Source organism: Oncorhynchus masou, chromosome 10, assembly GCF_036934945.1.
Source record: "Oncorhynchus masou masou isolate Uvic2021 chromosome 10, UVic_Omas_1.1, whole genome shotgun sequence".
Lineage (NCBI taxonomy): Eukaryota > Metazoa > Chordata > Actinopteri > Salmoniformes > Salmonidae > Oncorhynchus > Oncorhynchus masou.
The window spans coordinates 39000762-39289119 of NC_088221.1; the positions used below are offsets into that span (position 1 = coordinate 39000762).

At 42.9% G+C, this 288358-nt stretch overlaps 16 protein-coding genes and 1 pseudogene across 16 annotated transcripts; 9 read left to right on the top strand and 8 right to left on the bottom strand.

Annotated features, from left to right (window-relative positions):
* Positions 1 to 6202: 6202 nt before the first annotated feature.
* Positions 6203 to 154827, bottom strand: LOC135547601 (diacylglycerol kinase beta-like). The gene is made up of 26 exons (XM_064976749.1): positions 154579 to 154827; positions 131143 to 131472; positions 120816 to 120892; positions 110683 to 110833; positions 107822 to 107884; positions 105561 to 105824; positions 96887 to 97012; positions 94457 to 94506; positions 92808 to 92882; positions 92514 to 92633; positions 92046 to 92163; positions 83258 to 83346; positions 80857 to 80973; positions 79909 to 80007; positions 79465 to 79572; positions 79258 to 79331; positions 76627 to 76728; positions 67867 to 67952; positions 67533 to 67622; positions 64485 to 64645; positions 54033 to 54097; positions 31638 to 31728; positions 27987 to 28188; positions 13612 to 13732; positions 12165 to 12225; positions 6203 to 11707 (listed from the first exon to the last, which is right to left on the bottom strand). Exons 2-26 carry the CDS (start codon positions 131216 to 131218, stop codon positions 11609 to 11611), a joined length of 2685 nt encoding a protein of 894 aa, XP_064832821.1. The 5' UTR covers positions 131219 to 131472; positions 154579 to 154827; the 3' UTR covers positions 6203 to 11608.
* Positions 154828 to 191957: 37130 nt separating this feature from the next.
* Positions 191958 to 196810, bottom strand: LOC135546990 (gamma-crystallin M2-like; annotated as a pseudogene).
* Positions 196811 to 204817: 8007 nt separating this feature from the next.
* On the bottom strand, positions 204818 to 206271 carry LOC135546856 (gamma-crystallin M2-like). Its single transcript, XM_064975427.1, has 3 exons — positions 206263 to 206271; positions 205800 to 206042; positions 204818 to 205174 (listed from the first exon to the last, which is right to left on the bottom strand). Exons 1-3 carry the CDS (start codon positions 206269 to 206271, stop codon positions 204818 to 204820), a joined length of 609 nt encoding a protein of 202 aa, XP_064831499.1.
* Positions 206272 to 212328: 6057 nt separating this feature from the next.
* Positions 212329 to 213962, top strand: LOC135546857 (gamma-crystallin M3-like). Its single transcript, XM_064975428.1, has 3 exons — positions 212329 to 212461; positions 212746 to 212984; positions 213705 to 213962. Exons 1-3 carry the CDS (start codon positions 212329 to 212331, stop codon positions 213960 to 213962), a joined length of 630 nt encoding a protein of 209 aa, XP_064831500.1.
* A 1407-nt stretch (positions 213963 to 215369) lies between these two features.
* Positions 215370 to 216151, bottom strand: LOC135546991 (gamma-crystallin M3-like). Its single transcript, XM_064975549.1, has 3 exons — positions 216137 to 216151; positions 215773 to 216021; positions 215370 to 215666 (listed from the first exon to the last, which is right to left on the bottom strand). Exons 1-3 carry the CDS (start codon positions 216149 to 216151, stop codon positions 215370 to 215372), a joined length of 561 nt encoding a protein of 186 aa, XP_064831621.1.
* Positions 216152 to 218780: 2629 nt separating this feature from the next.
* On the top strand, positions 218781 to 219610 carry LOC135546992 (gamma-crystallin M3-like). Its single transcript, XM_064975551.1, has 3 exons — positions 218781 to 218789; positions 218984 to 219232; positions 219329 to 219610. The coding sequence occupies exons 1-3, from the start codon at positions 218781 to 218783 to the stop codon at positions 219608 to 219610; spliced, it is 540 nt and encodes a 179-aa protein (XP_064831623.1).
* Positions 219611 to 225420: 5810 nt separating this feature from the next.
* LOC135547602 (gamma-crystallin M3-like) lies at positions 225421 to 226311 on the top strand. The gene is made up of 3 exons (XM_064976750.1): positions 225421 to 225432; positions 225630 to 225872; positions 226006 to 226311. The coding sequence occupies exons 1-3, from the start codon at positions 225421 to 225423 to the stop codon at positions 226309 to 226311; spliced, it is 561 nt and encodes a 186-aa protein (XP_064832822.1).
* Positions 226312 to 229809: 3498 nt separating this feature from the next.
* On the top strand, positions 229810 to 230637 carry LOC135547603 (gamma-crystallin M3-like). Its single transcript, XM_064976751.1, has 3 exons — positions 229810 to 229821; positions 229966 to 230208; positions 230332 to 230637. Exons 1-3 carry the CDS (start codon positions 229810 to 229812, stop codon positions 230635 to 230637), a joined length of 561 nt encoding a protein of 186 aa, XP_064832823.1.
* A 5441-nt stretch (positions 230638 to 236078) lies between these two features.
* On the bottom strand, positions 236079 to 236998 carry LOC135547606 (gamma-crystallin M3-like). The gene is made up of 3 exons (XM_064976754.1): positions 236969 to 236998; positions 236506 to 236748; positions 236079 to 236384 (listed from the first exon to the last, which is right to left on the bottom strand). Exons 1-3 carry the CDS (start codon positions 236996 to 236998, stop codon positions 236079 to 236081), a joined length of 579 nt encoding a protein of 192 aa, XP_064832826.1.
* A 3219-nt stretch (positions 236999 to 240217) lies between these two features.
* Positions 240218 to 241115, top strand: LOC135547604 (gamma-crystallin M3-like). The gene is made up of 3 exons (XM_064976752.1): positions 240218 to 240247; positions 240468 to 240710; positions 240840 to 241115. The coding sequence occupies exons 1-3, from the start codon at positions 240218 to 240220 to the stop codon at positions 241113 to 241115; spliced, it is 549 nt and encodes a 182-aa protein (XP_064832824.1).
* A 6520-nt stretch (positions 241116 to 247635) lies between these two features.
* On the top strand, positions 247636 to 248467 carry LOC135547605 (gamma-crystallin M3-like). The gene is made up of 3 exons (XM_064976753.1): positions 247636 to 247674; positions 247821 to 248063; positions 248192 to 248467. Exons 1-3 carry the CDS (start codon positions 247645 to 247647, stop codon positions 248465 to 248467), a joined length of 549 nt encoding a protein of 182 aa, XP_064832825.1. The 5' UTR covers positions 247636 to 247644.
* A 7087-nt stretch (positions 248468 to 255554) lies between these two features.
* Positions 255555 to 256559, top strand: LOC135546993 (gamma-crystallin M3-like). Its single transcript, XM_064975552.1, has 3 exons — positions 255555 to 255613; positions 255929 to 256171; positions 256259 to 256559. The coding sequence occupies exons 1-3, from the start codon at positions 255602 to 255604 to the stop codon at positions 256535 to 256537; spliced, it is 534 nt and encodes a 177-aa protein (XP_064831624.1). The 5' UTR covers positions 255555 to 255601; the 3' UTR covers positions 256538 to 256559.
* Positions 256560 to 260743: 4184 nt separating this feature from the next.
* Positions 260744 to 261533, top strand: LOC135546994 (gamma-crystallin M3-like). Its single transcript, XM_064975553.1, has 3 exons — positions 260744 to 260758; positions 260894 to 261133; positions 261243 to 261533. The coding sequence occupies exons 1-3, from the start codon at positions 260744 to 260746 to the stop codon at positions 261531 to 261533; spliced, it is 546 nt and encodes a 181-aa protein (XP_064831625.1).
* Positions 261534 to 265392: 3859 nt separating this feature from the next.
* LOC135546995 (gamma-crystallin S-1-like) lies at positions 265393 to 266527 on the top strand. The gene is made up of 3 exons (XM_064975554.1): positions 265393 to 265401; positions 265861 to 266103; positions 266249 to 266527. Exons 1-3 carry the CDS (start codon positions 265393 to 265395, stop codon positions 266525 to 266527), a joined length of 531 nt encoding a protein of 176 aa, XP_064831626.1.
* Positions 266528 to 269875: 3348 nt separating this feature from the next.
* On the bottom strand, positions 269876 to 270710 carry LOC135547609 (gamma-crystallin M1-like). Its single transcript, XM_064976755.1, has 3 exons — positions 270702 to 270710; positions 270274 to 270525; positions 269876 to 270154 (listed from the first exon to the last, which is right to left on the bottom strand). Exons 1-3 carry the CDS (start codon positions 270708 to 270710, stop codon positions 269876 to 269878), a joined length of 540 nt encoding a protein of 179 aa, XP_064832827.1.
* A 2656-nt stretch (positions 270711 to 273366) lies between these two features.
* Positions 273367 to 274319, bottom strand: LOC135546996 (gamma-crystallin M2-like). Its single transcript, XM_064975555.1, has 3 exons — positions 274311 to 274319; positions 273913 to 274155; positions 273367 to 273639 (listed from the first exon to the last, which is right to left on the bottom strand). Exons 1-3 carry the CDS (start codon positions 274317 to 274319, stop codon positions 273367 to 273369), a joined length of 525 nt encoding a protein of 174 aa, XP_064831627.1.
* Positions 274320 to 278368: 4049 nt separating this feature from the next.
* LOC135546997 (gamma-crystallin M2-like) lies at positions 278369 to 279836 on the bottom strand. The gene is made up of 3 exons (XM_064975556.1): positions 279822 to 279836; positions 279362 to 279604; positions 278369 to 278644 (listed from the first exon to the last, which is right to left on the bottom strand). The coding sequence occupies exons 1-3, from the start codon at positions 279834 to 279836 to the stop codon at positions 278369 to 278371; spliced, it is 534 nt and encodes a 177-aa protein (XP_064831628.1).
* Positions 279837 to 288358: the final 8522 nt, after the last annotated feature.

A 288358-nucleotide genomic window follows, 5' to 3' on the forward strand; every position in this document is an offset into this window, starting at 1 on the left:
GAATGTGATGAAAGACATAAAAGCTGAAATAAATCATTCTCTCTACTATTATTCTGGCATTTCACATTTTTTAAATAAAGTGGTGATCCTAACTGACCTAAACCAGGGAATTTTTACTTGGATTAAATGTCAGGAATTATGGAAAAAAATAGTTTAAATGTATTTGGCTAAGGTGTATGTAAACTTCCGACTTCAACTGTATATGAAGGTGTGTATAGACATTATGGACAGTATATGAATAGGTGTAGTAGTTATATAGGATGAGCCTTGACTACAGTATGGACATATGAAATAGGTCAAATCAGTAAAAACATTTTTAAAGTGACCAGTGTTCAAAGTTCAGTGCCTTTGGAAAGTATTCAGACACCTTGACTTTTTCCACATTTTGTTACGTTACAGCCTTATTCTAAAATTGATTTATTTTAATTTTATCCCTCATCAATCTACACACAATACCACATAACGACAAAGCCAAAACAGGTTTTTAGAAATTTTTGCAAGTGTATATATTTTTTACTCAAATAAAATTTTATTTGTCACATACACATGGTTAGCAGATGTTAATGCGAGTGTAGCTAAATGCTTGTGCTTCTAGTTCTGACAATGCAGGGGAGTCAGGGTAGCCTAGTGGTTAGAGTGTTGGACTAATAACCGGAAGGTTGCAAGTTCAAACACCCGAACTGCCCCTGAACAGACAGTTAACCCATGTTCCTAGGCTGTCATTGAAAATAAGAATTTGTACTTAACTGACTTGCCTAGTTTAAAAACATTTAAAAAATAACCGTTGAGAAATCTAACCTAACAATTCCACAACCACTACACAAGTTTAAAGGGATAAATAATATGTACATAACGATTTATGAATGAGTGGTGGTACAGCATAGGCAAGATGCAGTAGATGGTATCAAGTACAGTATATACATATGAGATGGGGTATGTAAACAAAGTGGCATAGTTTAAAGTGGCTAGTGATACATGTATTACATAAAGATGCAGTAGATTATATAATATACAGTATGTCAAAGTGAGTACACCCCTTATATTTTTGTAAATATTTGAGTATATATTTTCATGTGACAACACTGAAGAAATTACACTTTGCTACAATGTAAAGTAGTGAGTGTACAGCTTGTACATTTGCTGTCCCCTCAAAATAATTCAACACACAGCCATTAATGTCTAAACTGCTGACAACAAAAATGAGTACACCCCTAAGTGAAAATGTCCAAATTAGGCCCAATTAGCCATTTTCCCTCCCCGGTGTCATGTGTCTCGTTAGTGTTACAAGGTCTCAGGTGTGAATGGGGAGCAGGTGTGTTAAATTTGGTGTCATCGCTCTCACACTCCCTCATAATGACTGGTCACTGGAAGTTCAACATGGCAAAGAACTCTCTGAGGATCTGAAAAAAGAATGGTTGCTCTACATAAAGATGGCCTGGGCGATAAGAAGATTGCCAAGACCCTGAAACTGAGCTGCAGCACGGTGGCCAAGACCATACAGCGGTTTAACTGGACAGGTTCCACTCAGAACAGGCCTTGCCATGGTCGACCAAAGAAGTTGAGTGCACGTGCTCAGCGTCATATCCAGAGGTTGTCTTTGGGAAATAGACGTATGAGTGCTGCCAGCATTGCTGCAGAGGTTGAAGGGGTGGGGTGTCAGCCTGTCAGTGCTCAGATCATACGCGGTACACTGCATCAAATTGTCTGCATGGCTTTCGTCCCAGAAGGAAGCCTCTTCTAAAGATGATGCACAAGAAAGCCCGCAAACAGTTTGCTGAAGACAAGCAGACTAAGGACATGGATTGCTGGAACCATGTCCTGTGGTCAGATGAGACCAAGAAAATCCTATTTGGTTCAGATGGTGTCAAGCGTGTGTGGCGGCAACCAGGTGAGGAGTACAAAGACAAGTGTGTCTTGCCTACAGTCAAGCATGGGGGTGGGAGTGTTATGGTCTGGGGTTGCATGAGTGCTGCTGGCACTGGGGAGCTACAGTTTATTGAGGGAACCATGAATGCCAACATGTACTGTGACATACTGAAGCAGAGCATGATTCCCTCCCTTCGGAGACTGGGCCGCAGGGCAGTATTCCAACATGTTAATGACCCCTAACACACCTCCAAGACGACCACTGCCTTGCTAAAGAAGCTGAGGGTAAAGGTGATGGACTGGCCAAGCATGTCTCCAGACCTAAACCCTATTGAGCATCTGTGGGGCATCCTCGAACGGAAGGTGGAGGAGTGCAAGGTCTCTAACATCCACCAGCTCCGTGATGTTGTCATGGAGGAGTGGAAGAAGACTCCAATGGCAACCTGTGAAGCTCTGGAACTCCATGCCCAAGAGGGTTAAGGCAGTGCTGGAAAATGATGGTGGCCACACAAGATATTGACACTTTGGGCCCAATTTGGACATTTTCACTTAGGGGTGTACTCACTTTTGTTGCCAGCGGTTTAGACATTAATGGCTGTGTGTTGAGTTATTTTGAGGGGACAGCAAATTTACACTGTTATACACGCTGTACACTCACTACTTTACATTGTAGCAAAGTGTCATTTCTTCAGTGTTGTCACATGAAAAGATATACTCATATTTACAAAAATGTGAGGGGTGTACATATACATATGAGATGAGTAATGTAGGGTATGTAAACATTAAATTAAGTGGCATTGTTTAAAGTGGCTAGTGATACATTTTTTTACATCAATTTATGCATCAACTCAGACCCTTTACCCAGTACTTTGTGCACCTTTGGCAGCGATTACAGCATTGAGTATTCTTGGGTATGAGCTTGGCACACCAGTATTTTGGGAGTTTCTTCCATTCTTCTCTGCAGATCCTCTCAAGCTCCGTCAGGTTTGATGGGGAGCGTTGCTCCACAGCTATTGTCAGGTGTCTCCAGAGATATTCGATCGGGTTCAAGTCCGGACTCTGGCTGGGCCACTCAAGGACATGAGACTTGTCCCGAATCAAAGCAGGCTGTCGTGTGCCTTTTTTTGAGGAGGTGCTTCCGTCTGAATACTCTACCATAAAGGCCTGATCGCTGGAGGGCTGCAGAGATGGTTGTCCTTCTGTCAGAGTGACCATCAAGTTCTTTGTCACCTCCCTGACCAAGGCCCTTCTCCCCCAAATGCTCAATTTGGCCGGGCGGCCAGTTCTAGGAAGAGTCTTGGTGGTTCCAAACTTCTTTCATTTAAGAATGGTGGAGTCCACTGTGTTCTTGGGGACCTTCAATGCTACAGAATTTTTTTGGTACCCTTCCACAGATCTGTGCCTTGACACAATCCTATCTCGGCGCAACTTCTTTGAACTCATGGCTTGGTTTTTGCTCTGACATGCACTGGCAACTGTGGGACCTTATATAGACAGGTGTGTGCCTTTCCACATCATGTCCAATCAATTGAATTTACCACCAGTGGACTCCAAGTTGTAGAAACATCTCAAGGATGGTCAATGGAAACAGGATTCACCTGAGCTCAATTTCATAGCAAAGGGTTTGAATACTCATGGAAATAAGGTATTTCTGTTTTTTTTATACATTTGCAAAATTTTCAAAAAACCTGTTTTCGCTTTGTCATTATGGGGTATTGTGTGAAGATTGTTGTGTTAAAAAAAATATATATATTTTTAGAATAACGCTGTAACATAAAATGTGGTAAAAGTCAAGGGGTCTGAATACTGTATTTTCCGAAGGGACTGGATATAGGGCAGCAGTCTCTGAGGTGCAGGGTTGAGTACCGTGTGGTAGACGGCTCGTAACAGTGACTGAAGTTCAGGGCAGGGTACTTGGCGAAGGCCGGCTAGTGGTGACTATTTAACAGTAATGGCCTGGAGATAAAAGCTGTTTTTCAGTACTTTGGTCCCAGCTTTGTTGCATCTGTACTGTGTCAACTATCTAGATTGTGGCAGGGTGAAAAGGCTGTGTTTCGGATGGCTGAGGTCCTTGATGATATGCTTGGCCTTCTTGTGACACGGGGTGTTATAGATGTACTGGAGGGCTTGCAGTGTGCCCCCAGTGATTCGTTGGGCTGACCAGGCAGTGATACATCCCGACATAATGCTCTCAATGGTACATATGTCGAAGTTTGTGAGGGTCTTAGGGGCCAAGCCAAATTTCTTCAGCATCCTGATGTTGATATACTGACGTTTTGCCTGTGTGATCGCCTTACGGAGGGCATAGCTGAACTGTTTGTACTTGTCCATGTTCCCAGTCACCTTGCCATAGTTACATGTGATGGTTAGCACTTTCAGTTTTGGGTGAATGCTGTCATCTATCCACGGTTTCTAATCGTCACAATGGGAAAAAGATCCTCTATGTACTTCCTGATATACTCAGCCACCGAATCAATGTATGATGTGTTCGTGTGACCAAAATGTTTTGGTCACACGGACTGGGACAATCTTGAAGCATAGATTTCTGAATTTTCAGAGTCCTTACCAAGGGTAACATCACAGGTAATACCATGGGTAACACCACAGGCACTTACAGGTAACTGGGCTCTGGTCAAAAGTAGTGCAATATACTGGGAATAGGGTGCCATTTAGGACACAACCAGAGAGCTCTTCTCTCCCTTTCTGCTCAAACCCCTGTCTCAGTGTCTCTGTAGGAGCCTGTAAATAAGCAATTACACACCGGAGAGAGGAGAGGGCTCTCCATATGTTCATGCATACACTCCTCATGACAAAGACATAGCCCAGCGTTCTTTGCATTAGATTTTATTAGATAGTTTGGGGTTCTCAGTGCAAGTGCCTGTATTTTAGGGATTGACTGAAGGTGTGAGCACAGTATGGAGTTGCTTAGGAATAAACATAAAGTTTTCATAACTCTTTCGAAGGGTGTAAGTGGAAAGTAAACATGTTAAGTTTGGCTCTAGGCCTCATATCTCAGGCATAGGCAAAACAAAGCTGAATTTTATGGTGGGCTGGGATAACCTTTGCGTGCGTGTGTGTGGGCCCAAAGACCTGAGGGTAAGGAGCATGGCTACAGGGGGTGGGAAGCACCTGAGTATAAGGAGTACGGCTAGAGGGGGTGGGTGGGAAGGACCTGAGGGTAAGGAGCATGGCTACAGGGGGTGGGTGGGAAGGACCTGAGGGTAAGGAGTATGGCTAGAGGGGGTGGGTGGGAAGGACCTGAGGGTAAGGAGCATGGCTACAGGGGGTGGGTGGGAAGAAGTAGTGTGTCATGGGTGCGGGGGACATGGACCTTCTGTTGTTTGTTCATTCAATCCTATTAAAGTGACATCCTTCTCTCTTCACTCCATCTGACTGAGACAGTGCTATGGGTGTGTTCGTTAGTGTGTCTGCAGCCTATGCATTTCCCACTGTATCTATGTTTCAATATAGATAAAGTAATTTTAGTAGTACCTCTGCTTCACAACTGAAGCAAGTTCTTAGAGTTTGACATTGCATGGTTCACAATAAAGATACAGAATAATATTGGTCTCTGTGATCATGATAAGTGCCCTGTGTTGAAACCTCATTCCTCCTGCCACTCCTTATCATCAACATTTAGTAGTTGTATTTAACCTTCATTTAACTAGGCAAGTCAATTAAGAACAACTTCTTCATTTACAATGACAGTCTACCCCGGCCAAACCCTCCCCTAACCACACTGGGCCAATTGTGCACCGCCCTATGGGACTCCCGATCAAAGCCAGTTGTGATACAGCCCAAGATTGAACCAGGGTCTGTAAGGGAAATGCAGGATACCTAGTCAGTTGTACAACTGAATGCATTTAACTGAAATGTGTCAAGGGCATTTAACCCAACCCCTCTGAATCAGAGAGGTGCAGGGGGCTGCCTTAATTGACATCCACATCTTCGGCGTTAACAGATTTATACCTTGTCAGCTCGGGGATTCGATCCAGCAACCGAAAGGTCCAACACTCCTCCCCGCCAGGCTACCTGCTGCTACCTGCCGACGGTAGTGATGCCTCAAGCACTGAGATGCAGTGCCTTAGACCGCTGGGCCACTGAGCTTTTATGTTTTTTAATTATTAACAAAAAAGCTAAACGATGTCTGATTCAATTTAGCTCCGAACAATTTAAGTAGAAGACAGAACCAGATGTGTGTGTGTGTGCTGTGTGTGTGGCGATGTTGTGGAGAACAGAACTAGCTGGCGCCATTGGCGTCGGCTAATGAAGATGCTAATAAATAAATCAAAGAACAAACATCTCATTGGACCATATCACCAAATATAACCCAACAGAGTGCATAGCATATTCATCCTCTTTGTTTATTTGATTATTCTTTTGTCCAACATACAGCTAACAAACACAACGGCGAGGGCAACAAACAGACGATAAACCCAGCTAGGGCAGACGATGAGAATATATGAGAATATCTTATTTTTGTCCAATCACAGGGTCTAATGTCACAGTCTGCCCCTGACCCTCGCCGGGCACTACAGGCATATGGACAGCTACATGCATACATACACACACACACATACACACATACATACATACATACATACACACACACACACACACACACACACACACACACACACACACACACACACACACACACACACACACACACACACACACACACACACACACACACACACACACACACACACACACATACATACATACATACATACATACATACATACATACATACATACATACATACATACATACATACATACATACATACATACATACATACATACATACATACATACACACACACACACACATACATACATACATACATACATACATACATACATGATGATGCCATAATGAGTGGACTGGCAGCCATTTTGAGTGTACCCATGAGTTTACCAATCATATTGCTATGCTATTTCTATGGTAAACACAACAGGCCCATGGGTTTAAACATACATGTAGAACATCACACTCGGGAATGATATAGACTGTATGCATGGCTCTAGCTCTACTGCATCTGTCCCGGCCACTAGTGTCACTCAATACTGTTAGTTCATCTGTCCAGGCCTAAGAATAGGACGACACCAACAACAGTGACAGCACGATAAACCTCACTGCCTCTGTGAGTCTCTAAAGGTCGACAAGACCAAGGTCAGGAGGGACAGTGGAGACAAGGGGACAATAGTTTCACATGGGGAGGATGGTGATGAGGACCATCTTTGGCTCCATTTCAATGATCCAAACTGGTATACTGCATAAAATGCAGCAATGTATTGGCCATATTCTAAATGACATGCTTGGAGCCCTTTCATGCATCTGGTTGTCTCAATTCAGTGGAAGAGTGTGGATATGTAATGGTGGAAAATGAAACAATCCTAATTGTAATTGTGACTGTGTATACTATCATCATTATTAGTTTCTTTGATATAGCCCTCCTCTAGGTCACCTCAGAGGCAGAGGCACATCATGATCACCATGTACATGGACACAGACACACACTTATGGCTATAACAGTGGCTGAGGTGCAGTACATAGAAATCCCTGCTGCAACATGGAGGGCGACTCAAATGGCACCCTATTCCCTATAGTCCACTACTTTTGACCAGGGCCCACAAAGTGCTCCGGTCAAAAGTAGTGCACTTAATTGGGAATAGGATGCCATTTAGGATGCAACCACTGTCTGTCAACATGATAATGGCTGGCCTCAGTCCATTCCTCCCTGGTGTTTCTATGATGGTCAGAGGCCACATTCAACAGTGGTTGTTGACAACCTGGGCTAAACCAAATCCTCTTAGATGTGGGTGGAGGGGAACCCATCCCGATAGGCAGTTATGGTTATGGATCGGGCAGCTGGTTAGTGATGGCAGTGGGTTATTGCAACAGAGACAGAGAGTTCATTATCATTGTTCTTTTTACTAACTTCTTCTTCGTCAGTGTCCCGTTGTTGTTGTGTCCTGGCAGAAAATGCACTAGAGACACCTTGTGTGTGTTTGTTTGTTAGTTAAGGCTATTGATCATTTTCTGATGACCGGATTGGAGATGAGTGGTGACTGAGTGACACAAACATTGAGGATTAATAGTCTGATAGGTTAGAGTTCTGAGTTCCGTGTCCGCGTCCCCCTTCCATCTTCTGACGATAAGTCACAAAATGTCAGCCATAGTGGACATGTCTCCTGGGAAGTCTCTCTCCTTTTGACCTAAGACAAACCAACACTGTCCTGTTCTAGCACAGAATTACCAATATGCTATGCTAGCTACCAATGGGGAAACACAACAAATAAACACACAAGGTCATGGGTTTTTAAACAATGGATAAGTTGGGGGGTTGAACAGCTAATGTGACCCGACAGCAGGACAGGTCCTAGCTTGAAGGAGGGGGTTGCAACAATCAGCGTGGTGTCTCCTCAAGCAGACAGACATTCCTTTGTCTCCTTTGTTTCAGCAGGCATGCGGTGGTGTAACTTCAGATAAAATATAAACAAATATCTATATACACATAATTATAACAGTTAAAATTGAAAATAATTTCCCATAAATGAAAAGTGATATGTAAACATGCACACGTCTCATTGAGTCGCCTCAATCCAGGCTCCATAAAGACTAAAATGAGCCCAGATATCCAATGACCATTGGCCGACAATTCTATGTTATGATAGTAGAGGTGATGTGGTCATTGAAATGTTGCCTGTATGTACTGGTTAGAGGTGTTGCAGGGTCAGACAGACCCTGTGGTCCATAGAGATAAAGTCTCAAATGGCACCCTATTCCTATATAGTGCAATACTTTTGATAGGGTTCTGGTCCAAAGTAGTGCACTATATAAGGACTAGGGTGCCATTTGGGACTTTTTACTTCTACTCCATGGTCATTGGACATGTGGCTCTGTTTTAGTGGGTCCTGGACGTGATAGTCCCGGCTCAGTGTGGTTTTAAAGGGATCTAGGGCCAAAGACATCAAAGCCTCGCCCCGTAAGTGGAGCTCAGGGTCAGTCCTAATGGCACCCTATTCCCTATTCAGTGCACTACTTTTGACCAGAGCCCTATGGGGTCAATGAATGCGGCCTGCGAGGGAGATTGGCAGCGTGGACAATGGCGAAATGTCTTGTTTAGTAAGTCCTAGTAGTGTTTTGAAGTTGAACCTGAGCCATTGTAGCTGATGGTCATTTTCATCCCGAGGTAGGTGAAGTGGCCCTTGGTCATTTTAAAGGGAATTCCATCAAAATTGCACTACATACTGTGTCATTCACTTGTTCAGGTTTGGCTTGAAACCAGAGATCTTGCCGAATTCATATCCCATGTATCTATAACCGTGGGGACTGTACTGTGAGGGTTCGAAATAAACAACAGATGTTCACCCGCATACAATGACAGTTTGTGATTTACGCCGGTCAAAAGTAGTGCACTGAATAGGGAATAGGGTGGCATTTGGGACAAACATTCAGTGTTGAATGCTGGCTCACTTCACTCTCACCCCCCTGTGCCATGCACCCTAACCCTTACATCCTACATAGGGTGGTGCACAATTGGTCCAGTGTTTGGCTGGGGTAGGCCGTCATTGTAAATAAGAATTTGTTCTTAACTGACTTGCCTAGTTTAAATAAAGGTTAAATAAAAAGTCAAATAAAATAAATCCTAGGGTACGAGGGTGCTATGATGCCAGAGGGGATGTTTTGTGTATCAGCCCCAGACTGAGTCATTGAAGTGACCTACTAAAGAACACTGATCTATATGTGCTCTTCTATAGTCTCAAACTCTACACTAATAATATATCATTGAAAAACACATTCATGTGCACCACACCTATTTCCACAATATACAAATACTGTGTCTGCACATATATAGTTGGCTACTATTGTTGGGACAGTACTATAAGGGTATATCGTAGTAGCTGCCACGCTATCTCTGCCTCACTGGTGTCTTGCCTGTTCAGCTCTTGCCATTCGGTTTGATTTTAAGAGTGATTTTCAGTTCAGCACATTTTAATTGATAACATATCTTCCTGTTGCCTGGATGGTACGGTCCAGCAACAAACATGAATGGAATTACACCCACCATTTTCAGTCAGGCCCCTGGGTTTTGCACTCTTGGACAGCGAGCTGATGTTTTCACACCGTAATTAGGAATAGTGCTTCACAGTGTAGATCCTCCTGAAATAGCAGGTTAAATTTAGGTCCAGTCCAAGCTATGGTAAATCAGACCCCTCAGGGCTGGGGCAGTCAGGCTGTTATTCTATCTCTAGCTAGCTGGATCCATTTCAATCTCTAACCCTCTAAAAGTGTCCTCTGGGACATCTGTTGCTGGGTGAGGCTTGTTGATTCAATCTATAGCTGTCCTAACACATTACAGTAAGGACCTAACATACCTCCTTCAGTCTCCTCTCCCTCTACACTGGGCTCTGTTCCTAATGCTGTCCTACTGGGCTTTTCTGATCGGGACACAGGGCTCATCTCTGCTCTCAGTGATCTCAGTCTCTACAGTAATAGGGAAGTCAGGTCCCCTCTACCCTGTCTCCCCTCTACACTGAGTTCTGTTCCACGAGTCCGTCTGGACAGAACAATGGCCCTGAGTAACTTAGTGAAGATGGTGAGATAAAAACACTTTGACTTCCCTTTCCCCCAAGGCCTGATGCCATTGATATTCTTCAAATTATAGTCTAAATATGCTTGTTGTGGGCCAAGATGATGGGGGGGAAATCCCTACATGTTATTTTGAGTTTCCCATGCTTCCCAGGCCACTGTTGCTGTGGATTCTGCCCTGCTGTCACCGTCAAGCATAAACAAAGCAGTCAATTATAGAGGCCCTCTTTCTGTTTCATGTCTCAGGCAGTGTGCAGTGTTCTGGCGTCGTGGAAAGACACTGGAGTGAATACTCTACAAGCTCTGATTCATTATTCAACGGGTTCCTCAAAGAGAGGGGAGCACTTACACACACACACGCACACACGCACACACGCGCACACACACGCGCACACACACACACACACACACACACACACACACACACACACACACACACACACACACACACACACACACACACACACACACACACACACACACACACACACACACACACACACACACACACACACACACACACACACACCTTACTTTCATCTGTTGTATCGATCATCCCATCCCTCACTCCTTCTCTTCTACTCTTTTCTTCCTGTCTGTCTCCCCTTCTACCCTACTTCTGTTTCTCTCTCTCTCTTTATGTGTTTCTTTATCCCTCCATCTCTCTATCCCTCCCTTTGAGGATCATGGCAGTATCCCTAAATGAACCTATATGTTCGTTGGGACTGTGTTTTGCCAAGGCAGTATGTCAGTACTGGTGGGTTTGGGCTGAAGCTGGGTCTGGAGCCTGGGTTAACTGAGCTAGTGGGCCAGTGGCAGGGTCAGAGTTCAAAGTCAACAGGAAGTTCTAGAAGCTAGAACATGGACACACAGGAAGTGGTCATTACACTGAGAAAAAGTTGGTTCATTCTGAAGTGGTGCCAAAGGTCCAAGGGGAAATGTCTATTGAGTTGTTCTCCTTTTTTAAGAATATCCTCTCCTTCTCCAAATGATCCCCTCCACACCTCCTCTCATCCTCTCCTCTCCCAAGGTCCAGTTCCTCCATGGGGAACAGTTCACCAGTCCAGTCATCAGTTGGTGTTGGAGGGGCCGAGGGGTTGTGTTTGTGTGAAGATGGGGGAGTATGAAGTGTCCTCCTCACTCAGTCCCGACTCCTGCTGCGTCTCTTGAAGAACAAGAAGGGGGTCTTCTGAGGAGGGCCCAGTAGCATGGGAACCTGGTTCTTATGTGTGATCTTGATCTGTAAGGGGAGGAGGGACAAAATAAAAAGATATTCAGCAGTGGAACTTTGCTTTAGAATATCCATGTTTTATCATCAAAACCACCACATTTCATGTGTAGGAGGACATGCCAAGTGTCCAGAAGTCTGCACTTTCTTTTCTACTTCTAAACACTTGACATATTTACCAGATACATAGAGTTATTTCACTATTTCACTGTCCTGCTTAAGAAATAGCAAGGTTTTAATGCTACCCAGCAGATTGAAGTGGCACTTTTCAGAGCAAGTATCTGACCTTGAAATCCAAATAACCAATAAAGGACAGTGCACAGAACACAGTGCCTCAGCTCAGTATCACCCCCCAGGTCCTACTGCGTATAGGAGGATGAGGCGCTGAGATTGAGAAGGCATAGGAAGCAGGAAGAGAGGAAGGTGGAGGTGTAGCGTGAGGTTAGTTTGTGTGGTGGGTCTCTCTCACCGTACATGGGGGCTGCATCCAAGGTTCCCCATCGATCTGCATGGGCAGCAGCCTGGACGTCCTGTGGAGAGAGAGCGCAAGAGACACAGAGAGGAGAGAGACAGAGAGAGAGAGAGAGAGAAAGAGAGAGGGGTAGGGGATAGAGTATAGAGATAGAGTGTCAAGAATCAGATCACACACACCTCGGAGGTACAGATCACACACAGTCCATCCCATCCCTCCCAATCCAGGACCAGAGATTCCCATACACACTGTTCATCCCATCCCTCCCAACCCAGGACCAGAGATTCCCATAACACTGTCCATCCCATTCCAGGACCAGAGATTCCCATAACACTGTCCATCCCATCCCTCCCAACCCAGGACCAGAGATTCCCATACACACTGTCCATCCCATTCCAGGACCAGAGATTCCCATACACACTGTCCATCCCATCCCTCCCACCCCAGGACAAGAGATTCCCATACACACTGTCCATCTCATTCCTCCCACCCCAGGACAAGAGATTCCCATACACACTGTCCATCTCACCCCTCCCACCCCAGGACCAGATATTCCCATACACACTGTCCATCTCACCCCTCCCACAGCAGGACAAGAGATTCCCATACACACTGTCCATCCCATCCCTCCCACAGCAGGACCATAGCCAAACACTGATGTCTTTGTTCCCACGAGTCCTGTTCCCAGACAGGCCCTCTCAGGACCCCAGTCTCTAAACTAACTCTCTCTTTCACACACACACACACACACACACACACACACACACACACACACACACACACACACACACACACACACACACACACACACACACACACACACACACACACACACACACACACACACACACACACAAAGTTAGTTTAAGCCTTTCATGCATACCTCACCGGGAAACTCAGTATGGGAGAATGACTATGATGAATGCTCTTTTAATTCTGGTTTTGGAAAATATTAAGGGTAGGGTGAAACAAGTGAGGGGATAGCTTTGACTGCATCCCCTGTAAACGGTACTGTAACTGGGCTTACTGTGGATGTTTAATGGAGCGAGTCTTGCTAGAGCAACAAAAACATGGGAACTAATTCCACTTTTCTAAAACAGATTGGTTGGTTGGCATATCCAAATTGGCCTTTGACTGTGCATTCAGACCTGTGAGAAAGCTAATTTGTCAGCCGATGATTGCCAGTCTATCTGTGGCTGTAATGAATGAGTGTGTCAGCTGGCCAAAGGTCTGGTTTACTGGACACAGTCAGTGGCTCATGGAGTGAGGAAGAGAAGGGATCAGGAGACACCTCTGTCTACAGGACTCAACTCTGGTTTTGGTGACATAGACAGAAAGGAATGGGTGGTGGAGGGAGGGATGGTTGGATGAATGGTTGGAGGGATGGATGAATGAATGAAGGAATGAACGGAGGGACAGAGGGGATAGCAGTAAGGACCCTGACCTGACGGTAACGTTAGCACATTGTGCCAGTCTGCGACCTGCACTCTTCAGGCCTGAGTAGATCTTCCCCATCTCCATGGCGCCCTCCAGACCCACCACCTCAAGCAACTGGTCACTCAGGTCTGTAGAGAGAGAGCGAAAGTCATCAGTTAATACGGTCTCAGCAGAGAAAGAACAGCGCATTGACGAGTTTTGAAGAGATTTAGTAGAGCGCTAGAACAGCTAAAGACCGGACACACCGTAGAACATTTTGATTGTGGCAATTATTTTTATTCATCCTCTGGTTTACTGCGTACGTATACTCTTCACTACATCACTGTAAAGAACTCAGGAAATTGAATGTCCACATACAATTTAAATTGATTTTTCAACCATTCAGACATATTTTCTTCCTCTACTTTGCACCCTCCAAAATCTTCTCTCTCTCTCGAATGCATTTCCCCAAACATTATAAAAAATAAGAGAGATTTACTGAGAGATTTACTATGGATCGCGGCTGTGAATGATCTCAGAGAAAAGAGTGATTCAAATACTCCTTTTTGTTGAGCAGTGAATGCTGTTTTGACTGGCTCTCAATCCCTCGCCTGTTTGGGGAAAATATAGCATGACACAAAGGTTTTGTCTTTATCAATGGCTCACTTACTGTTTTCTCTCTGTCTCTCTCTCTCTCTCTCTCTCTCTCTCTCTGTCTCTCTTTGTCTCTCTCCTTGTCTCTCTCTGTCTCTCTCTCTCTCTCTCTCTTGTCTCTCTCTCTCCTTCTCTCTCTCTCTCTCTCTCTCTCTCTCTCTCGGAATGACGTAACAATGTACATATTTACAATATGAATTTATTAACCATACATTGAACAATAACAATAAGCATACAATAGAGTACATGTTCCTCAACTTATGGCAGGCAGAAATGTAGTGCGCTGCCAACCTACAGCTCTCTGCGTCCTCCCCCAACAGAACGGGTAGCTTACTCTCATCAGAATGGTCTTTGAAACCTTTAATAAGGGTTTCAAATTTGGGGAAATGACACTCTCTAATTGTTTTATATTTTTCACATTTTGTCAGGAAATGCATCTCTCTCTCTCTCTCTCTCTCATCCCCGGCTAATCAGATATGTCAGTGTGAGCCGCTCTGAGGTGCTGCTCAGCTGGTTAAGAGGTAGGGACCACCTGGCATAATGGCTAAGGTGTTGACTTGACAGTTGCTGGACCCAGGTTTGAGTACTGGTGGGGCCACCCACTGAGGCGGAAAGGTTGCGTGGCTGCTTTGTTTCTGACTTGGCTTGCCAAGGGATCTGTTTTAAACTGTCTGTATGTTTGTGGTGAGCACTTAGTTATGTACCCAACACAGGAGGTTGGTGGCACCTTAATTGGGGAGGACGTGCTCATGGTAATGGCTGGAGCGCAATAGGTGGGCCATCCTCCCCTCAGCAGCTTCCATTGACACACAAAGGAAATTAGATGACTGGTTTTCTTTTAGTACAGCAAAAAGTTCCACTAAAGTCCCTGAAATGTCTGTGAGAGATTAAAGTGACTAAAATCTACAAACCACAATGGCTACATATCTCTCCTTAATGTTTTCTCTTTCCAAAATCTCTTGGGCTACCACATGTGTGTGACCTTCCCTTTTCAAACTATTTTTGTTGTTGTTAGAATTCAATCAAATATGATTTTACATAATTTTTTCACCATGACCCTTCGTCTACTCTCCTAGGAATGGGTCTCAAACTTGTAAAGCACATAATACAAAATAACAAAAACACACGACCCGGTACAGGAGAAGTGACATCCTTGATGTTCTGGGTCAATTTGACCCGCAATTTGATCTTGACCTTGGTCTATATAGCTTTTGAATGGTGTGTCCTAGAAACAAGCTGCGTTCTGCACAGGGATGGTGAAACCATGATGATCACATATATGATGTCCCTGTGAGGCTCAGAGGCTGAGCAACACTGATCTGAAGTCAATTTGACCCGCAATTTGACTCTTGAACTTGATCTTTTCTAACTCTTAAACGGAATGTCCTAGAAACAAGCTGCTTTCTACACAGGAATGATGTGACCATGCCAATCACATAGCTATTAGATATATAGTATTTCCTCGTGACGCTCAGGGGCTGAGCAACACTGAACACTGGTCTGAAGTTGAGCTACAACTGAGTTTTGACAAATTATAATTTACAACATTGGATCACAAACAATCGGACAGATATATTACTTTTTGGCTATCAACCCAGGGAAAAGAACAACTGAAAGAAGACATTCTCTTTTAATTACTGTGCTTTCTGTGTTTGTTGTACTAACTGTACCGGGTCAAACAGACCCGTAACATAACAGGTGTATAGCCGAATAGAACATAAAAGACGGGAATTAAAGAATGTTTTCATTTTATGCTTCACGCTCGATGCTGTTAAAGTTTATACAGAGATAAGTTAGTCAGTGAGTCACTCAAACTCTAAGATTTTAGTTGACAATTTTACAGCAAATGTCAGATGAGTGATGGGGAAAACATTCAAAATCACTAAGGGTAATGCACAGTAAGGGAATATACTGGCTCCACAGCCTGACACACTACATATGGGGAGAAAGCAAAATAGCAGTAGAGTATCATTCAGATACTGTATACTGTACATACACAAAGTGTAAGCTTACAGCGAAATGTGATTCTTAATGTACTTCTGCTTCAACTTTAGTTTTGAGAGTGAGTCATCCTGAATACATATTGTAGACTTAGTTCTTTCTACACATCTAAAATGACGTGTGGGCTGAGACACAAGTATCTGACATAGAGAATAACTGATTGAGAATAGAGGTGCTGCCATGGGGACAAATGGGAACAAATAGCCCTGTAGCCACTCCCCTTTCCCCCCTGTGCCGCTGTGCCCAGGATATATGCCCAGGACCACTGATCAGTCAAGAACACACAGTCCATAATCAGCCAGATCAGGGGAACCATCCTAAATCAACTGGAGCAGGGGAACCAATTTTAAATCTATCGCATCAGGGGGAACCATCCTAAACCAGTCAGAGAATAGGAAACCTTCCGAAATACAAAAACCCCTCCCTCTGCCTGTTTCCCTGGTCCGTGGCTGTCATCTCAGCCCAGGGCGTCCCAGTGGCGGTGTTACATTTGTCAGCCAGTGCCTCGTCCTTTCACCCACCCAGGTGACTAGACTGGAGCACCACGGACGCGTCCTAACTAAACTCTCGGACTATATGGACAGCCCTCTCTTCTCTCCGGTGTGTAACCTGGTTCCAACCCCATCAATTACATGTTGTGTATTTAACCCTCTGTTCCCCCTCATGTCCTGGTCGGTGATTCTGTAAGGGGTGCGTACTGGCGGCAGAGAAGTCAGACGCAGGAGAGCAAAAACTGTGTTTCTAAACGGCGCAGTTTAATAACAAAAAACCCAAAGGAAAACAGAACAATCTAATAATGGGTACATAACCCGACTCACACCAGGACAGACGTGCACAAGCACTACAATAAACAATCACCGACATGGACATGAGGGGGAACAGAGGGTTAAATACACAACATGTAATTGATGGGGTTGGAACCAGGTGTGATGGAAGACAAGACAAAACCAATGGAAAATGAAAAGAGGATCAGCGATGGCTAGAAGGTTGGTGACTTTGACCGCAGAACGTTGCCTGAACAAGGAGACGGACCAACTTTGGTGGAAGTTGTGACATTTGCAGGCTCCTACTGTGAAGGTGTTGGTGAATGGAGAAAGGTAGAGTCTGACAGTTTACTCAAAAATGAAGAATAATATTCCAACACGGAAAACACAAAACTCCAAAGCACAAGAACACGAACCCACATGACAAACAATAACGCACAAAACAGAGAGGGAAGCCAGAGGGTTAAATAAGGAACATAATTAATGTAATAGAAATCAGGTGTGTATAATGAAGACAAAACCAAATAAAAATGAAACATGGATCGGTAGCGACTAGAAAGCCGGTGACGTCAACCACCGAACGAACAAGGAGAGGGACCAACTTCGGAGGAAGTCGTGACACCTACAGAGACACAGAGACCGGTATATGAGCAGAAAGGGGGAGAAGAGCTCTCTCTGGGTGTGTCCCAAATGGCACCCTATTCCCTATATAGTGCACTACTTTTGACCAGGGCCCATAGGGAATAGTAGTGCACTACGTAGGGAATAGGGCCTCATAGGTATCCTCTGCCCCATAGGGATCCTCTGCCTCTAACAATATAGTTTTTCACAGAAAGAATAATAGGATTGAGATCCATTAAGAGCAAACTGGGCATGAAGAGCCCTGGATTAGTGGCGACTAGTGACACTATAACACCATGACTAGTGACACTATAACACTGTGACAAGTGGCACTATAACACCGTGACTAATGACACTATGATTAATTGTGAGATTGGGCTCATAGTAATGGCTGAAATGGAATAAATCAAATCAAACTGTATTTGTCACATGCACCGAATACAAGTGTAGACCTTAACATTAAATGCTTATTTACAAGCCCTTAACCAACAGTGCAGTTCAAGAACAGTTAAGAAAATATTTGCCAAATAGACTAAAGTAAAAAATAATAAAAAGTAACACAATAACATGTTTGAAAATGTTATACAAATGTAAAACATATTGATATGTATTATGTAACTTTATGTATTATGTAACTTTAGACCACAGCTCCCTATAGTCCCTGAGAAATGTATGACAGAAAGAGAAAGAGAGAGAGAGAGAGAGAGATGTCCACCCAGTATCACTAACAGGTGAGCAGATCAGCCTCTTACATAACACAGACACCCAGTGCATTGTGGGATGGTTGGCGGGTAGCTGGCCAAACTGGATTGGCTCTCCTGCCGTGTCATGGGCTGTCACACAAACACGACGGGTATAGCAGTCATACAAAATAATGTTTGATGTTTGTAGTCAGTCCTTGGCAACCAGTCCTGCTATTCTCCCATACCAGTTCAATAGTTTTCTAAATGAATCTTTTTGATACACAACTGCACTTTGATCAGCTGATGTACGAAGGGCTATATAAATAAATTTGATTTGATTTGATTTGATTTGATTTGATACACAACTGCTTTGATAGTACTGCCCCCTACAGTAGCCCTACCTACTGTATGTGTTCCAATAATTGCTCTGTTATGTATTTATAATCCAGGGTGTGTTTCCTTCCTCCATCCCCTAGCTCCTGACACAGTCCGACAGTCAATGTTTCAGGGTGGCCGGAGTGGAAACTGGAATGGAGCCCGGAGAGGAGGCTGGAGAGGGGGCTGGAGTGGAGGCCGCAGAGGAGGCCAGAGAGGAGATCGGAGTGGAGGCTGGAGAGGAGGCCAGAGTGGAGGCTGGAGAGGAGGCCAGAGTGGAGGCTGGAGAGGAGGCCAGAGTGGAGGTAGTAGAGGAGGCCAGAGTGGAGGTCGTAGAGGAGGCCAGAGTGGAGGTCGTAGAGGAGGCCAGAGTGGAGGTCGTAGAGGAGGCCAGAGTGGAGGTCGTAGAGGAGGCCAGAGAGGAGGTCGGAGTGGAGACCCGGAGAGGAGGCCAGAGTGGAGGCCAGAATGGAGGCCGGAGAGGAGGCCGGAGAGGAAGCTGGAGTGGAGTCCGGAGAGGAGGCCGGAGTGGAGGCCAGAATGGAGGCCGGAGAGGAGGCCGGAGAGGAAGCAGGAGTGGAGTCCGGAGAGGAGGCCGGGGTGGAGGTCAGAATGGAGGCTGGAGAGGAGGCCGGAGTGGAGGCCAGAATGGAGGCCGGAGAGGAGGCCGGAGAGGGAGCTGGAGTGGAGTCCGGAGAGGAGGCCGGAGAGGAAGCTGGAGTGGAGTCCGGAGAGGAGGCCGGAGTGGAGGCCAGAATGGAGGCCGGAGAGGAGGCCGGAGAGGAAGCTGGAGTGGAGTCCGGAGAGGAGGCCGGAGTAAGGACAGATGGTTAAGAGGAACCAGATGACACTGTGTAACTGTTACTGCAGTAAAGGGAAGGTGAGTGGATGGTAAAGGTGTGTGGGCGGGTGTGGCCTGCTTGGCCCACTGACAGTGTACAGAGGAATATTACCATGGAGACAGATACATAATCATTATTAACTCCTCTCTGTCCTGTCTCACATACAGTATATTTAGACAGTTTGTGTTCACGTAACACATGCTTTTTAACATAAGAATATTCACACTCTCTAACGCTTTATGCAGAGCTTGTCAAAATGCTCAGAATTTTTGTTCTTGTGCTATTCAGAAACAACACTTTCATTTCTCATGACAGTTCTCATGGGAAAAAAACCTGGTTGACCATCCAACTCTTCAGATATAAGGGACACTTACAATGTTTCTTATATACTCCCATAAAGATTGGCTTATTGAACCAGACGTTCTTGACAGTTGAAAGTATGTGCCAGGATGCCATAGCTCTTCCCACAATCCTCGCTGGGTGACTGATTTTATTATAGTTTAGTCTATTTCTGTCATCGCAAACAACACAGGGGGAAATAAAAAATAAACCATTTTGTTTTAGCTGTGTGAGAGTAAAAACAATGACCTGTTCCTGGATGGCAGTGCCCTGAAATAGCCCACACTACGGCCAGGGTGTGACTCTAACCAGAATGTGTTAAGGGGGAGGGAGGGTGGAGAGAACTCCTGAAGGGAGAGGTTGTTGGAACCTGGCCCGGCTTTAACCTGCAATGGTACAGCTCTACAACACACACACACAGAGAGAGAGGGCAATAGCTGTATATATATATATATATATAGAGATATATATATATAGAGAGAGATATATATATATAGAGAGAGAGATATATATATATATATAGAGAGAGAGAGAGAGAGAGAGAGAGAGAGAGAGAGAGAGAGAGAGAGAGAGAGAGAGAGAGAGAGAGAGAGAGAGAGAGAGAGAGTGAGTTGGGGGGAGGGTGGTAACAGGGGTGCTTTCTACCCCTGTCCCGGTCACTAAAGGACCCTTCAGTACCTCCCCTCCTCTGACCATCTGACCAGTATCAGTTTCCTCATCATCAACAATAGCAGTAACTAACCCCTGACTACAGACTGAGACAGTATTTTACATTGTCACCACTATCCTTCCTTGCTTTGTTACTTGAGCTGGCTTGACTCTTAGAAAAAAAGGTGTTATCTGGAACAAGAAAGAATGGTCCACCACCCAAAGGACATCCAGCCAACTTGACACAATTGAGTCAACATGGGCCAGTGTCCCTGTGGAATGCTTTCACATTTACATTTACATTTAGGTCATTTAGCAGACGCTCTTTCAACACCTTGTAGAGTCCATGCCCCAATGAACTGAGGCTGTTCGTTGGGGGTGCAACTCAATATTAGGAAGGTGTTCCTATTGTGTTGTACACTCAGTGTAGTTTACTGAACTGAAGTTACTTTGAAAACTACATCCAAACTACTTTTTGAAAAATGATCTAAATCACAAATGTCATAGATTACAAATTGAATGAACTCTGGAGTGATGATGTGTAATTTAGACCATTGATAGGGCAAAATGTAGATTTCTGCCTGACTAGACATACCCAAACTTAACTCATTTTCATGAAATGGCCATAAACAATAACTAGTAATGTTGCATAGTTTTAGAAAGTTCTGGAACTCACATTTCTGGTAATTTAAAAAAAGAAAAAATTGCTGAGGTGTTCTCACTTTTGAGGACACAAGGTGAAGTACAGTGTACAAATATTATGTAAATATGAAAAATAATATAGAATTTTGTGAGTTATTCAACAAAAGTGGGGCAATAGGGCTTGAAATGACTGAAATGCTTTCTGAATACAGCAATAATCAAATTATAAATTACTTGCTATAACATTTCACGTCTAATAACTGTAAAATAAATATGATCAATCTTGTGACAGTACTATATCGGCACTATTTCATATAACTGACAACAGAAACACCATTCAAATACAGTACGTTTAGACTTGTGACAACTTCAGCTTTAAGCATGAAATTATTTAGCCTTTTTGTAGTCTTCTTTCAATTCTATGACATTATTTTGTATTTTTTTAATGTTGAGAGCTCTAAATCAGGCTGAGAATATCACAGTGAGATGAAACCACAACGGCTGGACTCACTAGACTGTCACCGTTCATATGACGTCACTCACTCAGAGGAAGAGGAAATAGATTATTTGTCTGGATGGACCAGAAAATGTGACACATCACTCTCTCTCTGCTGAGAAAGTGGCAACAGAGAGCAGACAGATGGGTCTTTGTGGCATTATAAGGCACAGGACCTTACAGTGTTTTACAGAGCGCTTTGTACATCAACATGTTAGTCGGAACCGGTCCAGAACCGCTCAAAGTCCATAAACCATGTTTCACGTAGGCAGGTCTGATGCCGAAAAATACAGGAAATTCTTGCCTACTTTACCCATATTTTATTTTTCACACACACACACACACACACACACACACACACACACACACACACACACACACACACACACACACACACACACACACACACACACACACACACACACACACACACACACACACACACACACACACACACACACACACACATTCATGCAAAATAAATTCAAACAAACACAGTGCTGCAGAGTAAATCGCAATATCCATAAATTGCGTATACCCAGAAAACATTGAAAATGCAAACTCCCCACACCCACATCCTCACACACACAAACAGACGCTCATGCAAAACAATTAGGCATAAACACACAAGGCTGTGAGCGTGAAGCAAATAGCAAGCAAGGCAGATCCTTTAAAGGTACATCATGACTGGACAGCTTAAAAGCACTGTTAATCAGTGTGCCAGAGGCAAACAAACACTGCTTGACATTTAATGATATTGATCTTTCAGAGACCAGAAAAAGGCCAAGGATGCCAGATGGTGGTTAGGCTACTATAAGGAGCCATGGCTGTGTTCACTGTTGCAGTGTTCAGGAGTCAAAATGCAGGTGGGACACCAATGATAAGATGTTATGGATGAAATACAACTCCAATGGCATACTTCACAAGTCACAACACAAACAAGGCAACAGTAAACATGTCGCCTCACCTTGGACCAATTGAGATATCTAACACATGTCAGTTAATTACTATAAGCTCCTGCCTTGGGCCATTCAGTGTAGTTTTGTAAATGACGGACCTTGATGGCAAGTTTTGTGAAAATTGGGCCAGTGCTGTGCGATTAACGTACAGACGTTAGGCCAGAGACACATCCAGTCCCCTCCCCAATTTCATCGTGGGGGACAATAAAATACACAAGAATGGAGCTATATTTATTTGTATGTATTTAACCTTTATTTAACGAGGCAAGGTCAGTTAAGAACAAATTCTTATATGATGGCCTCCACCGGTCACACCCTAACAGAGAGTAGCAGATCAGTGTGCAGGGGTATGAGGTACTGTATATGAGGTAGGTATATACATTAAAGAAGAGTAAAGTGACTAGGTATCAGATTAGATAATAATAAGGTATTTGAGGTAGATATGTACATGAAGGCAGGGTAAAGTGACTAGGCATCAGATTAGATAATAATAAGGTATTTTAGGTAGATATGCACATGAAGGCAGGGTAAAGTGACTAGGCATCAGATTAGATAATAATAAGGTATTTGAGGTAGATATGCACATGAAGGCAGGGTAAAGTGACTAGGCATCAGGATAGATAATAATAAGGTATTTGAGGTAGATATGTACATGAAGGCAGGGTAAAGTGACTAGGCATCAGGATAGATAATAATGAGGTATTTGAGGTAGATATGCACATGAAGGCAGGGTAAAGTGACTAGGCATCAGATTAGATAATAATAAGGTATTTGAGGTAGATATGCACATGAAGGCAGGGTAAAGTGACTAGGCATCAGGATAGATAATAATAAGGTATTTGAGGTAGATATGTACATGAATGCAGGGTAAAGTGACTAGGCATCAGATTAGATAATAATAAGGTATTTGAGGTAGATATGTACATGAATGCATGGTAAAGTGACTAGGCATCAGATTAGATAATAATAAGGTATTTGAGGTAGATATGCACATGAAGGCAGGATAAAGTGACTAGGCATCAGGATAGATAATAATAAGGTATTTGAGGTAGATATGTACATGAATGCAGGGTAAAGTGACTAGGCATCAGATTAGATAATAATAAGGTATTTGAGGTAGATATGTACATGAATGCAGGGTAAAGTGACTAGGCATCAAGATAGATAATAATAAGAGCAAAGAAAGGCAAAGTAAACATGTAGTCCCCCACAAATGATGCAGTGCCACCCTTGGGCCAATCAGTGCAATTTTGAAAATGACAGATCTCTATTCACACAAGTTGTGTCAAAATCACTCAGGTGGTGTCTGAGACACCTCGTGGGTTAGCTAGACCCATATCCCTGAACGCGTGTGCAAAGTTATAAATGGTGGAAAATCCATCATGACAGACCTGAGGCAAATTTGTTCCTTGTGAGGAGAGCAACCTATGTACCAAATTTCATGACTTTAGGTCAAACAGGGTGAGGGGCGTGACCATTCAAAGTTTGCATTTTCAATCTCTTGTTATAACGCCACCATCTGGCCAATCAGTGTCATATTGTAAATGCCGGATCTCTATGGCAAGACACATCATTCACCCAAGTGTCGTGATGTATGAGATATCGCATGTGACTAACGTACGTAACGAACAAACTTACAGACGGACAGAGGCAGATCCACAGTCCCCTTCCCGATTTCATCGTGGGGGACAACTATCTGAGAAGGAAATGTTGTGCGGAAATGTCTTCACGTCAATTACCAAAGTTGCACACCATAGTCCCCACAACAACAACAAAAGCTACTGTGCTCACGGTCACCATGGCATTGTGTGAGATGCATTCATATACACTGTTTATGTGAGTGTGTCTGCATGCACCTGAGAAGGGACAGGGGGGACAGGGTTGTCACTCTGTACCCTCTTGAGCATATGTGTGTACATGAGTGTCAGTGGTGGTCGGTGCCGTTTAAGGCGAGGGAATATTAGGACCTTCTTTGATGAGCATGGTCTTGTTTCTATATAACAGCATATTGGATGACTGTCATTCATATTCCATTGACCCAGCATAATGGAACATCGAAAAGTTTAGGCTTCCAAATGATACTCGAATCTTCCCTCTCCCCATCATGAGGTTGCTAGAACCTAGCTATGAATGAAAGTTTATAACGTACTGTAGGTGTACAGGTCGAGAGAATTTAGAGTAATCAAGGTAACAGTGACACATTCAATACCGACTCGCACACTCTTGCCTGCATCTAGCTGATGTAGGGTGTAAGCATTAGTCCAACAGTTTCAATATAGGTATGTTTATCCCTGTTTTGCTCCTTTTTCTTCCGTTTAAGAAACTTTTATCAACAGAATCAGTGGAATCAATACACCCCTGATAACACACAAACAGTTCACTGTCATAGCAGCCACAGAAAAACAGCATGACCACTTTGCTGGTTGTATATTTCATTTAATTCCTTCAACCTTCAACTCTTCCTCTCACCTATTCCATTTGCTTGTGGACTTCAGTGCACAACACATCAGCTGTCTGTGACCAGGCAAAAAAACTTTTCCAAGCCAAACCTCCACATCAGGACCGCTAACCGCTACACACAGCCTACATGTTGTCTTAGTCATAGTCAACATGGCTAGTAAAACTAACGCGTTAGTAAACCCGCTACAATCATGCAGTACAGCGTACAGTCAGAAAGCAGTTTAGCAGTTACACCGGTGGGTCCCGGTGTCAGAAATTAATTGACTGGGTGGACAACATATCAGTTCATGCTGCAAGTGTTTTGATAGGTTGGAGGACATCCTCTGAAAGTTGTCATAATTACTGTGTAAGTCAATGGAAGAAGGTGAGAACTATGAGCCTCCTAAGTCAATGTAGCCAAAGGACAGAAGCTAGTTGTCCTCTGGCTACACCATGGTGCTAGCCTACAGAGTTTTGGTGAGACTACTACTGTAGACCTTCGGGGCTCTCAAGTGGCGCATCGGTCTAAGACACTGCATCTCAGTGCTAAAGGTGTCACTACAGACACTGGCTCGATTCCAGGCTGTATCACAACCAGCTGTGATTGGGTGTCTAATAGGGCGGTGCTCAATTGGCCCAGTGTCGGCCGGGTTAGGGTTTGGCCTGGGAAGGCCATCATTGTAAATTCAAATTTGTTCTTAACTGACTTTCCTAAAAAAAAAAAAAATACCTTAATTGCAAAACAGTGTGTTTTAAACAATTATTTGGTGACGTGAATATATTTAGTACAGTTTTATCTAAAAAGGATAACTTTTTAAACGTTTCACTATTTGGACTTTTATGAAATGAACTGAGGAGGATGGTCCTACCCTTCCTCTTCTGAGGAGCCTCCACTGATGTGTATGTGTGTGTGTGTTAGTGGATAAATGTCTCCTCTCCTCTGTTTTCTCAGGGTATAAATACTACAGGCAGCATATAGACAGAATGTCCTCTTGTTGGAGAACCTTTGGACTAGAAGATGTTAGAACAAGTTGCTGTTCCAGGACAGGGGCTGGGCGTTGGCCTCAGACAGGACAGACAGTGTTGATGGTTGGTGAAGCGGTCTGGTGAGGGGCTGGGTGGGAGGGTGACAACGTCAGAGTGTACAGTACTATACAGTATGTTACAATACGGTAGTGCTGAAGGGCAGAGAACAGCGAAGGCTGCCTGGAGGGCAGTTGAAGATAAAAATCTGTTCTGCCTCTGAACAAGGCAGTTAACCTACTGTTCCTAGGCCGTCATTGTAAATAAGAATTCTTCTTAACTGACTTGCCCAGTTAAATAAAGGTTAAATAAATACAAATATGATGAGTCACACAGCTGGCAGCAGCCTCTTTTTCTTTTTTTCTTGCTTGTTCAGTGGAGACAGAGGGTCTCCATGGAAACAGGATTCCAACTAGTTCAGTCGAATGAGAAGCACAGAGGCAGGGTGGTTAAGGAATAAAGAGAGAGGATGGATGAAAGAGAGGGAGACAGATGAGGAAGAGCTGCAGTGTCACAGACAGGAAGAATGTAACGAAGAGACGACACGGAATCTGGGTTGTCGCTAGTTACCACAGCCACAAAGTCATAATTTTGGCTAAACCCCACCTATTTCTGCAATTTCTCTACATAAAATCGGATTTTATAACCTTAACCAACCACACTGCTAACCTTATGCCTAACCCTAAATTAAGACCAACAGTTGTTTTTTTAATCGTGCATTTTTATGATAGACAATATTGACTTTGTTGCTCTGGTAACAAGTGACAACCAGGAATCTACCTTTTCTTCTTCATCATCATCCTCACCCTCACCACCATCATTATCATCATCATGTTCACTGTAGGCCCTAGTTATGTCTGTTACACACAGAGCAGGTTTTGGGACAGTAATAAAGAGACCACAGAAGCTGCAGGCACTTGGAAGGGAGCCGGGGGGTGAAACAGACCTGCTAGCCCAGCAGCATTCAGCAGTCCAGCATCTGAGTCTGTTTTAGTGCTCAATGTTCAGTTTTGGAGGTTAATTCATAGCAACCAAAAACAGCTGCTCGTCACCGACCTCGGCCAGCGGGCACCGGTCCTGCAAGTGCAGCTCGTCCCCAGTGTGCGTGTGTGTGTAACTCGGCCACAATGTCCTTTGAGAGAGAGAGGATGCTCACAAATCATTGAGGGTTACAGCGTCACCCGTGCGACACCACAGAGAGCTGACATTCTTCTTGCCGCTGGCTGGTGGGGGACATTGTTGCAGTATGAAACACTTACAATATGGCCCTAGGACTGTTTAGTCAGTGATATGGCACTAGGACTGTTTAGTAAGTGATATGGCACTAGGACTGTTTAATAAGTGATATGGCACTAGGACTGTTTAGTAAGTGATATGGCACTAGGACTGTTTAGTAAGTGATATGGCACTAGGACTGTTTAGTAAGTGATATGGCACTAGGACTGTTTAGTAAGTGATATGGCACTAGGACTGTTTAGTAAGTCTCTCACAGCCAAGCTTCAACAGAAAATGTAGGCTAACTTGTTCCATATGACAAGTCTGAGCTAGGGAGCAGAGGGAAGGGAACACAAGACTTCCTTAAGTGTGCAAATGACATAATGTTTGGCATAGAACACAGGAACTTACTCGATATGGTCAAGAAATGGCAGACCAATCAGACACAATGGATCCTTTGACACCCATAGAAAAACATTACCCCAAATCCTAATGTCTGAAATCAGGGATGGAAATAATAATTAAAGTTATATAGTGGTGACATATTGGCGAGGCCAGAACGGGTCCCACTTCACACCTTAGGGCTTTCCCACTACTGAGCCAAACCAATCCAAGCGGAGCCAAACCAAGCTGTACTGAACTGGCCTGGTTACGCATCCACCATAGTTAATGGAACTGTGTTGAAAAGGATAAGGGACTCACCCTGAACACAGAACTTGAGCTCCTTTATATCGATGATGGTACTGTTGGGCATCCTATCCGGAACCTTCCTGCTCATGCGGTTGTAGTTCCGCCTTTTCTTGGTCTCTCCCCACAGGTTGGAGCCGCCGTGCATGCTGGGTATGTTGAGGACGGCGATGCCTTCCAATGACGTGCTACTGAGGTCCAGGATGATACCGTCACACTTGGGGGACGGAGAGACAGAGATAAAGAGAGAGGTAGAGAACGAGAGGTAGAAAGCGAGACAGGGAGAGAGAGAGGGGTATAGAGAGAGAGAGAGAGTAGAGAGAGAGAGACTACGTACGAAGACTTGAGACAATGGCTGAGAGAGAGAACTGAGACAGAGAACTGAGACAGAGAACTGAGACAGAGAACTGAGACAGAGAACTGGGACAGAGAACTGGGACAGAGAACTGGGACAGAGAACTGAGACAGAGAACTGGGACAGAGAACTGAGACAGAGAACTGCGACAGAGAACTGAGACAGAGAACTGAGACTGAGAACTGAGACAGAGAACTGGGACAGAGAACTGGGACAGAGAACTGCGACAGAGAACTGGGACAGAGAACTGAGACTGAGAACTGAGACTGAGAACTGAGACAGAGAACTGAGACAGAGAACTGAGACTGAGAACTGAGACAGAGAACTGGGACAGAGAACTGAGACAGAGAACTGAGACTGAGAACTGAGACAGAGAACTGGGACAGAGAACTGAGACAGAACTGAGACAGAGAACTCTATGGCTGAAGTATCTTCAAGGAGGCTTCACAGCGCTGGTCCTTTTGATCATTAGAGTGTCACAAGGGCTCCTCTTCAAAAGGTACTTAGTGATCATTGTCTATTTTGCACTTACTTACAAGGAAAAAAACTATAAAGATTACGACCTTGTGTTTTCATTTAACCTATGCTATTTTAAATGTATTTTTATGTATTTAACCTTTATTTAACTAGGCAAGTCAGTTAAGAACAAGTTCTTATTTACAATGACGGCCTACCAAGGCACAAAAGGCCTCCTGTGGGGACGGGGGCCTGGGATAAATAAAGAATACAAATAAATACTATATAAATATAGGACAAAACACACACCACAACAAGAGAGACAACCCAACACTACATAAAGAGAGACCTAAGACAACAACATAGCAAGGAAGCAACACATGACAACACAGCATGGTAGCAACACAACATGGTAGCAGCACAAATCATGGTACAAACATTATTGGGCACAGACAACAGACATCTAATGATGGTGTCTTATGACAGTATGTTTTATGTGAACCACATACACTGACTATACCAAACATTAGGAACACCTTCCTAATATTGAGTTACACCCCTCCGTTTGCCCTCAGTACAGCCTCAATCCATTGGGGCATGGAAAGCGTTCCACAGGGATTCTGGCCCTGTTCACTCCAATGCTTCCCACAGTTGTGTCAAGTTGGCCAAATGTTCTTTGGGTGGTGGACCATTCTTGATACACACCGGAAACTGTTGAGCATGACACAAACTGGTTTGCCTGGCACCTACTACTGGCAACGGCACTTAAATATATTGTCTTGCCTATTCACCCTCTGAATGGCATATATACACAATTCATGTCTCAATTGTCTCAAGGCTTAAAGATCCTTCTCTATCCTGTCTCCTCCACTTCATCTACACGGATTAAAGTAGATTTAACAAGTGACATGGATTGAAGTAGATTTAACAAGGGAACATGGCTTTCACCTCGATTCACCTGGTCAGTCTGTGTTGAGGAAAGAGCAGGTGTTCTTAATGTTTTGTACTCTCGGTGTATAAGGCTATCTGATACAGCCTGAAAAGAGCATTACAAGAATATGGAAAACTGCTTATAACTGTGTCCATTTGGGGATGTTATTGGGAGAGGCACCCGTAGACATTACAGTAGCATTGAATAATATTTACAGTAGCATCAAAGTACATGTTTTCATCAATAGATTACATAATGTTGCCTTGAGTGCGAAGAAATTCACAGGAAAATATGTTCTCATGTCCCAGCGAGTGATTAACTACAAAATATAAGTATTTTGTACCATCAAGTGGCTGTTTTTTTGTCTCAGTTTAGATTTTGCACTAAAATAACTTACTTTAACACTTTCGGTCCATGTGTGCACTTTTCCATATGTTTAAATACAGTCCTAATTCGACAAATGTGTTCAAATAAGCCACGTAGAAGCAGAAAAAGAAAACATATTCACAAAATGTGAAGCGACCACCTCGTTGAAAGCAAATGATGTTGGAATGTACCACATCAAGTACAGCCCTCCAGTGCTGTCAGAGCAAAGACATATTTATGACATCAGAGGTTTTAGTGCCCATGAAAAACAGTTTCAGGAACACCCCCCACACACACACACACACACACACACACACACACACACACACACACACACACACACACACACACACACACACACACACACACACACACACACACACACACACACACACATACACACATACACACATACACACACACACACACACACACACACACCTTTCTCTCTCTGTCTGGAAGTTTACTCTGTGGAGCTTTTAATAGCCCAGTTTAATTACATCTTGCAGGGCGATATAACTTTAGAGGTGGATCCTGTTACGCCACATTTCATCACCCATCACTCTGCCCTCTGCTCCAAGGCAAAACACCGGAGATTTGACTGCTCGGCACACCGTGTGTGTGTGTGTTACACACTGAGAATAACATGTGTGGGGACTTGAAGTAACACCTTGCTAAGCTTTTCCAAAAACCTGACGACTACTAGCCAGCCAAGGGAGCTGCTGGATAATGTGAGGTTTGCAGTTTGGTTTAATAGTAATGATTAAAAACATTATCGCGTTAATCCCAGGCTAGGTTAATAGACTAGGGTCATTTGTGTCTGTGAATCACTTTCTAAGGTCTGAAAAATGTGACATAATGCGGTATATTACCCAGACTATGGAGGTGTCCCAAATGCACTCGGTTTCCTATATAGTGCATTACTTTCCATAGGGCTCTCGTCAAAAGCAGTGCACTATGTAGAGAATATGGTGCATTTTACACACACATTATCACTGCTACTTTATATCAAACACAGACTAAATTGGTGTGTTTGTCTATTCCTGTTGTGTGTGTGTATATATGTGTGCGTGTGTATGTGTGTGTGCATGCGACGTGTCCTCTCTCAGCAGTACAGAGACAGTTACCTGACATGCTGGCTTGATGAAGCATTCGCTGAGAGATAAGAATAGCTAGCTGCCCCATGGGAGTTAAATACTTTGGTTTAATATCTTTGATGTCTTTCAAGAGATGTTTTAAAAGTTTGCAGGTAAAAGCCTGTCAAATAATTCTGCAACAGCGATGAACTGATTAAACTTCCTCATCTCAAGTTTCATGTCTATAAGACGTGTTGATACAAAATGGGAATCATGAGATGAACTCATCTCCAGCCAATGTTTTAAATACCTTTTGATGGGGATAGAGAGAGACAGAGAGGAGAGATGACATTTTGGGTTTGTCAAATAATCTTAAAATTAATAAACTAACTGTAAGTCCCTCTGGATAAGAGTGTCTGCTAAATGACTCAAATGTCAAATGTAAATGTAATCTCCAGCCGAAGAGTATAGCGTTGACTCACCTCGACTTCGATACACTCATTGAGTTTCTTGCACGTGGCAGAGATGGTCTCAGTGGTGCCAAACTCAAAGTACCACAACTTGTTCTTCATTCTGTAAACCAAACAGGAAGGAGCAGGAAGATGAGCAGAGAAAGTGTCATCAGGGGTCCTCCTGCAGTGGGGGACCCCTGGTGAGATGGAGGTGTAATGTATTTCTATTATTCAGTGATGGCAGAATCTGTCAAGCCTATGGCACGTGGAATGTGAAATGTACGCACATATTGTAGTTGTCCTAGACTCTATGAGTCATACCTGGTGGGAAATTGAAAACAACAACTTTTGACAGGTATCTGTCACATTTGCTGTCATGTGGCAGCAGGTAGCCTAGTGGTGGCAGGTAGCTTAGTGGTGGCAGGTAGCCTAGTGGTGGCAGGTAGCCTAGTGGTGGCAGGTAGCCTAGTGGTGGCAGGTAGCCTAGTGGTGGCAGGTAGCCTAGTGGTGGCAGGTAGCCTAGTGGTGGCAGGTAGCTTAGTGGTGGCAGGTAGCCTAGTGGTGGCAGGTAGCCTAGTGGTGGCAGGTAGCTTAGTGGTGGCAGGTAGCTTAGTGGTGGCAGGTAGCCTAGTGGTGGCAGGTAGCCTAGTGGTGGCAGGTAGCCTAGTGGTGGCAGGTAGCTTAGTGGTGGCAGGTAGCCTAGTGGTGGCAGGTAGCTTAGTGGTGGCAGGTAGCCTAGTGGTGGCAGGTAGCCTAGTGGTGGCAGGTAGCTTAGTGGTGGCAGGTAGCCTAGTGATGGCAGGTAGCCTAGTGGTGGCAGGTAGCCTAGTGGTGGCAGGTAGCCTAGTAGTGGCAGGTAGCCTAGTGGTGGCAGGTAGCCTAGTGGTGGCAGGTAGCCTAGTGGTGGCAGGTAGCCTAGTAGTGGCAGGTAGCCTAGTGGTGGCAGGTAGTCTAGTGGTGGCAGGTAGTCTAGTGGTGGCAGGTAGTTTAGTGGTGGCAGGTAGTCTAGTGGTGGCAGGTAGTCTAGTGGTGGCAGATAGCCTAGTGGTGGCAGGTAGTCTAGTGGTGGCAGGTAGCCTAGTGGTGGCAGGTAGCCTAGTGGTGGCAGGTAGCCTAGTGGTGGCAGGTAGCCTAGTGGTGGCAGGTAGTCTAGTGGTGGCAGGTAGTCTAGTGGTGGTGGCAGGTAGCCTAGTGGTGGCAGGTAGCCTAGTGGTGGCAGGTAGCCTAGTGGTGGCAAGTAGCCTAGTGGTGGCAGGTAGTCTAGTGGTGGCAGGTAGCCTAGTGGTGGCAGGTAGTTTAGTGGTGGCAGGTAGTCTAGTGGTGGCAGGTAGTCTAGTGGTGGCAGGTAGCCTAGTGGTGGCAGGTAGCCTAGTGGTGGCAGGTAGTCTAGTGGTGGCAGGTAGCCTAGTGGTGGCAGGTAGTCTAGTGGTGGCAGGTAGCCTAGTGGTGGCAGGTAGTCTAGTGGTGGCAGGTAGCCTAGTGGTGGCAGGTAGCCTAGTGGTGGCAGGTAGTCTAGTGGTGGCAGGTAGCCTAGTGGTGGCAGGTAGTCTAGTGGTGGCAGGTAGCCTAGTGGTGGCAGGTAGCCTAGTGGTGGCAGGTAGCCTAGTGGTGGCAGGTAGCCTAGTGGTGGCAAGTAGCCTAGTGGTGGCAGGTAGTCTAGTGGTGGCAGGTAGCCTAGTGGTGGCAAGTAGCCTAGTGGTGGCAGGTAGTCTAGTGGTGGCAGGTAGCCTAGTGGTGGCAGGTAGCCTAGTGGTGGCAGGTAGTCTAGTGGTGGCAGGTAGTCTAGTGGTGGCAGGTAGTCTAGTGGTGGCAGGTAGCCTAGTGGTGGCAGGTAGCCTAGTGGTTAGAGTGTTGGACTAATAACTGGAAGCTTACAAGATCAAATCCCTGAGCTGACAAGGTAAAAATCTATTGTTCTGACCCTGAACAAGGCACTGTTCCTAGCCTGTCATTGAAAACAAGAATTTGTTCTTAACTGACTTACCTGGTAAAATAAAAATGTGAGGATCAACGAAGTGCTGCTAATCCAGCCCAAAGCCTAAACTCAACTAGGGGACAGTATTTCATTTTCAGAGCAATGAAGCACAAAGGACAACAACATGCCCAGTCACTTTAGTGCTGCTTTGACATTGCGACAATAAACACATTTTCGCTTCAGTACCCCTATGCCAAGGCTGGCATGACAACAATGACTTTGGGTGTGGAACAGCGCCCGAGGCTACCATAAGATCATGTTTAATGTTTTTCCCCCCTGATTCAAAAACATGCCAACAACCTTGAGCCTAACAAAGTGGAAGTTCATGTTCAGTTCTGCCCTGGAGTTTGGTTTGTCAGAGGTGAACTGCTTGGCATTTTTAAAACGTAGATGTATCACTTTTTCTGTGATTTACACTAGTAACAAAGACACATACAAAGGGGATGTGAACAACCCAAACACACCAACCTTCAGAAAAACCTGTTCTGGGCAAAACAAACTGTAGCTAAAGAAATAAAAGGCCTGTCCACAGTCCAATGCTTCTCTACAGTGATGTATTTCTGTCCACAGTCCAATGCTTCTCTACAGTGATGTATTTCTGCCCACAGTCCAATGCTTCTCTACAGTGATGTATTTCTGCCCACAGTCCAATGCTTCTCTACAGTGATGTATTTCTGCCCACAGTCCAATGCTTCTCTACAGTGATGTATTTCTGCCCACAGTCCAATGCTTCTCTACAGTGATGTATTTCTGCCCACAGTCCAATGCTTCTCTACAGTGATGTATTTCTGCCCACAGTCCAATGCTTCTCTACAGTGATGTATTTCTGCCCACAGTCCAATGCTTCTCTACAGTGATGTATTTCTGCCCACAGTCCAATGCTTCTCTACAGTGATGTATTTCTGCCCACAGTCCAATGCTTCTCTACAGTGATGTATTTCTGCCCACAGTCCAATGCTTCTCTACAGTGATGTATTTCTGCCCACAGTCCAATGCTTCTCTACAGTGATGTATTTCTGCCCACAGTCCAATGCTTCTCTACAGTGATGTATTTCTGCCCACAGTCCAATGCTTCTCTACAGTGATGTATTTCTGCCCACAGTCCAATGCTTCTCTACAGTGATGTATTTCTGCCCACAGTCCAATGCTTCTCTACAGTGATGTATTTCTGTCCACAGTCCACTGCTTCTCTACAGTGATGTATTTCTGCCCACAGTCCAATGCTTCTCTACAGTGATGTATTTCTGCCCACAGTCCAATGCTTCTCTACAGTGATGTATTTCTGCCCACAGTCCAATGCTTCTCTACAGTGATGTATTTCTGCCCACAGTCCAATGCTTCTCTACAGTGATGTATTTCTGCCCACAGTCCAATGCTTCTCTACAGTGATGTATTTCTGCCCACAGTCCAATGCTTCTCTACAGTGATGTATTTCTGCCCACAGTCCAATGCTTCTCTACAGTGATGTATTTCTGCCCACAGTCCAATGCTTCTCTACAGTGATGTATTTCTGCCCACAGTCCAATGCTTCTCTACAGTGATGTATTTCTGCCCACAGTCCAATGCTTCTCTACAGTGATGTATTTCTGCCCACAGTCCAATGCTTCTCTACAGTGATGTATTTCTGTCCACAGTCCAATGCTTCTCTACAGTGATGTATTTCTGCCCACAGTCCAATGCTTCTCTACAATGATGTATTTCTGCCCACAGTCCAATGCTTCTCTACAGTGATGTATTTCTGCCCACAGTCCAATGCTTCTCTACAGTGATGTATTTCTGCCCACAGTCCAATGCTTCTCTACAGTGATGTATTTCTGCCCACAGTCCAATGCTTCTCTACAGTGATGTATTTCTGCCCACAGTCCACTGCTTCTCTACAGTGATGCATTTCTGCCCACAGTCCACTGCTTCTCTACAGTGATGTATTTCTGCCCACAGTCCACTGCTTCTCTACAGTGATGCATTTCTGCCCACAGTCCACTGCTTCTCTACAGTGATGTATTTCTGCCCACAGTCCACTGCTTCTCTACAGTGATGTATTTCTGCCCACAGTCCACTGCTTCTCTACAGTGATGCATTTCTGCCCACAGTCCACTGCTTCTCTACAGTGATGTATTTCTGCCCACAGTCCACTGCTTCTCTACAGTGATGTATTTCTGCCCACAGTCCAATGCTTCTCTACAGTGATGCATTTCTGCCCACAGTCCAATGCTTCTCTACAGTGATGTATTTCTGCCCACAGTCCAATGCTTCTCTACAGTGATGCATTTCTGCCCACAGTCCAATGCTTCTCTACAGTGATGTATTTCTGCCCACAGTCCAATGCTTCTCTACAATGATGTATTTCTGCCCACAGTCCAATGCTTCTCTACAGTGATGTATTTCTGCCCGCAGTCCAATGCTTCTCTACAGTGATGTATTTCTGCCCACAGTCCAATGCTTCTCTACAGTGATGTATTTCTGCCCGCAGTCCAATGCTTCTCTACAGTGATGTATTTCTGCCCACAGTCCAATGCTTCTCTACAGTGATGTATTTCTGCCCACAGTCAAATGCTTCTCTACATTTACATTTACATTTAAGTCATTTAGCAGATGCTCTTATCCAGAGCGACTTACAAATTGGTGAATTCACCTTCTGACATCAGTGGAACAGCCACTTTACAATACATCACTCTACATCACTGTAGAGAAGCATTGGACTGTGGGTAGAAATACATCACTGTAGAGAAGTCACTATTGTACAGTGATGTATTTCTGCCCACAGTCCAATGCTTCTCTACAGTGATGTATTTCTGCCCACAGTCCAATGCTTCTCTACAGTGATGTATTTCTGCCCACAGTCCAATGCTTCTCTACAGTGATGTATTTCTGCCCACAGTCCAATGCTTCTCTACAGTGATGTATTTCTGCCCACAGTCCAATGCTTCTCTACAGTGATGTATTTCTGCCCACAGTCCAATGCTTCTCTACAGTGATGTATTTCTGCCCGCAGTCCAATGCTTCTCTACAGTGATGTATTTCTGCCCACAGTCCAATGCTTCTCTCCAGTGTTTTATTTCTGCACTCAACAAAGATACATGTAAAAGAAGACAAAGGACCCAGGCTCCTGGCTGTCAACACAGCCTCGGTTCAATAGAGAGAGAGAGAGTTAAACTAAACATTATGGAAATGAACTGAACTGCAATTACATTGAACTAGATTTAATCATTGTTATTTCCTCCACTCTCTGATCAGTTTACAATATCCTTGTCCCCAGGGGAAAGAACTGCCTATCTAAGTGGGTCTGTATTGTAAAGACTTTGGACATACTGTCTTACTGACCCCTGCTCTTCAATCAGTCCTGGTGAAAGAGTGAAGGTCCAGAAAAAGCTCAGTGAGACAGACAGAGGGCAGAGTGTCTGAGGCTTTTCGCTCCTTCCTTGTACTTCATTGATGAATTAACGGCACTGATTAGTAAGGAACTCCCCCCAGCTGGTTGTCTAGGGCTTCATTGAAAGGAAAAAACCAAATCCTGCAGACACTAGGCCCTCCATGGAATGAGTTGGACACCCTGCCCTAGTGTGAGTGTGTGTGCGCGAGAGAGACAGACATAGATAAAGGAGGACACACACCCAGACTCATTGGGCCCTATTGTTCCACCAGAATGTCGACCTATCTTGTGATTTGCCTGTACTGTTTGATCACCACCCTGGACTCACAGACAGACAGACAGACAGACAGACAGAGTCTTGATACTAATCAGCCAGACAGACAGACAGACAGACAGACAGACAGACAGACAGACAGACAGACAGACAGACAGACAGAGTCTTGATACTGATCAGACAGACAGACAGACAGACAGACAGAGTCGACAGAGTCTTGATACTGATCAGCCAGACAGTCAGTCCGACAGACAGACAGACAGACAGAGTCTTGATACTGATCAGACAGACAGACAGACAGACAGACAGACAGACAGACAGACAGACAGACAGACAGACAGACAGACAGACAGACAGAGTCTTGATACTGATCAGACAGACAGACAGACAGACAGACAGACAGACAGACAGACAGACAGACAGACAGACAGAGTCTTGATACTGATCAGACAGACAGACAGACAGACAGACAGACAGACAGACAGACAGCGTCTTGATACTGATCAGCCAGACAGACAGACAGACAGACAGACAGACAGACAGACAGACAGACAGACAGAGTCTTGATACTGATCAGCCAGCCAGACAGACAGACAGACAGACGGACAGACAAGGCTATAAATCTCAGACTGCCAGAATCAGCCTTCAACCATTAACTGCATGGTCTTACAGAATATGTGCACCTCTTCCTGTACAAGCCCAGGCCAATGAAAGATCACTGCTCCTCTGGAAATGTGTTCTACTCACCAACGACAGTAAAAGACACAATTCTCTCACAGGTCAGTCTGGTCAAAACAAACAGTAATTTGTGTGTCCTTCTATGCTGCTGGTGGCTAACCAAAAATCATGGCCGTTTCACACTGTGTTCCAGAAACATGGGGTTGCCTTGCTAATGCTGACAACATGGTTATTGGCAAAACAAGCTCTGTTGCCATGTGGGCATAGCAACCCTTCATGTAAGGCAGGAGCAGAGCAGGGCTCTCTAGACAGAAGACATCTATGGATACACATATTTCAGTAGAATAGGAATAAAGAAACAAACAATACGATGTGTCAATACCTTAAGTGAGAGATCTGCTAGGTACTTTCAGTAGGCCTATATATCCCACCAGTCGTCAACTGTAAATATCATTCATTTGAGTTGATACCTGCGCACTGTCCCTGGCTGCCCTATAATACTCCACTGTTACTTTAAGACCTTGTTCAATGTTCAGTCTTCCTCACACTCACCTCACTGTTCACTAGAAACCTTTGCTCTGTCAAATTAAAGGATTATGAGCATATTAAAGAACACAATTAGGCATGGTTTCAATTCTCAATGAGCCGAACTGCCTAACCTCATTAGCTAGTTTCCATTTGAGAAGCCCTGTAAAAATAGGATTAACTCAAAGGTTTTTTTCTCTCGTGTGGACAGAGGAGTGTGACAGGGAGACAAAGCTACTGTACCACTACCACAATCCCTGCTTGTATCCCACTGAGCCTGGCTAAGAGCGGAGAAAAATCTTCAGAAATCTACAGAATAAAGCAGCATTGACCAAGGCTCACAGCCTACTGGCACTACCCAGCTAGGACATTCAGTTGCTTGGAACATGTGGGAGCTTGTTTTTGGTTTCCCATTGGTTCTGGGAACAAAGCTATACGATTCCTGACTGGTAAAATTAACAACAACAAAAAATGTAAGTTGCAGGGAGGTTTTGAGAATGTTTTACTATGGTTCCCTGAAGGTTTTCCTGAGAGGTTTTATTATTCATTTCCTTAGGTATTAATCATGCAAACATTTTTATTGTGGCACAGCATCAGTGAGAATTGAACCTATGATCTTTTCCCTGTCTATGGAATTAGTTCACTGTGCCACCAGGATGGAGCTAACATGACATGTTTTTTTAACTGATACAAAGCTGTTAATTTTAATCTATTCAAACAGACCCCCTTTCAAAGGAAACAAGCATTCATTAAGATCAGGTGTTGCCATTTAGTGTGTGGCCAACACACCTGAACACTAGTGGCTAGAGAGAGTTTTGTTGACGCTGAGAACGGAATTTATGTTTTTATATAGCATTCTTAGAATGTTCTTCGAACGTTACTAGTGTTTTCTTGTTTTTTTTTTAGAACGTTTTCTTAATGTGCTGAGAACATGACTTTAAATAGAACCATGAAGAAACCTTCAGAAAACGTTATGTAGCAGTACTGAAATTCCCACAGAAGTACGTTGTTTTTTAACGTTCTCTGAACGTTCTGAGAACATTACTTTAAATAGAACCATGAGGAAACCTGTAGAAAATGTTATGCTGAAGTCCTGAAATTACCACCTAAGAATCATATGGTTCTCAGAACGTTCTGTGCTAGCTGGGTATCATGCACCATTCCCAGAACATTGTGGGATGGTTGTATACAAAATAAGCATAGGACAACCAAGCTCTCACCAAGTTCTAAGATATATTGTTCCAGAACATTATGTGCTAGCTGGGTAGTGGATAGGGCCCTTTTTTGTGTGCAGCCTGATAAGAAAAGGTTTTTCATTTATATGCTTGAGAGTTGGGGCGGCAGGGTAGCCTAGTGGTTAGAGCGTTGGACAAGTAACCGGAAAGTTGCAAGTTCAAACCCCCAAGCTGACAAGGTACAAATCTGTCGTTCTGCCCCTGAACAGGCAGTTAACCCAGGCTGTCATTGAAAATAAGAATTTGTTCTTAACTGACCTGCCTAGTTAAATAAAGGAACAATAAAAAGCTCAATATGCAAGGCTGTGCTTGTCTGTCTGTAAAGCCTGGGGCTGGTGAATTCAGGGCTATGAGTTCATCGGTTCAAACTGTGTACCCTCAGGAAGCAAATACTGATCAGTCTTCCTGATCATAGCCCAGCCAAACACATTACCAACCAACCACAGAGGGAGGAGAATGTAGCCGCATGGGAGAGGAGAAAAAACCTAGATGTAGAATACAGGTTTTATGTGGTTAAAAGAGTGGCTTCAAATTCAGAAAAGGCCTGGGGGCAAGCACTCATCCATCTGCCCACGCCCTCCCCCGCCTCTACCCTTCATGCCCCTAACAGGGCTGTGTCCCCCGACCCTCCCTCCTCCCTTCCCATTACCCTCGCATCTGGCCCACCCCCTCAGAGTGATAACAATCTCTCCTAATCCCCTGTGAGAGTAGTGACCCACTGACCTCCCCCTGCCCCCTCCTCCCTCCCCTCCCTGTATCTCCGGTACAGATCAGTCAAAGCTCACCACATGCATGGGCAGCAACATCAGCTTTAACACGCACAATCCTGACTGAGATACACTGACAGACAAACAGACAGGAGGAGACTATGTGTGTATGGCTGCACCGTGGCTTGTTCTGCAACACCTAGAGATAGGAGGGGATGGGGGACGGGAGAGGGGGGTGCTGATAAATGAAGGTTAAATAAATAAAAATCTCAGTTTCAGATCATTGTCTTACACTGTCCTGATTGGTTGGGAGGTTAGGTTATTCAGGGAAGCCATTAATAACAATTTAAATGTTGTGTTGACACATTCCTTGTTAGGGTAAATCCCTGCCCAAGGGGTGATGCCATGCACCCATGGTTTTATAACCTTTGACCCTGGCTCCTTGCCGTAGACTACACTAACAGGTTCAGCCAATGACAGACAAGGTAGTTTTCAGCAGCAGACAGAGGGTCTGTAGGGGGAGAGGAGAGGAGACGGTCTGTGGGGGTGAATTGTTAGATACTACTGCACTGTTGGAGCTAGGAACACAAGTATTTCTCTACACCCGCAATAACATCTGCTAAATATGTGTATGCGACCAATAAAATGTGATTGGATTTAGAGGGAGAAGAGAGGACAAGGTCTGTGGGGGATTGGAGGTCTGTGGGATGAGAGGAGAAGGTCTGTGGGGAGAGGAGGTCTGTGGGATGAGAGGAGAAGGTCTGTGGGGGAGAGGAGGTCTGTGGGATGAGAAGAGAAGGTCTGTGGGGGAGAGGAGGTCTGTGGGATGAGAGGAGAAGGTCTGTGGGGAGAGGAGGTCTGCGGGATGAGAGGAGAAGGTCTGTGGGGGAGAGGAGGTCTGTGGAATGAGAGGAGAAGGTCTGTGGGGGAGAGGAGGTCTGTGGGATGAGAGGAGAAGGTCTGTGGGGGAGAGGAGGTCTGCGGGATGAGAGGAGAAGGTCTGTGGGGGATTGGAGGTCTGTGGGATGAGAGGAGAAGGTCTGTGGGGGAGAGGAGGTCTGTGGGATGAGAGGAGAAGGTCTGTGGGGGAGAGGAGGTCTGTGGGATGAGAGGAGAAGGTCTGTGGGGGAGAGGAGGTCTGTGGGATGAGAGGAGAAGGTCTGTGGGGGAGAGGAGGTCTGCGGGATGAGAGGAGAAGGTCTGTGGGGGATTGGAGGTCTGTGGGATGAGAGGAGAAGGTCTGCGGGTGAAGAGGAGAGGACAGTCCTTTACACTGATCTGAGACTAGGTAACACACAGTGATCTGACACACATACTGTATAAAGGGATGCAGATGCACACACACACACACACACACACACACACACACACACACACACACACACACACACACACACACACACACACACACACACACACTAAGAGATCTAACACAGAAACATTAGCTATAAAGACAGTGTATGATCTCAGAGTCCTAAAAATAATTACGCCATATGATTTGAGCTGGCTTGTCAGAGATGAGAGCTACTGTCTGGCAGGGAGTCAGCACCAGCCAACAGAGAGGACTGTGGGTATATTTATCTTTTGCACCACAGGAACACAACAGCAGGACATGACAGGTTCAAACGGATCAAACAACCACTAACACACAGTTAGACTCACTCACATACAGTAGACGCACACACCTACTGTCGACGCACACACTTACTGTAGACGCACACACTTACAACATGCACAGAGAGCAGGAGCACTACCATGAGAGGCAGACAGTCTCCCTTTCTGCTCATCTCACATAGCCAGGCAGATTACATTGATTGAACTTAATTAATCAATGTGAAAATAACGAAGCAAAGCCCCGATTAGCTTGAGAAGAATTCATATTGACAGCAGCTTGAACTGCAGCACAGATCCAGATCTGGGTCAGTGCTCTCCGCTCAGATGTTGAATGCTCTTGGAATGGTCCACTTATTATTTTTTTTTATTTTACCTTTATTTAACCAGGCAAGTCAGTTAAGAACAAATTCTTATTTTCAATGACGGCCTGGGAACAGTGGGTTAACTGCCTGTTCAGGGGCAGAACGACAGATTTGTACCTTGTCAGCTCGGGGGTTTGAACTCGCAACCTTCCGGTTACTAGTCCAACGCTCTAACCACTAGGCTACCCTGCCTCCCCACTAGCCATCTAGTCTACTACATTTGAACAATACAGTATATAACATTTCCATTGGTAAGAAAACTCTACTTCACTACCAGTCCAATGATTGGAGATGCCAAGAGAGGAGATGGGGGAAGTACGGTTTTACAAATGAGGGATGATCAAAGGAGATCCCATCCCCTAGAGAAGGAGGAGCCCCATTAGCCCATTCTGGCAAGGAGAGTTCCATTCTCACACTTGGGTGGGTGTCTCTCACCTCTCCTGTCAAAGCCCCCCTCCTCTTTCTGTGGTGGCTGAATTGAAAGAGTGAACATATGTAACCTTTATTTAACTAGGCAAGTCAGTTAAGAACAAATTCCTATTTACAATGACGGCCTACCCCGGCCAAACCCGGACGAAGCTGGGCAAATTGTGCGCCGCCATATGGGACTCCCAATCATTGCCGGATGTGATACAGCCTGGATAAAATAATATCAAAAGTGAGACTCGGTCTTTCATTACACTCCTGGTTAAATGCAACCTAGCTGGCCTACCTGCCTCTCCTCTTATCTGCGTTGATACCTCTGGGAAACCATCGGGCTTGAACCAAGACACTGCATTGTCATTGGAATCAAACCAACAAAAACATCTAGAAATTATTTCATGTTTCTTACAGGGCAATCCAACACTTCCAAATCTACAACTTCCTCTCTCCACATGCACACTGGTAAAACTGGTAATGCTGGTACTGCTTGTGCTACTGGTAATACTGGTACTGCTGGTGATACCAGTAACAATGGTACTGCTTGTGCTACTGGTACTACTGGTACTATCGGTAATACTGGTGCTATTGGTAATACTGGTACTACTGGTACTATCGGTAATACTGCTACTACTGGTAATACTGGTGCTACTGGTACTATTGGTGCTACAGGTAATACTGGTACTACTGGTGCTATTGGTAATACTGGTACTACAGGTAATACTGGTAATAATGGTGCTACCGGTGCTACTGGAGCTACTGGTGCTACTGGTACTACTGGTGCTACTGGTAATACTGGTACTAATGGTAATACTGGTGCTATTGGTAATACTGGTGCTACTGGTATAACTGTTGCTACTGAAACTACTGGGTCTTTTGGTGCTACTGGTGCTACTGATACTACTGGGTCTTTTGTTGCTCCTGGTACTACTGGTAATACTGGTGCTACTGGTGTTACTGGTAATACTGGTACTACTGGTGCTACTGGTAATGCTGGTGCTACTGCTACTACTGGTAATACTGGTGCTACTGGTAATACTGGTGCTACTGGTAATACTGGTGCTACTGGAAAACTGGTAATACTGATACTACTGGTGCTACTGGTACTACTGGTATTACTGGTAATACTGGTGCTACTGGTAATACTGGTGCTACTGTTACTACTGGTAACACTGGCGCTACTGGTATTACTGGTAATACTGGTGCTATTGGTAATACTGGTGCTATTGGTAATACTGGTGCTACCGGTGCTACTGGTGCTACTGGTATTACTGGTAATATTGGTGCTACTGGTGCTACTGGTAATACTGGTGCTACTGGTAATACTGGTGCTACCGGTATTACTGGTAATACTGGTGCTACTGGTAATACTGGTGCTACTGGTAATACTGGTGCTACCGGTATTACTGCTAATACTGGTGCTACTGGTGTTACTGGTAATACTGGTGCTACTGGTACTACTGGTGTTACTGGTTCCCGAGTGGCACAGCGGTCCCTGGTTTGAATCCTGGCTGTATCACAACCGGCCATGATCGGGAGTCCCATAGGGCGGTGCACAAATGGCCCAGCGTCGTCCGGGTGTGGCCCGGGTAGGCCGTCATTTTAAATAAGAATTAGTTCTTAACTGACTTGCCTAGTTAAATAAATAAATACTGGTAATACTGGTACTACTGGGAATCATGCCTGCTGATGGCTGCTCCACTGAGTGTCAAATCTCACACGTTCCTCGCCTCCCAAAAAGTCCCACAAGGGGGAGGTGGGCAGTGTGTGGAAATGTGTGTGTGACAGAGAGAACAAAACACTCAGGGAAGAGGGACCCCTTATGCCACTCACTCTGAATTCAGCCATGTCAAAGATCACTCATTGAGACCAAAGTGCCTAGTCTCTGATGAACTGTAGATCGAGAGCAACTGTCCTGTACCAATCAACATTTAATAAGGTAACAATTACGTTATATGAAGTATTAAAAACCAAAGGGTTGTTCACAGAGTATTGCTTTGACACTGAAATTGATGTCAAATTGAATAGTTGCAGCCTTGATGTAAACGTCCTTAGCCAGGCCAGTGCTACATTATTTTCTCTGTCTGGAATGCTAGCCTAATGGCACAGACAACCAGCCAGCCAGTCAGACAACCAGGCAGACAACCAGCCAGCCAGTCAGCCAGCCAGTCAGACAACCAGCCAGCCAGTCAGACAACCAGCCAGCCAGTCAGACAGCCAGCCAGCCAGTCAGACAACCAGCCAGCCAGTCAGACAACCAGCCAGCCAGTCAGACAGCCAGCCAGTCAGACAACCAGCCAGCCAGTCAGACAACCAGCCAGCCAGCCAGTCAGACAACCAGCCAGCCAGCCAGCCAGCCAGACAACCAGCCAGCCAGTCAGACAGCCAGCCAGCCAGTCAGACAACCAGCCAGCCAGTCAGACAACCAGCCAGCCAGCCAGTCAGACAGCCAGCCAGTCAGACAACCAGCCAGCCAGTCAGACAACCAGCCAGCCAGCCAGTCAGACAACCAGCCAGTCAGACAGCCAGCCAGTCAGACAACCAGCCAGCCAGTCAGACAGCCAGCCAGTCAGACAACCAGCCAGCCAGTCAGACAACCAGCCAGCCAGCCAGCCAGTCAGACAACCAGCCAGCCAGCCAGACAACCAGCCAGCCAGTCAGACAACCAGCCAGCCAGCCAGTCAGACAACCAGCCAGCCAGTCAGACAGCCAGCCAGTCAGACAACCAGCCAGCCAGTCAGACAACCAGCCAGCCTGCCAGTCAGACAACCAGCCAGCCAATCAGACAGCCAGCCAGTCAGACAATCAGTGACAGAGTCAACAGCATCACAGCATTGGTCTTTTTTGGAATACTTTTGGAATGTGTTGTGTTCCAAATGGCACCCTGTTCTCTGGGCAGGGCCCATAGAAAACCAGCCCAGTCACGGACCAGGATGTCTTGCTCCCAGGCAGACTAAATAACTTTTTTGCCCGCTTTGAGGACAATACAGTGCCACTGACAAGGCCTGCAACGAAAACATGCGGACTCTCCTTCACTGCAGCCGAAGTGAGTAAAACATTTAAACGTGTTAACCCTCGCAAGGCTGCAGGCCCAGATGGCATCCCCAGCCGAGCCCTCAGAGCATGCGCAGACCAGCTGGTTGGTGTGTTTACGGACATATTCAATCATTCCCTATCTCAGTCTGCTGTTCCCATATGCTTCAAGAGGGCCACCATTGTTCCTGTTCCCAAGAAAGCTAAGGTAACTGAGCTAAACGACTACCGCCCCGTAGCACTCACTTCCGTCATCATGAAGTGCTTTGAGAGACTAATCAAGGACCATATCACCTCCACCCTACCTGACACCCTAGACACACTCCAATTTGCTTACTGCCCAAATAGGTCCACAGACGATGCAATCTCAACCACACTGCACACTGCCCTAACCCATCTGGACAAGAGGAATACCTATGTGAGAAAACTGTTCATCGACTACAGCTCTGCATTTAACCACATAGTACCCTCCAAGCTCGTCATCAAGCTCGAGACCCTGGGTCTCGACCCCGCCCTGTGCAACTGGGTACTGGACTTCCTGACGGGCCGCCCCAGGTGGTGAGGGTAGGCAACAACATCTCCACCCCGCTGATCCTCAACACTGGGGCCCCACAAGGGTGCATTCTGAGCCCTCTCCTGTACTCCCTGTTCACCCACGACTGCGTGGCCACGCACGCCTCCAACTCAATCATCAAGTTTGCGGACGACACAACAGTGGTAGGCTTGATTACCAACAACGACGAGACGGCCTACAGGGAGGAGGTGAGGGCCCTCGGAGTGTGGTGTCAGGAAAATAACCTCACACTCAACGTCAACAAAACTAAGGAGATGATTGTGGACTTCAGGAAACAGCAGAGGGAACACCCCCTATCCACATCGATGGAACAGTAGTGGAGAGGGTAGTAAGTTTTAAGTTCCTCGGCATACACATCACAGACAAACTGAATTGGTCCACCCACACAGACAGCATCGTGAAGAAGGCGCAGCAGCGCCTCTTCAACCTCAGGAGGCTGAAGAAATTCGGCTTGTCACCAAAAGCTCTCACAAACTTCTACAGATGCACAATCGAGAGCATCCTGGCGGGCTGTATCACCGCCTGGTACGGCAACTGCTCCGCCCACAACCGTAAGGCTCTCCAGAGGGTAGTGAGGTCTGCACAACGCATCACCGGGGTTAAACTACCTGCCCTCCAGGACACCTACACCACCCGATGTTACAGGAAGGCCATAAAGATCATCAAGGACAACAACCACCCGAGCCACTGCCTGTTCACCCCGCTATCATCCAGAAGGCGAGGTCAGTACAGGTGCATCAAAGGTGGGACCGAGAGACTGAAAAACAGCTTCTATCTCAAGGCCATCAGACTGTTAAACAGCAACCACTAACATTGAGTGGCTGCTGCCAACACACTGACTCAACTCCAGCCACTTTAATAATGGGAATTGATGGGAAATGATGTAAAATATATCACTAGCCACTTTAAACAATGCTACCTAATATAATGTTTACATACCCTACATTATTCATCTCATATGTATACGTATATACTGTACTCTATATCATCCACTGCATCTTTATGTAATACATGTATCACTGGCCACTTTAACTATGCCACTTTGTTTACATACTCATCTCATATGTATATACTGTACTCGATACCATCTACTGTATCTTGCCTATGCTGCTCTGTACCATCACTCATTCATATATCTTTATGTACATGTTCTTTATCCCCTTATACTTGTGTATAAGACAGTAGTTTTGGAATTGTTAGTTAGATTACTTGTTGGTTATTACTGCATTGTCAGAACTAGAAGCACAAGCATCACGCTACACTCGCATTAACATCTGCTAACCATGTGTATGTGACAAATACAATTTGATTTGATTTGATTTGATAGGGCTATGGTCAAAAGTAGTGCACTAAATCAGGAATATGGTGTCATTTTAAAGCCAAAACAGTGTCTATTTTATGTGACAAAATAACAATTGTGATAATCAGCCATTCAGCAGCAGGCTAACCCCTATCTCTCTCTCGCTCTCTCCATAATGTTTCAGTCAACCCAGTGCCTGAAATTGTTACAATAATCAGAGCAAAATCCTGATGCAGAAATAGCTTTTATTTGACTTCTAAAATTAGAATTAAAAAAGATAAAGATTAGGATGTGTCCTGCTAATCTCAAACTCTTGGTTTCAGTGTGTTAGCCAGCATTAGACTATGGCAGTAAATCACCACTGTCTCAGTGTTAGATTAATATTATTTATTAAATATTCATGCATGCTGCTCCATTTCAACCTCCCATATGGCCTCTGTTGTCCCTTCCTATACCCCCTGGCGCACGGGCTCACACGCACACATGCATGTGCACGCGCACACACACACGCACGCACGCACGCACACACGCACACGCACGCACGCACGCACGCACGCACGCACACACACACACACACACACACACACACACACACACACACACACACACACACACACACACACACACACACACACACACACACACACACACACACACACACACACACACACACACACACACAGACCTCAAGGGCGACTGCAATCAAAGAGGACAGACAGGCAACACTCTTCCTAAGCCCATACTGCTTTGGGCAATGTTATGTGCGCTTTTTACTGTGCATCTCAATGGAAAACATCAGTGAGCAGAGCAGGCATCAGGGGGGGATAAAGTCAAGCAAAGTCTGGAAATGAAAGAGATTAACATCAAAGGAGTTACGATGCACCGTAAAAGACCACTGGGGTGGTGTGTGTGTGTGTGTGTGTGTGTGTGTGTGTGTGTGTGTGTGTGTGTGTGTGTGTGTGTGTGTGCGTGCGTGCGTGCGTGCGTGCGTGTGTGTGCGCGTGTGTGTGTGTGACAGGGGGTGGGAGCTGCGAGATTTAATTGTATTTTATTTTTTAAATTTTTTCCCACACAGTATTTAGTACATACATCATGACATGACATCACTGTTTGCTGCCCATTAAGCTTGTCAACCTCCCAAATGATGTTCCTCTTTCCCTCAATTTCTGCAATTTGAAGACAGAATGAGACATGACTGAATTGAGACCAATGTTCCCTCTAATTATTTTTGGCACTGAACAAATTTCAGGTCTGCTGAGAGCAAACTTGAAAATTGTGAAAATTCTGTGCAACTTTCAGCATGTGTTTACTGTGGCTGTACCTGTTTTAAGTTACAGTTAACAGTGGCCATGTAGGCTATTGTGGATATTTCATGCTAATGTAGCACTACAGTACCAGAGTGGCCTACCATTTAAAACAATTGAGAAAATGCATCCCACAACATTTTTACATTCAGCCTACAGTAGTAGCCAATGTGTGGTGCTCAATGTAGGCCTACATTCCATGAGACTTTTGGAAAAAAAACATGCAGGGCTCGACATTAACCTGTTTATCCACTTGTCCTTCAGACAAGGTGACTGAAAATGTTGTGTTGTTTGATGCAAGAAACCACTTTACAAAATAAAATGCATTATTATTGCATACCATTATTACAGAGAATCATGCTACCCTCTGTCTATTGGATACTTAGCTAAGTCAAGGCTGTCTCAAAATACAACACTGCTCCTTTAAGACAAAAAAAAAACCTCTTTACCTGACTTGCTTTTTAGAGATGCTTAGAAATTAACAAGTTTATTCTTGTAGGAAGCAATCCCTCCCCTATTGCTGACTGCAAATTATCTATAACTGGGCTGGGAACTCACTAACTACCAAAGGATATGAACAAAATGTGCACACCTGGCAGCTGCCACTTTGATCTCAAAACAAGTGCATCTACTCACAACTGCTCATGCTGTAAACACAGTCCAGTTCAAAGTAAATGGTATTTATCCATATATGGCAATGATCTATTTGCATATAGGCCTACTGCAGCTCTGATTGTTTATGCCTCACCGGTCTATGTAAAGTATGGGCTTAGTAATGCATGTCAATGCAATAGAATTCTACTCCGATACATTCTGCCTACAACAAAATCTCTTGATTAGTTCACATAGTTTCGGTATGTTGCATTAAAAGTGGATAATATTGCATTGATTCGATCACAATTGCCACAGTAAAGAGAAACGTTGATAGTGTTAACAGGGAAAATCTAAAACAGTGGTCACCGAACTTGTCTGAGTCAAGATCACTTTGAGTCAAAATTCAAGCCTACCTCTACAGCTCAGATTTGTTTTTAACATGACTTAAAAAATGTAAGCCTATGCAACATTAACCAATTAAAAACAGTACTGTAGCAATGACGATTTTGCAGTAAGCTATAGGCCCAATACATTATTATTGTATATTGTCTTTGCTTGAATTCTTCTGCCAATAAATTGGTGGTGCAGTGGTCTAAGACACTATATCTCAGTGCTAGAGGCATCACTACAGACACCATGGTTCAAATCCAAGCTGTATCACAATTGGCTGTGTTTCCGAGTCCCATGGGGCGGTGCTCAATTGGCCCAGCATGGTTAGGGTTTGGCCTGGGTAGGCCGTCATTGTAAGTACAAATTTGTTCTTAACTGACTTGCCTAGTTAAGTAAATTGATTGTTGTTTGGGACATTAATTACATTTATATTTCAACATTTTAGGTAGGCTATATGATCCCACTGATAATAGATCCATTGTTGTATTATTTGTTAAGCACAGCTGAGTGAGGATACATTTCAATAATTTGATTTTTATTTTGACTTTACTGGGCTGATGGTGCCTGCATCTAATAGTCAGACTCAGCGGATGGAGAGAGCAGCAGATTGAGGGTCCGCCTCAGCATCCCTCCACTCTCCCTTTCCTCCACTGACACTGACCAAAAAGGGACACTGTCTTCCAGCTGTTGGCAAAACTTGTGTTGCACATCATTATTTCTGTCTCATGCACAACCTTATGTTGTTACTCTTATGAACAGAGAAAGTTAAATATTCCTTAATATTAAAAAAGACCCATGCCCCTAATAATGACAACAAAGCCAGCCTATAGATACAGTTTTCTACTCATTCATTACAGCTGCAGTGCTTGTTGTAGCGGAAATAGGAAGAACGCGTATTTTATGGCTTATAAAAGTTTTGAATACAAAGTGTTGACAGTGCTGAGTAACAACTTAAACATTAACTCACTCATAAAAACAGCAGCTCTTTGCTGTATCCGTTGACAGTCTCTCTCTAGTCATGGTTTTAAACGTTTTGAAATCTCACAGTATCAACTTTGCTGTAGCTTTCTTTTATGCCTGCTTACGTTACTGCAAACACTGTCATCTGAGCCATCCGATTGGCCAGCGATAGACATTATTCTATCATAGTCTTCAGCTGAAAAACACGTGTTATGGCTTTACACACCCTGATATATTGTAGAGAAAGAGTTACATGTCTATCAGAACACAAAGGGTGTTCTTTAATGGAAGCCTCTCCAACATAATCCAGGTAGAATCAGTTATTCCCCAGGTCAGCTGTTTAGGCCCCTTACATTTTCAGTTTTTACTAACAACTCGCCACTGGCTTTGAGTACAGCAGCTTAAAGGGAACATTGATTGTGACATAATGAGACACAATGAGACATGATTGAATTGAGACATAATGAGGCACAATGAGACATGATTGAGAACTATGATTTGTTCTTTACACTTTGGTTTCTCTTGCCTTAAGCAGAGATGACAGATTCACATTCAGACAGTCAGGGAGAGACAAACCCTTACATGATATTTCATTAAGAGCTTTTATTCATTCTCTTGCTGCATTTAGTCATACTGTCTGTCTGTCTGTCTGTCTGTCTGTCTGTCTGTCTGTCTGTCTGTCTGTCTGTCTGTCTGTCTGTCTGTCTGTCTGTCTGTCTGTCTGTCTGTCTGTCTGTCTGTCTGTCTGTCTGTCTGTCTGTCTGTCTGTCTGTCTGTCTGTCTGTCTGTCTGTCAACACTAACCCTTCTATTCAATTGGTTTAAATGTGATGTAATAAAAAAATATTTATGCAAGGGAAGTTGAAGGCAAGGAATGGATCCAAAGTACTTAAAGATTAATTTCATTCATTTGACTGGTAGAAAGAGTTGCATGGACTCCTGCTGCTTCTAATATGAGCTTTTGTATCAAAGAATCTCCTACTCTTACACTAGGACTGACTGGCAATGAATTCAAATGGACATTCTTACATAATTAAACATGCATGTGTACAAATTGGTGTGTATAACCCCTTCCATAATTGTTTGACCCATGTACAAAATGTCACAGCCATTGCATCAGAAGGCATAGAATGTGTCTTGTAGCAGAACAATAAACGGTAGTGATCACATGACTTCAGGGTCGGCCAGTTAGAACAGACACTGTACCGCCCAAATAGGTCCACAGACGACGCAATCTCAGCCACACTGCACACTGCCCTAACCCATCTGGACAAGAGGAATACCTATGTGAGAATGCTGTTCATCGACTACAGCTCGGCATTTAACACCATAGTACCCTCCAAGCTCGTCATCAAGCTCGATACCCTGGGTCTCGACCCGCCCTGTGCAACTGGGTACTGGACTTCCTGACGGGCCGCCCCCAGGTGGTGAGGGTAGGCAACAACATCTCCACCCCACTGATCCTCAACACTGGGGCCCCACAAGGGTGCGTTCTGAGCCCTCTCCTGTACTCCCTGTTCACCCACGACTGCGCGGCAACGCACGCCTCCAACTCAATCATCAAGTTTGCGGACGACACAACAGTGGTAGGTTTGATTACCAACAACGACGAGACGGCCTACAGGGAGGAGGTGAAGGCCCTCGGAGTGTGGTGTCAAGACAATAACCTCACACTCAACGTCAACAAAACTAAGGAGATGATTGTGGACTTCAGGAAACAGCAGAGGGAACACCCCCCTATCCACATCGATAGAACAGTAGTGGAGAGGGTAGTAAGTTTTAAGTTCCTCGGCATACACATCACAGACAAACTGAATTGGTCCACTCACACAGACAGCATCGTGAAGAAGGCGCAGCAGCGCCTCTTCAACCTCAGGAGGCTGAAGAAATTCGGCTTGTCACCAAAAGCACTCACAAACTTCTACAGATGCACAATCGAGAGCATCCTGGCAGGCTGTATCACCGCCTGGTACGGCAACTGCTCCGCCCACAACCGTAAGGCTCTCCAGAGGGTAGTGAGGTCTGCACAACGTATCAACGGGGGCAAACTACCTGCCCTCCAGGACAGCTACACCACCCGATGTCACAGGAAGGCCACAAAGATCATCAAGGACAACACCCACCCGAGCCACTGCCTGTTCACCCCGCTATCATCCAGAAGGCGAGGTCAGTACAGGTGCATCAAAGGTGGGACCGAGAGACTGAAAAACAGCTTCTATCTCAAGGCCATCAGACTGTTAAACAGCAACCACTAACATTGAGTGGCTGCTGCCAACACACTGACTCAACTCCAGCCACTTCAATAATGGGAATTGATGGGAAAGGATGTAAAATATATCACTAGCCACTTTAAACAATGCTACCTAATATAATGTTTACATACCCTACATTATTCATCTCATATGTATACGTATATACTGTACTCTATCATCTACTGCATCCTTATGTAATACATGTATCACTAGCCACTTTAACTATGCCACGTTGTTTACATACTCATCTCATATGTATATACTGTACTCGATACCATCTACTGTATCTTGCCTATGCTGCTCTGCACCATCACTCATTCATATCTTTATGTACATATTCTTTATCCCATTACACTGTGTATAAGAAATTAGTTTTGGAATTGTTAGTTAGATTACTTGTTGGTTATTACTGCATTGTTGGAACTGGAAGCACAAGCATTTCGCTACACTCGCATTAACATCTGCTAACCATGTGTATGTGACAAATAAAATTTGATTTGATTTGATTTGACTTTGGTCGCATGGATTCCTTCTTAGGAACCCTCAAATCCCTCATATCAGTTAGTTACCATTAACATCACAGACAGAAGCCAGACAACGCCAATTTATTGGCTGTCACTAAGCAGGCAGGATGTGTCCTGCCTTATTATTGATTTCTGACCACTGAGGCCGAATATGCTCTAGTATTTTTCAGAGCACAGAGAGGGACTGGATCTAGTTGTGGTAGTAATTGATGCAGTTGGGAGCAGCTAATGAGTAATAATGACCATTCACTCTGTCCAAATAAGCAGTATGAGACAACATAGGGATACCAGTACACATGAGCTTAAGTGGAATGAAGTCTGTATCAATCTCTCACCTGCTGTTGAATTTCTCTGGGTGCTTTTCTCTCATCAAGTGGAAGCGGTGAGCAATGGAGGCGTCCTATAGGGGGAGACATAGAGCTGTATTAGGCTATTACTGAGGCATTACCTTCCACTTTTGTGATTGTGGTCCTGGGTCTGTGTGATCCTGGGTCTGTGTGATCCTGGGTCTGTGTGATCCTGGGTCTGTGTGATCCTGGGTCTGTGTGATCCTGGGTCTGTGTGATCCTGGGTCTGTGTGATCCTGGGTCTGTGTGATCCTGGGTCTGTGTGATCCTGGGTCTGTGTGATCCTGGGTCTGTGTGATCCTGGGTCTGTGTGATCCTGGGTCTGTGTGATCCTGGGTCTGTGTGATCCTGGGTCTGTGTGATCCTGGGTCTGTGTGATCCTGGGACTGCACTAGGCCTGATAACAGGCTCATAATGTCACCACCTCAAATCAAATGTTATTTGTCACATGCGCCGAATACAATTTATTTATTTATTTTATTTCATCTTTATTTAACCAGGTGGCCAGTTGAGAACAAGTTCTTATTTACAACTGTGACCTGGCCAAGATAAAGCAAAGCAGTGCAACAAAAACAACAACACAAGAGTTACACATAAACAAACCTACAGAAAAGAAAATTAGAAACATCTATGTACAGTGTGTACAAAATGTAGAAGATGTGCCGACTTTACTGTGAAATGCTTGCTTACGAGCTTAAAAATAAAAGTCACTATATAGGAAAGCTGGGTTGGAACCCTTTTCCATCGGCGTCATCATCCAACCTATCCTCCTGCCCACCCCTGTGTTGTGTGTTTGACCCCATCCCCGGAGGACCTCTGGAGGCAGGGGTAGACATAATCAGTCAAATGGCTCCAACACTAGGAATACCCCACTTATGAAGATGGCGTTTGGGTGTGTGTTCTCCAGAGCCCGCCTCAGCTCTGCAATGACCTGAGGCCAGAATGAGTTCACTCATATTAGTCTTGTGCTATGGACATGGCACAGAGTGAGACATGACGACTGTATAGGATTGAAAGCATTACAATAGATAAATAAGTGATTTTATCAGAAGGAGACAGGAGGCTTTCTGGTAATGGGCAGGTGGAGAGAGGACAGGGTATATGGAGGAAATTGTTAAATGAGCAATGAACGTCATGTCCAAAAGAGAGAGAGACAACTGGCTTCCTACCAGTTGTGGTGATGGTGGTTATGAGAATGGTAACAAGACTGCAATGAAGATGGCAGTTATTTTGGTCATTTGTATCTGCTCCTAGAAATAAATGGAAAAAGAACCTTTGGACATTTCATCAGGTCAAACTTATTCTCAACAACGGAAAAAAAAGTCCCTGTCACTAATCACTGATGCTGTCCTGGTGACATTGCACAAATTGAAGCTAGAACACGTTCTGCTAACACGAAGGATTAAAGCAAAGGCCGTGTCAAGATAGAGAGACACGAGCGGGAGAAGAGAGAGGTAGAGAGACACGAGCGGGAGAAGAGAGAGGTAGAGAGACACGAGCGGGAGAAGAGAGAGGTAGAGAGACAGAGAAAGAGAGCCCTGGAGAGAGAGAAAGAAAGCGCCAGAGAAAAGACGAGGGAGGAGAGGAGACTGGAAAAGACCGGAAGGTATGGCACGTCGCATCACCCTCACCTCTTTACCCTCCTCCCACTATCCACTGGAGCCTCTAACATCTCCGGGGCCCCCCATTAAACCTCTCCAGGGCCCTCCCTCCATCAAACCTAGCGTATGTCCCACGACATCAGCAACTATTGTGTCCCAAAATATCTCTGCACCTGCTAGCCTGGCATGGCTCAGTGGCTATGAACATGGAATCCATTTAAACAGGAACCTGGGAAACAGGTGCTATTGGCGGTCTGGATGAACACCATAAACCATACACCAAATACTAGGCATAGTGATTAGAAGATGGGGGATGGGGGGAGTTGGTTTGTTGTTAACCTCCAGGCCTTGTGCCATGTTTAAAAAAGGGAGGGAGAGCGGTGGAAAGAAATCATGACATTTGATACATTGAAGGACTGCATGTTCTGTATCGAGGGTGTGAAGAGGGAGGAGTGGACAAAGAAACAAATCACTCGCGAGCCCTTTCGGGAAAATCTGCCCCCTGAGGGAGATTAAACCTCACCCCTATCTCACCCCCCTCTCACACCCTAATCCATCACCCCTATTTCCCCCCTCAACCCTATCTCCCCCTCAACCCTCCCCCTCAATCCTAATCCCTATCTCCCCTATCTCTCTCTCCCCTATCTCCCCCCTCAACCCTCAACCCTAATTCCTATCTCCCCTTCTCCCCCCCCCAACCCTAATCCCTATCTCCCCCTCTTAACCCTAATCCATCTCCCTCTCACTCCCCCCTCAACCCTAATCCCTATCTCCCCCTCTCAACCCTAATCAATATCTCCCCCCCCTCTCAAACCTCCCCCTATTTGCCCCTCTCACTTTCCCCTCTCAAACTTCTCCCCATCTCCCTCTTTCATTCTTCCCTTTAAACCCCCCTATTTTCTCCCTCTCACTTCCCCTCTCAACACTCACCCCTATCTCCCCTTTTCACTCTCCCCTCTCAACCCTCACCCCTGTCTCTCCCTCTCAACCCCTGGACACAAATTAAGATCAAGCCTGGTATAAACTCATTGGAGAATCCCCATTGAAACAGCTTTTCAATAAGAGTTATGAAGACGGTCAAATTGAACTGGAGCTCTTGATCTACATGTCCATACAGGGTCATAGCGAGCCTATCATTGCGAGCCGCTGTGCCGCCGTGGAGTCCATCTGTGCCCCTGTCATCATAGCTGTTGGTAGCAGGTGTTAACCCGACTCGCTGGGGACCTGTTCCTGTGAATATGGGAGTGTGTGCTTTTATGGAAGCAATGCATGCTGCTTCCCTCCAGAGTTCATTTGTATCATTTGGGGTTATATACAGTGTCTTGTCTTTGTACATCTGTGTGAGGTTGTGTGAAGTTGTGGGAAGTTGTGTGAGGTTATGTGAGGTTGTGTGAGGATGTGTGAGATTGTGTGAGATTATGTGAAATTGTGTGAGATTGTGTGAAGTTGTGTGAGATTGTGTGAAGTTGTGTGAGGTTGTGTGAAGTTGTGTGAGATTATGTGAGGTTGTGGCAAGTTGTGTGAGGTTATGTGAGGTTGTGGGAAGTTGTGGGAAGTTGTGTGAGATTGTGTGAGATTGTGTGAAGTTGTGTGAGGTTATGTGAAGTTGTGTGAGATTGTGTGAGGTTGTGGCAAGTTGTGTGAGGTTATGTGAGGTTGTGGGAAGTTGTGGGAAGTTGTGTGAGATTGTGTGAAGTTGTGTGAGGTTGTGTGAAGTTGTGTGAGATTATGTGAGGTTGTGGCAAGTTGTGTGAGGTTATGTGAGGTTATGTGAGGTTGTGGGAAGTTGTGGGAAGTTGTGTGAGATTGTGTGAAGTTGTGTGAGGTTATGTGAAGTTGTGTGAGATTGTGTGAGGTTGTGGCAAGTTGTGTGAGGTTATGTGAGGTTATGTGAGGTTATGTGAGGTTGTGGGAAGTTGTGGGAAGTTGTGTGAGATTGTGTGAGATTGTGTGAAGTTGTGTGAGGTTATGTGAGATTGTGTGAAGTTGTGTGAGATTATGTGAAGTTGTGTGAGGTTATGTGAAGTTGTGTGAGATTATGTGAAGTTGTATGAGGTTGTGTAAAGATGTGTGAGGTTGTGTGAGGTTGTGTGAGGTTGTGTGAGGTTGTGTGAAGTTGTGTGATGTTATGTGAAGTTGTGTGAGATTGTGTGAAGTTGTGTGAGATTATGTGAAGTTGTGTGAGGTTGTGTAAAGTTGTGTAAAGTTGTGTGAGGTTGTGTGAGGTTGTGTAAAGTTATGTGAAGTTGTGTGAAGTTGTGTGAGGTTGTGTGAAGTTGTGTAAAGTTGTGTGAAGTTGTGTGAGGTTGTGTGAAGTTGTGTGAGGTTGTGTGAGATTATGTGAGGTTGTGGCAAGTTGTGTGAGGTTGTGTAAAGTTGTGTGAGGTTGTGTGAAGTTGTGTGAAGTTGTGTGAGGTTGTGTAAAGTTGTGTAAAGTTGTGTGAGGGTATCTAGATTCATTTGAATTAGTTAGTTAAAACATTTTCTCTGTTTTTTACTGTATATGATGTGTATCTGTATATGTAAAGTAGTGTGTATATGTGTATATATAGCCAGTAGTGTGTATATGTGTATATGTGTATATATAGCTAGTAGTGTGTATCTGTGTATATATAGCCAGTAGTGTGTATATGTGTATCTGTGTATATATAGCCAGTAGTGTGTATATGTGTATCTGTGTATATATAGCCAGTAGTGTGTATATGTGTATATGTGTATATATAGCTAGTAGTGTGTATCTGTGTATATATAGCCAGTAGTGTGTATATGTGTATCTGTGTATATATAGCTAGTAGTGTGTATCTGTGTATATATAGCCAGTAGTGTGTATATGTGTATCTGTGTATATATAGCTAGTAGTGTGTATCTGTGTATATATAGCTAGTAGTGTGTATATGTGTATCTGTGCATATAAAGCTAGTAGTGTGTATCTGTGTATATATAGCCAGTAGTGTGTATATGTGTATCTGTGTATATATAGCTAGTAGTGTGTATATGTGTATCTGTGTATATATAGCTAGTAGTGTGTATCTGTATGTGTATAGTGGTGTGTATCTGTGTATCTGCATATGTATTGTAGTGTATATCTGTGTATATATAGCTAGTTGTGTGTATATGTGTAAATGTGTATGTATAGTATTGTGAATCTTGTCTATATAGCTGGTAGTGTGTATTTGTGTATCTGTGTATGTATAGTAGTGTGTATCTGTGTATATATAGCTAGTAGTGTATCTGTGTATGTATAATAGTGTGTATTTGTGTATATATAGCTAGTAGTGTGCATTTGTGTATCTGTGTATATATGGCTAGTAGTGTGCATATGTGTATATATAGCTAGTAGTGTGCATATGTGTATATATGCAGTTGAAGTCTGAAGTTTACAAACACTTAGGTTGGAGTCATTAAAACTTGTTTCTCAACCACTCCACAAATTTCTTGTTAACAAACTATAGTTTTGGGAAGTCGGTCAGGACATCTACTTTGTGCATGACGCAAGTAATTTTTCCAACAATTGTTTACAGACAAATTATTTCACTTATAATTCACTGTATCACAATTCCAGTGGGTCAGAAGTTTACATACATTAAGTTGACTGTGCATTTATACAGCTTGGAAAATAACAGAAATTATGTCATGGCTTTAGAAGCTTCTGATAGGCTAATTGAGTCAATTGGAGTTGTACCTGTGGATGTATTTCTAGGCCTACCTTGAAATCAGCCAAGACCTCAGAAAATAAATTGTAGACCTCTACAAGTCTGGTTCATCCTTGGGAGCAATTTCCAAACGCCTGAAGGTACCACGCTCATCTGTACAAACAATAATACGCAAGTATAAACACCATGGGACCACACAGCCGTCATACCGCTCAGGAAGCAGATGTCTTCTGTCTTCTGCCTTAGAGATGAACGTACTTTGGTGAGAAAAGTGCAAATCAATCCCAGAAAAAAAAGCAAAGGACATTGTGAAGATGCTGGAGGAAACGGGTACAAAATGATCTATATCCACAATAAAACAAGTCCAATATCGACATAACCTGAAATGCCGCTCACTGCTCCAAAATCGCCATAAAATAGCCAGACTACGGTTTGCAACTGCACATGGGGACAAAGATCATACTTTTTGGAGAAATGTCCTCTGGTCTGATGAAACAAAAATAGAACTGTTTGGCCATAATGACCATCGTTATGTTTGGAGGAAAAAGGGGGAGAATTGCAAGCCAAAGAACACCATCCCAACTGTGAAGCACGGGGTGGCAGCATCATGTTTCAGGGTTGCTTTGCTGCAGGAGTGACTGGTGCACTTCACAAAATAGATGGCATCATGATGGAGGAAAATTATGTGGGTATATTAACGCGACATCTCATGACACCAGTCAGGAAATTGAAACTTGGTCGCAAATGGGTCTTCCAAATGGACAGTGACCTCAAGCATACTTCCAAAGTTGTGGCAAAATGGCTTAAGGACAACAAAGTCAAGGTATTGGAGTGGCCATCTCAAAGCCCTGACCTCAATCCCATAGAACATTTGTTGGCAGAACTGAACAAGTGTGTGCGAGCAAGGAGGCCTACAAACCTGACTCAGTTACACCAGCTCTGTCAGGAGGAATCGGCCAAAATTCACATAACTTATTGTGGGAAGCTTGTGGAAGGCTACCTGAAACGTTTGACCCAAGTTCAACAATTTGAAGTCAATGTACCAAATACTAATTGACTATATGTAAACTTCTGACCCACTGGGAATTTGATGCAAGAACAACTATTATTCTGACATTTCACATTCTTAAAATAAAGTGGTGATCCTAACTGACCGAAGACAGGGAATCTTTACTAGGATTAAATGTCAGGAATTGTGAAAAACTGAGTTAAAATGTATTTGGCTAAGGTGTATGTAAACTTCCAACTTCAACTGTAGCTAGTAGTGTGTATCTGTGCATGTACAGTAGTGTGTATGGTTTCTATGTGGGTTCACAAACAGAGAAACAGATAGGTTGAGGGCTGGTGGCTGTTTCCCTCCTATCTGGCCAGGTGTCACTCAGCACGGTCATTCATTACCGAGGTAACCCGGTCGGGCCTGGCAGCCGCTATCTTCCCGTCACTGATACTTCCTCTGACCTTCAGCGTGTTGCCAGCACTACTCCCTTAATTTCTCTCTTTCTCCCCCCTTCCTCCCCCACCGCTCCTCTAACCTTCACTTCCTCTACCCTCCCTAGAGGCCTGGCCTGGCCGTCCTCTGAGCAAGCACTACACAACCTGCTGTTGACACACAGGTCAGGTCACTGTGGATCAGATCCCCAGTCCATAGAGTAACATGGTGGATAAGAAGCTGTAACTAATGCATAACCAGCCAGAAGGCCAGAGAGCATTACATGACGGGGCCAGAGCCAGGCACTCCCAGGCCCTCTCTTCTTCTCATAGCTAGCGAGAGAGCCACGCTTGGAGAGCAGATGGCTTGTTGATGGCAGGAAAGATAGTCAGGTTTCATCGTTCTCTCACACCCTGAAGTGATCGGCTTCCTCAGACTGAGGGGCTGGGGTGAGGAAAGTGTGAGGAAGGAGTGAGGACACTTCGTTATTGGCTGCTGACATAGTGTGATTTCCCAGAGTGATGGTTGGGAATGGGATCACTCAGGGCTCAGGGATAATGTAATGCACTTTAGGAGTGTATGGATGGAGTGCCTATAATGCCTACTGTAAAGGCAAGGCAGGGAGGGAAGCCTTGCAGATTTCTATGGGGATGTGTGACTGAAGTGGGGCTGAATTGTTTGAATCACAGGTGGGTTAAGAGGGCAAGGCAAGGTAGGGAATGAAGTTTTGACATTTTCTCTCGGGATGTGGGACTGAAGTGGGTCCAGGGATTGGGTTGAAACCCAAGGTGCCTGCCACACGTACATGTAGGTTGGTGCTTCTTAATTCATTGGGGAAGAAGGGTCCGTGGCAATGGCTGGAGTGTAATTAGTGGAATGGCATCAAATACATCACACAGTTTCCAAGTGTTTGATGCAATTCCATTCGCTCCGTTCCAGCCATTATTATGAGCCGTCCTCCCCTCACCAGCCTCCTGTGATGTAGACTCCTCTCCAATCTGATCTGTGTGTGTCAGGACTTCTGCCGAAGTCGTTGCCTCTCCTTGTTCGGGCGGTGCTCGGCGTTCGACGTCACCGGTCTTCTAGCCATCATTGATCCTTTTTTCATTTTCCATTGGTTTTGTCTTGTCTTCCCACACACCTGTTTTCAATCCCATTCATTACCTGTTGTGTATTTAACCCTCTGTTTCCCCTCATGTCTTTGTCAGAGATTGTTTTATTGTCAGTGTAGTGTGAGTGTTGTATAGGTGCGCGTCGGGTCCTCGTACCCATGTTTTGTTTGTTTGTACATTTATTGTTATGGAGCATACTCTTGGAACTTTATTAAAAGACTCCATTTGACTCTCCTGCGCCTGACTTCCCTGCCACCTATTACACCTATGCATGACAGTGTGTTTATAGTGCTGACTGAGAGTTAATGTTAATGCAGTCTCTGTATAGTGAAGCCTTCTCGTTAAAGGCTTGTTTTCCTCGAGGCAATCTTCAGTCAGCGTCATTGCATCCAGATCAAACTTAGTTGACAATGACCAGAGTTGTTAAACAGGAATTTGATAGATCAAAATACTTCATGGTCAAGATTTTATATGAAGCTCTTCTCAATATGGATTTATGTTTGACTCTTCTTAGGATGTAGGTTGCATGATTATTAGATTTAATTTGTTATTTAATATGATCAAGCTTAAGTGTGTACTTAATGCAAAGCACTGATGCCCAAAAGCATTACAAAGTAATCTGAGGCAGACAACAAAATAGCAATACCACAAAGCATCTTTATCTCCAGCCTAGAGCGTTCTCCCAGTCACTACGACTACCATGTCATCTACAATTAACTTACTGTGCAAGTAACATATGACAGTTGAGATTCGAAAATTGGCCTTGAGAGCGCCAACGCCATGGCAACCCAATCCCCGGCCTTTCGAAGGGAAGTCTGTGAGTGTGATGGCAGGAAGTGCTGCCCCAATATGGGTATGGATATTGAACCCGATTCTGGGCCACCAATGATTACAACATTATATGGCGTGACTGAGTCACAGTGCTAGCGCTCGTTTGCTCAGGTGTCATTGGTGCCCAGATACGCAGCCATCTGTCCCTGGCTGCTGGAGTCACTGTGATGCGATCTGTTGCCCTGGGATAGGGCCATGCCGTATTGGATCATAGTGCCATCTACAACATAGGAATAGCATTGGTCTAAGCGGATTACATAAACACAGAATCCTTCAAAGGGATCAGAATTTGAGCTTAAAAGGTCCTCTGAGAAACACAGAATGTATATATAGTTTAGCGGACAGTAAATGGACTGTAAATAACAATTATATCATCAATAACAGTTTAAAACATAGCCAGCGCTTCATTAGACATGGTGTACAGCCGGGATAGATACTAGACAGTGGCTGCAACCAAAGTATGGACCATTCTGGCACTGGCACTACCATCCACCAGCCCACATCTGAATCACATAGAGGGGGTCCCCTGGCCACACCCTGGCCATTCTGACACAGGCATCACATGGTGGAGAAACATCCATTGTCTAGATAGAAAGGTCAGAGGCTTGGCCATTTGCTGATATAATACACATTATAATTAGAGCATGTTGTCTTTCCGTTCAGTCAGCAATATGCTGAGATCAAGTACTGAAATCAGTAAGCTGCTTTTGAAAGAGTTCCTAGCCTGATTTCTGATCTGTTGGTGCTATATTATCTGTATTAGCACATAGGAGCTGTCTGTACAGTACAAACAGATCCGGGACCAGCTTGCTAGGGTGTACCCATAATGCAGCAGTAACAAAAGGGTAGAATGCTTGTGTTTGGCAGAAACCTAGTGAATATGTGGCAGGCGTGGGACCAGTGGGATGCCGGGTTGCATAACATCACAGTAGTCCATGGTAACCCTGCCAAGCTAGCCCCTTCCTCCCTGCTCCTCATCCTACCTGTGATTGGTCCAGACATATTATGTACCAAGCACACTTCGGCTTAGTCCCACTATCTACTCCTGATGTGTATTTTTAGGCGTCCGTGTAATGATACCTGGTGGGCTTGAAGAAAATAAAGACAGGAAAGACCATAAAAGGGATTGTACCCTTCAAATGAGGTGCTGCAGACACCTTATAGTTAAGCAACCGTAGCTTTAATGACAGATATAGGAAACATCCATCTGAAGTGTCAGGGATTGACAGAGAGACAACAAGACAAGAACTGAGACAGAATTCATTTGACCTCGTCCCTCTGGTCCCTCTAGTGTAATACGTTTGTGGCAAGCCCATGGCCGTTGGTTTCAACAAACGAGCAAAGAGTAGAGTGATAACAGGTTGCTAAGCAACAGGGACAATGGCGATGTTGGTTCCTTCCCTTTAAAAGGGGAAACAGTAATTAACCTGCTTGAGAGGCTAAGAAACCACCAGTGATTTTGCAAATTGTTTAACTCCTGCTGGTATAGGCAATCCCATACTGTAGCATAGTACTGGGCCTATGTCCTGCTTCTGTTTTGATCTGAATATGGAACGGCAGGTAGGATTGTGTGTGTGAGTGTTTTTAAGGATAAAAATTTGAAGTTGGAAATTGGTTCTGCATGTGATGAGTTCTGCATGTGATTGGTTCTGCATGTCAACAAAAATTTCCTGGTGAACCTGATAAACAGAGTGTGTGTGCGTGTGTGTGTGTGTGTGTGTGTGTGTGTGTGTGTGTGTGTGTGTGTGTGTGTGTGTGTGTGTGTGTGTGTGTGTGTGTGTGTGTGTGTGTGTGTGTGTAGTCTGTTCTCTCACCACTCCGATGGAGAAGTAGTTGTTGACGATGCTGTTGGGGACTGGGTCTCCCTTCTCCTCCTTGTCTACAGGGATAATGTCGATGTTCCATCGGTCCAGCATCATATCTGTGCTGTGTTCTATGTCCCGCAGAAACTTCAGCAGGCTGCCTCCCTCATAACCTACAGGACAGGACAGAGAGACGGGTGAGACATGACACAGGGAGATACAGTCATCACACACTAAGGTCACCCACACTGTCAGACCCAGGCTCTCAGAACAAGTTTTATTAATTCAATAAGATCTAGTATTCATCAAAATGTATAGTGCTTTCTGTATTCCATTTCACGTGAGGTCAGAGGCCTTGGATTCCTAGAAGCAAGCAAAGAGAAAACTAAGATTGAGTGGTGAGAAGGGAGTACATCTGAAAGCCTCACACTGACAAAACAGCCTAATGGCAGACAGTATGGGTGTACACAATAGAGTCATTGTGGCCTTATGTCCCAGAGGGCATGAAGAGGAGTTGGTAAGTAAGTACACTACCATGGGATAGAACTCCTAACCTCCAGGCCTCTCTGAGAGAGACTCTTGGTAAACTCCAAAAAATGCTGTGTTAAAAAACACCCAATTTGGGTTCTTTGGTAACCCAGCACTGGGTAAATATTGGACAACACACGCTGGGATATTTTTACCAAGCCAGTTACGTGAATAACCCAACATGCTGGGTTGTTGGGATTACCCAAACATGGTTTCATGTAAATATTAGTTGGTTATTTTTTACTGTCATGCTGGGTTGACATGCAGCCTGGTCTTTCTTAATGTACAGTAATATAAAGTTATTTCAGGAGGCGTGGCTTATTAGAGGTGTGGCTTATTAGAGGTGTGGCTTTCAGATAGATCGTATTGACAACCTGTGAGAGTTTTTTTGCATTTGACAAAATCTTCTAGAGTATTAAGATTACTTATTACATATTATAACAAGATGGTATCTTTCCCAACAACTGGATTTGCATAAGCTTTTAGGGATTTTATACATTTCTGTCAGCCTGATTGAAGCTACAAAAATGTCAATGTTCAACCTTAACATGTGATAACTATACAGCAGAACAGACTAACTTGAATTACATACACTATAATAACTCTAATAGGTGGCTAAAAATAACTATCTGAAAGCCACTCCCTTGCTAAACCTTGCCTCCAGTCTTCTGATCTGACCTGCTGGATCACAATAACCCAGCATCAACAAACCAAGTGACCCAATGCCTGCCACCCAGCAGTTGGGTCAAACAAATTAACCAGCAGTTGAGTCAACCTAACAAGCCAGCATTTGGGTCAACCAAACAACCTAGCATTTTTTAGAGTGTAGAGGTAGACAGTAGAGGCATACACAATAGAGTCATCATTATACGGTGTCATGGGATAGAACTCCCGAACCCTGGGGGGCTCCGGTGAGCGAGTCCTCTGTTGGAGACCAAGTGGGTCTGAACCACAATTACTCTAATGATGACTGTGATCAGTACTGCTGAGAGGTGGACCGGGGTGTTAGGGTTACACCAGTGGCTGTCATGGAGGTGTGAGCGTCTAATGAGGACCCATCACTCAGAGCACCAGGGGACTTTAACACTCACATGGCGACCCATCCTGAGAGCCAGGGTTCATGTGTGATGGCACTTGTTCCCCCTCCTGTGCTCCAGACCTGGATTCACGTAATATCTGAAATCTTTCAAATAATGGAACTTTGCCTGATTTTTTTCAAAAACAATGTGAACCCAGGTCTGCACCAGGGGACGTTGACACTGAGAGCCGAGGCCCATGTGTGCTGACACACATTTTCCCCCATGTGCTCTCCAACAGTCTGAGCTCACACTTTTCCTCCCTCATGTACATTTCCTAAATCACAGAGGGAGAAAGCAATGATGATGTAATGTAAGAAGCCAATTAGCCTACTTTATACCCTGAAGATTTAACAAAAAAGCTCACGACTACATATGGCACAATAGCATGCTCTTTCATGTTTGCTTACAAGCATATTCCACTATACGTGATGCACACATATGCTTACATACAGCCCAGTCCTGACTGATATAGTTACAAAACAGGCCAAATACATCTGTCATATAACATCTGCCAGTTAACAGGAGATCAATAGGAGATTGTATCACCAAACCCAATTTAGATGATTGGTTTACTATGCTAGGAATTCAAACGCATGTGCAGTATGTTTCTACAAACAGACAACTGTGACACAGTACATCCCTCACAGTCCCAGCTTTTGTATCTATTACTGTACAATCTGCAAATACGGTCATAACACTTAAATGTCTTCATAGAAAGAATCCAATTCCTTTTAAAATATATATTTTTGACGAGATAATGTATTCAACTGGTGCTTGGTCAAAAAGCCCCTGGGAACTAACTGTCCATTTAGTTTCCAAACATCAGATCATAAGCCTGCTGCCTGGCTAAAGTGCTCAGCTGGTCTCTACTCTACACAAGCCAGGGTTAGGTCAAGCAGTCTGTCATAATCAGGGTCGCAATCATTGGCCAAAAAAACAGGCCTAGTCAATGAGACTATATAAGAACTCTGCTTTGCATTATAGAACACTTTCAAATTAGCTCTATGAGGATGTGTTTAGGACAGTGGAGGCTGGTGGAAGGATATATAGGAGGACAACCTCATTGTAATGGCTGGAATGGAATTCATGGAACGGAGTCAAACGTGGTTTCAATATGTGTGAAGTGCTTGATACCGCCCATTTATTTCATTCCAGCCATTACAATGAGCCTGTCCTCCTATAGCTCCTCCCACCAGCCTCCACTGGTTTAGAACCACAAGAACTCAACAGGTGCATTGTGAAGATATTGAGGAAAATATTGCTGATGGGAGCTTTCAGTGAGTAAAATAATACTCACACTGCGATCTATGTACACACACACACACACACACACACACACACACACACACACACACACACACACACACACACACACACACACACACACACACACACACACACACACGCACACACACACACACACACACACACACACACACACACAGCTTCTCACCTCCGCCCCAACGTAGACATCTTGCCAGGTCGTTCCCTGTGCCCAGAGGGAGGATAGCCACAGGGGGATCTTTTGCAAAGTTGGCCTTGTCTGCAGATGGACAGATAATGATAAGATAATAATTACAATTCTGATGGAGAATTAATTTCTCTGAATGATTTCAGAGAAAGAACACTAAGGTGTAGCCAGAGTAGTGTACAGTATAGTATTATAGTGTTCTATGTATATCAGGCACACACACACACACACACACACACACACACACACACACACACACAAATATTTTACTGTGTTCATGTATAATGAATGAGAAATCCAATAGATTGAGACACACCAATACAGTCTAAAATCCATCCCACTGTCCCGTCCCCTCCACATGCCAGCACCTGGAAATTAGGGACATCATGGAAGAAGTTGAGCCTGTGAAGACATAAATACATAAATATACAAATACACACACATACATACAGAGAGACAATACAGAAATACACTATGGAAAAAGAAGGAAAAGCACATCAGAAATCAGCTCAATGTAAGAATCCATAGAATCAAACCACTTCTGGGAAAATTGGAACACACTAAACAAACAGCAACATGAAGAGTTATCTATTCAAACATAGATGTATAGATAAACCACTCTATAACAAAGAACAAACTGCAAAAACATATACATGATCAAATACACATTTTAGAATGCACTATTAAAGACTACCAGAACCAAACAGATTCTCCAATTACATTGAATGAACTCCAGGACAAAATACAAACCCTCCAACCCAAAAAGGCCTGCGGTGTTGATGGCATACTAAATGAAATCATAACATATACAGACCACAAATTCAAATGGTTATTCTTAAACTCTTCAACATTATCCTGAGCTCTGGCATCTTCCACTATATTTGGAACCAAGGACTGATCACCCCAATCCACAAAAGTGGAGTGAAAATGGACCCCAATAACTCCTGTGGGATATGCGTCAACAACAACCTTGGGAAAATCCTCTGCATTATCATCAGTGGTGGAAAAAGTACCCAATTGTCATACTTAAAGTTAAGATACCCAGGAAAATACTACTTGAGTAAAAGTCTAAAAGTATTTGGTTTTAAATATACTTAAGTATCAAAAGTAAATGTAATTGATAAAATGTACTTAAGAATCAAAAAGTAAAAGTATAAATCCTTTCAAATTCCTTATATTAAGCAAACCAAACGGAACGATTTTATTGTTTTTTCTATTTACGGATAGCCAGGGGCACACTCCAACACTCAGACATAGTTTATAATCGAAGCATTTGTGTTTAGTGAATCTGCCAGATCAGGTAGTAGGGATGACCAGGGATGTTTTCTTGGTAAGTGCGTGAATTTGACCATTTTCTTGTCCTGCTAAACATTGAAAATGTAACAAGTACTTTTGGGTGTCAGGGAAAATGTATGGAGTAAAAAATACACAATTTTCTTCAGGAATGTAGTGAAGTAAAAGCAAAAGTAGTCAAAAATAATACTTTACAATTTAAGTACTTATACATAAAAAACAACTTAAGTAGCACTTTAAAGTATTTTTACTTAAGTACTTTACACCACTGATTATCATTAACAGAAGACTCGTACATTTACTCAGTGAAAAGAGTAAAAAATACACATTTTTCTTCAGGAATGTAGTGAAGTAAAAGTAAAAGTTGTCAAAAATAATACTTTACAATTTAAGTACTTATACATAAAAAACAACTTAAGTAAGCACTTTAAAGTATTTTTACTTAAGTACTTTACACCACTGATTATCATTAACCTCTCTGGCCCACCCGGGACGCAACCGCACCCCCTGCCAACAATAAATGCAAATGCGCTATGCCAAATGCTAATAGCACTCGTTAAAACTCAAACGTTCATTAAAATTCACATACAGGGTACTCAATTCAAGCTACACTCGTTGTGAATCTAGCCAACGAGTCAGATTTGTAAAATGCTTTTCGGCGAAAGCATGAGTAGCTATTATCTGATAGCAGGCAACACGCCGAAATACCAGAAGGGGACGTAAACAAAGGAATTAGCGTGGGCCGGCACTACACAAAACGCAGAAATAAAATATAAAACATTCATTACCTTTGACGAGATTCTTTCTTGGCACTCCTATATGTCCCATAAACATCACAATTGGGTATTTTTTTTCGATTAAATCGGTCCTTGTGTACCCGAAATGTCAATTTATGAACACCGTCAGATCCAGTAAAAACACATTTTTTTTAAATGCAACGTTATTTTTTTTTATTAAAAATGTTGCCTATAAACTTTGACAAAACACTTCAAACTACTTCTGTAATCCAACTTTAGGTATTACTAAACGTTAATAAACGATCAAATTGATCACGGAGCGATCTGTATTCAATAAGCACGAGTTTGGGTAACGTAACTAACTTTTCCGGTTCCAATGTTTACATCTGTGGACTTGACAACCGGATGTGGCTATTACTCAGATGACCAAGGATTTAGTTTAATCGAAATCACAACACTGGCGACATTGTGTGGAAGCTGTAGGAACTGTGATCTCACACTTAATTATTTTTCCTTCCAATAGACAATACATGGGCTGGCGGATTGATTTTTTCTTTGTCGATTTAGTGACCAGGTTTTCTGGCGATTTTGACCACGGAACTCGTTCTGTTATAGTCACAGACACCATTGAACCAGTTCTAGAAACTTCAGAGTGTTTTCTATGCACACATACTAATCATATGCATATACTATATTCCTGGCATGAGTAGCAGGACGTTGAAATGTTACGCGATTTTTAACAGAATGTTGAAAAAAGTAGCCCGAGAGGTGCAGCAGACTCGTACATTTACTCAGTGAAAACAATATACTGAGCAAATGTCAAATTGGCTTTTTACCAAATTACCGTATGACAGACCACGTATTCATCTTATACACCCCAATGTAAAAAACAAACAAACCAAAACAAAGGTAAAGTCTTTGCTCATGCTGTGTTGAGTGCAAAAAAGCTTTTGACTCAATTTGGCATAAGGGTCTGCTATACAAATTGATGGAAAGCAGTGTTGGGGGAAAACACACAACATTACAAAATCCATGTACACAAACAACAAGTGTGCGGTTAAAATGGGCAAAAAAACACACATTAATTTCCATGGGGCCGTGGGGTGAGACAGGGTTGCAGGTCGAGCCCCACTCTCTTCAACATACAGTTGAAGTCGGAAGTTTACATACATCTTAGCCAAATAGTTTTAAACTCAGTTTTTCACAATTCCTGACATTTAATCATAGTAAAACTTCCCTGTCTTAGGTCGGTTAGGATCACCACATTATTTTAGGAATGTGAAATGTCAGAATAATAGTAGAGAGAATGATTTATTTCAGCTTTTATTTCTTGCATCACATTCCCAGTGGGTCAGAAGTTTACATACACTCAATTAGTATTTGGTAGCATTGCCTTCAAATTGTTTAACTTGGGTCAAAGGTTTTGGGTAGCCTTCCACAAGCTTCCCACAATAAGTTGGGTGAATTTTGGCCCATTTATCCTGACAGAGCTGGTGTAACTGAGTCAGGTTTGTCGGCCTCCTTGCTAACACACGCTTTTTCAGTTCTGCCAACAAATGTTCTATAGGTTTGAGGTCAGAGCGTTGTGATGGCCACTCCAATACCTTGATTTTGTTGTCCTTAAGCCATTTTGCTACAACTTTGGAAGTATGCTTGGGGTCATTGTCCATTTGGAAGACCCATTTGCGACAAAGCTTCAACTTCCTGACTGATGTCATGAGATGTTGCTTCAGTATATTCACAGAATTTTCCCTCAACATGATGACATCTATTTTGTGAAGTGCACCAGTCACTCCTGCAGCAAAGCACCACCACAGCATGATGCTGCCACCCCCGTGCTTCACGGTTGGGATGGTGTTCTTCAACTTGCAAGCCTCCTCCTTTTTCCTTTCAAACATTACGATGGTCGTTATGGCCAAACAGTTCTATTTTTGTTTCACCAGACCAGAGGACATTACTCATACAAAAAAGCATAACCTTTGTCCCCTTGTGCAGTTGCAAACCGTAGTCTGACTTCTTTATGGCAGTTTTGGAGCAGTGGCTTCTTCTTTGCATTGGCTGATTTATTTTGTTTTCCCATGATGTCAAGCAAAGAGGCACTGAGTTTGAAGGTAGGTCTTGAAATACATCCACAGGTACACCTCCAATTGACTCAAATGATGTCAATTAGCCTATCAGAAGCTTCTAAAGCAATGACATAATTTTCTGGAATTTTGCAAGCTGTTTAAAGGCACAGTGGAAGTGGATCTTTAATTGAAGAACAAACAGCAATGTGAATACCATCCATATTTATGTTTATTTATTTTCCCTTTTGTATTTTAACTATTTGCACCTCGTTACAGCGTTTAGCCACAATATGACATTTGAAATGTCTTTATTCTTTTGGAACTTTTGAGTGTAATGTTTACTGTACATTTTTTATTGTTTATTTCACTTTTCTTCATTCTCTATTTCACTAGCTTTGGCTATGCCACTAAAGCCATTTGAATTGAATTGACAGAGAAAGAGAGTGTGAGTGAGAGAGAGAGAGAGAGAGAGAGAGAGAGAGAGAGAGATAGAGAGAGAGAAGCATTAGTGACTGGCCAGAGAGAGTGTCACCTTCAAAGGGACCTTTCATCTGGGCCAGGACAAAGGTGTCGACAGGGGCTTTCATCTGTCCCAAAAAAACAGCTGTGTGTGTGGGGTGGGGGGGGGGGTGCCTGTGTGTGTGTGTGTGTGTGTGTGTGTGTGTGTGTGTGTGTGTGTGTGTGTGTGTGTGTGTGTGTGTGTGTGTGTGTGTGTGTGTGTGTGTGTGTGTGTGTGTGTGTGTGTGTGTGCACCACTGACAAGGCTGGTGACACCAATGTCAGACAGCTGTCTCTATCCTGGTCGTTGCGGTGAACTGTGCTAACGCTCAGTGATGCACAGCACAAGCATGCCAGCACTCCAGGGAATTCTCAAGCTACAGCACCGATCTGGCTACGTATCACATTTCACAAAACAGTTTCCCTCTGTAGCATTTGTATTTCATTAACCTTTGACTATTGGATGTTCTTATAGGCACTTTAGTATTGCCAGTGTAACAGTATAGCTTCCGTCCCTCTCCGCACTCCTCCCTGGGCTCGAACCAGCAACAAAACGACAACAGCCACCATCGAAGCAGCGTTACCCATACAGAGCAAGGGGAACAACTACTAGAAGGCTCAGAGCGAGTGACGTTTGAAATGCTATTAGCGCGCGCTAACTAGCTAGCCATTTCACTTCGGTTACACCAGCCTCATCTCGGGAGTTGATAGGAAGTCATAAACAGCGCAATGCTTGTAGCACAACGAAGAACTGCTGGCAAAACACACGAAAGTGCTGTTTGAATTAATTTTTACACGCCTGCTTCTGCCTACCACCGCTCAGTCAGATACTTAGATACTTGTATGCTTGTATGCTCAGTCAGATTATATGCAACGCAGGACACGCTAGATAATATCTAGTAATATCATCAACCGTGTGTAGATAACTACTGATTATGATTGATTGTTTTTTATAAGATAAGTTTAATGCTAGCTAGCAACTTACCTTGGCTTACTGCATTCGCGTAACAGGCCTTGTGGAGTGGAACGAGAGAGGCAGGTCGTTATTGCATTGGACTAGTTAACTGTAAGGTTGAAAGATTGGATCCCTCGAGCTGACAACGTGAAAATCTGTCGTTCTGCCCCTGAAAAAGGCAGTTAACCCACCGTTCCTAGGCCGTCATTGAATATAAGAATGTGTTCTTAACCTACTTGCCTCGTAAAATAAAAGTATTTAAAAAAAAAAAAATTGTTATGTTGCGAAAACTTGAAATCGGCCCAAATTAATTGGCCATTCCGATTATTCGGTCGACCTCTAGTGATAATGGCATCATTACATCATGTTAACTGAACCTCCACTGTCCTGATACCATGTCTATTATCTGCTAGCCTGTCACTGAGTCTGCCTCTCTTCTTACAATGAGAGAGAGAACTTTTGTGAGTGTAATATATACTGTTCATTTTTAATGTTTAGGCACCGAAAGACTCTCCGACCATGAGAAACAAGATTCTCTGGTCTGATGAAACCAAGATTGAACTATTTGGCCTGAATGCTAAGTATCATGTCTGGAGGAAACCTGGCACCATCCCTACGGTGAAGCATGGTGGTGGCAGCATCATGCTGTGGGGATGTTTTTCAGCGGCAGGGAGTGGGAGACAAGTCAGGATTAAGGGAAAGATGAATAGAGCAAAGTACAGAGAGGTCCTTGATGAAAACTTGCTCCACAGTGCTCAGGACCTCAGATTGAGGCAAACATTCACCTTTCAACCGGACAATGACCCTAAGCACAGCCAAGACAAAACAGGAGTGGTTCAGGACAAGTCTCTGAATGCCCTTGAGTGGCCCTTTCAGAGCCCAGACTTGTAACCGATCGAACATCTCTGGAGAGACCTGAAAACAGCTGTGCAGCAACTCTCCCTATCCAACCTGACAGAGCTTGAAAGGATCTGCAGAGAAGAATGGGAGAAACACCCCAAATACAGGTGTATTTACCCTACCATGGGTGTATAGTGATGAGTTAGTCTTACCCTACCATGGGTCTATAGTGATGAGTTAGTCTTACCCCACCATGGGTCTATAGTAATGAGGATGAGTCTTACCCTACCATGGGTCTATAGTGATGAGGATGAGTCTTACCCCACCATGGGTCTATAGTGATGAGTATGAGTCTTACCCCACCATGGGTCTATAGTCATGAGGATGAGTCTTACCCTACCATGGGTCTATAGTGATGAGGATGAGTCTTACCCTACCATGGGTCTATAGTGATGAGGATGAGTCTTACCCGACCATGGGTCTATAGTGATGAGTTAGTCTTACCCCACCATGGGTCTATAGTGATGAGTTAGTCTCACCCTACCATGGGTCTATAGTGATGAGGATGAGTCTTACCCCACCATGGGTCTATAGTGATGAGGATGAGTCTTACCCGACCATGGGTCTATAGTGATGAGGATGAGTCTTACCCGACCATGGGTCTATAGTGATGAGTTAGTCTTACCCCACCATGGGTCTATAGTGATGAGGATGAGTCTTACCCCACCATGGGTCTATAGTGATGAGGATGAGTCTTACCCCACCATGGGTCTATAGTGATGAGGATGAGTCTTACCCCACCATGGGTCTATAGTCATGAGGATGAGTCTTACCCCACCATGGGTCTATAGTGATGAGGATGAGTCTTACCCCACCATGGGTCTATAGTGATGAGGATGAGTCTTACCCCACCATGGGTCTATAGTGATGAGGATGAGTCTTACCCCACCATGGGTCTATAGTCATGAGGATGAGTCTTACCCCACCATGGGTCTATAGTCATGAGGATGAGTCTTACCCTACCATGGGTCTATAGTGATGAGGATGAGTCTTACCCGACCATGGGTCTATAGTGATGAGGATGAGTCTTACCCGACCATGGGTCTATAGTGATGAGTTAGTCTTACCCCACCATGGGTCTATAGTGATGAGGATGAGTCTTACCCCACCATGGGTCTATAGTCATGAGGATGAGTCTTACCCCACCATGGGTCTATAGTGATGAGGATGAGTCTTACCCCACCATGGGTCTATAGTGATGAGGATGAGTCTTACCCCACCATGGGTCTATAGTCATGAGGATGAGTCTTACCCCACCATGGGTCTATAGTCATGAGGATGAGTCTTACCCTACCATGGGTCTATAGTTATGAGGATGAGTCTTACCCGACCATGGGTCTATAGTGATGAGGATGAGTCTTACCCGACCATGGGTCTATAGTGATGAGTTAGTCTTACCCCACCATGGGTCTATAGTGATGAGTTAGTCTCACCCTACCATGGGTCTATAGTGATGAGGATGAGTCTTACCCCACCATGGGTCTATAGTGATGAGGATGAGTCTTACCCCACCATGGGTCGAAAGTGATGAGGATGAGTCTTACCCTACCATGGGTCTATAGTGATGAGGATGAGTCTTACCCTACCATGGGTCGAAAGTGATGAGGATGAGTCTTACCCGACCATGGGTCTATAGTGATGAGGATGAGTCTTACTCTACCATGGGTCTAAAGTGATGAGTTAGTCTTACCCTACCATGGGTCTATAGTGATGAGGATGAGTCTTACCCGACCATGGGTCTATAGTAATGAGGATGAGTCTTACCCTACCATGGGTCTATAGTGATGAGTTAGTCTTACCCGACCATGGGTCTATAGTGATGAGGATGAGTCTTACCCGACCATGGGTCTATAGCGATGAGTCTTACCCGACCATGGGTCTATAGTGATGAGTTAGTCTTACCCGACCATGGGTCTATAGCGATGAGGATGAGTCTTACCCTACCATGGGTCTAAAGTGATGAGTTAGTCTTACCCCACCATGGGTCTATAGTGATGAGGATGAGTCTTACCCTACCATGGGTCTATAGTGATGAGGATGAGTCTCACCCTACCATGGGTCTATAGTGATGAGGATGAGTCTCACCCTACCATGGTCTATAGTGATGAGTTAGTCTTACCCCACCATGGGTCTATAGTGATGAGTTAGTCTTACCCCACCATAGGTCTATAGTAATGAATTAGTCTTACCCCACCATGGGTCTATAGTGATGAGGATGAGTCTCACCCTACCATGGTCTATAGTAATGAGTTAGTCTTACCCCACCATAGGTCTATAGTAATGAATTACCCCACCATGGGTCTATAGTGATGAGTTAGTCTTACCCCACCATGGGTCTATAGTGATGAGTTAGTCTTACCCCACCATAGGTCTATAGTAATGAATTAGTCTTACCCCACCATGGGTCTATAGTAATGAATTAGTCTTACCCCACCATGGGTCTATAGATGAGTCTCACCATAGGTCCTTACCCCACCATGGGTCTATAGTAATGTAGGTCTATAGTAATGAATTAGTCTTACCCCACCATAGGTCTATAGTAATGAATTAGTCTTACCCCACCATAGGTCTATAGTAATGAATTAGTCTTACCCCACCATAGGTCTATAGTAATGAGTTAGTCTTACCCCACCATGGGTCCCCCTCGGTCGAGACTGTACACCTGCCTGGGGTTCAGCAGGTACTGTCTATAGTGAACACCATTCTCAATACCATAGGTCTGTAGAAGTCTTACCCCACATGAGTTAGTCTTACCCCACCATAGGTATACCATGGGTCTATAGTGATGAGTTAGTCTTACCCCACCATACATATATCACTATGTACAAAATGGAGCCAGAAGAGAGAGATAGTGAGCCAGAGAGAGAGAGAGAGAGAGCCAGAGAGAGAGAGAGAGCCAGAGAGAGCCAGAGAGAGAGAGAGAGAGAGAGAGATCCAGAGAGAGAGAAAGCCAGAGAGAGAGCCAGAGAGAGAGAAAGCCAGCGAGAGAGAGAGCCAGAGAGAGAGAGAGCCAGAGAGAGAGAGAGTGAGCCAGAGAGAGAGTGAGGGGATGAGAGATCATGCATACAAAGACAGACATAGAATGTAAAGTAGCAACATTTAATTACAAGTTTTACTTAATCAACACAGTTGACATGGTGTCCACAGTAAATGTGATTTCGCTCTAAAATTGTAATTATCTCTACAGCTTACTGTGCCCATTGACATCGCAGATTCCTGTAACATTGACCAGCAGGAGCTGTATCAGAGATCTATTATATTGAAGGCTCCACATTGACCTTGCACTGGTAATTGTGTCAGTAGCTTCCAATACCCACACTGCACTTTGGTCAGAGTGTGAAAAGCAGTGGCAAAAGACAACAGAAAGCCGACAGCTAGGTTAGAATCACCACAAACAAAACATTTGGCTTAGAATGCAACTCATTCTATATGGCGTGTCAGATACAGTTTGCTATGATACTGTTATGAATGTGTCATGAAGAAAACTTACATTTAAGTTTATGAAATTCATTCAGAAGGAAAAATTTGTATAAATATACTACTTAAAATAAGAGGACCGTGTGACATTTAAAATGCTGTAAAACAGTCATTAAACTGCCTGAAAGCCTCATTCACAATAACAGGACCAATCAGTGACCAACCCTTTCATTTCCTTATTGACATCAAATGAGAAGAAATAGGCTTTGTTTTTGTACTCAGAGATTAAATGCATCTTTTTTTAGGAGAACATGTCTAATAATAGAGAATAATTTCCCTTTTAAGTGGTATTTAAGACTGTGTTGCTATGGTGATGGAGTTTCTGAAGCCAACAAAGCAGGCCTCCCGGTGCTGTGAAATGCATGGTGGGAGGAGAGAGGAGAGAATGAGGAGAGAATGCTGAAACAGTGAACACATTCATTTTCATTAACAACTGCTTTTAGGACACTGTGTCAGAACAGCCAATAGACCATCATTATTTCCAAAATGTTAAATCCTCTGTAATTACATAGCCTAAAAATTATAGAATTGAATCGCCAAAGACCAGGAGATTGTTATTGTTGCTAGCTTCAGCTATGCTAGCTTCACATTACTTTGATTCTATGATGAACAGTCAGCCAGTCTTTATAACACTTTGTCAGTAGCATTACAGGGCTGTATGAAACATACACTACATGGCCAAAAGTATGTGGATTTGGCTATTTCAACCACAGCTGTTGCTGACAGGTGTATAAAATTGAGCACGCAGCCATGCAGCCTATATAGACAAACATTGGCAGTAGAATGGGCTCTACTGAAGAGCTCAGTGACTTTCAACGTGGCTCTGCCATAGGATTCCGCCTTTCCAACAAGTCAGTTTGTCAGATTTCTGCCCTGCTAGAGCTGCCCTGTTCAACTGTAAGTGCTGTTATTGTGAAGTGGAAACGTCTAGGAGCAACAACGTCTCAGCCACAAAGTGATAGGCCACACAATCTCACAGAATGGGACCGCCAAGTGCTGAAGGCCACAGCGCGTAAAGATTATCTGTCCTCAGCTGCAACACTCACTACGGAGTTCCAAACTGCCTCTGGAAGCAATGTCATCAAAATAACTGTTCGTCAGGAGCTTCATGAAATGGGTTTCCATCGCTGAGCAGCCGCAAACAAGCCTAAGATCACCATGCGCAATGCCAAGACTGGAGTGGATTAAAGCTCGCCGCCATTGGACTCTGGAGCAGTGGAAACACGTTCCCTGGAGTGATGAATCACGCTTCACCACCTGGCAGTCCAACGGACAAATCTGGGTTCGGCGGATGCCAGGAGAATGCTGCCTGCCCGAATGCATAGTGCCAACTGTAAAGTTTGTTGGAGGAGGAAAAATGGTCTAGGGCTGTTTTCCATGGTTCGGGCCCCTTAGTTCCAGTGAAGGGACATCTTAACGCTACAGAATACAATGACATTCTAGACGATTCTGTGCTTCCATCTTTGTAGCAACAGTTTGGGGAAGGTCCTTTTCTGTTTCAGCATTAAAATGCCCCCGTACACAAAGCGAGGTTCATACAGAAATGGTTTGTCAAGATCGGTGTGGAAGAACTTGACTGGCCTGCACAGAGACCTGACCTCAACCCCATCAAACACCTTTGGGATGAATTGGAATGCTGACTGCGAGCCAGGCCTAATCGCCCAACATCAGTGCCCAACCTCACTAATGCTCTTGAGGCTGAATGGAAGCAGGTGTCCACATACTAGTGTATATTGCAGGAGTGTTTCAATCCGTTAATCATATGAGACACTGTGACTTACCGCTCCCCCTGTCTCCCTCCACTCTTTGGGTTGACCAGGACCAGGAGGGGATGTGTACCCGGGAGAGGAGTGATCTGAATAGGAGATCAGAGACAGGCTAATGAGATACTGTAGAGTAGTGTATACCCATGCAAACACAGCACACACTTTAACCTGCCATCAACAAGGCTTTAACCACTGAAGATGCACTGGGCTTGATTTACTCACCTGCAGTGCTTGTCCGTCTCCTGTGAATTTCAAGCTCTGACTTATGTTGTCAGGGCTGCTGCTGGGCGGGGAGTCCCCTTCACCCCGCTTCACAACAGAATGACGGTCCTGCAGACAGACAGACAGACAGACAGACAGACGGACGGACGGACGGACGGACGGACGGACGGACAGACAGAGAGACGGACGGACGGACGGACGGACGGACGGACGGACGGACGGACGGACGGACAGACAGACAGACAGACAGAGAGACAGACAGACGGGCAGACAAAGATACATTTGTTTATGAGTTTATGAATTGTTACAGAGAAATGGGGCAAGTGTATACCTTTATGGATCTATAATTATATCTCAAGGGGGTGTTAGTGTTTTTCAGTATTGAAAGAATTGGAGATAAATAAATAGGAGTTTCAGAGTGTGATTGATTTCATGTGATCTCACCAGGACGACAGGGCAGATGTAGGAGGGGAGTAGAGTGTGGTCTCTAAGGGCTCCTCCATCACACTCCGGCTTCATGTTGGACGCACACTTATTGTGGAGCTGATCGGGAAGGAAGATTTTTTATTTATTTTATTTAACCTTTATTTAAGATGAGGAGAATGGAGGGAAGAAAGGAGCAGAGGAAAAGAAGAGGAGAGTGGAAAGGAATACCAAAAGATATATTCACACAAGTCATTTGACACAGTGGCAGATATTATTCAAAACACTTCACTCAAAAGCCCCATAAATGCTTGAAGCTAATAATACCGGAACATTAACTGCTATAGGAATATATCCCTTTTCCCCTGGTTCATGCCAAAGCCTTATTCATGTAATGAGTACAGTAGCTGCTTCCAGGACTCAGAATGAATGCCTGCAGTGATGCTAAAGGGATGAGAACGTCACTAAGCTAAGTTGCAGTGATTCTAAAGGGATGAGAACATCACTAAGCTAAACTGCAGTGATGCTAAAGGGATGAGAACATCACTAAGCTAAGTTGCAGTGATTCTAAAGGGATGAGAACATCACTAAGCTAAGTTGACAATCCAAACATGCTCTTTGAACTCCACTTACTGGTGGTTTGATGAATCACAGTTTGAGTGTTCATTATATACTATTTAACATTTAAAGGTAAATGGTGACATCTAGAGGACATCTTAGGTAAAGTAAAAATTTGAAAAATAATAGGTTGATTACAAACTATTGCTGTGAATTTCTTCAGGACCATTTATATATTTTATTTTATTTAGCCTTTATTTAACTAGGCAAGTCAGCTAGGCCAGATCATTTTTATTAGCAGAATACTTCTGAAGCACTTGATACTGGCCAAGGCACTTGACATGAGGCACTATGAACCAAAACATTGTAACTATTCCAGTTCTCCAGTACAGGGAGGTGTGTACTACTCACAGTGATCTGACACCACACACAGTGTAGGCCCGTTAAGCCCTGGTAGCACTTGATACTTCTGTGACAGCGGTCACACTTAGTGGGAGAGTTTCCCTCCATCCAGACATGCTGCATGACCTGGAGAGAGGCAGGAAGGGAGAGAGGCAGAAAGGGAGAGAGGGAGAGAGGCAGGAAAGGGGAGAAGGAAAGAAAGAGAGGGAGAGAGGCAGGAAGGGAGAGAGGCAGGAAGGAAGAGAAGCAGGAAGGAAGAGAGGGAGAGAGGCAGGAAGGGAGAGAGGCAGGAAGGGAGAGAGGCAGGAAGGGAGAGAGGCAGGAAGGGAGAGAAGCAGGAAGGGAGAGAGGCAGGAAGGGAGAGAGGGAGAGAGGCAGGAAAGGGGAGAAGGAAAGAAAGAGAGGGAGAGAGGCAGGAAGGGAGAGAGGCAGGAAGGGAGAGAGGCAGGAAGGGAGAGAAGCAGGAAGGAAGAGAGGGAGAGAGGCAGGAAGGGAGAGAGGCAGGAAGGGAGAGAGGCAGGAAGGGAGAGAAGCAGGAAGGGAGAGAGGCAGGAAGGGAGAGAGGCAGGAAGGAAGAGAGGGAGAGAGGCAGGAAGGGAGAGAGGCAGGAAGGAAGAGAGGGAGATAGGCAGGAAGGGAGAGAGGCAGGAAGGGAGAGAGGAAGAAAGGAAGAGAAGCAGGTAGGGAGAGAAGCAGGAAGGGAGAGAGGGAGAGAAGCAAGAAGGGAGAGAGAGGGAGGAAGGGAGAGAGAGCGAGACGCAGGAAGGGAGAGAGGCAGGAAGGGAGAGAGACAGGAAGGGAGAGAAGCAGGAAGGGAGAGAAGCAGGTAGGGAGAGAGGCAGGTAGGAAGAGAGGGAGAGAAGCAGGTAGGGAGAGAAGCAGGTAGGGAGAGAGGCAGGAAGGAAGAGAAGCAGGTAGGGAGAGAAGCAGGAAGGGAGAGAGGGAGAGAAGCAAGAAGGGAGAGAGAGGGAGAAAGGGAGAGAGAGCGAGCCGGAGGAAGGGAGAGAGGCAGGAAGGGAGAGAAGCAGGAAGGGAGAGAGGCAGGAAGGGAGAGAGGCAGGAAGGAAGAGAGGGAGAGAGGCAGGAAGGGAGAGAGGCAGGAAGGAAGAGAGGGAGATAGGCAGGAAGGGAGAGAGGCAGGAAGGGAGAGAGGAAGAAAGGAAGAGAAGCAGGTAGGGAGAGAAGCAGGAAGGGAGAGAGGGAGAGAAGCAAGAAGGGAGAGAGAGGGAGGAAGGGGAGTGAGAGCGAGACGCAGGAAGGGAGAGAGGCAGGAAGGGAGAGAGACAGGAAGGGAGAGAAGCAGGAAGGGAGAGAAGCAGGTAGGGAGAGAGGCAGGTAGGAAGAGAGGGAGAGAAGCAGGTAGGGAGAGAAGCAGGTAGGGAGAGAGGCAGGAAGGAAGAGAAGCAGGTAGGGAGAGAAGCAGGAAGGGAGAGAGGGAGAGAAGCAAGAAGGGAGAGAGAGGGAGAAAGGGAGAGAGAGCGAGCCGGAGGAAGGGAGAGAGGCAGGAAGGGAGAGAAGCAGGAAGGGAGAGAAGCAGGCAGGGGAGAGGCAGGTAGGAAGAGAGGGAGAGAAGCAGGTAGGGAGAGAAGCAGGTAGGGAGAGAAGCAGGTAGGGAGAGAGGCAGGAAGGGAGAGAGGGAGAGAAGCAAGAAGGGAGAGAGAGGGAGGAAGGGGAGAGAGAGAGAGAGAGAGAGAGGGAGGAAGGAAGGAAGAGAGGCAGGAAGGGAGAGAGGCAGGAAGGAAGAGAGACAGGGAAGGAAGAGAGGCAGGGAAGGAAGAGAGGCAGGAAGGAAGAGAGGCAGGAAGGGAGAGAGGAAGGGAGAGAAGCAGGAAGGGAGAGAGACAGGAAGGGAGAGAGAGACAACAATCATGATTTACAGGAAGTTACAACATTAATCCAGTGCTAAATGCGTTATATTTTGTGCTGGATATTTACAAAAATAAGAGACCATCTGTGTGTGTGTGTGGTGTGTGTGTGTGTGTGTGTGTGTGTGTGTGTGTGTGTGTGTGTGTGTGTGTGTGTGTGTGTGTGTGTGAGAGAGAGAGAGAGAGAGAGAGAGAGAGAGAGAGAGAGAGAGAGAGAGAGAGAGAGAGAGAGAGAGAGAGAGAGAGAAGAGAGAAGAGAGAAGAGAGAAGAGAGAAGAGAGAGAGAGAGAGAGAGAGAATCCCTGCATCCAGGACCCTTCTGCTCCTTGCTCAGCAACATTAATCGGATGTGGAAGTTAAGTGGGGACATTTCGCCAGTCCCCACAAGGAAAAATGCTATGTTAGGCTTAGGGGTTAGGTTTAGGGTTAGGGTTGCAATCACGGTTAGGAGTTAGGGTTTAGTGAAAATATGATTCTGAATGGGACTCAACTGTTTGGTCCCCCCAAGAATAGTGTGTGTTTTGTGTGTGTAGTTGTATACTCACATTGGTGTGTCTGCGGGACTTGGCGTAGGTGCTGATGCAGGCAGCAATGTCTTTGGACACACAGCGTTCATGGACTGTGTACTTGCATACTGAAACACAGAGGTACAGAGAGAGACAGTTCACCAGTGGACGAACACTGAGTAGCAACACCAACCCTTTCACTGAATCATGTAATAAAATGACCAAGCGATAGCATTATCCTTGATAATAGATAATGCAATCATGTTTATTATTCACAGAATGGAGGACTGAATAAGAGACATAAATATAATATAAACATCTGGTTGAAAGACAGAGACAGGAACTGAAAGGCAGGAAGAGAGAAACAGAGAGTGGGTGGAGCTGTAAAGGCCAACCAGGGACAGAGACAGGAACTGAAAGGCAGGAAGAGAGAAACAGAGAGTGGGTGGAGCTGTAAAGGCCAACCAGGGACAGAGACAGGAACTGAAAGGCAGGAAGAGAGAAACAGAGAGTGGGTGGAGCTGTAAAGGCCAACCAGGGACAGAGACAGGAACTGAAAGGCAGGAAGAGAGAAACAGAGAGTGGGTGGAGCTGTAAAGGCCAACCAGGGACAGAAAGAGGGACTTTCTAAAGGGACAAAGGGATACTTCGGGATTTTGGCAATGAGGCCCTTTATCTACTTACCCGGAGTCTCTCAGTGCCATTTTAAGGTACACTTGAAGTCGGAAGTTTACACACACTTAGGTTGGAGTCATTAAAACTCGTTTTTCAACCACTCCACAAATTTCTTGTTAACAAACTATAGTTTTGGCAAGTCTGTTAGGACATCTACTTTGTGCAAGACACAAGTAATTTTTCCAACAATTGTTTACAGACAGACTATTTCACTTATAATTCACTGTATCACAATTCCAGTTTACATACACTAAGTTGACTGCGCTCTTAAATAGCTTGTAAAATTCCAGAAAATGATGTCATGGCTTTGGAAGCTTCTGATAGGCCAATTGACATAATTTGAGTCAATTGGAGGTGTACCTGTGGATCTATTTCAAGGCCTACATTCAAACTCAGTGCCTCTTCGCTTGACATCATGGGAAAATCAAAAGAAATCAGCCAAGACCTCAGAAATAAATTGTAGACCTCCACAGGTCTGGTTCATCCTTGGGAGCAATTTACAAACACCTGAAGGTACCATGTTCATCTGTACAAACAATAATACGCAAGTATAAACACCATGGGACCACATAGTCGCCATTTCACTCAGGAAGGATACGCGTTCTGTCTCCTAGAGATGAACATACTTTGGTGCGAAAAGTGCAAATCACTTCCAGAACAACAGCAAAGGACCTTGTATATCCACAGTAACATGAGACCTATATCAACATAACCTGAAAGGCCGCTCAGCAAAGAAGAAGCCACTGCTCCAAAACTGCCATAAAAAAGCCAGACAACGGTTTGCAACTGCACATGGGGACAAAGATCGTACTTTTTGGAGAAATGTCCTCTGGTCTGATGAAACGAAAATAGAACTGTTTGGCCATCATGACCATAGTTATGTTAGGAGGAAAAAGGGGAGGCTTGCAAGCCAAAGAACACCATCCCAACCATGAAGCACAGGGGATGGCAGCATCATGTTGTGGGGGTGCTTTGCTGCAGGAGGGACTGGTGCACTTCACAAAATAGATGGCATCATGAGGGGGAAATTATGTGCATATATTGAAACAACATCTCAAGACATCAGTCAGGAAGTTCAAGCTTGGTCGCAAATGGGTCTTCCAAACTAAGAATGACCCCAAGCATACTTCCAAAGTTGTGGCAAAATGGCTTAAGGACAACAAAGTCAAGGTCTTGGAGTGGCCATCACAACGCCCTGACCTCAATCCCATAGAAAATTTGAGGGCAGAACTGAAAAAGCATGTGCGAGCAAGGAGGCCTACAAACCTGACTCAGTTACACCAGCTCTGTCAGGAGGAATGGGCCAAAATTCACCCACCTTATTGTGGGAAGCTTGTGGAAGGCTACCCGAAAAGTTTGACCCAAGTGAAACAATTTAAAGGCAATGCTACCAAATACTAATTGAGTGTATGTAAACTTCTGACGCACTGGGAATGGAATTAAATAAAAGCTGAAATAAATAAATCTCTCTACTATTATTCTGACATAATAATGCAAGACATAAAAGCTGAAATAAATCATTCTCTCCTATCATTCTGACATTTCACATTCTTAACATAAAGTGGTGATGCTAACTGACCGAAGACAGGGCATTTTTACTGTGATTAAATGTCAGGAATTGTGAAAGACTGAGTTTAAATGTTTTGGCTAAGGTCTATGTAAACTTCCGACTTCAACTGTAGTTGCTAACTAGCGCTAACACAATTAGAGCAATGACCGGGAAGTCTATGCTATCTGCCAGAGTGCAAATTACACGTGACATTCGAAAGGGGTCTCTATTGGAAATAGATGTGTGAGCCTATTAATAAATATGAAATTTAAGGGTAAAAATGAGTTACCATTTAATTTGAACACAACCAGCCATGATGCTTTCATTTGATTGTCAAACCAATCACTACTACCAGTGCGTGTTCCCCGACTCCAAAATAATCCAAATAGTGCAGTGGATGTACACTTGAGCAGTATGATGAATGGACGTGTTTACAAAGCACCAAAAAGGATGTCAAATGACATTAGGGGATTGCCATTGATTACGCCTACATTAATTCATGCGTCTTGCTGACAAATTAAAACTGTTTGCATCCTAAAAAGTCAAGACACCTGTCACGTTCTGACCTTTATTTCCTTTGTTTTGTCATTATTTAGTATGGTCAGGGCGTGAGTTGGGGTGGGCAGTCTGTTTGTTTTTCTATGATTTGGGTATTTCTATGTTTCGGCCTAGTATGGTTCTCAATCAGAGGCAGGTCTCATTAGTTGTCTCTGATTGAGAATCATACTTAGGTAGCCTGGGTTTCACTGTGTGTTTGTGGGTGATTGTTCCTGTCTCTGTGTTTGCACCAGATAGGGCTGTTTTAGGTTTTCACGTTTCTTGTTTTTGTTAGTCTGTTCATGTGTAGAGTCTTTATTAAAGAACCATGAATAGAAATCACGCTGCTTTTTGGTCCGCCTCTCCTTCAAGTCAAGAAAACCGTTACAACACCTGCAATAGGTCTGAAACTTGATGGTCACCCTTACACGTACAGTCAATTTACTAGACTAGGCTACAATATATCAGTCAAGCATTAAATAAAGGTAAAAAGCATGATGAGAAGTTTGATGATATGTGCTCTAGCCCACCACGCAAAGACACTACTCATTCATTTTCCCTGGTTGCCACAGACATGCTCAGGAAAGTGATATCACAACTTAAGCCTTCTCCCTGCTTTCTCGATCCTATCCCCACCACATTATTCAAAACACTTTTTATTGCATTTCTGAAGAAGTGCACACCACTGCTCTAAAAACTGCTATGGGGAAACCCCTTCTGAAGAAAAGTCATCTAGATTATTCAGCTCTTAGCAACTATCAACCAATGTCCAACCTTCCATTCTGAAGCAAAATTATGGAGAAATAGTTTTTTTAACTGTAAAAAATCCAATTTGGTTTTTGTGCCCAGAGACAGCCTTAGATTTATAAGTGCTGCATTCGACACTGTCGACCATGATGTCCTTCTGGACAGACTGGAGAGGTTGGTTGGCCTCTCCGGTCCAGTTCTAAATTGGTTTAGGACCTATTTAACCAGTTGTCACCCTTGGTGAACATAACTCAGAGAAAATACACATCACGTGACGTTCCACAAGGTTCGATTTTGGGTACGGAACTGTTCAGTTTATATATGTTACCCCTTGGCAGCGTTATCAGCATTGATTTTCACTGCTATGCAGACGATACAGTCCTTTACATTTCTGTGTCACCAGAGGATTATTGCTCCACCGATAAATTATTAGACTGTATTAGTGATTTAAATACTTGGATGGCTCACAACTTGCTCCAGCTAAATTAAGACAAGACTGGGGTACTTATTGTTGGAGCCAAAGCACAGAGAGAGAATTTAGCCACCAAATTTTAATTCACGGGCAATAAAGATAAATCACCAGGTAAAAAAACAAGGTGTTACTTTAGATTCTGAACTGAATTTCAAATGACATAATAGGAATGTGACCGAAATAGCTTTTTACCACCTGAGAAACATTGTCAAGGTGAGGCCGTTTCTCTCTCAGGCTGATACAGAGAGACTTTTATTACAAGCAGGCTTGACTACTGTCATGCTCTCCAGTCTGGTCTACCCAAGAAAGCCATTGGTCAACTGCAAAACATACAGAATGCCTCCGCGTGGGTACTGACCAAGACCAGACGGAGAGCACACATTACACCGGTTTTAAGGTTTCTGCACTGGCTGGCTGTGAGCTTTAGAATACGTTTTTTGGTTTTTAAACCAATCCATGATTGTGCACCCCAATACATTTCAGACATGCTTTTGAGTTATGTACCCAGTAGGTCCCTCTGGTCCTCTGGTACTGACCTTTAACTATCCCAACGTCTAGGATCAAGAGGCATGGAGAGACAGCCTTTTAACTATTCCAAAGTCTAGGACCAAGAGGCATGGAGAGGGAGCCTTTTAACTATCCCAAAGTCTAGGACCAAGAGACATGGAGGCAGCCTTTAGTTTTTTATTTAGTTTTTATTTCACCTTTATTTAACCAGGTAGGCAAGTTGAGAACAAGTTCTCATTTACAATTGCGAATTATGCCCCCAGCCCAGTGGCAGAATTAGGTATAGGCGACATGGGCATCTGTTCGGGGGCAGCACGGGGCTCCTGCACCAAAAAATTTGGAATGGTGACATTTGCGCAAACGGTTTTCTATTGCTCATTTGCACATTACGTCAATGATATCATGTCACCATGTGGGACTGTGGGTCAATTTACCTTGTCGGAGTGGGCGCCCTGATTCTAGTTTGTGAGCTAGGCAGGCTACTGCCTGGGAAGGTCTCCCACTCAGATGTACGAGATGGGGAGAGGGGCGGGGGTAGGTTGACCTCAGGTCTCCCCACTGGAAGCCTGAGGTAGGGGGAGTGGGGGAATCTATCAAATAGCGGACCTCTAACTTTATACAGTACTAATGCACTTAGTAAAATCAGTCACACTACGAAATGCTACCAAAAGAAAACACAATTTGTTCATAATACTGAGAATATACAGTTACTCAGACGTATTGTCTGGCGGGGGGCCATACAAGGCTGCTGGGGCAGTGAACCTGCCAGAGAACCTGGGTGGGGCCAAAACTGTGGACATTATTAAAATAGATCTTAAAACAAATATTTTTAGCTTAGCTTTTTTTTCCTTAGTGTGTTTTTTAGTAGTTCAGTTTGTGTCTTTACAGTGCATTGCAAAGGTTTTCACCCCATTTGGCATTTTTCCTATTTTGTTGCATTACAACCTGTAATTTAAATACATTTTTATTTGGATTTCATGTAATGGACATACACAAAATAGTCCAAATTGGTGAAGTGAAATGAAAAAAAAACTTGTTTCAAAGAATTCTAAAAAAATTAAAAAGGAAAAGTGGTTTTTGAATATGTATTCACTCCTTTGCTATAAAGGCCCTAAATAAGATCTGGTGCAACCAATTACCTTCAAAAGTCACATAATAGCTAAATAAAGTCCACCTGTGTGCAATCTAAGTGTCACATGATCTGTCACATGATCTCAGTATATATACACCTGTTCTGAAAGGCCCCAGAGTCTGCAACACCACTAAGCAAGGAGCACCACCAAGAAGACCAAGGAGCACCATGAAGACCAAGGAGCTCTCCAAACAGGTCAGGGACAAAGTCGTGGAGACGTACAGATCAGGGTTGGGTTATAACAAAATATCAGAAACTTTGAACATCCCAAGGAGCACCATTAAATCCATTATTTAAAAAATGAAAGAATATGGCACCACAACAAACCTGCTAAGAGAGGGCGCCCACCAAAACTCATGGTCCAGGCAAGGAGGGCATTAATCAGAGAGGCAACAAAGAGACCAAAGATAACCCTGAAGGAGCTGCAAAGCTCCACAGCGGAGATTGGAGTATCTGTCCATAGGACCACTTTAAGCCATACATTCCACAGACCTGGGCTTTACAGAGGAGTGGCCATAAAAAAGACATTGCTTAAAGAAAGAAATAACACAAACACATTTGGTGTTCGCCAAAAGTCATGTGGGAGACTGCCCAAACATATGGAAGAAGGTACTCTGTTTAGATGAGACTAAAATTGAACTATTTGGCCATCAAGGAAAACGTTATGTCTGGAGCAAACCCAACACCTCTCATCACCCCGAGATAACCATCCCCACAGTGAAGCAGGGTGGTGGCAGCATCATGCTGTGGGTATGTTTTTCATTGGCAGGGACTGGGAAACTGGTTAGAATTGAAGGAATGATGGATGGCATTAAATACAGAGAAATTATTGAGGGAACCTGTTTCAGTCTTCAAGAGATTTGAGACTGGGACGGATGTTCACCTTCCAGCAGGACAATGACCCTAAGCATACTGCTAAAGCAACACTCGAGTGGTTGAAGGGGAAACATTTAACTTCTTCGATATTGGGGGCGCTCTTTTAATTTTTGGATAAAAAAACGTTCCCGTTTTAAACAAGATATTTTGTCACGAAAAGATGCTCGACTATGCATATAATTGACAGCTTTGGAAAGAAAACACTCTGACGTTTCCAAAACTGCAAAGATATTGTCTGTGAGTGCCACAGAACTGATGCTACAGGCGAAACCAAGATTCAATTTCATACAGGAAGTGCCCCAGATTTTGAATGCGCTGTGTTCCAATGTCTCCTTATGTGGCTGTGAATGCGCGAGGAATGAGCCTACACTTTCTGTCATTTCCCCAAGGTGTCTGCAGCATTGTGACGTATTTGTAGGCATATCACTGGAAGATTGACCATAAGAGACTACGTTTACCAGGTGTCCGATTGGTGTCCTCCGTCGAAATTATTGCGCAATCTCCAGCTGCGTGCACTTTTCCATTTGGTTCAGAGGAGAAAGGCAACTGCCACGAATGATTTATCATCGAATAGATATGTGAAAAACACCTTGAGGATTGAACTAAACAACGTTTGCCATGTTTCTGTCGATATTATGGAGTTAATTTGGAAAAAAGTTTGCCGTTGTAATGACTGAATTTTTGGGTTTTTTTCTTAGCCAAACGTGATGAACAAAACGGAGCGATTTCTCCTACACAAATAATATTTTTGGAAAAACTGAAAATTTGCTATCTAACTGAGAGTCTCCTCATTGAAAACATCCAAAGTTCTTCTAAGGTAAATGATTTTATTTGAATGCTTTTCTTGTTTTTGTGAAAATGTTGCCTGCTGAATGCTAGGCTAATGCTATGCTAGCTATCAATACCTCTTACACAAATGCTTGTGTAGCGATGGTTGAAAAGCATATTTTGAAAATCTGAGATGATAGCTTGTGAGTGAATATATTTCTTTAATTTCATTTGTGATTTTCATGAATAGTTAACGTTGCGTTATGCTAATGATCTTGAGGCTATGATTACGCTCCCGGATACGGGATTGCTCGACGCTAGAGGTTAAATGTCTTGGAATGGCCTAGTCAAAGCCCAGACCTCAATCCAATTGAGAATCTGTGGTATGACTGAAAGATTGCCAGCTGAATCCATCCAACTTGAAGGAGCTGGAGCAGTTTTGCCTTGAAGAATGGGCAAAAATCCCAGTGGCTAGATGTGCCAAGCTTATAGAGACATACGCCAAGAGACTTCAGCTGTAAATGCTGCAAAAGGTGGTTCTACAAAGTATTGACTTGGGGGGGTGAATAGTTATGCATGCTCAACTTTTCCGTTTAAAAAAACGTATTTTTGTTTGTTTCACAATACAAAATACAGTGCCTTGCGAAAGTATTCGGCCCCCTTAAACTTTGCGACATTTTGCTACATTTCAGGCTTCAAACATAAAGATATAAAACTGTATTTTTTGTGAAGAATCAACAACAAGTGGGACACAATCATGAAGTGGAACGACATTTATTGGATATTTCAAACTTTTTTAACAAATCAAAACTGAAAAATTGGGCGTGCAAAATTATTCAGCCCCCTTAAGTTAATACTTTGTAGCGCCACCTTTTGCTGCGATTACAGCTGTAAGTCGCTTGGGGTATGTCTCTATCAGTTTTGCACATCGAGAGATAAGTAAAGGCTATTTTTATCAAGGGCACATGGCAAACAAATGATGAAAATGAACTAGTACAATGTACTCAGCCCAGCTGTGGCTAAATTTAGCACTACTGAGTGGACAGCACAGTGAACAGGGAGACGATTTGTGCAATCACATACAAATAAATGGTTTAAACCACGACAGAGAGGTTGGGGTGTTCCTTTCAAGCATTTATTTTCACAGTTACCATTGTAAAACATATTTACCACTGCATTTTAAACAAACGAGTGAATAATTAAGGTAGTATGTTTTAGAGACCCCCTCAAAGTTGTACTTTTGTTGCATTTAGGGGAGCAAATGTCTCATTCAGGGGAGCTGAGCCCCCCCCCCCCCCGGCTCTCCCATAATTCGCAGTGAAAAAAGTAACACTCCCTATACTTTTAATGCATTTTTCTGCAGATACCATAGACTTCCAGTCATTGCGCTAACGCAAGTTAGCATTGGCTCGTGAAACAATATGACCTATCTTCCTTCATACTGGACACAGAGTCATAAAAATGGTACCCACGAGTTCTTCTGACTCTGCCAAAATCTTGAAGTATCTCTTTAATGAGACAGAGAGAGACAGTAGAACTAAGGGCCACACACACACACACTCACTGGAGCAGCAGAGGCCCTGCTTGCGAACTCCCAGCAGCATGGTGTGGCAGTAGTTACAGTAGGCTGGCTTGTTGAAGTGCTTCAGTTTCCACACATGCTGACCATCTTCCTGAACATTCTGCAGAGAGAGAAAGAGAGAGAAAGAGAAAGAGAAAGAGAAAGAGAAAGAGAAAGAGAAAGAGAAAGAGAAAGAGAAAGAGAAAGATATCAATCTTTCTGAATTGATTTTGTGGAACTGACACTAAACCCCCGCAGACACATACTTTATCTCTCTTCCCACAGGGATCATATACACTTACTAAAATGTATGCACTCATGTATGCACTTTGGATAAAAGCATCTGCTATACGGCATCCGTTCTCAAATAATATCACACACACACACACACACACACACACACACACACACACACACACACACACACACACACACACACACACACACACACACACATGCACCCTCCCTCACCGTCTCCATGCCCAGCAGGACCAGCAGAGGGATGGTGGTGAGGCCTCCTCTGATCCACTCCTCCAGGGTGACTGTTCCGTCCCGGTCATAGTCTATCTCTTCCATCATCTCCTTCAGGATCTAAAGCACAGGGAGACGGGGAGGACAGAGGTGAGTCCAGGAAAGTCTTGTCAAATTATAACACAGTAATGATCCAACATTTCCTTGTCACTGTCGTTAAGATAGCCTTTTCAGGTCGCCGCAAGACGTTGGGAACAGGGGAAACAAGACACACAAGGCTGTGTGCATCCTTACCGGTCGCAGCTCTGCCGAGTCCCATTCCAGGTACTCTGCCACGTGGACCATCTGATTGATGATGCGGTCCAGTTCCTACACCCAGCAAGCGAGATAAACATTATACCACAACATCACTGTGGCTCTTCTTGATAACAAATTAATGCATTCACACATCCACAGACATTACGACCAAGAGACTGACAGAGATGTTCACATATGTTCTCTGTTTAGAAAACAAAAAAATCCTCCACATTTTGGCGTGCCCAAGAAAATCATAGGGAGTGTCCTTGAAAACAAATGAAGTCAGTCAGAACACAGTATCCTCTGATATCATCCACATCCTGTCATGTCTTGTTATGTCTGTTCCTGTCCTTTCTCTTCACTCTGTCTCTCTCTGCTGGTCTTTTTAGGTTACCTTCTCTGTCTCTCATTCTTCAGCTGTTCTACATCTCCCTAACTAGCTCATTCACTCTTTCCCACCTGATCTTCCCCTCTGATTAGGTCTCTATTTCTCATCTGTTCCTGATGACAGTGTCTGATTCTTGTTTGTGTTTTTGATGCCAGAATGTCGTCCCGTTTGCTTCACCTTGTCCTATCCTGTGATGACAGTGGCAGGTGCATCCTGCATTATACACGTTATTTTTGTTCCATTGACTACGTTGGAAGAGGATTTATGCCATTCCTGTTTTTCATTAAAGAACTCTGTTTTCTGTTAAAAGCTTTTGGGTCTTCACTCAAGTACATAACACATCCACATCACCCTATGATGACAGTATCCTCTGATATCATCCACATCACCCTATGATGACAGTATCCTCTGATATCATCCACATCACCCTATGATGACAGTATCCTCTGATATCATCCACATCACCCTATGATGACAGTATCCTCTGATATCATCCACATCACCCTATGATGACAGTATCCTCTGATATCATCCACATCACCCTATGATGACAGTATCCTCTGATATCATCCACATCACCCTATGATGACAGTATCCTCTGATATCATCCACATCACCCTATGATGACAGTATCCTCTGATATCATCCACATCACCCTATGATGACAGTATCCTCTGATATCATCCACATCCACATCACCCTATGATGACAGTATCCTCTGATATCATCCACATCATTCTATGATGACAGTATCCTCTGATATCATCCTGAGAATCTCAAATATAAAATATTTAACACTTTTTCAGTTACTACATGATTCCATATGTGTTATTTCATAGTGTTGATGTCTTCACTATTATTCTACAATGTAGAAAATAGTTAAAATTAAGAAAAACCCTTGAATGAGAAGGTGTTCTAAAACTTTGTATTGGTAGTGTATGTACATATCTACTTCATATCGACTCGGTATACTGTTGAAGGATCTAAGAATGAAGCAGTGCAGTTCAGAGGAAATAAGGATGTATTGTAACAGGGTTGTTCTAATTGCACTGAGCTTAGCACTGCATGAGAGGAGAAGAGAGGAGCAGTGAGGAGAGGAAAGGAGATACCAGAACAGAAGAAAGTAGAGAAGAGAAGAGAAGAGGAAAGGAGAGACCAGAACAGAAGAAAGGAGAGAAGAGAAGAGGAAATGAAAGGAGAGACCAGAACAGAAGAGTAGGGAAAAGAAGAGAGGAGAAGAGAAGAGAGGGCCACTAACCGAGCTGTCCAGTACTCCGTTGCCATCTGTGTCGTACAGCCGGAACATGACTGGAGGGGAACGAGAAAAAAGGGACCCCATGATTCAGCTGTAATGTCTTGAAGTCCCTGTCTGTCAGCACCACTTGAATTCCCAGTCAGACCACCCCTCTGTAGAGCAGGGGAAGTATTAGAGTGTGACTCAGCACCACTCCTGTGTTGGAGCAGGGGAAGTATCTGAGCGTGACACAACACCAGTCCTGTGTTGGAGCAGGGGAAGTATTAGAGCGTGACACAACACCACTCCTGTGTTGGAGCAGGGGAAGTATTAGACCGTGATGCAACAGCACTCCTCTGTTGGAACAGGGGATGTGATAGAGAGTGACACGTACTCCTGTTTTATTGGGATGTCGGAAGCAGTTAGCAGAGATTAGCTGTGTCAAATTGTGCGGATATAGCTCCCAACGCTAAAGAAGTCTATTGGACACACCAGGGTTTAGGATGTCCATGGGCTAACGAGGACAGGTACTGAGGCAGAGTTAATCCCAAGGGGAGCCTAACTCCTGACTCACTGCTCACAACCTGTGTGTGTGTGTGTGTGTGTGTGTGTGTGTGTGTGTGTGTGTGTGTGTGTGTGTGTGTGTGTGTGTGTGTGTGTGTGTGTGTGTGTGTGTGTGTGTGTGTGTGTGTGTGTGTGTGTGTGTGTGTGTGTATGTCAGTGGAAGCTCATCAGAGGAGCAAGGGGAGGACCATCCTCCTCAGTGAATTTCATAGAAATTAAATGTTAAAAACATTTAAAAAGTTATCATTTTTAGATAAAACTATACTAAATATAATCACATCACCAAATAATTGATTAAAACACTATTTTGCAAAAAGGTCTGCAGTAGTCCCAACAGCACTCTATAGGGTAGCACCATGGTGTAGCCGGAGGACAACTAGCTTCCGTCCTCCTCTGAGTACATTGACTTCAATACAAAACCTAGGAGGCTCATGGTTCTCACCCCCTTCCATAGACTTACACAGTAATTATCACAACTTCCGGAGGACATCCTCCAATCTATCAGAGCTCTTGCAGCATGAACTGACATGTTGTCCACCAAATCAAAGGATCAGAGAATGAATCTAGTACTGAAAGCATAAACTACAGCTAGCTAGCACTGCAGTGCATAAAATGTGGTGAGTAGTTGACTCAAAGAGAGAGAAAGAAAATAGAGAGACATAGAGATTGTCATTTGTTTGTACTTTCAGTTTCACTTAGCTAGCAAATGCAGCTAGCTAGTTTAGCCCATTGAGACACCCTGCTCAAACAGAGGGATGCTATGTTAGCTAGCTGGCTATGACTATCCCACACAACACTGGAACTCTTCCAAGTCAAGGCAAGCTTTTGGTTTTTACAAATGTATTGCCACTGGGGCCCTCTGGTGTAACTGCTTTCCTGACTGTACACTGTAACGTTACTGGATTTAGCTGGGTTTACAAACGCGTTAGTTCTATTTGCTATGCTGACCATGACGTTACTTTAGCTAATATGGTGACAACGATGTAGGCTGTGTGTAGTGGCTTGGCTTGGAAAGTGTTTTTTACCTGGTCACATACAGCTGATGTCCACAAGCTAAGGAAAGAGGTGAAAGGAGGAGAGCGCATAACGTAGATGCGAGAAGGAATACAACGTGGCTGCTATGAAACTGTGAACTGTGTTAACACGTGATCAAGGCTGTATTCATTCCGCCGATTCTGTTGAAGAACGTTAGAATAGAAACTCTCGTTTGCAACTTTTGGACTAATGATTACACCCTAGATCAGCTAGATGCAGGCAAGAGTGTGCAAGGTGGTATTGAATGTCACTATCTGTCCATGTGTCACTGTCTGTCATATCAAATTTGTCTCTCGACCTGTGCACACCTACGTTGTAAACTTTAATTCAAAGGCTAGGTTGTAGCAACTTCATGATGGGTATAGGGAAAATTATATTACCATGTAGTAGCCTAAACCTATCGCTGTTACATTTACCTGGGTGAATGTAATATGAATGACAGTCATCCAATATACTGTAATAGAAATAAGGCCATGCTCATAAAAAATAAAACTTGTCCTCCGTCATCTGAAATGGCACTGGTGTGTGTGTATGTGTGTGTGTGTGTGTGTGTGTGTGTGTGTGTGTGTGTGTGTGTGTGTGTGTGTGTGTGTGTGTGTGTGTGTGTGTGTGTGTGTGTGTGTGTGTGTGTGTGTATGTGTGTGTGTGTGCTTGTGCGTGAAAGACCGCCTGTATTTGATGACTGAGCTGGAAAAATGATTTCCTACCTGAATTAATGAATTAATTTATCCACTCAGATTGTGGGAGGATGTCTTTCTGCGAAGTTTAGGTGACACCTTTTGACTACTCAACATGACTGACCTCTCTCAAATACCTTGGTTGTTTACACACTAGTAATTAGACGCTGTAACTCACACTCCAGCTTGTCCTCTGGTGTGCCCCTCTCCAGTAGTGACAGGTAACACACAATGTCCTTCAAAAACACCACCTGGGGGGAAGGTAATGGGGACGGGCTCCTCCTCTTCTCCCCTCTGATTCTCTCTGTGGGAGAGGAATGGAACATGGCATATCCATGAGATACGGTGATGTCATTCAGCAATGACCACGAGCATTACTAAGCAACATGGCAAATTGTGATGTGATATGGATATGGGGATATTGATAAGGTGATATTAATATGGTAATATTGATATGGTGATATTGATATGGTGATATTGATATGGTGATATTAATATGGTGATATTAATATGGTAATATTGATATGGTAATATTGATATTGATGTGGTGATATTGATATAGTAATATTGATATTGATGTGGTGATATTGATAGTGATATGGTGATATTGATATGGTGATATTGATATGGTGATATTGATATTGATATGGTGATTTTGAGTTTGAGTTTGAGTTTATTTTTATTTTTACAGGGACAGTGCACATTAATCAACGTTTCAGTAAAAGTGCCGGTTTTAGCCAGCCGGCTAATTTTCAACTGCTGTCCCTGGGCAGGTTATTAAAAACAATTACAATATAGACAATAGCAACATAGAACAAGCAAGACATAGCAACATAGTGTCATGTCTTGTTATGTCTGTTCCTGTCCTTTCTCTTCACTCTCTCTCTCTGCTGGTCTTTTTAGGTTACCTTCTCTGTCTCTCATTCTTCAGCTGTTCTACATCTCCTCTAACTAGCTCATTCACTCTTTCACACCTGTTCTCTCTTCCCCCTCTGATTAGGTCTCTATTTCTTTCTCTGTTCCTGCTACTTTCAGGGTCTGATTCTTGTTTGTGTTTTTTGATGCCAGAAGCAAGCTGTCGTCTCGTTTGCTTCCACCTTGTCCTGTCCTGTCGGAGTCTGCCTGGCAGGTGCATCCTGCACTATACTAACGTTCTTTTGTTCCGCTGACAACGTTGGAAGAGGATTTATGCCATTCCTGTTTTTCATTAAAGAACTCTGTTTTCTGTTAAAACCGCTTTTGGGTCTTCACTCAAGTTCATAACAGAAGAATCAGACCAAGAATGGACCCAGCGGCTCCGGACCCTTTTCACTCCGCCGTCGAGATCCAGGGAGCGATGCTAGGCAGACACGAGGAGGAATTGTCTGCTGCTCGACATGCCGTTGAGACCCTGGCCGTCCAAGTCTCCGACCTCACAAGACAGGTTCACCAACTCCACCTCGATCCACCGCCACTTCCAGGGTTTCCGAGTCTCCGGAGCCCAGGATCAACAACCCGCCGTGTTACTCTGGGGAGCCCACTGAGTGCCGCTCATTCCTCACTCAGTGTGATGTGGTGTTCTCTCTCCAGCCCAACACTTACTCCAGGAGCGCAGCCCGCATCGCCTACGTCATTTCTCTCCTTACCGGACGGGCGCGTGAGTGGGGCACGGCAGTCTGGGAGGCGAGGGCTGAGTGTATTAACCAGTATCAAGACTTTAAGGAGGAGATGATACGGGTTTTTGACCGTTCTGTTTTTGGGGAGGAGGCTTCCAGGGCCCTGTCTTCCCTATGTCAGGGGAATCGATCCATAACGGATTATTCTATTGAGTTTCGCACTCTCGCTGCCTCAAGTGACTGGAACGAGCCGGCTTTGCTCGCTCGTTTTCTGGAGGGTCTCCTCGTCGAGGTTAAGGACGAGATCCTCTCCCGGGAGGTTCCTTCCAGTCTGGACTCCTTAATAGCTCTCGCTATTCGCATAGAGCGACGGTTTGATCTTCGTCGCCGAGCTCGTGGAAAGGAGCTCGCGTTCTCCGCTGCTCCCTCTCCACATCACTGCCACCTGCCGCATCACTGCCACCCTCCTCCGCCGGCTCGGATGCTGAGCCTATGCAGCTGGGGGGTATCCGCATCTCGGCCAAGGAGAAGGAACGGAGAATCACCAATCGCCTCTGTCTCTACTGCGGCTCCGCTGGTCATTTTGTCACCTCATGTCCAGTAAAAGCCAGAGCTCATCAGTAAGAGGAGGGCTACTGGTGAGCGCAACTACTCAGGCCTCTCCTTCTGGATCACGCACTACTTTTCCGGTCCATCTCCGCTGGCCCGGTTCATCTGCTTCCTGCAGTGCCTTGATAGACTCTGGGGCGGAGGGCTGTTTTATGGACGAGACCTGGGCTCGGGAACATGACATTCCTCTCAGACAGTTAGGGAGCCCACGGCCTTGTTCGCTTTAGATGGTAGTTCTCTCCCAAGATTCAGCGTGAGACGCTGCCTTTAACCCTCACTGTCTCTGGTAATCATAGCGAAACCATTTCTTTTTTAATTTTTCGTTCACCTTTTACACCTGTTGTTTTGGGTCATCCCTGGCTAGTGCGCCATAACCCTTCTATTAATTGGTCTAGTAATACTATCCTATCTTGGAATGTTTCTTGTCATGTAACCTGTTTAATGTCTGCTATCCCTCCTGTTTCCTCTGTCTCTATCACAGGAGGAGCCTGGCGATTTGACAGGGGTGCCGGAGGATATCACGATCTGCGCACGGTGTTCAGTCGTTCCAAGGCCACTTCTTCCCTCCACACCGGTCGTATGACTGTAGTATTGATCTCCTTCCGGGAACTACTCCCCCGGGGTAGATTATACTCTCTGTCGGCTCCCGAACGTAAGGCTCTCGAGGATTATTTGTCGGTTTCGCTCAACGCCGGTACCATTGTCTCCTCCTCCTCTCCCCGCCGGAGCGGGGTTTTTTGTTCAGAAGAAGGACGGGTCCCTGCGCCCATGCGTGGATTATCGAGGGCTGAATGACATAACAGTTAAGAATCGTTATCCGCTTCCTCTTATGTCTTCAGCCTTCGAGATCCTGCAGGGAGCCAGGTTTTTCACCAAATTGGACCTTCGTAACGCCTACCATCTCGTGCGCATTTGGCGTTTAACATTGTTAGGGCACTTTGAATACCGGGTTCTTCCTTTCGGCCTCGTTAACGCTCCAGCTGTCTTTCAGGCACTAGTTAACGACGTCCTGAGAGACATGCTGAACATTTTTGTTTTCGTTTACATGGACGATATCCTGATTTTTTCTCCGTCTCTCTCGATTCATGGACGCGTCCTCCAGCGCCTTTTGGAGAACTGTCTTTATGTGAAGGCTGAGAAGTGCATTTTTCATGCCGCCTCTGTCCCTTTTCTCGGTTCCGTTATTTCCGCTGAGGGCATTAAGATGGATCCCGCTAAGGTCCAGGCTGTCATTGATTGGCCCGTTCCTAAGTCACGCGTCGAGCTGCAGCGCTTTCTGGGCTTCGCTAATTTCTATCGTCGTTTCATCCGTAATTTCGGTCAGGTGGCAGCTCCCCTCACAGCCCTTACTTCTGTTAAGACGTGCTTTAAGTGGTCCGTTTCCGCCCAGGGAGCTTTTGATCTTCTTAAGAATCGTTTTACATCCGCTCCTATTCTTGTTACACCTGACATCTCTAGACAGTTTGTGGTTGAGGTTGACGCGTCAGAGGTGGGCGTGGGAGCCATTCTCTCTCAGCGCTCTCTCTCTGACGGCAAGGTCCATCCTTGCGCGTTTTTCTCTCATCGCTTATCGCCGTCAGAACGTAACTATGATGTTGGTAATCGTGACTGCTCGCCATAGCCCTAGGCGAATGGCGACAGTGGTTGGAGGGGGCGACCGTTCCTTTTGTCGTTTGGACTGACCATAGGAACCTTGAGTACATCCGTTCAGCCAAACGACTTAATGCGCGTCAGTCTCGTTGGGCTCTGTTTTTCGCTCGTTTCGAGTTTGTTATTTCTTATCGTCCGGGCTCAAAAACACCAAGCCTGATGCTTTATCTCGTCTCTTCAGTTCTTCTAGGTCTCCACCGACCCCGAGGGGATTCTCCCTGACGGGCGTGTTGTCGGGTTGACTGTCTGGGGAATTGAGAGGCAGGTAAAGCAAGCACTCGCTCACACTCCGTCGCCGCGAGCTTGTCCTAGGAACCTTCTGTTCGTTCCCGTTCCTACTCGTCCGGCCGTTCTTCAGTGGGCCCACTCTGCCAAGTTAGCCGGCCACCCCGGCGTTATACGCTCGCTTCCAATACGTGACGCGCGTCGATTTGTCGCCGCTTGTTCGGTCTGCGCGCAGACTAAATCTGGGAACTCTCCTCCTGCCGGCCGTCTCAGACCGCTTCCCATTCCCTCTCGACCGTGGTCTCACATCGCTTTAGATTTTATCACCGGACTGCCTTCATCAGCGGGGAAGACAGTTATTCTTACGGTTGTCGATAGATTCTCTAAGGCGGCTCATTTCATTCCTCTCGATAAGCCCTTCTGCTAAGGAGACGGCTCAGATCATTATCGAGAATGTTTTCCGAATTATGGCCTTCCGTCTGACGTCGTTTCCGACAGAGGCCCGCAGTTCACGTCTCAATTTTGGAGGGAGTTTTGCCGTTTGATCCGTCAGTCTCTCGTCCGGCTTTCATCCCCAGTCTAACGGTGCCGAACGGGCCAATCAGAACATATTTTACGCAGTCTTTCTTTTCGTAACCTGCGTCTTGGTTCCCCTGGGCAGAGTACGCCCACAACTCGCTTCCCTCGTTACCGGATCCCCTTTTCAGTGTAGCCTCGGGTACCAGCCTCCGCTGTTCTCATCTCAGCTCGCCGAGTCCTGCGTCCCCTCCGCTCAGGCTTTTGTCCAGCGTTGAGCGCACCTGTCAGGTCGGCACTTTTAGGGCGCAGACTTGAGGGCCGCTAATAAGCGTAGGACCAAGAGTCCTAGATATTGTTGCGGTCAGAGAGTATGGCTCTCCACTCAGAACCTTCCCCTTAAGACAGGAGTTGGCCCCGCGGTTCATTGGTCCGTTCCGTATTTCCCAGGTCATTAATCCTGTCGCAGTGCGACTTCTTCTCCCGCTATCTTGTTTCACCCGGTCTTCCATGTCTCCTGTGTTAAGCCCGTTCTTCGCCCCCGCTCGTCCCTCCCCCCCATCCTTGTCGAGGGCGCACCCATCTACAGGGTTCGTAAGATTTTGGACATGCGCCCTCGGGGCCGTGGTCATCAGTACCTAGTGGATTGGGAGGGGTACGGTCCTGAGGAGAGGAGTTGGGTTCCCTCTCGGGACGTGCTGGACCGTTCGCTGATCGATGATTTCCTCCGTTGCCGCCAGGTTTCCTCCTCGAGTGCGCCAGGAGGCGCTCGGTGAGTGGGGGGGTACTGTCATGTCTTGTTATGTCTGTTCCTGTCCTTTCTCTTCTCTTCTCTCTCTCTCTGCTGGTCTTTTTAGGTTACCTTCTCTGTCTCTCATTCTTCAGCTGTTCTACATCTCCTCTAACTAGCTCATTCACTCTTTCACACCTGTTCTCTCTTCCCCCTCTGATTAGGTCTCTATTTCTTTCTCTGTTCCTGCTACTTTCAGGGTCTGATTCTTGTTTGTGTTTTTTGATGCCAGAAGCAAGCTGTCGTCTCGTTTGCTTCCACCTTGTCCTGTCCTGTCGGAGTCTGCCTGGCAGGTGCATCCTGCACTATACTAACGTTCTTTTGTTCCGCTGACAACGTTGGAAGAGGATTTATGCCATTCCTGTTTTTCATTAAAGAACTCTGTTTTCTGTTAAAACCGCTTTTGGGTCTTCACTCAAGTTCATAACACATAGGACAAGCAAGACGTAGCATACAGACAGAGCAACATAGAGCAAAAAGCAGCAAGACAAAATTCATAAAAGCAACAAAGTGTTTCCACACCTCACAAGCTACAGACAACAGACAACATGGAAAGCGGCAACACACAGCTAGGGACCATGTTCACAAATCTGATTGACCTTTAGCCATGTCTTCAAGCATTTTGTGAAAGTGTGATATGTGGTGCAGTTATGTGTGTCTGATGGCAGTGTATTCCAGACATGGGAAGCTCTCACAGAGAATGCAGATTTACTAAAGGTGCTTTTCCTTAGGGGAACTATACAGTCACCTCTCATGGCAGACCTTGTGGATCTGCTGCCATATGTCTGGGTTTTCTGTTTAACAAAAACATTGAGTGGAGGGGAGCCAGGCCATTAAGGATCTTGAATACAAGACATGCGTCAGTGTATTGCACAAGATTTTCCCAACTCAAGAGCTCATGCTTTCTAAGGATGTGACAATGATGATGGCTATTGGGCTTCCTATCAAGCACTTTGAGAGCCTGTTTGTAGACAGACTGAATAGGTTTTAATGTTGTACAGCAAGCTTGGGCCCAACTAGTCAAGCAGTATGTTAAGTGGGGGAGTATCATAGAGTTGAAGTACAGTTTTGCTACCTCTGTAGTCAAACAATTTCGTATAAATCGGAAATTAGCTAGGTTGAATTTAGTTATTTGAATTACCTTTTTCACATGCTTTTTAAAAGAGAGGTTGGAATCAAGTATGATGCCAAGGTACTTAAAATCGGATACCACCTGGAGCTTCTCCCCTGACACATATACATCTGGCTCAGTAGCATCTGATGCCCTCTTTGTGAAGAACATGCAAACAGTTTTTTTTCACATTGAGATGCAAACACGAGTCACTGAGCCACTTTGTAACCTGGACCATTACAGTAGTGAGTTCTTGTGCAGCTTGTTGTTTGCTCTTTGCATGCACATATATCACTGTATCATCTGCATACATTTGAACTTCAGACCCAGTACAGACAGAAGGCAGATCATTAATGTACAGGCTGAACAGGAGGGGCCCCAGTATTGACCCTTGGGGCACGCCCACATCATAGCTACGATAGGGCGACAGCTCATTGCTCACTCTGACACACTGAGTTCTGCCTTCAAGGTATGATTTCATCCATCTCAAGGCATCAGGGGAAAAGTTGAACTTTGACAATTTTGTGATGAGAATCTCATGGTTAACAGTATCAATATATAATATATCAATATAATATATTGATATGGTGATATTGATATTGATATGGTGATATTGATATGGTGATATTAATATGGTGATATTAATATGGTGATATTGATATGGTGATATTGATATGGTGATATTAATATGGTGATATTGATATGGTGATATTGACATGGTGATATGGATATTAATATGGTGATATTGATATGGTGATATTGATATTGATGTGGTGATATTGATATGGTGATATTGATATGGTGATGTTGATATGGTGATATTGATATTGATATGGTGATATTGATATGGTGATATTGATATGGTGATATTGATATGGTGATATTGATATTGATATGGTGATATTGATATGGTGATATTGATATGGTGATATTGATATGGTGATATTGATATGGTGATATTGATATGGTGATATTGATATGGTGATATTAATATGGTGATATTGATATGGTGATATTGATATGGTGATATTGATATGGTGATATTGATATGGTGATATTAATATGGTGATATTGATATGGTGATATTGATATTGATATGGTGATATTGATATTGATGTGGTGATATTGATATTGATGTGGTGATATTGATATGGTGATATTGATATTGATATGGTGATATTGATATGGTGATATTGATATGGTGATATTGATATTGTGATTTTGATATTGATATGGTGATATTGATATTGTGATTTTGATATTGATATGGTGATATTGATAAGGTGATATTAATGTGGTGATGTTGATATGGTGATATTGATATTAATATGGTGATATTGAGAAGGTGATATTGATATGGTTATATTGATATTAATATGTTGATATTGATATTGATATGGAGATATGATGTGATAGCCACATGTAAAACAAATTAAATTAATCTCATCCCTGTGTAAAGCTGGTAAAGCTGATGTAGCTATCAGTACACATGCCCTACATATCACAACTGGCGGTGATTGGGAGTCCCATAGGGCGGAGCACAATTGGCCCAGCGTCGTCCGGGTTTGGACGGGGTAGGCCGTCATTGTAAATAATAATTAGTTCTTAACTGACTTGCCTGGTTAATTAAAGATTAAATTAAATAAGTATTTTAAAATTTTAAAAATAAATTGCTTTACACAAAGTATTGAACTAACAGACACCATTGGCCACAGCTCAGACATTATAGCCACACTTTATCAAACTGCTGAAATGCCTTGCTGTGAGTTCAAATCAGTCGAATTTGTAGAGGGAGTTATTTACTGTGGCATTAGTAATGTCCCAGGCATGACAGTGAAGTAACATTGATATCATTGGAATCCCTAGTCTAATACGCCAGTCTTGTATGGCGGTATAATACAGCAGTCTAATACAGCAGTCTAATACAGCAGTCTAACACAGCGGTCTAATACAGCAGTCTAATACAGCAGTCTAACACAGCAGTCTAACACAGCGGTCTAATACAGCAGTCTAACACAGCAGTCTAACACAGCAGTCTAACACAGCGGTCTAACACAGCAGTCTAACACAGCAGTCTAATACAGCAGTCTAACACAGCGGTCTAATACAGCAGTCTAATACAGCAGTCTAACACAGCAGTCGGTATAATACAGCAGTCTAAGCAGTCTAATACAGCAGTCTAACACAGCAGTCTAACACAGCGGTATAATACAGCAGTCTAACACAGCAGTCTAACACAGCGGTATAATACAGCAGTCTAACACAGCAGTCTAATACAGCAGTCTAACACAGCCTGCGTCACAACTTTTCCAGTAAAACAGTATAAGTTCCTACAACAACTGAACACGGTGTTTACCTGGGGAGAGGCGAGGGGAGGCTGGGGACTTGGCTGGGGTGGGGGTCAGGGTGTTACTACTGCTGCATGTGGAGGGTTTGACCTGGGTGCAGGCAGGTGAGCGGTAGGACCCCCCAGGCACGTGGGGCCCCATCCCAGAGCGCTGTGAGGAGGAACGGGAGGAGCAGGGAGAGTTGGATATGGCACCTGAACATGAGGCCATCATAGTGGAAGGCTCCGGCGTGGGTCGACCCATGGCTTTCAGGATGCTCTTTCCATTCATTCCTAGAAGACAGAGAGAGAAAATAGGAATTCAGGAAAGACCTCCCCAGTGGTGCAGCACTCTAAGACACTGCATCGCAGTGCATCGCAGTACTACAGACCCGGGTTGTGCCACAACCGACCGTGGCTGGGAGTCCCATAGGACGGTGCCAAATTGGCCCAGTGTCGTCCGGGTTAGGGGAGGATTTGGCAAGGGGGCCTTTACTTGGCTGAAAGTACTCAGATCCCTTGACTTTTTCCACATTTTGTTACGTGAAAGCCTTATTCTGCAATCAATTAAATATTTTGTTTTCCTCAGCAAAAACCCATCATGATGAAGCAAAAACAGGTTTTTATACAATTTTTCAAATTGATACAAAATTAAAAACGTAAATGTTACATTCACATCATAAGTATTCAGACCATTTATTCTGTACTTTGTTGAAGCACCTTTGGCAGCGATTACAGCCTCGAGTCTTCTTGGATATGACGCTACAAGCTTGACACACTTGTATTTGGGTAGTTTCTCCCATTCTACTCTGCAGATCCTCTCAAACTCTGTCAGGTTGGCTGGGGAGCGTCAATGCACAGCTATTTTCAGGTCTCTCCAGAGATGTTCGTTCTGGTTCAAGTCCGGGCTCTGGATGGGCCACTCAAGGACATTCAGAGACTTGTCCCGAAGCCACTTTTGCCTTGTCTTGGCTGTGTGCTTAGGGTCGTTGTCCTGTTGGAAGGTGAACCTTCGCCTCAGTCTGTGGTCCTGAGCACTCTGGAGCAGGTGTTCATCAAGGATCTCTCTGTACTTTGCTCCATTCATCTTTCCCTCGATCTTGACTAGTCTCCCAGTCCCTGTCACTGAAGAACATCCCCACAGCTTGATGCTGCCACCACCATGTTTCACCGTAGGGATGGTGCCAGGTTTCCTCCAGACGTGACGCTTGGCATTCAGGCCAAAGTTCAATCTAGGTTTCATCAGACCAGAGAATCTTGTTTCTCATAGTCTGAGAGTCCTTAAGGTGCCTTTTTGGCAAACTCCAAGTGGGATGTCATGTGCCTTTTACTGAGGAGTGGCTTCCGTCTGGCCATTCTACTATAAAAGCCTGATTGGTGGAGTGCTGGTTGTCCTTCTGGAAGGTTCTCCCATCTCCACAGAGGAACTCTGGAGCTCTGTCAGAGTGACCATCGGGTTCTTGGTCACCTCCCTGACCAGGGCCTTTCTCCCCCGATTGCTCAGTTTGGCCGGGCGGAAGAGTCTTGGTGGTTCCAAACTTCTTCTATTTAAGAATGATGGAGGCCACTGTGTTCTTGGAGACCTTCAATGCGGCATACATTTTTTGGTACTCTTCCCCAGATCTGTGCCTCGACACAATCCTATCTATCTCGGAGCTCTACGGACAATTCCTTTGACCTCATGGCTTGGTTTTTCCTCTGCCATGCACTGTCAACTGTGGAACCTTATATAGAAAGGTGTGTGCCTTTCCAAATCATGTCCAATCAATTGAATTAACCACAGGTGGATTCCAATCAAGTTGTAGAAACATCTCAAGGATGATCAATGGAAACAGGATGCACCTGAGCTCAATGTCGAGTCTCATAGCAAAGGGTCTGAATACTTATGTAACTAAGCTATTTTTATTTTATTTTTAATACATGTGCAAAAATGTCTCAACCTGTTTTCACTTTGTCATTATGGGGCGTGGTGTGTAGATTGATGAGGAGAAAAAGATGTTTATCATTTTTAGAGTAAGGCTGTAACGTAACAAAATGTGGAAAAGGTCAAGGGGTCTGAATACTTTCTAAATGCACTGTATATTCCACATACAAAAAAGAAGAAACGAGACAAGAAACGCAAATCCACTGCGCCACAATACACAGTATTACTACCACATGTCACCTGCTCAAAAACACTGATCACAAGTCACAACTAAACACTGGTGAGGGAGATGGTTACAGTAGCTGGACCATGGGTCTTATTAGGGATATCTAAACATTGTCCTGTTGTCCTGCAGTGGTAGTGGTACCTGTTATGGGGGCACAGGCCACTTCAGTCTGTATAGAGATGCCTGCATCAATGGAACGTGGCTCTGCAGACACAGCATGGAAAGAAAAGCAAGACAAAGTGAGAGGTGAGAGAAATGCACTAGAATGAGTGTGATATTCTGTAGACTGTTAAAGCAAAAGGAGAAGGACTGTGATATAGACTCTGTTAAAGGAGAAGGACTGTGATATAGACTCTGTTGAAGGAAAAGGACTGTGATATAGACTCTGTTAAAGGAGAAGGAGAAGGAATGTGATATAGACTCTGTTAAAGGAGAAGGACTGTGATATAGACTCTGTTAAAGGAGAAGGACTGTGATATAGACTCTGTTAAAGGAGAAGGACTGTGATATAGACTCTGTTAAAGGAGAAGGAGAAGGAGTGTGACATAGACTCTGTTAAAGGGGAAGGACTGTGATATAGACTCTGTTAAAGGAGAAGGAGAAGGAGTGTGATATAGACTCTGTTAAAGGGGAAAATTCAATACATTTCCAACTCAATAAAACTCCATAATAAAATGTCGTAAAAATACGGTTAGCTTATAGGCCTTTCTGTAAAAACATAGTGAATCTGATGACTAAGAGAAGAGAATGAAACAACATAAAAAAGCAAAGAGGTTGAGATAGTCTAAAGGAGCAGACTCGTGCTTCAATGACTAGAGACAAATTACGCTACCGTAGAAACAACAACAATACACTGTTCAAACCGATGGATGCATTGCTATTGTAATGAGGATCATCAAAGAAGCAGATTCCTTTTGGCCGTAGAGTAACATTCTCTACTGATGCTGTAGGCCAATGAGCAGGACAGGAAGTCATGAAAGGCATGAAAGAGAGATGGATAGTCTGTTTGGAAAGCAGAACATCAATCTAAACTGTGGCCCATGCCTGTCCAACACACAAAAAAAACAGACCTTCTGTCATGACAGAGGAGGGAAGAAGGGTGTCAACAATACACTAGGAAGACTTATTTCCCCTGTCTGCTTTGGTTTGGGACTATGAGATTGATTCAGTTAAGGCAACACAAGCTTCTCTTGTCCTGAATAATAAATCCATGATGTGACGAGAGCGAGAGAGAGAGAGAGAGAGAGAGAGGGAGAGAGAGAGAAAGGGAGAGAAAGAGAGAGACAGAGAGTGAGGGAGAGAGAGCAGGGGAGAGAGAGAGAGAGTGGGGGAGAGAGAGCAGGGGAGAGAGAGAGAGAGAGCGAGAGAGAGCGAGAGAGAGTGAGAGAGGAGAAAGAGAGTCAGCAACAGAGACAGAGGCAGAGAGTCAACGACAGAGACAGAGAGAGTGAGAGAGAGAAGGAGAAAGAGAGAGGATAGAGAGAGAAAATGAGAGAGAGTCAGCGACAGAGAGAAATCCATGATGTGACGAGAGAGAGAGAGAGAGAGAGAGAGAGAGAGAGAGAGAGAGAGAGAGAGAGAGAGAGAGAGAGAGAGAGAGAGAGAGAGTGTCACCGACAGAGACATAATTATAGACATAATATGACATTTGAAATGTCTTTATTCTTTTGGTACTTCTGTGAGTGTAATGTTTACTGTTACTTTTTATTGTTTATTTCACTTATGTTTATTATCTACTTCACTTGTTTTGGCAATTTTAACATGTGTTTCCCATGCCAATAAAGCCCTTGAATTGAATTGAGAGAAAGAGAAAAGGAGAAAGAGAAGGAGACAGAGAGAGTCAGCAACAGAGAGACAGAGAGACAGAGAGAGAGAGAGAGACATTCTATAAAAACAAGTCTCCAGGGAAACACAGACATCAGTTGAGTTAATGTGAATCTATTTGACTCTCATTTCTCACATGGGTATGCTGTCCATCCTTACAGAGGTAAGTTAAGAGACTAAACACCAGATGGCAGTGTAGGCTGCATTGCTTTTTCTTCTTCTTCTCCACATCTGATCCCAATGGAGGATCCACAGGAAGAATAACACGCCAATCCCTCCCTCTCTCCCTTTCTCCCTCTCTCTCTCTCTCTCTCTCTCTCTCTCTCTCTCTCTCTCTCTCTCTCCCTCCCTCTCAGATAGTTGGGTGTGCTTGGATGCAAATCTCTCCACCCCGTCCCTCCATTTGGAGAGGGGTTAGAATCCTCCAATCTGTCCCCAAGTGTTCAGCTGCTCAGTGGTGAGGGACAGTGGAAGTAAACCACCCTAAAGATGTCCGTGTCTGTGACCACTCCAGCACCATCGTCTGATGAATCAATCTAATCAAATGGAACACAGGCATGGTGTGTGTGTTCCTGAAGGATCTGCCATGGAAAGATCAGCAGCAGATGGACAGTGTTTGCATTGTGTGTATGGAAAGTGTTTGAGAAAAACATTTTCAGTTGCAAATCAGAAGGAAACACTCTCTGAGACAATGGTTAACCTGAGAGGGAATCTAATTTGGTCCATGCATACAGTAGTTTACAAATGCAGGATTTAAATTTGACCTATATCGTTACAGCAAATCCTCCAACTGTGCATTACTTAGTGTGGATTTTCAATTAATTTATATAAATCACAAAGCTCATCTGCATTTCCTGTAGTGTAGGAAAATTGGGATCAAATTAAGATTCTACATCTGTACCAACAATTTAGCAAAACTCCATCCATTCAACAAAAACCAGATACTCAATCAACCCCAGTTCAAATGCAACTACTACTGAGAGCCAGGAAAGACACTGTTAATATCTACCCTGTTCATGTTTAGTAGGGATAGAACATGATGAAACATTTTAAAATGGGAAAGTAACACCTGAACTTGTCCAATAAAAGCTGATATTTTTCGCAAAAAACTGAAGACAAAAAAAAAACAGTGCCAGCCAGAATGAGTGACCAGCAGGGTGAGGTAGGACACTACTTACCCAGGAGTCCTACTCCTGCTCGGGGCATCTCAGGAGAACAGCCCCCTGTCTTGCTCTTGAAGGAGGTGAATAGGTGCTGACACAGCTCCTCAGGGATGTCGTTCTCCAGGTAGGTGGCCATGAAAAGCTGGAAACCCTGGTAGTCTATGGGCTGCAGACACATGGATGATTGGAGGGGATGGAGAGATAGACAAGAGGAGTCAGATACCTTTGTAGAGTACACAAGAGAGGGTCTGGCCAGCAGAAAGAAGGGACACCACCAAGGGATGAAAGGTACTATCACCTTACTTATTTTTGCCTCCCATTTTCTAATTTGTTCACTGGATTTATGTGGGATGGAAAAACCCTTGTGAAGTGTTGTTTAACCACATTCTACAGCAGAAATAAAAGAGCCTACTGAGCACAGATGTCAATTCAATGTTGATTCCATATTGGTTCAACGTAATTTCATTGATATGACCTGGAAACAATGTTGATTCAACCAGTGTGTGCCCAGTCGGAGGCACAATGCTGAAAATCAGTATATAAGAGTAATGAAACCTTTAGAAAATGTGTTTTCCTGAATTGTAATGCTGAGAGTTTTACTGGTGATCTGCAGTATGGCATGCGAGATTAGTAGGTCATATTCAATCACCTCTCTAAAGAGCATGAAGCTCACACATTGCTTTTGGGACTCTGAATAAAACCATACAGCTGAGAAGAGTCAGGAAATCATTAATTTGGAGAAACATAAATCAGTTGGATCGTAGGCTGACATTTTAGCCAACCTTTAAAAGTTTAATGTGAGTGAAACAGACAGTACACAGAAACAATCCTGAGTCACTTCATCAGCAGGCAGACACAGTAAAATGCCTGACAGAGAATCCTCCGGCAAGATACCTTTACAGAAACAGCATGAGGTTGTCTGGCATTCACACAGTGATCGGTGCCATTAGCCTTGCCGTTGAAAAACAAAACACAACATTCCTGAATTATGGATACACTGTTGTTACATGTTGGTAAGTTGAGCATCAGAAAGTAGCATAGGACCTGAACCCTGAACCCTGACCTTTGACCTGGGATTGGGTGAGAGAGCATTATTGGTACCGTAGTAGGTCATGTTACAAACGTCTCTGATGGGATAGAGTTATGTATGTTACATGCAATATGTTAGACACAAAAATCAGCACTGGACCTGACCCCTAATCTTTAACCTGTGCCCTCTGACTGGTGGTGACAGCGGGTTGGCTTGGTGTCTCTGATGATACAGGGTTTAGTATGTTACGTGCAGTCTGTAGAGTAAGACACAGAAACCACAGACCATGCAGACCCCCAACAGGGGCTGTGGCTTACTTGGTTGAGAACGTCTTGCTTCTGTTTGACAGTGGGGAGGGGGGGGAGAAAGGGAGAGAAGAAGACATGGGGTTACATCATAGTGGGCGGGTTAGAAGGAGACATGGAGTTACATCATAGTGGGGGGGTTAGAAGGAGACATGGGGTTACATCATAGTGGGGTTACATCATAGGGGGGGGTAGAAGGAGAAGGAGACATGGGGTTACATCATAGTGGGGGGGTTAGAAGGAGACATGGAGTTACATCATAGTGGGGGGTTAGAAGGAGACATGGGGTTACATCATAGTGGGGGGTTAGAAGGAGACATGGGGTTAAATCATAGTGGGGGGGTTAGAAGGAGACATGGGGTTACATCATAGTGGGGGGTTAGAAGGAGACATGGGGTTAAATCATAGTGGGGGGGGGGTTAGAAGGAGACATGGGGTTACATCATAGTGGGGGGTAAGAAGGGGGGTAAGAAGGAGACATGGGGTTACATCATAGTGGGGGGGTAAGGGGGGGTAAGAAGGAGACACGGGGTTACATCATGGGGGGTAAGAAGGAGGGGTTACATCATAGAAGGAGACATGGGGTTACATCATAGTGGGGGGGGTAGGAGAAGGAGACATAGTGGGGGGGGGGGGGAGACATGGTGTTACATCGTAGTGGGGGGTAAGGAGACATGGGGTTACATCATAGTGGGGGGTAAGAAGGAGACAGGAGGGGGTTACATCATAGTAAGGGGGGGTTACATCATAGAAATGGAGACATAAGAAGGAGGGGTTACATCATAGTAAGAAGGAGGGGGTAAGAAGGAGACATGGGGTTACATCATAGTAAGGAGGGGGTTAGAAAGAGACATGGGGTTACATCATAGGGGGGGGGTAAGAAAGAGTTACATCATAGTGGGGGATAAGGAGGGGGTTACATCATCATAGTAGTGGGGGGGGGGTAAGAAAGAGTTTACATCATAGTGGGGGTAAGAAGGAGACATGGGGTTACATCATAGTGGGGGTAGTGAGAAGGAGACATGGGGTTACATCATAGTAAGGGGGGGTTAAGAAGGAGACATGGGGTTACATCATAGTGGGGGGTAAGAAGGAGACATGGGGTTACATCATAGTGGGGGGGTAAGGAGACATGGGGTTACATCGTGGAGTAGTGGGGGGGTAAGAAGGAGACATGGAGTTTACATCATAGTGGGGGTAAGAAGGAGACATAGTGGGGGGTTACATCATAGTGGGGGGGTAAGGAGACATGGTTACATCATAGTGGGGGGGTAAGGAGTTACACATGGGGTTACATCATAGTGGGGGGTAAGGAGACACGGGGTTACATCATAGTGGGGGGAGTAAGGAGGCATGGAGTTACATCATAGTAAGGAGGGGGAGTAAGGAGGCATGGAGTTACATCATAGTGGGGGGTAAGGAGGCATGGAGTTACATCATAGTAGTGGGGGGGTAAGGAGACATGGAGTTACATCATAGTAGTGGGGGGGTAAGGAGACATGGAGTTACATCATAGTGGGGGGTAAGGAGACATGGAGTTACATCATAGTGGGGGGTAAGGAGACATGGAGTTACATCATAGTAGGGGGGTAAGGAGGCATGGAGTTACATCATACGGGGGGGTAAGGAGGCATGGAGTTACATCATACAGGGGGGGGGTGGTAAGGAGACATGGAGATACATCATACGGGGGGGGGGGGTGAGGAGACATGCTGTTGGCAGCAGTCGTAAGCGGCAGCAGCGGTTAGGGTTAATCAGGCGTGATGTCATAACATTCTTACTGCCCGAGGCTCTTTTGAAAGCTAGTCCTCATTCTCTCAATACCCACACATGTACGTAAACATTCAATCTCTGAACTTTTTACTGACAATATCTGTGTGCCACAGTTCACACCAAATATGTATGAAACTAATTAACTTGCATGCGCTATGTACAGTGCCTTGCGAAAGTATTCGGCCCCCTTGAACTTTGTGACCTTTTGCCACATTTCAGGCTTCAAACATAAAGATATAAAACTGTATTTTTTTGTGAAGAATCAACAACAAGTGGGACACAATCATGAAGTGGAGCGTCATTTATTGGATATTTCAAACTTTTTTAACAAATCAAAAACTGAAAAATTGGGCGTGCAAAATTATTCAGCCCCTTTACTTTCAGTGCAGCAAACTCTCTCCAGAAGTTCAGTGAGGATCTCTTAATGATCCAATGTTGACCTAAATGACTAATGATGATAAATACAATCCACCTGTGTGTAATCAAGTCTCCGTATAAATGCACCTGCACTGTGATAGTCTCAGAGGTCCGTTAAAAGTGCAGAGAGCATCATGAAGAACAAGGAACACACCAGGCAGATCCGAGATACTGTTGTGAAGAAGTCTAAAGCCGGATTTGGATACAAAAAGATTTCCCAAGCTTTAAACATCCCAAGGAGCACTGTGCTAGCGATAATATTGAAATGGAAGGAGTATCAGACCACTGCAAATCTACCCATACCTAGCCCTCCCTCTAAACTTTCAGCTCATACAAGGAGAAGACTGATCAGAGATGCAGCCAAGAGGCCCATGATCACTCTGGATGAACTGCAGAGATCTACAGCTGAGGTGGGAGACTCTGTCCATAGGACAACAATCAGTCGTATATTGCACAAATCTGGCCTTTATGGAAGAGTGGCAAGAAGAAAGCCATTTCTTAAAGATATTTATAAAAAGTGTCGTTTAAAGTTTGCCACAAGCCACCTGGGAGACACACCAAACATGTGGAAGAAGGTGCTCTGGTCAGATAAAACCAAAATTGAACTTTTTGGCAACAATGCAAAACTTATGTTTGGCGTAAAAGCAACACAGCTCATCACCCTGAACACACCATACCCACTGTCAAACATGGTGGTGGCAGCATCATGGTTTGGGCCTGCTTTTCTTCAGCAGGGACAGGGAAGTTGGTTAAAATTGATGGGAAGATGGATGGAGCCAAATACAGGACCATTCTGGAAGAAAACCTAATGGAGTCTGCAAAAGACCTGAGACTGGGACGGAGATTTGTCTTCCAACAAGACAATGATCCAAAACATAAAGCAAAATCTACAATGGAATGGTTCAAAAATAAACATATCCAGGTGTTAGAATGGCCAAGTCAAAGTCCAGACCTGAATCCAATCGAGAATCTGTGGAAAGTACTGAAAACTGCTGTTCACAAATGCTCTCCATCCAACCTCACTGAGCTCGAGCTGTTTTGCAAGGAGGAATGGGAGAAAAATTTCAGTCTCTCGATGTGCAAAACTGATAGAGACATACCCCAAGCGACTTACAGCTGTAATCGCAGCAAAAGGTGGCGCTACAAAGTATTAACTTAAGGGGGTTGAATAATTTTGCAAGCCCAATTTTTCAGTTTTTGATTTGTTAAAAAGTTTGAAATATCCAATAAATGTCGTTCCACTTCATGATTGTGTCCCACTTGTTTTTGATTCTTCACAAAAAAATACAGTTTAATATCTTTATGTTTGAAGCCTGAAATGTGGCAAAAGGTCGCAAAGTTCAAGGGGGCCGAATACTTTCGCAAGGCACTGTATTAGTCATTCAAAACACAAAAGTTTTGGAACATAAAGCATTAATTCAGGTTACCTAGCAACTCTTTCTATCAGTTTCTATCAGTCTACTACCCATCTTAATAGCAACTCTCTATTTAATTCAGTGTCTTACTGATCCTCCCTGGGCTCTGTGCCGTGGATCTAACCCTGAGAGAGAGAGGGAGAGACAGACAGACAGACAGACAGACAGACAGACAGACAGACAGACAGACAGACAGACAGACAGAGACAGAGGCAGAGAGAGCGAGAGAGAGCAGTGGGCTGGCAGGCCAGACCTGCGGAACCATCATTCATATCACTCCTCCTCTCTTCTCCTTATTTGGTGAAGCTACCAAAAGATTCACTTAATTTACTTTACAGCAGATTTTGAAAAAAAATGCACACTTTCCCAAAACAAATCCCAAAAAACAAATAAGAGTCGTAAGGTCATGTCGTGAGAAAGACATGCTTGTCTGCAATAAGAGCACCCACAAGGATTTGATAGGCATTTCTGGAATGTCTCCATCAAGCTGTCTACATCTCCCTGCTAGCAGTGATGGCCTTGACAAATCAATCAAATTCATTGTGGAACCCAAGCCAACATAACAAGAGGGTAAAAAAAATTGTACACGCTAGCGGGGCGTGTCATCATACTCACCATTTGGATATATTTATGGTTAAAATTGGACAGCTTTGAATGCATGTCTGACATATGCAGTCACGACAGAGAGAGGTGATGTTGGGGGTAAAAGGTCAGGATGAAGGTAAAGGTTATGATGGGGGTGAAAGATCAGGTTGAGGGGGAGAGGCCTTACTACCTGAGCCCATAAAGCCAAGAGAAAGAATTTAAAAACAAATTGCATTAAAAAACGTCACTATATCTATTATAGAAAACCTCTCACCAGAGCACAGGGCAAACCACCGCACTCCACCACGTCAGCACAGCAAACCCTGGCTCCCAACCCTGCCTGTATTATCAATACATATTAACCCCTGGCTCCCAACCCTGCCTGTAGTATCAATACATATTAAACCCTGGCTCCCAACCCTGTCTGTGTTCTCAATACATATTAAACCCTGGCTCCCAACCCTGTCTGTGTTCTCAATACATATTAACCCTGGCTCCCAACCCTGCCTGTATTATCAATACATATTAAACCCTGGCCCCCAACCTTGCCTGTATTATCAATACATATTAAACCCTGGCTCCCAACCCTGCCTGTATTATCAATACATATTAAACCCTGGCTCCCAACCCTATCTGTGTTCTCGAGATGTATTAAACCCTGGCTCCCAACCCTGCCTGTATTATCAATACATATTAAACCCTAGCTCCCAACCCTATCTGTGTTCTCGAGATGTATTAAACCCTGGCCCCCAACCCTGCCTGTAGTATCAATACATATTAACCCCGGCTCCCAACCCTGTCTGTGTTCTCAATACATATTAAACCCTGGCTCCCAACCCTGTCTGTGTTCTCAATACATATTAACCCTGGCTCCCAACCCTGCCTGTATTATCAATACATATTAAACCCTGGCCCCCAACCTTGCCTGTATTATCAATACATATTAAACCCTGGCTCCCAACCCTGCCTGTATTATCAATACATATTAAACCCTGGCTCCCAACCCTATCTGTGTTCTCGAGATGTATTAAACCCTGGCTCCCAACCCTGCCTGTATTATCAATACATATTAAACCCTAGCTCCCAACCCTATCTGTGTTCTCGAGATGTATTAAACCCTGGCCCCCAACCCTGCCTGTAGTATCAATACATATTAACCCTGGCTCCCAACCCTGTCTGTGTTCTCAATACATATTAAACCCTGGCTCCCAACCCTGTCTGTGTTCTCAAGATGTATTAAACCCTGGCTCACAACCCTGTCTGTGTTCTCAATACATATTAACCCTGTCTCCCAACCCTGTCTGTGTTCTCAATACATATTAACCCTGTCTCCCAACCCTGTCTGTGTTCTCAATACATATTAAACCCTGGCTCCCAACCCTGTCTGTGTTCTCAAGATGTATTAAACCCTGGCTCCCAACCCTGTCTGTGTTCTCAATACCTATTAAACCCTGGCTCCCAACCCTGTCTGTGTTCTCAATACATATTAAACCCTGGCTCCCAACCCTGTCTGTGTTCTCAAGATGTATTAAACCCTGGCTTCCAACCCTGCCTGTAGTATTAATACATATTAACCCCGGCTCCCAACCCTGTCTGTGTTCTCAATACATATTAACCCCGGCTCCCAACCCTGTCTGTGTTCTCAATACATATTAACCCCGGCTCCCAACCCTGTCTGTGTTCTCAATACATATTAACCCTGGCTCCCAACCCTGTCTGTGTTCTCAATACATATTAACCCTGGCTCCCAACCCTGTCTGTGTTCTCAAGATGTATTAAACCCTGGCTCCCAACCATTTCTGTGTTCTCAATACATATTAACCCTGGCTCCCAACCCTGTCTGTGTTCTCAATACATATTAAACCCTGGCTCCCAGCCCTGTCTGTGTTCTCAATACATATTAAACCCTGGCACCCAAACCTGTCTGTATTCTCGAGATGTATTAAACCTTGGCTTCCAACCTTGTCTGTGTTCACAAGATGTATTAAACCCTGGCTCCCAACCCTGTCTGTGTTCTCAATACATATTAAACCCTGGCACCCAACCCTGTCTGTATTCTCGAGATGTATTAAACCTTGGCTTCCAACCTTGTCTGTGTTCACAAGATGTATTAAACCCTGGCTCCCAACCCTGTCAGTGTTCTCAATACATATTTAACCCTGGCTCCCAACCCTGTCTGTGTTCTCAAGATGTATTAAACCCTGGCTCCCAACCCTGTCTGTGTTCTCAATACATATTAAACCCTGGCTCCCAACCCTGTCTGTGTTCTCAATACATATTAACCCCGGCTCCCAACCCGGTCTGTGTTCTCAAGATGTATTAAACCCTGGCTCACAACCCTTTCTGTGTTCTCAATACATATTAACCCTGGCTCCCAACCCTGTCTATGTTCTCAATACATATTAACCCTGTCTCCCAACCCTGTCTGTGTTCTCAATACATATTAAACCCTGGCTCCCAACCCTGTCTGTGTTCTCAAGATGTATTAAACCCTGGCTTCCAACCCTGCCTGTAGTATCAATACATATTAACCCCGGCTCCCAACCCTGTCTGTGTTCTCAATACATATTAACCCCGGCTCCCAACCCTGTCTGTGTTCTCAATACATATTAACCCTGGCTCCCAACCCTGTCTGTGTTCTCAGATGTATTAAACCTTGGCCCCCAACCCTGTCTGTGTTCTCAATACATATTAACCCTGGCTCCCAACCCTGTCTGTGTTCTCAAGATGTATTAAACCCTGGCTCCCAACCCTGTCTGTGTTCTCAATACATATTAACCCCGGCTCCCAACCCTGTCTGTGTTCTCAAGATGTATTAAACCCTGGCTCCCAACCCTGTCTGTGTTCTCAAGATGTATTAAACCCTGGCTTCCAACCCTGCCTGTAGTATCAATACATATTAACCCCGGCTCCCAACCCTGTCTGTGTTCTCAAGATGTATTAAACCCTGGCTCCCAACCCTGTCTTTGTTCTCAAGATGTATTAAACCCTGGCTTCCAACCCTGTCTGTGTTCACAAGATGTATTAAACCCTGGCTCCCAACCCTGTCTGTGTTCTCAAGATGTATTGAACCCTGGCTCCCAACCCTGTCTGTGTTCTCAATACATATTAAACCCTGGCTCCCAACCCTGTCTGTGTTCTCAATACATATTAAACCCTGGCTCCCAACCCTGTCTGTGTTCACAATACATATTAAACCCTGGCCCCCAACCCTGTCTGTGTTCTCAATACATATTAAACCCTGGCTCCCAACCCTGTCTGTGTTCTCAATACATATTAAACCCTGGCTCCCAACCCTGTCTGTGTTCTCAAGATGTATTAAACCTTGGCTTCCAACCCTGTCTGTGTTCACAAGATGTATTAAACCCTGGCTCCCAACCCTGTCTGTGTTCTCAATACATATTAAATCCCGCCTCCCAACCCTGTCTGTGTTCTCAATACATATTAACCCCGGCTCCCAACCCTGTCTGTATTCTCAAGATGTATTAAACCCTGGCTCCCAACCCTATCTGTGTTCTCAAGATGTATTAAACCCTGGCTCCCAACCCTGTCTGTGTTCTCAATACATATTAAACCCTGGCTCCCAACCCTATCTGTGTTCTCAAGATGTATTAAAGGAACATTAGTTCTTGTCACTGCTGGGGTCCTCGGTCACTAAAGTGACATACATCCTCAGGGATGACAGTCTCACAGCAAGATGAGCTCAACTGAATGACACAGTCATAAATTATACTCCATCTAATTGATGTTCCCTCCATCAGTGCCTCCTGAGGAAAGTGTGTGTGTGTATGTGTGTGGAAACACCTCCACCCTTTAATTTACAGTCCCCTGTCTGCCTTATCGCTCATCTGTCATGAAGAAATACAGTCGGAGGCGGTCGGAGGCGGGGGAGGCAACTCCACTGATGGTTTGTCACCGGCGTTCAAGGCAGCTTCCAGAACAGGCAAGGATTGATGAGTCACCAACAGAACGACTAATGGATTACACGAGCACAAGAGTTACCTCGCTCCTTGCCACACAATGCAGAGAATACCAGCAGCCCTTCGCCTGCCCTCGCTGGGTCTGGTGATCACACCACAGGCCACATGATGTCTGAGTGCAACTGGGGCTCTGATGGTGCCATCCAGCCGCTGTGAGGCTGTTACTCATGTCACGATGCTGGAGTTATTAGAAGGAAAGGGGGCAGGAGATTAGAAATGAGTAGGGTTAGGGACAGGGGAAGTGGAGTGGTCACCCATCCAGACAGACCATAATAGAATGACAGCGCCACCTATCCTCGTTACCACGATGACGTAATGCGTGTCCGCTCTGTCGTCACCGTGGAGGCTAAAGGGCGTCAGAGGCACGTTGATGGTGAGGGCAAGGGAGGGAGGAAGTGTTTCTCACCTCATTACACTCTAAATGGAGGGGATGACTAAGCGTTTCAGTGATGGAGCTAAGGACTGAGTCATGGGATAGCCATGGTCTTAAAACATAACTAATCTATTGATCTCCCTCAGGAAGGGTAGGGGAGGAGAAAATAGGGGAGGAGAAGAGAACTGGGGTGAGAGGAAAGGAGGGACAAGGAGGAGGGGAGAGGAGAGGTATAAGGGAGGAAAGGGATGAGGCAGAGACGTACTGTACCTGCTCAGGATTGTACTTGGAGAGGACTCCTTCACCGTGAAACTCCCCCAGAACATCCTTCAGCTTCTTGGTGGAATCTGAGAAAGAGAGAGAGTGAGTGGCAGAATACCTGACCACTGTGACTGACCCAAAGTCAGGGAAAACGTTGACTCTGTACAGATTCAGTGAGCATAGCCTTGCTATTGAGAAAGATTACTGTAGGCAGACCTGGCTCTCAAGAGAAAACAGGCTATGTGCACCCTGACCACAAAAAGAGGTGGAAACTGAGCTGCACTTCCTAACCTCCTGTCAAATGTATGACCATATTAGAGACACATATTTCCCTCAGATTACACAGATCCACAATGAATTCAAAAACAACCCGATTTTGATAAACTCCCATATCTAATGGGTGAAATACCACAGTGTGCCATCACAGCAGCAAGATTTGTGACCTGTTGCCACAAGAAAACGTCAACCAGTGAAGAACAAACACCATTGTAAATACAACCCATATTTATGTTGATTTACTTTCCCCTTTTTACTTTAACCATTTGCACATTGTTACATTGTATATATACATCATATGACATTTGAAATGTCTTTATTATTTTGGAACTTCTGGGAGTTTTTTTATGTATTTTTTTTATTTCACCTTTATTTAACCAGGTGGACCCGTTGAGAACAAGTTCTCATTTACAACTGCAACCTGGCCCAGATAAAGCAAAGCAGTGCGACAAAAACAACGACACAGAGTTACACATGAGGTAAACAAACGTACAGTCAATAACACAATAGGAAAAAAAAGTCTATATACAGTGTGTGCAAATTAATTAAGGAGGTAAGGCAATAAATAGGCCATAGTGGCGAAGAAATTACAATTTAGCAATTTACACTGGAGTGATATATGTGCAGATGATGATGTGCAAGTAGATATACTGGTGTGAAGAGAGCAGAAAAACAAAAACAAATATGGGGATGAGGTAGGTAGTTGGTTGGATGGGCTATTTACAGACTTGCTGCTTACAGCTGCAGCGATCGGTAAGCTGCTCTGACAGCTGATGCTTAAAGTTAGTGAGGGAGATATAAGTCTCCAACTTCAGTGATTTTTGCAATTCGTTCCTGTCATTGGCAGCAGAGAACTGGAAGGAAAGGCTGCCAAAGTAGGTTTTGACTTTGGGGATGAAATATACCTGCTGAGGCGCGTGCTATGGGTGGATATTGCTATGGTGACCAGTGAGCTCAAATATGCGGGAGCTATACCTAGCAAAGACTTGTAGATTACCTAGAGCCAGTGGGTTTGGCGACTAATATATAGCGAGGACCAGCCAACGAGAGCATACAGGTCGCAGTGGTGGGTAGTATTGTCACGCCCTGACCTTAGTTATCTTTGTTTTCTTTATTATTTTGGTTAGGTCAGGGTGTGACAAGGGTGATATATGTGTTTTTTTCCTGTCTAGGGTTTTTGTATGTTTATGGTGGTTTTCCAGTCTAGGTGTTTTTATGTCTATGGTTGCCGAGATTGGTTCTCAATCAGAGGCAGCTGTTTATCGTTGTCTCTGATTGGGGACCATATTTAGGTAGCCATATGCCTGGGATAGTTTGTGGGTTATTGTCTATGTGTAGTTGCATGTCTGCACTCGGTCTATATAGCGGCACGGTTTTTGGTTTTCTTCTTTATTAAAATAAGAATGTAGTCATATCACGCTGCGCCTTGGTCTCATCAATACAACGAACGTGACAAGTATATGGGGCTTTGGTGACAAAACGGATGGCAGTGTGATAGACTGCATCCAATTTGCTGAGTAAAGTGTTGGAGGCTAATTTGTAAATGGCATCGCCAAAATCAAGGATCGGTAGGATAGTCAGTTTTACGAGGGTATGTTTGGTAGCATGAGTGAAGGAGGCTTTGTTGCGAAATAGGAAGCCGATTCTAGATTTAACTTTGGATTGGAGATGCTTAATGTGAGTCTGGAAGGAGAGTTTACAGTCTAGCCAGACACCTAGGTATTTGTAGTTGTCAACATATTCTAAGTCAGAACTGTCCAGAGTAGTGATGCTAGTTGAGCGGGCGGGTGCGGGCAGCGAGAATTGAATCCTGTGGCACCCCCATAGCGACTGCCAGAGTTCCAGATAACAGGCCCTCCGATTTGACACACTGAACTCTATCTGAGAAGTAGTTAGTGTAGCAGGCGAGTGTAATGTTAACTGTTAATTTTTGTTTATTTCACTTTTGTGTAATATCTACTTAACTTGCTTTGGCAATGTTAACATATGTTTCCCATTCCAATAAGGCGCCTTGAATTGAAATTGAGTGACGGGAGAGTTTATACAGTGCATGACAAAGATATGCACGTCATACTGTGTAAGAATTTAAGACTACTTTACATGTGCAACACTTAAAAATATTGTAATACGTACTATAGGGTAGAAGACTGTCAGACACTGCATCCACCATAAACCTATATTTGCCGGCCGATGACATAAGAAAGCCATGAGGCCAATGTAGATTTAGGAAGTGTGACTTCCCAGAATGACTCTAGCTTCTGTCTGAGACTCTGAGGGTAGAAAACTATTTATCAAGGAGCGTATACAATCTAGCATTGTAATTGTCCAATTAAATCCATTCGTTTAGTAGTTTTGGCACCAGGCGTATCATTGGGTGGGGGAAATGCTGCTGGATATGCTGATTGTCTTTTGGGCCCTAGCTGTATCTGAGAAGATCATCAGGGTAGATCATGAGGCGCAAATCTAATAGAGGTAAAAAATGAGTTTAGCTAATTAATTAAACAAATAGACCAATTAAGCCAGGAACGTTGTTAGGATATAGTGAATCATAGTGAATGAATAGCAATAGTGACTCATCTCTGTGGAGATGGTTTGGATGCCCACTCTCTTTTCTCTCTTTAATACAACAAAAATCTTACGGCACACAGAATTATCTCAGACTCCGAGTTGGGTTAGACCATAGAAATGTAATTAGATACGGTATATCTTAATAGGTTGGATAATCACCCCCCTCTCTCTCCTCTCTTTGGTAGAAAAACCCCTATAGCATACTGAATCATCTCTGGAGTTGAATATAGAGTTAGATTATATCTTGTCATGACTGTCCTGATCAGGTCAGGTTACAGGAGACCACAACCCTACAGATTTATCTCTCAACCCCAACAGAGGAGGAGAGATCTAGGGGTCTGAAGATGTGGGGTTTTTTTGACCCCTCACGCCCATGGTAAGTCTTAGGCCACAGACAAAATTCCTTTGTCCTGTTACTATGGAGAACCAGCCTCAGAACATTAAACATTAAATAAAGGGACTTTGGAACAATGGTTTCCGTCAGCCACAATGGAGGTCATGACGATAGATGAAATATGAAAATGTATATCATTTTTGTTTTGTTATTAAAGGTTAATAGATGACGTTATTACAAAAACATTGTAATGTGAAGAGTTTTCCTAGTATAGGTTTGATGTTTATACATTGTACGTTGTGTGGAAAATGTCCAAATCAAAGGGAATGTTTTGGTAAAGATTAAATATTAAGTTGTCTAAAATTGGATTTGAGTGAAATCTAGACCTTACCCTCATTAACTTGGAACGCCCATAGAATTGCCCTAAAGGCGGTTACGCCCACTTCTGACCCAAGGGTATAAAACCTGTGAGAAAAGAATTCACAGACAAGACTATGTGACCCAAGCTGCAGCCAAGGTCTAAAAAGTCAACAAACCCAAAACGCAACGCAAGTTTGAAGATGAAGAAATCTTTTTCTACCTAAGCTACGGAAGAGTAGCTGTGTCTAAGCGGGTGAATTCAAGTTGAACCACCTAGCCTCCATCTCCCATCGAATCGTGGCATCTACACTGTTTCATTCCAACGCTGTGAGCTCTGAGCTACAGAGCTGTCTGTCCTCAGAAGACCCCTCCAGAGCAAAGGGTGAGGGAACAGACTCCTAGGCCAAAAGGACACTGACATCGGGAGGACGATCAGAGAGGTGCGCCGGAGTAGTGCGTCATCGAGAAGCCTGAACGGTCCCCTGAATGGTCCCCTGAACGGTCCCCTGAATGTTCTGCGCAGAGAATCCTCTGAGATCTTCCTCACGTAATTACATCATTATATTTTGACCCATAAGAGCGGCAGTTTGGGGCAAGGCTAGGGTTAGAATAGCATAGCTGACAAATTCACCCAAATGTATATTTCCCTCATGTACTTTCTTTTTCCTCTCTCTCTTTGAAATACCCATTTTAGTGTGTTGGCCCGTTATACTAAGTTCTAATCAATAGCCTATAATGTGTTTTGTCTATGTGTATCTTTAATCATCATTTTCTCGTAAATAAATATTCAACTAAGATTGGTGTGGTACGAACTCATTGGTGAGACCCGGGTCCGTGCAGACACACGGACTATACGACGGAACGAGATTGTCGAGGTGACTGGTTAATTAGCGGCTGTTGTAAATATTCTTTGAGTTAATTTGGGAAATAGAAACTCAATAAAAACTAGTTTTCCCATGGTGCCCCAGGTTAATGAGTTAATAATTGCTTGATTCAGTTAATCACGCAATTAGAAACTTGTAATCATTCGATGAGCAACAGTCACGACAATCTCTATGGATTGAACGCCCCACACGTTCTCCTCTCTCTAGTACACAGCAGTCCAGCTTATGTTAGGTGAGCTCAGTAGTTTAGATTTGGGAAAAAATAGCATACGTTATCTAAATGAATCATCTGTGTGGAGTGAGGCTGAACACCCTGCTCTCTCCTCTGTCTAAAACAAAGGCCAGTTAGGTGTTAGGTGACTGCCTGAGCAGGCAGGGTGTGAGTCACAGGGACCAGGAACATGGTGTGTCTTACACCCAGCCATGCTAATATCTCCCTGGGTTTCCCCCCTCCTCCTCCCGATGCCAATCATCTGTCTAAACAGGTGAGTTGACTTACTGAGAAGACATTCTCATTCACTGAAAATGCTCAATCACATCTATGCTCGTGTGCACATACTCACACACATGCAGGCAGGTGTGCATTTCATATGTATGCATGTATGCAAAGCAGACCCCCCTCCCCAGGCAAATCTCTGATCTGAGCAATCATATTCGTTCGCTGAATCAACTAACAATAGGTAATGGCCTGAGACAACTTAGGCTACAGTAAATCCACTCCATTTACCATAAAATAGTTGATGAAGTAGATCATTCAGCTAACTAGACTGTAGCTAGTTATCCCTCCAACCAGCACAAAAACAAGAACAGTCTCGCTGTAGCTGACACTAACATTTCCCCTTTTCCATTTTATTTCTCCTTTATTAACTCCTATTGAAAACAGACATACCAGACACAATTACCAACAACATTATAGTAGCACAGACACAGACATCCATCCAACACAGCAGACCTGGGTTCAAACAGTGTTTGTATTTTCACAATATGGGCTTGATTGAGCTTGTCTGGCGGAATGGAACCAACGGAATAATCCCCCGCCTACCTGATCACTCAAGGCAGGCTCAATCAAACGCTCCAAGTATTTTGAAACAAAACAAATGCTTTTTAACTCCCCCCCCCCCCCCCACACACACACACACACACACACACACACACACACACCCATCCACCACCAGCAGCAGCATTGTGGTCGTACATGTGATGGAAGGCCCATTAGCAACCCAGCGTAAATGGATTACAAATATCCTCCTCTCATCATTAGCACAGCAGTGTCAAAATCAACAAGCCCTTTAGCACTCTGCTCTGTGAAGAGCGGATGTTCGTCTCTCACACAGACCCCTGTTCACACAGACAGAGGAAAGAGACAAAACACCCCGATTGCAATGAACAATACAGCAGCAATTGCTATCTCACTTCTGCTATTCATACTCATAGAATGAACAGTACACACTGCTATTGACTGGCTGCCTCTATTATGGGTAGAAAACAGGCCTGAGCACGGATCATAAGAAAGGGCAATCAAGATAAATATTATATCCTGGTCTTTGTGAATGGAAGCATGGAAGCAAAATAATTAATGCATCGAATTCACCTGTTTTAATGACGAAGTGTACAGTACCACTAAGGTGGTATTGTTGACTGTTGTATGGGTCTGTGTTATGGAGCCACCATACTGTATGGGTCTATGTTATGGACTGACCATACTGTATGGGTCTATGTTAATGAGCCACCATACTGTATGGGTCTATGTTATGGAGCCACCATACTGTATGGGTCTATGTTAATGAGCCACCATACTGTATGGGTCTATGTTATGGAGCCACCATACTGTATGGGTCTATGTTATGGAGCCACCATACTGTATGGGTCTGTGTTATGGAGCCACCATACTGTATGGGTCTATGTTATGGAGCCACCATACTGTATGGGTCTATGTTAATGAGCCACCATACTGTATGGGTCTATGTTATGGAGTCACCATACTGTATGGGTCTGTGTTATGGAGCCACCATACTGTATGTGCCTATGTTATGGAGCCACCATACAGTATGGGTCTATGTTATGGAGCCACCATACTGTATGGGTCTGTGTTATGGAGCCACCATACTGTATGGGTCTATGTTAATGAGCCACCATACTGTATGGGTCTATGTTATGGAGCCACCATACTGTATGGGTCTGTGTTATGGAGCCACCATACTGTATGGGTCTATGTTATGGAGCCACCATACTGTAGGGGTCTATGTTAATGAGCCACCATACTGTATGGGTCTATGTTATGGAGCCACCATACTGTATGGATCTGTGCTATGGAGCCACCATACTGTATGGGTCTATGTTATGGACCCACCATACTGTATGGGTCTGTGCTATGGAGCCAGCATACTGTATGGGTCTGTGTTATGGAGCCACCATACTGTATGGGTCTGTGTTATGGAGCCACCATACTGTATGGGTCTATGTTAATGAGCCACCATACTGTATGGGTCTATGTTATGGAGCCACCATACTGTATGGGTCTATGTTATGGAGCCACCATACTGTATGGGTCTGTGTTATGGAGCCACCATACTGTATGGGTCTATGTTATGGAGCCACCATACTGTATGGGTCTATGTTAATGAGCCACCATACTGTATGGGTCTATGTTATGGAGCCACCATACTGTATGGGTCTATGTTATGGACCCACCATACTGTATGGGTCTGTGCTATGGAGCCACCATACTGTATGGGTCTATGTTATGGAGCCACCATACTGTATGGGTCTGTGTTATGGAGCCACCATACTGTATGGGTCTATGTTAATGAGCCACCATACTGTATGGGTCTATGTTATGGAGCCACCATACTGTATGGGTCTATGTTATGGAGCCACCATACTGTATGGGTCTGTGTTATGGAGCCACCATACTGTATGGGTCTATGTTATGGAGCCACCATACTGTATGGGTCTATGTTAATGAGCCACCATACTGTATGGGTCTATGTTATGGAGCCACCATACTGCATGGGTCTATGTTAATGAGCCACCATACTGTATGGGTCTATGTTAATGAGCCACCATACTGTATGGGTCTGTGCTATGGAGCCACCATACTGTATGGGTCTATGTTATGGAGCCACCATACTGTATGGATCTGTGCTATGGAGCCACCATACTGTATGGGTCTATGTTATGGACCCACCATACTGTATGGGTCTGTGCTATGGAGCCACCATACTGTATGGGTCTATGTTATGGAGCCAACATATTATATGGGTCTATGTTATGGAGCCACCATACTGTATGGGTCTGTGCTATGGAGCCACCATACTGTATGGGTCTGTGCTATGGAGCCAAATTACAGAAAAGAAAAGAACCAAAAAAAGAAACTCAAAGCAGCTGCACAAATAAAACTGTCTGGATAGAGAGAAGGAGAAAGAAAGAGCCAGGAGGAGTATTTTTAGCCTTAGCCATTAATAAATTACTCAGATGAGGGACGAGGGAAGGAGAGATCATAGGAAAAGAGGGGTCAAGTCTTGATAAATCAAAAGCAGCCTTCATTCCTTCCTCATCAGCAGAATGAAATCAAGACTGCATTCCAAACAGCACCCTATTCCTCATGCAGTGCACTACTTTTGACCAGATAACCATTTATGTGTTAGGCTTTGTGTTTGATCAATTTCTGTTGCAATGACAAGCTCGCTCAACAATTGAGTATACCCCTAGACAACAGATGAATAGGTCTAGGAAATGTGAACATTGTGTTCTTAGCTATGTCTATGAATAGAGGAATCCTCAGATAAAAAAATAAATGTTTCTCTCAGACAACACAATCTATTCAGATGCTGTGTGGATGTGTATCAGCTCAATAGATTGTAAGGGAGTGAAAATTAAGGTTCATCTATTACAAGGAAAGCCAGACTAGTGATGGATTCTCTTTAGACTTACAAATGTCTGAGGTGGGAAGGCTGCTGATATGGAGTTACCTACGCGTAGAGAGTTACCAGAGTTACCTACGCGTAGAGAGAGACAAAAATACAACTAGAACGTTTTTTAACCTTTATTTAACTAGGCAAGTCAGTTAAGAACAAATTATTATTTACAATGACGGCCTACACCGGCCACATCCGGACGACGCTGGGTCAGTTGTACGCCGCCCATCACGGCCGGATGTGATACAGCCTGGATTTCATGTGATACATTCCAGAGAATCATTGAACGTTATCAAAATTCTGATAGTTTACTGGTAAACTTTGAAAGTTACCGGTAATATACCCTCCCTTTGCTCCCCTACTTAAGATGGTTGCATTAACTATAAGTCGCTCTCGATAAGAGTGTCTGCTAAATTACTAAAATGTAAATGAAAAAAACAACAATCAAGATGATGTAGTGGTAGAAATAGTCAATGGGGAGGGGGAAAATACTATTTGTATGAATCATTTATCTTCAAGCGCAAAGAAAAACATTTGCCTACATCCGACCACTTAGGCAAATGATGGGTAGGAAGTGAGGCTTGGAAGGGGGAGGTGCATTTCTTTGGTACCGCCCTCTATGTACACAACCTGGCATTTGACTCTCAGTCTGGTGACCTCAAGGTATCCCAGCTATCAGACCTTGTCTGGTTACAGTACGTCAGGTATCCCAGCTATCAGACCTTGTCTGGTTACAGTACGTCAGGTTATCCCAGCTATCAGACCTTGTCTGGTTACAGTACGTCAGGTTATCCCAGCTATCAGAGCTGGTCTGGTTACAGTACGTCAGGTTATCCCAGCTATCAGACCTTGTCTGGTTACAGTACGTCAGGTTATCCCAGCTATCAGACCTTGTCTGGTTACAGTACGTCAGGTTATCCCAGCTATCAGACCTTGTCTGGTTACAGTACGTCAGGTATCCCAGCTATCAGACCTTGTCTGGTTACAGTACGTCAGGTTATCCCAGCTATCAGACCTTGTCTGGTTACAGTACGTCAGGTTATCCCAGCTATCAGACCTTGTCTGGTTACAGTACGTCAGGTTATCCCAGCTATCAGACCTTGTCTGGTTACAGTACGTCAGGTTATCCCAGCTATCAGACCTTGTCTGGTTACAGTACGTCAGGTTATCCCAGCTATCAGACCTTGTCTGGTTACAGTACGTCAGGTATCCCAGCTATCAGACCTTGTCTGGTTACAGTACGTCAGGTTATCCCAGCTATCAGACCTTGTCTGGTTACAGTACGTCAGGTTATCCCAGCTATCAGACCTTGTCTGGTTACAGTACGTCAGGTATCCCAGCTATCAGACCTTGTCTGGTTACAGTACGTCAGGTTATCCCAGCTATCAGACCTTGTCTGGTTACAGTACGTCAGGTTATCCCAGCTATCAGACCTTGTCTGGTTACAGTACGTCAGGTTATCCCAGCTATCAGACCTTGTCTGGTTACAGTACGTCAGGTTATCCCAGCTATCAGACCTTGTCTGGTTACAGTACGTCAGGTTATCCCAGCTATCAGAGCTGGTCTGGTTACAGTACGTCAGGTTATCCCAGCTATCAGACCTTGTCTGGTTACAGTACGTCAGGTTATCCCAGCTATCAGAGCTGGTCTGGTTACAGTACGTCAGGTTATCCCAGCTATCAGACCTTGTCTGGTTACAGTACGTCAGGTTATCCCAGCTATCAGAGCTGGTCTGGTGACCTCAGGGTATCCCACTTACCAGACATGGTCTGGTTATCGCAGCTATCAGAACTGGGTCAAATGCATGAGCTTGATTTAGTTTGCACTATTGGAACTATTCCTTTGATCCCATTGTGTAGAGAAAACTAAATCAGGCTCAGCTCAAGTGTTTTAATGTATTTGACCCAAGGTCTGACACAAGTATTGCTGATAGTGGTATGTCAGGATACATTTGCCTCAGTTGACCAATTGCTAAAACAGGTAATGCTAGTACTCACACTCGCTATACTGCTGCAGCTGACCGAACTCAGACGGACTCAGACACTCCCAGCTCCCGACTCCGTCTCCCATCATGGTGCCAGCTGGGAGGGACGTGAGGGAGGATGGTGGTGGATGTGCCTCTGAGGTGGAATGAGGTTCTAGTGTGGTTATCCCTGTGTGGAGCTGAGGAGGTTAATATCTGTCATGCCGTCATCCCAGATCCTTCCCAGTGAGTGCAGGTGGTGGCAGAAACAGACATCAGAGATGGTGGATCAGTACGTGATATGGCGGTCCAGCCAGATGCAGGTCTCTTGGCCTCTCTCTCTCTCTGATTACACAGACACAATCTGAGAGAGGGGAGAGGGAGAGGGAGAGGGAGAGGGAGCGGGAGAGAGGGAGCGCGGGAGAGAGGGAGAGAGGGAGAGAAAGAGTGAGAGAGCGAGGGAAAGAGAGAGTGATAGATAGAGATAAAGAGAGGGAGAGTGAGAGAGAGAGAGAGAGAGAGAGAGAGAGAGAGAGAGAGAGAGAGAGAGGGAGAGAGATAGAGAGAGAGAGAGAGAGAGAGAGAGAGAGATTAGTTTCTATCAAACCATCTTCCGCCATTATAGAACACAGACACACAGACTCCTGACACAGTCAAAATCAAGTCATTAGTCACTTCCACAGCATATAAACCACACACATACAGTACATAGAGTAAAGTGGAGGCTGGTGAGGGGAGGACGGCTCATAATAATGTCTGGAACGGAGCGAATAGAATAGCATCAAACACATGGTATCCATGTTGGATGTATTTGATGCTATTCCGCTGCAGCCATTACCACGAGCCTGTCCTCCCCAATTAAGGTGCCACCAACCTCCTGTGATAGGTATGTACATGTGCTATGTGGGCAGCAGAGATAGCTCTGCTCTGTGGAGGAGTAATCTATACATCTCTCTGGATGGATGGCCTCACAGGGAGGAGGCAGCCAGGTGGAAAATGCACAGCAGTTTACCAGCTCATGGACAAAAACACACACACACACACACATACAGAACAAAAAAAACAGACTGATACAGACTCGACACAGAATTTAAAAAATATACTGACACACACACACACACACACACACACACACACACACACACACACACACACACACACACACACACACACACACACACACACACACACACACACACACACACACACACCCAGGGTAGATTACCTGTATGATTGAATCCTGCTCTAGTCTGATACGAGTCCACTCTAATGGGTCCACTCTAGTGGGATCTTGTTACAACCGATGTTAATAATTTTTCTCTCTGATTAGAGTACTCACTTCTCATATTGTCATTTCCCTCTCTCTCTCCTGCTGAACCTCTCTCTCCCGCTGTACCTCTCTCTCCCGCTGTACCTCTCTCTCTCACTGTATCTCTCTCTCTCACTGTATCTCTCTTTATCTCTCTTCCTCTCTCCCTCTCGCTCACTTTCTCCCTCTCTCCCTCTCGCTCCCTTTCTCCCTCTCTCCCTCTCGCCATCTCTACCTCTCTCTCTCTCTCTCTCTCTCTCTCTCTCCCTCTCTCCGTCTCTACCTCTTTCTCTCTCTCTCTGGCAGAGAATGTTCTGTACTTCTATAATACAAGCACATCATCTGACAAACCACAACATTGCCATCAGAGAATTACCACATTTCAACAGGAAATAGATTTAGTCCGCCTACAGTACATAAAAAAAAAATTCCCATCTGAACCTAATGACCATCCAATTCTATAACGAGCGGAGTGGATACTGAATTAATTCAAATCAAATCAAATTGTATTGTATTGGTCACATACACATGGTTAGCAGATGTTAATGCGAGTGTAGCGAAATGCTTGTGCTTTTAGTTCCGACAGTGCAGTAGGGTTAACCCTAACCCTGACCCACACACACACACGCACACGCACACGCACACACACACGCACACGCACACGCACACACACACACAGCAGTTTACCAGTTCATGGGCAGAATGACAGGGGTGAGGTAGAAAGCATCAAAGCATCTCTATATATGAGCAACAGAAGGAGGAAGAACAAGGCATGGATTCAATCTGCAGTGATGGGAGGAGCCAGAATTAAGGCTAGCTGCCCTCAGTGACAGTAGGGTGATGACGTTAGTCGTGCGACTTCATCACAGAGCTGCCCTCAGTGACGGTAGGGGGATGACGTTAGTCATGGGGGCTCATCACAGAGCTGCCCTCAGTGACAGTAGGGTGATGACGTTAGTCATGGGGGCTCATTACAGAGCTGCCCTCAGTGACAGTAGGGTGATGACGTTAGTCGTGGGACTTCATCACAGAGCTGCCCTCAGTGACAGTAGGGGGATAACGTTAGTCATGGGGGCTCATCACAGAGCTGCCCTCAGTGACAGTAGGGGGATGACGTTAGTCATGGGGGCTCATCACAGAGCTGCCCTCAGTGACAGTAGGGTGATGACGTTAGTCATGGGGGCTCATCACAGAGCTGCCCTCAGTGACAGTAGGGGGATAACGTTAGTCATGGGGGCTCATCACAGAGCTGCCCTCAGTGACAGTAGGGGGATGACGTTAGTCATGGGGGCTCATCACAGAGCTGCCCTCAGTGACAGTAGGGGGATGACGTTAGTCATGGGGGCTCATCACAGAGCTGCCCTCAGTGACAGTAGGGGATGACGTTAGTCATGGGGTGTCATCACAGAGCTGCCCTCAGTGACAGTAGGGGGATGACGTTAGTCATGGGGTCTCATCACAGAGCTGCCCTCAGTGACAGTAGGGGGATGACGTTAGTCATGGGGGCTCATCACAGAGCTGCCCTCAGTGACAGTAGGGGGATGATGTTAGTCATGGGGGCTCATCACAGAGCTGCCCTCAGTGACAGTAGGGGGATGACGTTAGTCATCACAGAGCTGCCATCAGTGACAGTAGGGGGATGACGTTAGTCATGGGGGCTCATCACAGAGCTGCTCTCAGTGACCGTAGGGGGATGACGTTAGTCATGGGGGCTCATCACAGAGCTGCAGAATGGACTCCTGGGGTTGGTGTGGAGAGATGAGATCACAGTTTAATCTTGTCAGTGTCTAATTCTCGCCCACACACACACACACACACACACACTCCCGCTCTCTCTCACACACACGCACACACGCGCAATAACACTGAATAGACACACTGTGATTTGCAACTGATCCAATTATATGAGAGGTTTCCTCATCTACTCTAACCCTGGAAGTTAATTGTAAAGACGAAATAACTTTTATGTAAAACCTCAATGTACCACAATACCGTGCACGGGATAATATGATGGGTAGAGAGAGGAGAATTGTAGGAGAAAGAGCAAAATTACAAGTTTGAGTGTAGACAGAGACATTACAAAAATGTAAAGAATTAGAATTGTAAAGATTACATGTTTTCTAGGTATTGTAACCCACTGGTTGAGTCAACGTTGTTTCCACAACCAACGTGGAATATATGTGTCCACTGACAAGCCTTGGCATGGGATGATTCAATGGGCTGAGAGAGGATGAATGAACTAATTAAGATGAATGCCCTAATTGTAAGTCGCTCTGGATAAGACCGTCTGCTAAATAGCTACAATGTAAATGTGAAAATGGATGGAGAGAGAGAGTTTAAAATGACAAAAGTACAACAGCTAGAGAGACAACTGAGAGAGAATACAGACAGTGAGTCTCTAAATCTCTTTGATGGTGGAGGAAAACATGGCCCATGTTAACGTAGCCTCTCCACAGCCACTCTGGGTGGAGTGCCATGAGTCTGGCGAGAGAGGCTACGTAAACGTTGGTCTGAAGAGGTGGTCAGACAACACGGAGGAGCATCTACTGTAAGAGTATTAGAACACACACAGAGCACTTTGTCTGTACAGAGGGAGCATCTACTGTAAGAGTATTAGAACACACACAGAGCACTTTGTCTGTACAGAGGGAGCATCTACTGTAAGAGTATTAGAACACACACAGAGCACTTTGTCTGTACAGAGGGAGCATCTACTGTAAGAGTATTAGAACACACACAGAGCACTTTGTCTGTACAGAGGGAGCATCTACTGTAAGAGTATTAGAACACACACAGAGCACTTTGTCTGTACAGAGGGAGCATCTACTGTAAGAGTATTAGAACACACACAGAGCACTTTGTCTGTACAGAGGGAGCATCTATTTCCAGGATCTGTTCTCAGTATTAGACCCCTCATGCAAACGCAGATGTTCTGAGCTCTTCCCGTATGGCCAGTATTTGTCCGTGTTCCAATGAAATCTTCTAGTTCCTGGAAAGTCATCAGAGAGGGCAGCAGATTGGTCAAGTGTGTGTGTAACATACCCCTTGGCTGGGAGCCAGAGGTATGTTAGTGTCACCGTGTAATCAAAGTGCCCAGTGGGTGTTTGATTTGGGCAGGAATGTACCAGCATTGGGCCAGATTACATCTGAGAGGGTGGAACAGCTTTTCAAACCAGAGAACAATATTTTTGCTTCTTTCCTGATCATTTGGATCGTTAATGGTGTACAGGGTTTTATTACACTGGCCATTAATCATGACCGATGTTATTTCTGTTACTCTCCCATAACAGAAAGACATTTTTATATGTTCACCCTCAGGAACAGTTTACCACATTTTTAACTCTGTGTTCAGAGAATATAATGCTATTCCTTTGAGAGTTCCAATCTAGTGAAATATATGGAATTCTTCATATTTGGAGTGACGGAGGCCACTCAGTTTTCATTATATAATGTGACCATTATATCCGATTCCACTTATAAATCGGTCAATCACTTGTTGAATCAATTAATATTCAACCTTTTTCTCAAGTGTGACTTCATAGTGTTTTAGATTATTGTCTTGGATCGCTCAGGTCGACACCTGGTGAGGCCAGTAATTAAAATACTGCGGAGTGGACTACTTTGCCTAATAAATATGAATTGGATCCACTTTGACTGATGGAGTTTAGAGTGTGTGTATCTAAAACGTGGATGTATGTAAAAATGTAAATGACTGTGAAGCACTACAGGGTCACATTCAGACAGTGACATGTCTTCGCATTTGCGAAATATTAGGGAAATAATACTCAAATAGACCAAACAACAGATGTGCCATTCTTCATCTGTAGCATAATCACAGCCAGTAACAGGCAGACAGGGAGAGCAAGGTATTGTTCCAAAATGTGAGTCCTGTCGTACCTGATAACCTTCCTCCTCTCCAAACCAAGTGAGAGAGCCAGGGAGGCATGTGATAATAGAAGAGCAGCAGCCAGCAGGGCTGGTAGAGCTAGCTAGTTCATGCATGCTTAGAAATGGGAGACATACAGTGGAGGTGGAAGACAGAAACAGGAGTGGAGCTGGTTGTCAGGGGGCTTGTGTGTGTCTGTGGTTCTGTTTGTGTGTGTGTGTGTGTGTGTGTGTGTGTGTGTGTGTGTGAGCGCGCATCTGGGGAAGGAGGGACAGTAGGGGAGGTGAGGGTAGGGTGAGACAAAAGCACTTACTGATCAACTGTATGGGGCCTCCCCTCAGTGCAGAGAGGGATTCTGTTTGCTCACCAGGTTACCTAGCAACTCTAACGTCATACAGTAGGTGTGCACACAGCAAGAGGAGGAGGGGGATGTAGGGAGAGGTAGGGGAGAGGAGGGTGAGGAGGGGGATGTAGAGGGAGGTAGGGATGTAGGGGGAAGAGGAGAAGGGGATGTGGGGAGAGGTAGGGGAGAGGAGGAGGTAGGGGGATATAGGGGATGTAGGGGGAGGAGGGGGAGGTAGGGAGAGGTAGGGGGAGAGGAGGAGGTAGGGGGATATAGGGGATGTAGGGGGAGGATGGGGAGGTAGGGAGAGGTAGGGGAGAGGAGGAGGTAGGGGGATATAGGGGATGTAGGGGGAGGAGGGGGAGGTAGGGAGAGGTAGGGGGAAGTGGAGGAGGGGGATGTAGGGAGAAGTAGGGGAGAGGAGGAGGTTGGGGGATATAGGGGATGTAGGGGGAGGAGGGGGAGGTAGGGAGAGGTAGGGGAGAGGAGGGTGATGAGGGGGATGTAGAGGGAGGTAGGGAGAGGTAGGGGAGAGGAGGGTGAGGAGGGGGATGTAGAGGGAGGTAGGGAGAGGTAGGGGAGAGGAGGAGGTAGCGGAATATAGGGGATGTAGGGGGAGGAGGGGGAGGTGGGGAGAGGTAGGGGATGTAGGGGGAGGAGGGGGAGTGAATGAGAGGTAGGGGGAGGAGGAAGAGGAGGTGGGGGAGGTTCAGCAGCAAAGTGACACCTTATGGAGCACTTCCTGTGTTAGTGTGGAGTATTTGTGCATGGGCACGTGCTGCATACAAAACATCATGGATTCAGTGCACATCAACCTATGATGTCAACACACCATGTGAGAGGACAAAGCATACTGTTGATACACACCTGCATCCTAATCTCCTTCCTGGCAAAACAAGTATGCTGTGAGTAAGGCTTCTATTTTGAAGTCATTTCACAGGAAAGGGAGATCTTGTTACTTGGAGTTCCCAGAAAATGAATAGAATGATTATGATGTATGTCTATTAGTGACTGCAAGTCATCGCACCATATAGGAATTTGCACGGCTGTGACAATAATTGAGGAGAGTTCTCTAGGGAGATAGTACGGTCGGCATTTGATTGTGAGGAATTCTAGGTCAGGTGAACAAAATGACTTTAGTTCCTGTATGTTGTTACAATTACACCATGAGTTGTTAATCATGAAACATAAACCCCTGCCCTTCTTCTTATCGGAGAGATGTTTATTCCTGTCGGCGCGATGCATTGAATATCCCATTGCCTGTATGGACTCTGACAGCATGTCCCAGCTTGCCATGTTTCCATGAAACAGAGTATGTTACAATCCCGGACATCTCTTTGGAAAGCAACTCTTGCCCTGATTTCTTAGAATTTGTTAACTAGGGACTGGACATTAGCGAGTGATATACTCAGAAGCGGTGGGTGGTGTGCACGCACCCTCTCCTCCTATGGCATTGTTTTGGGTTGACCTCTGGAATCAGCTCAAATGCCCTGGGAGGTGCAGACAAAGGATCCACTTTGGGAAAGTCATATTTCTGGTTGTAGTGCTGGATGCATATAAGAACACTTAAGATTTTCTGGGCTTACAATGTAAGAAATAATACATGAAAAAAACTAAATACTAATTTCCTAAGGACTAGAAGCAAAGCTGCCATCTCTATCGGTGCCATCTTCACATAAGAATACAGGAAGAAGAAAGAATACAGGAAGAAGAAATAATACAGGAAGAAGGAAGAAGAGTCAGGACTAGTAGTCCCCCTTGATGAATCCTGATGGAAGGAACAATGTGCAGTCATACACCCCTCCTTATTTCTCAATCAGAATCTAGCTTTTAACTTGTCAGTACTCGCTGAGAAAAAGCCCACACAGACAGAGTCAATCAAACTGTGCTTTTGCCAGAACTCCTTCTCTGCTCAGTGTTCTAATGGTCTGTGGTGACTCATTCAGCCATTCAGGCTCTCAATGAGTGGATATGAACACCTCTGTGTTCATACTCAGTCTCTCGTCTCTGTAGTCTCCCAGCTCTGCAGAGCACTACCACTACTTCACCGTGTTCTACACCGTATGCCCTATACTGTATGTCTGTCTGAGACAATGGTGACTCAGAGGTGTTCTCTGTACTTACAACTCAAGACCTTTACCTACTGTAAACTTTAATATTTCATTTGGCTGAGAGGCTTTTTAGTGATGTGTTGGTGTGATTTTAAAATGAAATGGGAAGAAAAAGATTTGACATTTAAATAAGTCTCCTTCTCTCTCCCTTGCACTCACTCACTCATTCACTCGCGCACGCACGCATGCCTGCACACACACACACACACACACACACACACACACACACACACACACACACACACACACACACACACACACACACACACACACACACACACACACACACACACACACACACACACACACACACACACACACACACACACACACACACACACACACACACACACACACACACCTTATACACACCTTCCTTAAGGTTATACACACTTACCTACAGTCTTTCTTTTGAGCACAACTATCAAAGTAATAATACCAGATGTAATTTATGTAGCGCTTTTCATACAGAATCTCAAAGTCACTTTATAAAAACAAACACAAAAACTAATTCAGGAAGCTGTCAGTTGCTGGGAGATGGTCTTACATAGTCAGATGAAGATGCAGTTCACTAAAGGAATATGTTAAGAAGTGGTATTGATGGCCAAGCCAGGGAGGGAGAAATAACAGTCAGACAGGCAGGCTCGGAGTGCTTCATCAGACACCTCTGTCTTTCAACCACTCACACTCCGTCTTTCCTCTTCCACCTGGATGCATGTGTCCACATTCTGAGGACACAATCAGCCACCCACTGATCTGCACCAGACTGTTATTCCCCTCCAAGGGTAGCCTGGTCCCAGGTCTGTTTGTGCTGTCTTGCCGGAATACAGGGGCAAGACAGCACAAACAGATCTGGGACCAGGCTACCTTTACACTGCCAAGGGAAACAAACTTTACTGTCACTCCCTAGTTCTATTACGACCACGGCAAAATGTTGTCCGTTTCTCTCCCATGCTAGCCAATATCTCTATATGGCAGTCGAGTCCAGCAAGGCCCCCTGATATTAATAATAAAATATGCAATTCAGTGTTCAGTATGTGCATGTGATTATGTGTGTATATGATTCGCACAGGAATTGAACCCATTACTTTTGTGTTACTAATTATGCCATCTCCCTATAACCAGTTCAAGTGCAATCAAGTGCTAAAACTAATCAACAGGACACTGTTCTCAACAGGGACAGAGTGATTAGCTCATGATTACTATGAAAGAAGCACCTAGCACAGAACAGTATGTCTTTATTGCCAATCAGGCCTTAAATCTTAATAGTCACGTAATCATCACACGTCATACCATTGAGTGTTAACACAGCACTTACGGATCTCTGTAAGTGATGACATATTCTTTTTAAAAGCCTCTCGAGCCATACTGAAGTTGCACAGACTGACTGGATCAGAAAGTCAACAGTCAACTAGCAACCTGCAGTCTCCATTTTGGAAATTAAATGAATTATTATTATTATTGCTACTTTATTCCAATCTCATTCTATTTTAAGGGGTATCAAATCACGTTTTACTGAAAATAATCAGGACTTTCAGAAAACAGCCATTCAAAATGTCCGAAGAAGGACCAAAACATCTAAAGAACAATCAAGGTCTAGGGAGAGAAGGAGTGACGGACACAGAGTGTGCTGTACCTCACCAGCACCTACTGAAACGTGCAGGGATAACTGCGCAACATGTGCACTGGAGTGAGATGTTTATTTCGTCTGAATGGCTGGAGCATGTTAGAGAGAGATCAATGCCAAATTAGGACACTGATCACCACGACGATAAAAGGAGAAGGAGAAGAGGTAGAGAAACGTCCTGCAGGGGCAGTGACATCTCCTTCGCCAGAGAGAGATGGAGGACGGGAGGGAGGGGGGAGGGAGCAAGAGAGGGTGAGGGCGAGAGAGGGAGAAAGAGGGTTGAGAATACATGGAGGGGTAGTTTGAAAGAGCATAATCAGTTAAAGGTAATGAGAACACAGCCAATGCCAGACCGGCACAGTCAGGGCCCAAATCCACGAAGTGTCTCAGTGCTGATCTAGGATACATTCAGCCTTTTAGATCATAGTGAATAGGATCAAATAAACAGGGAAGGACCTGATCCTAGAACGATGCGATGCAGGATCCCCTCTTCAGAAAGTGACTGTGCGGTAGTCATGATAAAAGCACCACAGCGTCTCCCTGTCAGTCAGTATAGGCCCCGACGTGACCCTCTACCTGCTGTCAGCTTGGAGTGACGTGTGTGCACCTCTGTGTGTATGTGTGTGTGTGTGTGTGTGTGTGTGTGTGTGTGTGTGTGTGTGTGTGTGTGTGTGTGTGTGTGTGTGTGTGTGTGTGTGTGTGTGTGTGTGTGTGTGTGTGTGTGTGTGTGTGTGTGTGTGTACGTGTGTTTGTGTATGAGACTAGATGGCGAGAGAGAGAGAGAGAGAGAGAGAGAGAGAGAGAGAGAGAGAGAGAGAGTTCATAGCCTGAAAGGCCATGCCCCAAGAGTCCACCACAGCAGGTCAGGAACAAATAAAAAACTATAACAATTAATCTAAGACCATTTTATAAGCATCTGAGTTGATTCAATAAAAAAATCTGAGTTGCTGACCAATAGCATTACTGTTGAGTTAAATTGAAATTTCACCCTTGCTCTGCCAGGGCATGTACTGTAAACCTAGCTTTAGGTGGTTGGTTGTAATGTTGCAGATTGCTGTTAGTAGTCATCTACTAGCCATCTATATACAATGAATCTCCAATTGTAAAAAATAATATTTTAATTCATAGATATGGATACTGGTAGTTGTTAAGTAATTTAACTAGCTTAGCTAGCTACCTAACATGCTGACCACACCACTCACGTCAAATGTTTGAGCATTGGAAAATACATTTTCACATACATGTTCTTCAATCGTTTCATCTAAACGGCTCGGGAGAGACAAAGGTTGAAAGTCATGCGTGCTTCGATACACAACCCAACCAAGCCGCACTGCTTCTTAACACAGTGCGCATCCAATCCGGAAGCGAGCTTTGTCGGAGGAAACACTGTGCACCTGGCGACCTTGGTTAGCGTGCACTGCGCCCCGCCCGCCACAGGAGTCGCTGGTGCACGATGAGACAAGGATATCCCTACCGGTCAAACCCTCCCTAACGACACTAGGCCAATTGTGCATCGCCCCACGGACCTCCCGGTCACGGTCAGTTCCAACAGAACCTGGGCGCAAACCCAGAGTCTCTGGTGGCACAGCAGTACAGCTCCATCCGGGAGGCCTCCATTTAACCTTTATTAAACTTGGCAAGTCAGTTAAGGACAAATTCGGATATACAATGAGAGCAACACTGTTACTAACACTGGCCAAACCCGTATGATGCTGGGCCAATTATGCACCACCCTAAGGGACTCGCAATCACAGCCGGTTGTGATACAGCCTGGATTTGAACTAGGGTGTCTGTAGTGACACCTCTAGCGCTGAGATGCAGGACCGCTGTTCCACTCAGGAGCCCAGTTGTCACGCCCTGGTCTATATTTATTATGTTTATCTTCTTTTATTGGGTCAGGCCAGGGTGTGACATGGGTTTATTTGTGGTGTGTTTCGTCTTGGGGTTGTGTGGGATGTATAGCATAGTCTATGGCTGCCTGAGGCGGTTCTCAATCAGAGTCAGGTGATTATCATTGTCTCTGATTGAGAACCATATTTAGGTAGCCATATTCTTTGAGTGTTTTCGTGGGTGATTGTTCCTGTCTCTGTGTCTTCACCAGATAGGACTGTTTAGGTTTTCACATTCCGTTTGTTGTTTTTGTACATGTTCAGTTATTTCACGTCTAGTCTACTTTCATTCAATAAACATGAGTAACCATCACGCTGCATTTTGGTCCACTCCTCCTTCAACAGAAGAAAGCCGTTACACCAATACAAAATATGGGTTTCAGTAAATAAACAAAAGTTAAAATAACCTACTTAGCTAGCCACCGTACTTGTCATCTGCCCTCTTGGTGCTGTCATCGGCTATAGCTGAGCTTCTGCTCTAGCTAAATCCAACTCTTTGTTTCAAAACCTCTTCGCTATATTCTGTGTGAAATATGTATGGTTGAATGTCACCATAGTTAATAGAAGAAGGAAAAAAAGCTCCATCGTTGAATTCGTGTTGATGAGAGGAAACACTTGAAGTCTTTGTGGTCTGGTCAGTTCTTTCAGTTTTCCCCAAAGGATTTTGTGTTGTGTGTGTCTGCTTCCCTTTCAAAAATTGTCACCTTGTATATTTAACAATGAATCTGCCGATAGGAACCTCGCTGAACGACATCCAATGGCTCTATCAAACAATGACAACCATATCTATACACAACATGTCCAGCGCGGTTAGTTTAACATAGATGCTTCGCAAAATGTCTACGGGGGGCAGAATTATTTTTTTTGCTCGTGCTACAGATGGGCCTGCTAATACAGGACTTGTAAAGGTCCAGTGCACTGCTTTTGGGGAAATATTTTTCTTCAATATATATATATATATATATTTATAAATACACATTTTCGAATTCAGATTTTTCAGGGGGTGCTGCAGCACTCACAGCACCCCTACGTCCTGCAGCTATGCCCAGGATGAAAGACCCCTTTAAATAACTCCCAATCAGATATCACACCTACAGAATGTTATCACAACCTCTGCTACCCAGAGATGTGAGACAACGGGGGTTGGACTTTGTCTCTCTCTTTGTCTCTTTCTTTCTCTAGTTCCTTCTCTAGTTCCTTCTCTTGTTCCTTCTCTAGTTCCTTCTCTAGTTCCTTCTCTAGTTCCTTCTCTCGCTCTCTCTCTCTCTCTCTCTCTCTCTCTCTCTCTCGGCTATAAAAAGCCAACTGACATTTACTCCTGAGGTGCTGACCTGTTGCACCCTCGACATTCACTGTGATTATTATTATTTGACCCTGCTGGTCATCTATGAACATTTGAACATCTTGGGCATGTTCTGTTATAATCGCCACCCGGCATAGCCAGAAGAGGACTGGCCACCCCTCATAGCCTGGTTCCTTTCTAGGTTTCTTCCTAGGTTCTGGCCTTTCTAGGGAGTTTTTCCTAGCCACTGTGCTTCTACACCTGCATTGCTTGCTGTTTGGGGGTTTTAGGCTGGGTTTCTGTACAGCACTTTGAGATATCAGCTGATGTAAGAAGGGCTTTATAAATACATTTGATTTGATTTGGAGAGATAATGCAGCATTCCTAAGCAACAAGCTCACTGCAGAATTAGATGTTCATCCACATTCTCCAAACGTCAAATTTCGAAGTTTAGGCACTCATTCCAAATGGTTTTGGTAAGGGTTAAGGTTTGAGATAGGGTTAAAACCCCAAATAAAACAATAGCGACCACAACAAGGATTGAACACGCAACCTTCTGATCCAGAGTCACAGGATTACACGCATCCGCCACCCCAGTCTAAAAGCCCTAGTGAAACCCAAGCCTACCCTAGCGCCTCTAGTGACCGGTTTTGAAGGCATTTCCCGGCATCCTCGGGACATGGATAGACATCCAATTTTAATGTCAATCTTGAATAACCTGGATGATTAGAAGAGGGCGCCGACAGACATGGTAGCTCTGCTCCTAGCTCCTAAGGAACTTTGCAGTATTTTGTTTTTTTTGTGTGTTATTTCATACATTATTAGCCCAGAAGGTTTATTGTGTTATTACATACAGCCGGAAATAACTTTTGGATATCAGAGCGACGGTAACTCACCAGCATTACGACCAGAAATACAGCTTTCCCGAATTGGATCCTTTGTTCGGACCCCCCAGGGCAACTGAACTTATCCCAGAGGCTGCTCCAAGACGCCTCCGGTGGAGAAGAGGTATTCAGAGTAGTCTTCTAGTCCAACTCAGGAGGCGTGCACACCATTCACCGCTTCCGATTATATTACTCGCAGATGTTCAGTCCCTGGACAATAAAGTAGACAAGCTCAGGGCGAGGATCTCTTTCCAGAGAGACATCAGGTACTCCAACATACTCTGATAAGGGCTATTTCACCTGACCTCAACCCAATTGAGATGGTTTGGGATGAGTTGGACAGCAGAGTGAAGGAAAATAATCCAACAAGTTCTCAGCATATGTGGAAACTCCTTCAATACTGTTGGAAAACCATGCCAGGTGAAGCTGGTTGAGAGAATGCCAAGAGTGTGCAAATTTGTCATCAAGGCAAATGGTGGCTACTTTGAGGAATCTCAAATATAAAATATATTTTGATTTGTTTAACACTTTTTTGGTTATAACATGATTCCATATGTATTATTTCAGAGTTCAGAGTCTTCACTATTATTCTACAATGTAGAAAATAGTAAAAGATAAAGAAAAACCCTGGAATTATTAAGTGTGTCCAAAATGTTGACTGGGCCAAATGTACTGCATTTTTATGTGACCAATTCAATTGAATTTGATTTGTTCCTAAGACAACACAAAGGAAATACTTGCATACAGTGTAAAACATCACTTCAGGGGCTGGGCTGCTCTACAACTGGGTGACCAAAGGGAACCATGGCGCTAGCATTGAATCGAAGTGTCACTGCGTCAAAGGCTTCTGACTATAACCAGGGTAAGGGTCAATTTCATTTAAATTCAGTCTATTCAATAAATACACTGAATGAGGAAAATTGTAATTTCAGTTTACTTCCTGACTTGACTGAATTGAAAGGGTCTAACCTTTTCCATAACCCTAATGGTCTGTGTGTGAGAGGGAAAGTGAGGAGAGAGGATAACAGTTGGTTGAGGAATTCGTTTGGACTGTCAGCTGTCATAGAAGCTGCACGAAAGCTTTAAGACAGCCTCTGTTTACAGCCAAACTGGAGGTCCAGATGACTTTCTGAGCCAAAGATTCTTAGTAAAGAATGGTTCAGCTTGATCTACCACACAACACAACAGCCCTGTGTCTCTGCCTGGACTGCATGTGGCAGAATCACAGACCAAACTTCAAACAACTGCAATTTTGTAGATTTTAAAGCAAGGCAAAGAAGGCAACCGAGAAAAACATTTCTATGAGTAAACAAATGTATCCGTTTCGATTATATAACAGGTTCTTTGTAGTTTTCTACTGCACTTTGCTTATGGACTACAAGGCTAAAAAATGATGAGCCTCAAAGAAAATAATATCCAAAAAAGATTTGCTCTGAAGGACATTTTTCCTATAATTTACAGAGTCAGGGATTCTTTCTGAGTCTGCAAAATACATTTTTAGGTAACATGACTAAAGAACACTAATACACAATTCTATCTCGTATATCCTGAACTTATGAGGTCACTCTGGGCTTGAACATCAATAGGGTATTGTTCTCATCCATCTAGTATCAGTTCTGTGAATCTGTGCTCAGCTCTACTTAAAATCTCAGCCTTGCCATAAGGGAGCGGGACTAACACCCAATTTGAATGACACACACGCCTGGACTGAAACACAGAGGAAAGAGCATCAAGCATTGAGTTGTAGTAGGGTATACAGGTCTGTCTGAAAGGGATTGAATCACTTGAGCCCTGCTCATTGAGGGTGCTTCCTGCTTTAGCCATTCAGTCATGCTCATTATCACCTACAGGAGCTCGTTACTCTTGTGCCGATGACCGTAAACAAACCATGAATAGGAGGTTTGGACACATTGGCCTTTTCTCAATTGGATTTGCTCAACCTCCTGCGTCCTCTCTCCTCGGTCCTCTCTGGCCCCCTTTTGAAAGATAATCGAGGAGAGGGCTAGTAGACGAAAATGAGCTTGTATGAAATGAGACTCTCCTTCTCCAATCGCGTGTCGTCAATTACTTTACATGGTGGAATCCCAAAATAAATGTATAAAATTATAAAAATACATTTCGTTAGTAGTGCAATATATTTTATAGATAAAAGGATAAGTAGCATATCATTTTTAAATGTTTGCATGCTTTTCGAGAAAGCAATAGCTGATTCAAAGGGGGTGACAGATTTCTAAACTATTCCGCGAAGGACTCGGGTAGGAGACACTTGTGCTTCCTCGCCAAAAGGAGGTTATCGAGGAGGGGAGGACTGTCTTTTGTTTGCCTACTAATGAATTGACACTCTCCTCGACCACTTACAGGTTTCTGGGTCACGGAGGAGAGACTTTTTCCAAAATGATAAAAGGCTACTGACACTGGCTGGTGGTAAAAAGCTTCTGGCATGAAGCTTCAATTCTCACTAAAGGCCAATCCTGTTTGACACTGTTTAGGATAGTCTCTCTGTGATACATCCCTAATAACCAAACTGGAGCTTTGTGGCACTAAAACATATAGCTAAAAACAGACTCTTTACTCTGTACTTTGTTGAAACAGCTTTGAAAGCGATTACAGCCTTGAGTCTTCTTAGGTATGACACGACACACTTGGCAAACTTGGGGAGTTTCTCCCATTCTTTTCTGCAGACCCTCTCAAGCTCTGTTATGTTGGATGGGGAGTGTGGTTGCACAGCTATTTACAGGTCTCTCCAGAGATGTTTCAATTGGTTTAAGTCCAGGCTCTGGCTGGGCCACTCAATGACATTCAAAGACTTGTCCCAAAGCCACTCCTGCATTGTCTTGGCTGTGTGCTTAGGGTCATTGTCCTGTTGGAAGGTGAACCTTCCCCCCAGTCTGAGATCTTGAGCGCTCTGGAGCAGGTTTTCATCAAGGATCTCTCCATGCTTTGCTTCGTTCATCTTTGCCTTGATTCTAAATACTCTCCCAGTCCCTGCCGCTGAAAAACATCCCCACAGCATGATGCTGCCACCACCATGCTTCACAGTAGGGATGGTGCCAGGTTTCCTCCAGACGTGACTCTTGGAATTCAGACCAAATAGTTCTAGGTTTCATCAGACCAGAGCATTTTGTTTCTCGTGGTCTGAGAGTCTTTTTGTGCCTTTTGGCAAACTTCAAGCGGGCTGTCATGTGCCTTTTACTGAGGAGTGGCTACCATCTGGCCACTCTACCACACTGATTGGTGGAGTGCTGCAGAGGTGGGTGTCCTTCTGGAAGGTTCTCCCATCTCCACAGAGGAGCTCCAGAGCTCTGTCAGAGTGACAAACGAGTTCTTGGTCACCTCCCTGACCAAGGCCCTTCTCCCTCGATAGCTCAGTTTGGCCGGGCTTTTGGCCAGTTTGGCCAGCTCTAGAAAGAGCCTTAGTGGTTCCAAACTTCTTCCATTTAAGAATGATGGAGGCCACTGTGTTCTTGGGGGACCTTCAATGCTGCAAGCATTTGTCATTATGGGGTATTGTGTGTAGATTGCTGAGTATTTTTTTAAAATCAATTTTAGAATAAGGCTGTAATGTAACAAAATGTGTGAACAAATCTCCGGGTCTGAATACTTCCCAAATGCTCTGTAGCTAACCATTACTAACACCATGAAATGTACTTCAACTTTTCCTACTTACTGGATGCTGTTTGAGATGAATGAATTTCATTTGATGTAGTGACACGTTATGAGGAAAGGGGTACAGACCAAGGGCAAAGTTCAAGTCAAATATTTAATCTCCTGTTAGTCTAATGAGAGAACTGGGGCCTGGTCTACCTTGGGGCTCTGGTCTGAGGGAGCTTGAACTTCGCCCATGGTTTTGCCCATGATTTGTTATGTCTGTCGGCACTTCAGACAGGATACAAACAGTCAAACACACACACGCACATGCACGCACACGCACACACGCACACGCACACGCACACGCACACACACAAACACACACTTTCCTCTTCCTTGTCCCAAACAGAGTTGCCCCCTGTCATCCATGTAATCACAACTCAACGCTGTCATCTCTCTAAATGGCATCTTGTATTTAGTGTCTTCCCCACTCCTGATCACCATTTAGTCTGAATGTTTTTATGTTTTACACCTCCTCAGCTGAGCAAGCAGCAGAGCTCTGCAGCCACTAGGCTGTTAGGGGCTCTCTATTCTCCTGGGGAGGAAGCCTCAGAAATACCACCAGTGTTTATGGAGGGGCTGCTGGGTGTTATGGCAACAGGGGGGGATTGGTTTTAAGTGGTGGAGCCGTGCGTGTCGTGGCGGTGGTGAATCCAAGCTACAGTGTACTGTACTAGATACTAAAGGCCATGCGTGGGCAAGCAAGACTAGGCCTGTTCACATCCCTAGCCTCTGGTTGTTCCTTATCCCTTCTGGACAGCTCCAATGTATCATTTTGTCCAATTACCCTTAACTTACTGCTATTATCTACAATACTATTATCTTAATGTGACAGTCCCTTGACCTAGGACCGTTGATAAACTTCCCAAGAGAGAAAGCAACAATATGTTAACCAAGATACATTTAATACAGTTATAGTTCGAGCTATAGAATTAGAATGAGTAGAACAGCATTCCCCATTCAAAGGCAAAGATGATTGGCTATAACCATAGAAATAAAAATACTATAATGGACATAGAGCTTCATTCTAATTCAATGGTTACAGCTGAACATCTTTGCCTTTTCTGATAGCTGGGCTTAATCAAATCAAATCAAATCGCTTGCGGTGATTTACAACAATACAGTAACCAACACTACAGTGAAATGCTTACTTACAAGCCTTTAACCAACAATGCAGTTTTAAGAAAATCCCCCCCAAAAAGTAAGAGATAAGAATAACAAATAATTAAAGAGCAGCAGTAAAAAAATATATATATATTTTACTAGGCAAGTCAGTTAAGAACAATTATTTTGTATTTTTTTCAATGACGGCCTAGTGGGTTAACTGCCTGTTCAGGGGCGGAACGACAGATTTGTACCTTGTCAGCTCAGGGATTTGAACTTGCAACCTTCCAGTTACAAGTCCAACATTCTAACCACTAGGCTACCCTGCCACCCATAAATTAACAATAGCGGGGCTATATACAGGGGGTACCAGTACAGAATCAATGTGTCAATGTGCGGGGCACCGGTGTCGAGGTAATTGAGGTAATTATGTACATGTACTGTAGGTAGAGTTATTAAAGTGGCTTTGCATAGATAGTAACAGAGAGTAGTAGCAGCGTGGGGGGGGGTAGCCATTTGATTAGCATTTCAGGAGTCTTATGGCTTGGGGGTCGAAGCTGTTCAGAAGCCTCTTGGACCGAGACTTGGCGCTCCGGTACCGCTTACCGTGGCTGGAGTCTTTGACCATTTTTAGGGCCTTCCTCTGACAACACCTGGTATAGAGGTCCTGGATGGCAGAAAGCTGTCTAATAGATGTCTTTGGGTGAATCCCCAAATAGCACCCTATTTCCTACACAGTGCATTACTTTTATAGGGCTCTAATCAACAGTGCTGTTATTTTTTGTTTTTTGTTAGCAACTAATTGACCAAAGTCGGCTCAATAATTTTAATTCCATTTCGTTTTTTTCTCTGAGCTCAATGCGCACACTTCCCCTTTTCTCTATGGAGATAAATCAGATCAAACCCTGTACGATATCAACTCAACAAAAAAAGAAGCAGGACCCTGTCTTTCAAAGATAATTCGTAAAAATCCAAATAACTCCACAGATATTCATTGTAAAGGGTTTAAACACTGTTTCTCATGCTTGTTCAATGAACAATAAACAATTAATGAACATGCAGTTGTTGAACGGTTGTTTTGACACTAACAGCTTGCAGACGGTAGACAATTAAGGTCACAGATATGAAAACTTAGGACACTAAAGAGGCCTTTCTACTGACTGAAAACCGAAGGAAGATGCCCAGGGTCCCTGATCATCTGTGTGAACGTGCCTTAGGCACGCTGCAATGAGGCATGAGGACTGCAGATGTAGCCAGGGCAATATATTGCAACGTCCGTAGTGTGAGACGCGTAAGACGGCGCTACATCTGATCGTCCTCTCAGTGGCAGACCATGTGTAACAACACCTGCACAGGATCGGTACAGCCGATACATCACACCGGCGGGACAGGTACAGGATGGCAACAACAACTGCCCGTGTCACACCAGGAATGCACAATCCTTCCATCAGTGCTCAGACTGTCCGTGTCACGTTCTGACCATAGTTCTTGTGTGTTTTCCTTGTGTTAGTGTTGGTCAGAACGTGAGCTGGGTGGGCATTCTATGTTGTGTGTCAAGTTTGTCTGTTTCTGTGGTTGGCCTGATATGGTTCTCAATCAGAGGCAGGTGTTAGTCATTGTCTCTGATTGGGAACCATATTTAGGTAGCCTGTTTTGTGTTGGGTTTTGTGGGTGATTATTTCCGTGTCTGTGTTTGTTTCACCACACAGGACTGCTTTCGGTTTTCACATGTATTGTTTTGTATATTTGTAGTGTTTTCTCGGTATTCGTCTTCATTTAAGATATTTAACCCTAACCACGCTGCTTTTTGGTCCACCTCTCCTTCCCAGGAAGAAAGCCGTTACAGTCCGCAATAGGCTGAGAGAGGCTGGACTGATGGCTTGTAGGCCTGTTGAAAGGCAGGTCCTCACCAGACATCACCGGCAACAATGTCGCCTATGGGCACAACCCACCATCGCTGGACCAGACAGGACTGGCAAAAAGTGCTCTTCACTGACGAATTGCAGTTTTGTCTCACCAGGGGTGATGGTTGGATTCATGTTTATTGACAAAGCAATGAGCGTTACACCGAGGCCTGTTCTCTGGAGCGGGATCGATGTGGAGGGTCCGTCATGGTCTGGGGCGGTGTGTCACAGCATCATCGGACTGAGCTTGTTGTCATTGCAGGCAATCTCAGCACTGTGCGTTACAGGGAAGACATCCTCCTCCCTCATGTGGTACCCTTCCTGCAGGCTCTTCCTGACATGACCCTCCAGCATGACAATGCCACCAGCCATACTGCTGGTTCTGTGCATGATTTCCTGCAAGACAGGAATGTCAGTTTTCTGCCATGGCCAGGGAAGAGCCCGGATCTCCATCCCATTGAGCACGTCTGCGACCTGTTGGGTCAGAGGGTGAGGGCTAGGGCCATTCCCCACAGAAATGTCTGGGAACTTGCAGGTGCCTTGGTGGAAGAGTGGGGTAACATCTCAAATCTGGTGCAGTCCATGAGGGGGAGATGCACTGCAGTACTTAATGCAGCTGTTACTTTTGACCCCCCCCCCCTTTGTTCAGGGACACATTGTTCCATTTCTGTTAGTCACATGTCTGTGGAACTTGTTCAGTTTATGCCTCAGTTGTTGAATCTTGTTATGTTCATACAAATATTTACACATGTTAAGTTTGCTGAAAATAAACACATTTGACAGTGAGAGGACGTTTCTTTTTTTGCAGCGTTTAGTAGGGAGTTGTAGCGTCCAACAGGCCAGTATTCTACATAGTTCAGTGAAGAAAACGTGGCAATTAACTACAATGACCATAATCCACTGCCAGCCTACTTGTCCGGTCTGTGTGTTTCTTTTACGCCTGCTATGGTAGGTTAATGTGGGGCAGACAAAGATAGAGAGCTAGAGAGAGCTAGAGAGAGCTAGAGAGAAAGAGAGCTAGAGAGAGAGCTAGAGAGAGCTAGAGAGAGCTAGAGAGAAAGAGCTAGAGAGAGCTAGAGAGAGAGAGCTAGAGAGAGCGAGCGAGAGAGAGAGCTAGAGAGAGAGAGAGAGCTAGAGAGAGAGAGAGAGAGAGAGCTAGAGAGAGAGAGAGAGAGAGAGCTAGAGAGAGAGAGAGAGAGCTAGAGAGAGAGAGCTAGAAAGAGAGAGCTAGAGAGAGAGAGAGAGAGAGAGAGAGAGAGAGAGAGAGAGAGAGAGAGAGAGAATGCATGATCGAGAGGGATAGAGAGCAATTTCTTTGTGAGGTAACTATACCTGAAATGCATAACCTTAGTGATTGATAGTTGGTATTCAGCAGTCGTAAAAGCTGGCCTTATTTACTTTGATGGACTACTAAAATAGTGCATTTTTCAGACGTCATAGGCAGCAGCTCCATGAAGTCATCAAGTGAAACAAATGTAATACACAGAAAAACTGAAATATTTTATTGAAGTAAATGATGGTTTAATACTTAATACTGTAAGTAATAAGCAGTAATGGAGAGTCACCACCATCATGGGACTTGTATTAATTGTTTAATTCTGGGTTGTTACAGCGTTCAACCCACATAATGCACAGTGCATTTAATGTAAAAAAATATATAATTCTAAACTGAAATAGAAAAACCGAACAGACCTCAAAAAGCACTAATTGCTCAGCACTACTAATCAAATATAGTACACTACGTATGGACTAGGTTACCATTTGACGTGGAGATTTCTGTTAGTGATCAATCACCTGGAGGCAACCTATGGTCATGTTAATCCCATGGAACAACTGAGGCAGATTATTATTGATCTATTGATCCTCTCTCACTCCATGTCACGAAGCAGGAGCGGCCAAGCTGTCCACCATGGCTACAGAGGGATGCCAGTCATCATCCCACATCTTTTCACGTCCTCGACCACTACCTGCTATTAGAAACCTGACAACCTCCCTTTATGGTGGATGTAAACATGAATCTAAGTGGCACCATGGACACTTCTACCAGTATCCATGCACACATAACAAACGCATGTACGCAAGCACTCACTCACAGGCACGTGCACCCTCCAATTTTCCAGTCTCTCTCTGTCTGAGCTCTGAGAAGGTGAGCAGCATAGTCAATTAGCTAGTGGTGAATGAGCCTATTGTTCAGGCAGGTCTTCACTCAGAGCGCATCGTACTAGAACAGAAGCATCCTTCATTGTTTATTGGCCAGCCTGTGAAACAGACGTCCTGTCTGGGCCTGAATAACCATTGCTTTTGGTAATCGGATGATGAGGCGTAATTAAGAGTGCAGATTTGAGATTAATCAAAGTCTGGTGCCTGAATCACACGGTATGGAGAGAGAGAGAGAGACAGGAGAGAGAGAGAGACAGAGAGAGGCAGAGACAGAGACAGAGACAGAGAGAGAGAGACAGAGAGAGAGACAGAGACAGAGAGAGAGAGAGAGAGAGTCTACTGTTAATTTTTATTGTTTATTTCACTTTATATATTATATACCTTACTTGCTTTGGCAATGTTAACACATGTTTCCCATGCCAATAAAGCCCCTTGAATTGAATTGAAGAGAGAGACAGAGAGACAGAGAAGAGAAAGAGAGAGCACAACTCAAGGTAAACGTTGGCAGCAGCCTTGACACACGGAGGAGAGGACTGATAATCTATGACAGCTATCAATGAATTCTCTCAAGAATGTCCTACATGTGTTTGCGTGTGTGAAAATGTGCCGGAGTCTAATCTTTTTATGAGAAGGCAACTATTCAGACAACACAAGGGAAATTAACTTTGACAAAAACGCTGTACTGTTGATTCACAGTTGTGTGTGTGTGTATATATATATTTAGACAGTTTAGAAATATGTCTGAAAACATGATTGTGTGTCTCAGACCAGGAAGCATAAGAAATAAATAGTCAACTTAAATCCGTCTCAATGTTTCTGAGAGAAAGGACAGTAAGGGTGAGTTCAGTGGAATGACCGAGGATCCGTGTTTGATTATCTCCCCATACATCCATCACATCCACAATCAGCACAAGCCCACACATTGTCACTAAGAAACTGACCACAACAACCAGATGATCAACATGCTGCTATACATGTAGGATAACACAGAAAGATTGAAAGTGAAGGGACATGGAAGGACAAATAAACATACACACACATTCCAGTGACACAGGTCTTAATGGCAAGAGCGAGAAAGTTGCCAAAGCCTGGTCAGAAAGCAATGATCAATGGAGAATGATCTTCCGCGAAGAGAGAGAGAGAGAAACATGAAGAAACAGATAGAGAAAGAAACAGAGAGAGAGAAACAAAAAGAGAGAAACAGGGATATAAACAGAGAGTGAGAGAGAAACCAGGATAAAAAAACCAGAGAAACAGAAATGAACACAGCGACATCATCAGAGAGAGAGAGAGAGAGAGAGTGAAACATAGCTTGTCTCCTACCTCTGCCCATCCCTGTGTGTGATGTTTTCTTCAGTATGGGTTGAAAGGGAGTCCTTTCCAAGCCGGCCGGGGCATGGGTCTCGCTTTCCCCGTGGGCAGAGCAGTGAGCAGCCTCTCACAGCAGCTACAGCAACACAGTACCGCTCCAGCTACACAGAGAGGCACAGCACAGGCACCGGAGCCATGGTAGAGGCAGCAACATCCCTCCCTCCCATCCAGCCTGAATTAATTAAGCCTTTCTTCCCTCCCCCTCTCTCTCTCTCTCTCTCTCTCTCTCTCTGTCTCTCTGTCTCTCTGTCTCTCTCTCTCTCTCTCCCTCTCCCTCTCTCTCTCTCTCCCCTCTCTCCCTCTCTCTCTCTCCCTCTCTCTCTCTCTCTCTTGCTTTTGCTCTCTCTTTCTCTCTCTCACTGTCGTGGACTCTCCCTGGTCATTGCCCTCCCCCTCTCTTCTCTCCCGCTCTCTGCCCTGGTGAGTGTTGCTCTGCAGATACTATGTGATTCTCTTCCCAGCCTCTGCAGGGTGACAATGTCCCTGCACTTTCTTTTCTGACAGCCTGTTTACATTGAGCTGTTCACACTCCCAATCTCTCCATCACCCTCTCTCCTTCCCTCACTCTCTCTCTTTATATCTCTCTCATCAACACTGTTTTGTGACAGTGCCTCCGACCCCCCTCCCTTGTACCCCCCCACCTCCGACCCCCACCCCCCACCCCACTACCCACCCACACAACATCCTGTGTGTAAGTTTTATCTTAAGTCTAAACATGCCATTAATGTATTGGCCCCCCTCTTTCTATCTCTGACTTTTCTATACAGCCATCTCTTTTTACTGCATTTTTGCCAATTAATCTTAAACTGAACGTTTGTTCAGATTCATTAAAGCAGAACAGTAGCAGAGCAGTAGCAGAACAGTAGCAGAGCAGTAGCAGAGCAGTAGCAGAGCAGTAGCAGCAGAGCAATAGCAGAGCAGTAGCAGAGCAGTAGCAGAGCAGTAGCAGAGCAATAGCAGACAGAGTGAACAGCCCTATGCCATGGGTGCCCTAAGTAAAACCTTAGGGCATTAGGCAGGAGCCCATCTCCTGTTTCTGTAGCGTTAGGGAGCTTGATGTAGGGGGCATTAGTAATACCAACGGTCCATTGCTTCATTTGAGAGGTAGACAAAAGGGATAAAAATAGCTTCAGAGTGCTCCGCCCCTCCTGCCTGATCAAAAGCAGACCGTTTTTGTCTGGCTTGTACTTTCTTTCGGTCTTTATTTTTTGGCAAAAACTGCAATTACAGTATAGCTCTCCTCTGGGTCGTTCCACCTCAAAAAGAACAAGAAAGAGGATTTTGACACCCACCATGTCAGATTGTTCTGATATTGTTTCAAACATTCCTGCAACATTATTTTGTCTAAATATTATTTGATCTCTGGAGAATTTACACAAATTGATTGCATCCCCCCCACACACACACACCCCCCATGCCGCCCAACAACCAGTATACACAGTAGTATCAGTTCTGTAGATAGTTTTTTATCTGCTCCTTAGTATGGAGCTGCGGCTCAGAGTACTGTTTCTTCATCTTACTATATGTCATGAATTCCCAGGTATTTTTTTACCTCTGTTCAGATAATTTAGTCATTGAAGTTGTTCGGTAAACCGAGGGGTATTCTTTCACGAGGAGACTTAAAAACAGGCCCCCCTGTGCGGTTGGAATTGCTGTAAATGGTTCCTATTTGTAATTGGTACTCCCTGTTGATTTTAACTGAATCGAGTAATGCCAAAGAGGACAATGGATATAAACCTCCAGTCTTTGTATCTTCAACCATTTTGTAATGTTTGAGCGGCCTGCTACTTTTATGATTTTATAAATTCAAATTAATCAATTATGATTCACAGTTGTGCTGTTCAAGACTCTCTCACGATCCAGCTAACCTCCCGCAGCCTAATGAGGGTGTGTGTGTGTGTGTTTGCAGACTCGGTGGTTGACGACCTTTAACTGTCTAACCGTCTTGGGAAGGTGTCCTTTTGGGAGGCGTGGCTGACAAGGTGGTTTTCTCAGAATGCTACAGAACTGTCACCGCACTAAGCAGAGACCACCTGCCTCCCCCACAACACCCACTCTAAAGCACAACACACAACTGCTCTGGGGAGCGTCACAAATGGCACCCTATTCTGCACTTAATCACAATATAGGGAATAGGGTGTCAAAACCAACTACTGTATGGGTTGAGGTGTAGAACAAGAACCGGATAAACAGACCTGATGTACTATACATATAAGAAAATAAATATATAGCAGTAAAACGTATATACAGACATATGTGACAATGGATATATGTATTGGGATATATTTTTGTGTGTGTGTGTGTGTGTTCCCTGTGGATGTTGTCCATAATAGTGGCTGTTTGACGTAGTTGAGACAGGGCTCTGCAGGGCTTCTCTCTCTTCTTTTCTCTGTAACATGCTGTTTCACTTCCTGTCGGGTTCCTATTCTCAAGTCTCTCTTCTTTATTTCCAGTGTAACACCGACAACATCACAAACCAGAAACCACACAGTTTCATTTAACAATTAATATTGTTTCTGTTTTCTAAGTCACACACACACACAATACTACTACTTGACAACAAAGTGCATGGTGCGGAGTAGCAGACTCGTGCTTATGACCAGTCTGACTCATTGTGCAGTCAGTGTGGTGTGATACTCGTAAAGGCTCAGTAGTTGGGAAAGGAACCTGCAGCTGTTGTAACAGGGCTTGTGTGTCCCTACACCAGGGCTCTCCAACCCTGAACCTGGAGTGCTACCCTCTTGTAGGTTTTTTAGCTCCAACCCCAGTTGTAACTAACCTTATTCAGCTTATCAACCAGCTAATTATTAGAATCAGGTGCGCTAGTTTAGGGTTGGTGTGAAAACCTACAGGACGGTGGCTCTCCAGAAACAGGGTTGGAGAACAGTGCTCTATACATCATCCCTGTCACGCCCTGACCTTAGTTATCTTTGTTTTCTTTATTGTTTTGGGTAGGTCAGGATGTGACAAGGGGTGGTTTGTTGTGTTTTTGTACTGTCTAGGGTTTTTGTATGTTTATGGGGGTGTTTACTAGTCTAGGTGTTTTGTATGTCTATGGTTGCCTAGATTGGTTCTCAATTAGAGGCAGCTGTGTATCGTCGTCTCTGATTGAGAACCATATTTAGGCAGCCATATTCCTTGGGTAATTTGTGGGTGATTGTCTATGTATTAGTTGCCTGTGGCTGCACATATTCGAGATAGCGGCACGTTTGTTTTGTATGTTTGTTGAAGTGATCTTTGTTTCATTAAAATAGAAGATGTATTCACATCCTGCTGCGCCTTGGTCTCATCCATACAACGAACGTGACAATCCCTATGTTCCCTATACATCCTGTTGATCTACGGCCTTGTGCTTCTTCCTGCACAGTGAATGTCATGTCTTGTGTGTGGATTTGCATGTTTTATCCTATGTGCGTGCTTATGTAAAGTATACACATACATACAGTATATGTGTGCGTTGAAAATGTGCATGTGTGTGTGTCAGATCTCTAGTAATCCCAGTAACACACGGTAGAACAGCATGGTTCCCTGACAGCTCTGACTGGACCACAGAGAGAGCAGACCTGGAGGAGGAGGGTTCAGTCAGACGGTCAAGTGTAGGTCATCGAAAGGTTTCCCAAACTCTGTCCTGAGGCTCCCTCTGGGTGCACGTTTTGGTTGTTGCCTCAGCACTAAACAGGGGATTCAAATAACCAACACATCATCAAGCTTTGATGATTTGAATCAGCTGTGTAATGCTAGGACGGAAAAAAAAACGAGTTTGGGGAAACCCTCGCATAAAACTCCCATCTAGCGAAAAGGGGCCATCTTAGAATTGGTGCATTTAGTGTGTACAGGGAGACATGGGATGCTTTTGTTGGTACAGTAGTCGTGGGTTTGTACATTCATATCGTATTATTGCTTAGTTCTACAAGGTGAAATCAAGTAAAATCAATGCATTTAAAGAAAAGGACTACAGTGTATGTTAGGCTAGGTTGAAGAGTGATATTGCCACTATGGTGCATCTGTAATAATGCAGGAATGCTGTTTGAAGACAAGGTTTCCGGTTCAAGGTATTTACTAACTGACAAACAATGGCACAGCACAAGGAAACAGGATCAGATATTAAATGGCTTGTATGGTCGGTGAGTGAGGTTTCAGAGGTGGTTCTGGAGGGTAGAAAGGGCAGACAACATATTCGCATACATTACTGACCATTGCCATAACTAACAACTGGATTATATAAAGTAGGCTTCACACAGGAAGTAGAATACTCATTTAAAATCTATGGCAACATGATATAGTAATACACAACCTATGATAAACATAGCATATTATATGCTGCACTGCTGAAAATGTACTAGGCCAATGCAGACATTAGGTCAAACTATGAGCTGACGAACATAAATGTACACAGGTTATATATTACAATTACACAATACAAGGTACTTAATTGAGTCAGTTCACGCACAACAAAAGGTAAGGAATTGGGCCGCCCATGCCACCATAAACGCTGAACATACACTGAGGTTAAACTAGCTGCTTAGTTATATACCAGAGGAGAGAAATGGTGATCAGCAGAGGAAGTTCTGGTGCTGTGAATGGAAAGGAGAGGGGGCGTGTCCAGATGGAATATGGGAGTCTATAGATGGTTGGTTGTTTAGCAAACAAACTGAAGTGTGCACAATTATTGGTCAAAACAGACAGGGTTGGCTTAGATTGTTGACAACATGTGAACTATATTTAGTCTCCAAATGTTTATTGAAAACATATGCATTTGGACAATGAGCACTTAATGTTGGTTAGCTAGTTGGTTAGCTAGTTAGCCAATGTTTTGCCATATTAGCATAGACACGACATGAGCCAAAACACTTTAAAACAACACATGGTATCAAGAACATTATACAATTAGCTGAAACGAGTCACTTAGGATTCCCCACATGGCAGCTTCTCCACATGGCAGCTTCTTGTCATGGTTTCTATCTATCCCACTGGGCACAGATGTCAATTCAGCATCTATTCCATTTGGGTCAATGCAATATCATTGAAATTACGTGGAAACAACGTTGATTCAACCAGTGTGTGCCCAGTGGGATCTGACTATTCAGAATCATAACACCACGCGGCTTTCTGCCTTATCGATGCGCCAGCATCATTGTGAAGTTGTCAGCCAGCCCGTCTATGTGTGCAACAATACGTGTATCCCCCACCAGAGTAGATCCATGCCTCTGCCTGTGATAACGCATGAGTCTCCCAGCAGAATGACGAGCCAGTCTGGCCCCAGCCATGCAGATACATTGCAGATCCATATCTGGCATATCGAGCAGCCAGGGCCCGGGACGCCCCATGGGAACAGGACGGCTAGAAAGACAGGAAGCTATGCTAGGGGGTCATAAAACTGTGTGTGTGTGTGTGTGTCTCATTTCACCACGCATCCAAGTTTAATATATTACCTCTTTAATAAAAATGCAATTGGTTCGATATTGCAGAGGTTGTCAAGACTCAAGATAAAGCACCTGGAGGGGCAACTGTAAAGCTTTATGATTGGTTTACTGGTGTTGCTGACACTTGGTTCACCACTTTATAATGTGCATAGCAAAAACATCACATGTAACAAAACAGTCAAGTAACACCCACATTTGCATGTGACACTCCTTATCAGATTGGTGAGATTGCCCATTCTGCCTAAGATTTTATCATTGTTTTGTTTGTGTGGGTAGTCCAATGTAAAAATAACCCAATGAGGGATTTCCATCTACAGTTCCATAGATAACCGTTGTTTAGCTGGTAATGTAACCAAGCATAGTGTTGGGCCTTGTTTAGTTACAGTAGGTTAAATCATATCAATGCTTTTTCCACAGATCCTCGTATTGTTTTTACTAACATCTTGGCTGCAACAGCAGCTGAGAATCCATCCAGACCATCCAGGGAGTTTGCTCCTCTCTTAATCACCTCTGTTGGGGGTTTGTGGGTTGTGTATATTTGCATGGAGTGACTGAACAGAAGATGCTTCTGTTTATTGAGAGGCCGGTGTTGTGGAGGTGGAAAGAGAAACAGAGTTTGAGTGTAGAGGGAGGGGAGGGAGGGGGAGAACAGAGGGAGAGAGGGGAGGGGACAGTTCTTAGAAGGCTGCTACCTCATCTGTAGCAGGTGCAACAATAGTACTACACAGCATTTGTGTCTCTTTCCACCCCTGTTGTATCATGCAGTCTTCATGTAGTCTTGTAGATAGTTTTTTATCTGCTCCTGAAACACACTTTTGAATTACTGCGTTAAGCTGCACCTGGCTTTTCAAGGACAAAATTGAAGAGGGCAGTCCTGCAACACAACCACAGCCAGGCAGATAACAATAGACTGAAGGGAAGTATTTAACCAGACTTCCTCCTGAATGCACTGAATTGAAATGGGATTGACATTCAAAATGTAATGACAGTGGGTACTTCCTCAAATTTGACATTCAAATCAACCCACTTCATTTTCATTTTACATGCACACAATACAAAACATACTCGTTCCTCAGGACAACATTAACATGCACAAACAATGCTTAGATAGAGGGGAGAGAGAGAGAGAGAGGGAGAGAGAGAGAGAGAGAGAGAGAGAGAGGAGATAGGAGAGAGAGATGACTTGGTCCATTGAATTTACTCTGTAATGTCTAAAGCCCCTGGAGTGGCTCGAAGGCCGAGGAGATGAGGGTTTAGCGGCTCTTAACTGTGATGTCATCGAGGCCTCGGTAGTCGATACACGGGTGCAGGGTTTTGGAGCCAAGAGAATCCCAATACTATAGGAACCTGAGGAGGCTTAATAAGCATGAACTGTATAGCCTCGCTGTGGTTCCCTGACACTCGCAGGTTGATGGGGGTGGTATTGTGGGTGACCCTGCCTATAGAGCGACCGTCCAGCGCTCTTACATCCATGGGAATGGAGAGGAACTGAGTGGGGATACCCAGCTCTGACACCAGGGTAGTGTCCATAAAACTGAGAGATTTTACCTGGAGAGATTTTGACTGGTTCCCCCACAGCAGGATGGCATGGAGAGGGATGAAAGTAATTGGACAAGGAAAGATCTCCGTATGGCCCAACTGAGTACCCGCCCCTACCAGTGAGCCTGGTCTTTTAGTGGACAGGTATGGCAACGAAATGACCAGTAGTCCTGCAATACAGACAACTCTTTATGTTAAACCTGTGTAAACGTTTAAACCTAGCTCTGCCTAGTTGCATCGGCTTGGGAAAAGGCAAAGACTTCGGAGACTCTCGGGGAAACTCAGGTAGCCTTGGATTCTCTCGGAAACATAGACTTCGGTGGACTTCCGGGATGCCTTTGAGGCGAGGTGGAATCCTTTGTGACCGTAATCGGACCTCCTCTCCTTCCTACGTTCCCTTAGCTGCCCTTAGATCTGGATGGTCAGGGCGATGAGCGTGTCGAGATCAGTCGGCATTTCCCGGGCTGCAAGCTCGTCCTTAACTTCCTCCGATAATCCGTGCAGGAATGTGTCAAACAGGGATTCCAGGTTACAGGCACTCTTGCCAACCAGCGTGCAGAAATCCACAACATATTCTGCCACACTGCAGGAGTCTTGCCGAAGCTGGAGTAACTTCCGGGTAGCATCTCTCCCAGACAACGGAGAATCAAAAAAACCTTCTTCATCTCCGCCACAAACTCCTCCAGACTGAAGCACATGGCAGACTGTTGTTCCCACACTGCCATAGCCCAGGCGAGAGCCCTCCCGGACATCAACATGATGAGGTACCCTATCTTCGAGCAGTCTGAGGAGAACGAGGAGGGCTGCAGCTCGAAGATGATGGACCACTGAGAGAGAAATGCCTGACGTGTTCCAGACTCTCCAGCGAAGCTTTCCGTGGGAGGTAAGCGGGATTCTCTGGAAGCAAGGCTGGTCAGGAGAGACGCTCAGCTAACAGCCGGGTTACTGAGGGGCTGGGAGGTTACTGTCGTGGTAGGCTGCCTAACAGACAACCCGCGGGATTGCTCCAACAATGAATTCAATGCGCGGTCATGGCGTTATGCTAAGGTTTGGAAACCTTCCATAAGACCACAAAGCAACTCCTCGTGCCTTCCAATGGTATACCCCTTGGGAGGAGACAGCATTGCGGAGCTGGTCGAGTCTGCTGGGACTGTCAATGCCAGTTCATACTATCAGGAAAAGACCTAGATGCAGACAGTTCGAATAATGGACGTTTATTATATAAACAGGGGGCAAGCAAATGACAGATCAAGGGCAGGCAGGGCTTGGTAGTACAGGGCAGAGTCTATAAGGTACAGAGCGGCAGACAGGCTCAGGGTCAGGGCAGGCAGAATGATCAAACCTGGAATAACTAGAAAACAGGAGCTCAAGAACAGAAAGTACGAAAAGCATGCTGGGAGGCTTGACAAGACAAGACGAACTGGCAATAGACAAACAGAGAACACAGGTATAAATGCACAGGGGATACTGGGAAAATGGGCGACATCTGGAGGGGGTGGAGGCAAGCACAAAGACAGGTGAATCAGATCAGGGTTCAAGTAACAGACACATCTCAACCTTGAACTGTACAGAGGAGACTGCTTGAATCAGACCTTCATGGTCGAATTGTTGCAAATAAACCACTACTAAAGGACACCAATAATAAGAAGAGACTTACTTGGGCCCAGAAACACAGGGCAATGGACATTAGACACGGGGCAATGGACATTAGACACGGGGCAATGGACATTAGACACGGGGCAATGGACATTAGACACGGGGCAATGGACATTAGACACGGGGCAATGGACATTAGACACGGGGCAATGGACATGTGAGACTTTTGGTTCCAACCGCAGTGTCTTTGTGTGACGCAGAGTAGGTGAACGGATGATTTCTGGATGTGTATTTCCCACCATGAAGCATGGAGGAGGAGGTGTGATGTTGTGGGGGTGCTTTGCTGGTGACACTGTCAGTGATTTATTTAGTATTCAAGGAACATGTCTACCACAGCATTAGGCAGCGATACGCCATCCCACGTTGTTTGCACTTAGTGAGACTATCATTTATTTTTCAACAGGACAATGACCCAACACTCCTCCAGGCTCTGTAAGGGTTATTTGACCAAGAAGGGGAGTGATGGAGTGCTGTATCAGATGACCTGGCCTTCACAATGACCCGACCTCAACCCAATTGAGATGGGATGGGATAAGTTGGACCGCAGAGTGAACGAAAAGCAGCCAACAAGTGCTCAGCATATGTGGGAACTCCTTCAAGTCTTTTGGAAAAGCATTCCAGTTGAAGCTGGTTGAGAGAATGCCAAGGGTGTGCAAAGCTGTCATCAAGGCAAAGCGCGGCTGTCACACTGATCTGTTTCACCTGTCTTTGTGCTTGACCCCACCCCCCTCCAGGTGTCGCTCATCATCCCCGGTGTATTTATACCTGTGTTTTCTGTCTCTCTGTGCCAGTTCGTCTTGTTTGCCAAGTCAACCAATGTTTATCTCCTAGCTCCTATTTTTTTCCCAGTCTCTGTTTTTTCCTAGTTCTCCTGATTTTGACCATTGCCTGTCCTGACACGAACCCGCCTGCCTGACCATTCTTCCTGCCCTGACCTCGAGCCTGACAAACGCCTTGTACTGTTTGGACTCGGACCTGGTTATTGAACCCTTGCCTGTCTTGACCTCGAGCCTGTCTAACCCCTTTGTACTGTTTGGACTCTGACCTGGTTTATGAGCTCTTGCCTGTACCCAGCCTGCCTTTTGCCAATCCCTTGTGTAATATAAATATCGGAGCTCAACCATCTGCCTCCTGTGTCTGAGTATGGGACTCGCCTTGTGCCCTTATAGTGGTTACTTTGTTGAACTCTTTTTTGGGCAATTTCTACATGATTCCATATGTGTTATTTCAGAGTTTTAATGTCTTCGCTATTATTCTACAATGTAGAAAATAGGAAAAACAAAGAAAATCCCTTGTATGAGTAGGTGTGTCCAAACTTTTGACTGCAGCGTTACAGTTATTGATACAAACCTGTGCGCCTGGCAGCTACTACCATACTCTGTTCAAAGGCACTTAATATTCTGACTTGCCCATTCAACCTCTGAATGGCACACACACACAATCTATGTCTCACGTGTCTCCTCCTCTTCATCTACACGGATGTGGATTCAACAAGTGACATCAATAAGTGATCATAGCTTTAGCCTGTATTCACCTGGTCAGTCTTTGTCATGGAAAGAGCAGATGTTGCTCATTTTTTGTATACCCAGTGTATAGACATGATCATTTTATTTTGCTACAGCAAATACAGTATCTTATAAGCCCATGTGGGCTGGGCATCCTGAAGATGCATGACACTTTAATAATAAAATAAATCAAATCAATCAATCATATACCAAGACTCATGTTGCAAGGGGAAAAATACGGTGAGACGTAATGGACGATGAACTGCCTGGATTAATGTCCAAATGAATGGAAACAAAACAAGCTTGACACCCTTGGTTAGAAAAGCATCCTAGGAAAATGTTCTTGTGTTTCCACTTACGGAGCCTAGTGGTTAGAGTGTTGGACTAGTAACCGGAAGGTTGTGAGTTCAAACCCCCGAGCTGACAAGGTACAAATCTGTCGTTCTGCCCCTGAACAGGCAGTTAACCCACTGTTAACCCACTGTTCCCAGGCCGTCATTGAAAATAAGAATGTGTTCTTAACTGACCTGCCTGGTTAAATAAAGGTAAAATAAAAAAATTTAAAAAAAAAAACAAGTATTGATGTATTCCCGCTGCCCCCTAATAAATATGCACCCTGTCTGTCCAGCCCTCCCATTACAGTATATATGGCCATAACGTGATTACCATGCTTCCAATGCTCATTATGGAGGCCACTTGATTACCAATTGAAAGGGAGGTGGGAAAAGAAGAGAGAAATTCACCCCAAACAACCCACTTGTTTTGTTTTTCCAATTCTTCATATTGGCATGACTTATAATATTAATAATGTTAGAGAGATGAAGAGGAGGACAGCAAAATCTGAATCACATTTTAATCACCTTACTATTTATCAATGACGTGGTAGCCAGCGGTGATGTTTTGGTTTCCTCACTGGAGAGGGGATGGAAAGAAGGGAACAGGGGAAGGAGAGAGAGGAAATGGGGTGGGTGATCGAAGAGGAAACGGAGGGGGAGGAGGGAAAGGAGGGGGAGTCACACTGCCCACTTTGTCCAACCCGACAACCTGGCTGGATGACATCAGCAACCTACCATAACCATAACAACGGTAATCTCCCTGGATTTGGCGGAGCAGAGAAGGAGGAGGCCAACATTCTGGCAAACATCTCAGTGGACGGACACGTGCATAACGATGCGATGTGTTGCACGTCTATAAAACCAGGAAAATATGAAAAACCATGACGAACGCTAATCAAACATCACAGTAGATTCATGGATGGACATATTAACATTATACAGCTATTATGTACACAACATATTGCCATACCCACAATATACACATACATAAAAGCTTCATGGTATAGGAAAGGTTTATAAAGCAATAACAGTTTCATGATCAAAAAATCATATTTCATCATATTTGAGTGTGGGTCACGTTCTTCAACTCCTCTAAAAGGCAACATGGCTGCAGATGGTCTTTAAAACACACTGTGTGACAGAAGAGACACATGCACTCAAGCTAAAGTGTAATTGAATTTCTCTGTCTTTTTTTGAGCCATCTGGTCAGCCTGGTAAACAGCAGTCATTAAAAACCCAATCAAGTAGTTTACCAAATTACATAAACACTCTTGCACCATAATCGGGCTGCCTTGCCAGCCAATCAACATCAAATAAACATGATGGCATTTGGGTAATCACTTCCAGAGGAAGGGTAGATACAAAATCAATTGCTATGTTTTCCCCAAAAAATTACATTTTGATTCTAATCATGAATTTATGAAACCATTGATAATCCCAGCAGTGGAGTAAAGCACACAGTTTCATGCCAGCTGTAGAAGTGTCACGACTTCCCCCAAAGTCGGCCCCTTGCCTTTTTCGGGCGATGTTCGGCGGTTGACGTCACCGGCTTTCTTGCCATCGCCGCTCCATTTTTCCTATTTCCATTTGTTTTGTCTTGTTCCATACACACCTGGCTTTCATTATCTAATCACACTGCATGCATTTATTCCTCTGTTCCCCTCCATGTCTTTGTGTGAAATTGTTTATTGTTATGTGGTTATTGTGACGCGCCAGGCTGTGTTTCCGTGTTTGTGGACGTTGTATGTTCATTTGGTACATTAGCTTTGGTGAGTGTTTTTTCGCACTTTGCACTTTTGCCTTTTTCTGGAGGTTTTGACACAGTTTGCGTCCGTCTGTTAGTTCACTCCAGCCTGAATAAAGTGTGCGCCTGTTCACAACACTCTGCTCTCCTGAATCTGACTCCGCCACCAGTACACAAATATCACTCTACTTGAGATTTGAACCAAACACCCACTGGAGCCATTACTCTGCAGTCATGCTAAAATGTAGATGACCAGAATGGAAGACACATACAAGAACGTTTATCGTAAAGAATTCAATGTTTCTTAAATGAATCACGATAAGGCGAATGACAGATGCGGTGTGTACTGTGTAGGCTCTGCTCCGTGTGGGAAACCTTGGCACTGCTCTGCCAGCCTGTCTCCCTCCTGGATCACAGTGTCTCAGCAGTTTTTCATTCAAATGCTCCATTTGTGCCACCTACCCATGGTTGGCAGGGAAAATACAACAGAATATATTTGTGTATTCATCTCCAGACAGCTGACTTTAGCCGGTGGTTTCACCACAGTGCATTAGAACTGATACCCTGTACGGTTGTTGGCTGGAACTATGATTGTCCATTTGATAAGAAGGGGGAAATAATATATTGTAATTTTTGGTCTGGCTAGCACACACACACACACACACACACACACACACACACACACACACACATCCAGAGTAGATTACCTGTATGATTGAATCCTGCTCTGGCCTGATACGAGTCCACTCTAATGGGTCCACTCTAATGGGATCTTGTCACAACCGAAGTTAATAATTTTTCTCTCTGATTAGAGTGCTCACTTCTCACATTGTCATTTCCCTCTCTCTCTCCTGCTGAACCTCTCCCTCCCGCTGTACCTTTCTATCTCCTGCTGTACCTCTCTCTCTCGCTGTATCTCTCTTTCTCTCTCTTCCCCTCTCCCCCTCCCTCCCACTCTCTCTCCTGCCCTCTCTCACTCTCCCTCCCTTTCTCCCTCTCTTCCTCTCGGCATCTCTACCTCTCTCTCTCTCTCTCTCTCTCTCTCTCTCCCTCCCTCTCTACCTCTTTCTCTCTCTCTCTGGCAGAGAATGTTCTGTACTTCTATAATACAAGCACATAATCTGACAAACCACAACATTGCCATCAGAGAATTACCACATTTCAACAGGAAATAGATTTAGTCCGCCTACATTTTTTTCAAATTCCCATCTGAACCTAATGACCATCCAATTCTATAACGAGCGGAGTGGATACTGAATTAATTCAAATCAAATCAAATTGTATTGGTCACATACACATGGTTAGCAGATGTTAATGCGAGTGTAGCGAAATGCTTGTGCTTCTAGTTCCGACAGTGCAGTAAAACCTAACAAGTAATCTAGCAATTCCCCAACAACTACCTAATACACACAAATCTAAAGGAATGGAATAAGAATATGTACATATAAATATCTAGATGAGCAATGTCCGAGTGGCATAGGAAAGGTGCAATAGATGGTATAAGGTACAGTATTTACATATGAGGTGAGTAATATTACATACATTTGAAGTGAAAAGTTTACATACACTTAGGTTGAAGTAAAAAAAAACTTGTTCCACAAAAAAAAACGCTCCACAAATTTCTTGTAACAAACTATAGTTTTGGTAAGACAGTTAGGACTTCTACTTTGTGCATGACACAAGTCATTTTTCCAACAATTGTTTACAGACAGATTATTTCACTGTATCACAATTACAGTGGGTCAGAAGTTTACATACACTAAATTGACTGTGCCTTAAAACAGCTTGCAAAATTCCAGAAAGTGATGTCATGGCTTTAGAGGCTTCTGATAAGCTAATTGACATCATTTGAGTCAATTGGAGGTGGACCTGTGGATGTATTTCAAGGCGTACCTTGAAACTCCATGCCTCTTTGCTTGACATCATGGGAAAATCAAAAGAAATCAGCCAAGACCTCAGAAAATAAATTGTAGACCTCCACAAGTCTGGTTCATCCTTGGGAGCAATTTCCAAACACCTGAAGGTACCACATTCATCTGTACAAACAATAGTACGCAAATATAAACACCATGGGACCACGTAGCAGTCATACCGCTCAGGAATGAGACGCGTTCTGTCTCTTAGAGATGAACGTATTTTGGTGGTAAAAGTGCAAATCAATCCCAGAACAACAGCAAAGTTCCTTGTGAAGATGCTGGAGGAAACAGGTACAAAAGATATCTATATCCACAGTAAAACGAGTCCTATATCGACATATCCTGAAAGGCAGCTCAGCAAGGAAGAAGCCACTGCTCCAAAACCGTCATAAAGAAGCCAGACTACGGTTTGCAACTGCCCTAGGGGACAAACATCGCACTTTTTGGAAAAATGTCCTCTGGTTTGATGAAACAAAAATAGAACTGTTTGGCCATAATGACCATCGGTATGTTTGGAGAAAAAGGGGGAGGCTTGCAAGCCAATGAACACCATCCCAACTGGGAAGCACGGGGGTGGCAGCATCATGTTGTGGGGGTGCTTTGCGACAGGAGGGACTGGTGCACCTCACAAAATAGATGGCATCATGAGTGAGGAGAATTATGTGTATATTTCTTACTTTTTTTGAACTAGGCAAGTCAGTTAAGAACAAATTCTTATTGTCAATGATGGCCTAGGAACAGTGGGTTAACTGCCTGTTCAGGGGCAGAATGACAGATTTGTACCTTGTCAGCTCGGGGATTTGAACTTGCAACCTCTCGGTTACTAGTCCAACGCTCTAACCACTAAGCTACCCTGCCAACCCATATATTGAAGCAACATCTCAAGGCATCAGTGAAGTTAAAGCTTGGTCGCACATGTGTCTTCCAAATGGACAATGACCCCAAGCATACTTACAAAGTTGTGGCAAAATGGCTTAAGGACAACAAAGTCAAGGTATTGGAGTGGCCATCACAAAGCCCTGACCTCAATCCCATAGAACGTTTGTTGGCAGAACTGAAAAAGTGTGTGTGAGCAAGGAGGCCTGAACCTGATTAAGTTACACCAGCTCTGTCAGGAGGAATAGGCCAAAATTCACCCAACTAATTGAGGGAAGCATGTGGATGGCTACCCAACACTTTTAACCTAAGTTAAGCAATTTGAAGACAATGCTACCAAATATTAATGTGATGAAAGAAATTAAAGCTGAAATAGATAATTCTCTCTACTATTATTCTGACATTTCACATTCTTAAAATAAGGTAGTAATCATAACTGACCTAAAACAGGGAATTTTTGCTAGGATTAAATATCAGGAATTGTGAAAAACTGAGTTTAAATGTATTTATATAAATATAGATGAAACATATAGATGAAAAATCTTGGTAGATAGTGTGCTCTACAGTTTATCATGATGTACTCTACCTCAGGCAAGAAATACCTCGAGACCTCTTTAATATTAGACATCGCACACCAGCTGTTATTGACAAATAGACACACACACCCATCCCTCATCTTATCTAGACGTAGTTGTTCTGTCCTGCCGATGCACACAAAACCCAGCCAACTGTATATTATCCATGTCGTCATTCAGCCACGACTCTGCCCCGTTGGTAGGAAGGTCTCGAGCGAAGATCATCCAGTTTATTTTCCAGTGATTCCACGTTGGCCAATAGAACGGATGGTAGAGGCGGGTTACACACTCGCCTACGAATTCTCACAAGTCACCCCGATCTCCGCCCCCTGTATTTCCATCTTTTCAACACGCAAATGACGGGGATTTGGACCTGGTCTTGGAAAAGCAGTATATCCTTCATGTTGGACACATTAAAGAAAAGACTTTGTCCAGTTCAAGGTGAGTAATCGCTGTTCTGATATCCAGAAACCCTTTTCAGTCATAAATATACTTTTTAAACATCTATTTAACTAGGCAAGTCAGTTAAGAACAAATTCTTATTTACAATGACAGCCTAGGAACAGTGGGTTAACTGCCTTGTTCAGAACAACAGGTTTTCACGTTGTCAGCTCAGATATTCAATCTAGCAACCTTTCAGTTACAGGCCCAATGCTCTAGCCACGAGGCTACCTGCTGCCCAGAGATGGTAGCAGCAACATTATGTACAAAATAAGTTCCAAACAATGAGAAAAAAACAGACAAAATAACACAGTTGGTTAGGAGCCCGTAAAACAGCATCCATCCCCTTCAGCGCAATTATTTCATAGGTGTGTGTGTGCGTGCGTGCGCGTGCGCGTGCGTGCGTGCGTGCGCGTGTGTGTATGTGCCTGCCTATGTGTGCCTATGTGTGTCTGCCTACTTATGTTTATGTGTCTTTGTGTGGAGTCAGTGCAGACTGTTTCACATATGCATTTCTATTTTAGACGCCAAAGTACAGTTTAATTCATGATTATACGACACATTGTATTGGCAAGTTAGGTCAGCCAGCAGTAGAATTGACATTGTTCAGATAGCTAAACATACAGGATTATCTGGAAGAGAAATGTAAGTGCAATTAAATATATGCAGTGTAATTTAAGTGCATTTACTATAAATGTAATCCATGGAGAGGCCCTGGCACTGTACACTGTAATCTATGCAGAGGCCATGGCACCGTACACTGTAATCTATGCAGAGGCCATGGCACCGTACACTGTAATCTATGCAGAGGCCATGGCACTGTAATCTATGCAGAGGCCATGGCACTGTACACTGTAATCTATGCAGAGGCCATGGCACTGTACACTGTAATCTATGCAGAGGCCATGGCACTGTAATCTATGCAGAGGCCATGGCACTGTAATCTATGCAGAGGCCATGGCACTGTAATCTATGCAGAGGCCATGGCACTGTACACTGTAATCTATGCAGAGGCCATGGCACTGTAATCTATGCAGAGGCCATGGCACTGTAATCTATGCAGAGGCCATGGCACCGTACACTGTAATCTATGCAGAGGTCATGGCACCGTACACTGTAATCTATGCAGAGGTCATGGCACTGTACACTGTAATCTATGCAGAGGCCATGGCACCGTACACTGTAATCTATGCAGAGGCCATGGCGCTGTACACTGTAATCTATGCAGAGGCCATGGCACTGTACACTGGTTATCTATGCAGAGGCCCTGGCACTGTAATCTATGCAGAGGCCCTGGCACTGTACACTGGTTATCTATGCAGAGGCCATGGCACTGTACACTGTAATCTATGCAGAGGCCATGGCACTGTACACTGTAATCTATGCAGAGGCCATGGCACTGTACACTGTAATCTATGCAGAGGCCATGGCACTGTACACTGTAATCTATGCAGAGGCCATGGCACTGTACACTGGTTATCTATGCAGAGGCCATGGCACTGTACACTGTAATCTATGCAGAGGCCCTGGCACTGTAATCTATGCAGAGGCCATTGATCACTTTGCTTTCGGTTCTTTTCCACCCCAGAGGCAGGGTTCATTGAGTTCAGAAAAACCAGGAGTTGGCAGGGGAATATACTGCTAAATCCCTATATTTGTCTTCCTGGATAAGCTGAACAAACAGTAGTGGGCTCCTTCTATTTTGTGAAACTGACTCATCTGCCCTAACCTGCTCTGTTATTCCACATTGTAAATCAAATTTGTGAACATTCAAACAAGAGGAGAGCAGCTGTATTTAGAAGGATGACATGATGTTACCCAGGCTCCTCTTTTCTCTCTCTCAGTTTTCTCTGTGTACCAATAAGAACAGTACTATTGGACTAGAACTTATTCCCTGGCTGTGTTGTTGACTGGGTAAAGCCATGACTAAAATGACACTGTCCTTTGAAATGTGTGTGTTTGGGATATAATGAGACAGAGAATGGGGAAAAGAAAGTATTGAAAGAGAGATGAGGTTGGAGGTGAGCAAACGAGGTGACAAAAAGAAAGATAAAGATCCAATGTACAGTTTCCCCCAAACAGCCTCCAGTAGGATATTTTTTAGTCATGAGGCTTGGCAAGCCTGCCCAGCAACCTCGGCACTCTCATCACACAATGGAAAATCTCAATGTGTACTTCCCAAATGGCATCCTATTCCCTATATAGTGCACAATGGGCCCTGGTCAAAAGTAGTGCACTACATAGGGAATAGGGTGTCATTTGGGATGCAACCAATGTGTTTTGAAGATGTAATATGGCTATTTAGCTTTCACTGCAGGGACTCTCTGTCACCCATCTAGCCTGGTCCTATTCACGAAGAAAGCTTTTCACAGAGAGAGAGTCTGCTCTGTTACCTGTCACTGCGTTCTGCCCTGTAACAGCCGTGTCCAGGCAGACAAACACATGCTGATTTCTGGAGGTCAGACTTGTCGAAAATAGCCAAAAATAGTTCTGCTTGCTAACGTTTGTTGTTATGAATTCTTAAAGTGTAAATGAAGACCTCATATAGAACAGATGCTTCCAGTTGAAAGACATGGACAAACAGAACAGAGGTCAATAATGAGGAGGAGCGAAGGTTCAAAAACATACCCCTCTTTATTTAAGCAATAAGGCCCGAGGGGGTGTGGTATATGGCCAATATATCACGGCTAAGGGCTGTTATTATGCACCAAGCAAAGAGGAGTGGATACAGCCCTTAGCCGTGATATATTGACCATATACCACAAACACCTGAGGTGCCTTATTGCTGTTATAAACTGGTTACCAACATAATTAGATGTTTTGTCATACCCGTGGTATACAGTCTGATATACCAAGGGTGTCAGCCAATCACCATTCAGGGCTCAAACCACCCAGTTTCTAATATCAGATAGATACTGTATGTCTGTTTTCTTCCCTGAGCCCAGAGGTCTAACAATAGGCATCCACTGAGGGAACTTTGATTCCATTATTTGCTTGTTTTTCCATTTGTCTCCATGGCAATTCCTTCAGGACGCATTAAAGGTTCACTTCAAATACATCCAAAAATACACACACACAGAGGAAAGACTGACTGACTGGTGAAGGCAGGGAGGGTATTGGTTAGTATCTCATTTCCTGAGTACTCTCTCCCATGGCCCTCCATAAGGGGTTGGGGGTTGGGGGTTGTGTGTGTGTGTGTGTGTGTGTGTGTGTGTGTGTGTGTGTGTGTGTGTGTGTGTGTGTGTGTGTGTGTGTGTGTGTGTGTGTGTGTGTGTGTGTGTGTGTGTGGCCGCGGCCTCAAAAACAGTGAGGATTACCCTTTTCATTCGTATGTCAATATCGTTTGTTATGAAGTGTAGAGTTTGAAAGTGATTTATGAAGGGAATATTACGTAATGTTAAATGGCACAAGGAGCTATATTTTGATCACACTACCGTCTGTTGTGGTAACCAGAGGAAAAACACTGTCAGGGCAGCGAGAGTGTCCCTGAATGCATTACACAAGAATGCAATACGCAAGACTGCAGTACAAGGTACATAATAATGTCTGCCTACCTTCACAATAGACCCTGACACTGCTTGGGGTTCCAATGTCTCACTCTCTTCGAGACACAAAATAAACATAGCTTGTTCGAGTAGTCGTTCACAGATACAATTCCAACACTATTACGTCACCCTAAAATTATGTGACGCAGTTTCGCTCGCAATGCGGCATAAACAAACAGTGAGAGAACAGCATCCACAAAAAACAAAAAAAACAAATGGAAATTCAGGCGAGGGGGACAAGACAGGGGTTCCCATCCCAATTCCCAGCTCGTTCCATGTATTTACAGAACCATCAAAGCTTCTATAGAGAGAGTGAGGGAGAGTCTTGACAGAAGGAACGGGGATACCTAGTCAGTTGCACAACTGAATGCATTCAACCCAAATGTGTCTGTCGCATTTAACTCAACCCGTCTGAATCAGAGGCTGCCTTAATTCACGTCCACGGCATCGGTGCAGAGGAGCAGTTGTTGTTTTGGGTTAACTGCCTTGCTCAAGAGCAGAACAGCAGAGGCTACCAGTCGCCCCTTTGCTTCATAGCAGCCTTCCAACCCGTACACACACACACACACACACACACACACACACACACACACACACTTAAAGAAAATGTTGTTTCATAGCCACCATCCAGATCCCTTTCATAGTCATTAGAATGCAGCTCCCTCCCTCCCTCCCTACCTCCCTCCCTCCCTCCCTCCCTCCCTCCCTCCATGCTGCGCAGAACAACAGAGAGGAATGATGAAAGCAGAGCTAAAAATATCCCCCTCCTAGGATTCCCCCCCGTCACACTGTAAACACTGTGAGCCAGCCCAGTGACAGCAGGCAGCCTCAATGCAGTGGCAGACACTCTGCAGCCCTACAGCCTTGGCTTCTCTGCTCCTCATCCCATATAAACCACTGTTTAGATTGTCAGGCAACGCATCATCAACCGTGAAAAGAGAGGAAGCATACGATACATTGAAAGCCATCTGTGGTGTTTTTCTTAAAAAGGCTCAGAGGCATTTACTGGACAATCAAGATAATGTTACAGCGTTACATACTGTACACACACACTACGTACCATACACACTGTTATCCAAACAACAAATCTCAGATTCATTTACTAGGATCATATAAAAGATGTGAAGGTAACATACTGTATCAAGCATTTGAATGACTGGAACTAGACAACTCCTGTTATCTTATTTATGTAGCATAGTCTAACGACTTAGATTTAGGTGGTTTGGAAATAACAATATTAGGCTACACAAAAATCACCTGCGCTCTGATAGCAGATCACAGTAATTACAAAGGGCCATTGAGCAAATTCAATACAATACAACTTTATTGTCCATAGTTACAGTGAACAACAGAAATGTGTCTTCTGCGCTCTTTATTTGTCAACCCCATGAACACATCACACAGATACACAGTTGAAAGGAGCACAGGGTCAAGCTGCAGTGCAGTGCCCCTGGATGGAAAGCATGTTGTGAGGATAAGGGCCTTGGTCAAGGGCCCAACGGTAGGGGATTGTTGTTCATTTTCCCTATAGGAATGGCTGAACGAACCAGTGGTAAATCATTTCACACTTTTAGGACTACAAGCTGGCGAACTCTATTCCCTACAGTCTGTAGGGCCTGCAATTTATTCAACAAACATCTACACACACAATGTTTTGCTGCAAGTAACTCATGTCATTTCTAAAACTAACTTATGGCCACAGGCATAGTCTACATGAACACCAATAGGCCTACGCGATAAGACAACGTGCTAAAGTGATTCAGTGTTAAGGTAAAGAAACCTAATTCACTGATGTGTTTGTGAGATCATGTTAATAAAACTGGGGAAATGGGTTTCCATGGCAATACTTTTTTCATTTGGTTGACGTCACATCAGCGTCTCTGGTAAATCCTTTGCACAAAGGTGTGTGTGTGTGTGTGTGTACGTTGTGCATGTGAGGTGCATCATAGAGCGATAGAGGAGGAAAGGCATCTGACCACACAAATCTATACTTCCTGTTAGATGACTGTAATTTGAGTAGTCTGTTGACTGCCTTGATTGAGGACGAAGTCAGTCACACAGTCATAGTGCTGCTTTTGCATAATTGTAGGCTATACCTCCCCTTTGTTTTAGTCTGGTTGGGTTGTAATATATAACGGCATTATAAATCAATTAGTCAGGAAGCTACAGGATACCGTGTTAAAGAATTGTACTGAACAATATTTTGTATTTTATTAGGATCCCCGTTAGCCAACGTGTGTGACATAAGGAAAATGACATGATTGTATGTTATCTGATGCAATACAGACACATCAAACCAAAGCTTATAGGCTGCGTCCACATATTGTGCAGATGTTATCATGTTGCCGCGAAATGCTTATGTTTCTATCTCCAACAGTGCAGTAACACCTACCAGTACATACATACAGTATTGGCAGGGACACATCTGTACTCTGTTGACTTTTAACACTGAGCCATGTCACAACTCATATATAAAATGGTAAGACTACTTTGCAGGAACAATGCTGTGAAGGTGCCCAGTTCGGACAGACGTCATAATGTTCAAAGTCAAACAACAGTCAAGGACTGTATGAGCAATGTTGCCACCTAATGGTAACAGCATAACATTGTAAAGGGGTGTACAAAAAGGACAATGCTTGACCTGCTGCTCACATGGCAACAGGTAACATCAAGTAGGCATGTTTATCCAATTTACTCGCTGTGAGGGATGGGGACTAGTATATTTTATCACAGTTGTATTGTGAACAATCTGTTACTAGCTACACGCCTGTAATCCCTGTAACATGAGTTTTGACAGAAGAAACACAGCCTGTCCACCCGTGCTGTACATGGAACCAGATGTGGTGCCTGTATACTTCATATTTAGAAACATAAAATACCGATGTGTGTGTTCCCCATGTCATTTTCTTTGATTAAAAACCAAGCATAGCCTCCCCTCCTTTCAATGAAGTATGTTTTCTTTTTGTCCTGCCCAATGTAATCAAGTAGACTAGTCACAACGTTTATTAAAGTGTTTGCCTCTTGAGACCGCTTGGAAATTAATCTTAATCTTTGTTAAAAGCTTTATTAAAATATAAAGTGTGAGAGGAGCAAAACAGTGAGCTGAAAAGTTCCCTTTTTCTATATGTATTGTAGGAAGGCCTGCATTATTTTAGCCATGCTGTCACTTATACTCCCTCTCCGGCCTCTAGGTCATCAGGCTGCTGATTATCCCACACACCTGTCACCATCGTCTCACGCACCAGCGCCTCATGACACTCACCTGGACTCCTTCACCTCCTTAATTATCTTCCCTATATCTGTCACTTCCCTTGGTTCTTTCCTCAGGTGTTATTGACTCTGTTTTCATGTCGGTGTGTTGTTTGTGTTTCGTGTTTATTGTTTATTTTATTTATTAAAACACTCACTCCGTGAACTTGCTTCCCGACTCTCAGTGCACTCGTAACAGAATAACACCTCACCTAAGGGAAGCATCATTTAAAAATATTTTTTTTTGTCATAGTAAATGCTACTAGCTCTCATGCTTCAACCAGATCGCTAGGCTTCCCTGTCTCAGCTGAATCGTCAGGCTCTCATGCTTCAACCAGATCGCTAGGCTTCCCTGTCTCAGCCGGATCGTCAGGCTCTCATGCTTCAACCAGATCGCTAGGCTTCCCTGTCTCAGCCTGATCGTCAGGCTCTCATGCTTCAACCAGATCGCGAGGCTTCCCTGTCTCAGCCGAATCGTCAGGCTCTCATGCTTCAACCAGATCGCTAGGCTTCCCTGTCTCAGCCGGATCGTCAGGCTCTCATGCTTCAACCAGATCGCGAGGCTTCCCTGTCTCAGCCGAATCGTCAGGCTCTCATGCTTCAACCAGATCGCTAGGCTTCCCTGTCTCAGCCGGATCGTCAGGCTCTCATGCTTCAACCAGATCACTAGGCTTCCCTGTCTCAGCCGGATCGTCAGGCTCTCATGCTTCAACCAGATCGCGAGGCTTCCCTGTCTCAGCCGAATCGTCAGGCTCTCATGCTTCAACCAGATCGCTAGGCTTCCCTGTCTCAGCCGAATCGTCAGGCTCTCATGCTTCAACCAGATCGCTAGGCTTCCCTGTCTCAGCCGAATCGTCAGGCTCTCATGCTTCAACCAGATCGCGAGGCTTCCCTGTCTCAGCCGAATCGTCAGGCTCTCATGCTTCAACCAGATCGCTAGGCTTCCCTGTCTCAGCCGGATCGTCAGGCTCTCATGCTTCAACCAGATCACTAGGCTTCCCTGTCTCAGCCGGATCGTCAGGCTCTCATGCTTCAACCAGATCGCGAGGCTTCCCTGTCTCAGCCGGATCGTCAGGCTCTCATGCTTCAACCAGATCGCGAGGCTTCCCTGTCTCAGCCGGATCGTCAGGCTCTCATGCTTCAACCAGATCGCTAGGCTTCCCTGTCTCAGCCGGATCGTCAGGCTCTCATGCTTCAACCAGATCGCTAGGCTTCCCTGTCTCAGCCAGATCGTCAGGCTCTCATGCTTCAACCAGATCGCTAGGCTTCCCTGTCTCAGCCGGATCGTCAGGCTCTCATGCTTCAACCAGATCGCGAGGCTTCCCTGTCTCAGCCTGATCGTCAGGCTCTCATGCTTCAACCAGATCGCTAGGCTTCCCTGTCTCAGCCGGATCGTCAGGCTCTCATGCTTCAACCAGATCGCTAGGCTTTCATGCCTCAGCCGGATCGCCAGGCTCCCCTGTCTCAACCGATCTATCAGGTTCCTGCCCCCCAGCTGACTCGACAGGTTCCCATGCCTTAGCTGACGTGACAGGTTCTCGCACATCAGCAGGGGTGACCGGTCCGCTCCTGATCTCCGGGTTCGTCCCCTTTGACTGCGTCCTGTGGCTGGAGCCACGCGTCGGGGAGGGGGTACTGTCATGTATACTCCCTCTCCAGCCTCTAGGTCATCAGGCTGCTGATTATCCCACACACCTGTCACCATCGTCTCACGCACCTGCGCCTCATGACATTCACCTGGACTCCATGACCTCCTTGATTATCTTCCCTATATCTGTCACTCCCCTTGGTTCTTTCCTCAGGTGTAATTGACTCTGTTTTCATGTCAGTGTGTTGTTTGTGTTTCGTGTTCATTGTTTCTTGTATTTATTAACACACTCCCTCCCTGGACTTGCTTCCTGACTCTCAGCGCACATCGTTACACATGCATGATGTAGGCTGTGTCCATGCTCATCATGAAACGAGAGATGAGAACCTTGGTGAGTATGGGTGAACCTCTTATTTAAAAGTTATTTTCCTGTACCTTTTAGTTTGTTTTCCGTTTTCATATTTCTAAAACCAAAACCCTCCTTAGGCTACCTTTACCCTAGGCCTACTATAACGAAGGCTGTTTCAGCAACAATCTCTTTTTTATGCTGCTCATTTTTCTGATATCATTACATGTACTTATTGTTTTTGAAAAACTAACAGATTGCTTATTTTTTGTAAAATGTTTTTCGAACCAAACGTATTATAATGATTCACTGTCCTTCCGTGGCACGCATGCAATGCAACTTCTGGAGAAGTGGGAATGTGATCTATAAGACGGTTCTTATATGTATTTGTCTCAAGTTAAACATGAGACAATCTCCCTTTCTCTTTATATTGGGTCTTTTGTCCAACTACTGTGAAACGTTTGGATGTGAGTAAAACTCTCCATACTCTGTTTTAATATTATATTCCCAATGGAAGCACTTATGGTGCCTGTAAGTGTACTTAGACAACCTATTTATAACTATTCTTTCAGTTGGTTTATAATTTGATTAAAATTATTCTCTCTTTTTAAGCCTTGTCAATAATGAATGGAATCTTGCTCAGACATAATGTAATTTACAGCAGGTCTAGCCCCTATATCAGTGTGAATGCTATGTACTGTATATATTTCATCGTTGAAGCCATGCAATGACTTAGAACAATGTGGACTGCAAACAGGTTCAAGTTAGCATACTTACATTGTGTTTCTGTAAGCTATTTAACAAACTATAACAGACTAACATTGGAGTTGATACAACACAAAAGGACATAAACAACTTGAAGCAACCACATCTTTCTCCATGGAGTACGTTCTGATTGGCCAGTGAGGGTCCAAGCCTTGACACACCCACAACTTTTTAATACCTCAAAAACCGTCCCCATCACGCCAACACCAACAACATTGCGCTGATAATTATGGTTGTGAAAATAACATATTTCTGACACACCACTGAACCTATAGCGCTATCACCAACGCTTAGATTGACTATTGCATTAGGTTTGTTAAATAGAGCCCCTAATGAGAGAGAGAGACGAGAGACTGTTGCATATAGACAGACAGGCAGGTTCAGTCGGAGCAGTGGAGCGTCTTCCCGGCTTGGGCCAGGAGCCCTAATTAATGTTCCAGCATGCAGTTATGTGCCAGGCGAGGTGTGTGGCAGGGAGGTTGTCACTGCCAGCTGGGCGCATGATGGTCATACGACACACAGCACAGTGACCTCAACAACATGGCCTCCAAAATGCACACTAAAGTCTGCAAAAACACTAAAGTGAATACTGTTAAATACTGTAGTAGAAAACAAATATATATACTATATTAATGTACTGTTTTTGCAGATTGTAGTATGCTTGCTGTAAGGTTTCAACAGACTTTACTGTAGTATTTTTGATATTATATTCAACATAGACATAAAGGAAACCTTCTGGAGAAATACTGAAAGAGCACATTTTTCCATAACCTGTACATAGGTAGGAATGTAGCTTCTGCTCTTTATGATAACCTGTAGGGCACACAATATAGTCTATACTCTGCATGCAGTTCTCACTCATGGGTGGCACAAATTGCGCTATGAGGGAGTGGAATGGACAGGGTATATGCAAATTAAATAAGGTAGTATTTACTCAAGTTAAAAAAGTGTATTGTGTTTGCGGACTAAGGTGTTTTTTTTGTGGTCGTTACTGTAGTATTTACTACAAGTAGTTTTTTTTGCGGATAATACTGTAGTATTTATTGCAGTATTCTACAGTATACTACAACATTCTATAGTAAGTACTACACATGATCGGGGAATACTATAGTGTGTAGTATACTACAGTTTACTAAATCAAACTATAGTAAGTATTGTAGTAATATTTTTGTGCGGGTAGTTCTATGGTTCTTAGATGCAACTATTTCATTTAGATTGCAGTTGTCTGCCTGCCTGTCCAGAACTACAGTAAAGCAGTGTGGCCACTCCTTACTAGCTGAGAGACACAGAGCGATGGAAAGAGAGTGGCACTGTCTGATGATCAATTCACAAGCACTTGCTGAGTGACAAAATCGTTAAGATCGCTGCACCTCTATCCACCTTAATGAACTGAAGCTTGTTTTAAGAGCTCTCTATCAGCTACAAGCTGAATATGATTTAGGGCTGTGTGACTGTAGTTTTCTTCTTAGGGAGATTATTTTGATCACAAGCCATAGCAGACAAATCTTCCCATCCACGTCATGTCATTGTCATTTCCCATAAATTATTTATCAGTCTCTCGGGGATGATAGGAATAGTCTTCATCTGAGGATTTTAAAATGGATCTTGGAAATAAGTTCCAAGATCGTAAATGTTCAGTGACATTTGTCTGCCAAATTAAACTTCTAACTTTGGTGATGTTTATAAAAGCACATTTTTATCATGGCCCCGTTGTGACATCATTGTTAAACAACGTGTGAGAGAAGTTACTTACTCTTTCTGCACCCGTCTAAAACAAGTGACATCACACTAATGCAAAGATTTTCATGAGCAACAATATTTTGTAATGTTTTAAAGCTCTGGACCTGATGACTGACAAGTGGATGGGATTTAGATGTTTCAATGAACCACAAAAAGCCTCGTTGAAAGATGGGCTCCGCCATTATTGCATTTGTCATAAAACATAGCCACCTCGTAAAAAAACATGGCACAAAAGGATCAGTTAGTGCAGTGTATGTACATTACATGAACGGCTATTTATAGCCATGATCATTTTGGATCAGAGACATTCTAGTAACACTGGACCTTGTCGTCCTAAATCAGTTTGAGCTGAGGCAAGAAGCATGAAATGTGCCAAGATGTCAAATAGGGCTTTCATTTTATCCCCTTAAATGAAGTGCCTCAATGAACCTCATTAATTAAACAGACCATTAAGAATATTGCAGAGAGAGCTGATCAGGAGAATAGCTAATGTCGGGTTTTGTTTGGTGTCAGGTTTGGGGTGTGAACCCCCTTCCTATAAGAGGTACGTCATCCTGTAAACCTCTGACAGACCTCTGGGGAAGCCAGGGGAAGGATTTCATCACAGCTGCTGGCTGGTAACTGTACTGTATTGGCTGTACTGTTAACTTCTTAGTGTAATAGATAAGTGTCAGTTATTAAACAACATTATACTTGGAGAAATCTTATCCCAAGCAGATACACTACATGACCAAAAGTATTCCAAAATCATGGGCATTAATATGGAGTTGGTCCCCTATTTGTTTCTATAACAGTCTCCACTCTTCTGGAAAGGCTTTCCACTAGATGTTGGAACATTGCTGTGGGGACTTGCTTCCATTCAGCCACAAGAGCATTACTGAGGTCAGGAACTGATGTTGGGTGATTAGGCCTGGCTCGCAGTCGGCGTTTCAATTCATCTCAAAGGTGTTCGATGGGGTTGAGGTCAAGGCTCTGTGCAGGCCAGTTAAGTTCTTCCACACGAATCTGAACAAAACATTTCTATGCAGACCTCACTTTGTGCACGGGGGCATTACAATGCTGAAACAGGAAAGGGCCTTCCCCAAACTGTTGCCACAAAGTTGGAAGCACAGAATCGTCTCGAATTTCATTGTATGCTGTAGCGTTAATCCTCCTCCAGCAAACTTTACAGTTGGCACTATGCATTCAGGCACGTAGCATTCTCCTGGCATCTGCCAAACCTAAATTTGTCTGTCGGACTGCCAGATGGTGAAGCGTGATTCATCACTCCAGAGAACGTCCAATGGAGACGAGCTTTACACCACTCCAACAGACGCTTGGCATTGCGCATGGTGATCTTAGGCTTGTGTGCGGCTGCTCTGCCACGGAAACCACTTTCATTAAGCTCCTGACGGACAGTTATTGTGCTGACGTTGCTTCCAGAGGCAGTTTGGAAATCGGTAGTGAGTGTTGTAACAAAGGACAAGCGAGTTTTACGCCCTACGCGCTTCAGCATTCGGCTGTCCCGTTCTGTGAGATTGTGTGGCCTACCACTTCGCGGCTGAGCCGTTGTTGCTCCTAGATGCTTACACTTCACAATAACAGCACTTTCAGTAGATTGCATGGCTGTGTGCTCAATTTTATACACCTGTTCAGCAACGGGTGTGGCTGAAATAGCCAAATCCAATAATTTTAAGTGGTGTCCACATACTATTGTGTATATAACACTATTGTTTTAGTCATACTCAGTCAACCCACAGAGAAGGTTAGCCCCTTGTCAAGTAGTTGCCTCAGCACTCACTTTCTCTCTTTTTCGCTTCTCTCCCTTTCTCTCTTTTTCCCCTTTTAGTAGATGATCCTTTTCTCTCTCCACCTACTCTTTCTATAGCAAAGTTACTTTATTTTCCTTTCAATCCATAGCTGCCATACATGGCAAATCTCTGGTCTAGAAAGTTTATTTTCACATCCTTTCCCTGGGATTAGAGTAATTCCTTTCAGCCGACCTCAGAGATAAATAGCTCAGAGGATGGGGGATGTTGACCAGTGTGGTCCAGCTTCCGAATCCACTAAGATGACCATATCGGAGAGGGACATGTTTATGTCTTAATGGCTTTTACAGTATAGGCTCTATGGTGCATGCAGTGGCGATTTTAGCATGTCAATCTTGGTGGGGCAAACTCAACTTGATTTTTTGAAATGTATGCCAGCAAAGCCACTACACAACACAAAACAACACTAGGCAATACATTCATTGCACTATAACAATGACAAACTGTGTCTACAAACTGTTAGGGCCTACATAAAGCTGAGTTTTCTTTTCATCACAATGGAGTGAATCCTTACCACCGCTACTCCTGGCTATCAGAGGAGCCTTGTGTCACGACTTCTGCCGAAGTCGTTGCCTCTCCTTGTTCGGGCGGTGCTCGGCGTTCGACGTCACCGGTCTTCTAGCCATCATTGATCCATTTTTCATTTTCCATTGGTTTTGTCTTGTCTTCCCACGCACCTGTTTTCAATCCCATTCATTACCTGTTGTGTATTTAACCCTCTGTTTCCCATCATGTCTTTGTCAGAGATTGTTTATTGTCAATGTAGTGTTTTTGTTGTACAGGTGCGCGACGGGTCTTCGTACCCATATTTTGTTTATGTTCTTTTTCCTGTTTAGTGTTATGGAGCATGTTACTAGGACATTATTAAAATACTCCATTTTACACTCCGTTTGACTCTCCTGCGCCTGACTTCCCTGCCACCTATACACATATGCCTGACACCTTGTCTGGCAGAGAAACAGTTAATTCAGCCTCATTTACTGCCTTTCAAAAAAAAAGCTGATATGGCTGACTTGCTTAAACAAATTTGGTTGCTAATGACAATTGAGATGTACAAACTATGGCATAAGGGAATGATGAGCGGATAAGAGGCAATCTGTAATTTTGATTAAGACATTAATGAGCGAGCGAAGACGGACGTAGTCAAAATAACTATTTCTTCAGCACTTTTGAAATGAACAGTGACAGAATTCAGAACATGGGCCGTTCTTACAGTATTCTCCCTGTACACCAAGTCAGAACCGTAGGATAAATAAAGGGGGCATATAAGCAGACAATGAAAGCAATTACCATATTTGATGGTGACATTTCTCTAAAACAGGCTATAGGCTACATGTGCGCCACCAAGTCAGAACAGTAGGTAAAATTAAGAGGGGTAAATAGACCAACTGATTAGGGTGAGGCACAACAGCTTACGACACAACATACACATAGTATTACTTTCTTATCTTCCTGGCATATCACATAATTTATGCAGCAGCATACAATACATTTTTGGGCTCACCGTTGCACTGTGCTCACTTGAACAGGAAAGTGGCGCAGTCGTCTTTCTTGTGGGCAAATTTTTTCATGAAACTTTCTCATCAAGTCTGGCATTCTCTGGATTGATGGTGCTTTCAACACAACTGGGAAATCTGAAAAAAAATCAAAGTCTTATCATGACGTCAGAGCTCTAGAAAGAGGCGCCCAACTTGGAATTCCGAGTTGGATGACCGTTCAAAACATATTTTCCCAGTTGGAGCTCTTTTTTTCAAGTTCTCAGTTGTTTTGAACTCACCCAAGTCTGCGATTTCCAATTCCGAGTTTCCAGTTTTTTGGAATGTGCAGACGTCATGCTGGACTGACCGCATGGCCAATGAAGTCAACCTTTTATGGCTCATGGTGTTGTGTGTGTGTGTGTGTGTGTGTGTGTTTATCCTTTTAAGTTTGGAAAAGAGACCCATAAACCCAGACTTGGACCGCACCCCCTCTCCACCGAATAGCAGCGGAAGGAAAATAGTGATTTCTTTGCACCTCTTGCAGTCAGCCACTGATTCCTTCCAAACCACTCATTGCTGAATTTGCTATTTTAAACTTGTTGTGTAATGTTTCTGTCCAATGGCAGATGAGCACCGATACGTTTTATCTTCATAATTATGACAAGGATTGAAAAGATTTGCCAGTAGATTGTCAACTTGATTCATGATGATGACTGCTTGTTTAGCTTGCTAGCTAAGATTTTGAAAGTATAATGTTGACATGATCAGTCCAATCAAAGCTTCGGTGGATATGTGATTTGATGTCATTTTATCTGTGGCCAATGACCTTGAGCCTTCTTGGATATGCACTTCTAATGTAAATCTATGACAGCACCCAAGGGGGCTTGAACTTTCTACAGTAGCTCTCCCTGTAGGTTTTGCGGTGATGTAGTGTCCTAATGAGTGACAGAACACTGAGCCAATCACGGTGCAACTAGAGAAGATTACCTACCCCTTCGCTCTGTATTTTTCACTTGCCCCACCAATACAGAAATGACTGAGCGAGGCTGAAACACCTGCATTTTGGAGCTGCCTTACTCAAAGAAAGCAAAAAAGAGACCATGTTTTTATGTAGCTTTATTAAATCAATATTATTTTTTTTACATTGTTTGGAAACTCTTATGTGACACGTATTAATGCCAAAATAACATGCAAAACAGGCATGTCACAGGAAGGCCAAAAAGATCATCAAGGACATCAACCACCCGATCCACGGGCTGTTCACCCCGCTACCATCCAGAAGGCGAGGTGAGTACAAGTGCATTAAAGCTGGGACCGAGAAACTGAAAAACAGCTTATATCTCAAGGCCATTATACTGTTAAATAGCCATCAGTCGCCGGCTACCACCCGGTTACTCAACCCTGCATCTTATAGGCTGCTGCCCTATTTACATAGACATGGAATCACAGGTCACTTTAATAACGGAACACTCGTCTTTTTAATAATGTTTACATACTGCTTTACTCATTTCATATGTATCTACTGTATTCTATTCTACTGTATTTTAGTCAATGCCACTCCGACATTGCTTGTCCTAATATTTATATATGTCTTGGAGCTAGGAACACAAGCATTTAGTTAGATACTACTGCACTGTTGGAGCTAGGAACACAAGCATTTAGTTAGATACTACTGCACTGTTGGAGCTAGGAACACAAGCATTTAGTTAGATACTACTGCACTGTTGGGGCTAGGAACACAAGCATTTAGTTAGATACTACTGCACTGTTGGAGCTAGGAACACAAGCATTTAGTTAGATACTACTGCACTGTTGGAGCTAGGAACACAAGCATTTAGTTAGATACTACTGCACTGTTGGAGCTAGGAACACAAGCATTTAGTTAGATACTACTGCACTGTTGGAGCTAGGAACACAAGCATTTAGTTAGATACTACTGCACTGTTGGAGCTAGGAACACAAGCATTTCACTTCACCCGCAATAACATCTGCTGGATATGTTAATGTGACCAATACATTTTGATTTGAGTTGGAGAAAAATAATATATATACAGTATATATTATATACTGAGAAAAAAAAGAAATGTTCTCTCACTGTCAAATGTGTTTATTTTCAGCAAACTTAACATGTGTAAATATTTATGTGAACATAACAAGATTCAACAACTGAGACATAAACTGAACAAGTTCCAGAGACATGTGACTAACAGAAATTGAATAATATGTCCCTGAACAAAGGGGCGGGGGGTCAAAATCAAAAGTAACAGTCAGTATCTGGTGTGGCCACCAGCTGCATTAAGTACTTAAAAAAGCGACGGTGGGTTTATGCCCTGTCTGGTGAGGACCTGCCTTACAACAGGCCTACAAGCCCTCAGTCCTGCCTCTCTCAGCCTATTGCATACAGTCTGAGCACTGATGGACGCACTGTGCGTTCCTGGTGTGACTCGGGCAGTTGTTGTTGCCATCCTGTACCTGTCCTGCAGGTGTGATGTTCGGATGTACCAATCCTGTGCAGGTGTGGTTACACGTGGTCTGCCACTGCGAGGATGATCAGCTGTCCAACTTGTCTCCCTGTAGCACTGTCTTAGGCGTCTCACAGTACGGGCATTGTCATTTATTGCCCTGGCCACCTCTGCAGTCCTCATGCCTCCTTTGCAGTATGCCTAAGGCACTTTCAAGAAGATGAGTAGGGACCCTGGGCATCTTTCTTTTTTCTTTTTTCAGAGTCAGTAGAAAGGTCTCTTTTTAGTGTCCTAAGTTTTCATAACTGTGACCTTAATTGCCTACCGTCTGTAAGCTGTTAGTGCCTTAACAACCGTTCCACAGGTGCATGTTCATTAATTGTTTATTGTTCATTGAACAAGCATGGGAAACAGTGTTAAACCCTTTACAATGAAGATCTGTGAAGTTATTTGGATTTTTACAAATTATCTTTGAAAGACAGGGTCCTGAAAAAGGGAAGTTTTTTTGTTGCTGAGTTTATTATAACAGCTGGGGCTCAAAATGAGTCTCCGCTGCGTGCATGTCTGTACTGTATTGCCTGAATGACGGGTTGCCACTGGGTGCACGTCTCTACTGTATCTCCTGGTAGTTTGGGCCTTCTCTGTCTATTGTCATTCCCTGGGCCTGGGTAGAAGCAAAGCTCTGTAGATTAAATCCCCAAGCTGTGATGTTATGGTGGCAGCCTGCTAGGACGTTGTGTCAGATGTCTTCAATGGAGAGATTCTCTATTGGCATGAGATGCAGTGGCAGACCCCACAGGTACCAGGTAATTAACCCCTGAGTTGGCCTAGTGACAGGGCTTTGGCTTGGTACACTCTTAGAAAAAAGGGTTCCAAAAGGTTTCTCATAGGAGAACCCTTTGAAGAACCCCTTTGGTTCCAGGTAGACCCATGTGGGTTGTCCTATGATGATCTTTTTTGATTCTTGATAGCGCCTTTTTTCTAAGAGTGTACACCTTCCTGTAAGTTCTTCTTATCCATTACCAAAGTAAAAACCCTGAAACATTCCCTGTATTTGGCAATGGGGCGTGGCAGGGTAGCCTAGTGGTTAGCGCGTTGGGCTAGTAACCGAAAGGTTGCAAGTTCAAATCCCTGAGCTGACAAGTTACAACTTTGTTGTTCTGCCCCTAAACAAGGCAGTTAACCCACTGTTCCTAGGCCATCATTGAAAATAAGAATTTGTTCTTAACTGAATTGCCTTGTTAAATAAATAAAAAATGGTCCCAGCTATCCAAGATCCTTGGGATGTCCTGACATTACACCATGAAAGTTGACATTTAAAATGGTAATGGTTAAGGTTAGTGTAAGGGAAGGAGTTTAAGGTAGGAATGTCCCAAGTTTTCTACATTGCACTAACCATTTAGCAATGTTATTCAAGTGTATTTCCTCTCAGTTGTTGACCTGAGCAAGCATGGCTGGCTCCCCTATCTGGATGGAGGACATTATGCTATCACTATATGACCCAGATGTGACACACCACACCAATCAGCAGGGGTCGCTGTCCGTGTAACTCAGTGTAACTGCACCCCCATGTATAATCTGTTTGTCTTTCTAAACCTCTGAGCATGTTGGTGTCCATGCTAGAAGAGGCCAGTTTAGGTTAACAAGGGTATGGTGGAGGCCAGTGACCCCGCTGGGGAAAAGTGCTGGCATAGGGCCTTTTTGTTGAAAAGGCCTGTGTTGTTTCAGAGAGCCCTGTGCCTGCTAGTATCAGCACCAAGCGGGACTGGCATGCGCTGGGCCCTTATTGGCAAATCCCATGAGTCATCAGCACAGTGGTCCGACCTCTTTGTTAGATGGTTTAACTGCATGCTGCCTATTGACCACTTTCTTTGGTAACGGTGCTGGACTCCTGGCATACCACATCATGTGCAGCGGGCACACACCGGCCTGCCCCCCTGACCTGACGCATCACACACACACACACACATCTCCAACCCTCCCACCTGGGCCCTATAAACAGAGACAATACATAGGCCTAATACCTTCACCACATATGTTTTTGCAAAATGTCATAGTTTCCCTAGTTACACCCAATCTCTATCTGAAAGATTTAGTGACATTTTTTGAAGTATTTAGCATTTCATGTTATTGACAGAAAACAACTGTATTGACCAGAAGTAGAGTCTATTTATTTATATTTATTTTCCACTGAAATTTGGGTATTAAAGTATATGGTGAACTATTGCAGTAGAGGGGTAGAGAGTTTCCCGTTGATAACCAGACTGGGAGTCAATGTACAGTAGGTGCTGGCTCAATGAGAGTAGAACATCAATAACAAAGAGAAGAGTGGAATGCTTTGCCAGTCTGATTCTGCAATAAATCTTGATAGTCTGCGATAAATCTTGATAGTCTGCGATAAGTGTTGATAGTCTAACAAATATTGATAGTACGCAATAAATCTTGCTGGTCTGTAAAAGTTTTGATGGCCTGTGATGAGTCTTGACAGCCTGCAATAAGTATTGTTAGTCTGTAATAGGTTTTGATTATCTGCAAGGAGTTTATAGTCTGCAGTAAGTATTGATAGTCTGTAATAGGTTTTGATTATCTGCAAGGAGTTTATAGTCTGCAGTAAGTATTGATAGTCTGTAATAGGTTTTGATTATCTGCAAGGAGTTTATAGTCTGCAGTAAGTATTGTTAGTCTGTAATAGGTTTGATTATCTGCAAGGAGTTTATAGTCTGCAGTAAGTATTGTTAGTCTGTAATAGGTTTTGATTATCTGCAAGGAGTTTATAGTCTGCAGTAAGTATTGTTTCTGTAATAGGTTTTGATTATCTGCAAGGAGTTTATAGTCTGCAGTAAGTATTGTTAGTCTGTAATAGGTTTTGATTATCTGCAAGGAGTTTATAGTCTGCAGTAAGTATTGTTAGTCTGTAATAGGTTTTGATTATCTGCAAGGAGTTTATAGTCTGCAGTAAGTATTGTTAGTCTGTAATAGGTTTTGATTATCTGCAAGGAGTTTATAGTCTGCAGTAAGTATTGTTAGTCTGTAATAGGTTTTGATTATCTGCAAGGAGTTTATAGTCTGCAGTAAGTATTGTTAGTCTGTAATAGGTTTTGATTATCTGCAAGGAGTTTATAGTCTGCAGTAAGTATTGTTAGTCTGTAATAGGTTTTGATTATCTGCGGGAGTTTATAAGTAAGTCTTGATAGTCTGTAATAAGTTTTGATTATCTGCGGGGAGTTTATAGTCTGCAGTAAGTATTGTTAGTCTGTAATAGGTTTTGATTATCTGCAAGGAGTTTATAGTCTGCAGTAAGTATTGATAGTCTGTAATAAGTTTTGATTATCTGCGGGGAGTTTATAGTCTGCAGTAAGTATTGTTAGTCTGTAATAGGTTTTGATTATCTGCGGGGAGTTTATAGTCTGCAGTAAGTCTTGATAGTCTGTAATAAGTTTTGATTATCTGCGGGGAGTTTATAGTCTGCAGTAAGTATTGTTAGTCTGTAATAAGTTTTGATTATCTGCAAGGAGTTTATAGTCTGCAGTAAGTATTGTTAGTCTGTAATAAGTTTTGATTATCTGCAAGGAGTTTATAGTCTGCAGTAAGTATTGATAGTCTGTAATAAGTTTTGATTATCTGCGGGGAGTTTATAGTCTGCAGTAAGTATTGTTAGTCTGTAATAGGTTTTGATTATCTGCGGGGAGTTTATAGTCTGCAGTAAGTATTGTTAGTCTGTAATAGGTTTTGATTATCTGCAAGGAGTTTATAGTCTGCAGTAAGTATTGATAGTCTGTAATAAGTTTTGATTATCTGCGGGGAGTTTATAGTCTGCAGTAAGTATTGATAGTCTGTAATAAGTTTTGATTATCTGCGGGGAGTTTATAGTCTGCAGTAAGTATTGTTAGTCTGTAATAGGTTTTGATTATCTGCGGGGAGTTTATAGTCTGCAGTAAGTATTGATAGTCTGTAATAAGTTTTGATTATCTGCGGGGAGTTTATAGTCTGCAGTAAGTATTGTTAGTCTGACTGCAATAAGTCATGATAGTTGCAGCATCCAATCTTTGCATGACTGAAGTTAATTGAATTGACTCCTTTCTAACCCATTAAAGTCATTTTAATTAATAAAATATACCCCTTGATTTAGAAGAATTATGAATTTTGCATCATAAGTGAATGATTTCTTTATTTTTAAATTTACATATCTTGAAAACGTTTTTTGTGACTATGACAACAATGGACTACCGAAACGAATACCAAAAGAAAGACAGAGGTTCATCTATCATTTGAAGACAATGTTTTAATTGTTTTAATAAATGTGAAATAAGTATTATTAACAGGCATGTAGTGAGGCAACTCTAAAAGTTCTGAACGTGGCAGATGGACCCCACTTTAGGGTGCATGGCGTTCCACTCGGTGAAGCGGCGGTACTCTGCCCTCTCCAGCAGGTGCTGGCGGCCGCGGTAGTTGGGGTGCTCGTAGAACACCACATCGCGGTGACGCCAGTGCTCGGGGAGGTTAGGCTTGGCTTCGCTGAACTCCATCATCTGACCGGCAAAGTCAGGACGCTTATAGAGGCAGATCCTGAACATGCCAGAGGTCTAGAATACAAAGAGGGAACAGAGAGGGTATTTGTATTTATTATGGATCCCCATTAGCTGCTGCCAAAGCAGCAGCTACTCTTCCTGGGGTACGGCAAAATTAAGGCAGTTTATACCATTTTAAAACATTACAACACATTCACAGATTTCACAACACACTCAGGCCCCTATTCCACCACTACCACATATCTACAGTACTAAATCCATGTGTATGTATAGTGCGCATGTTATCGTGTGTGTGTGTGTGTGTGTGTGTGTTATCGTGTGTGTATGTTATCGTGTGTGTGTGTGTGTGTATGTTATCGTGTGTGTGTGTGTGTATGTTATCGTGTGTGTGTGTATGTTATCGTGTGTGTGTGTTATCGTGTGTGTGTGTTATGTGTGCGTGTACGCGTATGTTATCGTGTGTGTGTGTGTGTATGTTATTGTGTGTATGTTATCGTGTGTGTGTGTATGTTATCGTGTGTGTGTGTGTGCGTGTGCGTATGTTCGTATGTTATCGTGTGTGTGTACGTTATCGTGTGTGTATGTTATCGTGTGTGTGTGTGTGTTATCGTGTGTGTGTGTATGTTATCGTGTGTGTGTGTGTGTGTGTGTGTGTGCGTATGTTATCGTGTGTGTGTATGTTATCGTGTGTGTGTGTGTGTATGTTATCGTGTGTGTGTGTGTGTGTGTGTGTGTGTGTGTGTATGTTATCGTGTATGTTATCATGTGTGTGTGTGTGTGTGTGTGTGTGTGTGTGTGCGTGTGTGTGTATGTTATCATTTACATTTAAGTCATTTAGCAGACGCTCTTATCCAGAGCGACTTACAAATTGGTGAATTCACCTTATGACATCCAGTGGAACAGCCACTTTACAATAGTGCATCTAAATCATTTGAGGGGGGTGAGAAGGATTACTTTATCCTATCCTAGGTATTCCTTGAAGAGGTGGGGTTTCAGGTGTCTCCGGAAGGTGGTGATTGATTCCGCTGTCCTGGCGTCGTGAGGGAGTTTGTTCCACCATTGGGGGCCAGAGCAGCGAACAGTTTTGACTGGGCTGAGCGGGAACTGTACTTCCTCAGTGGTAGGGAGGCGAGCAGGCCAGAGGTGGATGAACGCAGTGCCCTTGTTTGGGTGTAGGGCCTGATCAGAGCCTGGAGGTACTGCGGTGCTGTTCCCCTCACAGCTCCGTAGGCAAGCACCATGGTCTTGTAGCGGATGCGAGCTTCAACTGGAAGCCAGTGGAGAGAGCGGAGGAGCGGGGTGACGTGAGAGAACTTGGGAAGGTTGAACACCAGACGGGCTGCGGCGTTCTGGATGAGTTGTAGGGGTTTAATGGCATAGGCAGGGAGCCCAGCCAACAGCGAGTTGCAGTAATCCAGACGGGAGATGACAAGTGCCTGGATTAGGACCTGCGCCGCTTCCTGTGTGAGGCAGGGTCGTACTCTGCGGATGTTGTAGAGCATGAACCTACAGGAACGGGCCACCGCCATGATGTTAGTTGAGAACGACAGGGTGTTGTCCAGGATCACGCCAAGGTTCTTAGCGCTCTGGGAGGAGGACACAATGGAGTTGTCAACCGTGATGGCGAGATCATGGAACGGGCAGTCCTTCCCCGGGAGGAAGAGCAGCTCCGTCTTGCCGAGGTTCAGCTTGAGGTGGTGATCCGTCATCCACACTGATATGTCTGCCAGACATGCAGAGATGCGGTCGCCACCTGGTCATCAGAAGGGGGAAAGGAGAAGATTAATTGTGTGTCGTCTGCATAGCAATGATAGGAGAGACCATGTGAGGTTATGACAGAGCCAAGTGACTTGGTGTATAGCGAGAATAGGAGAGGGCCTAGAACAGAGCCCTGGGGGACACCAGTGGTGAGAGCGCGTGGCGAGGAGACAGATTCTCGCCACGCCACCTGGTAGGAGCGACCTGTCAGGTAGGACGCAATCAAGCGTGAGCCGCGCCGGAGATGCCCAACTCGGAGAGGGTGGAGAGGAGGATCTGATGGTTCACAGTATCGAAGGCAGCCGATAGGTCTAGAAGGATGAGAGCAGAGGAGAGAGAGTTAGCTTTAGCAGTGCGGAGCGCCTCCGTGATACAGAGAAGAGCAGTCTCAGTTGAATGACTAGTCTTGAAACCTGACTGATTTGGATCAAGAAGGTCATTCTGAGAGAGATAGCGGGAGAGCTGGCCAAGGACGGCACGTTCAAGAGTTTTGGAGAGAAAAGAAAGAAGGGATACTGGTCATCGTGTATGTTATCATGTGTGTGTGTGTGTGTGTATGTTATTGTGTGTGTGTGTATGTTATCGTGTGTGTGTGTGTGTATGTTATCGTGTGTGTGTGTGTATGTATGTTATCATGTGTGTGTGTGTGTGTGTGTGTGTGTGTGTGTGTGTGTGTGTGTGTGTGTGTGTGTGTGTGTGTGTGTGTGTGTGTGTGTGTATGCAAGTGTCTGTGCCAATGTTTGTGTTGCTTCAGTCTCCGCTGTTCCATAAGGTGTTTTTGATCTGTTTTTTACATTTAATTTTACTGCTTGCGTCAGTTACTTCCATGTAGTCATGACTATGTATATACCCATGCTCATAACTTTAGCTGTTTTAAGGCATTGCATATCTAGATTAGATTTCACGTTTGGATATACGTAATCAGTAATCCACTAGGTGTAACGCTCGTTGTCCTCCTCGGGTGAGTAATGGGAAGGATCAGACCAAAACGCAGCGTGGTAAGTGTCCATGTTAATTTTAATAAATAAACTGAACACTGCAAAAACCAAAAAACAACAAAGAGAGCATGTGTCATGCATAGGTGTAATAGGTGGCAGGGAAGTCAGGCGCAGGAGAGTCAAACTGAGAGTCAAATGGAGTCTTTTAATAAAGTTCTAAGAGTATGCTCCATAACAATAAATGTACAAACAAACCAAACATGGGTACGAGGACCCGACAGGAATTGTATGCACCTATACAACAATCACACTATACTGACAATAAAACAATCTCTGACAAAGACATGAGGGGAAACAGAGGGTTAAATACACAACAGGTAATGAATGGGATTGAAAACAGGTGTGTGGGAAGACAAGACAAAACCAATGGAAAATGAAAAAAGGATCAATGATGGCTAGAAGACCGGTGACGTCGAACGCCGAGCACCGCCCGAACAAGGAGAGGCAACGACTTCGGCAGAAGTCGTGACAGCGTGAACGAAACAAAACAGTTCTGTAAGGTGAAGACACACTAAACAGAAAACAACTACCCACAAACACAGGTGGGAACAGGCTACCTAAGTATGGTTCTCAATCAGAGACAACGATAGACAGCTGACTCTGATTGGGAACCATACCAGGCCAAACACAGAAATACAAAACATAGAATGCCCACCCCAACTCACACCCTGACCAAACCAAAAATAGAGACATAAAAAAAGGTCAGGACATGACACTAGGCTACAGTAGGAATCATATGTTATGTTTTCTTTCAATACCTGGTTAATGGATTTGATTGAATGCAATACAGCATATTCAGGTCATTTGGTTGTACAGTATGATTGATGAGATAGTGGGTAGAGCTATTGTGGGAAAATGCTACGTGGAGATATGCAACGTTTGGTTCCACATGATGTGGCTACTGAGCGGTGGCAGTTATTTTTGAATTTTATTTGGGGAAGACACTTGACACTCTTTCTCCAAGAAGCATCCTCCAGAGCTCTAACATAAAGAAACGGTGTTTTCTAGGTTTTGAGTTGTGTGAAGCTTTTTGATCTTATCTACTATTTCTGTGTATTTATCAGTCTCCTCATAAGACTGCCGTTCGGCTGCACAGGACACATGTAACACGCAGGTTTGTGCGTGCCAACCTCTGTGTGCGCATGTGTATGATTGAGAGAGGAGGGTTGAGAGAGGTAGGGAGAGATCATTTAAAAAAAAGTGGAATTACATTCTCTATTGGCATTAACCCAAACCAACGCTGCCCGGCATGGCCCCCAGTCTTGAAGCCAAACCCTTGGCCTCCTGGGTGGGACTTAGATTGCGGATGATGCGGCAGGACCTGATGCTGTTATTGTAGCCCATCCAGCTCTGGTAGTCAAGGTACTCCCCCCTGGTCAGGATGTACTGAGAGCCCAGGTAGTCAGGCCTCTCGCACAGCACCCAGTTCCCATTCTCCACCCGGATGGAGTTGCAGTGGCTAAAGTGGGAGCTCAGCTCAGGGCAAATCGCTACTGCATTCAAAGTGGTGACCCTGGAAGTTTTCGTCCTCATAGAAGATGATCTGTGGATTGAGAAGAAGGGAAGTGGGTGAGTACCCTTGAGAAACCAAACTGATCTTGCGATAGCTCACATTTTGTTTAACTTTAAGACAAACTAAACGTGAGCACAGTGGTCAGTCTGCTTGACCAGGCTAGTGGGTGAGAGTATGCAAGTTAAATTAGATGGTTGCATATTTTCTGAAACTTTCACAAAGTTCCCAGGATAACCAGAAATCCTGGTTGGAGGATTCCTAGTTGGATTTCAGGTTTTCTGAAAAACCAGGGAACATGGAAAAGATTCTGGAGTTTTGCAACCCTGTTAGGTATGAATATAGGGGTGGTGTCAAAAGGAAAACGACAGTTAAATGACCTTTCTGATGCGGTCCATGATTGGGGCTTAACCCTGACTTTTTTTGATAACTGAGTGTTTATACCCCCCCTATCATATACAGTAGTATCGCTACTGGCATGGACCATATTTATATATGTGGGACATTGAAATGCAATGCCAGGGGAATCATTGTCATTTGAATAGCCTCAGCATTGTTATCGGCACAATAGCTGATGTGGCAAATGTTTTAAAAGTGCACCCACTTTATACAATGTTTATCCGGTAATTGTATACCAGCTGACCTTTCGATCATACAACGCCGATTCCAGAAAATGATTTATTGATTAATTAAATTGTTTTCTGGGCGGCTTCTGGCCACATGGCTCTGTCCTGTAAGCTTTAACATTTGCAATGGAACTGATAGGCACATTTCCAACAGCCATCATGCCCCACCCAACATCTTGGCTACTGTACAGCACACCACATTTAATGTAGAATGAGTCTACCAACATGGAGTTACTCATATAGAGTAGAAGGATTATAATCTTAGTCTTGGAATGCCCTTACAGTTCAATACACCTCAAGATTCCAACACCCATGCCCCACCCTCCATCTACAACATCTAGAACGAGTCGGGGTTGGCTAACATTGGGGTTCTCTTAACTCATATGGAGGATTATAATTTCTGATCAGTGTTCTTGTAGTTAATCACACTAAATGCCTTTACACCTGATCATGTATAGGTTCAGCATTGGGCAAGAATCTAAATGACAGTCTCACAATGTACAACTTCAATCAATGTTCAATATAACTGTTTATTAAAGATTTATAAGCTAATAATTCATTTAAAACTACTAAATTCACTACTAACAGGTTTTAACACTTCATATATTTTTACACTTGTAAAGTGTTTCTAGTAGAAGTACGTTTTTGAAAATGTACAACTTCGTGGTATGTTTTATATATCTGTCTTATTTTAGAACCAACGCTGGAGATGAGCACAGACATTTGAACAGGACAGGTCCCTCTCCTCAGGCCCTCCAGGTAACATAACGACATACAACAATTAATGCAGAAGTGAATGCAATGAATCACTGATGCGCGTGGCGAGGGAAGCAGGTGGGAATTGATGGGAAATGATGTAAATATATCACTAGCCACTTTAAACAATGCTACCTTATATAATGTTACTTACCCTACATTATTCATCTCATATGCATACGTATATACTGTACTCTATATCATCGACTGCATCCTTAGTAATACATGTATCACTAGCCACTTTAACTATGCCACTTTGTTTACATACTCATCTCATATGTATATACAGGGACCCTCTACCATCTACTGTATCTTGCCTATGCTGCTCTGTACCATCACTCATTCATATACCTTATGTACATATTCTTTATCTACTTACACTGTGTATAAGACAGTAGTTTAGGAATTGTTAGTTAGATTACTTGTTGGTTATTACTGCATTTGTCGGAACAATAGCACAGACATTGAACAGGACAAGAACACGTCAGCATTAACATCTGCATACAACCATTAATGTATGTGACAAATAAAATTTGATTTGATTGATTTTAGGTGTGCGTCATGATGGTGGCAGGAATGTGTAATGCAGGGCAGCCTGGTGCCCTCGAGTGCCAGGGAAGGAGAGCAGGAACAGGCATGATAAGTTAGGCCATTTATACCCAACTTCATATTTGCTTGGACTTAATAATAATTTCTACCTATGCAAATTGCATATTTCAATCAGGATTTAAAACTCTCTCCAGCAAAGTACTTTGATACCTAAATGGATGTTTCAAGTTTCAAGTTTTAATGTCACGTGCACAAGTACAGTGAAATGCCTTTCTTGCATGCTCCAAACCCCAAAATGCAGAAATGAATAGCACTAAAAAATAACATAAGGTAGAACAAAAACACAAGAAATGAAAATAAGAAAACGAGAAAGTAAGCTATATCCAGGGTCAGTTCCAATACCATATTTACAATGTGCAGGGATTTATTTGTATTTTTTATTTAAGTAAGCAAGTCAGTTAAAAAAAATATTATTTACAATGATGTCCAAACCTGAACGATTGGGCCAATTATGCCCCACCCTATGGAACTGCCGATCACGGCCAGATGTGATACAGCCCGGGGTCAAATCCAGGTCTGTAGTGACGCATCTAGCACTGTGATGCAGTGCCTTAAACCGCTGCACCACTCGGGAGGGATATTGGAGGGATAGAGGTAGATATGTTTAAGGGTAAGGTGACTAGGCAATCAGTATATATGATAACCATAGTAGCAGCACCATAAATTATGATTGTATGTGAGTGTGTGTTGGAGTCAGTGGAGGCTCCTCAGAGGAAGAAATAGTGAAACATTAAAGTTATCCTTTTTAGATAAAACTATACTAAATATATTCACGTCGCCAAATAATTGATTAAAACACACTGTTTTGCAATGAAAATTGCAAAAGCCTCAACTGAACTCTTCAGGGTAGCACCACAGTGTAGCCGGAGGACAACTAGCTTCTGTCCTCCTCTGCGGACATTGACTTCAACACAAAACCTAGGAGGCTCATGTTTCTCACCCCCTTCCATTGACTTACACAGTAATTATGACAACATGCAGAGGACATCCTACAACCTATCAGAGATTTTGCAGCATGGACTGACATGTTGTCCACCCAATCAGTAGATCAGAGAATGAATCTACTACTGAAAGCATAAGCTACAAATAGCCAACACTGCAGGGCATAAAATGTGGTGAGTAATTGATCAAAGAGAGAGAAGGACAATAGTTGAACAGTTTTGAAGAAATTAATTTCTTCCAAAATGAGAGAGAGAGAGATTTTTTTCTTTCACTTAGTTAAACAAATGCAGCTAGCTAGTTTAGCCTACTCAAACAGAGGGATGATATGTTAGCTAGCTGGCTATGGCTATCCAACACTGAAACTCTTCCAGGTCAAGGAAAACTTTTGGTGTAACTGCTTTCTGACTGTACACTGTACTGCATGTTTGTAGTGTTTACTACTGCGTCAGTTCTAGTAGCTATGTCGACTATGACGTGACAACGTGTAAGCTGTGTGTTGCGGTTAGCGGTACTGACAGGAAGGATTGGGTTGGAAAGTTGTTTTTTTTGCCTAGTCACAGACAGCTAATGTGTTGTGCACTGAAGTCCACAAGCGCAGGGAAAAGGTGAGAAGAGGAGAGCAAATAGACATACAATCTCAGTCAAAAGTTTGGACACACCTACTCGTTCAAGGGTTTGGGCTCTTCTTGCCATAATATGGACTTGGTCTTTTACCAAATAGGGCTATTTTCTGTATACTTCTGTAGACCGCATTTATTGTTGCTAGGGGTTTTAACAAAACAAATTTGAGGAAAACGTTACTGAAGTTCTATCAACATATTGACTACAGTACTTGCGCTGCTAAATCACTCAACCACTGCTACTCCAACTTCCGGGATGCCTACAAGGCCCTCCCCTGTCCTCCCTTCAGCAAATCTGATCACGACTCCATCTTGCTCCTCCCTTCCTATAGGCAGAAACTCAAAAAGGATTTACCCGTGCTAAGGACTATTCAACGCTGGTCTGACCAATTGGAATCCACGCTTCAAGATTGTTTTGATCATGCAGACTGGGATATGTTCCGGGAAGCATCCGAGAATAACATTGTGACTATTAAAACCTATCTTAACCGGAAACCATGGATAGCTGGCAGCATTCACGCAAAACTGAAACCGCAAACCAATATTGCAGAATACAAACAGTGTAGCTATTCCTTCTGTAAGCCACCTCCAACGTTGTTTTAGAGAGTTTTGCAGTATGTCCAACCGGCCTCACAACCACAGATGTGTGTGGGTGAGTGGTACGCTGATGTCAACATCGTGAACAGAGTGCCCCATGGCGGTGGTGGGATTATGGTATGGGCAGGCATAAACTACGGATAACGAACACAATTGCATTTTATCGATGGCAATTTGAACACACAGAGATACAGTGACAATCCTGAGGCCCATTGTCGTGCCATTCATCTGGGCACCGTCACCTCATGTTTCACCATGATCATGCACAGCCCCATGTCGCAAGAATCTGTACACAATTCCTGGAAGCTGAAAATGTCCCAGTTCTTCCATGGCCTGCATACTCACCAGACAAATCACCCATTGAGCATGTTTGGGATGCTCTGAATCGACGTGTATGGCAGCGTGCTACAGTTCCCGCCATTGAAGAGGAGTGGGACATCATTCCACAGGCCACAATCAACAGCCTGATCAACTCTATGTGAAGGAGATGGTAGCGCCCCATGAGGCAAATGGTGGTGACACCAGATACTGACTGGTTTTCTGATTCACGCCCTACTTTTTCTTTTGCAAATCTGTATTCCCAGTCATGTGAAATCCATAGATTAGGGTCGAATTAATATATTTAAATTGACTGGTTAACTTTCGTGAACTGTAACTCAGTAAAATCTTTGAAATTATTGCAAGTTGCCTTCATATTTTTGTTCAGTGTATATCTGAGCCTTTATCATTCCACATCATCTTTGGTCCCCACGTCTACATGACATACTGTACATTTCTGATGACCCGACAGGAACCTATACAGTCGTTGAAGCCCATCCAGTGTTGGCAGTCTGCATACCCCCCGGGGTCTACAATGTACTGATAGCCCATGTAGTCGCAGCGCTCATAGAGGACCCATCAGCCGCCCTCCACCTGGCAAGAGTTTCATCAAGCAAAAAAGCCATGCAGGTCAGCGGAGTCTCCTTTGGATTCGACCGCCCCTGAAAGTTTCTGTCTTCTGTTGAAGGAGAAAAGACAGTTGGTCACAATTCTGAATTCTATAATATAGTTCCAGAATTCCAGAACTATGGAAATATGGACATAGAAGTATGGAACTATGGAATTAGTACTATTCATTACAGGAATCTTCACCAGAACACATCTCACCTTAATTTCTTCAGAGTTCAGAACACCAGGCGTAGTGACAACATTAAAGCTCAGGGTATGCAGGTATCCTTTTTATACATGTTAGAGACACGAACACCAAGCACATGATTAGCACCAAACAAATCAGAAATTTCAATCAGCTATTCAAATATTTATGTAGGCTCTACGCATTGTTCAAAAGCACTGAATCACCGATCCACACACAATAGCAGGTGGAAAGTGCCATATATATATGTATAAATGAATGAATGAATGAATGGTAAAAGGTCTTCATTGTACACTTAAACAACAAAAAACAGTTATACAGTATATAGAAAAGATAATAGACCAATGTATTTTTTTATATAATCATCTTTGAGAACTTATAATTATAAAAACTAGACAGTCACAGAGAATTTAAAATTCTCAAAATGATCCATTCAGGAGTATTTTTGTCCATGGCATGGGGCCCCCATTGATTTTGTTAGAATGTTTGAGTCACTCCGAGAGCATAAGAACTTTAAAATAGCTAAATGTTATCTATGCGGCCAAGAGGAGGGCCTCTAAACTGTTCGGTTGGCGACCACGCTAATGGCCAAGCCCACTGCCACACCCTGCCGCACCCACCACCTAAGCCCCATTTTGATCCAGAAAAAAACCCTGACAGTATCCCCTAATTTAGATAATCCTTTACATTTACATTGAAATTACTATTAAAACATGAAAAAAATGTAACATTTTAAGAAAACTTTACAGTTAGGCCAGTCAAATACTTTAAACTTACAGAAAAGCCCACCAGCACAACGCCAAGACAGATTTCTAACAACTTTAGTAAGGCGATACAGTTATATGATTGTAGCTAGCTTTAGCTATTGGTTAAGTTATTCATTTTATTTGCACTGATTTACAAAATTGTTATAGACAGATCCAGGATCAACACAGCTTAATGACAATCCAGGATCAACACAGCTTAATGACAATCCAGGATCAACACAGCTTAATGACAATACAGGATCAACACAGCTTAATGACGATACAGGATCAACACAGCTTAATGACGATCCAGGATCAACACAGCTTAATGACGATACAGGAGTGAACTTGTTTCACAGTCAGAACATTGGAATATGATCCTGGATAAAGCAGTAATATTTACTGTAGTTCATCACATTTAACATGTCAACTGTCACAGGAACTTATGTATACATCCATCATAAATGACGTTGTATTGTAAATTCCGTGTTTCTTGACTTGAATATTAGATGTGGTGTGTGTTTGTTGTTCAGATGCATCATGGAAACACTTGAATAAATGAGGGAAACAAAGTATATTGAAAGCAGGTGCTTTCATGGAGGTGTATTCCTGATGGTGTTCTTAGGCTTGCAAGCCACCCCTTTTTCCTCCAAACATAATGATGGTCATTATGGCCAAAAAGTTATATTTTTGTTTCATCAGACCAGAGGACATTTCTCCAAAAAGTATGATCTTTGTATCCATGTGCAGTTGCAAACCATAGTCTGGCTTTTTTTATGCCGGTTTTGGAGCAGTGGCTTCTTCCTTGCTGAGCGGCCATTCAGGATATGTCGATATAGGACTCGTTATACTGTGGATATAGATACTTTTGTACCTGTTCCCTCCAGCATCTTCACAAGGTCCTTTGCTGTTGTTCTGGGATTGATTTGCACTTTTCACACCAAAGTACGTTCATCTCTAAGAGACAGAACGCGTCTCATTCCTGAGCGGTATGAGTGCTGTGTGGTCCCATGGTGTTTATACTTGCGTATTATTGTTTGTGCAGATGAACGTGGTACCTTCAGGCATTTGAAAATTGCTCCCAAGGATGAACCAGACTTGTGGAGGTCTGATTTCTTTTGATTTTCCCACGATGTCAAGCAACGAGGCACTGCGTTTGAAGGTTGGCCTTGAAATACATCCATAGGTACACCTCCAATTGACTCAAATTATGTCAATTATCAGAAGCTTCTAAAGCCATGACACAATTTTCTGGAAATTTCCAAGCTGTTTAAAGGCACAGTCAACTTAGTGTATGTAAACTTCTGATACAGTGAATTATAAGTGAAAAAATCTGTCTGTGAACAATTGTTGGAAAAAATGATGTGTCATGCACAAAGTAGATGTCCTAACCGACTTGCCAAAACTATAGTTTGTTAACAAGAAATTTGTGGAGTGGTTGAAAAATGAGTTTTAATAACTCCAACCTAAGTGTATGTAAACTTCCCACTTCAACTCTATAAAAATGCTGGTCAGGCCATTATTTTTGCAAGTATCTTGGCTACCATGGTTATGGCCCTATAGGATGACAATGCCTCCATCCACAGGGCACGATTGGTCACTGAATGGTTTGATGAGCATGAAAATGATGTGAACAATATGCCATGGCCATCTCAGTCACCAGATCTCAACCCATATTAACACTTATTCTACAGCTGTGCCTGAGACAGCATTTTTCACCACCATTAACAAAACACCAAATTATAGAATTTCTTCTGGAAAAATGGTGTTGCATTCCTCCAACAGAGTTGCAGACACTTGTAGAATATATTCCAAGGTGCATTAAAGCTTTTCTTGTTCATGGTGGCCCAACACCCTATTAAGACACTTTATGTTGGTGTTTCCTTTATTTTGGCAGTTACGTGTACATTCCTTTGTTCAGATACTTTCCTTCTCAATCCAATTCTTACTGAACTGTGTTGTGTGCTGATATGATATGGTATTCTAGGTCTTTGAGTGGTACAGTAACATTCTGATTCATTGGAATGTATCTTGATTTTAAACATGCAGGAGTCTTCTGTTATCATCCAAATTTTCATTATGACTTGTATTGTATTGTATGTTCATTTTTATTGTTAACCTTTACAGAATTGTGTAAATACTTCTTTCCTTGGAGGGAAATAAACTATTATATATTATTCTGTTATATTCTGTTCTACAGTTGATCAAATGCTAGCAAAGAATACTAAAGAAAACTGAGTAAGTAGATCTACTGGTGTTAATGTACATGTGTGCCCTGTGTTGATACCCATGGCATAGTAATGAAGACGGCAGCATATGTGCGGATTAGACAGGATTTTATTTGTTGGACTGCAACACTCTCACACAGAGTTGGGTGTCATAAAAAAAGGCAGAGAGGTTCATGGGAAAGGATGTTGTCGTAGGGCTCTAGAACTAAAACACTAGGGGTCTTAAGGTTCCAGAACTCTGTGATCCTGCGGAGGGAGCCCACGACAGGGGAGGTGGCGCCCCAGTCTGTGAAGTTATGGTACTCTCCGTGCTCCAGGAAGTACTGCTGACCCCTGTAGTTGGGCAGCTCATAGAAGACCCAGGCACCATCCATCACTACAGCAGAGTGGAATTCACAGAACCTGAAGGCTTCGTGGACCGATGGGCAGTCTTCGCTCCACTCTGCCATCTGGCCAGCTAAGTCTGGCCTGTCATAGAACCTGATCTTGTAGGAATTTCCATAGACCTGCAAAATGAATACAACCAAAAATACATAAATGCCAGTATCCCTAATTATTAATATAAAAGTAATCACTTGAATTATTTAAATTGCCATCACTCTGTATGTTCTTAACAATATTAGGAATGGAATGCCTCTTTAAATGGGTTTCTTGGCTGTTGTCCTGGTTTCCTTCAACAATTGATGTGCATGGGCCTGGACGTGAGGGAAACTGCTGCCAAAACATGAGCCTTTTATCTCCTTATTGTCTGTGTGCTTTTGACAGATCATTGCCTGGTTGGTGCACCCTGGGTCATCCCATTCACTGTCCTGCATCCAAATCTGGTTAGACACTTTTTTTAACATCCTAATTGCCAAAACCTAAATATACAAGTGTAATATAAATGACAAGTTTATGATGTCTCTCTGATATAAAATGTAGAACATTTTAAGATATGGGAAAGATATGTCAAAAAGCAAAACATGCTGGAAATATAGTAAATCAAGAAACAGCACAGATTATCAACTTCTTGCCTCAAGTCGTCAGTATCTATCGACTGACACACATCCGATCCATCAGTGCCATCTTCAAACTTAACGATAAAGTTAGTAGGCTTACAGTTTGTAGCCTACGTTTGGTAGGAAGGCTTATATTTTTAATAGAGCGACAGGATCTGATGTTGTCATTGAAGCCCATCCACTGCTGGTGGTCAGGGTACTCTCCAGGGGTCAGCACGTACTGGTAGCCTCCGTAGTTGGGGCGCTGGTACAGCACCCAGCCGCCGCTCTCCACCCTGATGGAGTTACAGTGGCTGAAGTAGGAGTGCAGGTCTGGGCAGTCGCTGTTGCACTCATAACTATGACCTTGGACATTCTTATCCTCAATGAATACGATCTGGAAGAGAGAGAGAGAAAGAGAAAAGCCTGGTAAGATACAAGCCATACGTTTCATACAGTATGTCTTCCAATCTGGGGCTGTCACGATTGCTCTTCTGGCAAAGCTGCAATACTGCAATAAATACAATGCGGCTTGAAGTTACAGAAGTTACAAAAATCTAATGTGAACTTTTTTGTTAAGTTTTAAGTGTATTCAATAATCCAAAGGCTCTTCTTACCTTTCCCATTTGTTTTATTGTTATTGTTCACCTCCCACTCACCAGCAGCACTGCCGAGGGTTATATCCAAATGTTTTTATTGTTATTGTTCACCTCCCACTCACCAGCAGCACTGCCGAGGGTTATATCTAAATGTTTTTATTGTTATTGTTCACCTCCCACTCACCAGCAGAACTGCCGAGGGTTATATCTAAATGTTTTTATTGTTCACCTCCCACTCACCAGCAGCACTACCGAGGGTTATATCCAAATGTTGTTATTGTTCACCTCCCACTCACCAGCAGCACTGCCGAGGGTTATATCTAAATGTTTTTATTGTTATTGTTCACCTCCCACTCACCAGCAGCACTGCCGAGGGTTATATCTAAATGTTTTTATTGTTATTGTTCACCTCCCACTCACCAGCAGCACTACCGAGGGTTATATCTAAATGTTTTTATTGTTATTGTTCACCTCCCACTCACCAGCAGCACTACCGAGGGTTATATCCAAATGTTGTTATTGTTCACCTCCCACTCACCAGCAGCACTACCGAGGGTTATATCCAAATGTTTTTATTGTCATTGTTCACCTCCCACTCACCAGCAGCACTACCGAGGGTTATATCCAAATGTTGTTATTGTTATTGTTCACCTCCCACTCACCAGCAGCACTACCGAGGGTTATATCCAAATGTTGTTATTGTTCACCTCCCACTCACCAGCAGCACTACCGAGGGTTATATCCAAATGTTTTTATTGTTATTGTTCACCTCCCACTCACCAGCAGCACTGCCGAGGGTTATATCCAAATGTTGTTATTGTTCACCTCCCACTCACCAGCAGCACTGCCGAGGGTTATATCTAAATGTTTTTATTGTTATTGTTCACCTCCCACTCACCAGCAGCACTGCCGAGGGTTATATCCAAATGTTTTTATTGTTATTGTTCACCTCCCACTCACCAGCAGCACTGCCGAGGGTTATATCTAAATGTTTTATTGTTCACCTCCCACTCACCAGCAGCACTGCCGAGGGTTATATCTAAATGTTTTTATTGTTCACCTCCCACTCACCAGCAGCACTGCCGAGGGTTATATCCAAATGTTTTTATTGTTATTGTTCACCTCCCACTCACCAGCAGCACTGCCGAGGGTTATATCTAAATGTTTTTATTGTTATTGTTCACCTCCCACTCACCAGCAGCACTGCCGAGGGTTATATCTAAATGTTTTTATTGTTATTGTTCACCTCCCACTCACCAGCAGCACTGCCGAGGGTTATATCTAAATGTTTTTATTGTTATTGTTCACCTCCCACTCACCAGCAGAACTACCGAGGGTTGTATCTAAATGTTTTTATTGTTATTGTTCACCTCCCACTCACCAGCAGAACTACCGAGGGTTATATCTAAATGTTTTTATTGTTATTGTTCACCTCCCACTCACCAGCAGCACTGCCGAGGGTTATATCCAAATGTTTTTATTGTTATTGTTCACCTCCCACTCACCAGCAGCACTGCCGAGGGTTATATCCAAATGTTTTTATTGTTATTGTTCACCTCCCACTCACCAGCAGCACTGCCGAGGGTTATATCTAAATGTTTTTATTGTTATTGTTCACCTCCCACTCACCAGCAGCACTACCGAGGGTTATATCCAAATGTTTTTATTGTTCACCTCCCACCCACCAGCAGCACTGCCGAGGGTTATATCTAAATGTTTTTATTGTTATTGTTCACCTCCCACTCACCAGCAGCACTGCCGAGGGTTATATCTAAATGTTTTTATTGTTATTGTTCACCTCCCACTCACCAGCAGCACTACCGAGGGTTATATCCAAATGTTTTTATTGTTCACCTCCCACCCACCAGCAGCACTGCCGAGGGTTATATGCAAATCCAGAATGTGCCGACAAGGGAAACGCCTTTGTTACCTAAATTTGTCTGATTTGCATATAATCAAAATGGTTTGTTCAAGTTTGATTTCCCTTTGTCCCAATGTAATGGCTCTATCAAAGAATTGCCAGAACTGTGATGTGAAAGTTCTAAAGGCCAAGTCTCCCAACCTATCCCCTAAATGCGTTATATGGATTGCTTTCAATCAGTCTGCTATCAAGGAACCTTTTTTGTTTTCTATTGGCGTCTAGTATTGTGTGATCTATAATTGTTTTTTGGGAGGGTGGAGATTTAATTTTGTCTTGAGCATCAAACTGTCTGGTCTCATCGTCTGAACTTGTACAACTGTCTGTTCTCATTGTCTGAAGTTGTACAACTGTCTGGTCTCATTGTTGAATAATCAATGAAGGATTAGGCAGGTAGCCTAGTGGTTAGTGTTGGGCTAGTAACTGAAAGTTGCAAGATTGAACCCATGTGCTGACAAGGTAAAAATCTGATGTTTAACCCACTGCTCCAAGGCAGTTAACCCACTGCTCCCAGGCTGTCATTGAAAATAAGAATTTGTTCTTAACTGACTTGCCTAGTTAAATAAAGGTTAAAAATATATATATATATGATATTGTAACAGATACAGCATCTCAAGGGGATCAGGTGGCCCAAAAGCATCAGGCAAACAGTTATTCAAATAATTATTTGACGGAACAAGGCAAGAATGACTAGGAGAAAGATAGCCTAACTAATACAGAGGTACACACATATTCCACACACTCAAACCAATCAGCGATCTTCGGGATGAGAAGACAATATTGAATTTACTTGAAAATTCTGTTGTAATCTCAGGTCGAGGTCCGAATGGCTCCTTTCATTCACAAAGGAAAACTGTCCCTGTTCAATAATCTATGGTTGATATTTGATCTTCGTACACTGAGATCGAGACTAAATCAATCTCAAGGCAATATCAAAGGACTAGTGAAACGGAAGATAGGCAGCAATGCTTTAGCCCAAAGTTCTATGTGTGCTACAGAGGTCGTCCAGGAGGGAGTCCCCTGTGGGGACCGGGACAGTTTCTGAAGGACATCAATAATGTCCTTCACAGTATTTTATTATTTTCCAGGGCTAGTTCCTTTGTTATTAAAAGGTGGCCATTTTGACGGTTGTCAGTAATCTGATCTTGAAAAGGAGGAAGATGAGGAAGAATGGTTCCCTCTCAACTGGGTGTCGTCCTGGATGAGGTGAAGCCATGGAAGAAGAATGGTTCCCTCTCAACTGGGTGTCTTCCTGGATGAGGTGAAGCCATGGAAGAAGAATGGATCCCTCTCAACTGGGTGTCTTCCTGGATGAGGTGAAGCCATGGAAGAAGAATGGTTCCCTCTCAACTGGGTGTCTTCCTGGATGAGGTGAAGCCATGGAAGAAGAATGGTTCCCTCTCAACTGGGTGTCTTCCTGGATGAGGTGAAGCCATGGAAGAAGAATGGTGATCTTCCTCCCCCATGAAGCGGTGTCTCCTTATTTGAAGGTTGTTTGTTCTTCTCCATCTTGGTGTCGACTGTAGATTGGGAGAAGGAGGTGTCCTTCCTAGTCAGTGGCGCGGCATGAAGTCGCTACAATTCTAACGACTGAATTTTCATCCCAATATTAGTTATCGAGTCATCATTTAGTAGTAATTGATGTGTTCCTTTTGTGACTTTCACTGTGCTCTTAATCTACAGTAGATACAGAGGAATGAGCATGCCAATGGATTGTTAACAAAACTGCCTGAAATTATTGATGACACAGCATGAACTCCGAACCAAAGCAAGGATATTTTCTCAGGTTGCAAGTGTGACCACTATGACTTAGTTTCTTCAATCTTTCAATGAATGTCTCACTCGGATTGTGAAATAGTATTGACAAAGGAACTCCTCTGTGAGCTCTGTGCAGAGTACAGAGTTCCTGGATGACTATATAGGGTCTTTGTGACTCCGTTCTATAACAAAACGATGTGAAAAATGTGATTTAGATATACACTGCTCAAAAAAATTAAGGGAACACTTAAACAACACAATGTAACTCCAAGTCAATCACACTTCTGTGAAATCAAACTGTCCACTTAGGAAGCAACACTGAATGACAATAAATTTCACATGCTGTTGTGCAAATGGAATAGACAACAGGTGGAAATTATAGGCAATTAGCAAGACACCCCCAATAAAGGAGTGGTTCTGCACAGACCACTTCTCAGTTCCTATGCTTCCAGGCTGATGTTTTGGTCACTTTTGAATGCTGGCGGTGCTTTCACTCTCGTGGTAGCATGAGACGGAGCCGACAACCCACACATGTGGCTCAGGTAGTGCAACTCATCCAGGATCAAATCAAATTTATTTATATACCATTCGTACATCAGCTGATATCTCAAAGTGCTGTACAGAAACCCAGCCTAAAACCCCAAACAGCAAGCAATGCAGGTGTAGAAGCACGGTGGCTAGGAAAAACTCCCTAGAAAGGCCAAAACCTAGGAAGAAACCTAGAGAGGAACCAGGCTATGTGGGGTGGCCAGTCCTCTTCTGGCTGTGCCGGGTGGAGATTATAACAGAACATGGCCAAGATGTTCAAATGTTCATAAATGACCAGCATGGTCGAATAATAATAATAAGGCAGAACAGTTGAAACTGGAGCAGCAGCACGGTCAGGTGGACTGGGGACAGCAAGGAGTCATCATGTCAGGTAGTCCTGGGGCATGGTCCTAGGGCTCAGGTCCTCCGAGAGAGAGAAAGAAAGAGAGAATTAGATGGCACATCAATGCGAGCTGTGGCAAGAAGGTTTGCTGTGTCTGTCAGCGTAGTGTCCAGAGCATGGAGGCGCTAACAGGAGACAGGCCAGTACATCAGGAGACGTGGAGGAGGCCGTAGGAGGGCAACAACCCAGCAGCAGGAACGCTACCTCCGCCTTTGTGCAAGGAGGAGCACTGCCAGAGCCCTGCAAAATGACCTTCAGCAGACCACAAATGTGCATGTGTCTGCTCAAACGGTCAGAAACAGACTCCATGAGGGTGGTATGAGGGCCCGACGTCCACAGGTGGAGGTTGTGCTTACAGCCCAAAACCGTGTGGGACGTTTGGCATTTGCCAGAGAACACCAAGATTGGCAAATTCGCCACTGGCGCCCTGTGCTTTTCACAGATGAAAGCAGGTTCACACTGAGCACATGTGACAGACGTGACAGAGTCTGGAGACACCATAGAGAATGTTCTGCTGCCTGCAACATCCTCCAACATGACCGGTTTGGCGGTGGGTCAGTCATGGTGTGGGGTGGCATTTCTTTGGGGGGCCGCACAGCGCTCCATGTGCTCGCCAGAGGTAGCCTGACTGCCATTAGGTACCGAGATGAGATCCTCAGACCCCTTGTGAGACCATATGCTGGTACGGTTGGCCCCTAGGTTGAGTGTGACTCCAGATCCAGACCTCCATGGGCTGATACATTTGATTTCCATTGATAATTTTTGTGTGATTTTGTTGTCAGCACATTCAACTATGTAAAGAAAAAAGTATTTAATAAGAATATTTCATTCATTCAGATCTAGGATGTGTTATTTTAGTGTTCCCTTTATTTTTTTGAGCAGTGTATTAACTCTGAATCTAAGGCTGCATTAGTCCATTGAGTATTTCTAAACAAACAATGTATAGCTTCAATATGTTTAAAACGGTCATGCCGATCTCATGGACTGTCTCTTTTAGTTATACTGTAGATGTGTCATTCAAATTGAAAGCAAGTCTAAGAAGCGGTAGATCTGTTCTATGTGCACTAATTCTATGCTTCCCGGTTTAGATGGTGCAATGATTCTTCTTCTTCTTATATTTTTCATTAAGACATTTGCATTATGTCAGTTCCCACATATTTAGGTGACTTATTGTGGGAAATGGGACTGACATTTGTATTTCTCTTGAGAAAGAGAACAATTGATTCAGTATAATATTGGCAGTTCAATGTTTAAACTCACTTTCCTGAAATGTGCTGATTATTATCATAATAAAAAACAGCATTTTGTGTTTTTGTATGGCACTCCTAGATGGTAGACTCCTAAAAGGTTTACTCCTAAACGGTAAGAAATGGTCCCTGTTCTCTACATTCCTGCCTTTTCCGTGTGTCTTCAGCTGGTCCTCAGTGCCATGGACACTCCTCTATGGTAAGTCACGATAGTACAAAAAAAATTTATGATGATTGCAGACCTGCTTATTCATCAGGTTCCAGAAAATGTGAATAACAAAACCCCCATTGCTGTTCCAATAAAAGCCCCCTCGCAGCTCCAGGTCGTTGGACAGAAACCCACACACATCAAACATGGGCAAGGTATGTACAGATCAGCCAAATGTGGGTCAACCTGTCAGTCCTCTAACGCAACACAGTCATATTCATCTGGGATTCAACTAAAGGAACAGCAGACAGCTTGAAATGGGATCAAGATAAACAAAGATGGTTAATTAGATCATTACATATAGCAGGGTGTCTTTTCAGGCAGGATGAAAGCAACAGCTTAGTGTCACAAACCCTGTGTATTAGAAACAAAACTTCACAGAACTTCAGAAAACAACTTTAGAAAGTGAATTGAACGTTTGATGTGTGGTCTCTTTTAGATCATTTCTACGAGGACAGGAACTTCCAGGGCCGCTCTTATGAGACCAGCCAGGACTGCGCTGACATTTCCTCCTACATGTCCCGCTGCCAGTCCTGCAGGGTGGAGAGCAGCTGCTTCATGGCGTACGAGCTCCCCAACTTCATGAGAATCCAGCTCTTCCTGAGGAGGGAAGAGTACTCAGACTACATGCATATGGGAATGAGTGACTCGGTCCTCTCTTGCCATATGATCCCTCAGGTAGGAGAAAGTCTCAGTGATCCATATAACTCAATACAATATCTCCGGGGATATTTTATCATCTGTGTATTTCTGCTTAAATCAGCTTGATTTGATGTGATTTATTAGGTTCCCCATTAGCCGATGCCAATGACGACAGCTAGTCTTACTGGGGTCCGACATATAGCGAAAAATACATTACAGACAAAACACTTTACAATTGACATACTGTAACTATAATTTCCTATGTATATTGGTTTGGCTTGCTTGTGTTGTTTTATAAACTAAGGTGATTTTCTTCTGGGAAATCGCAATCTCCAAATGCCTCTAATTCATGTTACAATAGATGCTGTAAGGAGCTATTGATGTTTACACAGATACAGTTGAATATGACAGAACATTTAAAATCAATGCTATGTGGTATGTGGTAATAATATGAAACCTTTTATAATACACAAGTCTTAATTCATCTAGGTTCCAAACAGGATTTAACAGCCATGACAAACTTAATTTTCTCTACACTTTAGCAGAGAGCAACACTTACTAAGAGCAACTCGGTTTAAGTGCCTTGCCTAGGTGCACATTGGCAGATTTTTCACCTAGTCGGTGCTAGGATTCAAAACCAGTGTCTTTCTGGTTACTGGCCAACGCTCTCAACCGCTAGGCTACCTGGCACACTTTAATTGGAATTACAGATGTAAAGGAGTGGTGATTATGAACATGATTTATTTTGCACAACAGCACAGAGGATCCTTCAGGATGAGAGTCTACGAGAAGGAGAACTTCAGAGGTCAGATGCACAAGATGATGGAGGATTGTGACTCCATCCATGACCGTTACCGCATGGCCAACTGCCAGTCTACCCAGGTCATGGAGGGACACTGGCTGATGTACGAGCAGCCCCACTTCAGAGGCAGGATGATTTACATGATGCCCGGAGAGTACAGAAACCTCAGGGAGATGGGAGATGCATCATGGAATCCTGTTAGGGTAGCCTAGTGGTTAGAGCGTTGGACTAGTAACCGGAAGGTTGCAAGTTCAAACCCCCGAGCTGACAAAGTACACATCTGATGTTCTGCTCCTGAACAGGCAGTTAACCCGCTGTTCCTAGGCCATCATTGAAAATAAGAATTTGTTCTTAACTGACTTGCCTAGTAAAATAAATAAATACTTATTTTAATTTGTAGCCCTTTTCAATTGTGAAACACGTAGTGGAAATGCAATAAAAAACAATCTAAGAACATTTTTGTATCTGCCCACCTTTATTGTAAATTATTGTGGTTTTTGTTGTATTTTCTGATTTATTTAGAATTTAATGACTGACTTTGGTTGTTCCTCTCAAAATACAACCGAAAATGATTTGTCCACTTGGCTGTAGTTGATTCCCCAAGACAAACCGTGGGTTTTTAGTTCCCTTACTGAGATACTTCATCGATATGTTTTGTCAGCATTATATTTTTCAAGTCAATTTATTCATAAAAAAATTGGGGTTGCTTCAGATGTGCTATAAAATCTAAAATCACATTTTAAGTGAAATATAATATCTTGACTTATCAATAACATTTAAATACCATTTCAATCACATTCAGATTATGTATCATTGTTTGAATAAGCATTGGATCAAAACAAAATGACCAAAAAACATGAAAAGTTATGAAAGACCATTTCAAATACAGTTGTATTACTTATGGATAAATTTGATTTTCTGGCAGCACAGCTCTTTAGAGTAGAAAAAATACCAATGCAAATGTTGTAGCTACTATAAAATAGGTGTACATATATTAGTTTTTTTGTTTTGATTTTTACTCAGATCATTGGACTATGCACTTAGGCTTCAAGAAACAAATGGAAATATGTTATGTTTTCAAGGCTTAGCTTACATTGAACAATAAGCGTCCATAAACTAAACCTTGCGGAACACAGGAAGTTGAATTTGGTGTTCTGCAAGGTTCAGTGCTTGGATCCTTACTATTCTCTCCATATATGCCATCCCTTTGAAATAACCTGTAAACAATGAATGATATTTCATTGCTATGCAGATGAAAGACAAATCTACTTGTCAATACAGAGGATACATTAAAGAACGTATTTTCAGCACAAGCTACAGCCAGTGATTTGATTGGGCTTTAGGTATACAGTTGTATCTTTTATCAATATGGTCTCTCTTTTTTTTATGATGCCATCTGCAATGCTATATATTTGATAGCAATGGTGCTTGTCCCTCTTAATTGATGCTTTTAGGTATTTTCTCATTTTCACAGAATAAATGTTGTATACCATGTCATATCATATATTATACAATGTAAGTTATATTTCAGAATGAAGAGGAGGTATGTGATGATCAAGTATGACAAATACTGTACATAGTGTTTTTGCATTTATTTGAACAATTGACAATCAGATGATTTAGCATGTGTCGGTGATACGCCTCATGCTCATGAACCTCATGCCCTTGGCCCCCATGCCTCCCATTCCCATGCCCATATCCTTGAAGCTCCTGTACTCTCCAGGCCTCATGTACATCATCCTGCCTCTGAAGTGGGGCTGCTCAAACATCAGCCAGTGGCCATCCATAACCTGGGCAGACTGGCAGTCAGACATGCGGTAACGATCCTGGATGGAGTCACAGTCATCCATCAGCTCCATGCTCTGACCTCCAAAGTTCTCCTTCTCGTAGATCTTCATTTTATAGGATCCTCTGTGCTGTTGGTGGAGAATAAAACATTTTTAAAAATTATTAATTCCAAAGTATGACAGTTTTAGAAGCCTACTTTGTAATTTCAAGGAAGAAATGCTATTTCTTCCGTACCATGGGGATCATACGACTGGACCTGATGCAGTCGCTCTGGCTTATGCCCATCAGGCGCTGGTTGTCGGGGTACTCTCCTCTTCTGACCAGCATCTGGTGTCCCATGAAGTTGGGGCGCTCGTAGACCATAAAGCAGCCGCTCTCAACCCTGCAGGAGTTGCACCTGCTCAGGTAGGAGGACATGTCGGGGCAGTCCTGGCTGGTCTCATAGGAACGACCCTGGAAGTTCTTGTCCTCGTAGAAGGTGATCTGTAGAAAAGTTTTTAGAATGCTATACAACACCTACACAGAATTAAGGTGCAGACACACATCAAAGCAGTCATTTAGTTAGAATGATATGAACATTTGTTTAAATGTCACCTACCCTGCCCATGGTCATGGTGGCTGTTGGTTGTTTAAACTTGACTGTAAATGCTTGTGCCACCCTTGCCCTTTTATACTTTGTTAGATGCCCACAGCATATGTAACCACATTGTGTTCAATTCCTGAGTCATCACCATGTAATCTACTGTAAACTAAAGCAGGTTCAATATGATTGGTTTTAGTAGTGTTTGCATAATATTTTAAAGAGTTAGTATACTGTAGTAAATTAAACATGTAAATGTCTTGCCTATGTCTTTGATGATCATGGAACGTGAACTATGATTCCTAACTCTAAACAATTCGTACATCACCTAGAAGTAGAGATGGAGGTTGGCACACTGCCAACTGTGCCAACTGAGCAAAGCAAAAAGCCGCTTCACTGGGACACTGAGTATTGGTCTGCCCCTATTTTTGCTACGTTGCAGGAAATAACTCTGTGATACCTGGGGTTGCAATCTCATGACACCTGTTGCTAAAGTTTTCCATTTTTGGCCACAGAAAGTGCACGCAATTGTGATTATAACTTCATTGTTGGTACTAAGTTGAACACTTCACACTTAAAATGTACCAAAAGAAAAAACAAATTAAAAAGGATTGCAGTCATTCCTATTTGTACTTGTTTTGATTAAGGATCCCAATTAGTTCCTGCCAAGGCAGCAACTACTCTTCCTGGGGTCCAGCAACATTATGGCAGTTAAATACAATTACAAATATTACATGGCATTACATTTCGTAAGACTTTTCACAACACAACACAAATATTTCCATTTGATTCTATTTTGTTTTGTGCTTTTCTGACTTATTTTAAGCAAAATACAATGAAGTTCCCGAGGTTTGATATGACTATTTTTACACAAAATTTACACAGAATTAGATGAAACATTACAACAAAGTAGGTCGAAGAAAAAAAAATATATATATATATATAAAATAACATTTAAAAAAATAAAACAAAGCAGGTCAACACCAACAGTGACGTAGTGGTAAAAAATAGGTGGCTGAACTCTGTTTGCCGGTCACGGTGAAAAAAGTAACACTCCCTATACTTTCAATGCATTTTTCTGCCACCGGTGGGTAAACTGTTGGGCAAACTGTGTTTACTTGCGTTGACCCTGCACTACACCACTGGATACCAACCGTAACCAAAGTTAGTGACTCAAAGGGGCAATCTGCAGTTGCTACATCCATTTTTGAACTTAGAAATATGTGATACACACTCCATGATGCTTGAAGAATATAACTTAGAAATGCCCTATGAGCTTAGTTGTCTTACCCCATCAGAACCAAAAACACAAGGTCATTTTACTCTCTTCAAAACATGGTTAAAACGATAATGTTGATATCATGGATGTTCCGTTCTTGCATCCATAGCTCTGTCTATAATTTTGAGTGGTTACATTTCTCCAGCCCAATCCCTCAGATTTGAATCTTTGTTTTCATTTCAGCAATGTTCTACTTGCGATGTGCTCGACGGCTTGCTCAAGATTGTAGTAAAAAAAATAGACGGGGGCTGATTTGCTTGATCCTTCCTTGCTCCAGCTTTCTGCGCCTCTGATTGCAGCATCTTAAACACCTATTAAATCTTTAAATGATTTCTGGTACCATCCCCAGGGTCCATATACTTCCCCGTCACTCCCCCTTGAAGAATGTGTTTGTTTCATATGATTGTGTTTTGCTTTTCGTGAATTGATGTGTATATAGATATGTATAGTGCAATTGATGTGTATATAGATGTGTATAGTGCAATTGATGTGTATATAGATGTGTATAGTGTAATTTATGTGTATATAGATATGTAGTGTAATTGATGTGTATATAGATATGTATAGTGCAATTGATGTGTGTATAGATGTGTTTTGTCAGGCATATGTGTATAGGTGTCAGGGAAGTCAGGCGCAGGAGAGTCAAACGGAGTGTAAAATGGAGTCTTTTAATAAAGTCCAAGTAACATGCTCCATAACCCTAAATAGACAAATGAACAATAAAATAAATATGGGTACGAAGACCCGACGCGCACCTGTACAAAAACACTACACTGACAATAAACAATCTCTGACAAAGACATGAGGGGAAACAGAGGGTTAAATACACAACAGGTAATGAATGGGATTTGAAAACAGGTGTGTGGGAAGACAAGACAAAACCAATGGAAAATGAAAAATGGATCAATGATGGCTAGAAGACCGGTGACGTCGAACGCCGAGCACCGCCCGAACAAGGAGAGGCAACGACTTCGGCAGAAGTCGTGACATGTATAGTGTAATTGATGTGTGTATAGATATGTATAATGTCATTTACGTGTATATAGATATATATATAGTGTAATTTATTTGTTCTTAATTGACTAACCTGTATAACTAAAGGTAAAAACCAAAAAAAGACAGAACAGTCGATACATTCGCTGCCCCCATGCACCTGTTCCCCGTAGCAGCGGGTTTCAGTTGGCACTGCCCCAGATGCACACAATCTGGAATAATAACCATTTACAGACTGATTTAACAAACATTACAGCATGCTATGCTGTGTTGCTGAGTTAGGCATTAAAAACAATGGACCATAGATCATTTAGCAATCAAGTTGAGTATAAAAGTGACAGGGGAGGATGAATGAGCAAAGGAGCAGTGTTGTCAGTGATAGGAGAAATCATGGGCAAGGTAGGATAACTATATATATTGTGGACTTTCATGGGTAGGTCAAAGACGCTGACACAAAAAATTCAATGTGTTATTAAGTAAAAATCATGTAAATTCTAAAATACAGAAATGTGAGTGAACACACCTAGATCGAGTTCACATTTATGTATGTGATCATATTTGAATAACTTTATAAAAAAAACATAACTTCCTAGATCATCTTCTACGAGGACAAGAACTTCCAGGGTAGTTCCTATGAGACCAGCCAGGACTGCCCTGAGCTGACCTCCCACCTGAGCAGGTGCAACTCCTGCAGGGTTGAGAGCGGCTGCTTTATGGTCTACGAGCGCCCCAACTTCATGGGACACCAGATGCTGGTCAGAAGAGGAGAGTACCCCGACAACCAGCGCCTGATGGGCATGAGCCAGAGCGACTGCATCAGGTCCAGCCGTATGATCCCCATGGTAAGAAGAGCTAGCGTGTCATGGTTCAATTCAGTGTGTTGTTTATTTCATTTACCACACATGGATAAGAAATTCCAATCAAATTCCCCAAAACAGCACAAAGGAAACTTCAGGATGAGGATCTACGAGAAGGAGAACTTTGGAGGTCAGATGCATGAGATGATGGACGACTGTGACTCCATCCAGGGGCGTTACAGTATGTCAGACTGCCAGTCCTGCAACGTGATGGACGGCCACTGGCTGATGTATGAGCAGCCCCACTTCAGAGGCAGAATGATCTACCTGAGGCCTGGAGAATACAGGAGACTGAGGGATATGGGCTTGGGCCCCGTGGACATGAGAATCGGCTCAATCAGACGTATCATGGACTCCTGTTAAACCCCCATCATACTCCACCTAATCCTAATAAATATATGCTTTTATCTGTTGTAAGACTTTTGCTCTTTTACTCCCTTCACAACACGTGTTCAGTATTGTACTTGTCAAATAGTGTAGACTTCATGTAGGAGCCTGACATCAATAGATACTGCATTAAGACTTCCCTTTCAACCAGATCTCGCATACTTGAGATGTACAATTCATATTGATTTTTTAAAAGGATTGTACTCTAGGTTTGAGAGATGTTAGGGTTCCATCCCGAGAATAAATCCCTTTTTCTCCCAGGTAACCCGGTATTTCCCGCCAAAACCAGAAATGTAATTCTAAAGCTTTAAAAAGCATTATAAATCATATAAATGTCTAGATTTGATTAGAGCTTTAATCAGCATTAACATTAAAATCTGATGCTATCTGAACCTGATGTGCCACATATTAAATACATTATTATGAGCCCTACTAACAACATTTAATGAGCCCAAGCCCAAAGAAGCCCAAATGATTGCGCCGTTATCCAATACACAAGTGATATAGGCACATTACGCACGACAGAAAAACATAAAAGCCAATAGATGTAGCAAGCTATATATGTTCTCTTGCATAAATAAATTAATAAACCAGCTTCAGTAGGCTAAACTTTTTGAGTATCAACTGTATTACTGTACTGTATTGTATTATACTGTATTTTTTGGACTGGACTTATACACATCATTCAAACGATGATAAAGAAGAAGAGAAATGCAATACTGGTGCAGCTCATGTTACCTATGAAGGGACAAGTATTGGCTAGCGAATTTGATTTTAATTCTGAAATACTGTATAATAGGGCTTATTTGTCAAATTAGCAGGCTGGCGCATATAATGCAGTTGAAGTCGGAAGTTCACATACACCTTAGCCAACTACATTTAAACTCCTGACATTTAATCCTAGGAAAAATTCCCTATCTTAGGTCAGTTACGATCACCACTTTATTTTAAGAATGTGAAATGTTAGAATAATAGTAGAGAGAATGATTAATTTCAGCTTGTATTTCTTTCATCACATTTCCAGTGGGTCATAAGTTTACATACATTCAATTAGTATTTGGTAGCATTGCCTTTAAATTGTTTAACCTGGGTCAAACGTTTCAGGTAGCCTTCCACAAGCTTCACACAATAAGTTGGGTGAATTTTGGCCCATTCATCCTGACAGAGCTGGTGTAACTGAGTCAGGTTTGTAGGCCTCCTTGCTCACACACACTTTTTCAGTTCTTGCCACAACATTTCTATGGGATTGAGGTCAGGGCTTTGTGATTGCCACTCCAATACCTTGACTTTGTTGTCCTTAAGCCATTTTGCCACAACTTTGGAAGTGTGCTTGGGGTCAGTGTCCATTTGGAAGACCCATTTTCAGCCAAGCTTTAACTGATGTCTTGAGATGTTGCTTCAATATATCCACCAAATTCTCCTCACTTAATATGCCATCTATTTTGTGAAGTGCACCAGTCCCTCCTGCAGCAAAGCACCCCTACAACATGATGCTGCCAATCCCGTGCTTCACGGATGGGATGGTGTTTTTCGGCTTGCAAGCCTCCCCCTTTACCTACAAATATAACAATGGTCATTATGGCCAAACAGTTCTATTTTTGTTTCATCAAACCAGAGGACATTTCTCCAAAAAGTATGATCTTTGACCCCATGTGCAGTTGCAAACCGTAGTCTTTTTTGTACTTTTGTACCTGTTTCCAGCATCTTCACAAGGTCCTTTGCTGTTGTTCTGGGATTGATTCACACTTTTCGCACCAAAGTACATTCATCTCAAGGAGACAGAACGCGTCTCCTTCCTGAGCGGTATGACGGCTGCGTGGTCCCATGGTGTTTATACTTGCGTACTATTGTTTGTACAGATGAACGTGGTACCTTCAGGCGTTTGGTTCATCCTTGGGAGTAATTTCCAGACTTGTGGAAGTCTACAATTTCTTTTCTGAGGTCTTGGCTGATTTCTTTTGATTTTCCCGTGATGTCAAGCAAAGAGGCACTGAGTTTGAAGGTAATCCTTGAAATACATCCACAGGTACACCTCCAATTGACTCAAATTATGTCAATTAGCCTATCAGAAGCTTCTGAAGCCATGACATCATTTTCTGGAATTTTCCAAGCTGTTTAAGGCACAGTCAACTTAGTGTATGTAAACTTCTGACCTACTGGAATTGTGATACAGTGAATTATAAGTGAAATAATCTGTCTGTGAACAATTGTTGGAAAATTACTTGTTTAGATGTCCTAACCGACTTGCCAAAACTATAGTTTGAAACTCTGGGGGCGCAATTTCATTTTTGGATGAAAAACGTTCCCGTTTTAAACAAGATATTTTGTCACAAAAAGATGCTCGACTATGCATATTTTTTTTACCTTTATTTAACTAGGCAAGTCAGTTACGAACAAATTCTTATTTTCAATGACGGCCTAGGAACAGTGGGTTAACTGCCTGTTCAGGGCAGAACGACAGATTTGCACCTTGTCAGTTTGAACTCGCAACCTTCCGGGTACTAGTCCAATGCTCTAACCACTAGGCTACGCTGCTTTGGAAAGAAAACACTGAATTTTCCAGAACTGCAAAGATATTGTCTGTGGGTGCCCTAGAACGGGAGCTACAGGTAAAACCAAGATGAAACGGCAACCAGGAAATCAGCAGGATTTTTGAGGCTCCGTTTTCCATTGTCTCCTTATATGGCTGTGAATGCGAGAGGAATGAGCCTGCCCTTTCTGTCGTTTCCCCAAGGTGTCTGCAGCATTGTGACGTATTTGTAGGCATATCATTGGAAGATTGACCATAAGAGACTACATTTTCCAGGTGTCTGCCCGTGTCCTCCGTCGAAATTGGTGTGTCTTTTTCAGCTGCTGGTATTTTTCCATGCGATTCTGAGGGGAAAGCAGGCTTCCACGAACTGCATATCAATGAAGAGATATGTAAAAAAACACCTTGAGGATTGATTCTAAACAACGTTTGCCATGTTTCGGTCGATATTATGGAGTTAATTCGGAAAAAGTTTGACGTTTTGGTGACTGAATTTTCGGTTCGTTTCGGTAGCCAAATGTGATGTACAAAACGGAGCGATTTCTCCTACACAAAGATTCTTTCAGGAAAAACTGAACATTTGCTATGTAACTGAGAGTCTCCTCATTGAAAACATTCGAAGCTCTTCAAAGGTAAATGATTTTATTTATTTGGTTATCTGGTTTTTGTGAAAATGTTGCGTGCTAAATGCTACTCAAAATGCTAAGCTAGCTTGCAATACTCTTACACAAATGATTGATTTGCTATGGTTCAAAAGCATATTTTGAAAATCTGCGATGACAGTGTTGTTAAGAAAAGGCTAAGCTTGAGAGCAGGCGCATTATTATCATTTTATTTGAGATTTTCAGAAATCGTTAACGTTGCGTTATGCTAATGAGCCTGAGGCTTTATTCCCGATCCCGGATCCGGGATGGGGAGTATCAAGAGGTTTTAACAAGAAATTTGTGGAGTGGTTGAAAAACAAGTTTTGATGACTTCAACCTAAGTGTATGTAAACTTCAGACTTCAACTGTACCTTTCATAATATTTCCCCAAATGTTATTAGCCATCTCCTCTTTCTCTCTCTGTTGTTGCTTCATTCCTTTCTCCTTTCAACAGTTAATTGAAATACGTTTCATTGTCCTTATCTTCATCATTCTAATGACATCCTTGAATAATACAGGACTAGAATTAGATGCAGAAGGCTTTCACTTCTCTTCATGAAGATTGAATGGTTACTGGTCTGAATAAATAACTGCTATGTCCGTGAGTTCTATTGGCTGCTGTATTTAACATTCAGCAAAAAAATAGGTTGCGTCCCTGTTCAAATTCTTTATTGATATCAGAAATGCAAGACAAAAATGATGACTAGCAAGCTATTCTAGTCTAGCTTTTCCGTGAAAGAGAGCTCAGCCGTGCACTGATTTAAAGCAATGATAGATATTCCAGTTATAGGCTGTTCTAAAACTCTGCACTAAAACATAAAACATCTTTATAATTCAAAAACAAGGTGACCCCCTTATGCCAGATGGAGATGGGTAAAGGTCTTTATATTACTATAGCATAGGCTATGCTGCCGCAAATGTAGGCCTACATGTCACAACAACAACAAAAAGTTACCAAGATGCGATGATAGGTCTACACATGCATAGTGAACTGCACTCCATACTGAGATAGGCTGTCTGTTCCCACCCTGAGCGTTGATGATTCATGCAGAGGCATTAGAGAAGACAGATTTAGACATGTAATTTAACTGTTCCATTTCACACCATGCTGTTCATATAAATAATGTATTATAATTTACTGGTTTCTCACAGTTATTTATCCCGGGAAAATGACTGGTTTTGGGCGGTATATCCTTGTAAATCCCGTAACCAGGTTTTTAAGCCTTGAGACAATTGAAACATGGATTGCGGTCAAGAACTGCAATGCTGCTGGGATTTTCATGCTCAACACTTTCCCATGTGTATCAGGAATGCTTTACCACCCAAAGGACATCCAGCCAACTTGACACAACTGTGGGAAGCATCGGATTCAACATGGGCCAGCATCCCTGTGGAACACTTTCGACCCCTTGTAGAGTCCATGTAACAACGAATTGAGGCTGTTCTGAGGGGGAAAGGGAGTGCAACTCAATGTTAGGAAGGTGTTCCTAAAGTTTTGTACACTCAGTATATGTTTAAGTATTACAAAAGAGAAGTCAACATGTGGATACAGTATATGGGAAGTTGGACAACAGGTTACTGAAACACCAGACATGTTTTTGTTTGACTCGGTGAGTGTCATATTTTTGTTAACTAACTTTTAAACTAACCCTAACCTTATCCAGTCACTAGCATGCCTGACAAAAAACTTAACCTAACCCTGACCTAGAATACTAACAGTTGTCCCGCTTCCCAAATGTTCACATGATGACATTTGAGAGTGAAAATAACTTTGACTTTATTGGAGATAAACATTAGTATGTAATCCAAGAGAGTTAGACTGTGTATGGAATGGACATGTTGCTGTTGTAATGCGATCGCGAATAAGGGAGTCTGACAACGTTACTGCTGGTGTAAATGTCCAATGTTTACTTCACCATTAGCATTTCATACGTGGTGCATCTTGTGTCACACTTAATGATGTCCCCATACACCCCACTAATAGTGTACTAGTTCCGGTGTAACCCCCGCCCATCTTTATCCCCCTTCTTTTCATTTGAAACAACAACAATGTTCAATGTATCTCACAGGCCATTGTTCAACACCCATCTGTCTTCTTGTTTTGGAATGAACATAGTGGCCATACTTTGGATTGGGCTAGGGTTAGGCCAGAATAATGACAAAGTGTTAAGTATTTAATAACATATTTCTGAGAAATATGTTTCAGAATGTATTCTACCATAATGAATAAAGACAGACACGAATGTCAAGTTCAATCGCCATATTGCTATAATACCCGATGTAACAACCATATGTTTTTACATACGTAGAGTCAATAATATACACTATATGTATAATACGTTGTCATGAATGTTTAGAATCTTCTGTTTTACTCTTTATATGTTGAACACAATATGGACACAGATGCACCTGCGACAGAAAAGCAAACAGAGACAGATAATAACCCTTTGAGTCCACACTGAGCAGTAGGCCCTGTGCTGTGTTGTTGAGTCAGGACTTTACACAATGAGAGGCCACAGATTCTTTGGGTGTTGGACAGGTATAAAAGTTAGGGCTAACACAGACAGGAATTCAGTGCAGTCACAGTGCAGTCCTGAAGAACAAACGTCATCATGATGGGCAAGGTATGAACCGGAGAATAATTTTCCCTCTGTTTCTTCTATCTGTATGTGATAGACTGTTTGACATCTACAACATTTTCATAATGTCAGACATAGTTTCGGGGGAAATGTAGTTCAAGTTCAATGTTGATTTAGTTAATTATCTATTGTAGCTTCTCTCTTCATGACAGTATTACTCACAGACCCTATGTCATCCCCAGATCATCTTCTACGAGGACAAGAACTTCCAGGGTCGTTCCTATGAGACCAGCTCCGACTGCCCTGAGTTGACCTCCCACCTGAGCAGGTGCCACTCCTGCAGGGTTGAGAGCGGCAACTTCATGGTGTACGATCGCCCCAACTTCATGGGAAACCAGTACTTCATGAAGAGGGGAGAGTACTCTGACTACCAGAGTATGATGGGAATGAGGGAATGCATCAGATCCTGTCGCATGATCCCCATGGTAGGTTGAACGTTGGTAAATCTATTCTTGAAAATAAAGTATGTTTTGATGGTGGTATTCTCAGACAAAATGAGTTTGTTAATAATTTCACTGATCAATAAAGTAACCCTATGATGTTCTTTCCTCCTAACAGCACCGTGGAAACTACAGGATGAGGATCTACGAGAGGGAGAACTTCGGGGGTCAGATGCACGAGATGATGGACGACTGTGACTCCATCCAGGAGCGTTACCGTATGTCAGACTGCCAGTCCTGCAACGTGATGGACGGCCACTGGCTGATGTACGAGCAGCCCCACTTCAGAGGCAGGCAGATGTACATGAGGCCTGGAGAGTACAGGAGCTTTAGGGATATGGGCATGGGAATTGGAGGCATGGGCGGCACGAGTGGCATGAGGTGCATGAGCATGAGGCGTATCATGGACAACATGTCTATGTAAATGCTCCAATGTTTCATGAAAAATGTATTTCTGTTTGGTCTCTGTGGGACGATTCATGAAAGGTTAAAAAAATAAAAAATAAAACCAAAATCTGAGTTTGAGTGATTTGTTATCAGTGACATGTTATATTTACTTTAATTTAAATACCACATAAAATGTTTTAAAAAATCACAACTATCTACTACATACTAATACAAAATATATTGTTGTACAAAAAAGCAAGAAATAAAATACGTACAAATAATAAGAAAATAATATAAAGAGCTAAAAAGAAGCCTTTTTGTGCATTTGAAAAGGAACAACATTTTTCTTAAAAATACTTATTTGAGTTTCTGAGACATGGTTACTTAACCTACATTTACAAACAAAATGTAGTTGAATTTGATTTACTTCAACATAATTACATCTATAACAATTGGTGTATAATTAAAAACATAAATTAATTTTACAAGCTAGCTAGTTTCATCACCATAAAATAGTTGCTTACAATACTTTTATCAAAATAGTTTGTGAATTGTGACGTAGAAGTCCGTCACTGGCCGCAGGCCGCATTTGGTTCTTTATCGCACACATTCATCACTCCTCCCTGCTCCGTTATAAGATAAATTAACAATGTGGGTCGACACACAAGTTAACTCCTCTGTCTTAGTACATACATTTCACACGTGTCAGTGTTCATATTTAATATAAGCAATATTTATTATACTTATCTATGTTGTGGATGAGCGCATTGTTTGTTTGTTTGTTTGTTTTGTTTGTTTGTTCTGTTCCTCTCAATCTCTATCTCTGTGGCTTCCGGGTATGCTAGATAAGGACCCAAGCAAAGGGAATTGGGCTGACTTTGTAGTGCCTGTCCCAAATGGCTCATTAATCTAAATGTGTATATTGAAAGACACTGTCAGTAGTGATATCATTTTGTAAATGTTATGTTGTGATACTGTTTCATAAACATGTTGCAATGTATATACTTTTGTATGTTTGTTTAGTTAAATGGAAAATGTAGGTTTGCATAGGTAATTGCTTAATGAATTAATTAGTGTTAATTGTTCTGAGGGGAGGGGCTAGCCCTACAAAAGGAGCCTCTGGCGAGGCATTTTGGATTGACCTGTGGATGGGGTAGCATTGTTTTTAGCTGGGCCATAAGGTATATGTTTGATGGCAGTACTGTTGTTTTTGTTCAGGAATCACTTTGTTAATAAACATCTTTGCGCAGAAGAACTTTTGCGTCTCAGCCATCTTTTTATTCTAATAGAGGTTAGGTTTTCCAGTATAGCCTTCTGGCCGACTCTACGTGACATGAATAAATGGATTGTCGAGTACTATAGGAAGGCACAAGGACTACCTTAAAGGTGCAATATGCAGAAATCACATGCAATTTCCTGGTTGCAAAAATTCTAATAGTTTGCCTAATTTCAGTTTTTTTTTGACAGTGTTGAAAATCATTATTCAATCTAAACCGCTGTGAAATATATTTTCTATATCCAAAATAATTGGATTTTCAGCTGTTTGAATGGGAAGCATAGAAATAGCACATATAGAACAAATCTACCGCTTCTTAGACTTGCTTTCAATCAAAATTAAAGATCTATAAGTCACACAAATTGCAGTTATTGCTCTTGCTAAGAAGCTACGTTTGTTTCTTTTTGACCATTTTAATTGAAAACAATCACATTAAGTTACTTAATTGTTACCTAGAAATGATTTGATATTGAGATATAAATGGCTGCATTGGGCCTCCGTAAGAGTCTATTGACAGTTTTAATCCTCAGCTTTTTCCTATGTCAGCCTTCTGCATCTATGGTGGAAGGTGGCCGAGCTACAGCGATGTTAGTCAGACCATGGGACTTCCCTGAAATCGGTCTTCTCACAAAAACGTCTCCAGCATTCGAAAAAGAGGAGACTCTCACGAACACGATGGTGTTCTCCGTTTTGCTCTACGACCCCCTCAAGTGTCACGGGACTCGTCTGAAGGTAACCCAAACAAATGAATCGAGGTAGTTTGGTGCCAACAAAAATAAAGGGTGAAATACGTATGTGTATAAAAAAATTACGTTCATATTTCCTGAGTTTTCTTATATCTCTTAGATATAGGACAACCACTTCAAAAACGTGTTCCTTATAAAAATAACATTCATATTTCCTGAGTTTCTTATATCTCTTAGATATAGGACAACCACTTCAAAAACGTGTTCCTTATCATTTATTTTTTGACTCTTTTTTTCTATTTATGAATGTGTTATTCAATGCGCTTCTATAGACTATAGTGGTAAAGGCCAAATGTGTACCTAAAGGGGTCCTAAAATTCTAAATCAAATAGTTAAATGATCCATCCAGCTTAAAACAATTCCATATGTTATCTTAGTAAAATCCCTCCCAACGGCTTAGACTTTTAGAGGTTGAAGCAAATATAGTATAATGATTAGGCAATAGCAAAAACCAAAGGCCAGAATAAAACATCCTAAAGCAGGGTTTACAAGACTACAGAATATGTTACAGTGTTCTAGGAGGGCTTAATCCTAATTTAACGCCTTAGCTTCGACTTTCACAAAAGTCATACACTGAATTGGAGTTTTGAGTTATAGATTGAGGTATGCAAGCAGAATTCAAGTTATCATTCTGCCCCAGGAAATGATGTATAGTGGTCCTGTGCGACTCATTTGGTAGGAGCATGTCCATAGCAACGTCAGGGTCGTGGGTTCAACTGCTCCTGGGGTCACCCATGTGAAAATGCATTCATTCACTGATGAAAGTCGCTTTGGACAGAAGTGTCTGCTGAATAGCAAATACCATGTTATAATTCATATGAACACTGCAGTGATAAATATGGTGAATTCAAGCTATCTTACACCTCGAAAATAGAGGAAATGAGGCAGTGAACTATAGGGGAGATTATAGGTAAACTTTTATGGTTGAATGAGGGAAATATACAATTAATACATTTATAAATGTTCTGGCAATTTCGTTTTCATTAAGAGTGACTATTTAAAGACACTGTAATATGTATCTATTAATATCATATCCATCAAACTATGTGATTGGTATCTATTTTCTTAACTCATTTGTTTGCATCTATACACAGTAGTTAACTGGCATGTGAAACCAAAATGAAAGCTGTTGGTATAGATTTATGGCTTATGTCACGGCTATAGCATTAAAAATGAACTCAAGCAAAAGAACACTTTTACTGAACATGTTTCAATAAATACCTGGTGTGTTTTGAAATGTGTAAAACAGACCATTGTATACTGCTTTGAAAAGCTCAGTTGTTTTGACTTCTAAATGGAAAAACCCATTCTAAAGTCTTCTAGAGACCCAGTCACATGGAAATGTAGGGAAAGCACTTCAGCACTCTATAGGCCTCTATACTGTGTTGCTGGGTCAGGGGTTTACACAATGGGACACACAGATTCTTTGGGTTAGGTCAGGTATAAAAGTAAGTGTTAAAACAGACAGGACACCAGTGAAGCAGCAGCACAGCTCAAAGAAACAACCGCAACCATGATGGGAAAGGTAGGCAGAGTGTTTCATCCTATAATTTTAAGTTGTACGTTTAATGCTTGACTAATGGCTGGTTAAGGAAATCATAATTACAATATCTTTCAAAATATTTATTTTATAATAATATTTCCATGTATTTTATTGTTGTGTTTTCAGATCATCTTCTACGAGGACAAGAACTTCCAGGGTCGTTCCTATGAGACCAGCCAGGACTGCCCCGACATGTCCTCCTACCTGAGCAGGTGCCACTCCTGCAGGGTTGAGAGCGGCAACTTCATGGTGTACGATCGCCCCAACTTCATGGGAAACCAGTACTTCATGAAGAGGGGAGAGTACTCTGACTACCAGAGTATGATGGGAATGAATGACTGCATCAGGTCCAGCCGCATGATCCCCATGGTTGGTTGAAAATATGTAATCTTAAAATAGAATAATCTTGTTATTGAAAATAAAACTCTCCTATTACACAAGTTTAACATATAATTTCTCTGATCAATGAAACCTGTTTTTTCCTCCTAACAGCACCGTGGAAATTACAAGATGAGGATCTACGAGAGGGAGAACTTCGGAGGTCAGATGATGGAGCTGATGGACGACTGTGACTCCATCCAGGAGCGTTACCGTATGTCAGACTGCCAGTCCTGCAACGTGATGGACGGCCACTGGCTGATGTACGAGCAGCCCCATTACAAAGGCAGGCAGATGTACATGAGGCCTGGAGAGTACAGGAGCTTCAGGGATATGGGCATGGGAATGGGAGGCATGGGCGGCACGAGTGGCATGAGGTTCATGAGCATGAAGCGTATCATGGACAACATGTCTATGTAAATTCCGCAAATGTATGAAAATTGTTGATTAAATTGTTTTTTGAAATTCTATAACTGCTAAATTGTCTTCTTTTGTGATTATTACACTCAGAGCACTCCATGTTTAAGCCTTTCACTATTTCTTCACTCCCTACATCTTTAACATTTCAAAGTTTATGTGTACTGTAGACATGAATGTGTACAATAGATGAATGCTGGATGTAAAATAATATCCAGTGATATCTCAGATCTTTACATGCTATTTTGCGATGCACAATTTTAAGTATTTTCAAAGATCAAAATCAAAATAACAGACTTATCTAAAACAATGATTATAGGGTGAGAGGAACATTAGCCACAATTAATTTGCATTTGTTTACAAAATCGTATATCTATGAAATCTGTCAAGGTGTAATTACACATATCGCAAACAAGTATAAAAGTTGTAAGTACTATGTATCAATGTGTAGCTACAGTGCCTAGTGAAAGTCTACACATCCCTTGCAAAGCCTTATAATGTAATCCAAAAATATAATTATATTAGATGTTTGTCCTACTGAAGTACACAACCTACTCCACATGTTCAAAGTAATACAAAAATTATAAAATATTTTCCAAATTAATTCCAAATTAATTGTTGTATTTTATTTTGTATTAGGAACATTTTCTATAATTTTTCTTTCATTTTGAAAAAGAGAAGGTTGTGTAGATCGGTAGGAAAAATATAAAATGCATGTATTTAGCTACACATTTAGTTACACATTTAGGTGCAGTAGGTACAGTACACATTAGGTACACATTTATGTACAGTACACATTTAGGTGCACATTTAGGTACAATACACATTTACAGTAGGTACAGTACACATTAGGTCCACATGTAGGTACAATACACAGTTAGGTACACATTTAGGTACACATTTAGGTACAGTACACATTTAGGTACACATTTAGGTACAATACACATTTGGGTACACATTTAGGTACAGTACACATTTAGTTACACATTTAGGTACAATACACATTTGGGTACACATGAAGGTACAGTACACATTTAGGTACACAATTAGGTACAATACACATTTGGGTACACATGAAGGTACAGTACACATTTAGGTACACAATTAGGTACAATACACATTTGGGTACACATGAAGGTACAGTACACATTTAGGTACACAATTAGGTACAATACACATTTGGGTACACATGAAGGTACAGTACACATTTAGGTACACAATTAGGTACAGTACACATTTAGGTACAGTACACATTTAGGTACACTTCTATTTTTATTTTATTTATTTCACATTTATTTAACCAGATAGGCTAGTTGAGAACAAGTTCTCATTTACAACTGCGACCTGGCCAAGATAAAGCAAAGCAGTGCAACACAAACAACAACACAGAGTTACACATGGAATAAACAAACATACAGTCAATAATACAATAGAAATGTCTACATATAGTGCGTGCAAATGAGATAGGATAACGACAGTAAGGCAATAAATAGGCCATAATTGCAATATAGCAATTAAACACTGGAATGGTAGATGTGCAGAAGATGAGTGTACAAGTAGAGGTACTGGGGTGCAAAGGAGCAAATAAAATAAAATAGATAACAGTATGGGGATGACGTAGTTGGATGGGCTAATTACAGGTGGGCTATGTACAGGTGCAGTGATCTGTTAGCTGCTCTGACAGCTGGTGCTTAAAGCTAGTGAGGGAGATATTAGTCTCCAGCTTCAGAGATTTTTGCAGTTCGTTCCAGTCATTGGCAGCAGGGAACTGGAAGGAAAGGCAGCCGAAGGAGGAATTTTGATTTGGGGGTGACCAGTGAAGTATACCTGCTGGAGCGCATGCTATGGGTGGGTGCTGCTATGGTGACCAGTGAGATAAGGCAGGGCTTTACTTTGTAAATGAAATTGCCGAAGTCAAGGATCGGTAGGATGGTAGGATGGTATGTTTGGGAGCATGAGTGAAGGATGCTTTGTTGCCAAATAGGAAGCAGATTCTAGATTTAATTTTGGATTGGAGATGCTTAATCTGAGTTTGGAAGGAGAGTTTACAGTCTAACCAGACACCTAGGTATTTGTAGTTGTAGTCAGAACCGTCCAGAGTAGTGATGCTGGACGGGCGGGCAGGTGTGGGCAGCGATCAGTTGAAAGGCATGCATTCAGTTTTACTTGCATTTAAGAGCAGTTGGAGGCCACAGAAGGAGAGTTGTATGGCATTGAAGCTCATCTGGAGGTTAGTTAACAGAGTGTCCAAAGAAGGGCCAGAAGTATACAGAATGGTGTCGTCTGCGTAGAGGTGGAACAGAGAGTCACCAGCAGCAAGAGCAACATCATTGATGTATACAGAGAAGAGAGTCGGCCCGAGGATTGAACCATGTGGCACCCCCATAGAGACTGCCAGAGGTCCCGGACAACAGGCCCTCCGATTTGACACACTGACCTGTCTGAGAAGTAGTTGGTGAACCAGGCGAGGCAGTCATTTGAGAAACCAAGGCTGTTGAGTCTACCGATAAGAATGTGGTGATTGACAGCGTCAAAAGCCTTGGCAAGGTCGACGAATACAGCTGCACATTATTGTCTCTTACGATGGCGATTATGATATCGTTTAGGACCTTGAGCGTGGCTGAGGTGCACCCATGACCAGCTCGGAAACCAGATTGCATAGCGGAGAAGGTACGTTGGGATGCAAAATGGTCAGTAATCTGTTTGTTAACTTGGCTTTCGAAGACCTTAGAAAGGCATGGTAAGATAGATATAGGTCTGTAGCAGTTTGGGTCTAGAGTGTCTCCTCTTTGAAGAGGGGGATGACTGCGGCAGCTTTCCAATCTTTGGGGATCTCAGACAATACGATAGAGAGGTGGAACAGGCTAGTAATAGTGGTTGCAACAATTTCGGCGGTTAATTTTAAAAAGAGAGGGTCCAGATTGTCTAGCCCGGCTGATTTGTATGGTCCAGATTTTTCAACTCTTTCAGAACATCTGCTATCTGGATTTGGGTGAAGGAGAAATAGGGGAGGCTTGGGCGAGTTGCTGAAGGTAAACATTTATGTAAAGCACAAATTTAGGAACAGGACACTACACATTTAGGTACAAATGTAGGTACTGTGCTCAGTAAGGTACATACAGTGCCTTGCGAAAGTATTCGGCCCCTTGAACTTTGCGACCTTTTGCCACATTTCAGGCTTCAAACATAAAGATATAAAACTGTATTTTTTTGTGAAGAATCAACAACAAGTGGGACACAATCATGAAGTGGAACGACATTTATTGGATATTTCAAACTTTTTTAACAAATCAAAAACTGAAAAATTGGACGTGCAAAATTATTCAGCCCCCTTAAGTTAATACTTTGTAGCGCCACCTTTTGCTGCGATTACAGCTGTAAGTCGCTTGGGGTATGTCTCTATCAGTTTTGCACATCGAGAGACTGAATTTTTTCCCATTCCTCCTTGCAAAACAGCTCGAGCTCAGTGAGGTTGGATGGAGAGCATTTGTGAACAGCAGTTTTCAGTTCTTTCCACAGACTCTTGATTGGATTCAGGTCTGGACTTTGACTTGGCCATTCTAACACCTGGATATGTTTATTTTTGAACCATTCCATTGTAGATTTTGCTTTATGTTTTGGATCATTGTCTTGTTGGAAGACAAATCTCCGTCCCAGTCTCAGGTCTTTTGCAGACTCCATCAGGTTTTCTTCCAGAATGGTCCTGTATTTGGCTCCATCCATCTTCCCAGCAATTTTAACCATCTTCCCTGTCCCTGCTGAAGAAAAGCAGGCCCAAACCATGATGCTGCCATCACCATGTTTGACAAAGGGGATGGTGTGTTCAAGGTGATGAGCTGTGTTGCTTTTACGCCAAACATAACATTTTGCATTGTTGCCAAAAAGTTCAATTTTGGTTTCATCTGACCAGAGCACCTTCTTCCACATGTTTGGTGTGTCTCCCAGGTGGCTTGTGGCAAACTTTAAATAACACTTTTTATGGATATCTTTAAGAAATGGCTTTCTTCTTGCCACTCTTCAATAAAGGCCAGATTTGTGCAATATACGACTGATTGTTGTCCTATGGACAGAGTCTCCCACCTCAGCTGTAGATCTCTGCAGTTCATCCAGAGTGATCATGGGCCTCTTGGCTGCATCTCTGATCAGTCTTCTCCTTGTATGAGCTGAAAGTGTAGAGGGACGGCCAGGTCTTGGTAGATTTGCAGTGGTCTGATACTCCTTCCATTTCAATATTATCGCTTGCACAGTGCTCCTTGGGATGTTTAAAGCTTGGGAAATCTTTTTGTATCCAAATCCGGCTTTAAACTTCTTCACAACAGTATCTCGGACCTGCCTGGTGTGTTCCTTGTTCTTCATGATGCTCTCTGCGCTTTTAACGGACCTCTGAGACTATCACAGTGCAGGTGCATTTATACGGAGACTTGATTACACACAGGTGGATTGTATTTATCATCATTAGTCATTTAGGTCAACATTGGATCATTCAGAGATCCTCACTGAACTTCTGGAGAGAGTTTGCTGCACTGAAAGTAAAGGGGCTGAATAATTTTGCACGCCCAATTTTTCAGTTTTTGATTTGTTAAAAGTTTGAAATATCCAATAAATGTCGTTCCACTTCATGATTGTGTCCCACTTGTTGTTGATTCTTCACAAAAAAATACAGTTTTATATCTTTATGTTTGAAGCCTGAAATGTTGCAAAAGGTCGCAAAGTTCAAGGGGGCCGAATACTTTCGCAAGGCACTGTATGTAGGTACACATTGAGGTACACATTGTTACATATTACTTATTTTCTTCTACTTTTATATTTGTAGATATTAGATAAGGAAACAAATGCTAATTAATTGTGGCTCACATTCCCCTCACCTTATATTTATTGTTTTCGATAACTGTTACCTTGATTTTGAAAGTTTATTTATTTGACAATCCTTAAAATTGTGCACTACAATATAGCATGGCAGGATCGAGTAATATGTTCTAAATTAAAGATCTGAGATATCACTGGATATTATTTTACATCTAGCCTACAGTACATTAGGCTCCCAAGTGGCGCAGCGGTTTAAGGCAATGCATCTCAATGTTTGAGGTGTCACTGCAGACACTCTGGTTCGATTCCAGGCTGCATTACATCCGGACGTGACTGTGAGTCCCATAGGGTGGTGCACAATTGGCCCAGCGTTGTCCGAGTTTGACAGGTGTAGGCCGTCATTGTAAATAAGAATTTGTTCTTAACTGACTTGCCTAATTAAATAAATAAAAATGAAATCTACTGTACAGAATCATATCTACACAGAAACTTTGAAATGTTAAAGATGTGGGGAGTGAAATAGTGAAACGCTCAAACATGAAGTGCTCTGACTAAAAGCATCACAAACAGAAGACAATTTAGCAGTTCTAAAATTGGAACAAATTTAATCAACAATGTTCATACAACATTTGAAGGATTTACATAGACATGTTGTCCATGATACGCTTCATGCTCATGAACCTCATGCCACTCGTGCCGCCCATGCCTCCCATTCCCATGCCCATATCCCTGAAGCTCCTGTACTCTCCAGGCCTCATGTACATCTGCCTGCCTCTGAAGTGGGGCTGCTCAAACATCAGCCAGTGGCCGTCCATCACGTTGCAGGACTGGCAGTCTGACATACGGTAACGCTCCTGGATGGAGTCACAGTCGTCCATCATCTCGTGCATCTGACCTCCGAAGTTCTCCCTCTCGTAGATCCTCATCCTGAAGTTTCCACGATGCTGTTAGGAGGAAAGAACAGGTTTCCTTGTTCAGATAAATTATTTATAAACTTGTGTGATATGAGAGATTTCTATTCACTGACAAGATTATTCTAGTTTAAGATTAAATATCTCAACCTACCATGGGGATCATGCGGCAGGACCTGAAACCATCGCCCATTCCCATCATACTCTGGTAGTCAGAGTACTCTCCCCTCTTCATGAAGTACTGGTTTCCCATGTAGTTGGGGCGCTCGTACATCATGAAGCATCCACTCTGGACCCTGCAGGATTGGCACCTGCTCATGTAGGAGGAAATGTCGGGGCAGTCGGAGCTGCACTCATAAGAGCGGCCCTGGAAGTTTCTGTCCTCGTAGAAGGTGGCCTGAAAATGAAAATAGAATAATTTCTTGAAATTAAACCATTGTACAAAACAATCATTTTAGATACTATTCTATTCTATTCCGTCACAATGGTAACCAGGTTATCGGGATAAGTACAACTATCATGTTGTAGTTTAGGGTGCTGGAGCATTACAGCCTTTTTGTAGAACAATCTATGAAAATGAAAGAATAAGTTGAAAAAATAAACTTCCCCGTGCTTACCCTGCCCATGTTCATGCTGGTGTTGGACATGTTTGCTCACTGTACTGCTGGTTGCTGCTCCTGAACTGACTTCCTACTGGGTTTAACCCTTTCTTTTATACCTGGCCAAACCTAAAGAATCCCCAGGTCCATTGTTCAAACCCCTGACCCAGCACCATGCTATAGAGGCCTATTGAGGCCACATTTCCAGGGACTGGATCCCTCACTGTCTTTAGAAAGGCTGCTTCTCAATTGGCTGTTTCTCAAACAAAGTAACATAAAGACTTTTGAGAGTAGCTAGTAACAGCCTTGAAATAGAAGGTTCTCCATACATTGAGCATTACTTAAAAAAAAAAAAAGATTGCACACGATTTAAGACATTTAAAAGAAATCACACATATTGACTTAAATGGGAAATCTACAGTTGAAACAATAACAAAGCACACCCCACCTCTGTTTTGGTAAAAAGCTGAAAGATGTGCCTGGAGAAATGTAATCACTCTCAGATTCATAGACAGAGCTCTGGATTTAAGAACCGACTATCCAATATACGATAATTACTGTTTTAATGTTTGGAGGCTATACAGCATTTGTTCACATGTATAATATTTACAAACATTGGATTCAAACAAGCTCATATTGTGGATTCTGATGGGGTACAACAGTTAAACTAAGGTCACGATGCATTTATAAGTTATATTCTTCAAGAATCAATATATATTTTGTTCAAAGTGGCTTAACGTAGACCGACATTCCTACTCATTGAAATGACGTGGAAACAACATTGATTCAACCAGTGTGGCCTAGTGGGTAACCAGTGTGTGCATAGTGGGTACCCAGTGTGTGCCTAGTAGGTAACCAGTGTGTGCCTAGTGGGTAACCAGTGTGTGCCTAGTGGGTAACCAGTGTGTGCCTAGTGGGTAACCAGTGTGTGCCTAGTGGGTAACCAGTGTGTGCCTAGTGGGTAACCAGTGAATACATCATTAAAAGTGAGTTGTTACTTAACTATCCTTTATAGTTGATAACTGTGACACTAAATACATTTAATTTGTTAATTGAATAGATTGAATGATTTAATTAAATAGATTTAAAATAACCAATGCAGCCGTTTTGTCTCAATATCAAATCATTTCTGGGTAACAATGAAGTACTTTACTGTGAAGCATGGTGTGGCAGCATCATGCTGTTGGGATGCTATCCTGCGGCAGGGACTGGGAGACCAGTCAGTATCAAGGCAAAGATGAATGGAGCAATGTATAGAGAGATCCTTGATGAAAACCTGCTCCAGAGTGCTCAGGACCTCAAACTGTGGCAAAGGTTCACCTTCCAACAGGACAACGACCCTGAGCACACAAACAAGACAATGCAGGAGTGGCTTCGTGACAAGTCTCTGACTGTCCTTGAGTGATCCACCCAAAGCCCTGTCTTGAACCCGATTGAAAATCTCTGGAGAGACCTGAAACTAGCTCTGCTGCAACGCTCCCCATCCAACCTGACAGAGCTTGAGAGGATCTTCAGAGAAGAATGGGAGAAACTCCCCAAATACAGGTGTACCAAGAAGACTTGAGGCTGTAATTGCTGCCAAAGGTGTTTCAACAAAGTACGGAGTCAAGGGTCTGAATACTTATGTAAATGTGATATTTCTGTTTTTTTGTTTTTTTAAATATGCAAAAAATTCTAAAAAAGGTTTTTTGCTTCATCATTATGGGGTATTGTGTGTAGATTGATGAGGGTATGTTTTTTTTGTGAGGTAACAAAATGAGGAAAAAGTCAAGGGGTCTGAATACCTTCCCAATGCACTGTACAAATAACAGGAAATTTGCAACACCAAAAAAATGCAGGACGTAACATATCATGCATTATTATGAAATGTAATATATGTATATATATTATGAAATGTAATATGTGAAGAGATATCTGATATTACACAACTATATTCAAATGTATGTTTTTTTATTTTAAGAAACATACAACATAGTGTGCTAAAAGCCTTGTATTTTACATCTGGGAACTTTTATTTGAATACTTCTTTGAGATATCTTCAGAATTACAGACAATGCATCATTGACTTTATTAAGGTGACTTTGTGCTACTTAATTATGCTATTTTAAAAAGGAAGGAAGGATAAGCAAGCATACACAATCTGCCAAGTCACTGAACAAATGTAGCTGATTTACAATACTTCCAAGGGACTCACTGCACAACCCCATAGTTAACAATCACAACCCCGAGAGAAGCTCGGAGAAGCTGTGGGAGGAGCCAGAACCAATTTGTTTGCTGAGTCACAAGGTGTACCCAGAGCCACTTTATAGCATTAGATGGATTTTACATTTATGTAATTTAGCAGACATTCTTATTCAGAGCCGTTTACTGGAGCAATTGGGGTTACGTGCATTGCTCAAGAGCACATTGACAGATTTTTCACCAAGTTAGAGCAGAGATTTGAATTTCTGTTGCTGGCCCGACACTCTTAACCACCAGGCTACCTGCTTCCTCACGGTTTACCCAGTATCGTGGGCAGCAGCAAACACAAGAAATACAGTTGGTCCAACTGTTCTAATTTAAAGATGACCAAAATACACACCTTGTAGTTTAATTTCCAGTGTTCAATGTGCTTCATAACAAGCCAGACAAAGTTGTTTTCTAGCTAGCTAGTCTGGTAACATTTTCTATCAGATAGCTACAGTATCAAACGTTAGCTATCATAGCACCATTCTTTATAGTTCAGGATTAGATTCTATCTTCATCCAGGAACCCTGTCTACAGTGAAACAGAGAGATCTGTTGGTGTAGAGAGCTCTGTTTATTTACTTAGATATACACTGAGTGTACAAAACAAGAACACCTTCCTTGTATTGAATGTATGTATGTAGAGCAGAGGCCGAAAAAGTCTTCAAAGATTCTGACAGCAAGCAGGACTAAAATGTTAACAGTGACATCAGCTTCAGGGAGCAGTAATTTGGTGGTCAATAATGGTTGCAATTAAAATAAGCTGTGCAGGGGTATTTTAGCACATATTTATGGTTTAAGGAGAGATCAACTGGTGATAATCTAGTGGCCATCGATGGTTACAATAGGACCTGAGGGATCCAGTCCCTGGAAATGTGGACGTCACCTCAGTGGCCTCAATAGGCCTCTATAGCATGGTGCTGGGTCAGGGGTTTGAACAATGGACCTGGGGATTCTTTAGGTTTGGTCAGGTATAAAAGAAAGGGTTAAACCCAGTAGGAAGTCAGTTCAGGAGCAGCAACCAGCAGTACAGTGAGCAAACATGTCCAACACCAGCATGAACATGGGCAGGGTAAGCACGGGGAAGTTTATTTTTTCAACTTATTCTTTCATTTTCATAGATTGTTCTACAAAAGGGCTGTAATGCTCTAGCACCCTAAACTACAACATGATCGTTGTACTTATCCCGATAACCTGGTTACCATTGTGACTGAATAGAATCGCAAATGTTTCTAAAATGTTTGTTTTGTACAATTGTTTAATTTCAAGAAATGATTCTATTTTATTTTCAGGCCACCTTCTACGAGGACAGAAACTTCCAGGGCCGCTCTTATGAGTGCAGCTCCGACTGCCCCGACATTTCCTCCTACATGAGCAGGTGCCAATCCTGCAGGGTCCAGAGTGGATGCTTCATGGTGTACGAGCGCCCCAACTACATGGGAAACCAGTACTTCATGAAGAGGGGAGAGTACTCTGACTACCAGAGTATGATGGGAATGAGCGATGGTTTCAGGTCCTGTCGCATGATCCCCATGGTAGGTTGAACATAGATTAATCTTTGAAAATAAAGTATGTTTTGATGGTGGTATTCTCAGACAAAATGAGTTTGTTAATAATTTCACTGATCAATAAAGTAACCCTATGATGTTCTTTCCTCCTAACAGCACCGTGGAAACTACAGGATGAGGATCTACGAGAGGGAGAACTTCGGGGGTCAGATGCACGAGATGATGGACGACTGTGACTCCATCCAGGAGCGTTACCGTATGTCAGACTGCCAGTCCTGCAACGTGATGGACGGCCACTGGCTGATGTACGAGCAGCCCCACTTCAGAGGCAGGCAGATGTACATGAGGCCTGGAGAGTACAGGAGCTTCAGAGAGATGGGCATGAGTGGCATGAGGTTCATGAGCATGAGGCGTATCACTGATATGTGTTAGATATCTTATATTGACCAAATAAAAGTGATTAGTAATCCATAACATTTGAGTGTGCTACATTATTTCAATATTTTGGTATTGGGGCACCGCGTAAGCGGTATTAGGTTCATGAGCTTGATGTGTATCATTGACTCATGCTACTATATTATACTATAAACCATTAAATATATTGTTTGCTACTATACATAAACCATTGAATAAAATAATTCACAAACCTATTTAAGTTATTTTAAGCCCTTTTTCTACTTACTCAGAGTCAGATGAACTCAAATCAAATCAAATGAACTCTGACTAATCTCGCATGCTAGCTGTTCCGGTAGACTTCCAGTCATAGCACTAATGCTAGTTCAACTACCATAGACATAAACTTTTCATCTATCAGTTCATTTGACTCTGGGTAAGTAGAAAAGGTCTTTAATTGCCAAAGTCTCACACGATCCCTTTAATGTATCCCTTTTTAAGTGTGACAACAAATGTACCTAATGATTAATAAATGTAATATAATGTACTGTACTGCATGTTGTATCATGTTAGCATAATTGGTCTCAGCTATATGACAATGGTTGCAGGTGTGTGAACAAGAAATCAAATCTAATAACATTTGATTTGATTTGATTTCTTGTTCACACACCTGCAATCATTGTCATATAGCTGAGACCAATTATGCTAACATGATACAACATGCAGTACAGTATCTAGTGAATCATTGGCAATATGATTAGCTGAACAGCTTCATTGACTCGCAAATACGTTTGGGTAACACTTTATTTTAAGAGTGCCTACAAAAGGTCTTCATCATATTACATTTCTTAAGCGTACATAACAGACACATTTTTGAATAGAAATATACATACTGATATACAAGATTTTAGCATCAAACCAGAATTTTCCCAGGGACATTAAAGGCCACGTGGCTGGCCGCTCTTTGGAAACCATTCCACACAGTTGCTCAATGAGCAACAACTAATCATTATTGTTTTGAAAAGACATAGTCAATCGTTCAATGATATTATTATTATTTTAGAAAAAAATGTTATCTTTAATTTACAATCTGTAGAAGCTATGAGAATAGAAATGTTCAGGACTTTTGTGAAGCATCACAGCACAGTTGAAAAATACATGGCAAATAGAAATCCAAAATGGATGGTGTTATGAGATAGATGGGAGGGGTTGAATGAAGCTGAAGGGTAGGACTAATAACAACAAAATAACAAATGTCTGTATACGGGGTCTGTAAAATGTATATATGTACAAAACCTTTGTGAAAAAGCACAGTTACAAATAGAAATCAAACTGGATGGACATCAGAAATTGAGGAAGGCCAGGACTAAAAACAAACAAAATATAACTATTGTAAAATAGACCGTCTGTAAAATGTGTATAGCATGTATAAACTGAAAGAAGAAGTCTACTGTAAGTGTTAGTGTTTATTAGTTTACTCCAATTGGGGGAGGGGTGGTAGGGTTTGCGGTTAATAAAAAAGGTATATTCTAAAAAAAAAGTGCGTACGTGTATGTATATGCAGTAGAAGTCGGAATATTACAAACACTTAGGCTGGAGTCATTAAAACTAGTTTTTAGACCACTCCACAACTTCCAGAAAATGATGTCATGGCTTTAGAAGCATCCGAGAGGCTAATTGACATCAGAAGACAATTGAGCCAATTGGAGGCGTACCTGTGGATGTATTTCAACGCCTACCTTCAAACTCAGCGCCTCTTTGCTTGACATCATGGGAAAATCAAAAGAAATCAGCCAAGACCTCAGAAAATATTTGTAGACCTCCACAAGTCTGGCTCATCCTTGGGAGCAATTTCCAAACACCTGAAGGTACCACGTTCATCTTTACAAACAATAGTCTGCAAGTATAAACACCATGGGAACCACGCAGCCGTCATACCACTCAGGAAGGAGACGCGTTCTGTCTCCTAGAGATGAATGTTCTTTGGTGCGAAAAGTGCAAATCAATCCCAGAACAACAGCAAAGGACCTTGTGAAGATGCTGGAGGAAAAGGGTACAAAAGTATCTATATCCACAGTAAAAACGAGTCCTATATCAACATAACCTGAAAGGCCGCTGAGCAAGGAAGAAGCCACTGCTCCAAAACCTCCATAAAAAAGCCAGACTACGGTTTGCAACTGCACATTGGGACAAAGGTCATACTTTTTGGAGAAATGTCCTCTGGTCTGATGAAGCAAAAATAGAACTGTTTGGCCATAATGACTATTTTATGTTTGGAGGAAAAAGGGGGAGGCTTGCAAGACGAAGAACACCATCCCAACCGTGAAGCACGGGGGTGGCAGCATCATGTTGTAGGGGTGCTTTGCTGCAGGAGGGACTGGTGCACTTCACAAAATAGATGGCAACATGAGGAGGATTATGTGGATATATTGAAGCAACATCTCAAGACATCAGTCAGGAAGTTAAAGCTTGGTCGCAAATCGGCTTCCGAATGGACAATGACCACAAGCATACTTCCAAAGTTGTGGCAAAATGACTTAAGGACAACAAAGTCAAGCTATTGGAGCCATCACAAAGTCCTGACCTCAATCCTATAGAAAATGTGTGGACAGAACTGAAAAAAATGTGTGCGAGCAAGGAGGCCTACTGAACTAACTCAGTTACACCAGCTCTGTCAGCTCTGTCAAAATTCACCCAACTTCACCCAACTTATTGTGGGAACCTTGTGGAAGGCTACCCGAAACATTTGACCTAAGTTAAAAACAATTTAAAGGCAATGCTACCAAATACTAATTGAGTGTATGTAAACTTCTGACCCACTGGGAATGTGATGAAAGAAATACAAGCTGAAATAAATCATTCTCTCTACTATTATTCTGACATTTCACATTCTTAAAATAAAGTGGTGATCCTAACTTACCTAAAACAGGGATTTTTACTAGGATTAAATGTCAGAAATTGTTCAAAACTGAGTTTAAATGTATTTGGCTAAGGTGTATGTAATCTTCAGACTTCAACTGTTTGTGGGTATGTGTATGTATGTATGTATATGGATATACAGTGGGGAGAACAAGTATTTGATACACTGCCGATTTTGCAGGTTTTCCTACTTACAAAGCTTACAAAGCATGTACTTCCTACTTACAAAGCATGTAGGTCTGTAATTTATATCATAGGTACACTTCAACTGTGAGAGACGGAATCTAAAACAAAAATCCAGAAAATCACATTGTATGAATTTTAAGTAATTCATTTGCATTTTATTGCATGACATAAGTATTTGAACACCTACCAACCAGTAAGAATTACGGCTCTCACAGACCTGTTAGTTTTTCTTTAAGAAACCCTCCTGTTCTCCACTCATTACCTGTATAAAAGACACCTGTCCACACACTCAATCAAACAGACTCCAACCTCTCCACAATGGCCAAGACCAGAGAGCTGTGTAAGGACATCAGGGTTACAATTGTAGACCTGCACAAGGCTGGGATCGGCTACAGGACAATAGTCAAGCAGCTTGGTGAGAAGGCAACAACTGTTGGCGCAATTATTAGAAAATGGAAGAAGTTCAAGAGGACGGTCAATCACCCTCGGTCTGGGGCTCCATGCAAGATCTCACCTTGTGGGGCATCAATGATCATGAGGAAGGTGAGGGCTCAGCCCAGAACTACACGGCAGGACCTGGTCAATGACCTGAAGAGAGGTGGGACCACAGTCTCAAAGAAAACCATTAGTAACACACTACGTCGTCATGGATTAAAATGCTGCAGCGCACGCAAGGTCCCCCTGCTCAAGCCAGTGCATGTCCAGGCCCATCTGAAGTTTGCCAATGACCATCTGGATGATCCAGAGGAGAATGGGAGAAGGTCATGTGGTCTGATGAGACAAAAATATAGCTTTTTGGTCTAAACTCCAGGAAAACCTGCAAAATCGGCAGTGGGTCAAAAACATTTTTTCCCAACTGTATATTTACCCAAAACATTAATGGGGGATTGGAAATGATGCAGACAATTACATTGATGGAAGCAACAATCTATCCGCAATTCTATAGCTGATCCACCCCCTTATCATTTTTTAAAAACAATTTAAATTTAATAAACAATTTAAAAATAATAATAATAAAATACAAATATTCATTATTGTTGAAATATTTTTTTTTTTAATTAAACTAAAGATTTTTACAAATATGTACTATAGTTGAAAGGAAAAATATGAAATCATAGATTGGGAAGTATATAGTGCTCTGGTGACAAAACAGATGGCACTGTGATAGACTGCATCCAATTTGTTGTGTACAGTGTTGGAGGCTATTTTGTAAAGTACATCGCCAAAGTCGAGGATCGGTAGGATGGTCAGTTTTACGAGGGTATGTCTCGCAGCATGAGTGAAGGATGCTTTGTTTGCGAAATAGGAAGCCGATTCTGGATTTCATTTTGGATTGGAGATGTTTAATGTGAGTCTGAAAGGAGAGTTTACAGTCTAACCAGACACCTAGGTATTTGTAGTTGTCCACATATTCTAAGTCAGAACCGTCCAGAGTAGTGATGCTGGATGGGCAGGCAGGTGCGGGCAGCGATCGGTTGAAGAGCATGCATTTAGTTCTGTCACGCCCTGACCTTAGAACTTTTTATGTCTCTATTTTGGTTTGGTCAGGGTGTGATTTGGGTGGGCATTCTATGTTCTTTTTTCTATGTTTTTGTATTTCTTTGTTTTGGCCGGGTATGGTTCTCAATCAGGGACAGCTGTCTATCGTTGTCTCTGATTGGGAACCATACTTAGGTAGCTTTTTCCCCACATGGTTTTTGTGGGTAGTTACTTTCTGTTTAGTGTTTGCACCTTACAGGACTGTTTCGGTTATGCTCTTGTTTATTTTTGTTATAGTGTTCAGTTTTAATAAAACAAGCATGAACACTTACCACGCTGCGTGGTCCGATGATTCCTCTGCTTTAGACGACGAGTACCGTTACAGTTTTACTTGTATTTAAGGGCAGTTGGAGGCCACGGAAGGAGAGTTGTATGGCATTGAAGCTCGTCTGGAGGTTAGTTAACACAGTGTCCAAAGAAGGGCCAGAGGTATACAGAATGGTGTCGTTTGCGTAGAGGTGGATCAGAGAATCACCAGCAGCAAGAGCAACATCATTGATGTATACAGAGAAGAGTGTCGAACCGAGAATTGAACCCTGTGGCACCCCCGTAGAGACTGCCAGAGGTACGGACAACAGGCCCTCTGATTTGACACACTGAACTCTATCAGAGAAGTAGTTGGTGAACCAGTCGAGGCAATAATTTGAGAAACCAAGCCCGTCGAGTATGCCGATAAGAATGTTGTGATTGCCCAGGTCGATGAATACGGCTGCACAGTAATGTCTCTTATCGATGGCTGTTATGATATGGTTTAGGACCTTGTGAAGACATTGGTTAGCTAAAGCAGCCAGCGGATGCTATGGCTAAAAACGGCTGCTTTAGTGATTACGTCACTGACATGGCAAACCCCTATCCTAACATTAGGGTTTTAATAAGGTTTTTTGATGTTTTACAAACTCATGTCTTTGACATCCAGCTCGCCAGCATCCCTCATGGCATATTCTCAGTCCCAAGTTGTCAAATTACTTTTAACTTATTGGCACAACTGCACTTTTTAAAATATATTTGATTAAATTGATATAGCTAGTTAGTTATGTGTGTTGTAATCTTCATTCTAGTCAGGAAATATAATATATGGTGCATCTCCTCAATAAGTGAAACATAACTGAACATTTAAACGCATGCAGAATTAGGGCTACCATACACCCATGGAATGGACATGAATTATGGTTGTTATGTTCTTAACAAATCCTCATTCCACACAATGTGCTGTTTTCTAACCCAGTTGGTCACGATCTAGGTACACTAACTGAGTAGTAGTAATCAGGAACATTTTGAAACATTGTCGTCAAAAAAGTTTTTTATTCTCTGTTCATTTCATTCTCATTAGAATTCTCTTTAAATAAATGTTTTACTTCTCTGAACCATTATTTAACAGGGAGTTTCTGATATAAAAGCTGATATTGACATGGGGGACATGGGATCCATATCTGATCCAGAAAAATATATACAGTATATTGACAGAATATACATCTATGGAGTCAGGTGATTACATTTTAGCATTGAGTTACATTTAACACAGGAGTTATATTTAACTGACTTTACTGAATGAAAGAGATCACAAGGGAATATGAATCATATGTTGAAATATAATTAAATTGTGTAACTGACTTGTAGACTCCACCCCACTCATATGCATATATGTATGCAATGGTTTCACTGTCAGAGTCCATTGTTCCTTTGAATGGTTTTGTGTTACCTGTTTCACAGTGGAAATAGGCTTGTATGTCTTTTTTGGGACCCAGTCACGTGGAAATATGAGTACAGTACTTCAGCACTCTACAGGCCTCTATACCCTGTTGCTAGGTCAGGGGTTTACACAATGGGTCTAACAGATTCTTTGGATTAGGTCAGGTATAAAAGTAAGGGTTACCACAGACAGGACATCAGTGCAGCAGCAACAGCAGCAACTCAGTGACCAACAATGACCACCACCGGCATGAACATGGGAAGAGTAAGCATTTATTTTAATTTTATTCTAAAACACATTTTTCTCTATATTATCTTTGTATCTTTACGTACAAAACTAAAAGCTTCTTATATTTGTTGCATTTATTGAATTATATATTGAGAAGATAAATAAATACATTGTGTTTTCAGGCCACCTTCTACGAGGACAGAAACTTCCAGGGCCGCTCTTATGAGTGCAGCTCCGACTGCCCCGACATTTCCTCCTACATGAGCAGGTGCCAATCCTGCAGGGTCCAGAGTGGATGCTTCATGGTGTACGAGCGCCCCAACTACATGGGAAACCAGTACTTCATGAAGAGGGGAGAATACTCTGACTACCAGAGTATGATGGGAATGAGCGATGGTATCAGGTCCTGCCGCATGATCCCCATGGTAAAATATGATATTCAGGCTGCTGTAACGGCCCCTAATTCCATAATTAATCATGCAAGTCATATTTGAGCTATTCAACAGTCTGGTGCATTCAGGAAATAATTCAACATGTTCTTTCCTCCTAACAGCACCGTGGAAACTACAAGATGAGGATCTACGAGAGGGAGAACTTCGGTGGTCAGATGCACGAGATGATGGACGACTGTGACTCCATCCAGGAGCGTTACCGTATGTCAGACTGCCAGTCCTGCAACGTGATGGACGGCCACTGGCTGATGTACGAGCAGCCCCACTTCAGAGGCAGGCAGATGTACATGAGGCCTGGAGAGTACAGGAGCTTCAGAGAGATGGGCATGAGTGGCATGAAGTTTATGAGCATAAGGCGTATCACTGATATGTGCTAGACATCCCATATTGACCAAATAAAAGTGATTAGTAATCCAAAACAATTGAGTGTGCTACATTATTTCAATATTTTGCCATTTTGTGTTTACATTTTTACCAGAAAGACATGCGTAACATTTCAATTGTACTTTATACCATAAAACCTACTAAGTGCTGTTATGAGCATGACTTGTTGACTGCCATAGGACATTCAAATGAATGTCCTTAAGATGATAAAGAGGGATTTTGATGTTAACACTAATGTATTGGTCAACTTGTAGAGTGAACAAACTTAACTAATAATACACGTTGCGCTACTCCACCAGCATCCCATCAACCCATCTTCAATAAACGGTCATGCGTATTAATACAGTTCACTTAAGCTTTTTTTCTATCTCATTATGCAACTGCAGCAGAATAAGTGGAATGGTATCAAATACATCAAACACATGGTTTCCATATGTTTCCATGGTTTCCATGGTTTCCATGTGTTTGATGCCATTCCATTCGCTTCGTTCCAGCCGTTATTATGAGCCAATCATCCCCTCAGCAGTCTCCACCGTTGTGTATGGTAAAGGTACAGATTTTTTACACAGACGTTAAAACCAATCAGCAGGATTAAGACAATCAAGAACATTTTAAACATTTTAAAAATGAATATAGAGAGACCAGTTTGATAAATGAACCTCTACAGCCACAATATTAAATAAAACTGAAATGTTATGTCACATGAGACAAACACAACAGGTGTAGACTTTACCGTGAAATACCTACTTCGAACTCTAAACCAACAGTGTAGACTTTACCGTGAAATACCTACTTCGAACTCTAAACCAACAGGTGTAGACTTTACCGTGAAATACCTACTTCGAACTCTAAACCAACAGGTGTAGACTTTACCGTGAAATACCTACTTCGAACTCTAAACCAACAGGTGTAGACTTTACCATGAAATACCTACTTCGAACTCTAAACCAACAGTGTAGACTTTACCGTGAAATACCTACTTCGAACTCTAAACCAACAGTGTAGACTTTACCGTGAAATACCTACTTGAACTCTAAACCAACAGTGTAGACTTTACCGTGAAATACCTACTTCGAACTCTAAACCAACAGTGTAGACTTTACCGTGAAATACCTACTTCGAACTCTAAACCAACAGTGTAGACTTTACCGTGAAATACCTACTTCGAACTCTAAACCAACAGTGTAGACTTTACCGTGAAAAACCTACTTCGAACTCTAAACCAACAGTGTAGACTTTACCGTGAAAAACCTACTTCGAACTCTAAACCAACAGGTGTAGACTTTACCGTGAAAAACGTACTTCGAACTCTAAACCAACAGTGTAGACTTTACCGTGAAAAACCTACTTCGAACTCTAAACCAACAGGTGTAGACTTTACCGTGAAATATCTACTTCGAACTCTAAACCAACAGTGTAGACTTTACCGTGAAATACCTACTTCGAACTCTAAACCAACAGTGCAGACTTCAAAAGTAAGAAAAAATTGCTCAAAGGAAATAGCAACACAACAAAATAACAATAACGACTATATACAAGGAGTACTGGTACCTAGTAAATGTGCAGGGGTACGAGTTAGTTGAGGTAATTGAGGTAATATGTATAGGTGAGTGTGTGTGTATGCATGTGTTGGAGTGCCAGTGTAGTATGTGTGAGTGTGTGAGTAGAGTTCAATGAGTGTGTGGGTAGAGTCCAGTAAGTGTTTGAGTAGAGTCCAGTAAGTGTGTGAGTAGAGTTCAATGAGTGTGTGGGTAGAGTTCAATGAGTGTTTGAGTAGAGTCCAATGAGTGTGTGGGTAGAGTCCAGTAAGTGTTTGAGTAGAGCTCAATGAATGTGTGGGTAGAGTCCAGTAAGTGTTTGAGTAGAGTCCAGTAAGTGTTTGAGTAGAGTCCAATGAGTGTGTGGGTAGAGTCCAGTAAGTGTTTGAGTAGAGTTCAATGAGTGTGTGGGTAGAGTTCAATGAGTGTTTGAGTAGAGTCCAGTAAGTGTGTGAGTAGAGTTCAATGAATGTGTGGGTAGAGTTCAATGAGTGTGTGAGTAGAGTCCAATGAGTGTGTGGGTAGAGTCCAGTAAGTGTTTGAGTAGAGTCCAGTAAGTGTGTGAGTAGAGTTCAATGAGTGTGTGGGTAGAGTTCAATGAGTGTTTGAGTAGAGTCCAGTAAGTGTGTGAGTAGAGTTCAATGAGTGTGTGGGTAGAGTTCAATGAGTGTGTACCAACACACTCATTGGTCTCTACTCAAACACTTACTGGACTCTACTCAAACACTTACTGGACTCTACCCACACACTCATTGGACTCTACTCAAACACTTACTGGACTCTACCCACACACTCTTTGGACTCTACTCAAACACTTTGATTTTCACTGAGTTTCTTGCACTATACATACTCATTGGACTCTACTCAAATACTTACAGGACTCTACCCACACACTCATTGGACTCTACTCAAACACTTACTGGACTCTACCAACACACTCATTGGTCTCTACTCAAACACTTACTGGACTCTACTCAAACACTTACTTGACTCTACTCAAACACTTACTGGACTCTACCCACACACTCATTGAACTCTACTCAAACACTTACTGGACTCTACCCACACACTCATTGAACTCTACTCAAACACTTACTGGACTCTACGCACACACTCATTGAACTATACTCAAAAACTTACTGGACTCTACTCAAACACTTACGGGACTCTACCCACACATTAATTGGACTCTACTCAAACACTTACTGGACTCTACCCACACACTCATTGAACTCTACTCAAACACTTACTGGACTCTACCCACACACTCATTGAACTCTATTCACACACTCATTGGACTCTACTCAAACACTTACTGGACTCTACCCACACACTCATTGGACTCTACTCAAACACTTACTGGACTCTACCCACACACTCTTTGGACTCTACTCAAACACTTTGATTTTCACTGAGTTTCTTGCACTATGCATACTCATTGGACTCTACTCAAATACTTACAGGACTCTACCCACACACTCATTGGTCTCTACTCAAACACTTACTGGACTCTACTCAAACACTTACTTGACTCTACTCAAACACTTACTGGACTCTACCCACACACTCATTGAACTCTACTCAAACACTTACTGGACTCTACCCACACACTCATTGAACTCTACTCAAACACTTACTGGACTCTAATGAGTAGAGTCCAATGAGTATGCATAGTGCAATAAACTCAGTGAAAATCAAAGTGTTTGAGTAGAGTCCAATGAGTGTGTGGGTAGAGTCCAGTAAGTGTTTGAGTAGAGTCCAATGAGTGTGTGGGTAGAGTCCAGTAAGTGTTTGAGTAGAGTCCAGTAAGTGTTTGAGTAGAGTCCAGTAAGTGTTTGAGTAGAGACCAATGAGTGTGTTGGTAGAGTCCAGTAAGTGTTTGAGTAGTCCAATGAGTGTGTGGGTAGAGTCCTGTAAGTATTTGAGTAGAGTCCAATGAGTATGCATAGTGCAAGAAACTCAGTGAAAATCAAATCAAATCAAATTTCAAATCAAATTTATTTATATAGCCCTTCATACATCAGCTGATATCTCAAAGTGCTGTACAGAAACCCAGCCTAAAACCCCAAACAGCAAGCAATGCAGGTGTAGAAGCACGGTGGCTAGGAAAAACTCCCTAGAAAGGCCAAAACCTAGGAAGAAACCTAGAGAGGGAGCTATGTGGGGTGGCCAGTCCTCTTCTGGCTGTGCTGGGTGGAGATTATAACAGAACATGGCCAAGATGTTCAAATGTTCATAAATGACCAGCATGGTCCAATAATAATAAGGCAGAACAGTTGAAACAGGAGCAGCGGCACAGCCAGGTGGACTGGGGACAGCAAGGAGTCATCATGTCAGGTAGTCCTGAGGCATGGTCCTAGGGCTCAGGTCCTCCGAGAGAGAGAAAGAAAGAAAGAAAGAGAGAAAGAGAGAATTAGAGAGAGCACATTTAAAGTCTCCGCCACGGCACAACCCAAGGGTGGTACCAACCCAGACAGGATGACCACATCAGTGACTCAACCCACTCAGGTGACGCACCCCTCCCAGGGACGGTATGAGAGAGCCCCAGTAAGCCAGTGACTCAGCCCCTGTAATAGGGTTAGAGGCAGAGAATCCCAGTGGAAAGAGGGGAACCGGCCAGGCAGAGACAGCAAGGGCGGTTCGTTGCTCCAGAGCCTTTCCGTTCACCTTCCCACTCCTGGGCCAGACTACACTCAAACATATGACCCACTGAAGAGATGAGTCTTCAGTAAAGACTTAAAGGTTGAGACCGAGTTTGCGTCTCTGACATGGGTAGGCAGACCGTTCCATAAAAATTGAGCTCTATAGGAGAAAGCCCTGCCTCCAGCTGTTTGCTTAGAAATTCTAGGGACAAATAGGAGGGGGTCAATGAAAGTAGTCAGGGTAGCCATTTGATTAACAGTTCAGCAGTCTTATGGTTTGGGGGTAGAAGCTGTTCAGGAGGCTTTTGTTCCCAGACTTGGTGCTCCGGCACCGCATGCCATGTGGTAGCAGAGAGAACAGTCTATGACCTTGGTGGCTGGTGTCTTTGACAATTTGTAGGGCCTTCCTCTGACACTGCCTAGTATAGAGGTTCTGGATGGCAGGGAGCTCGGCCCCAGTGATTTACTAGGCCATACACACTACCCTCTGTGCCTTGCGGTTGGATGCCAAGAAGTTGCGAATTGGAGTGGGTCCAGGGTGTCTGGGATGTTGGTGTTGATGTGAGCCATGACCAGCCTTTCAAAGCATTTCATGGCTACAGATGTGAGTGCTACGGGGCGAATAGTCATTTAGACAGGTTACCTTGGCATTCTTCAGCGCATGGACTATGGTGGTCTGCTTGAAACATGTAGGTATTACAGACTGTTCAGGGAGAGCTTGAACATTTTAGTGAAGACACTTGCCAGTTGGTCAGTGCATTTTGTGAGTATTCATCCTGGTAATTCGTCTGGCCCTGCGGCCTTGTGAATATTAACCTGTTTAAAAGTCTTACTCATATCGGCTACGGAGAGCGTGATCACACAGTCGTCCGGAACAGCTGATGCTCTCATGCATGCTTTAGAGTTGCTAGTCTCGAAACAAGCATAGAAATCAGTTAGCTCATCTGGTAGGCTCGCGTTTCTGGGCAGTTCGCTGCTGGGTTTCCCGTGATAGTTTGCATGCCCTGCCACATCCGACGAGTGTCAGAGCCGGTGTAGTAGGATTTGATCTTAGTCCTGTATTGACGCTTTGCCTGTTTGATGGTTCGTCGTAGAGCGTATCGGGATTTCTTATAAGTATCCGGATTAGTGTCCCGCTCCTTGAAAGCGGCAGCTCTAGCCTTTAGCTCAGTGGGGATGTTGTCTGGAATCCATGGCTTCTGGTTGGTATATGTACGGTCACTGTGGGGATGACGTCGTCAATGTATTTCTTTCTATTTATTTTTGTATATATTTGTTTTTATTAACCCCCCCCCACTCTTCAGTGGACAAAAATAGCTATTTTTGTTTTTACAGCTTTTTTGCGACATAAACATGCAATTTACATATTTACATTTTGCATATAAGATGCACTTATTCGTGAAGCCGATGATGGATGTGGTAAACTCCTCAATGACATCGGATAAATCCGGTGGTCAACCAAATACCAGGGACGCAACTTTCACTGGGGACAAGGGTGACATGTCCCCCCCACATTAGGAAATGGCATTTTTGTGCCCCCCAGGTTTTTCATTGGAATTTGACATAAAATGAGGCAACAGTGTGCTTTAGGACCATGCCAACGCCTCCGAGTGGTCGGGTAGTCTGTTTGGAGTGTTTATCCGGCTAAAGAAAATATTATTACTATTATGCCCCCCCACTTCTAAAACCAAAGTTGCTCCCCTGCCAAATACAAACATGCTAAGCATGTGTAGCTCAAATATCTACGTAAATCATGCATTGATAGAAGTCAATGATAGAATTGTGTGAAAATGTTTGATCCATGTCATCAAGTTGTGATTCAGCCCTCAGTTGAGAACATGTACCCACAATGCTGGAAACCAGCATCTCTGATGAGTCATAGATAGTGACCTCCCTTGTCTCTCCCCTCATCTCATGTTTGAAAAAAGCTAGGTGTGCCCACAAGAGGATTGCTAAGATGATAGGTTGTACATGACTGGCAGACAGGTCAGGAGCCAACAGAAGCATGCTTTGCTTGAAACAGGTGCTTCCCTCAGAACATTTGGAACATAGACACTCCTCTTTACCGGCCCTTGGCATTGGGGATGTTTTGGCCATTTGGAGGCATGTGGGTACTTTTGCATAAGTAACTATGAAAATGTTGTAAATATCAAAATGTTGCTGGTTGGTTTAACATACTGTAGTACCTATGTTAGTTAAATGTATACAAAAAGAAATTGAAGACTCATAAATGCATTTTAAAACAGTGTTTTTTACACTGCTGATACTCACTGTTTATTATCTATGCATAATCACTTTACCCCTACATGCATGTACAAATTACCTCAATTACCTCAACTAATCTGTATTACCTCAATTAACCTGTAACCCGCACATTGACTTGGTACCGGTACCCCCTGTATATAGCCTCATTATTGTTATTTTCTAGTTACTTTTTTTTAACTTAAATTTATTTAGTCAATATTTTCTTAACTCTATTATCTCAAAACTGGGCTTGTAAGTAAGCATTCAGGGTAAGTCCACGCATGTGACAAATAAAAATGTTTTTGGTTTGAGATTCTGAAGTACAGTATAGCATTTGTTCTCCCCAAAAAACACAAAAAAATAGGACTGCTATTAAAACAGACATGACAGGGACTCATTTCAGAATGCCATTCCTGAAATCTAAGACCATTTGGCCTCAAATACATATAAAACTACACGTGTGCACCTAAATTAGCCTCAACATTGCTTTTAAGGCAGAAAATTCTCATTTGTCCCCCCTTTTGACTGTACATAATAATGCTTTCCCGTCTGTGGTGACTAACAGTGGGAGCAACCATTGCATAGCATACAGCTGACTCATGTGTTTCATACAATGGAAGCAGACATTCTTCGGATGTCACATCAGGTATAAAACAGGCTGCAGACCAGCACAGCTATAGCATCGCTCAAAATAACCGTAAACATGCAGGGAAAGGTGAGTTCATATTGTTCTTTGCAGTTTAGAGGTCATGTGATCTGATTATTACAATATATACAGTAATGCAGTGGTTTTATAGAAATATATACATTAAATACAGTAGTAACATTAGGCTGAGTTTCTGTACAGCACTTTGTGACATCGGCTGATGTTAAAAGGGCTTCATAAATACATTTGATTGATTTGATTGAATAATGCAGTCCAGTGTAAAGCATTGTATTATAACCACCAATTAAAGGAAAGTTCTATACAGTTCTGAACACATTCTGGTCACATTTTCTTCTGGCTAATTGCAAGAGTATTTGTTTTCAGATCATCTTCTACGAGGACAAGAACTTCCAGGGTCGCTCCTATGAGACCAGCCAGGACTGCCCTGAGCTGACATCCCACCTTAGCAGGTGCAACTCCTGCAGAGTTGAGAGCGGCTGCTTCATGGCCTACGATCGCAACAACTACATGGGAAACCAGTACTTCATGCGAAGGGGCGAGTACCCTGACTACCAGCGTATGATGGGTTTCGATGACTGCATCAAGTCCTGCCGTAACATCCCCATGGTATGAACCACCATGATACATCACAGATTCCAACACAGTTTAACGTTTATAATAAACTAATCCCATATACAAAATGTATCTTAACAGCACAGAGGAAACTACAAGATGAGGATCTACGAGAGGGAGAACTTCGGTGGTCAGATGCACGAGATGAGCGAGGACTGTGACTCCATCCAGGAGCGTTACCGTATGTCAGACTGCCAGTCCTGCAACGTGATGGACGGCCACTGGCTGATGTACGAGCAGCCCCATTACAAGGGCAGGCAGATGTACATGAGGCCTGGAGAGTACAGGAACCTCAGAGAGATGCAGGGTTACAATGGAATGAAGTTCAGTTCCATTAGAAGGATCACCGACTCCTGTTAAATGATCAGGCCCACCTGTTCAGTGAAACGGTTGACTTTTAAATAAAATAAATGATTTTTTTTCTTATTTAATATCGTCTTTTGTCTTGTTCTGCAAAAATCCACAGAGGCCCAACACAACACAATTTTACCAGTCCAGTCATGTCCTGCTTTGTCCTGATTCAAACACTTTCCATAAGTGGTTGAAACTACATTGATCCTATACTCCTTTTGCCCTTGAATAAAATCATCACATTTTGCAAGGCACGCCAATGCATCACTCTACTACTGGAGCCCAATGTAAAACTAGAGACCCATGATTCGATTCAAAACAAAGAGTAGGAGAAAGTGTTGGAAGTTGTAATAGAACTATCAATGCATAGCTTTTACCTAATGGATGTAGGTAATAAAATGTATATTTTATACCATGTTTAGTTGCATTTCCTTCCAATTTCCTATTTAAAAAGGTCAAATGAACCAGTCAGTGTCTGACCCAAAACATGAACCTGTAGGGACAGACAACACTGAACACAATATGATATATGACTTTAATCTGTCTTAGTGTTTCTGAGAAATTTTCGCTGGGCCAGTAACCGAAAGGTCGTTGGTTTGAATCCCGGAGCCGACTAGGTGACAAATCTGTCGATGTGCCCTTGAGCAAGGCACTTAACCCTAATTGCTCCTGTAAATCACTCTGGATAAGAGTTTCTTCACTGATTAAATAATATGGTAACTATATAAAAGATTTTAATGGTTAAATAGTAGTGTGTTTACGTGCCATCACATGTTACCATGCTCTAGAGTATGCCAAACCTACAAAAAGCATTTAGAAATGGAGGGTATACACTTCTTCCCTTTCGTGTTTGTTTAATTGTAATTGTATTATGTTAATGCTCAATATAGCGCTTAATAAATGCTTATTATATTTAAAACACACCTAAATAGATGGACCTGGATTTTTCCACACTTCACTCCTTTTTTCTGGGTTGAACTTTTCCTGTTCTCCTGTATCTTGCACACACCACTTTGTGTTTGCAAAACTATTGTCAGATAGTAGTTTTCAAATGGGATGGATATGGAAATGATCAGGCACATCAAATTACTCTGTTTTCTATGTGTGAACATTTACCAGTCACCATGCTGAAATACTGAAACAAAACATCAAACTCCCTACTCCCATGTCACAAAATATACATTCCCTCAAACAAGACCAAGCAAGAACTTCACTTGAGTTTTGGCTTTGAATTAATTCTAATTTGTCCACCTGGGGTCTGACCTCTCCCTTTCCCAGTTGGTTATGCAAGTACCTACCTTGCAGACTCTGTTAAGATGCTTGAGGTGGTCTTCCAAGCAATGCTATCCAGATACAGTTGCAGTTGGAAGTTTACATACACCTTAGCCAAATACATTTAAACTCAGTTTTTCACAATTCCTGACGTTTAATCCTAGTAAAAAGTCCCTTAGGTCAGTTAGGTTCACCACTTTATTTTAAGAATGTGAAATGTCAGAATAAAAGTAGAGAGAATGATTTATTTTACCTTTTTTTCCTTTCCTCACATTCCCAGTGTGTCAGAAGTTTACATACACTCAATTAGTATTAGCATTGCCTTTAAATTGGCTTTAAATTGGCATTGCCTTTAAATTGTTTAACTTGGGTCAAATGTTTCAGGTAGCCTTCTACAAGCTTCCCTCAATAAGTTGGGTGAATTTTGGCCCATTCCTCCTGACAGAGCTGGTGTAACTGAGTTAGGTTTGTAGGCCTCCTTGCTCACACACGCTTTTTCAGTTCTGCCCACAAATTTTCTATGGGTTTGAGGTCAGTGCTTTGTGATGGTCACTCCAATACCTTGACTTTGTTGTCCTTAAGCCATTTTGCCACAACTTTTGAAGTATGCTTGGGGTCATTGTCCAGACCCATTTGCGACCAAGCTTTAACTTCCTGACTCATGTCTTGAGATGTTGCTTCAAGGTCTGTTAATATTGTCAGAAAAGGCCAAACGCCTATTAATAATAGCATTTATGGGCATCATTATGTGCCAGGCAGTTACCAAATGTTAAATTGGTACTGAATTATTCCCCTAAAAATTATTCCAGTGTAAAATGTTATATACAGGGCCTTCAGAAAGTATTCACACCCCTTGACCTATTCCACATTTTGTTGTGTTACAGCCTGAATTTAAAATGGATTACATTTATATTTTTGTTACTGGCCTACATACAATTCCCCATAATGTCAAAGTGGAATTTTTTTATTTTAGTTTGTACAAATGAATTCAAAATGAAAAGCTGAAATGACTTGAGTCAATAAGTATTTAACCACTTTGTTATGTCAAGTCTAAATAAGTTCAGCAGGAAAAATTGCTTAACATGTCACATAATAAGTTGCATGGACTCACTCCGTGTGCAAAACTTGTGTTTAAATAGATGTTTTAATGAATACCTCATCTCTGTACCCTACACATACAATTATCTGTAAGGTCCCTCAGTTGAGTAGTACATTTCAACTACAGATTCAACCAAAAATACCTGGTAGGTTTTCCAATTCCTCCCAAAGGGCACCTATTGGTAGACCGGTTTAAAAAAGCAGACATTAAATATCCCTTTGGGCATGGTGAAGTTATTAATTACACTTTGGATTGTGTATCAACAACCCAGTCACTACAACTATATGGGCATCCTTCCTAACTCAGTTGCCGGAGAGGAAGGAAAATTATGACTTTAAAACAGTTTGAGTTTAATGGCTAAGATAGAAGAAAACTGAGGATGGATCAACAACGTCGTAGTTACTCCACAATAATAACCTAATTAACAGAGGGAAAACAATACGTTGTTTGTCCTGAATACAAAGTGTTATGTTTGGGGAAAATCCAATACAACATATTACTGAGTGCCACTCTCCATATTTTCAAGAATTGTAGTGGCTGCATCATGTTATGGGTATGGTTGTAATCGTTAAGGACTGGGGAGTTTTTCGGGGATAAAAAATCAACTGAATGGTGCTAAGCACAGGCAAAATCCTAGAGGAAAATCTGGTTCAGTCTGCTTTCCACCAGACACTGGGGGTTGAATTCACCTTTCAGTAGGACAATAACCTAAAACAAAAGGCCAAATCTACACGTGAGTTGCTTACCAAGAAGGCAGTGAATATTCTTTAGTGGCTGAGTTACAGTTTTGACTTAAATCTACTTAAAAATCTATGACAAGAACTGAAAATGGTTGTCTAGCAATGATCAACAACCAATTTGACAGAGCTTGAAGAGTTATGACAATAATAATGGGCAAATGTTGCTCAATCCAGGTGTGGAATTCTCTTACCCAGAAAGACTCACAGCTGTAATTGCTGCAAAATGTGCTTCTGCAAAGTATTATGTGTGTGATATTAAATTAGATATTTCTGTATCTCAATTTTCAATAAATCTGCAAAGAAATCTCAAAACATGTTTTCACTTTGTCGTTTTAGGGTATTGTGTTGAGATATGTGAGAGAAAAAAATATAATGAAACCATTTTAAATTCAGGCTGTAGCACAACAAAATGTGGCAAAAGGCAAGGGGTAGGAATACTGTCTGAAGGCACTTAGTAACCATATAGTTGCTACCGCTCCACTTTACTAAACACTACTAGAATGTTCTTGGATTCCAGATACAAAATTTCACAATTTATGAATTGTTTGTTTTGTTTATAGTTTTGCTGGAGGAAGGAAAATCCCAACAACCATCTAAATACATTGGGAACATTAATATATTAATTTTCATCCACATTAATTCACACTGGGCAAGACCAGCTAATATGAAATCATGTTTTTCAGTCATGTGTTATATTTTTCCAATAGACTGATGTTTGAATCATGATGCTTCCATTTTGTGTGTTTTTCTTTAAATAAAAGATTGGAATAGTAATACCCATGAACAAATGTCATTTAACTTAGTGGAATATCTCTGAAAAGTCTCGATATGAAGAGTTCCCCCTGCTACTGTCATTCAACAGAAACAATAAAGGCATGGGCTCTCCTCACAAATGCACCCAGCTGGAAATAATGACCCTTTAATAATGACCCTTCAAAGGCCACGTTGTACTGTACAGGGAGGGGGGCCTCTATGCCATGTTGCTCTGTCAGGGGTTTGAACAATGGAGCCACATATTCTTTATTGGTTGGCTCAGGTATAAAAGCGATAGGGGGGACATACAGAAACTTGTGCAATCCTGAGACCAACACAGTAACCGCAACCATGTCTACGGGCAAGGTGTGTGGAGCTTTGATGAAACTGGGCATTTAAGCAGCAGTTTTTCAAATTTGTTTAAAACCATCAATGAATTGTACTGTACTGTTAGAACTACATCTATTTTTAATAAATTGCGGTTTTGTTGTGTGTTTTCAGATCATCTTCTACGAGGACAGGAACTTCCAGGGCCGTTCCTATGAGACCTCCAGCGACTGCCCTGAGCTGACCTCCTACCTGAGCAGGTGCAACTCCTGCAGAGTTGAGAGCGGCTGCTTCATGGTGTACGATCGTTCCAACTTCCAGGGAAACCAGTACTTTGTGAGGAGAGGAGAGTATGGTGACTACCAGCGTATGGGCATGAGCGATTGCATCAGATCTTGCCGTAACATCCCCATGGTAAATATATTAAACCTGTTCATTTTGACTCCCATAGGCCACATGTACAACTCCAGCAAAAGCAATGTGATGGTATATTTGGAATGATTTTTCCCATATCCATTTACAGCACAGAGGAAACTTCCGGATGAGGATTTACGAGAAGGAGAACTTTGGAGGTCAGATGCACGAGCTGAGCGACGACTGTGAGTCCATGACCGATCGTTTCCGCATGAACGACATGCAGTCCTGCAACGTGATGGACGGCCACTGGCTGATGTACGAGCAGCCCCACTTCAGAGGCAGGCAGATGTACATGAGGCCTGGAGAGTACAGGAACATGAGAGAGTTGAGCATGCAAATGGGCTCCAACACTGTGAGGTTCAACAGCATGAGGCGTATTTTGGATTCTTGTTATTAAATTCACCAATGACTAAAATTACGAGAATAAATAAAATCACCTAACTTTTAAACGAAAGTGTCTTTAATTTTCATTTCAGTCCTTGGTTTGAGGTAAAGGGGCATTTAGAAGAGACATCTGCATCATATGGTTAGTTTCCCCTTAGAAGTGCAATGGGAGCAGAAATGAGGATTTCAAAACTGATGTGGAATTAATTAATGGTATTAGAACATGTTCAGAAATCTCTGTTAAAACCACTGATCAGTATATATGGTTAATGTGGAAGTAAATGTTAAAGTCTATTCTAGTAGTAAGTAGATATTCTATTGGAAATACTTTGTATTACAGCTCCTGCTTCAGCTGCAATAGAAGCAACAACACGACACAACTGTGACACAACTCTTATTATTCATACTGTCAAGGATAGAAAATGAATTGTAGATATTTGTTGTGAATACATCTTGTGTGGATGTTTAAACTGTAATCTGCAGTTGCATACATTTTTGGACATTTAAATTAATGACATATACCCATTGATTCATGAAGAATATATATTATAAATGCCCCATCAGAACCCAACAATATAAGCTTGTTTTAACTCCTCTGTAAATGTAAACAATCATTGTATAGCCAATACATGGTTAAAAATATACTGTTTAAATCATATCATATCATCATGGGGCGGCAGGAAGCCTAGCGGGTTAGAGCATTGTGCCAGTAACCGAAAGGTTGCTGGATTGAATCCCTGAGCTGACAGGGATCCTGTTGTTCTGCCCCTGAACAAGGCAGTTAACCCACTGTAGGCAGTCATTGTAAATAAGAATTTGCTCTTAACTGATTTGCCTCGTTAAATAAAAAATGTTAAAATAATGTTGATATCAGTGGATACATTTTTCAAGCCCATTCCCTCAGCTGTTTACCAAAGCAGATTGCACCTTTAAACAGCTATGAAACATTATTGATTTTTTTATTGAGGTGAAGACTTATTGTAAGAAACACCTCCAAAACTGTACCATTTATGCTCCACAAATACTGCCATCCTTACACACATACGGCCACTTAGAAAAGTCACAGGAACCCAGGAGAGGGCAGCACACAGTATAACAGCAGAGTGCTGGATTTTGGATCTTGATGACGGGTCAATAAAATGATTCAGTTGAATTATTGTATCTCAAATATGATGAGTTTATAGGCTAAACCATTGGATGCAATCCTTATTGATTTTAGACTTATCCAAAGACTGGGATGCTATTATGATTTCTAAATAATAAACATAATATACATAATATACATAATACATGATGCATTTTAATGGTGTGCATTAGGAAGCAGAGAGCTCATATATCAACTGCTACAGAAACATTTAAATAACGCTTATCTAGCTAGAATAAAGCTGTCAACCATCACAAGATCTGGCATTGCCTAATAGCCTGGGGAATTTGGCCTAGGTTCTGCAGCTATAGTCACTACATGTATGTTTCCTTACCTTGAAAGCAAAAGACTCTTTTGGCTTCTTTTGTAGTCATAGACATTAATATTTGAATAGCAAAAAAAGTGGAACCGCAATCTCTCTAAATTGTATTTTTAACATCAAACTACCTTGATACCAACTTGTGATTGTCTATCAGCTGACAGAGTTGTTGCAGAGAGGAATCACAAGGTGTTGTGGAAGCAGTTTGCTATTTGAATATGTGAGTAGTGACCATGATGGTACACTGTACTGTTGAACAGTTTGTCCTGTTCCAATTCACAGTCATTCAGGTTTCATTACGCACTTCTGGAAATGACTGGAGAATCGGGAAGCAGCCATTCATTCCAGTCGAAATTAGTCCCAATGTAAATATTCAAGGTCACTCTCCTGTTGGCCACTAGTCACTCTCCTGTTGCCTATAGTGTAAAATTCTATCAATATAGTCAATCACATGACCTGGGTTGTTGGCCACACCAGCAGCCCCTCACTTGGCTGTGGATCAACTGAGACCAGAGGTGGCACGAGCACAAGTTGACTGGACATATTCCAAAACCTCACCCATGAAACAGTATGGAAACCACCAGGCAAGGGTAGTCAAATCTGTCCTTTTCTTATAATCCATCATATTTTTATTATATTTTGCAGTGTGTTTGAAATGTTAATGGATTATATTTGTATGTAGCTAGAGATTCAGAAAGTAGCACATGTCAAACAATAATGGTGATATTTGTGCACATCTGATCATATTTTACATTCACTCCAGTGAAAGGTGAATCACATAAATCAATTCATATGTATCTGTGAGAGCTTACTTTTAAAGATCAAATAAATGCTTGATAAATCAGTTTTGCGTTGGGTATTCTGTCATCAGCTTTGGGTTGGGTACTCTGTCATGGTACATCCGCTGTTGGGTTGTATTCTGTCATCATCCGCTTTGGGTTGGGTATTCTGTCACAGCTTTTTGGGTATTCTGTCATCCGCTGGGTATTCTGTCATCAGCTTTGGGTTGGGTATTCTGTCATCAGCTTTGGGTTGGGTATTCTGTCATCAGTCACTCTCCTGTTGGCCACTAGAGCTTTGGGTTGGGTATTCTGTCATCCGCTTTGGGTTGGGTATTCTGGGTTGTTGGGTATTCTGTCATCAGCATTCTGTCATCGCTTTGGGTTGGGTATTCTGAGATTCTGTCCAGCTTTGGGTTGGGTATTCTGTCATCAGCTTTGGGTTGGTATTCTGTCATCCGCTTTGGGTTGGGTATTCTGTCATCAGCTTTGGGAATTCTGTCATCAGGCAAGGGCTTTGGGTTGGGTATTCTGTCATCCGCTTTGGGTTGGGTATTCTGTCATCCGCTTTGGGTTGGGTATTCTGTCATCCGCTTTGGGTTGGGTATTCTGTCATCCGCTTTGGGTTGGGTATTCTATATCAGCTTTGGGTTGGGTATTTGGTATTCTGTCATCAGCTTTGGGTTGGGTATTCTGTCAAGCTTTGGGTTGGGTATTCTGTCATCCGCTTTAGTTGGGTATTCTGTCATCAGCTTTGGGTTGGGTACATGTCATCAGCTTTGGGTTGGGATCTGTCATGCACATTCTGTCATCAGCTTTGGGTTGGGTATTCTGTCATCAGCTTTGGGTTGGGTACTCTGTCATCAGCTTTGGGTTGGGTACTCTGTCATCAGCTTTGGGTGTACTCTGTCATCTGGGTACTCTGTCAGCTTTGGGTTGGGTATTCTGTCATCAGCTTTGGGTTGGGTATTCTGTCATCAGCTTTGCTTGATATTCTGTCATCAGTTTTGGGTTGGGTATTCTGTCATCAGCTTTGGGTTGGGTACTCTGTCATCAGCTTTGGGTTGGGTATTCTGTCATCAGCTTTGGGTTGGGTATTCTGTCATCAGCTTTGGGTTGGGTATTCTGTCATCAGCTTTGGGTTGGGTATTCTGTCATCAGCTTTGGGTTGGGTATTCTGTCATCAGCTTTGGGTTGGGTACTCTGTCATCAGCTTTGGGTTGGGTATTCTGTCATCAGCTTTGGGGTGGGTATTCTGTCATCAGCTTTGGGTTGGGTACTCTGTTATCAGCTTTGGGGTGGGTATTCTGTCATCAGCTTTGGGGTGGGTATTCTGTCATTTGTTCTTTAAGTTACTAGATCTTGTTTTGCCACTGTTAAACACATGTCTATTACATGAGGGGTTAATTAGCACCATTGAAGCCTTTGTGTACGGAACAAAAATGTCATTCACCCTGCTGACAAAGAAAAACAACTATCTTTTGTAGTTTGGCAGCTGTACTGTCTTTTCAAAAAGGCTGACATCTAAAGTTAATTGATCAACATATCAATGTCTGTATTCCTAGAGGGTATAAAAAGGGCCATGGTTTGCCTAGTCAGTGTTGCAGTGTGACCAAATTTAGCCAACACAATGGGAAAGGTAAGGATTGTTGTTTCGCTGCACATATTCTGTCCCGTCGCACGTTCTTGTTCACTGTTTGTCTGACAGAACACAGAACAATGAACACCTGTGAGAGATACTTTGTGTTGAACAAAACTGAATGGGGTTGTTTTACCAGCCATACACATGTTATTTCCATTGTTCATACAGATGTAGGATCTTAATTTGACCTACATTGTCACAGCAAAATAATCCTGCAGCAACAGGTTTTGAACATTTTGTCCATAATGTAGCTTAATTGGTGGTTAGGCTATGAGCTGGCAAAAAGTAGGCTACATGAAAGGTGCCATACTGTTAATATAACCATGTGTTAGTGTGGATTTGCAGAGAATTTATGTAAATCACGAAGCTTGGTGCTTGAAAATTCTCAGCAACAAAAGAATGATAAAATTAAGATCCTACACCTGTAAGCATGTTTACTTCCATTACTATTTTTAGATAATCTTCTACGAGGACAAGAACTTCCAGGGTCGCTCCTATGAGTGCACCGTCGACTGTGCCGACCTGCACATCCATTTCAGCCACTGTAACTCCATACAAGTGGAGAGCGGAAGCTGGATGGTCTATGAGCGGCCCAACTACATGGGCTACCAATACTTTCTGAGAAGGGGAGAGTATCCCGACTACCAGCGCTGGATGGGCTTTAATGATTGTGTGAAATCCTGCCGCATGATTCCTCAAGTGAGCCCATATTCCTCTTTCCTGGTATACAAGTTAACCCATCATTGATGTAGGTAGTAATAAACATGGTAAATAAAAATGAAACTTGAAACTTAATAGAAAAGAAACTGAATGAACGTAGCTGTCTTCTCTTCCTTGTCCTCAGAATCAGGGAGCACACAAGATGAGAATCTACGAGCGCTCTGACTTTGGCGGTCAGATGTTGGAGTTTGCCGATGACCTCCCCTCCCTCTATGATCGATTCCAGTACAATGATATCCACTCCTGCAATGTTATGGAGGGGTATTGGCTCTTCTATGAGCATCCCAACTACAGAGGCAGGCAGTACCTCCTGAGGCCTGGCGAGTACAGGAGATACAGTGACTGGGGAGCCATCAATTCAAGGATTGGTTCAATCAGACGTGCTGTTGCTCATCCAAACTGACAGGCAATACATCATCAACATTAAACTGAGCCTAACATTTAAATTAAATAAAGTTAGGTCCACCTGCAATCCTATTGTCTTCTATAGTGTTCACGCAATAAGTATGAAAACATGCTACCTATTGTCCCTATAACCTAGTATACACCATGAAAGGTTTCAACACATTTGTTGAATTGAGGTATTTAATAGTTTTACATCTTGTTCTGTCATTTTGAGAGAAAACTGATGGTCATATTCATCGTCCAAATACAAAATTATAGTCAATAAAATAATGGTTTCAATTTTCAAGCTATTTATCCAAAGACGTAAGAATGTTTACCTCACTCTCCTAAAATATTTTCACTTCCAAAGTAAAACCAAAAAAACATAATTTGAGATCAGAATTTTAACACCTGCTGTGTTAAATGTTAACGCTTTCTTAGTGTGTACTGTGACCCACCGAAATAGTGTCCAACCAACACTTTTCAAAAGGTTGATGAACTAACCCCCCAAGAGCGTTGTGTCCCTATCACCACGGGGGTGTTGCAAATTCTGGCATAAAATTAACACTTTATTAGAGCTGATGCTGTTACACTTTCACAGTGTTGGGTAATTAACACTTTATTAGAGCTGATGCTGTTACACTTTCTCAGTGTTGGGTAATTAACACCTGTGGTCTTGCAGTAACTTGTTGGTTGTTTTTTTAACACTGTAGGGTTAAAGTGTTATTTTCATATTTATTTCCCAGGGTGCTTTTAGAGCTAATTTTTGAGATTCTAGTACCACCCATGACTGTATTTGCTAGTGACAGAGATATCATTGTTGCGTTGATGACTTTCAGTCCTGTAGTCTTCACCAAATGAGTGCCTAAGTGATTGGATTCGTTTATGAAAATGTATTTTATTTATCATTGTGTAGTCTAAGATCAATGAATCAATCATTGTGCATGGAGAAATATAGATATTAAAAGAAACTGTTCTAAAAAAGCAACCTGCAACAAAGCATGCTGGGAAATATGATAATGAGGACCCGCCCATGTCTTTTTCACACTGAGAGAAAAATAACTCAACACAGTCGAGTAACAAATCAAATTAAACCAAATTTTATTTATCACATGCGTTGAATACAACAGGTGTAGACCATACAGTGAAATGCTTACTTACAAGCCCTTCACCAACAATGCAGTTTTAAGGAAACACCTACAAAAAGTAAGAGATAAGAATAACAAATAATTAAAGAGCAGCAGTAAAATAACAGTAGCAGGGATATGTACAGGGGGAAACAACAACCCCATGTGGTGTTGATTCCGCTGTGATTCAAACAACACTTATTTTACTATCTGTAGGTGGGGTCAATTTAAAAACACCATTTTTTATCTCAACACCAAGATATGAACACCTGCACATTTGTTGCGCACCAGCAACTCTCAATACCTCAATGTGACGGAGAGAACACAAAGACTCATTCAATAAAAATGTGTACATCAAGCACAATTCTGCACAACATAACAGTTAAAACAGTTTAGGAAACTGAATTTGTTTCTGGATACTGTATAAAAAAAATGTATATTCCCAACTGTATAACTACCTCTACACAATATTATCTCTATTTCTAAAAATAATTTCTCTATTCAAATTTGGTTCTTCATCATCATGACCCACACTCTGTCAACTAGCCTGGCTTGATAAGTAACCTTGCCAGAGACCTGAACACTTGCTTTAGCTCCCCTAGCTAATGCCAAGGCATTATCTCAGCAAGCTTAAACTGTGGAGATTGGTAACCAGTCGGTCGCAAACACACATAACACTAGAACTGTTCTGAGCACATTTTCCTTCTTGGTCTTCAACCTCACTCTATTCCCATTTTGAAATGAACATAAATACGCCGATATCTCACACTAGTTTTCCAGACAATCTGCAACCCAACATGTTTCATTACTCTAAATAGACTTGAAAACTTGGTTGGAATTTGAGGACATGTTCTCAACTTGTTTATTGTATTTTATTTATTTATTTTATTGTATAGCCTACTAATCAGACCAATATCTATTTGTACAGTTAGATGACAAATCAAAGTTTAATTTGATTTTCCTGCAGTTCTCTTTGGCCAGAATCTTAATTTGATCTCAATTCACAATTTACACAAGTAAATTGAGTTTTGCACATGGTCCTGAGGTTAGGATTTAGGCCTTTGTGTATGCTGTCCCTTAGTAACATAAATATGGTACGCTATTTCTTTGATATACAGACTAGCTACATCCACAGTTGTGGGCCTTGAGTTGAGACATAAAGGCATCATCCTCCCATGTGATGTATGCCATAAGCACTCTGGGTAATTAGGTACTCCTCATAGGAATATTTGAGTCCCTTTAGAATTGTATGGAACGTAACAGTGTCTGGTCTGGTGGTAGAGCTACCCATTCCAGGCACACCCACTGGAAACGGGGTTACGAATCCCGACGTTTTCATCTGCCATGTATGTCTCCCACTGTCGATACACAATATATTAACCAAAATAAATATATATATATATATTTAAAGAATTACATGGAATGTAATTAATGAAGGCGTTTTCCAGTTGTGTCCATGTTCTTAAGGTGTACTTAAAGGAATTTAATAAGTGGCAATAATTAGTTTATAAAATGTGAACTAATAGTTTATAGAGCAGATAAATAAACATTTATAACACATATGTTTGAAATGATGTGATTGTTATTTTGGCGCGTGCGAAATAGTGATCTCATGTATGATTGCAATGTTATTGAGTACTACTGAAATTAATACAGTGCAGCCATGCAAGCTCAGGCAACCAGCTAAAAGACAAGCACATTATTTCAACCATTCTACTATAATTATCTATGAACTAAATAACTAATAACCCCATTCTTTAAATCATTATAACTTATAACCCCCTTCTTTAAATCATTTTTAGTGTACCTTAAAGTCTTTAAAAATTTCACAAAAGCATTCAGGTATGACCTGAAACTTGGAGTGCAGCTTGCACAATGTAAAAGAGTTGCTCCATACTACTTACAGCACATTTTCATGTAATCACTGTGGTAAAATTTACCAGACACTCTTATCCAGAGCGACTTACACGAGCAATTAGGGTTAAACGCCTTGCTCAAGGGTACATAGACAGATTTGTCACCTAGTCGGCTCGGGGATTCAAACCAGCGACCTTTCAGTTAATGGCTCAATGCTCTTAACCACTAGGCTACCTGTCACCTATTTACAAAGCTTCAGTGATGTTAAATATGGTGTGCAATTTGTTTTGACTGAAACTGAATACCAGTAGATGAAAATCAGACAGACAATTTAGTTATGAAAGATCTTCAATTATTTTATTACCTTGAACAATTAAATACATTTAATTGCACATATCAGTGATACGCCTCATGCTCATGAACCTCATGCCACTCATGCCCATCTCTCTGAAGCTCCTGTACTCTCCAGGCCTCATGTACATCTGCCTGCCTCTGAAGTGGGGCTGCTCGTACATCAGCCAGTGGCCGTCCATCACGTTGCAGGACTGGCAGTCTGACATACGGTAACGCTCCTGGATGGAGTCACAGTCGTCCATCAGCTCCATCATCTGACCTCCGAAGTTCTCCCTCTCGTAGATCCTCATCCTGAAGGATCCTCTGTGCTGTAATGCATTTATTTATTTATTTACATTAACTTAGGATGGTTCTGTTCTTTGAAAGTTGTTCATCCTAAAATAGGAAATTGCACAATAATGTATAAACGTGAGATAAGGTGTCTTACCTGGGGGATAATTCTACAGGACCGGATGTTGTCAAACATCATGCCCATGCTTATCATGCGCTGCATGTCAGGGTACTCTCCCCTCCTCATGAAGAACTGCTGGCCCATGAAGCTGGCACGCTCGTACGCCATGAAGCAGCCACTCTCCACTCTGCAGGACTGGCAGCGGGACATGTAGGAGGAAATGTCGGGGCAGTCGCTCATGCACTCATAAGAGCGGCCCTGGAAGTTCCTGTCCTCGTAGAAGGTAATCTATAGGAAAAGGGGGGACATATTTGTTTTGTTCCTGAAATGGCATAAAGCATGTACTGTACGGTCACTTTATTTTTAGACACTGGTGATGTTGGATTACTGATTCCTGTAACACATAGCTAATGTTTCTGTAATATTCTATTTACAGAATATATGATGTACATTTTACACATTACCTTGCCCATGTTGGTGGTTGGTGGTTGACAGTAGATCAGCTTGTACTTCTACCATCACTCTGTGGTAATTTTATACAGAAACCAGAGGGCCAAGGTTTGTTGTTATTCAAATGTCCAAAGCTGATGATTGAGCAGTATGACGGCTTTTGCTGATGAGGGCCTATGAATTGTAACAAAGGTGTTCATCCATACATTTCTGGCAGGGATGACCTGTGTTGTCGGTTACATTATAAGCATAACTTTTGTGTACGCGTATCAGTAAGAATGTTCTTTGCATTCATTGTGGTCTGGTAATCGAGGATGTACAGTAGAGAACCTGAGATGAGGTTGATTTACAGTACACATCCCTGTTGAACAGATAGAGACCAATATTACAGCTACTTTTACAGTTATAGTGAAAAAATAAGCAATTTTATGATGTCCTCAATCTAGTAGAGTATACTGGTCATGTTTGGATATCACTTTTATAATGATTTCATGTCCTTGAAATAATATTTTTATGACATGCAACTATAGATTCTTACTGATAGCTGAGTGGAAAGGTAGCCTAGCGGCTAGAGTGTCGGTCCAGGTAGTTGGTTTGAAAACCTGACCTGACAAGGTGAGCAATCTGTCGAAGTGCACTTGAGCATCGCTGCTTTCTTGCTATGGTTGACCCTATACAAAATATCTGATGTTCGTGACAATGTTTTTCTGAAAGGAAATTATTGTTTCACCTGCCTGTAAATTGTATTTGTCATTTATCTACTTGATAGTCTGCTGATAAATGTTTGTGAAATTAATTGAATAATTGTTGTTTATTAATGAATTGAATATTAGAATTGGTTCTGATGGGTGATTGATTTACAATGACAACCATCACACATTCAAGACACAAGTGCATTTACTTCCTTCAGTTCAAAAAGATGCCGGGGACTGATAGGGGCTGGTGTATATGTGACAATTGCATAGGAAGTATGCAGCTGCTTTTACAATTGACTTACTTATTTCTCTCATGTCACTTTCATTTTAGACAATATACTGTATGTAGCGATGCACGTATGTCATTTTCTATTCATCTCACAATTAATGCATTACTGATTAAAGTGATATAATGCTGATTTCTGATTTTGCTGAGACCAGGACGAATGCTTTTTTATCTTGCAATTTCCTCATATAATTGTTTGAATATTTGCCAAACCCTTCTTCATCAAACATTTCAGTCCACCAGGGTTGACGTGTCATGGTTATTAACCCATTCCCCTCGCACCACTCAATAATGGTTAAGAATTAATATCATATTATTTAGTTCTGATTGAGGTAATAAGTAAATTACCAAGTAGCATGAGCATCGGCTAATGGGAGCCGGAGATCGGCTCATAGGAGCAGGAGCTAATCTTGTTTCTGTAGAATGAGGCAGCTTGATGTACAAGTACCCCCGCCTGGACAGGACCCTAGTCTGTTGCAATCTATCTCTTTACTGCTGAGTGCCAAGCAGAGATGCATAGGGTCCAATTTTGTCAGTCTTTGGTATTACTTGCCCAGTGATCACAAGTTGGATGATTGAAGTGATAGCTCAACTCATGTTGATGGTAATTATGGTCTTTATTTTTTGTTTTGTCTTTTAATACATAACTGCATATTGTTTAAGGTGATTTTCTATATGTTCCTAGATTCCTTTGGTTTTCTTTATATGTGAAAATATATTTTTTAAATGAACTATACTGGAATGTCTTTATTTTTAGGCAGTCCCTTGGCACAAACCACGTTTGGTACCACTTTATAATAACTTTCATGAATCAGCCATTATAAATGTTTGTAAATATTTATATATGCTCATAAATATATTACAAATTACTATAGATGCTTAGGAATTGTATTTATGTATTACTAGTTTATTAATGCTAGAGAACAGTGTTCAACTTTGAATTAAATATTTTCTCAGTTATACTTTCCACTAATCTGCATTCCAGCAATATTAAGGAAGTTATATACAATTACAAATATTACATGACATTACATTCCTTCTATGCATGATGGTGTCATGCCTGACTCCTTAGACCAGGGCTTTACTTAAACTATGTGTCGGGACCAAAAGTGGCCCCTGGGCATGTGAAAGGGGGCTCACGGTGAATTTCTTATTTGGGTCTTGAGCTGGAAAAGTTTAAGAAGCCATTCCTTAGACAGTCACTTATGGTAGCTAAGGCCATTTGATTTCAGCCTCCGAAAGTCTAGTATTGCAGGTTTTACTGCAGTAAGTGCCATAAGAAGTACTCAAATTTCAGGTTTTACTGCAGTTAGTGCCATAAGAAGTACTCTAATTTCAGCTTTTGCTGCAGTAAGTGCCATAGGAAGTACTCTCATTTCAGCTTTTACTGCAGTAAGTGCCATAGGAAGTAATCTTATTGGTCAATATATGAGATACTGGATGCAAGGCCTTAACAAAGTGGTAGTTGATAATTGTTTGCACAAGTAATGACATGGCCTTTATTGAATCATTCTTGTTAGTTAGTATCATTTTATACCAACTTAAAACCACATAAATACAGTGAACATTTAATGAATATTAGTTATTTCAATAATGAAAATGTAAACAAGTCAGAGATCATTCGTACACAAAGGGGTTAAAAATTCAACCATTTTAATAACTAAGCATGTATTTACAGCAAGTGCTTGAGCAGGATGGCTAAAAGTCAGTGACCCGTCTGAAAGAGCCTACAATGGCGCAGGTGGCGCACCATTCACGGTATCTCCTGTACTCTCCGGTTCTCAGGAAGTACTGTCGACCCCGGTAGTTGGGATACTCGTAGAAGATCCAGAAGCCATTCATGATATTACAGGAGTAGATGTGGCGGTGGTGGAAACGATCAGACACACAGGGACAGTCATCCATGAATTCCATCATGTGACCACTGAAATCGGCCTTCTCGTAGATTCGCATCCTATATGAACCCCGGTACTGTGGAGCAAAAGAAAGAGCCATCAAAATGACATCCAGTTGATACCGTACAGAGAGTAGATGGATAATATAATGGCACGGTGGCATTAAATATCAAAATCCATTTCCTGGATAGTTCTAGGAAGCTCATGAATCTAAATCATAAAACAGAGATGATGTAATAAGGATAAATAAATGATGTTCTTATCCTTGTTCCAACTCTCTTGTCTTGATAATCATTTTCAGGTACCTTCCTTTGCCTCAGTAAGACGTCCATACCCAGTCAGAACTTACCATTGGAATCATACGACATGATCGGATACAGCTGCTGAAGCCCATCCAACGCTGGTAATCAGTATACTCTCCCCTCCTCATGTAATACTGGTGACCCATGTAGTTGGGGCGCTCATAGATCATAAAACAGCCACTATCCACCCTGATGGAGTTACAACGGCTGAAGTAGGAGTGCAGGTCTGTGCAGTCATTGCTGCACTCATAACTACGACCTTGGAAGTTCCTGTCCTCGTAAAATGTAATCTGCAAATCAAGAAATTCCAATGATACATTTCACTTTGGGCTGATATAGGTGGGGTGGGACCCACTATACAGCATATACTGAGCACATTATATAGCAGACAAGGGAGTAAAATGGTCAGAGTTTACAGTTCAATAGCACAGGGAAAAAGTCCTACCTTGCCCATGGTCTCCGTTGGAGAGATTCCACATGTTTTCAGAGCTTTTTATACTACCTCTTGACAAACAAAGTATTGTTATTCAAATGCTCACATAGTTATAATTCAGGGTACTGGCACATGTTTTCCTTTTTGTTGGAGAACAACATTGGGTGAGAAATATGGATATGTATTTGAAAAAACAGGATAAATAATTACTGGTTTGATGTTTTGACATGCATAGACAAAGGAAAAGACTAGTATGGTATCCACACGTCCAATAGACAATAGGTACAGAACAATATGGAACAGCCCTTTAGCATTAAATATGGTGCGTAACACTAGAGGTAGCCATTCAGGTCCTTGCTATCCTGGATCCTTGGGACGTCCCAACTCTGACTTTACCCAACTGAAGCTGACATTTAAAATGGTTAAGGTAGGGATTAAGGTCAGGGTTAGGTAAGGGTTATGGTTAAGGTTATGGTGAGGGTAAGGGTTAAGTTTAGGGTTCCAGGGTAGGTACATCCCAAGGATTCTGTATTGCACTAGCCTAGCCATTCACTATGCAATCTCATTTGCATTCTCAACCCATTTTATGCAAATGAGTACAGTCTGAAAAATGACATCCTGCTTGCAACACATGGAGTATTTACAGTACATGATGTGTCAACATCCAATGTGTCATAGGCTACTTACTGAACATTAATCACAGCACCAACATGATTAGGAACACATTTAACTACAACTACATTATTACCCACCACCACCACCTTTACCATTACTAGTGCACCTTTGCTCACTGTAGTCAGAAGAATTCAAGTGAGTTTTACATTTTTTGCCACATTCTATCTTTTCTTCACTATCCATACCATAACTTACCATATCCACTGCCAAGGACAGTCCAAAACATATTCCTTATTGGCCTGCTTAGCTAACGCTCTTCCCATGACCATCCTTGACTAATTACAGTTTGCTTTTACATGGTTAACAAACAATTTGTTTGTGTCATCCCTTTATCCCCAGAAATGCCAATCACCTCTGTGTTTACATGTTTTGCATAAACGTTAATAATGGCATTGTGCTGGAAAGCAGAATGTAATTTCATGACCATTACATGGCTCTCTAGTTAACGGTAGTTGGCTATGCTATAGGCCTATATCAATAACAGCCAAGAAATGAAGCAAAGGTTGATATAAAATATTATTTTTTTATGACAGGCCATTCGATCATAGAATGTACTAATTATACATCGTTAAGTGTACATGATACTAGACAATATAGAAGCATTTGAGTTATTTTGGCAGGCTGATGGAAAGGTTACTGAAAATGTACCCCATAACACTTTTAAAAACATTTTAATCACAAATAGTACCTGTGAAGTCCCGATCAAAAACATCAAACGCCATTTAATTATTCCTAAATGCTCATTGTTGTTCCATAGAAGGACTGTGAGGTCTACTGTGAAATCAGTATATGTTAGAACCTCGTAGTTCACAACTTTAAAAAATAACTGTCGTTTAATGGGAATGCGGAGTTGAGGATAGAATATAAAATCATGTCGGACTTTAGGCTAAACCCAGTAGCCAAAGATGGATGAAATGCCGTCATTGAAGTAGTTATAATTTAGTTAGGAAGGGTCCAGTTGTACCTCACCTCACAAGTCAAAGAAACTAGAAGATTGTCTAGTTATTGGCATGTTTTGTTGTCGCCTGTAGTTTGTTAATCTGCCCATAACGAACTCATTCATAGACTGGGTTCTTGCACTGAACAAAGAAGTAGGAAACTTTTCCATCTCACTTCCTGAAGGCTGCCAGGACATTGCATTTTAGTCATTTAGCAGACGCTCTTATCCAGAGCGACTTACAGGAGTAATTAAGAATAATAATTTATTACATTTGTAAAGCAGTTTTCATTATAAAGAATCATCTCAAAGTGCATAAAATAAAAAATAAAATATATTTTTTTTTTACACAATTAAACAAACTGACACAAAGAACCCAGCTGACGCTAGGACAACAAGGAGCACAGCTCTCAACACAAAGCCTTCCTAAACAGAAAGGTCTTTAGGCCCGTTTTAAAGGAGCCCAGAGTCAGTGGTGCCCTCAGGTGGTCTGAGAGGGCATTCCAGAAGCTCTGAGCGGTCAAGCTGAATGTCCGATCCCTCAAGGAGCAGAGCTTGGTCCTGGGAGCGTGGAGGAGCAGGCTACTGCTTGACCTGAGGTTGGGGTTATGAAGGAAGAGCAGTTCTTTGAGATAAGGAGTGGCATTGCCATGGAAACACTGGAAAGTCTGCAGGAGGTTTTTGAATTTAATCTGGAATGAGAAAGGGAGCCTGTGCAAATATGCCAGGAAGGTGGGGATGTGATGGTATTTCCGCACTCTCATCAGGATCCTGGCAACCAATTCGGGATAAGTGCATTGCTCAGGGTACATCAACAGATTTTTCACCTAGTCGGCTTAGGGATTCAAACCAGTGATCTTTCAGTTACTGGCCCAATGCTCTTAACCACTAGGCTACCTGTAGCCCGGATGCCTGTACATAAATGATTGTGTGACCTATACAGTATTTTTCTTATAAATTACTTTTGGAACTTCTTCATGAGCATTCTGGATGTTAGGATCTGTCATGTCTTGACCCACATCTTATTGATTTATTAATTGACTGTGAAACAAGATTACTTTACTTTTGGAACTTATACATGAACATTGTTGAATGTTAGGATCGGATCTGTCTTATCTTACCCCACATCTTATTGATTTATTACTTTATTACTTATTATTATGTTAGGGTCTGTCATGTCTTGTCTTACCCCACATCTCATTGATTTATTACTTATTATTATGTTAGGGCTAAAAGTGTGTCAATATGTGGTACCGTTACAAAGACTATAAGTGGAGCAGAGAATCAGTTTGGTTTATTGGCATGCTAAGGAGTTCTCAAGATAACTCACATTAGGTAGTCGCTTGATGAAGACAAAATGCAGGGTAAGAAATATTGTCCTTATAAATATTGAGATATTGACTTATAGTAAACTCAGCATTTGCTCATTAACTCAGATATTGCTCATTAAACTCAGCATCTAACCAGAGAATGATCTGGTTCCTTCATATTGTTTTAATTTCCTTGGTTATGTTACAGTATATCCTATTATGAATTATGATATATCTTTATCTTATTTGATAAGTACATTCTTGAAAATAAGCTGCATTCATATATCATTAAATATGCCATGTAAGTAAGATCGTAAGAACAAAACTACTTTATAAAAATATGATTCTCATCTTTCAGCAATAGCAGGTACAGAGAAAGCAAAGGTAGTGATTAACATATATCTACATTCTGGTATGTACAATTACCATTCATATTCATATTTAATATGTATATTAATTAATAATAATTGTATTCCAGTAGGCCAATGTGACTGCAACTATGAATGTGAATGTAGAATTTAATGGTGCACTCACCGTTATTGATGTGATGCCTCAAATTCACTACGTTCTCCAGTCAGAACTACTGCATGGAGTCTACTTCTTTTAGCATCATGGTATGGATAAATTCAACCACAATACATGAACAGCTGGCTAATCCCTTATGGGCCCCAAAACAGGGAGAGCGGCTCATGTTTTGTCTGCTTGCATTCTTTTGCCAATAAATGCATTTTTCTCACATATAATGTGGGGTTTAGTGATCAATCTGTACTTTCTGACATGAGTTATCAGAACAAACAAATATTCTAGTAATGATTAAGTGTTTTGATATCCAACATGGAACATAAATGGTTGTGGTGCTGTAATTATTTGTGTAGGATTTAGATATCTAGAGCCTACTGTAGAACAAGATCAATTATATATCTCAAATGCTCTACCAATAAACGTATTTAGACTGTGTAAAGAGATTTATTGAAATCAGCAAACTTTGTGTGAATTGTCACCAGTGAGGGACTCAAGCAATGGGATTGAGTTTTGAGAATATACCAATCTCAATGAAAAGATGAGAAGAAACAGAAAAGGTTTTTGATTACGAATCAAAGTTTATTGTGGACAGAGTGACAGTTGATAGTTTAAAATGGAGCTGTGGTTTAGTTGAAGTCGGTGATCCTTCTGAGGGAGCCGATCTTGGGGCTCTGACCTCCCCAGTCGCTGAACCTCCTGTACTCACCGGGCCTCACATAGTACTGCCTTCCCTTGTAGTTGGGCTGGTCGTACATCAGCCAGTGGCCGTCCATCACGTTGCAGGAGTTGATGTCGGACATACGGAAACGGTCCTGGACATTGGGGCAGTCGTCGCTCAGCTCGTTCATCTGGCCGCCCATGTCAGGACGATCGTACATTCTCATTTTGTAGTTGCCGCGGTGCTGTAACGGGATCAAACAGGTGTTACATAGTTATTACATAGTTACTACATGGTTACTGCATAGTTATTACATAGTTACTACATGGTTACTGCATAGTTATTACATAGTTACTACATGGTTACTGCATAGTTATTAAATAGTTACTGCATAGTTATTACATAGTTATTACATAGTTACTACATAGTTACTACATAGTTATTACATGGTTACTGAATAGTTATTACATAGTCATTACATAGTTACATGGTCATTACATAGATATTATATGGTTTCTGTATACTCAATTTGTATATTTCTTACATTTAATTAAATATTATGGTACATTTAGTGGTAAATGTTGCTGAGGCTTTAGTTGAAATTTAGATGTATGTTATATTCAACAAATTTATGACTGATTTATCTCATGGCAGCTACATGTTATATGCAAGCAGCTCATTTACGCACATCCTCGTCTATCAAAATTAATCAATAAAATAAATGTTCAATATAATTGCAGTATTCAAATGTATCTGGTTATGACCTTGGCTCTACTATAAAGAATAGAAAATGTATGCCAGATATTTAAATCATTCAGTGAAAAACGATGACTTTCCTTCAGCTTAGTGTGTTGTGAAAAGTGTTATGAAATGTAATGTTTTAAATGGTATACAACTGGAAGAGGAGCTGCTGCCTTGGCAACTGTACAACTGTAGATGCATTTCAGACCTTGTCACTCACCATGGGGATCATACGGCAGGACCTGATGCAGTCGTTGATGCCAATCATTCTCTGGTTGTCGGGGTACTCTCCCCTCCTCACGAAGTACTGGTTTCCCATGTAGTTGGGGCGCTCGTAGACCATGAAGCAGCCGCTCTCAACCCTGAGGGAGTTGCAGCGGTTGAAGTAGGAGTGCAGGTCGGCACAGTCGCTGTTACACTCATGAGAGCGACCCTGGAAGTTCCTGTCCTCGAAGAAGATTATCTGCAAACAATCACATCACAGAATATCATTATCTCTAAAATTACAGGACTACTAAACTGCATGAGATCTGTCTGCTTAACTGGTTGTATTTTCTGATCTATTTGTAGAAACTGTGCATGTAAAACTAAGGGGAAATTAATGGAATATTGTAAAATATCATCGTAAAATTGTTTAGATTTCATCTGAAAAGTTGTAAAACCATGGACTTCTATCTTACCTTTCCCATAGTCATGTTGGCGGTGGATGGGGGTGACAGCTCAGTGCTCAATGTCCCTCAGTTCAGCACTGTCTTTTATTTTAAAAAAATAACACACACAGGGCAGCTGTGTGATTGCACAGCATAAAGTATTGTCATTCAAATATATCCCTCAGTCATGGTGATGATGTTTCAATGGTGGGGGTCTGTTGATGTATGAATGGCCGTGTGTAACCAGTTATTGTTCTATCCCTCATGTTCATCAGAATTCTCAGAAAACGCTACTGTATACCAGTCTGATACACTCACTGCACTGCATCAGCAAAACCTATCAACGCCATATTCATTATACAGTCGTCGTCAGCTACAGTACATGTTAGAGAGCCAATACACGGGCCACGAAATTAACAAATAATACTATTTGTATGAACTTAGCCTAGTTTATGCATCTTTGTAGAATAAACACATGGTAATTATCAATTTACAGTAGCATAAAGTGTTCTCCTGTGGGGACAATACTTACTTTATAAGAGTGTATCATTGGTCAAGAATAGGCCCAGAGACTTGCTACCATCATGTGATCAAATGATATAGTCATCATTGATAAGTATTAGTCTATTCAATAGGTTTGTCAATATTACTTTATTACGTTTTTCAAGAATCTACTCAAATGAACATGCCACTTCAATGAAAGGCATTTTAACATTGTGAACATTGTTTTTGTCTGAAGATATTCCAATTTGAAAGTATCATTTTTGACTGTAGGCTTTGTAATAAGTTTCCTCTTCTAGGTATTTGTTAAATCCCATCATGTTGTTCAGGTTTGTTTCGACATCTTCTCTAATTTAATTTTCACTTTCTCAATCCTTTTATGTTTGTGTTTTATACCAAGAACAGGAAATGAGATGATCCATTCATGTGCAGTGAGGGTGAGGTATACAATCTCTTAACTTGAGTGATTGTATCACTCAAATGATAACAAGATGACTTTATGATTTTGTATATCCTATCACTGAGCCTGATGTCCGGGGTGAATATTCAAAGAGTTATTGTCCCACCATGAGTCCTGGCTAGCCGCAGAGGAGCTGGCCACAACGTTCAATTCATTGAGAGCAGGGTATGTTCAGTAGTACATGATTGATTGAATGGAACCCATTCTAGCACTCTTTCTGACCCATTTTCTGATTCTCCTGCACTCAAAGAAAAAAAGGTGCTATCTAGAACCTAAAAGGATTCTTCGGCTATCCCCGTAGGAGAACCCTTTGAAGAACCCTTTTTGGTTCCAGGTAGAACCCTTTTGGGTTCAATGTAAAAACCCTTTCCACAGATGTTTCTACATGGAATCCAAAAGGGTTTTACCTGGAACTGAAAAGGGTTCTCCTATGGGGATAGCTGAAGAACCCCTTTGGAACCCTTTTTTCTAAGAGTGTGTAACCGCAGGTATTATAAGGTACCCCCTTCTCCGGTAGTTTGAGTGGTTGTAGAACAGCAAGTTTCCTCCTTTCACATTGCAAGAGAAAAAATTGTTAATGTGGAAACGATCCTTTATGCTGGGACAGTCGTTCACCAGATCCATCATCTGCCCACAATACTCTAGTCTCTCATAGAGTCAGTCGCATGTTGTAGGATCCAGGCACCTGCTATTGATTAGAGGTGAAAAAAGCTGTTATAATCGTACAATCTTAGAACTTCTATCTTTATCTGATAATCAGAGGACCATTACAAATCTTTACACCCCCACTCCTGCTCACACACACCTGCGCCAACGTATAAAAAAATGTACTTAAAAAAAAAACAACACCTAGGCAAGTCAGTTAAGAACACATTTTTATTTACAATGACGGCCTAGGAACAGCCTTATTCAGGGGCAGAATGACAGATTTTTACCTTGTCAGCTCAGGGATTCAACCTAGCAACCTTTCAATTACTGGCCCAACGCTCTAACCACTAGGCTACCTGCCGCCCCTAATTAACATTCAATCATAGGAATAAAACAATTATTAATAGATTTTACAATTATCTTCCAGTAGCATCTTAACCCAGAATTCCACAACTGGTACAGATGTAGGATCTTAATTTGATCACAGTTGTTACAAAGAATTTTCCTGCACAGCAGGAAATGCTAACTTATAGTTTAAAAACGTTTCTAAAGTTTGTAATTTCCACTGTGAAATTCCAGACTTGAGTTGCCTTGACGAAAAATGTATCAACCCCTAAAAATGTAATTTCCTGTTGCTCCAGGATTATTTTCCTGCTGTAGCAAACTGGCTCAAATTAAGATCCTACATCTGTATAATTGACATAACTCTCACACCAGATTAGAATGCTCCAAGTTTACTTTTTGAGAGTGAAATATACAGAGTATACTATATATCTATAGTACCAGTCAGAAATTTGGACACACCTAATCATTCAAGGGTTTTTCTTTATTTTTACTATTTTCTACATTGTCCAAACTTCTAACTGGTACTGTAACTGAAAATATTTTTATAGCGAAAATATTGATACTTTCTGAATGTACTTTTTTGAAAGTGAAATAAACATATAATACAAGTACATTTTTTGCTTTTAGTTCGGGAAAAAGTGAACTGACAATTTATTAACTTTTCATAAACTGTTTATAAATATACATTTATTAACTTTTCATAAACTGTTTGTACATTTATTAACTTATTTTTTTCACAAGGGCAGTCAATCAAACAGAGAGCTCACCAAGGGAATGATGTGGCAAGAGTTTGTCATTGATGCTCATCCAACGATGGTAGTGAGGCTACTATCCTGGACACAGGTCGTACTGGTGGCCAGTGTAGTTGGGCTTCTCCTATCATGAAGCATCTACATGTCACCTTGATGGAGTTACACCGGCTGAGTAGAACGAGCATGTCTGTGAAGTCCCCATTGCACTCAAATGACGGCCACCATAGTTATTGTCTTCATAGATGATGATCTAGGCATAAAGTTGATATCATGTTGTTATAAACCCGTAAGGTTGAAATCCTTTCCCCCCTGTTTAAATCTAATTAGCGTACAAAACAACTTATTTGTCTTTTTTTTGCATTGGATGGGTCTCAATCCACCACGTTTGCCGATGTCTCACTTTCGCATCTGCAGTGAAATGTGACAGAGCTAGAGCATCGTTTGTCAGACCATGAAACATCCTGAAATCGGTCTTCTCACAAGATCGTCTGTAGTGTCCGAATGGTGGGACTCGTCTGAAGTGAGTACAGCCGATCTGCCAACTTCTGTCTGTAGTGTCCGAACTGTTTGGACTACCCACTACCAACACGGACATGTTGGATGTTTTGCTCTAGGACACCCACAGACTGCATCTGAAGGTCCCCTGGTACCGGTTGAAAAGGAGATATTGACACTTTTTAGTTCCGAACATAAGGGGTTAAATACATGTAGACAAAATAAACAAATGTATCCTGATATAGAACAGACAATTCAGAACAAACTCACTTTAGATTTTTTTGGGGGAGACGATCTGTTTTCCATGTCCTGAATCTATTATTCATTCAATGCGTTTGCATGGACTAATAGCAGTAAGGTCAAATCATTTTTTTCCATCAAATACATTTTTATATGTATTTTTTTATACTTCAAGGGGTCTTACAATTCAAAACCAAATAGTTAAATGATTGTTGGTCTAACCTTCTTAAAACAATTCCATATAGTCAATGATTGATACAGTGAATCATTTATCAAGGATAAACTTCATCCTTTTCATCCTCATCAACGATGGTACAAGAATATGAGAGAACAAAATGACCACATGAATTCAATGGGAATGCCTGAAATTGACATCACCATCAGCACCATTTTTAATATCCTACTCTGTTATTCCTCACAGCTGTTTTGAAGCCTTACCTTCCCCATGGGAGCTGGGCTGGTTGTGCCTTGATGGTGTGACCTGCCCAACTCTTTGAAGACTCCACCTGTCACATATATAGTGGACATGAATTGCAGACTCTGCATGCGCCATATTGTAATACCCAGTAATCTTTTGCACTTAGTGTCCTTGTGTGGTCCTGAAGGTCAAAGGGGAGGTATGTGGTCCTGAAGGTCAAAGGGGAGGTATGTGGTCCTGAAGGTCAAAAGGGAGATTTTTGGTCCTAAAAGTAAAGGGGGAGGTGTGGTCCTCAAGAGGTCAAAGGGGAGGTGTGTAGTTTTGAAGAGGTCAATGTCTCCAATATGAAACTAATCTGAGTGTACAAAACTTTAGGAACACCTACTCTTTACATGACATAGGCGGTGAACGCTATGATCACCAGTGGTGGAAAAATAACCCAATTGTCATAGTTGAGGGAGTGTTCCTAATATTTGGGATGGGGGGAAACACCATTTTCTTTCCCTCACTTCGGAATAGTTCAAATAAGTCCATTTCCAAATGTTGGAGTGGATATTCTACAAAAAAATGTTTTTAAGTAGTTATCCTCGAGGCCATTAAGTCTTTCCTAACCTTCACAGTGTTTCCTAACCTGCTCTACCACCTGGTGTTTCCTAACCTGCTCTACCATCCTTCCTCCCTGTTGGCACATGGCTCTGCCCATGTGTCAATATTGCTGCATATCTAAACAATGACTGAGGTAAGATTAGATAATTATATGTCTGACATTATCTTGTAGGATCGCCCCTTTCATTTTCCACATGTCCAATTCTTCCTGGGGCGTTTGTTCTTGGCTATCCTGTAACAATTCTCTGTCAAGTGTCTTCTTTAAGATTTATCTGTGCTTCTTAGTATGGTTTAAATGCATGTGTGCTCTCTGTGTAAATAGTAGCATTTCTCTCCTTTCTTATTTCGCAGGCTCTAGTCAATACTACTATTTTGGCCTGCTGTGCAGAATAATTTGTGGGCAATGGTTCAGTGTCTAACACCTTAGTTCCTGAAACCAACTAAGCTTTCATTCCCCTTTTAGTTGGGGTAACAACTACTTTCAACAAAATCATCATATCTCTTCCTAGCGAATTTACTAAACATACACTTAAAATAAAACTAAAATACCTGCCTGCCCTCCGCACTTGTCATATTTTTAAAACAAATGGAGCAGAAAATCTTTCCACCAATTATCCTAAACCTAAGCGAACCAAATTCTCTTCCCCTTATATTATTATTCTGTCTTTTCTGTCTGTCACGGTATTATTTCTGTCCCCCATTTCTCGGGAGAGCCTGACACTCTGCCATCTAATCCTGTTTATATTTTAACTATGCTGGTCTCCACTTAGTAACTGTTATCTACCCTTTCTGTGTCACTTCTATCTTCTCTCCTCCTGCTACTTCCAAACCATCAAGGTCTCAGCAGTGGGGGGAGGGCTTCTCCGTCTGCCCTTCTATCTTCTCTCCTCCTGCTACTCCCAAACCATCAAGGTCTCAGCAGTGTGGGGGAGGGCTTCTCCACCTGCCCTTCCCTCTATCTTCTCTCCTCCTGCTACTCCCAAACCATCAAGGTCTCAGCAGTGGGGGGGAGGACTTCTCCACCTGCCCTTCTATCTTCTCTCCTCCTGCTACTCCCAAACCATCAAGGTCTCAGCAGTGGGGGGAGGACTTCTCCACCTGCCCTTCTATCTTCTCTCCTCCTGCTACTCCCAAACCATCAAGGTCTCAGCAGTGTGGGGGAGGGCTTCTCCACCTGCCCTTCCCTCTATCTTCTCTCCTCCTGCTACTCCCAAACCATCAAGGTCTCAGCAGTGTGGGGGAGGGCTTCTCCGTCTGCCCTTCCCTCTATCTTCTCTCCTCCTGCTACTCCCAAACCATCAAGGTCTCAGCAGTGTGGGGGAGGGCTTCTCCACCTGCCCTTCTATCTTCTCTCGTCCTGCTATTCCCAAACCATCAAGGTCTCAGCAGTGTGGGGGAGGACTTCTCCGTCTGCCCTTCTATCCTCTCTCCTCCTGCTACTCCCAAACCATCAAGGTCTCAGCAGTGGGGGGAGGACTTCTCCACCTGCCCTTCTATCTTCTCTCCTCCTGCTACTCCCAAACCATCAAGGTCTCAGCAGTGTGGGGGAGGACTTCTCCACCTGCCCTTCTATCCTCTCTCCTCCTGCTACTCCCAAACCATCAAGGTCTCAGCAGTGTGGGGGAGGACTTCTCCACCTGCCCTTCTATCTTCTCTCCTCCTGCTACTCCCAAACCATCAAGGTCTCAGCAGTGTGGGGGAGGACTTCTCCGCCTGCCCTTCCCTCTATCTTCTCTCCTCCTGCTACTCCCAAACCATCAAGGTCTCAGCAGTGTGGGGGAGGACTTCTCCGCCTGGCCTTCTATCTTCTCTCCTCCTGCTACTCCCAAACCATCAAGGTCTCAGCAGTGGGGGGAGGACTTCTCCACTGCCCTTCTATCTTCTCTCCTCCTGCTATTCCCAAACCAACAAGGTCTCAGCAGTGTGGGGGAGGGCTTCTCCACCTGCCCTTCCCTCTATCTGTCTGTCACTCTTTCTTATAACAGTCAGTATCAAATATGGGTTCTGTTTCCAAATATTGACTAAATGTCTCACTGTCTCCCTGTCTGAACTCATGGATTTTAAAAAATCAACATGTCTATGGTAGTAATCCCTAAGATTATTAATAGTTTGATGAAGTTTATCTCGATACTCTCAATGATCCTGGATCACCACAGATGTCATATATCCCTGTCCTGTTGGCTCAGAATATGTCCTTAATACTTAATATAAGTCTACTATTATTAAACGTATTCTTGCTAACTTTATAACCTTATTCAACAACAAAATATAATAATACTATCATATCAATTTCACAGCCTTGTGTTAAATTTATTACACTGCATACAACAACAGCTAAGGGAAAATAAAACGTTGCTCGATTACTAAACATTACTTAAGCCAAAATAGTGGGAGTTTCAAAATAACCTTTATGACAGTTTTTTATAAACCCACCTTCGCCCCATTTTTTACCCACAATTCTCCATGAGAGTATTGTATAAAAAATACTACTACTGGTCAAAAGATAAAACAAAGTTTCAAATAGCATAATCAGATCAAAATCACTACTCTGAACCTCCACAAAGAAAAATGATTGTACCCTTATGGCCATAGGAAGAGAGACTTAAGGAAGTCTACTCTTAGTCGAAGGCTATGCCCTTTCTTCCTTCTCATTGGTTCAAATTACAAATATGTCAAAGAACTATAAACTCCATCATAATTATCAATTACACAAATTACCTTAAAATCAGTATCACAAATGAACTTAAATTCATTATCCAAATGGCCCTGATCAGACCACAAAGGAAAGCCATGATAGAGGTCAAAAGTCATACCATCCCTTCAAATAAGTGTTTCTTACTATATTAGACAAATTAAAGAAAAACCGTCAAACATTATCTACAGGTTCCCGGAACATTCCCTTATCAGAAGAATTCACGTGTTTAATTAAAACTCAGAAAATAAAACTTCTGTAATTCCATGTGTGTGTGTACCCTTTAACTTCTTATGGCTGCAGGGGCAGTATTGAGTAGCTGCTCCTCAGTCCCAGTTGCTAACATATGCATATTATTATTAGTATTGGATAGAAAACACTCTGAAGTTTCTAAAACTGTTTGAATGATGTCTGTGAGTATAACAGTATACATATGGAAGGCAAAAACCTGAGAAGAAATCAAAACAGGAAGTGGGAAATCTGAGGTTGATCGATTTTCAACCCAGCCCCTATTGAATACACAGTGGGATATTGGTTATGTTGCATTTCCTAAGGCTTCCACTAGATGTCAACCGTCAACTTGAATGAGGACCTGGGCACGCGCATTACACATGAGAGTGACCTGCGTTCCATGGCTTTTCTACAGACAATGGAATTCTCCGGTTAGAACGTTATTAAAGATTTATGATAAAAACATCCTAAAGATTGATTCTATACTTAGTTTGAAATGTTTCTACGACCTGTAATATAACGTTTTGAACTTTTCGTCCAACGTTCGGCTGGACCTGCACGAGCGTTTGGACTTGTGTACCTAACGCCCGAACAAAAGTGAACATAAATAATGGACATTATCGAACAAATCAAATCAAACATTTATTGTGGAACAATGAATTTGCCGGGCGCCAAATTCAAAACAACAGAAATCTCATAATTAAAATTCCTCAACCATACAAGTATTTTACACCATTTTAAAGATACACTTCTCATTAATCCAACCACTAAAAGGCTTTTCGGCGAAAGCAGAACAAATGTTAGGTCAGCAACTTGTTTGTCTTGTGGATGGTTTGTCTTCTGACAAATCAACTGTACATTTCGGTGTTCCTCAAGGTTCTGTTTTAGGACCACTATTGTTTTCACTATATATTTTACCTCTTGATGATGTCATTCGAAAACATGATATTAACTTTCACTGCTATGCGGACGATACACAGCTGTACATTTTGATGAAACATGGTGAAGCCCCAAAACTGCCCTCCTTGGAAGCCTGTGTTTCAGATATAAGGAAGTGGATGGCGGCAAATGTTTTACTTTTAAACTCGGACAAATGAGAGATTCTGTCACGTAAACTCCCTTTCCAGCCTCTAGGTCATCAGGCTGCTGATTATCCCGCACACCTGTCACTATCATCTC

Excerpts from the sequence above, each read along its gene's own strand:
- LOC135547601 (XM_064976749.1), bottom strand. The coding sequence starts at position 131,218 with ATGATGGGAGACGGAGTCGGGAGCTGGGAGTGTCTGAGTCCGTCTGAG. Across the intron at positions 97,013-105,560 it reads CTCCCCTCGCCTCTCCCCAG|AGAGAATCAGAGGGGAGAAG; the intron begins GTAAACACCGTG and ends CCTCTCCCACAG. Across the intron at positions 79,332-79,464 it reads GAGACGGACAAGCACTGCAG|ATCACTCCTCTCCCGGGTAC; the intron begins GTGAGTAAATCA and ends TCTCCTATTCAG.
- LOC135546856 (XM_064975427.1), bottom strand. Across the intron at positions 205,175-205,799 it reads CCTGTCGCTCTATTAAAAAT|GTCTATGGAAATTCCTACAA; the intron begins ATAAGCCTTCCT and ends TTCATTTTGCAG.
- LOC135546857 (XM_064975428.1), top strand. The coding sequence starts at position 212,329 with ATGATTGCAGACCTGCTTATTCATCAGGTTCCAGAAAATGTGAATAAC. Across the intron at positions 212,462-212,745 it reads ACACATCAAACATGGGCAAG|ATCATTTCTACGAGGACAGG; the intron begins GTATGTACAGAT and ends GGTCTCTTTTAG. Across the intron at positions 212,985-213,704 it reads CTTGCCATATGATCCCTCAG|CACAGAGGATCCTTCAGGAT; the intron begins GTAGGAGAAAGT and ends TTTGCACAACAG.
- LOC135546991 (XM_064975549.1), bottom strand. Across the intron at positions 215,667-215,772 it reads CCAGTCGTATGATCCCCATG|CACAGAGGATCCTATAAAAT; the intron begins GTACGGAAGAAA and ends CTCCACCAACAG.
- LOC135546992 (XM_064975551.1), top strand. Across the intron at positions 219,233-219,328 it reads CCAGCCGTATGATCCCCATG|CACAAAGGAAACTTCAGGAT; the intron begins GTAAGAAGAGCT and ends TCCCCAAAACAG.
- LOC135547602 (XM_064976750.1), top strand. Across the intron at positions 225,873-226,005 it reads CCTGTCGCATGATCCCCATG|CACCGTGGAAACTACAGGAT; the intron begins GTAGGTTGAACG and ends TCCTCCTAACAG.
- LOC135547603 (XM_064976751.1), top strand. Across the intron at positions 230,209-230,331 it reads CCAGCCGCATGATCCCCATG|CACCGTGGAAATTACAAGAT; the intron begins GTTGGTTGAAAA and ends TCCTCCTAACAG.
- LOC135547606 (XM_064976754.1), bottom strand. The coding sequence starts at position 236,998 with ATGTCCAACACCAGCATGAACATGGGCAGG. Across the intron at positions 236,749-236,968 it reads CCAGCATGAACATGGGCAGG|GCCACCTTCTACGAGGACAG; the intron begins GTAAGCACGGGG and ends TTTCATTTTCAG. Across the intron at positions 236,385-236,505 it reads CCTGCCGCATGATCCCCATG|CATCGTGGAAACTTCAGGAT; the intron begins GTAGGTTGAGAT and ends TCCTCCTAACAG.
- LOC135547604 (XM_064976752.1), top strand. The coding sequence starts at position 240,218 with ATGTCCAACACCAGCATGAACATGGGCAGG. Across the intron at positions 240,248-240,467 it reads CCAGCATGAACATGGGCAGG|GCCACCTTCTACGAGGACAG; the intron begins GTAAGCACGGGG and ends TTTTATTTTCAG. Across the intron at positions 240,711-240,839 it reads CCTGTCGCATGATCCCCATG|CACCGTGGAAACTACAGGAT; the intron begins GTAGGTTGAACA and ends TCCTCCTAACAG.
- LOC135547605 (XM_064976753.1), top strand. The coding sequence starts at position 247,645 with ATGACCACCACCGGCATGAACATGGGAAGA. Across the intron at positions 247,675-247,820 it reads CCGGCATGAACATGGGAAGA|GCCACCTTCTACGAGGACAG; the intron begins GTAAGCATTTAT and ends TTGTGTTTTCAG. Across the intron at positions 248,064-248,191 it reads CCTGCCGCATGATCCCCATG|CACCGTGGAAACTACAAGAT; the intron begins GTAAAATATGAT and ends TCCTCCTAACAG.
- LOC135546993 (XM_064975552.1), top strand. Across the intron at positions 256,172-256,258 it reads CCTGCCGTAACATCCCCATG|CACAGAGGAAACTACAAGAT; the intron begins GTATGAACCACC and ends GTATCTTAACAG.
- LOC135546994 (XM_064975553.1), top strand. Across the intron at positions 261,134-261,242 it reads CTTGCCGTAACATCCCCATG|CACAGAGGAAACTTCCGGAT; the intron begins GTAAATATATTA and ends ATCCATTTACAG.
- LOC135546995 (XM_064975554.1), top strand. Across the intron at positions 266,104-266,248 it reads CCTGCCGCATGATTCCTCAA|AATCAGGGAGCACACAAGAT; the intron begins GTGAGCCCATAT and ends CCTTGTCCTCAG.
- LOC135547609 (XM_064976755.1), bottom strand. Across the intron at positions 270,155-270,273 it reads CCTGTAGAATTATCCCCCAG|CACAGAGGATCCTTCAGGAT; the intron begins GTAAGACACCTT and ends AATGCATTACAG.
- LOC135546996 (XM_064975555.1), bottom strand. Across the intron at positions 273,640-273,912 it reads CATGTCGTATGATTCCAATG|TACCGGGGTTCATATAGGAT; the intron begins GTAAGTTCTGAC and ends TTTGCTCCACAG.
- LOC135546997 (XM_064975556.1), bottom strand. Across the intron at positions 278,645-279,361 it reads CCTGCCGTATGATCCCCATG|CACCGCGGCAACTACAAAAT; the intron begins GTGAGTGACAAG and ends ATCCCGTTACAG.